The sequence below is a fragment of the Euprymna scolopes genome, chromosome 34 (genome assembly GCF_053919585.1).
Source record: "Euprymna scolopes isolate OS-2025 chromosome 34, ASM5391958v1, whole genome shotgun sequence".
Classification (NCBI taxonomy): domain Eukaryota; kingdom Metazoa; phylum Mollusca; class Cephalopoda; order Sepiida; family Sepiolidae; genus Euprymna; species Euprymna scolopes.
In genome coordinates, this window is record NC_136515.1 from 24,686,100 (window position 1) to 24,974,457 (window position 288,358).

Sequence of the window (288,358 nt, forward strand, 5' to 3'; positions counted from 1 at the left end):
GAAAATTCTAAGGCTCGTGATTACTTACCCAACTTTTTTCACTAAACACGTGATTGTATAAATGACTGAAAATAACTTTCATATTTTTATATTTTGTATAAAAATATTTTGTTTTAAAATTTCATTTTTCTCAAATTTTCATTTACAAAACTCTGTTTATTCTTTAGTTATGACTTGCTACTCGCGACCCTTCTATTCTTTTAATGTTTTATTTATTTATTTTCATTTTTGATATGCATGTATGGATGCATATATATATATATATATATATATATATATATATATATATATATATATATACCAGCACGGACGCATATATGCAAATGCATACAATATGCAAAATGACGTCACTGTAAGGAAAAAGATAAAACAGGGAGAGAGAGAGAGAGAGAGAGAGAGAGAGAGAGAGAGAGCACATGAGAGAATCCGATCATGTGAGAGACGTCACAGCTGTAACGAGAAGTCAGGCGCGGCGGGAAAATGAGGAAATTAATGATGCCGTTAAAAAAAAGTTGAATTATAACTTGTCCTATGTTTCTTGTGACATATTTTGTTACAACGTGGGAGTCACGTGTATAAACGTTTAAATTATATATATATATATATATATATATATATATATATATATATATATATATATATATATATATATATGCTTCATTTTCTTTCCTTTGATGAAACATGTCTTTTAAACTTAATTTATATTAAATGCTGGTGTAGTTCTTGGCACACTGCAGTCTTACTTTTCAATCGGAATAGAGTTAGTCACTTATTGTATCATTTTCCTCTCACACAACGTCATGGACTACATCCTGTCTTCCTCTAGTCTCTCCACGAGGGCCAGATATGACATAAGCTCGAGCGTCAATGTGGGAAAGGTCCTGAATATCATAATGACGCCTAATCGCCAGATGTTGTTAGTGCTTATCCACTAACCTCCTATTTGTCACCGTGCACAATAAATGACATCACAAAGAGAGCGGGATGACGTCATAAAAAATACCATTCATTGTATATGACGTCATCAATTTTCAAGTAACTATATATCAAGTAAGTATATGCAAACGAAGTTAATCCAAATCTATTCCATCGATCTTCAACACAGTATTGATTTGCGAATATATATATATATATACACACAATAATTGTAAGTAAAAAGTATTTTTTAAAAGGCATGTAGTGTGTGTACGTATATATATATATATATATATATATATATATATATAGAAAGAGAGAGAGAGAGAGAGAAATAAAAAGGAACAAACCGTATTATGTGTTCATCAACGTTTCGTCTTTATTTCGAGACTTACTCCGGATGAATGAGATTAAGAAACAAAAATTACCAGTACAAAATATTTGAAAATGTTTCACGTGCACAGTGTGATGCAGTTCTATTTCTAAATAAAGACGAAATTTCTTAATAAAGACGAAACGTTGATGAACACATAATACAGTTTGTTCCTTTTTATTTCTCTATTTTGTCGGAATACTATTTCCATTATTTTCATCATATATATATATATATATATATATATATATATATATATATATATATATATATATATATATACTAGCGGGACCTGTGGAAATTCCACAGGGGACTTATTCACATGTAATATATTGATGTTGGCATTCTGTAGATGTTCAGTGTGAATAGAGACACTCTGATATTATTGTAACTTTTTTATTAAAACTGTAAAAGTATTTATCTAAGCTAGCACGAACGCCCGGCAAAGCCCGGTCGTAAAGTATGCTTAAATATGATATTTTGATTCTTGTAGATTTCACATATATTATTATAGAGTTAATGTTCTATCGATTTTTATATATTATAAGGTTGCGATTTCAAAAATGAAAAAATATATCCATATGACTTCGGTGCATTAGCTTAAATCGAAACCGAAATAAAAACTTATGAAAACAATATATGTATATATGAATAACTTTATTTCCTTCAGGCATAATTGAAACCGAAACCAAAACTTATGAAGAATTCTTGGTAAAATTATTTATGACGCGAAATGGAAGTACCTAACAATTAAACGACCCGGATGTAAGCCTGACACAGAAAATAACACACGCTATCGAATATATATATATATATATATATATATATATATATATATATATATATATATATATTATGTATTATTTGAAAAGAAATACAAAGATTTAAAGTTTTTCCTTATTCTATGGAGTTTCAATGAAACATGGTCAGCAAAATATTATTTTTATATATATATATCAAATATTTATTTGTAGGAAGTCTATAAATATTGCTGGTTAACACATAAATTGAAAACTAAAGTTTGTATGAAAATTTATAAATATTGATACTAATGTCTATATGAATTTTATTATACAATCTGTAATCTGAAATTATTTAAAATGTTTCATTGAATATATATATATATATATATATATATATATATATATATATATATATATATATATATATATATATAATCCAATATGGCGACGTAAGACGTTTTCCCCGCGTGTTTTGAATACAATAATTTTCGGGGGAGGGTATACCAGTTAGACAAACTGTGACTCTTAGTTGTATACCAATCCGACAGATCATGACTCAAAGGAGTATTAGTTATCTAAATAAAACGCCATAAACGATCTAATCTCCATCTCTTTGTTGCTCTAGTTTAATGGATGACGTAATTATTCAGTGTGCATTTATTGGTGACGTCATCTAGTTTGCACAAAAATAAGTGAGTTAATAAGATAATAAGAAAGGAGTTGTATGTATGTATGTATGTTGTATGTATGTATGTATGTATTATGTATGTATGTATGTTTTTTTTTTTTTTGTTTTTTTTTTACACAGTGATCACCACTTATCAAGGCCCGGAAGCCACTCAGGGATAAGGGTTATTGCAAGTACATTACGTTAGTGTGGAGATTTGCTGAAGTGTTTACTTAAGGGGGCGGTTCATTAGGAATTTGTTAACATTGGACTTGAAGACATCCAAGTTGTAGTCCGGAGGGAAGCAGGCAGACGGAACAGAGTTCCACAGGCGTGCAGTTCTAAGAAAGAAGCTTTGTTCATGGAATTTATTCTGGAGATATTTCATGTTGAGGTTTTGGGATTTGTGGAATAGGTCGGCATACTTGGTTAGAGCAGTACAGAGAGGGAAAGTAAGAGAGAAAAAGACAGGAAAATTTTTTTGTAGCACACGAAAAGGTAAAGTCGTAACAATTACCCACTAGTATGGCATCGAGAGGCCCCACCAGAGACTATGCATGGTTCAGATCCACTCACCAAATGGCAATACAGCAGTCCCAGTACTTTGCGCCTGCTGATAGGACAGCCTCCTTAGTGGTTAATCCAAGGTTCGGGTCCCTGACTATCAGGCGGATAACGTCAGCCCAGACAAAACGTTTACCTCCAGCACCCTTACTAGTGACATGGCCACAAGGACAGACAGAGACAGAAAAATTTCCGACATCTCAGACTACTGGTCACCTAGTACTACCGACCTTTAAGCAGCTTTTTCTTCACCCTTTGTCAGAAAAATCACTCATTGAATGAGGACTAAATAACAAAATAGGAGAAGCGAGAGTTACTGGAGCTATGTATATGTGTGCATGTGTCTGCAGGCGTTCAGATTAGGCAGTCAGACAGCGTATTGAACAACAAAAAATTGGAATATATATATATATATATATATATATATATATATATATATATATATATACATATATATATATATATATATATCGGCGCGACCTCTATATTAATCAAGGTACGCATCTAACCACATGTATTCTTTTAACAATTAAAATACCGATAATAAAGAAAGTACTTCTCTAACAAATTTAATTACAAAATATATATCTAAGAACGTTCCTTTCTCCGTCAATTGGGCTGTACTGTAAAAATCAAAATTATATACCATAGGCTCCAAATTCTGTAACCTTTGCATCTCAGAAGCCGTTAAGATAATTATTTCCTATCAAAATAAAAATATAATTGATACGAAAAATGAACTTATTTCACAATGCAAACGTATGAAAAATTCAAATACAGTCATCGCGTAGTCAAACTTAATAATCTTCTAAAACAATTTTTAAATAAAAGCCTTATAATAAATTCTTCTTACAAATGTTCTAGACTGTAGATATTTTCTGAATAATTAATCCCTATTCTCTCTATCTTGGAATTTTCCAGTGTTTATCAATTAGTATATTGGTAGAAAACACTTGCCTAGAGTTTGTTTCTTTTCGCCACTTCTAGCTTAATTGCTCGCACCTTTGACGCTTATAATTGATCCTCTGTTTCCTATTTTCTAGACTTTATTTTTACATTTTTACAAACATCTTATTCACATAAATTGTTGCTTTGTTATGAACTCAGTAGTGGGATACCATATTTTTACTACTCTTTAATCATTCTTGCTGTCTTTTTGAGTCCCTGTAATAACTTCACAATATGCTAACAAGCGTATATTACTAGAATTTATATTTTAAACTACCCAGGTATTTAATTTCTAAATTAGACTCCAATCTACCGTAAATGTTTGTATACAATCTCATATTATCTTAAATCTTTATCTTAACTACAGCTAAAACTGATTAAAACTTTTCTATAAAGATGTGTTGATTATTTAGTGTATATATGGTTTGCACTTATTTTCCATGTTTGCTAATTTTTTAATTATTTAATGTTAATGAATTAATTAATTAATTAAATGCTCTGTTTTTATTAGCTTCCTAATTGACTTTAATATTGCGATAATTTTGAATCTATTTTGCTTTTATAACTATAATTATTTTTATAATTATAAATTTATTTAAGTAAAAACATTTTGTGTATTTTCAGTGGCATTTTACACCAATTTTATTTCATAACAAGTACTATTAAATGCAGTTTTGTTATAATTTTATTGTAGTTAATTTAATTTATTGCATTTAATTCAAATTACCGTAATATTAATTTTTATTTTATCGCCTGCGTCTAATTTTTATTCTTTACTTCTAATTAAATAGTTACGTCGAATAGTATCGATGATTTAGCTTGGTTGATGATTTGTGTACTTATATGTATATACTTATGTATATATGCTTGTGAGTATGCGTACATGTTTGTTTAGCTATTTTTGTATATATGTTTATGTCTGTCTGCGCCATGTGTGCTTGATTGCATTGCATGAGTATCTTTTCCCTGCCTCGCCCGCTTCAATTTGTCTTTACCAAACGAAAGGAAAAAAGAAGCAGCAACAGGTTTTAAAAAACCTGTTGCTGCTTCTTTTTTCCTTTCTTTCTTCTTCTTTCTTCGTATATAGATCACATTGACCTCCAAAGCAGAGACAAGAGTTAATTCATTCTATAAATAGAATTGTCTAGTTCTATACTTAAAATGTTAAATTTTAAATTAATTTGTTTTTATTTTTTGATGAGTTTACAGATTAATTTGTTTTTATTTTTTAATGAGTTTTGATGAGTTTACAGTTTACAGTAATATACACACAGGTGACAAAAAGAAAGTCCGCACTTGTAATTTTTTCAAAAAATTTAAGTTAAATTTAATGTAACTGTTTAAACAAACTATACCTCATTTGATTGGCCTTTTATTCTTCTATAATTTTACCTGTTCATGTTTGACTTTTAATTGAAATATTCTAGTGTTCACGTCAATTAAAAATAACTTCAAATTGAGGAGGCAAAAAGAAAGTCCGCTCAATGAAAATTGTTATTTAAATGTAACTTTAGGACATTAATGCAACACAAATACAACAGAAACACAATGAACTAGTTAATATTTAGTAGCATAGCATTTCTGCAATTTGACAGCCGTAAATCTTTTGGGAATTCCTTTAATTAGATTGCAGTAATACTCCGGGGAAAGGCCATCCCATTTTTCTTTAATTTTTGTCCAAAGTTCTTCCAAATTTAAAATTTTATAATTGCGTAGCTGTTGCTTGATGTAATGCCATACGTTTTCGATAGGATTGAGTCTGGAGATTGTGCAGGTCAATCCAAACACGGAATATCATGCTCTTCCAGGAACCTCTTGACATTTCCAGCTGTGTGAATGGGAGCATTATCCTGCATGAAGATGGGATTATCATCCAAATTCCGACCAAAATAGGGTAGAAAATGCTCAGTCAACATATTAATGTACTTGGTCGAATTAATTCGACCTTGCAAGCGAACTATAGTCCCTGGACCATTGGTATTAATAATCCCTCACACCAAAACTGAACCTCCACCACCTTGCAGCGTTGAAACTGAGCACCTAAGATTAAATTCTTCGTCTTTCCTCGGATGGACGCACTGCCTACCATCACTGCCTAACCTATTGAACTTGCTTTCGTCGCTAAAAAGCATTTTGACCAATATGAAGAGTCATGATCTTCATTGCATCTGACAAAGTTAAGACGCGCTTTCTGTTCTTTGCAGAAATCATTGGCTTGCGTCTTGCAACATAGTCTCGCAAATTAAATTCCTTTAATCTGTTCTTGACCGTAGAAAGAAAGCACTTTTTAACAAGATTGTACTGTTGTTGGATTCGAGGAGCCGTTTCAAATCTGTTTCTTAGGCTGCGGATCTTGATAGCATTATCTTCCGTTAGAAATAACGCTAGTACGACCAGATTTAGGGGCATCAGGAACACTGTCGGTGTTTTGGTGCTTTTGTACAGTCTTTTGTACCGTTTTCTCATCGCATTTCAATCTGCAGCCAATTTCTCGAAAAAGGTGGAGATTAATGAGCTCCTGACGATCACTAAGAGAAAGTAGTGGCATATGGACTAAATGTTACGTTGTATAACCTGGAACAACAATTACGATTAGAGATGCTTTGTCGCCTGTTGGTGGATATTTTAAACTGATTTGGGGGCGATAATTTATGCTAGTTTGTTACAACGGATTTTCTTTTTTCCTCCTCGATTTGAAGTTATTTTTTTAAATTGACGTGAACACTAGAATATTTCAATTAAAAGTCAAATATGAACACGTAAAAGTATAGAGGAATAAAAGGCGAATAAAATGAGGTAATATTTGTTTAAACATTTACATTAAATTTAGCTTAAATTTGCAGTTTTTGAAAAAATTACAAGTGCGGACTTTCTTTTTGCCGGCACTATATATATATATATATATATATATATATATATATATATATAAGAAATGTAGATACACATGATGTGTAAAAAAGTATGTCATGATCTACAATCGTTAAGTTATTCTTACAACGTTTGGCTGACGTAACCTCCGACTTTCTTTAGGTGTATCGTGTCAAATTTGAGAATGGTGTTGACCACCTTGGGAATCTGTACGGTATTTCGAACGAAGCCTTTTATTTACGCCACGTGGGTAGCATCGTGACCATCGTCATAGATAGCCTGTCAGCTGAAAAATGACGTCATCGCCATAGGTCCTAGCAAGCAAGATAAGTGGAACACAGACTGTCGATAATGAGCAGACATTTTTTACAGAAAGCGTTAGAAAACTTCAAAAGTGGATTAAAAAAGATAAACATGATATTTTGTACTGAAACTCATCCAATATTAATAATAAAAAATATTAATAATAAAAACGAATTGAAAGGGAGAAACGTTGCTAAAAAGTTTAAAAAGAAAAAGAATACGATTTGATTTGTATGAAACTGAAGTTTATTCAATAGAAATAAATAAAAATGAACAATAAATATTTTTTAAACAAAAAAAACAACAATATTTTAAAAATCAAAACTGAAAAACAAACGATAAATTACTTTAACTGAATTACGAACAATAGATTAGTTTAACTGAATAACGAACAATAAATTAGTTTAGTTTAACTGAATAACGAACAATAAATTAGTTTAACTGAATAACAAACAATAAGTTAAAAATTAAATTCAAACAAATCTTAGTATAAACAAAGTTACTAAGGCAGAAATATTTCAAACATTGAATATTAAAACTTTTCAAAAATCTGTTGTAGAATTTAATTAAAAGTTTGAATTTTTCTTTTTCTGATATTTTTTTTTTACTAGTATTGTCATTCTCTTTGCGACAAAAATTGTTTATAAGGGAATTCGATGAACTCCATATCAGCATTTTTTCAATTTGCTGAATAGCGTGACCCTCATCACAAGAATCAACATGAAATAATCGATTTTGATCAGCCAAAATATTTAAAGTTATGTACATGGCTAATTTTCTCTGATCAATCGAATGTAAAAAAGAATCGCATTTTGTTAGTTGTTTATAACTATATCATTATATTATTAGTTACATCATTTGGGTATAGCAGAGAACCTCTGTTAATACCCTGCAAGTAGCTGTTTAATTCGGCTATTTCTTCAACAGCCTCTCTCCCAGATATTAATAGTTTTGCAGCTATTGCATTTCATTTTTTTTAAAACTGCATAACAACAATAACCTGCTAAGTATAATATAATAGGAAGTACTTCCTTGCATTAATTAACATCATCTTCTGTTACAATTTATAAACATATAACTCTTGCTCCTTTGTCATTTCATCCCAGTTAGTTTCTTTTAAATTTTTCAATTCAATAGTTCGATTATTAATTAGTAAACTCAATTTTAAAACTGACAACATTCTGAGTTTTTTTTTTCACATTCATACACCTGACGTATCGATATATTATACTGATCTCCACTAAGTTGTCGATACTGGCCAAACCTTGCCTCAAGGTTATCTGTCTGAAAATTTCCTGGTAATATATACACCATGTTCAGTACATTTATACAATATTTAGTCAATTCTAAAATTGCGTAAGTAGTATGGTGCAAAGCAGTATATTTTTCCTTTGTTAACTTACCAGTTCTTCCATGAATGATATTCCAAGTTTCTAACTAGTCACAGAACACATTTAGGAAACTGTAATTATCACTATTTAATGTAAGTGGATTAGCATATTTATTACGAAGTCGACAACCTTTATATGGTGTTTTCACATTCAGTATTGTCCACCAAATATAAAATATTTGAATGCATTCTGCGATTTCTACATAATTTGGCAAGCATTCCTGTTTTCCTAAGGTTAGCAAACCTTGAATAGTATATTCGTTGAAAATTTGCAAAAACAAATTAACACTTTGCCTTTTAAAAGTAGTCGGAGAAAGAGCTTTTGAAGTCAACTTATAGCAATATTTCACAAGTGATTGAGATTCTATATATTATATTAGAAGTTTTCATTTCCTGTTCTTCGATGTCCATTTTTTTCATGTTTTCCATCAAAATATGCAGAGTATTTTCCTCTGTTACATATTTAGAAATCCTATATTCCCCTATAGCACTCATTTCCACATCACTACAGAATACTCTAACGGCCAATCACCATAGACATTTTTATTTTGGGGCATGGGCATCTCTTTATATGGCATATAATGATGGTATTGTCTTGCCTAATAGAAGTCCAATAATTTTTATCTATAAACGTTAATTTTTTTTTTCTAAATCATCAATATTATGGAAAGTTTTACGTTTCCGTAACTCTAACTCGTCAGCAACACTTTCACATAATGCACGCTTAAGAGCAGAATTTTCTAAACGCATTTTCTTTGCGTTAGGAGACTCTCTAAAAGTGGTTGATGACGATAAATAGGAGGGACAGTTTGGTAATATTCGAGGAATAGCACCATCCTTAAGATAGGGATTTTTTAAAATTTAACACTAATTGTCTTTCCAGTCCTTCCATCAAATGCTAATGCCTCTCGCTGTATATCTTCAGGTCGAAAATGAATTTCACATACCTAAAGAAATAATTTAAAAGAAAATCGTACCATGTTTGACTTAATACAAAAGAAAATGACATGGCAAAAAAACGATAAAATAAAAAATAAGGTAAATGTGCAGAATTAGTCCACCCTCGAAAAATCCTTTTAAATTACCATTTTTGTAGGTTTTCGGGGGTGCTGAACATGAAAATAACGTTTAAAATTACGGCAAACTAGTAGTTTCCAAGATATAAAGAGATGTTAGTTAAAAAAAGGGGGGATAATTTAACCTAAAACGACCACCCATTTTATGGCCATATTTTTTTTTTTACATAGGCAACGAGCAATTTTTTTTTAATTACATTTTCGCCTAAAAAAAGCGAAGTGCCTCTTTGATGTAGGAACGAACACAACTAAACGTAAAATGAGCACCTACAGTTGACCACCTCTCCCCGAAAAAAATTCTGTTTACACTTTTTCAAAGGGGGTGCTCATTTTACGTTAAACTGTGTTCATTGTACGTTTACTCCCAACCCCCAACATAAAGGTGGCCATACTCATTTTTCTTCGCTTTTATTTGTTAAAAAGAAAGCGCCCTAAAAAAAAAAACGATGGCCATAAAGTGGGTGCTCATTTTACGTTAAATTTTTATAAAAAAGTGATACCCTATTTTTTAAAACTAACATTTCTTCATATCTTGGAAACTACTTGTTTGCCGTAATTTTAAACGTTATTTTCGTTTGCAGCGCCACTAGCAGTATCAGAATTTGGGGGGAATTTTTGACAATCCTAACACAAACTGCGAATAACATATACAAACCTCGTAATTTCTCCGTTTAAAGTGGGTTGTTTATTTCTTTATGGAATATACTTCCAAAATAAACTATTAAAATTGTTTAAAAAATAATAGAAATATTATTTTTTTATTGCCTGCATTTTGTAAACACTTTTTTTTAAATAAAAAAAATAATATTTCTATTATTTTTTTTTAAACAATTTTAATAGTTTATTTTGGAAATATATTCTCCAAAATTCTGACACCTACAGGGCACGACATTTACCACAAATAATTATTAATAAGCTTTTGGGATAACAAAAACAGTCATAAATTTAAAAAAAAGTTTAATCTATTTCACGCTGATATAAATATTGCACAGTAAAATAGTTGAACTAAAAAGATAAATGATTTTTCTTATTTAGAATTATTTAAACAAGGAATTCCGTTTTTACGATATCGCTTTTATTAAATTGTTAGGTGAAAGTACATAATATTTTCACCATACTCCCCATTTTAAATAAATTTCTGAATAATAATTTATTATTTCAGCACATAAATTAAATTACATGTAAAATTCATTTTTTATATACATACTTTCATTTTTATTTTAAAATACGTTCTAAAAAAATAAATAAATAAAAATAAAAAAGGCGTGTTTTTTTTTTGTTTTTTTTTTTTAATATCTCAAACATTTTAAAACTTACTCTGCTATATTTAGATGGAGTAAAATCCTTTCTTTTTATTGCATTAATCCACTGGTAAATTATTTCCTTTTGGGGGGGGGAATGAAAACACGGTAACTTTTGGTCCATTTTCGTAGTTACCTCGGCATTTTGGAATTATACATCTCGACGGCATGTTTAAATTTATTTAACCCTCCAAAACTTTAAACCAACTTCCGGTTTAGTCATGAGACACGTGACCAAATTTCAACAGACCGATGTTCATGACGTCACCAGACTAAATTATAGTCGTCGCTAGGCCATCATATTACGGTAGCCACGGTAGCATACACTCCTCATGTCAGGCATAACCAGGCAGAAATCTTAAGTAATTCTTAATTATATTCTTTAGTTTCGCCCACACTCTTTAACCTCCAGAAAACTGTCATTAGAACTAATTATTTCATAATTTAAACTGTCGGCTAAAGAATTCACCCATCAAAAAGAGGATGCAATTCTGTGTGTGTGTGTGTGTGTGTGTGTGTGTGTGTGTGTGTGTGTGTGTGTGTGTGTGTGTGTGTGAGAGAGAGAGAGAGAGAGAGAGAGAGAGTTTATTCCTTATAGACTCCGAAACGGCTGAACAAATTTTTACAGAACTTTAGTGTATAAGTCTGGAAGTTGTCTCAGAATAGCCCGATAATTACCGATAATCAGTAATCGAAACCGTTATTTTAATTTATCTATCATCAGTAAAGCCATTTTTCCCCCATTTCCTCGCTTAGCAACAATGATAGAGCAAATGTCTGTGAAAATTCTACCGTTGGTAAGTTGAGAGCGTTTTTTTTTTTGTTGTTTTTTTTTGTATGTCGTGGTCTGTAGGTTCCAACCCCGTACATAAATTTCCTAATGTTTTTTTTTTTTCGTAAACTGGAAAGAAATTTATATAAAGTAATTTTATTTAAAAAAAAAAACAAAAAAAAACAGTAGGTTCTCTAGAATGCAATGTAGAATAACATATTTTTGACTAAGTTATTGCATGTAGGCATGTGAAGGTTTCTCCCGGGCGATTTCACGGATTTCGCTGACAATAAAAATATAGGAGTGTGAAATATTCGTTGATCATCATTCAATCCATGCAACGTCGGGTCTCCCTGCTAGTATATATATATATATATATATATATATATATATATATATATATATATATATATATATATATATATATATATATATATATAAATAAAAATATAACACGGAAATTACATAATTGTCGATGCAATAATTTATTTCAACCTTATGGTATTTTCAAGCATCTAAACTATCAAAAATGTAATTGTCTAGTTTAGATGCTTGAAAATACCATAAGGTTGAAATAAATTATTGCATCGACAATTATGTAATTTCCGTGTTATATTTTTATTTTATGTTATTGCTCTGTTTACCACATTGAGCTCTCATACCCGGATTTCCTCTGGAATTATTCCATTATAACACTATATATATATATATATATATATATATATATATATATATATATATATATATATATATATATATATTGAATAATGATCAACGAATGTTTCACACTCCCATATTTTCATTGTCATCAAAATTGGTAAAATTAACCATTTTTCAATCAAATCGATTGATTGCCTACTCTAATTCGGGAATCATCGCGGTGCACCGGGATGAAGCTTTACATGCTTCCCCACAATGACAGTGAACAATACATTGTAGTCTACATTGCACTGTATAGAACCTAATCTTGATTTTATAAAATTATTTTATATATAATAACTTAAATTAATGTTTCAAATGAAAAAGTCAAGTATTATGCTTCAATCGTACTCTAAACAGAAACATTCATTTCGAACGCGCCCCTGTCATATCAAATAATCTACTGTTGATTTTATATGTTTGACCTTACTGCTTGTCCGATGATAATAGCTTGAATTTAAGTTTAAAATTCAAAATTCAAGTACTATAGTTCTATTATGCTTTAAGCAGAAACATTCATTTCGAACGCGCCTCAGTCATATCAAAGAACCTACTGTTGATTTTATATGTCGAGCCTTTCGGCTTGTGTGGTAATAAAATTTCTCAAATGCACGTGATGTTAGGCTGTGTAAGGTGTTAACTTTGTTCAAAATCGCCTGTTCCTTCTTTCATCGGATTATTTCGATTATCAATACTTATTGAAGACATTCCAATACAAAACCTATCTAAGAACACTGCCAGACACATAATGTAGCTTAGTGTAAAATTTCATAAAAATCTGCCAAGCCGTTTTCATATCCATAGGGAATGAACTCACACACACACACACACACACACACACACACACAGACACCCATACAAAGTTCCTTTTACATAATATTAGAGATACTCTCAAAACAATATACGATAAACCCCCCTATTAGTGCAAAACGACAGCTTCTGAACTTCATTCTCTACTGACATCCACAAAAATATATCACACCTCCACACCTCAAGGAAACAAAACATGCAGCACAATTAGATGTAAAATATGGCTGCACATCAACACCAACGATATTCACCTCACCTCACCCCGCACCAACATCCAACTCAAACTCCTCCGACTCAACTACGATCATCCAAACATAATTTACCTTATATACTGAACCAAGTACACGAAAGACAACTACGTTGGGGAAACAGGTCTGGAGTTCCGCCTACGCCTTGAGAATGCTACCAAACTCCTCCGCCAATTTTGGGTCTAAACGCTTGAAATTTTAGATATAGGTTCCTTGGGCATGGATCTAACTTAATAACTTGATTTGAGCCCAACGATTTTAAGGGGTCATAATAGGGGTCAAAGTTTAAAAAATGACCTCTGCGGTCTCTTCCAAATTAGACAATTTCTGGTCTAAACATTTGAAATTTGACATGCAGGGTATTCAGAGATAGGGCAAGCTTTTTAATCGGTTTGGGTCGAAAATTTGAGCTACCAATATATAAATGTATGTATGTATATTTGCATGTCTGCCTAAACTTTCGACAGAGGCGACGGATTTTCACAAGATTAGTATCGTTTTGAAGCTCGACACTTCAGACGACAAATACCGAAAAATTGGCTAAAAACATTAATTTCGTCACCCTCAACTGGACACTTTTAAACAGGGAGGAGTTACTTTTTTCGCCGATATTTTCGAAAGTCATCCCTCTTTTCGATTGTCTAGCCTTAATTTAAACCTATGTCACTTCCGGTTTGGCGGTGGTCGTAACAGCAAAGACGTCACGTTTTCCTCCCGTTCTTTTCCTCCTTCGCGGTACGGGTTCGAGCCTGCCTTTTTACTACCATTTTTTTTTTTTTTTGCTCAACACACACTTCCAAACACCCGGGCAAGGCCGGGCACCCATGCTAGAGAGAATACCCCCAAACCAATTTTCAAAAAATCCTTATTCTGCGGAGTTTCAATTTCTTGCTATACTTCTCTTCAGAGGAAATAAAGAAATTAGCAAATTATTATTATAGCCAAACTAAAATTTCTGGTTATGGTATTAAATGAAACAGCAGTTTATGATGGTTAGTCATAAACTGCAAAAATAAGTGTTCATATCAGTTAAGAACGTGTGAGAATAGGAGAAAAAACAACCGGGTGTAAAAGTTCCAGCGTGCAGGAAGACTCACTCGATGGTAAATCCAAAAAGCAAAGGAAATTTTTTTAGTCAGAATTTCAAAGTCAGTGGAACGCGCAAGTGAGTTGTAGTTATTCTTCAATAATTCTGCGTTTATAAGACTACCAAGTTGTTTGTTCCGGTGGTCAATATTTACTTTATGTCTAGTGGTGCCATTTAAATTTAGGTAAATTTGGAGATTAACACACTTAACCACAAAAATGTTATTCTATTTATCTTATTATCTTATTAGGCAACGCTGATCAAGAAAATACCAACTGTGTGGATATTTTTTAAACCAGACATACAAATGTACACACATACACACAGACAACTGCCCTTATAGATTAACAGTGGTGTAAAATATATCTTCAGTAAGTAAATTGTTCGTCTAAAAAGTTTAATGTTTTCATCTTTGTAGAATGTTTGCAGTGTTGAAGAAGACACAAGTGTTAGAAATGCGTACGTCTATATGTTTGTTTTTGTCAGTGTGAATATATGTGTGTGCGTTCAGAAGACATTGAGCATATGCCGCTTCTGTCTGTGTGTGAATATGTGTAAACTTTGTGTGTGTGTAAGTTGAGTATTCATTTGCCTCAAAGGACAGGGGAAAGCGTGATGTTTAGTCGCGTTCTGTTTTGCTGCTGATCCTGTTGTACTTTTTGTTTCGTTTTTTTTTTTTTTAGTTTGCTTTTCTATTAGAAATTGCTATTTCACAGCGACTCGATACGTTTATCGTTTCAAACAGCGGGAATCATTTTAATTCGTTGAAATTTACAGAATCTATGTGAAATCATGTTTTTCATTCTTTTTTTTTTTTTCGCCATTTGGCCATGTCTATGAAAGATTAACAAGATGTTGATTTATGTTAAATTTAAACAGCTACATATGATTTTTAGGGTGCGGCGGACGTAGCATAAAGCTTAAAATAACTAATCTGCTTTCTAATAAACATCAATGAACCCTTACCACACTCTATCCACAAAAAGTCCATCCTCTTATGACTGTGGACAGGAAAATTACTGCACTTTGACAAAATGGATAGTCAGAATCAAATATTGATTCGTCAGAATAATTACTGTTCATAACAAACACCGAAAATGCGGCAAGATAACTTTATTAATAAGATAAGAAGTTAAACTCCGTCTGTGACAGATCTCAGACGGTCCAATAAAGAGAATGGGGAAGACACTGATAGCGCCATGAGTGCAAGTAACGGACACTGGTAAATTCTCTGAAGTACGAGAAAGAGAAAAGAGAATGAATACTAAATTCTCTCTCTCTCTCTCTCTCTCTCTCTCTCTCTCTCTCTCTCTCTCTCTCTCTCTCTCTCTTGTCCGCCATTTTCTGCTTAAATTAAGGTCAACGGGCAAGAGATATAATTTGAACGTTAATTCAAACAGTCATCATAATAATACCTGTTAGAAATCGTTTACCGATTAAATTTTTTTTAATTCACCCCCCCCAAATAAGGCTACTATCGGGGACATAAGTTGCAGGGATATTATGAAGGTAGATGAGCAGCAAGATGTCTGTTCACATTACACTTGAACTTCTGCATGTCAGTTCAGTTGGGAAAGCAGAATCACGGAAGTGAGTTCCAAAGTCTAGCAGTTCTGGGGAATAAACTATTGGAGTAGAAGGCTTTCTTACACCTAGGGATCTCTACTGTGAAGGGGTGGGATTTAGCTGCTTATCGGGTTTGTCGGGGGTATCTTGTTCAAATGCATGCTCTAAATGAGTTACTATCGGATACAACGTCGGTAAGAGAAGACAATGCAAAACAGAGAATAACCGAAACGAAATTACTCAAGTTAAAAAAATGTTTAATAGCACCGATTATTGATCTCCAGTGTCCCAGGTTAAGTTGGTCTGAGATTTAGTTACAATCGTTGTTCACCAGCGGCCCTTGAATTTCCAACGCGCGTGTTTTTTGTTGTCATTATTTGCCAGTTGTGCATTTTAGGTTCGGTGACAATTTTCTTGTTTTCATTTTTTAAAGATTTCCACTCTGGACAATAGGGAGACAATTCAAAAAGTTTCGCGTAACTTATTGGCAAAAGCAAAACAAACACACTGAATTAACATAATAGCACAAAATAAAACATTAATTGTTTGAACATTTATCAAATTTAAAAAAGAATAGCTTTTTTTAAATAATTACAACTTCGAAATAAATTACACCTAGCATTTTTTGTATTTTTTCATTTTAATGCTGATATATCGCTGGAGGAAGATAGTCAGTATGAATTGATAAAATGAAATGAGATTCAACTCTCAGATTAAGTTATAACAAGTTTATTGTACAAACGGTACAATGTAACAAATAAGATATTGACGCACAAACGTATCTTGAATGCCGTATTATCAAGATTAACTTACCGCCTGGTTACCGCTTTCTTGCATCTTTTATAGACTGAGTAATCCCTTGTCAGATGGTGTCAGGAACTTCCAGAAAATATCGCACAAAGTCTAAGTATTGACATCCATTTTCAGGGAAATTCTTTGAAAAAACTTAACAAACCCTTGAATTGTCTCCCCTTGTTCTAAGTGGACTACTTCAAAAATGAAAAAAAAAACAATATCTTTCAAACCTAAAATGCATAAGTATTCATTATTTATGTTATGTACTAATGAAAATCACGTGTTTTCGTCACTTAAATAACACGTTATCCGAAATACGGTTACAGAGAAAAAGTATACTTGGTGACGGCTTCCAGTTTCAAAATGAAATTGACAAGTGATGTTTATCAAACACCACTTACGCTATTGGAATTATCAATGAGTCACTAACTAGGTGCCCTGTGATTGGATGAAAAACAACCAATCATAGGCTTCCCTTTTAGATTTCCCACAAGAGCGGTTTTTACAAATTCTCTTCCATTTATGCTTGTCGGCTCCTTAAAGACAATATAAAGTCAGCTCTCTCCGTCATTACAGATAAGTTCAGCAAAATGCGATTGTTTTTGCAAATTGTTAGGAATTTCCCAACTGTATATGGTAACAAAATATTGTGACGTCGACAAGAAGAAAAGAACACAAACACAAATAAAAATGTAATAAAAACATAGGAAAGAGAAGGAAGAAGGAATGTTTCCTTGCAAAAACAGTCGCGTTTTGCGAAACTTATCTGTAAGATTCGTCCTGTTAAGAGTGAATTAAATAAAAAAAATTTAAAAAAAGAACACTTTGTTTGTACAAAAGATAGCTTAATTAGTTCCCAAAAGTGAGAGATTTTGGCTTCGTTCAACTGAAAGAAAACAAAATCCTTATCACATGTATTATACAGAAGCCCAAAATTTCAGATAGTCGAAAGACTGTCTGAAAATTACGTCAGGTAGTTAAAGGGAAGTAGGGGGTGGGGCTGTTTTTCTTCCCCCTCCCCCAGATGTGCATCCGTACATTTCTATCGTGAACGTTTGTCTAATTTTTACCATTTTTTAATTTAATTATTTTTCTATGTTCCTGCTTTTAAATTAAAAAAAAAGTTTTATTTTTCAAGATTATATAAAAAAATTGTGTTATGCCGAAAGTTTCACATTCATACAAGCAAGGAAAATATTAGAATCGTACATATAAAAATTATGCGAAACCTGTAATTCAAAACAAAAAAAAAAATGTAGAAATATTTTTTGCAATTATAATTTTTTTTGTGTGAAAATATTAAATAAACAATGCTTAATTCAATCGTATTATCTCGGTATGGGCAAAAATGGACGAATAGGGGAACCTAGTTTTGAAAGCCGATTTAGTATAATTTTTTTTTTTTTTTTTGTAGGTTTTCGACTACTTTTTGATTGTATTTGAAAGATTAAAGACTAAAGTTAATTTCCAAAAGGAAAAATATATTTGTACACGTGAGGGAAAAAAAAAAGTTATAAAAAATGTTTTCACGGACGACGCGCTAACCAATTCAGCTAAATTTTGAAGTTAATAAATTCATTGTAAAAATCCTTTAAAAGATAAATACTAGTTTTTTGGGTCTATTTCAAAGATAATTAGTAAAATAAAGTCCTAGCACATTGAATTAAAAAAAAACACCTTGTTTGTACAAAAAATAGCTTAATTGGCTCAAAAAGCGGGAGATTTTGCTTTTCGCAAAAGTGCAACAAATGTAAATTTTGTAAACACGGAATATACGGAAACCCAAAATTTCAGCCAGTCGAAAGGCTATCTGAAAATGACGCCATGTAATTGAAAGGGAGGAAGGGGTGCTAGTTTTTTTTCCCCAGACGTGCATCTGTATATTCCTATCCTAAACGTTTGTATCGTTTTTACTATTTTTTAATTCAATTATTTTTCTATGTTCCTGTTTTTAAATTATTTTTTTATTTTTTTTATTATTGTTCAAGATTATATAAAAATTATAGCAAGGGAAATATTAAAATTTTACATATAAAAATTATGGGAAACCTGTAATTTAAAAAAAAAAAAGTAGAAATATTTTTTGCTATTATAATTTTTTGTGCGAAAATATTCAATAAACAATGCTTAATTCAATGATAATATTGGTAGTTCGAGAAATTAATTTTTCTCCGAGTTATATCGAATTCATTAATACGGACTTTAGGGGTTTTTTTCGTAATGTTCCTGTAAAAATTAAATAATTTATTTTGTAATTGTTATAATTTACGATGCTTTGTTTTCATAAAAAATAAACAAAAATAAATACACTCATTTTTTTTTACTACTGAAAACCATAACTTTAGTAAAGGTATTTTTTGTTTAAACAAAATAATACATTTCCACGAAGATTTAAATAAAAATAATGAGTTCAATATATTCCGTGATCATTATTTAATAAATACTGAAAATTTCATTAAAATTGGTTAATTTCCTGATTTTTGGTGAATTTTTAAGTAAAGGGAGGGGTCAAAATGTTTATACCTTTTGAGCATCGGCATTCATTTTGCACGTACCTATTTTCGAACGGATTAAACGTTTTAAAGTGAGTAAAAACTTTTCCAGATAGGAAGAATAGTAACTTATATTGCCTTTGCTGACAACGCTATTGCCTCTGTGAATTGTAAAACAAACCCTAATTATTTTTCTACTCGATCATTTTTTTTTATTAGTTTTTACTGATTTCGACATAGCACGTAAGTACGTAATCATGTTTTTACCTAAATACATATTTATTTGAAATATCGTTATATAGAACACAAGCACAAAAAAAGAAGATTTTTAGCGACTATTGTTGTTGCTTTTCACTCAGATTATGTTCATATGTTCAGCCAATTTTCCAAATCGAAAAATATTAATAAATATTAACACCGCTGAGTACTCTGAGTACGCAGTGATAAGTGACTACTAACTGTCCGCGTAACGCTTCTGCTGTATATACAATCATTGTTAATGCCGGCCTATTAAGATTTTTAATGGTGAGATATAATACAATACACCATTAATGATAGGCAAACGTTTATAACGAAGAGACGCACATAGTTAGGGAATCAGATGTTATGAGCACGGATTGGAATGTTGGAGTCTCTTAAAAAGCGCCGATTGGGACTTCATTCAATAAATTTGTAGATTTTAACACTCTCAGCTAAATCCCTTCTCCCGCTCCTCCCCTATCCACAAATTGAGATTCTTGTTTGTTTAGGCGATTACGTGTGAGCACTCTGAGAAACTTGGCAGAAAGAGAAAGACGGTGCTTATTTAGAATTACACTTAAAAGAACAAAAACGCAACAAAAACATGGTGTTGATGGTGTACTTTAGGTACGTGCAAAATGAATGGCCAATCTCCAAAATGTATAAACATTTAGGCTCCTCCCTTCTTCACTTATAAATTCCCCCAAATTAAGGAAATTAATCATTATAGGTGTATCAGAATTTGGGGAGAAATTTTTGACACCCCAACGCGCAACTGCGAATAAAATATTTAAAAAAAAAAACTCGTAATTTCTCTTTTAAAAGTGGGTTGTTTAATTTCTTTATGGAATATACTTCCAAAATAAACTATTAAAGTTGTTTAAAAAATAATAGAAATATTTTTTATTTTTTAAAAAACAGTGTTTACATAGTGCCGGCGCGCCTTCATGCAGCCATTTTTTTTACGTAATGAAATCAATTGAATTTTACGAGTTATTATTTTTTTTTTTTTTTAATTTTTAAAGTTTAAATATCTATAAAAATTTTTCTATTCGTTAAATTTTTACGATATTTTCAGGGTCAATGTGAAATTTCATGCTCTTTCCAATAAACCGAATATAATATTTTAGACAAACGTTTTTTTTAATTCACCCTCCCCATTTTGAAATGTCTATTAAACTTTTAATAATTAATTTATGTACCAAAATTTTATACATCACAAATTGAAAAGATCAATAAATAATATATTGTAAATTAAAGCCAAAAAAGAAGTATTTTTTGGAAATTTACCTGTAAAGTCCAAAGTGTAAAACCTTTTTTTTTTTAAACCACGTTCATTTTTTTTTTTAATTGGAAGCCTATGTTCTGCTTCAATTGTCCACTACGTAATGGACGATGACGACATTTTTTTCTATTCCATTCAATGTTTTCTTCCTTTTTTTTTTTTTTTTAGATATTTAAAAGAAATTTCACTCGACAAAAAAGAATGAAAATATAATAAATCAAAAATTTATGTATTTCTTTGAGAAAAGAAAAAAAAAATCCTCCAGTGCCTTTTTTTTTAAAGCAAAATCTTATAAGTGAAATTTGACTATTTTTAAACTATGGGAACGCATATTTCTTCACGGACAAGGCTAGACGACTAACGCGAACGTGTGGTTTTTACTTCCTTCTGTCCATCCGTAGTTCAAAACAATTAAAAAAAAAACTACTTCCGGTTTTCGATAAAAACGTAAAACTCTTGCGTCATGACGCCTTTTTCAAATAGGCGTTTATAAATTCTTTTATTTAAAAAATAAATGGATTTTAAAATATAAATATGGATAAATTCTTAACAATGAAGAATGGAACTACACATTGATTAGTAATTTTTATAGGTAAGTGATTTTTGGAATTTATATCGATTTTTTATAATCGCCGTAAGTTACATTTCGTTTATTTTCTTCAAATCTTTTTAAAGAAAACCAATTTAAAAAAACAAATATTGCATAATTTGCTATTAAACTTGTTATTTTTTAAATTTTGGTCTTTGCTCCTTTAATTGAAAAAAAAATTAGGCTTTGAATTACATTTTTCAAGTAGTTATAAGCTTGGAAAGATAGGAGGTCGAATTATTCAATATTATTCACTCATTCGTAAGGTCGGTTTCCGACACACCTAATTAATCAATTTTAATAAAATTTTCAATATTTATTACTTAACAATTATAGAATATAATGAACTCATTATGTTTTCTTAATGAAAATATAAACAAAACACGCCTTTACTGAAGTTATAGTTTTAAGTATTAAAAAAATGCATGACATCTTTTTTTCTTTTCTTTTTTTTTGCTTTCTTTATAAAAAGAATTTGGTTGTTTGGTTGCTTTTGTTTTACGGCATATCAACCTTTTTCAGGTTATTTAATGCCGAATCCAGTGATTTTGAAGAACAAATATATATATAAAAATTTATATTTGGGTTTTTTTTTTTTAAGTTGGTTTCTATTTAACTCATAGTTGGAACCCTAACAGGTACTACCAGTCCAGGTCAGAGTGGACCTGGGAGCAATGGCAATTAAAGGGCGGTTCCACACTCCCCAAGGCCCACACGTTGGGGCCTTACTATCGGATATAGTTTAAGGTCATATCCAGGACCTATAAAAAGAAAGCATTGTAGATATTTACAATAATTTTTATTATTATTATTATTATTATTATTATTATTATTATTATTATTATTATTATTATTATTATTATTTCAGGATAATTACGAAAAAAGTTCCTGAAGTAGGGATGATTACGAAAATAGTTCCTGAAGTAGGGACTACCAATTATAGGTACTGACCGTGGATTCACTAACTTGTAAGGGTGTGAGCCGGTGTTCACTAATTCATAATCGGATCTATCAATCTTTAGGATCGAGGTTCCAGGTGTAGGAATCTCTTGGTCGAAAGTAGTAGGGTATCCACGGGACCGTTAAATTTAACCAAATCGCTGATTTATAGAAGGGTGTCACTAAATCATATCCTCACATACATAAAAATAAAAAATAGAAATAACTCCGAAGAATTATGACACTTGACAAAGAACTCGAACTCACTTTATTAATATGAAATAAACAGCATTTATTTATGCGTTAGGAATATTAGTTCAGATCGTTCCAACGTAGGTATTTTCTTGTAATGAGTGTTCTTTATGCAGGATTAGCTAAATGAGGATTTCGTAAGAATAGCATGGTGTTTAAAATTACTGATTTTTTGTGTGTCCAGAGTGTGACACGTGGCTTAGAATAAATATACTTATTTTCTGAGAGAAAAGGAAGCAGTCCATAATCATGAGAGCGAAAGTGTGCATGTGTTCATTACATAAAAGACAGTAGTTCGAAATAACATTGTTTAAAAAGGGAGAATTAAATTCTCATTCAGTATGGTAATTTTCCATGATGAGATTTAAGATCCTTGTGCAATGGCATGGAAATTCAAGACGGGGGATTTTACTGCCACCCTGTGGCGGAGTTATTCTGACATCCAGTCTAAGGGAAACAAGAGAAAAAACTGATTTGATTTTCGCGGCAAATCTTTGTATAGGGATGTTCTCGAAAGTTCCAGCCTGTTTGTTGTACCTCTACGAGTGGAAACGTAACATAGTTCATTAATTCCATGCGAGCAATAGGCTTGATAACGACGCTGTGTCTTTGCGCGTTCTTATACACGTGGGTGTAAAAAACGGTGATTGCCATGAAATATTCCTACCGAGGATTTGTTTTGGCTGTATGTAATGGTCGCTACATGACTCTCCTCCTAGACGAGAAGTCGATCTAAGAAGAAAAAGTAAAAATATTGCAAGTATTTCATTGGGTGCAAGTAACAAAACAGACTGGACGCTTCCCAAATTTGTTGGAAATTGTAGCATTAGGTAGCACTGTATTGTTAGGCGTGGCAGTAGTTAACGAATCTCCTGAGATTTACGTCTGTACCACTGTGCCATAGTGGCACTGTGGTACTACAGTCTGTGTCGTCGAAAAATGATTTCTTAAATCAATCAACGCTGATCGAGTCATGTTTGCCATTATCTATCACGAAATGTTTCGGATATTTTTTAAGAATCATGTAAGAACTGGAGTAGGGCGGCTGCAGGCACATGAGTAGACCATCGTTTCTTATGAAGGTATGTGTCCATGTATAAATGTATTGAGGAAGGTGAATCATAGTTTTTTTGAGATCTTGGTGCGACGTGCAATGGTCTCGCATGTACTTCTTCAAGCGAGACGTACAGCTAATCGGGTCTAGTGTGCTTCTAATGGCAGTCGGTGCAATCATTTCTCTTGTTAAGGTTAGAGGTGTTCCATACTCGATCTCGACAACTGTAAGTCCAATGTTTATTTATATGGTAGATCTGATACCGAGGAGTACGAGAGGAAGGAATTCCATTCAATTATTAGGATCGGAATGTTCTATAAGGCGTGGTCTGTATATGTGTGGCTCCAAGTAAACGTGAAAGTTCAGTGAAAAGATAGGAACTGAACTGTTTACCACTGTCGGTGGTAATAATTTCCAGCACACCAAATCTTGATATCCACTGTGAAATTACTGTTTTAGCGACAGTCTCGGCAGAGATGTTAGTGATGGGTAAGGCTTCAGGACATCTAGAGAATCTGTCGACGCAAAAGAGCAGGTATGTAAAGTTCTTCAAAAGTGACAATGGGGCCACTGTGTCGATGCGAACATGTTTTAAACGAGCCTCAGGAATAGGGAACTTCGTTTACAGAAAAATATGGCGACTAAAAACATGGTTCCATTAAAGAGCGTAAAAAAGGCCAAGTTTGGACTTAAAGGGGCCAATCTGTCAAACCGTAGAAAGACCAAATTTTAAAATTAATATGGCGACCTCGAATATTGTACATTTAGTCTAACAAAGATAACCAAAATGAAATTTTTCTGGTTTTATTTCAGCTTTAGGGTCTAACAATGTGTTTTATATAAAAATAAATCATTTTTATAATTTTCTATCTGTCAAATAATTTACGCCGCTAAATTACACATTTGCCGATCTAAAAATTTTAATTTTGACGAGCGGTTTACAAAAACATATTTTTATGTATGTTTTACGTTCTTTTTTGGGGCGGGGAGTATTCAATTCAATTAGAACTTGTGCAGGTTAACAGGTGCTTCCGCAGTTTAATTAACCGTTTTTCCGTAAGTAATACACGCACCGACATTTACGGACTAGAATACCGTTTAACATTTCACAGAAATTCTGTTTACTTTAGGGAGGGGCGGTGGAGGGGCGGGATTGTGTCGTTGCGGTCCAGGGGTTTATACCATACAAACGGTAAATTTGCGACGGGTTTGGTTATCAAATTCGTTGTCAGCGATCTCGAACACCCCTAAAAAAACAAATTAGAGTAGTCGATGTTCTGTTGGTAATATTCCCCCCCCCCTTTTTTTAATTAAAACACGATAACAGTTGTTCTACTCGATGAATTCTCGTAATTTTGGGGTGTAATAGTAATACACTGTATTATTACTATTTTCGACATGACAATTAAGTACGTAATATTGTTTTTGCTTAAAACGACGCATTTAAAAAAATCAATTTGGTGACTACATCTGAACAAGCATCCAATTATGTATAATGTTTTTAGTTGAAATTGACAAAAAAATTAAGTAGATAACATTTGTTTTTAATGGAAATTAAATTCTGTGGCTTTTGATTTTCGTTCTACTATCAAAAGAGCGCTCCTCCTCTCCTTTGGTTAAGCGGTCATACATGAACTTGATATGACAAGTGCACTTTAACTCGCTGGAAGTCTTTTTTGTTTTTCGGAAGAGTTATACTAGTGAAACGGAAGACAACCCAAAATTAGCACTTGTTTCTGAAATATTTTTTCTGGTAATTCGAAGCCAGTTCAATAAAGTAACACTGTAACAACTAAAAATTTATTGAATTTAATTGAAATTGTTAAAAATTTAGTAACAATATTTCAAAATAAATTATTTAAAATTTACAAATAAAATATAACATTCGATATTTAAAAATAATTATTTTCAAAATAAATATATAATGCACAAATAAAATCAGTTTAGAATATTATGAAATGGATAAAATATATTTTTTATATTATTTTTCTCACTTCCTCCTTTTTTTTCTTTATGATCTTTTTGAAAAAGATAAATTTCCTTAATTAAATAAAATAAAAGTCTTAAGAATTATAACAGTCATTTTGGATTGTCTTCCCTGTCCACTAGGATAACTCTTTCGAAAATAAAAACAAACAATCAAATATAAAAAAAAAAAAAATACTTCCGGCGAGTTAACGTGCACTTGTACGAACTTGACATTTGTTCGAAAAGCTTAATTCAAGTCAGAAATTGCTTTCTAATCACCGTTATATTAAGATTACCACGGGCCTTTATTTATTATTTTTTTATCTATATACCTCCTCTGGATAAATACTTCTGACAACAAAATCAGGTTCTTATTCAGATTAGTGCTTGTGACGGCACAGAAATGTCTGTATGATGTACGTAGGGGAACCTGGGGCAAAATGAGATAGCAGGGTAAAATGAGACACCACAGATAACTGAAACAAAGAGAGAGAGAGAGAGAGAGAGAGAGAGAGAGAGAGAGTTCTTTCGTGAGGAGTGATCAAGAGATCACGTGGTAACGCCTTGCCGCCAACGTCTACCATTGTTTTATTCAGCCCCGTATATCAAAAAGAGGTAAGTATTCAAAATGTATCTATTTTGATCTGTGTCGAACTGTAGTCTGAGAGTGCAGAAAGCTGGGTAGCCTGTCAAGGGGACTGTAGGAAATGGGCACACTACGGATGTGCAGGTCTAAACGAATGCAACAAGACCCCAATCTTCATTTGTGAGCTCTGTGAAGACTGACTTATTCAGACCAAGATCCGTCTCGTTTTGCCCCAAGCATGGAGAAAAACGGGACAATACAGTTAGCTGAATAAACTATTAACCGTTAAAAAAAATGACTTTCTATATTAAAAACAATTACTTGATCAATTTACGTAATTTGGGGATATGACATTTTTGTTCCGTGGCAGGTGCGTACATCATAAGATTTTTCTGTAGTTTTTCCTTAGGTTGAACTCTGGAGAAGAACCAAAATTAGTAACATCTATCGTTCCTTTGCCGTTTGATGAAAAAAAGAAAGAAGGTGCAGCTGAGAAAAGTAGGTCCAGCAGACGAGCCTCGTTCTGAAAATTCTGAACAGTTAGATCACGTGACATGTGTTCTACCTTTGAATAGTGGATATAGAAAGCATGAGCAAATTTTTGAATTTTTTTCTTTCATTTTTACTTTTAGCTTAATTTGCTTTTATATTTCGCCATTTCGTTTTTTAGTAATAAATGCTTCTCTATATTAAAAACCGACCTTGTGTTTAACTCTGTCCTCGTGGGGAGGCAAGTAAATTGGAAGTAATAAAGCGGCTGAAAAACGTTTTTCAACCCCAATAAAAGCATTGCAATACATTTAAACCCTGAAGAATTACCGTCATGCTCACTTGTTATTATAAGTTAACAACTAGCCACTACTTGTGTTTCAAACTTCAAAAAGAAAAAAAAAGAAGTGCTTTAAAATAGTAAAACACTAAAGCTTTTTTCGTTTTGGAAGGGGGTTTCAGGCGCTCCTATTATCCCAAAGAATCAGCTATGTAAACACTTTGCAATATTTTTCAATAATTATTTAAAATAAAAAAAAATCTTTACAATCAATTTTTATTTAAAATTAAGAAATTATTTTCTAAAATATTTTGTTCATATATGTTTACATTTTGTTTTTAAGTAAAATTAAGGAATTGATTTTAAAAATATTGTTTATATCCATCTTCATTCAAAAGCGTTACTTTTCAGTAGCTTCACCGGTTGTTAAGCTAAATTTTCCGAATGTCAGAACGAGACTCCTCTCTGGGACCTACTTATCTCAACTTCACCAGAAAGGACGCTAGAAACTTGTTTCAATGTTGATTTCTTTCTTCCTTTCTTCTTTTCTTTTTTAATGGTTTCATTGTTATCAAGAATTTGTCAACGTTACATTTTTGTTGTTCTTGGACAGGATCCATTAAAAACGAGGAGATAATCTATTTTAATAAGAGATTCGTTCATTTGTTTGATACGAGAATCTAGGACGCGCAAACCAACGAAACTTCGAGGATTCTAATCAAATAGATGCTAACCTTAAATCAAACAATGAAAACGTTGCAAAAGAAAAGGAAATTGTGACTACTTTTTGTTTTTTCCACTACGTTAAGGTAATGTTTTCACATTGCGTTGGTTTCAGCATCCATTTTTAAAATATTGTTTTGTTCTATCTTTTATTTATGAAAAGGAAAATGCGACTACTTTTTTCTTTGTCATTAAAAAGTCGGAAAAAAGTTGGTAACAATGAAACCATTAAAAAAAAAGTCAGGAAAAGTCGTCACGTTTCATTAAAAAAAAAAAGTCACAATTGAAGCAAAACGCAAAAACTATTAAAAATTTAAATTTCGTTTCAATATCAGTCATTCCCTGAGGTCGCATAAATACAAGCCACGTGACATTTTAGTGGCCAAGGTGTTTGTTTCGACATAGGGATGATATATGTCAACATCACCCCAAAATTTTGTTTTGCAAGTTTTCATAATTAAATAAAAATTTAAAAAAATTGACTTTAAATTACAATTTTATTTCCGGTTAAAAAATACCATTTATTTAAGAATTTTATTTTTTTAATCCTAGAAGCCATTAAGCGGTGCCGGGAGATAGGATGGGATTCGGCCCTTTTTACCTTTATTAAGTAGAATGCCTACACTTCTTGACCTAGTGTGACCTGGATTAATCATTTTCATCATTATCATTTCTTTCTAACAGTTACTACCTCTTGCCCTCTCAGGAGCGAGGGGGGGGGGATGAAGAAAAAGGGGCTTTTGTCCGTTTTCCTCAGTTTTCGAGTTTCGCCGGTCTCTGAAGGACGTGCTGACTGTAATTCCGTCAAGAAAAAGTTTTTGACGTAAAATATTATGTTCTGGATTTTTCTCCTTTATGAAAAAACTTTACAATTTAATTTCCAATTAGTTAAAAACGATAAGGCCTTATCAACTGGGAAATTATTAGTGTCAAAGGACTAACGGAAGAACAGTTTGGTTTTTGAGATATTTTATGTAAGAAACAGAAATTTAATTTGCCAGCCAGTGAGACAAGACAGGCAGTTTATCAGCACACGTGTTCTAAAAAGAAAGAGACTGTCTTGGAAGACATTTCTACCGAAATTCCTTCTCATCAGGGCATTTTTATTTTAAAAGAAAAAGAAAACAAAAATATTAGAACCAGAAAGTTCTAAAAGATTGTGAGAGTGCCACTCAAAAAAGCACTGAAAAAAAAAGAAAAACATTTCTAAAGGCCTGTTTTCACACCCTTCCTTCTTTCAGGTTTTACATAACAAGTAAGACTATTTTGCATGATTATTTTAAAAGGGGCACCGTATATTTTCCCGTTTTATTTGTAACTATCGACTATAAATATAAATAAATGACGATAAATTTTACTTTATCGTTCCATTCGCCAGAATTAATTCCAGAATTAGTTTCTCAGTTAGAGACCCCTTTTTTGTATGTTCTATTTTTTTATTTTTATAATTGGTACCTGAGGTTAATTGTTAACCCTGCTTTGGGAAATAAAAGCAATTCAGCATTTTTTTTTTACAATAAAACTTGACTAAATTGATATACTTTTCGGGTCTGGTTTTTCATTTGCTCCTTGTTTATATTTTACCTCCCTTTCGTTTATTGTCACTTAGTCTTTATTCACGATACTTTGCTTAAATTTTCGAGCACTTTGTTTTATTTTATTTCATTTTTTCTTTCCCTAGTTTTTGAAATATTTGTTACAAAAAAAAAAAAAATAGTTTGGTTATGACAACTACAAAATACGTTATTTAAGAACAATTGAATCTATCTTAAATGTGTGAGAAATTATGTCTATTTCCGATGTAAGTCCACATTCTAACCTGAATAAAGATAATAATAAAAAAAAATGCAGAAAAAATATTTATGATGTAAATACCTGTTACGGGACGAAGATATATTCCGAAAGTCACATAAATTGATCAAGTACTTGTATTTTTATCTACGTGTATGAAATTTTATGAGCAAGCAAAAAGAGACCGTGTCACATCGCCATCTTGAAAACAATAAAAAACTAGGGATAGATAAGTCCACAAAAATTCAAACTTACGGGATCAGCTTTGTAATGCTAACGATTTTACATTAATTGATTAAAATCGTTTAAAAATTATTTTTTATATAAAAAAAAACTACTTGATCCATTTTCGTACTTTTTTGTTTTGTTATTGCTTGTTTTTTAATGTGCCATCTTCATTTCGTGGCGAGTGCATATATCACACATATTTTTTTTAACTGTGGAATTGTACTCTATTTCGAGTTCTCAAATTTCCCTCAAAGTAAAAAAAAAAAAGAAAAAAAAAACTATACGACTATAATGCATCAGAAACCATGTACACAAGGCAGCCGTCTTGAAAATGGCCGCCGGACAGCTATAGTAAACATTTTCCTAATAATTATATTACAAGTATTTCTTGGTTAAAGAGCATTAAATGCAATGGTTTTATGTAATAATAAGGCATTTTATTTATTTTTAGTAGTACCGAGCGGCATTTATTATGATTCTCTACAGTTACTAAACCACATTTTTGCTTATTCCCGCTCGGAACTGAAAGTAAAACCTTTTCTACGTGTTAATATTTTATTACATAACCTGTTTCTTTAGGAAAAACCAAGTCTGTTGTATTGTTATGAACAAGTCCATTTGATACCGAAAAAAGTAAATGTTCTTATTGGCAACATCAATTGTTTTAAAGGCAATACGGTACTCCTGGAGCGTTGAGTTCCATGGCGGCAAGTCTATTTATTTAATATCCGATCCCTTAAAGGCATACCTGGAAGATTTAAATTGGTTCATTATTATTGTAAAAAAATTTTATGTTTCATTCAACACAGAGCTGCATATCCTGAGAACCTAGAACAGTTAGAAATGACTTATATACCATACATTACGACCATGTAATCCCTACAGCCACCTACCTTGAAAAAGCTGCTGTGGCGCCTGACATAGTTATATGGAATAAGTCAAAGTGAGTTGCAACGTTGTTTGAAGTGAGTGTCCCTAATGATGGAGGTCTGAACAGAGCTGTAAGGGAGAAACAGACCAAATATCACGGTCTCATGTATGATATGAAAAGAAACTGGAATCTTAGAGAGATGTCAATCATACCAGTTATTATAGGTGCCACAGGACTTATGAAGAAGAACCTGAAGTCCTACCTAACTAATATTACTGGTGAACCAAGTGCAAAAGAGATCCAGACAATTGCACTTAAGGGAACAACGAGGATACTAAAAAGAGCTCTCGGTTGGTTTCAATAAAAAACAGGGTAATGTTGGCAGCTGTTTTTGCCCTATACCAAGCGTTACAATCTTCAAAGGAAGAAATTTTTTTTTAAATGCTTACATTACACAGATATTTACACACACGATAAATGATTTATTATTCTATTCATTTAATTTTACTACTTTTAAAATAAAAATGTTGGCACTTCTGCAGATCAGGAACATGAGACGAATGTGTGTATTTTAGTTTCAAGAACGGCCGAGGGAGGTCGTTTGTCAGCCAAAAAACAGGGATCGATAACTCATACTTTTAGAAAAGTTCGTGCAAACTTTCCCCCGAAAAAACTTCGATTTCAATTTTTTATTAACAATATTAACATTAATATTAAGCTTCTTTTTTTTTTTCAATGATTTTTGGTAGTTCTACAGTTTATCGCTGGAAATGGAGACGCCTTTTTTTTCGGGCACCTGTCGTTAAAATCAGAGGGAAAAATCAGTGTTTAAAACTATGACCAAAGTAGGAAATAAATAACAAAAAATTACAAAAGTGTTTTATTAAAATTATATTTTCTTAAAAAGACTTCTCAATAAATGTCTTTACACTTATATTTTGATAAATTTTTATACAATAAATGTTAATTTTCAAATGGCGTCCGTCCAGTTTAAACAACTATGAATGTCATTTTCATTTTCTGATTTTAATAATAAAAAATATATACATTTAATGAAAAGCTTTCCGCTTTCATTAATTAAATCGAAACATTTCCAATTAAACAATTACGGGTGTATGTTCTCTTTCACTTTCTTCATTTACTTTTTTTGATAGTTCTTTCCGGAGGTAATTAATATCTAGTTTAATTTTTTTGTTATTTATTTCCTACTTCGATCATAGTTTAAAATACTGATTTCTCCCTTTGATTCTAATGACAGGTGCTCGAAAAAAAATGGCGTCTCTATTTTCGGCGATAAACTGTAGAAGTCCAGTTTTTTGGGGTTTTTTTTCAATTTGGTTACTTTTTAATAAAACATTTTTTGGATTACAGTTAATTCTACTTAGCGGAGTTTATGTGGCAGCAGAAATGTAAAAACAATCCCTTGGTAGTTTTTTTTTTTTAACAAATAACTCTATCCCTAGTTACTGTGCAAATGTAATAAATAATATTATATCCCAAAAAGGTTTCAATGAAAATCACTCATTGAAAAAAAAAATTGGTGCTTTTGTATTTTAAAGTAGTTTTTTCAGATTGAATTCAAGTTTCATGATATCTTTTTTTTTTAATTAAATTGTTAGATGGAAGCACAGAATACTCGTAGTTACAAAATACCGCGTTATAATAACGTTATTATTTCAAAAATACATAAGTACCACAATATTATTTAAAAATTGAAATTAAATTCCGATACATTTTTATACTTTAAAATTATATTTTGATAGATTTGTATACAATCTTATTGTACAAAGAAAATTATTCTTAAAACTCTATAAATGTTTCAATGTTTCACGTTTTTAAAATTATATTTTGATAGATTTGTATTGTACAAAAAAAATTATTCTTAAAACTCTATAAATGTTTCAATGTTTCACGTTTTTAAAATTATATTTTGATAGATTTGTATACAATCTTATTGTACAAAGAAAATTATTCTTAAAACTCTATAAATGTTTCAATGTTTCACGTTTTTAAAATTATATTTTGCTACATTGACAAACTAAAATTATATGTTGATACATTTTTATACAATCTTACTGTAAAATAAAATAAAATAAAATAATTCTAAAAACAATCTATTTTTTTTTTTTACAAAGGGGTCACCACTTGTCAAGGCCCGGCGCCCACTCGAGGATAAGGGTTATTGAGTGTACAGTAGTCAATGGGATAATTTCTTAGTAATCGTTAGTAGTAAAAATTTGGTAAATTGGATTATTTAATATGATGGTTCATCAAGAATTTGTTTGCATTTGACTTGAAGACAACCAAATTGTAGTCAACTGGGAAACACTAACGGAAGAGAGTTCCAGAGGCGTGCAGTTCAGAGAAGGAAACTTTGTTCATGGAATCTATAAATGTTTCATGTTTTTAACATATTTATTCTTTATTTCCAGTTATGCATCACGCATTGAAAAGAAATATTAAAACATTAAAATTATATTTTGATACATTCTATACAATAAATGTTTTGATTTTCATATATTTTGCGTTATCGAGGAAGCTTGTTTATATTTGAGGTTAACAGGACGGCTGATAGAGGTCGGTTCTCATTCAAAAAACAGAGGTCGATAGCTCGTCTCTGTTGCTGACATGTTGCTGATCTGCAGAAGTGCCAAAAAGTTAATAAAAATTTTTGTTGTTCAACCACGCATGTAAATTTAAATTGTTTGTAAATTAAAAATATGGTGCTTAAGCACTTTTGTTACCACGCTGAAATAATAGTGTTATTATTTAGAAAGGCATTCTTAACATGGGGAGGGGAGAGTGTTTGTAATTATTCTGTACTTTCACATAACAATTTAATAAATAAAAAAAAGATATCGTAAAATTTGAATTTAACTTGAAAAAACTATTTTAAAAAATTGCACAGTAACAAAAGTGCATCAGCACCAACTTTTATATTAAATTGTTAAGTGAAAGTAGAGAATAGTTAGAAAATATTCTCCACTCCCCATGTTAAGAATGGCTTTCTAAATAATAACGTTATTATTTCAGCACGGTAACAAAAGTGCATAAGTACCAAAAATGTTTGTAAAAGTGAGAAATTATCAAAGTAAATAAATACATTAAAAATGATATTCGCGCATGCGTGTTGTGTAGCAGGGGACATTTTTAAGATGACGCGGAGTTCATATTGGGACAATACATATAACGGATATAACGATAGTGATGATGAGGGAGAGAGAGAAGACATTTATGCGCATTACAGTTCTGGGATGCTTGGGACTTCATAAAGATACTGAATGGAGATGTATATAAGTTCTTAACACAGAGGAGGGGAGATACATAATCTTGTAAGGATTACACAATGTTCATTACAAGATGATCAACACATTACCTTTTGAGTGTTGAAAGATGACACATGACAACAGTTACAAAAACATAATGATGATTCTTTATTCATTGGACCAGTCGAATGATGATGACGTCAGGAATTCAAATTTGGATCTACGTGGTTAATCTTCTACCCTTCGCTTCCAAAGGGTCAGCTGACCACTGACTGTCAACTGACTGACTCTCAACTCTCTCTCTGACTGACTCCCAGACTGACTAACTGTAGTTCTTATATTGAGAATTCCCCTTCGCTATGACGTCAGAAGTGTGTTTTCCAAACGTGACCAATTCACGTGGCTACGCACACGCTTTTGACAACAAAAGAACTCTCAACATATGACTCTAACCTATTTTTTAACAATATATTTTTAATTTGTATTGTTCATTTTTTTTGGCTGACCTTTTTAACATTCCGATTTCAAACAGAATGAACAACCAATTCTTTTTACGATATAAACAATATCTAACTATTTCTAATAGAATTTATCAATAGACTAAATTCTAACATTCCAGTTCTTAACTTTACTTACAATGTTCGAGTCTCAGCTTATCCTAATCACATTTTCACCTATTTAATACTCTTTCTTATTTACATGGAAAGGGGACAGCCTTTCCTTGTAACATCCCTATCTTTCCCATTTTTCAAAAAATGTATGCATTTTGAAATTCTAGTACATTTTTTCTCTCTATCTATACAACCACTTGGCTAAAAAGATCAAACCCCATCAAAAAAAAAACTTCTTTAGTCAGACCTTTTCCAATTGACTGCATAATTATTTTATTTAGATCAGAATCTCTCTCTGATCTTCCTGGCATTTCATTTTTGGGTGTAAGGTATATTTCCTATGATTCATATCAGCTGCTTCATCTAGCCACCCTTATGCCGTAAACCGAGATCCCATTTTACCTCTTCACAAAATCGACGACTCTTTCGTCCAAATGTATTCTGATCCTTTCTTCCTCGTGGGTGTTCTACTAATTAGAGCTTTGTCTCATTTTCTAACTATCTTATTTCTTTTGGGACATACATCAAAGATCATTTGCTTAAATCTTTGTGGTTGGCTTCTAATTATTAAATGATGTTGCGGTGTATTTTAAATAAATGTAACTATTTTTGCTTGTTTGAAGTCAAAAGTATGATTTTGCTGTAATGAATGAGAGAATAATGCATTCACAGAATTGCTATTTTTATATCTCTTTTATGTTTATTGAGCCTTTTCTCACATCTGTGTTTCACCAACGTACATAAAATGACAATTTGGGCAAGGAACAGTGTATGTGCCTGCCAGTGTATGTGCCTGCATTGGAAACGGGTTTATTTTGGAGATGTTTTGTTGTTTTTAATGTTTGTTTTATAGTTTGTGATGTGGTTTATCTGATTGGAATTCCTAGTTTGTTTAGTGTGCTGCAAATTATTGTATTATTGGTGTGTATAGTTAAAAAAAAGATGTCTGTTTATGAAAGAACTGTCTGGTGTATATGATTTTTGCTTATTTATCCTGGAAAATATTTGTGTGGCCTTTTTCTTAGCATTTAATATAAAATATGTGGTATATTGAAAGGTTTTTGGCTACACAAATATTTTCCGTTCTGTTCAGCGAGCAAGGCTGCTCAGGATAGATGCGAGCTGTCACCTTGTTGACATACACTCAGTACCATCTGAGTCCACTACATTTGAAGAACACACATTCTGGCGTTCCTAAAACCTCCCTCACACAGACAGCTGGGGTCCTCCAATGGAGACACCTGGACGACCTCACTAGTTTGGCACTTTTCAGTATGGCATTGAGGGGCAACGCATTTTGGGCCAATTGCCAGGTCAAGGAAAACTCAGAGTTGTTGAGATGACTTGAACCTGGTGTCCAGCTCCACCAAGAGCAGATCTCCTCCCTCAACAACCCCAAACACTCGATGAGTGAGTTGTCAGTAGCTCCCTCTCACTAATTCCTTATATATTCCAGTGAGCTGTGAAAGGTTGCTGGACTTTGGGAGGTTCCTTAACGCTGCCCTACACTCTCCCAAGGACTGCGTGTTGCTCCATGGCTTTTGATGCACCTCAACCTTGTTGTTGAGGATGAGGTTAAGAAAGGCAGCCTTGACCGTGGGATTCCACACAGACTCTTCTGTTCAGATTCAACTTAGGAAGGCCATCCCTCGGTGTCTTGATGACACCTCAAGTTAGGTATTCCCAAACCTCCCTCACACACCTATCTGCGAACCCAATGTTTCCCCTTGTCCCAAAGGAGTGAGAACAGTTTGCTCTGTAGGGATTTTAGATCGTTCTCAGGTAGAGGAAGTACAGCCAGTCAGTAAAGGATGAGCGGAAAGACGTAGGTGGCGCATGCCTCTGCTCTGCCCTTCAAGGATAGTTTCTTTCAAACCCACGAGTCGACCACAGCTTCAACCTTTGACAACCAATTCTTTTTGAGCTGGAGACCTGGTCCAAACCGCATGCTGAGGATCTGAACTGGACTATCAGTCCAACTGAAGGGAGCAGGAAGGAAGTTGACGCCCCCCCCCCCAGGCCCCCAACCACAGACCGGTCGACATGCTGTAGTTGATTTTGGCCCCCATGGTCTTTTAATATTATGTGAGCGCCTCTGTCACTACCTCAATGTCTTGAAAGCTCGACACAAAGATGGTGTCATCAGCAAACACGGAAACTCTGGTTCTCCATCTGCCAGGCAGAGCAATCTTGCACAGAAACAGACTTGTCTCTTCCTGCCTCAGTTTGTGAAGTAGCGGCTCTAACGCAAGGACATAAAATAGGGGAGACAGCGGACAGCCCTAACGCACGGACCGGGAGATAGTGAAGGATTTTGAATGCTTTCCGTTTACCTATACCACTGCCATCAGCGCACGGTACAGTAGAGAGATTCATTTGCAAAAGCCTAGTTGGAATTTGGCATTCTTCAGAACAGATGTCAGGAAGCGATGGTTGACCCTATCAAAAGCTTTGGACTGATCCAAATTAATCAGTGAGGCTTCCATATCGACTTCTATCCCTCCCGCTAAGATTGCACAGATCAGGTGCAAGTTGTTTGAATTGATCTCCCCTTCACGGTATAGTTCTGCTCTGGTTTGATCAATTCATTGATAACAACATGCAGCCGATTTGATAGGACTTTGGCCAAAATTTAGCTCTGTGTTTAGCAGAGTTATGAGTCTGTAATCGTCTAATTCTTCCCTGCCATGCTTATCCGTTTTCCTCAGCAATGTGATCACTCCCTTGGTGACTTGATCCGACATGGAACCTTCGTCAAACCAGTGGTTGAACACATCCGTCAGAATCGGTATCAACATGGGCGACAGCCTCAAATACAATTTGTAAGGAATACCATCAAGTTCAGGCAATGTGTTGCAGCCAACCTGCTTCAATGCAGTCAAGACCTCCTGCTCTGTTACCCTGCACTTGCAACTAGCCGCCTCGAGGCGGAGAGAATCGATCAAATAGTTGCAAAGGTAGATTGGGCTGTTGTGTGAAATGCTCTTCGAAATACTCTCAAAATCCTTACAGATACCCCCAGTCAACCGCAGGATGCGTCTGTCCAGATGCTTGACGCTAGCTATATACTTGCCTGAGCCACACATGGAGACCTCTGTAGAAGTTACAGAGAACTATTTTCTCTCATGAATCAATGCCCCCCTCTGAGTTCTTCGGCCACAGGCTGACCTATCAGCTAACAGGGTGCACTGATTCATCTGCTCCCTAAAAAGTCTTGAGGGAACGTCAGTCAGTCAGGACCGGACCTTCAGCCAAGCAACACCTTTTCTCTCATCCCCAGTCCATTGAACATTCTGCTATAGCATCGGCAGCCTCCACTGGAGACAACTGCTATTAGATGGGGATGACACAGTACTGACTGACCGACAACAACCTCAAAAAGAACTTTTTTTCCTTCTTCCTTTTTCGCAGTCCGACTGGCTATAGTTCCTGCTACAAATATTTCAAATTGTTAAAAAGAACTTTCTTGTTCTTTTCTGCTGTGTTCTTCAAATATATTTTATTAGGAAGGTAAAACAATTACCTTTCCTAAACCTCTCTGTATGCATCTGAGTTCACAGCTTCATTGGCTACTTTCCTAAGACTAGCCCAAACTAATTGGCATTCGTAACGCTTACTAACCTGCATTGATGGTTCTGCCTAGCTAGTTCTTCACCTACAGTATTCTTTAAACCTGTTTTTTTTTTTTTTCGTGCATTGAGATTGATATTAAAAACTCCTTTTTCTATTTATTTAAAAAGAAATACAAGTTTGTTATATATGAGTCGTGGAATTGCATTCATCTGCAAAAGATCTAGTTAACTTGCATATTATTTTAAACAGTCATTTTTAATTAATTCCCTATTAGTTTTTGTCATTTTTTTATGGGATGATCATCTTTAGTTAACTATTACATGTAATTATATTAATGTAGATATTCTACATGATTTATACTTGTGTAATATTTGTGTAAAAAGATTAGAATAAACACAAATCTCTTTCTATATATATTTATGTATGTGTATATATATTTGTTTAAAAAAACTCCTCTGTCAATTTTTGGTGTACAGACATGAAACTTAATATATAGAGTATTCGAACCCATGCGAAACTATATTCTGGTTTTAGTCAGGGAAATTTAGTGCAAAAGTGTGAAAATTAAAGAAATGGAATTTGCTAGGTGAAGGTCGAACGACGGCATTACGAATATGCATGCATAATGTAATAGCTATTGGTTCGTGTTTTAATATTTAGCCTTGTAGCAAACATGTCTTCATAGCTCAGGTATTAACGTCAAAGGAAAAAGTAAATTGTAAGCTAAACATTTTGGTTTCAATTCTCGTTGGTGGCACATGAGTCATTTTTTTTAACTTTTTAAATCATTTCTATATATTGCGTCCAATATAATATAATAATAAATACGCAATATGCATTAATCAAAATATCATATTTAAGTGTATTTTACGACAGGGCAATGGCAGACGGGCTGCTAGTACAATTATAAAATTAGTCAAAACGATTCATTTTGGTTTACCTACTTATTTGTGACCTATTTGCGTAAAAAATTAATATGTAATAGAAGATCTAAATGTTTTAAATTAGTGTAAAAATTGGTTTTTAGCAAAGTAACTCATGAACAATCAACTAGGTATCTTACTTCCTGTGACTCATGAGATCTGGACCCTTATTACAAGCAGACGTTATTTTATGGTAACTGCATAGGTTTATATTGAAGTATTGGTGCTTATTTAGTGTGAAACATATTTTCAACACAAAAATACAAAAAATATCTTATAAAAACTTTATGATGTACGTACCTGTCATGGAACGAAGATCTTGTATTCTAAAAAAATATGCAAATTGATCAAGTAGTTTTATTTTCAACTTAGAAAATCAAATTTTATGAGTAGGCAGAAAGGGGTTGTCATGCGTCACCATCTTCAAAATAAACAAGGGCAATAATTCAAACTTGTGAGATCAGCCTTGTAATGCTAGCGATTTCGCATTAATCACAAAAAAAGAAAGTCATAAAAAAATATTTCTTTTTTAAATAAAAATAAAACTTTTGGGTCGTAATTTTGGGAATCTGACATATTACGGGTGTGTACACTGTACAGCATAAAGATTTTTTTGCAAGTTAGTTAGTTTTTTAATAAGTTTAATTCTAAATGAATAACGATTTTTTCTTTTTTTCTCTTTTTATTTTTTTGTGCGTGTGTATTCAAAAAGGTCGCAAATGTATAGGTAAACCCCCAAAATTGCTTTTGAATAATTTCTCTATAAATAAGTCATGTCGCTAATAGTAACGTTTACCACCGAACAATAACTAAGCCGAATCTTATATTCTATGTGAAATTCGCAACTTTAAATAAAAGTTGTCAAAACTTTACACCGATTTATTCCCTTGATTCAAAAGGGTCAGGTCACAGTTAAACGAAACTCAAATCTTTGATCTACTTTTTCCTGTTCCGGAAAAGGAACAAGGGATTGCTCCATACATTTTTAGGGAACAGATAGTTAATTTAGTATATACTTTGAACTATGTAGATGAAACACCTGATTCATGGGGGCTCACTTTTGACCCAAAGGTGTATCAAAAGGGTCATATCTATATGATACATACAAAATTTTTAAATGAAAACCGGGGGGGGGGGGGTAAATTTAAATATGCAAATTTATCCAAATGACCTTACGTCATGCATAAATTATGCAAATGAGACACCCGGAAGTGGCCATTGTCACGTGACCGTACAACCTTCAAAGTTGAAGACGCCATATTTTTAGAGTGAGTGGAGAGAGAGGGGACCATTTTTTTTCCACCAAACTGGTAGAGAAAAATAAAAACAGATCAGGGAAGAAAGGATAAAAAGAAACCAAAGGAGGTATATATATATATATGTATATGTCATAATTCGTTTATTTTTTTGGTTTGTTTTGATGAATGCATGTGTTGTGACTTTAGTGTAAATATGAGCGCCGGGGAATTTTGAAGGCGTTAAGAGAGAAAGAGAGAGAGAGAGAGACGAATAAAAGTGCGAGATGAATAATAATGGCCGGTTCAATCTGCCTTTTTACCTTGGCTTTTTTCTTCTCCGTTCGGAACGATCTCCTCCCACTAAATAATAATAATAATCTACAAAGCGCCATTCAAATCATACACAATCGAGGAAGAAAAAAAGGAATCTGTTTTTAAAAAAAAAATAAATAAAACGTCGCAAATTGTTTTTATATTTATATCTGCAAAAATGGAGTAAAAACAAAAGGAAAATGGTGTGAATGGAAAAAGGAATCACTTTTACAAAACCAATTCCAATCTTTACGCGAACACGAAAACTGGGGGATTCTTATTATTTATATATGGATTTGTGTACACGTTTATAAGGTAAGTTTTTAAGTTTAGGAATAAAAATTATATATATATATAAAAACAAAACAAAAAAATACGAATCTGGAAGAAATCCGAAAAATACTCCATTTTAATTTCTTTTTGACCGATTTTTTAAAACTTGATCGATCGTTTATTTTAACTTTTTTTTTTTTTTTAATAAAACAAACTTATTTAATCGCATTTTTATTATACTTATTCGACTACTAAATTAATTTATAAATAAAACTGATTTTACTGTATATTTTATAAATTATTGATAATCGCCAATTCTAATCACGGGCATCTTTCAATTTTTAGCTGTTTAAAAATCTTTTCCAACTTTTATTTATTGCTTAAATCAGGAAAATGACATTTTTTTTCTTACTTTAATATTTAAAATTTTTTTTTTTTGTTTTTTTTTTTTCATGTTTTTATTTTTCCAAACCCGCGCTCTGCGATCAAATTTTAAATCAAATGTCTTCCTTTGTCAGTTAAAAATATTTTTTACTACAAACGAATGACTTTGCCTTCCTTTTTTGTCCTTTAAGAAATTTTAACTTTGGCAAAATTAAAGTTTCTTTTATTCTTTAATATCTTAAATTTCGAGTTTTAAATAAAAAATATTTTCAGATTTAAAAAAAAAAATTATAAAAGCAAATTTAAGTTTGAGTATCAAATCTCGATTTATATAATTTCTCTAATGCTTTAATTCATTATTAATGAATAAATATAAAATTAAACCATTAAACTAATAATAAAATGCAACAAAAATTGTCTAATGCCCTCCTCCTTCTCCTCCCTGAGCAAACCACCTTTTCATGATGGAGGGAAAAATAAGTTTACATAAGTAACACAATTGGTAGCTCGTCGATGCAAAACTTTTTTCCTCGCTAACACTTTATTTCTTGAACAAATAGAATCGGTCTAACTGTAAACAAAAATACGTAAATATTATTAAACGATCATTAATTCTAATATATAAGTAATAATAATAAAATATATATATATATAAGTTAATACTTAGTAACCAATTACTACTGGGTTAGTAATACCCAGCATGAATAATAATCACGTCAGAGGTTGAATATTATATATTTTTTTCCAAGTTCTTTTGTCATCATGATTTCAATTTAATATTATTTTAAGACAAATTGAAAATATTTTTATGTTAATTAAAAATAACTTATAACATGGGGGCAAAATGACTTCCAAAAACACCCATTCAAATCTCGGTTCACGTTTAAAAAATAAAATTATTTCTTAAGATTAAAATAAAAATGTTGACACTTATGCAGAATGCACACCATGCTATTTTTATTTTATTTATTTTTTTTAGTTCAATTTTTGCGGCATCTTTTGTTTAAATTGTTAGGTGAAAGTATAGAATGGTTTTAAAAGCTCTCCTCCCTCCCCATGTGTTTCTAAACAATAACTCATTTCAGCACGATCCGTATTCTGCGTAAAGTACCAAAATATTTTTTCATGCTTTTTAAGCCTTTTTCTTTGTTAAAAGATGTTTTAATGTTTTGAATTTCGCAGATGTTCAGAATGTTTGCATTGTACACCGATTGTACACGTTTTCTGAGTCACAAATTTTATAAATTTAATCTTGTTTTATTACAGAAACCTTGAAAATGAATGAAATCTATTTTATTTATTTATTTATTTTACATTTTCTTTTACCATGCATTAGCTCGTAGCGTTACAAATTTGCAAAGATCGACTTGTATTTATTTCTTTAATTGCAATCTAATATATATATATATATATATATATATATATATATATATATATATATATACACACACACAAAGTAAAAGTATATTTAGTTTAACATCAGTTTCATTTTTTCCAAATTTTTAATTCGAGTTTTAAATTTTCATCTGACATTTTTTTTTACTCTTATCAAAATAATTTCTCTTCTAAATCGATATGAAACTTTTCTGGATATTTTAACAAATTTATTACATCTTAAGTTGAGCCGATATTTTAAAGCTACAAATCGAATAATCGTACAGAATGACGTCTTTTGAAAAAGGAAATTTGGGACGCTAAAGACGTACACAATCGGTCATACCTAATCAAGGAAACTTTAAAAAAAATATCCGAAATATCCAAGAATTTTAAGATTAGAATCCATTTATTGTTTCCGTTTAATTTATATAAATTAAACATTCATACAAACTAAACACATTTGGAACAATTACCATTTTATATATGTATATAATGATTATGGTGCTTATGCATTATTGATACCACGATATATATATATATATATATATATATATATATATATATATATATATATATATATAACCCAGTTTTGATCGGGAAGAATGGAAATTTCCATTTATCCAGAAATTCCAGAATTTTAAGATTTTTTTTGTCTCGCGTTTTTATAAAGAATATATTTCCTTGCAATTTTTCAGGTTTCTGTTTTTCGACATAATTAACAATATCACCGATTATTCCCTTTTTCTTGTAACATTTCTCTCCATCTGCAACATATTTCGTGTCCGTTTTTACCTGATCGTTTTAAATTGATTTCTACGACTACAATCGTTCTCTTTGTAGATGACATTCTCTCTCTGTCTCTCTCTCTAATTCATGGCGATCACTTACTCCCGATTTTAATTATTTAGTATCACCTAATTATTTTATGTAGAATTAAACACGAAAACCTTATTTCAGTTCATTTCCTAACATTTACAGTTTATTTTTTATTCTCTTTTCTTTCTGGTCGTACCCTCGAGGATACATTGATAGAAGTAAGATGGACATTTTAAACGCATTCGTTGTCCTTTTGTGAAAATGAGAAAAATCAGCAATTTTTTTTCTCCCTAATATTAAAACCTGATATGCACTTCAAAAGAAACTTCAAATTTGTTTACTTTTTATATATATATAAAATGTAAACTCCATTTTTTTTTCCACGTGATATATCCGATCTAAGATTTATTTATTTACATTCAACCAAATTACCCCTCCCTCTTGGAACTTTTTTTTATAGCTTCCGTTAGTTTATCGGTTCTTGTTTATTTTAATTTATTAATATTTTATATTTTTTTATCATAATCCTCCATAAATAATGATTTATTTAACGAAGAAGAAAAAAATTCTAACACCTTAATAACCCTACTCAATATTTTTCAAAATTGTAACCACTTTTAAACTATTTTATTTATTTGTACTTCTCTCCAAATTGCAATCGTGTTCCTTGTCTTTGTCGACGACATTATCCTTTCATCACTCCCCCATTTCCTTTTCTTCCGCTCTTTAGAACTACTTGACCCCAACAACCTTCTCCTTTCAAGACCCTATTCTTCTTCGCATCCCTTTCCTCATATTTTATTTCTATTCAATCCATTAAAAATCTATTTCCTTAATTTCTCAAATGCTTCGCTCAATCAATGATAATTTAATATTCAAAATTCTTTTACCTTTGGTTAAAACTGAAATAGTAGCAGTAACACCTACAGTGATTAAATGGCATTTCAATGAAAATATTACTTCGATCTTTGTTAGAGCTAAAATTACCTTTCAGATTTCTAGCATGGAGACTTGTTTGGTTTCAACTTTTCTGAGAAAATTCATTTTGACATTTAGATTATGAAAGTGCAGAATCGTAGCCTTGGTTTTATTCATTTAATGCATTTTGTCGGAATAGGGTCTCGATTTTTATAACTTCCATATAGAAAAAAAATTGTATTGTAATTAAAGCTTTGTATTAATAAACCTTGACAAGATCTCGCGTCCGTCTTCTCGCCTCTACGTAACTTTGATAAATACTCGTTTAATTAATCTTGAAATCTTTTTAAATATTATATTAAATTATATATATATATATATATATATGAATTATTTATATGAACTTTGAATTATTTTGTCCCCTCCACCTGTACAATGCCGGATAAATATATCTTTAATCAACCAGCTAAATCGTGATGTTTGGATGCATTCGTGAAGTAAATGCATTTTCTACGCGCGAAGAAATAAATTGGAAAGTTTACAGTTATCTCCCTTATAAAAAAAAAATTGGCACATTATTCTGGACAATTGCCAAAATGCATATTGTCGATTACCACGTTTATAACACGATTGTTAATAAATATCAATTTGGGGGGGGGGGGTATTCGCTATTCTACCTACTAAAATGGCTAATGAAGTTATGGCTTCCGTAATATAGGAACCAGATGTACCTTTCCAGGCGGAGGGTTTGCGGAAAAATGACGTTTGCATACTTTTTTCTTTTTAAGTTTAAGTGTCTTAGCTTTTTTCCTTATTTGATTTTGAATATTAAGTACTTGTTTAGACTTGCACTTATAATGAACACTTTAAGCGACGGGACGAAGATAGCATAATCTTAAAATCACGTAATTTGATCAAGTAGTTTCTTAAAAAAAACAAAAACAATCAAATTTTATAACTTGCTCGATGCGAGAGAGACCAATGGTTATATTTGAATGAATTGGAAATTCATCCCTGATTACTTCCTCCTTAACAACCTCTCCAGAAGCAAGGGCTCATCAATGGCTGTTAAAATACTTAATCGCTAAAAATTGTAAAATTTGATTTTTTTAATCAACAAAAATAACTACTTGATCAATTTTTGTGATTTTTAAAATATAACATTTTCATGCCGTGACAATTAGGTTTTTTTTTCCTTGAGCATAAAATATTCGATTGGTAAAAATAATTCAATGTTTATATAATCAAAGTTACGTATAGATCAGTGATAAAATATATTGTTTGACAGTTTTAATACTGAGATCAGATTTACATAATTTCCGTGTTCATGTTCATTTTATAGTGGAAGCCAATTGTGAACTTCTTTGACACATAATTTTTTTTTTTCATAAATGGGTTGTAAACATAATCGACATTTGATAATATTTAATCAAATTAACTTTCGTGGATTGCTCGCTCAGTGATTTTTTATTTTTATTTTTTTTTTTTTCATAGGCATCGTCACTTAAGGCCCAGAGGCCACTCGAGGATAAGGGTTAAAGAGTGACTATAGTCAATTGGATAATATAGTAATCGTTAGTAATGGAAATTCGATAAATTTATTAACTTAAGTGGAACGGGCAACGGCTCATCAAAAACTTGTTTACGTTGGGCTTTAAGATAACTATATTGTAATCAGCTGGAAAGCAGGCAAACGGAAGACAGTTCCACAGGCATGCAGTTCTAAGAAAGAAACTTTGTTCATGGAATCTACGTTTAGGTTTAGGCACAGATAAAGAGTGAGGGAATTATTGATAGTGTTTTCAGCTTGACGAGTGTTTCTTGTGAAAGTTTGGCAAGGGGGACCATAGATTGGAGCTCAGAGGAGAGCACCGCCCACCGGCCATGAAAATAATGATAAAGCAAACTCGCAACATCTCTTCTGTGAGAAAGAGGTTGAAGAGAAAAGGAGAACATACCCTATGAAGCTACAAAGTCGATTTTGAACTCTATCAAGGCAGGATAAGTCCTTTCTAGCAGCTCCTGCCCAGATGTGGCAACAGTACTCCATCCTTGGACGTACCTGGCTCTTATATAGATAGAAAATTGCATCAGCAGTGAGATATCTACTGGATCGATAGAAGGATCCCACCATTTTTCCAGCGGCCTTGGCAACAGATTTGATGTATGTGTTCCACTGTTGCATTTCAGGCCCAGAAGATTGCCAAAACATGAAACCTCCCCAAGACGAGAGCCATTCATTTCAATTAATGCCAGATGGGGATCAGATCATCAGGGCAATAGTGATAGTTCAATTAAACGACTAGAACTTCTAGTCTTTTTGTTTAATGATTTTGGGTTCTGAAAGCCTATTTCTTTCCTCACAAAGGAGAAAATCTCATTCATTGGTGGAAGCTAAGCCGGTCACACGAGTATACATAATGCGTGTGTGAAATAACTTGATGGGTTTTGGCTTGCTTATATAATCCATTGCTATGATAACGCAACATTTAACCAAATTAAGTAGTTGAAATAAAAATTCTTTAATTTAAAATAAATTGCTCAACGTATTATAAAAAAAAAAAAAAAAAAAAAAAAATCTAAAATCCAAATTTGTATATACTTACTAAAACTTATTTCGTTTGTTTTTATATCCGTTTTCCCAGTAACAAAAAAAATATTTACGGAGGTTATTTCATTAATTATCGAAATTTTTTAAACATTTAGTTTCCGTTTCTTGAGTATAAAATTTTCATTTATTCTTTTGGATCTATGTATTTAAATCTGTCCAATTTTTTTCACGGATTTTTTTTTTTTTTTTTTTTTTTTTTTTTTTGTGCTGACGAATTCTCCGTAGAAAGACGAACTTTACCGATGACACTGGCCGATATTAGTCGAGAAATGCCAGACTTAATCGATTGGCAGATGTATATAAAAATAAATTAATAAAAACGTTTCATTTTCTTTTGATCCTTATTTTCGAATTCGATTTTATTTTCTGAAATGAAACTTATTTGTAATTATTTCATTAAATTGTTTGCCATCATTGAGAGTTTACGCGGTGTAAATTTTTTATCAGTTAACAAAAAATCGTTCTGCTGTGAACTTTGAAACGTAAGCAGACTTTATGAACGGCCAAAAAGTGAAAGGGAAACAAAGTTGTTTTTAAAACTAATTAAAATTTATTCTTGGGTAACTTTTTTTTTCCAGAAAGAGAAAAGCTTGAATGTTATATGAAAAGCAGAATAATATAAAACTTTTTCTATTTTTTATAGGCTTTTAAATTTTCAAAAAACCATTCTCCTCGCGATTTTTTGTCTCAAAAGATAAATATTTTTGGGTTTGTATGGATTCAAAAAAGTTGTCAAAAAACATATATAACAAATAAATGTTATGAAAAGCAAGATAAGTTACTTTTCTACCAAACTGGATATATTTTTCGTGTTTTTATTCAATATAACATGTTTATTCAGCGCGAAAAACATACATTGTTTACCGATGTATTGGAAAATTAAAAATGACGCCCGACTCTCTTTAATATGGTAAGTTCGGGAAAAGGTGTTATAAATAATAAACTAGACAAAATACTATTAAAAAAACCACCGAATGTATGTCACCCTATGTCACGGAAATATATATTGAGCGAGTTTCTAACAGTATTTTGTCTAATTTTATATTTATAGCACCTTTTCCTAAACTTACCGTGTTAAAGAGAGAGTCGGGCGCCATTTTGAATTTTCAAATACATCGATAAACACAGTATGTTTTTCGAGCTGAATAAACATGTTACATTAAATAAAAAAACTGAAAACATATCCAGTTAGGTAGAAAAGTAACTTATCTTGCCTTTGATAACATTTATTTATATATTTGTTTTTTTGGCAACTTTTTCGAATCTGTGTACAGTAATACAAACCCCTATAAGAATATGCAATAATATTATAAGTCCCTGAATTTCAAATAATTTCATCTTTTATCTCAATATGTAGAAATCCCAATTCAAAAATCTAAAATTTAACGTTCGTTTTTTTTTTTTTTGTTTTTTTTTTTTGTTAAAGAAACTACGGAAGGCTTTACGAGAAATAATTCGTAATTTTGGAAAAGGGGGAGGTAGGTAACTGTAACTACAGACAATTATTTTAGCGTGTACAGTCAACCATAGGTGAATTTGAATAACAAGAAGTTCATGAAAAAAATTATCGCATTTTTAGCAAAATGCGCAGTTATTTATAGATATTTCTTTCTTTTGATATCGATTCTTCAAAGCATTTCCTATTTAATGTTATTCTACCAATATTGGGCTCACTAAAAGAAAATTAATTTATTTTTCAAAGATTTAAAAGTAGTGTTTTTCGTAAAAATAATGAAAATATTATTTTTTTTTTTTTTTTTTTTTTTTTGCTAATCAGAAAGATAATAATTAACATTCAACGAATTTCACACTTCGAAACAAAAGATGAAAAATTAAACACATTCTAAATTCAGATTTTCAACTTTAAAATTTGATACGTGCGCAGTTTTTTGTTTGTTTTATTTACAATCCTCCCCCTCCCCACAATACAATATACTTTGCACTGTTTCGGCTGATCATTTTAAGCATATTTGTACCCACAAATAAAGAAATGAGGGTATCGGCAATATATATATATATATATATATATATATATATATATATATATATATATATATATATATATATATATATATATATATAAAGCTGTGTGTGTGTCTGGTCACGAATAGGCTCCTATATGGTTGACTATAATGATAGAAGATGTATCGAGACACAGGAATGGGTATGTTTGATCTGGCAGAACGGTGGTTCATTAAAATTGTGGGGTTTGCGTTCGCGCCTGGTCCACAAAGTATGGAAATAAAAAATTTTAAAATAAAAAAAAAATAAAAAAAAAAAAACCGTTTACAAGTGTTTTTGCTATAGACGTACATACGAATACTTTGATAAGTATGTTTTAACTTTAATAGGCATGGTATAATAAAACTGTGGGGTCTTGCACTCGCGCCTGGCCTCCATAGAATGGAAATAGGCACAAACTTTAATAAAGACTTTTCATATCTATCTGCATAAGTATGCTTTGATAATTATGTTTCAGTTTGAAGAAATATGGTATAATAAAATTATGGAGTGTTCGTTCGCACCTGACCTCCATAGAATGGAAATATGTCACAAAGTTTAACAAGGTTTTTTAATATATATCCACAGAATATTGTAATAAGTGTTTCAGTGTGAACAGGTATGGTATAATAAATTATGGGGTTCATGTATTTTATTTTTACTTTCATTATCTTTTGCTTTGGTTTTGATACCCCCAAAATCCAACCTAAATTTACAACCCTTCTTTTCATAATCTATCATACTTTCATAAATCAGAGTCCATTTTCTGTAGGCTATTGTTGAACCCAGTCAACGACAGGTACTTTTGCTAGTGTATATATATATATATATATATATATATATATATATATATATATATATATATATATATATCTCGATTATGAAAAAAAATACACCATTATAAAGTTCGTTCTTCACTTAATAATCGGTGAAAGATTCGTATTTATTGGATAATTACTTGATTTTTGGTAGATTTTTAAAGAGAATCCATCAAAAAATACGCTCTCCTTCCGTTATGGCCGTGCCTAATATACTTTATCAGTGAGATTTTATGATAAATGAATAGCAATTAAATTGATTAGTAAAAGAAAAAAAAAGTATTTATACAGATTCGACTGCCTCCTTCGATTGACTACCCGTATTGGCTCAGTAACGTGTTATACAACAGCCGGAGGGTGACCATACTAAATTAAATAGTTCCTGGAAACCGATAAAGTACTTGTAAATTTATTATTTGCACTGTAATCTGATGTATATATATTTATTGTTTTTACACCAGACAGGTAGTTTTTATTTTATTTTAAGAAATTGTCAGCGTAAAATTTAATAATTAAACAAAAGTTAACTATCATCTAAACTAGATTTTTTAGCTCGTTAAATCTGAGCGCTTTGTTAAATTTCTAGAGTAAATGTGGTGATTAATCCTTAACTGCATTAAACGAATACTATAATACTTAGTTCGCTGCATTTTATAACAATGGTCCATACAAAACTTCAGCCAGAGATCGGTCGAGTAGTTTCCGAGAAAAGTGGAACGGACGATCAGACAGACAAAGAAAAATATGTAGATTGTGTCTGTTTTGACATAATCAATTCGGCGAACATTTCTCATTTTGTAAAATTTTGAGTCGGTTTGTTGTTTTTGTCATGTTGGCCTCTTTTAATTTATATCCGTCAAATGTGAATGTAAATATATCGGTAAAAATGCAATGTAAATAAGTCTTTTTCTTGTTTTAAATTTTCTTTCTTCCCCTTTCGCGTTTCATTTTGTTTGATCGCTATATTCGACTGTTCTCGCTATCGGATTTTAGCGAGTCAGTATTGTCCGTTGTCGATGCCAATTCATAAAATTTGTTATGCAAGAATGGTTATAACTTTCATAAATGACTTATTTCCATTTGACACCGATGAAACGATGTCATACATGTTCGCAATGTGGTATGTAAATACGGGGTTTTTTTTTTTTTTTTTTTTTTTTTTTTTTTTTTTTTTTTTTTGTCATTCGAAAATACATTCCACAGCATCTAATATATAAAGTTTTTAACATAGTTTTCTTTCTACGAAGTCAATATTTGATATTTGATGTTAAAGATGAAATGTGATTTAGATTTAAATCATTTATGTCCTTTCAATGGAAGCTTTTTCCGGGTCGAAATTATTTTCTTATAGCCACCATCTTAATATGGGACACAACTCTGTAATTGTTCAGAGTTACTTCCCTTTAAAGAAAACTGTTCTTTTTAAACAGTGGGTGTATATGTACCATTAGTTGTCATTCCAGAACAAGATTTATTTAATTCACTTTTTTCTCTTTTAGTCCCTCGACAAAAGGAGGGTGGACCTGTAAATTCACCCTCGTCCGTTCGTCTGTCCGCACTTTTCTCAATGCCTTGGAATTTTTTGAAAGTTTGCATAAACATTAAACATGATATGAGTAAAGTAACAGAACGGATTTTCGGGGAAAACTTTCCTCCCCCCCCCCCCAACCCAGGGGTGCCTTTCGGGTTAAAATGGCTAAAATTGACACTTTTGTGCTTATTAAAAAAACTTGATGCCTTGGATTTTTAGAAAACTTTCTGATTTCTATATAATTTTGTTTGTCTATACTTCGCGATAACTCTTGGGTAGGTGTATCAGAATTTGGGGTGAATTTTTGACACCCCTAACAGAAAACTGCGAATAAAATATAAAAAAACTCGTAATTTCTCTTTCTAAAGTGGGTTATTTATTTTCTTTATAGAATATACTTCCAAAATAAACTATTTAAGTTGTTTAAAAAATAATAGAAATATTATTTTTCATTTTTTAAAAAACAGTGTTTACAAAGTGCGTGCGTGCGTTCAGGCAGCCATTTTTTTTACGTAATGAAATCAATTGATTTTTTTTTCAATTTTTAAACTTTAAAAATCTATCAATTTTTCTATTGGTTCAATTTTTACGGTTTTTTCAGGGTGAATGTGAAATTTTATGCTCTTTCCAATAAACTGAATATAATATTTTAGACAAACGTTGTTTTATAAATTCACCCCCCCCCCATTTTGAAATGTCTGAGAATTTTAATAATTTTTGTGCACAAGTTTTATATATCACAAATTGAAGATAAAACATCAATAAATAAAATAATTAACTTTAAAAAAAAAAAAGAATAGTTATGTGCAAATTTACCTGTAAAGTCCAAAGTGTAAATCCTTTTTTTTTTTTTTTTTTTTTTTTTTTTTTTTAAGTGGAATCTTATTTTTTGTTTAGAATTTTCCAGTCCATATTTTTCGGTCAGTGTATATTTTTATATTTAATTCCTGGTTTCCTTTTTTTTTTTCTATATAAATTAAAAAAAGACGATACCGAATAATACAAATTTATAGTATAATAAATAAAAAATTCAGGTATTTCTTTGAGATATTAAAAAAAAAAATATTGCATTTACTATGCTCGTTAATTTGTAATTCGTGTAAATCCCAAAATAAAAGATACCAGTTTTCACATATGATAGCATAAAAACGCCAACAGTAAAAAAAAAAAAAAAAAAAAAAAGGACGATAAGTTATCTCCCTTTAAAAGTGGAAAATTTGAAGGAATATAATCTCATATCGAGATTACTAACGTTTCTGAATGAGTGTTTTTTTTTACACTTATAGGCTTCCGTAGATAACAAAGTGAGAATCTTAACATCCGCTTTCTTTAATGGACGATAAACTAGTATTATCGATACAACGATTTACCGTGACATGTGGTTGAAAAATGCTTCCATTTAAAAAATACATGGATTATAATACATAAATATGAATAAATTCTCATACAGGAAGATTAAAAGAAAGCATATCTTAGTCATGTGGAACAGGTAAGTGATGTTTTGCCAGTTAAATAAATATCATAAGATTCAACTCGTGTTATTTGCTCGACATTCCGTGAAATGTTAAGTGAAGAAATCCAAGGAAAAAAATAAATAAAATTGTTTATTTCTCTATTAAAGCTTTTATGATATTCAAATTTGGTCTTTGCTCGTTTTATTGAAATAAAATTTACGGGTTTAAATTACATTTTCATATTGTTATAATCTGATAGACATATAGGTGTCTATTCAAACAAATGTTTGTTATGGCGACTTGGCCAAAAATTCTGATATACCTAACTCTTGAGTGTGCCCAGGGGTTCTTTTAGGGCTAATAAAAACACCCCATTTTTGGGAGTATTTTACCATATTTGTCAAATTTTCTGTGCATGTCTATTTAGCAGTTTTGCATGATGCTGAACTCAAATATGTTAAGGCCTTGGGGACTTTTGGGGCTAAATGAGGAGGGGGCAATGATGGACTTAGTCATTTCTTTGTTTACATGGTGCAGAACTCAAATTTACATGTATAAAGGCAAAAACTGCTCCGTTTGTTCATTTTCACCAGGATTTGACGTCTTCTGGGGACTTTTGGGGCTAAATGGGAGAGGGCTGCAAATGCTGAACTTAGTCATTTTTTGTTATGCCTCGTTCACTATGCACTCACGAGGAACCATGCATGCTTCACTTGTTTTTTAATGATGTATGTCCCTCAAAAGTTGTTGGAAAGTTTGTTTTTTTTATACATTGAATGAAAAACAATGTAGATAAAAAAATTTTTATACATTGAATGAAAAACAATGTAGATAAAAAAATTTTTATACATGGAATGAAAAACAATGTAGATAAAAAAATTTTTATACATTGAATGAAAAACAATGTAGATAAAAAAATTTTTATACATGGAATGAAAAACAATGTAGATAAAAAATTTTTATACATTGAATGAAAAACAATGTAGATAAAAAAATTTTATACATTGAATGAAAAACAATGTAGATAAAAAAAATTTTATACATTGAATGAAAAACAATGTAGATAAAAAAATTTTTATACATTGAATGAAAAACAATGTAGATAAAAAAAATTTTATACATTGAATGAAAAACAATGTAGATAAAAAAAATTTTATACATTGAATGAAAAACAATGTAGATAAAAAAAATTTTATACATTGAATGAAAAACAATGTAGATAAAAAAATTTTTATACATGGAATGAAAAACAATGTAGATAAAAAATTTTTTATACATGGAATGAAAAACAATGTAGATAAAAAATTTTTATACATTGAATGAAAAACAATGTAGATAAATTTTTTTTTTTTTATACAGATAAAAAAATTTTTATACATGGAATGAAAAACAATGTAGATGAAGATATTGAAAATCTGCAAAAACATTTTTAGAAAAAGAAAAAAAACGTTTATTGTAGGGTTGGAATTGTAAGGTGAAATTGCCGTATGGCGGGACCCTAAGCAAAATTTTATGCATATTAAAAATTAGTAACACAATACAATATATAGTATATAAAACGCATGTATATCATTAAATATAAATAATACCGTAACCAGGGAACAGAAAAACATCATATTCCACATCATAAGCTGAAAAAAATGTATCCCTGAGCCACATTTAAAACTTCAATGTTAATCTTTTTGTTGGACTTGGTATTAAAATGATTTTAATGGGGAAATTAATTTATTCTAGTCAAGTTCAACAGGTTTATTTTGAAGGGTTTTTTTTTTTTTATTTACAAATTTTTACCCACTTTTAAGTTATACAATTCCTGAAAAATTCAGTGAGCAATTTAGGAAATTCTCTATTTTGCAGGATATCTAAATTGTCTGAATTTTAATTTCCTAAGCTCAACTGCCATAATTGTTACTTAAAGCCATATAAAACTATATGATTAAAGCATACAAGCAGGTGCTTAGGCAGAAATAGGGATGAAAATTTGTATATAAGTATATTTAAAAATTTGTATATAAGTATATTTAAAAATCACTCAAAATTCTTCTTGAAGGGTACTCTGGTGTTCTAATTAATGTGAGACTGCAAAAAATATTTTAATTCTATAAACTGTTTAAGAACAACTTCTTAGTCACCCATAAAGCATAAATAGGATTTACAAATAAAAACTTCAGTAGAAGTTGCAAAAATGTTTTTTCATTTTCTGAGTGTTAAGTAAATGATAATATGCTGAAATTGATATTGTTTCTAACTGAAACAAATTTGTCGAATAATATCTATTTACAATGTCTAAAACTCTACCTTACGCAATTATTAGGAGAAAAAAAATATAAAGATACTCAATTTGTTGAGGTAGAGGAATCTCTTGGTTTCTATTTGAATTCATCGGCTATGGATCAAACATATGTAAAGGAGGATTTACTCAAATTAGAGTATTCAAACATAAAACAATCAATCTTTCCAAACCTAAGTGTGGTGCGTGCCATATTATGTGAGCATTTACCGCTAAGATATAAAACTGATGCTATAAAAGGTAATAGTGTGTGATGTTTAAAGTGACAAAAGTTCAGATTTATCTGTATCAAATGACTTTTTATGCCAACATTTACTTTTACAGATTCAGTTATGAAATACAAGCAATAAGTTAGCACTAGTGTTGAGATGAACTATTAGAATTGGAAAAAGTGTTTATTTTGCTAAAAATAATTCTTTTTATTGTTTTTATTGGTTTAAAACTTTTTTATTATTCATATTCAATAAATGGATAAGCTACCAATAAAACTATCTCATCATTCTTACAAGCATAATTTTTTCACTTGCACAAATATATTCACATATTACATGTTTTTTTGTGTTTGTTTTTAATTTTTATGATAATTTTACCTCCTCAAAAAAAACCTATATTTATAAATTTAACAAGAATCAGAATTTGGAATTGTATTGGAATTCGAAAAATATTGAAATCGTCTCATAACAAGTTAGCACAGTCCAGAGTAGGTTTGCTGAAAGCAAAGATTGTTTTTTTTTTGTTTTTTTTGTTTGTTTTTTGTAGATAACATTGGTCAACAACAAATTTGTTGTTTGCATTTTTTTCAGATGATTTAGAATAACTCTGATGCACTGAATCCAAAAATCACATTGGTTTTGCTCAATCAGGTAAAATTTGATTAACTATGGCGACATGTCATTTGCATTTTCATTCACATGTATACATGTGTGGAGCATTTTAGAAGTTATTGGGGGTAAAATACCATGTGTTGATTTGAAATTATTTTAATGACAAGGAATATTTGACTACGGTAGTTCTGGGTAATTGTTGAAAAGGGATTAAAACCTCAAAATCTTCCAAAAATTGATGCTCCGGATAAATAAGGACTGGCTTGTGCATGAGGAATTGGTGCCTTGCGCCCTCTAGTGGACAGACAGAATACTCTTCTCACGGCTGCACATTAAGCTCGTCTTCATCTAGTAGTTCACCGAAGCTCTGGACAAGGATGGTGACTGCTTCACTTGTGCCAAGCTTTTCCAGGATTGATCATGGAGAAGTTGAAAGTTGGCATCTTTGAGAGTCCTCAGATCTGGCAGCTTATCAGAGATCTAGAGTTTGAAAACTTTATGAAGTGGAATTCAAAGTGTAGAAGGTATTTGTTCTGGTAATGAAGAACTTTTTTGGCAACAATAAGGCTAGAAACTATACAGAATTTGTCAACAATATACTGTTTTTAGAAACCTTAGCTGTAACGTGAGCATCAAGATGCACTAACTATTTTCACTTATAGACTGGTTTCCTGAGAACCTGAGTTCAATGAGCGATGGGCAGGAGGAGGGTATCAGGACCTGAAAGAGATGGAGACCAGGTATCAGGATCGCAATCATGATGGCTGACTACTCTTGAAATCTGATGAGACCTCCTTGCTGCTGAGCATTCCAAGAGTTTAAAGAAGCAGAAGTTCAAGCCCTGAAGTTTGAACAATGGTGAAGCAACATGCAGTTTATGTGTACCTATCTTTTATCAATGCCCACCATTCAGTTTACAGTAATGAATGTTTCTATCAGATAATCAATATATGTTGTTAGCAAAACATTTTTCTCTTAAAAATATATTAGGATATGTGTTGACAAAAATCAGCTGATAGTGGCACAAAAATGTAATCGATTTTTGCACAAGATCTAATATTTTTTTTTGTTTTCAAATTAACTTAGCACAAAAACCTGACCTGATAGAGAAGAACGAATGCCATTTCCTGATTCAGCAATACACAATATCCTAAATCAGTTGTAAAAGTCTAGACAACATTCAAAAAGTAAAAAATTGTTGCCCAGCATGAGTTTCATTATCTTAAAAACTTTATATTTCAAAGAAAGATAAGAAATTTTAGTGCTGAACTTTTCGGATGTACAAGATGCTGCACAAGGGTTTCATTGGAATAATCCTTGGAAGCTGCTGTTCTCTCAATTATATTATAATCCTGCAGCTACATTGCCATGTTTATAAAGAGAAATGTCTGATTAGATTCTAAATATTATTATGTTCGCTTCCAAGGAGATTTTTTTTTTCCAATACAAAATCAATCAACATAAACTAATGCATTAGAAAACCAGTTTTAAAGGAAATCATCAATTTATCTCAACATTTTATATTTCCAAGAGTTGACCAGTTTTGTTGCGTATTAGAGGACTTCATGTAAATAACTGTGTTACCTTTAAAACTACTACATGAAATAAAGAGATAAATGAAAATGACTTCACCTGTTAAATTCTTTTAGTTTATTATATCATTGTTTATATATCAAATTTTGTTTTGAAAACTTGAATTTTGTCTGGAGGTCTTGAAAAGCTTTGAAAAGTTCTTGAAGTGGACATTGAAAATCTGTACGAACCCTGTGAGAATATCAGTAGTTGACTTTGCAGAACGAAATCTATATTGTTTGTCATTAAGTAGATTTCTTCTGCTGAAGTGGTTAACAATTTCTTGATTTCTCAAACCCGACTTACTTGTGATGACTGAACGGTTTGTACTGAGTTGCAAAAAGACCGATCACCAATATTTTTAAATACTGAGCAGATGAATTGCTTTTCAAGGAAATGGAAAACATTTGTTTAAGCAACAATTTAATAATTGGTACTTCTTCAGAATAAGAATGAAAGTCGCAAAATTGAATTTCCATTAAAAACAATGTTATCTACTTAATTATCATGTTGCAATTAGTAATATACTAGCAAGCCATCCAGCATTGCCTGGTGGTAAAATACACTTAAATATTATATTTTAATTCCTGCAGATTTCATATTATTATTATAGAGCCAATTCTCTATTGGTTATTATATTGTACCCAATATATAGTAGATATTTCAAGAGTAAAAAACATTGCAGTTTTAGGCTTTAACATCTGTAAATTTGAATTCTGTGCTATGCAAAAAAAAAGAAATGACTAAGTCCATCATTTGCCTCCCCCTCTCCATTTCGCCCCAAAAGTCCCCAAGGCCTTAACATATTTAAATTTGAGTTCAGCACCATGCAAAACTGCTAAATATAGACACAAAAAATTTGAACAAATCTGGTAAAATTCCATGCAAGCGATTCTATAAGTCACTCCGTCAGTCGGTCGGTCTGTCCGTAACACTTTTGTGCTTTGCCTTTTTGGTTAAGATCAAAGGTCTGTTGTTAATAGATGATATTCTTAGCTTTTTAAGCTTTTCTTGGCCAAGATCAAAGTGTAGTATCTGTTCCGGCAGATACTGCAAGCAAAGACCATATGTGGGGGAAACACCGCAGATAAAACCTTGGTCAATGTAGGGGCAACCCTTCATACCAATTGTCACTATCCAGCTCCCCTACTCCCCAGGGAGTTTGTCCCCATTTCCCCTTTACTCCTCACATAAAAAATCAGCCTTGTGCCTAATTTGCTCGATGGGGGAGCAAATAAATACCCTTTTCTTGGCCAAGATCAAAGTGTAGTATCTGTTCTTACTACATGCAGTACTTATTGTGATATAAAGTGGGGGATCACTTTTCTGTATTAATTTAATGTAAAATAATCACCCACTTTACAATCAGTCAGTCTCAAAGCCATTCAAGTCATTCTCCAGATCATTCAAGTTGTTTTTGAAGGGTTCCAGTTATTTTTTAAGCATTCAAGTCATTCTTAAGGTCATTCAATTCATCCTTAAGTTCATTAAAGTCATTCTAAGTCATTTACTTTTTATTTAAGTCATTTCAGCCCATTTTTCGGTCATTTTAGTTTATCTTTAAGAATTTCATGTCAATCCTACATTCACGCATTCATTCATTACACGAGAGCATGCGACTAATGGCTATCGGCCTTGTTAGCCCTAAAAGAGCCCCTGGAGCACACCTAAGAGTTATCACGAAGTATAGACAAACAAAATTATATAGAAATCAGTTAGTTACAACTTTTCAGAAAGTTTTCTAAAAATTCAAGGCATCAATTTTTTGTAATAAGCACAAAAGTGTCAATTTTAGCCATTTTAACTCAAAAAGCACCCCTAAGGGCACAACCGGAGTTTCCCGAAAAATCCGTTCTGTTACTTTTTTATATCATATCATGTTTAATGTTTGTGCAAAATTTTAAAAAATTCCAAGGCGTAGTTATTGAGAAAAGTGCGGGCTGATGAACGGACAAGGGTGAATTCATAGGTTGGGTCAACAAAAACCGTCCTCTCATGACGAGATTGGTTCTACGCATACGTCAGATGACGTCATGACCTGATTCAGTTTAAATAGTTGAAGAACTGACTAAATTTCGTGTACATCGTGTTAGCTCAGTTGGTTAGAGCGTTGGGTCATTATCTAAATGTTTTGGGTTCGAATTGTGGTGTGAGATGCCTTTTTTTTTTTTTTTTTTTTTTTTTTTTTTTTAATTTAAATATTGAAGCAGGGTTATTTAAGCCATTTTTCACATAACGTTCGTTTTTTTGGGGGTTTTTTTTTTACTTTGCGTATTCTTAGGTTTTCATTAACACCCCCACCCCCGACCGACCACACACACCCAAAAACCGATTTTTTTTTTTTTAATTTTTAATATCGAAACAGGCTTACTTAAGCCATTTTCACGTTTTTTTTTTTGTTTTTTTTTCAGAAGTTTTTAACGTTCCTTTTTCTGTTTTCTTTTTTGTTTTTCAGATTTTTACATTTAACATCGTTCGTTTGCCTTACGTTAGTTTTTTTTGTGTTTTTTGTTTTGATTACCCCCGTCTATATATATATATAAAAGGCAAAATGTGTGTGATCATTTTATGTATGTGTCGCAAAGGCTTTTTTTCGCCAACGCTCCCGGGGGAGGGGGGTTACTATCGCTTAGAACTGTTTATATACCCCCTAGATAATAATATCTAGGATTTGGGAATGCAGGTCCCCTCTAGATTTATTTACGTCGATTTTTACTATTACTATTATTGCTATTTCAGCCCTTCTTGTGTTCATTCAACTTTTTTGTATAAAACCAAAGCTAAGGCAGCATTCCCGGTAATCGCACCGGGAAACGTCCAGAAGCAATCAGCTTTGATCAATGTGGGGCCAAACTCCTTATATCAGACAATTGCTATTCAATCTGAACAATGGAAAGCTGGTTTCCTCCTCCCCAACATCTTGGGGGAAAAAACCAGTCAAAGTTGGGTAAACAAACCCAAAAACTGCCCCGCAGCAAAAGTTAACTCCGCGATTTCTATTTGATCTCATTAATGAGGTCAAATAGAAGCAGCAGGGTTAACTTTTATTGCGGCCACGTGTCAATTCTGTTTTTAATACTTAAATAAATAAATTCAAACGTGTTTCTGTTAGTATTTCGTGGTGGCTCAATGGTTAACGTCACATGTTTTTTCACACTTTAATTTCCAACTTTGCCTCAAGGGTTCGGGTTCGATTCTCATACTTACCAAAACTTTTTTTTTATTTTAAACCCCCCACCCCCACCCCACCTCCGGAGTCTTGATTTACCCAAAACCACACACACCTCCAAATACCCAGGCAACGCCGGGTACCCCCGCTAGTATGATATATATATATAAAACAACGGTCCACAAAAATGCAATCATTTGACCTGCCTCACACCACTCTGCGACTTTGTCTTGGAAAAGATGCACTTTGAAAAAATGGGGAAAATGCAGACTCACAAAATAATTGAGTTTTATGAATTAGATTACTATATTTTTACATAAAACATGTTCTTTCATGACTCTACAATTCATTGAGACGCAATTGAAATGTAGCAAGACTGACTGCAGTTACCTCCCCTGCTAATATATAAACTCGCTTGTTTATTATTTAAGTATAACTTATAATTTTTGGAAAAATTATTTTCAGTTATAATTAATTTCATAATTTTTGGATATTTTACTAATTCCAACATGACACCATTGATTTTAATTGAAATGCATTATTTCGATTTTCATTCTTATTCCAAACAAGTGAGAAATAATTTTATAAGGATGGAAGAAAGATCTAGCAGCAAATTCTTTAGCAATATGACTGGGATGTTGTCAGACATGATTGTGGATCCTGATAATTTTGGGTGGAGATATATTGTTTACAGTATTTTCGGTCATAACCAGAACTTTCTGGAAGTTAATAGCCCTGACTGCAACAGGCGAACTTTGTAGCAGCATTCTTTGCTTGGCTTTGTCAGATACTGAGCAAATCATCCCCAGTTCATCAATGATAATTGGAATAGAAGTTTTACATTAGTTTCATACTCTGTTATTCTCCAAAGCTCTCTGAACTAAGCTTCTGGCTTTAACGGGATAGAGTTCTTTCACATTTTCTCTAACCCATATAATTCATATCTTTGATTTAATATGAACATGGTTGAATGTTTAGTCTACTCTCCCAGGGTGTTCCAAGTTCGAATCCTGTTTGTTTCATTGAAATTCTTTCATTAGACCCACACCTGACCTTATGTCTAACCACCTTGATCAGGGGTAAATAAATTGCAATCGGAAATATAAAATCAGTAGAGGAATTGAAAGCGAAATACAGAGAGTGAGTAAACTGACTATATTTGTAAAACATTGATGAAATAAAAATGATAGTAGTTCCCACTTTTATTGCATAAAGACATCCCACCGGAAACTACTGCATCAACCAAATGGCAATACAATATCCATGGTATTGTATACCTGCTGTTCGGATGTCCTCCTTAGAAGTTAGTCCAAGGATTCTAATTTGAAATATCAGGAAGATAACATCATCCCTGGTAAAGTTTACTTTTAATGCCTTTATTAGGAATGTATCATGCAAAAAAATTTTTTTTTAATACTTAAATCTCTGCTCATCCCAAACAATTGACTCAGGAAATTGCAATTTCTTTCCTCTTTGTCAGAAATTTTATTCATGAAATGTGAAGACAAGAATTCTAAGTACATAAAAATAAATAAATAAAACAATATTCAATTAAAAATGTGAAAAAAAATGTTTTAATTTATTTTCACAGAGAAATGCATTTTAAAGGCAAAACTCATTGGACTTACTTAGGATTATATTTATTCAAAGCAGTCTTTTCATCAACCATCAAACTTTATCATTACACAACTGAGACCATTTTGATTTTTTTAAAGTCGAATTGCAAACATTTTGTATAAAAAAAAATAAATAAATAAAATAAATGTAAAAATAATTTTGAATTTTTAATAAATTAAATTTTTACTTTGATTAGTTCTGTATTAACTTATTACTTGGAGTTAAAAGGTAACATTGGTTCAGTTTATGATGATTAAATTTATAGTGATGCAGCATGAAGATATAAAAATGTAAACAGATTTGGCACAAACAGCTTTGGATGTTTGTACAGCTTCAGCTTTTTCTACAACAATCTAAAATGATGGAAATGCAGCATTGGGTAGTCTTTTTTTTTTTTTTTTTTTTCAAGCACAGGTTTGAATTCTGTAAAAATCTCATTTTTCACTTTGTTGTAGTCTTTCTTTATCCGCAAACCTCTGGACTTAATAAATTCTTTTGCTGATATTACGCATGAAAACCTTAGCATCACAACAAAAAGGTAGCATAGTGTGTGTGTGTGTGAGTGAGAGAGTATATATATATATATATATATATTGCTTTGTCTAGGCAATCGTTAATGTAAACAAGTACATAAGCTCCTTTTGTGGTGAGTGTGATAATGTAAAGGCAGTATCTTCCAATTAAGCAGTTGGTTTTGAATTTCAGCTTGAAACATTTAAAGTGTTTAGCCACACCAAAGAATCATGACATAACAGACTGTGGATGACTCTCTCTCGTGCATGTAATTATTTAACAGTCATTATTATAATGGGATTAATTTGTTTTGTAAGAATATATTCTGTGAATAAATATTGTGCCAATTTTGGTTAATCCATAGCTGAATACTACAATTCCAAATCAAACTTGGGAGTAATAGCAATTAAGTGTTGGCCACCATATTCTCAAATTAGTTTCATCACTGCATGTAGTTATATTTTGAACCCATATGAATTAATGTGTCTAATTGTTTCCTCTATAATTATTATGGTTGGTAACCTATGAATCTATGCTGTTTAGAATTTTTTTTTTTTTTTACTTAACATTTGATGACCTCTCAGGAGCATGAGTAAAGGATTGCCAATTCAGACTTAGTGTCAGTATTGGAATTAATGAAGGATATGTTTTTGTTCTCGTCATAAAGTAAATTCCAATTTTTAACTAGTTCTAAAAAAAAGGTTTTGCATTATGCAGTTAGAATTTGCAGGATTATCTCCCTTAGTCTTTCTTGGTTTTTTTTAGGTCTGCTCAACTGTCCTTGCACCAACTTCTAATTGAAAATGTATGTAAAAATATATACTTTTGTAGAAGGGTGAGTTATGATCAATCGTATATTTCCATTTCACTAGCAATTTGACTGGGATGTGCTATGCACAGAAACAAGTTATGCTGTAACATAATCTAAATGAAAATGAGTTTCTTATATTTATAAAGTATTTAAGAGATTTATCATTAAATAAGAATTTAAATATTGATTTAGTTTACAAACAGAAAATTATTGGTTAATGGAGTACATTTCCAACAAAAATCTTTTCAAAAAATTATTTTGCTGTAAATATACATTTTTTTTTATTTAAGGAATTATTACATTTTAAATTGACAAGATTTTTTTTTTTTTTTAATTCTCAAGTGTATAACTTGGCTTTCAAACTCAGTTTACGTTCAGTCAACCTGTTTGGAAGAGAATTGCTTAATTTATGGCCTAAGGTGCCTCACCAGGGAATGCAGATGATATCTAATTTTGCATCTATCCAAGATTTCCCCTTTTTGTGGGATTTGAATTCCCACTATAAACTGACCTTGCTGCTGTGGAAGGCAGATAAACAAATTATTTAGCATAACAATATTTTGTACAATATAGAAAAATCTTTAAAATGTTCGATTTTTAAACAAAGTAAATACATTTTTGTCCTTTTTGGATTTTATTTTTACATTTAAGTTTCATTGATGGATCTGATGAGAGTATAAATATTTTACAAAAAAAAAAAAATTAAGATTATACTGACCTTAATGGACTAATTGAGAAAATTGTTAAAAACTTGATTAGTTATTTACATTTTAAAATTGTTTTTAGTTTCAAGAATTACAAAAAGTATTTAAATATAAAAATTTAAATAAAAATCAATTTTCTTCATAAAAATAGATTTTAAAAAATAATTTTTACAATTTTCAAGAACTGTATTTTTTTTTTATTTTTTATTTTTTTTATCTTTGATGCTTTGAATTAAAATTGTAGATGAGTCTAAGTAACCAGGTAGCTGTGAACACATTTGTTTCCATATTTATTTTGCATATCTAGAAATTTAGATTTTGGTTAAATTAACAGTGCTTCTCTCTCTCTCTCTCTCTCTCTCTCTCTCTCTCTCTCTCTCTCTCTCTCTCTCTCTCTCTCTCTCTTTAGCCTTGTGACATGGCTAAGAAACGTTTAAAACTTCCCATTTTGCACATCCTCTGTAGGTTACTTTTTCTAATACACACCATTTCCACCCAAATCTCGGAGTTCATACATTAGGTCCGTTGCTCTTTCGGTTTCTCTATCACTCTAAACACTTTCTCTATCTCTACAAATCTATCCAAAGGGAGTATTATCTTATTTGGGCTGGTGAATCTCTTCCATTTGAGGGTTCTTTAAAGATGCGTAAACATATCTGTGATTTGATTGGCCACATCTTTTTTCTTCTCTGCTCCCTCACAAACGTGGTGCTTTTATAACAATATTATGGTATGTGTTCTTCAGAATTGTCTGCTCTATTCCCTGCTTTTTATTTTTTTCCCAGATAGTTTGACTAGTGGTCTTCATTAGTTCACTGTTTTCATACCTCATAATACAGCTTCCTATTTCAATGGCTTCTTTTTAAGGATTGCAAACTTGTGGAATTATCTTCCTGCTGACTATCCCCCCCCCCTAAGATTAAGACTTATAGGCAACTCTTGCCTTTGCAACGTCATCTTTCATTCTTGTTAGGTCTTTACATCAAGTGTCTTAAAGCCTTGTATGGAGTGATTTCCATTAAAATAAAAAATAAAATACATTGAATTATGAGAAAGATGAATATTCCTATTTTGCTTTACCGTAATTTTTTTAAAATGCTTTAAAAAATGTCCTCTTTATATTTTAACATTATTAGTAGGTAATTTCTCTATTTCATAATTTTTGAGATGAGTAGTTTGAATTATTCAAATTACTATTCTTGAATGCTATTCTCACAATGTATGAGTCGATATAATCTCCGGCCTTCAGGTACATCTTTAACTCTGGAATCTATACAGAATTTTGAACTGATCCCTTTATTTAATCAATGGACTATTCTTGTTTCATCAGCCATGACTGGATAGAATTTTTAATTATTTTACTTATTGTTGTAATGAAGATTGAACCTTCAACCTCCAAAAGACTTCCACTTAGAACAGATTGTTACTTAATAGCTTTTTCTGAACAAGATGCACTTCAAAAGGCTTGGAAATTGCATCAGCTATGAGAAAAACATCCAAGACAAGAATAATAGTTTGAATAATGCAAATAAACATGGGTTTTAATTTGTAACTTGCTTCACTCAAACTTTATCATAACAAATTTTTTTTTTACCCAAATCTGACTGTATGTAACTATATCTTGAGTAGCCTAAAAAATTGTCACAGACACACCTACAGATGAAAAGTACAGGCGTCTATCCATCCACTAATCCAAGAACTTTCATATAGTCTTTCAACATGACCATACCATCAAAGTCTTCTGTTCTCCATGCATCTTCCTCATTCAATTCAACTAGAGAAAACCATTTCTGGGTGGGATTTTCTCTGACCTCAATAAAATGTACTACCAATTGTAACAAATATTTAATGCAGAATGACGTGTGTGTGAGATAGTGTGATAGTGATATATTTATACGTACACACACGCAGAAAAATATCACACCATCACCTGATCAATAATAGGACTAATACTTAATTGTTCTGGTATGACATAATATGATGTCAATAATATTGACACAATTGCTTTGGTTACTATGGCAATTGGGTTAATTCTATTGCCACTTAATTGGCAACATTTTGATGTTTATACTACATCGAATTACTACTTTATAGTAAATTTATTTTACTCCTAAAATATTAGAACAGACCTAATCTCGTGTGTCTGTTTCTTGTAAGTTTGATAAATACATGGAGAATTTTTTTAATTGAATATTAATTGAAATCTGAAAATATAAATTAAAACCATTTTAAAATTTATTTACATTAAATAAATGTAACTCTTTAAAAACAATTTGTTATAAACGTGACTGTAGTTTGAATTTTATATATATATATATATATATATATATATATATATATATATACACACACACACATACACAGACCAATCAACATGATTAAAAAATGAAAATAAAGGTTAGCTAACCAGGTTTTGTTCCTCGCTCAACAGAGCTAAATTGAGGAAAATATGATTAAAAAAAAATAGTTATGAATATGGCAGGGGGGTATTAAAAAAGAAAAAAAAAAATCTTAACGGGGGAGGGGGTACATAGAAACCAAATTAAGTCCTAAAAGACCTTCTTTATACTTGCAAAGAAAAGGTCTCAAAGACAATAAAAATAGTTTCTAGAATTTTTAGATGAAAGGGTGAGTGCGACTTTTTTTTTAGTCCCCCGCCATATTCATGACGTTTTAATGTTATTTTTCTCGATTTAGCTCCGTTGAGCAAGGAACGAAACCTGGTTAGCTCACCTTTTTCATTTATTTTTTTAATCATGTTAGTTGGTCTATAATTAAATGTTGTACCCCCATTCCATGTCAAAGAAACAAATGGGTGGAGGGGGCATGCCCAACACAAAACAAATTTTTTTCAAATTTGCTACACTTATAGCTCTCCATGAAAGGAATTGAGTGACACCTGTTGCACATCTCAAGGTCAAGGGGTTCCTAAGATATGACCTGGACCTTTTTACAAAAATGAATTTTTATAACGAAGTGACCAAATTTAAAAGATATCTGTTATGGGCCTTCAAATTTCATTTATATATCATGGATAGATCTACAATTTTAACTGGGTATTTTTTTTTTTTTTTTTTTTTTTTTTTTCAAAGTCAAGTAAAAAAAAAAAAAGTTGACCTTGACCTTTTACCTGAATTAGCGCAAAAAATGTTCTTTTAATTTTTTTTTTTAATTTTGACAAGATTTGTCTCTTATGACCAGGGTTGCGGAGTCGGGTGGTAAAAGTCCAACTCGGACTCCTTTGGTAGCTCAGGCTCTGACTTCCGACTCCTTGATCCTATGTGGAAATCTATTCTGCGATCCATATACCAGCCTGTCACACCTATTCAAGCATTTTATAATTACTTTCCATGTCTATTATTTTTTATGCTTATGATAAATATATTCACATATACACTCAACCAGCTTTATCGAATAAGTTAAGATTACAAAGGGATAAAAAAATTACAATTTAATTTTATGCTATCAGTTCAAAAGGGAATACAATATTTAGATATAGGGAAACCTCTTTAGGTCATGGCATATCGAAGCCAAGCACTTCTCATCAGAAGACACATTATACAGAAGAAATTAAAAAAAAAAAAAGTAGCCTTTATGGAAAGAGGATCAAAGGAAAAACAGGAAACAGTACTGAGACTAAAGCTGCTTCCAGGACTGTCAGCAATCACTGTAAAAGAGTAATATAGAATGCGAGATTGTATGCTCACAACCGTCATCCATGGACCTGCATCAGACAAAACCAAACTCTTTGCCAAGAACTTTGCAACTAATTCTACCCTATGCGACCAAGGCTGTACCCCCCTCTCCGTATTTTCTCCTGTATCAGAAAACGCGCTATGCAACATACAAATATCTGTGCATAATGTTGCCAAGCTAATCAAAAACCTTGCTTCCAGAAAAGCAACTGGCCCTGACGACATTCCTATTATAGTGCTCAAAAAGCTTCAATCAGAACTAGCTCCCATACTTACAAAGCTGTTTAAGTGTCAAGGAGAATTCCCTCTCAGTATAGACCAATAAGTCTCCTATGTATCATGAGTAAGTTGCTGGAATCTGTTAAATAGAGAAGTAGTAAACCACCTCGGCAAAAATAACCTTCTTAACATGCAATATGGTTTCTGTTCTGCTAGATCTACAGCAGATGTGCTAACGGTTATATCATAGGATTAGCGACTCTCTCAATGGAGATTTCCTTTCTAGAGCAATTGCTCTTAACATATCAAAGGCCTTTGATAGGGTATGGCATGAAGGTTTACTTTGCAAGATCTCTAGCTATGATTTAGCTGGAAATGTTTTCTCAATTATTAAATCATTTCTCTCTCATAGGTTCAGAAAAGTAGTGGTTGATGGGCAGAAATCAGAAGCTCACAGTATTAATGCAGGAGTCCCTCAGGGATCCATCCTGACCCCAACTCTCTTCCTGATCTACATCAATGATCTTCCAAATCACATCCTAAGATCATTCATAGACATTTATGCTGATGACATTATCATCTATGGCAACACATCAAAGGCCGTAAATGACCAAGTTCTCTGATTTTGAGCACGAGCTACAATGGGGAAAGAGATAGCTAGTTAATTTTAATGCATCTAAAACCAAGCTTCTATCTTTGCATCAAGGCTCTGATCCCCATCTGACATCAATTGAAATGAATGGCTCTTGTCTTGGGAATGGCTCTTGTCTTGGGAAGGCTCTGTTTTACTCCTGATCTGAAATGGAACACATACATCAAATCGAATGTCACTGGGAAAATTGTGTGATCCTTCTACCGCTTCAGTAGATATCTCACTGCTGATACAATTCTCTACTTATATAAGAGCCAGGTACATGCAAGGATGAAGTACTGTTGCCACATCTGGGCAGGAGTCGCTAGAAAGATCTTATACTGCCTCAACAAAGTTCAAAATAGACTTTGTAGCCTAGTAGGGGATGGCCTTTTCTTTTCCCTGCAACTTATTTCCCACAGAGACGTTTGTGAGCCTATCTGCTTTTTCATTATTTTCATGGGAGGTGCTTGTCTGAGCTCCAATCTATGGTCCCCTCACCAAACTTTCATGAAAAACGCTATCAATAATTTCCCCCACTCTTTATCTGTGCCTAAACCTAAACGTAAATTCCATGAACAAAACTTCTTTTTTAGAACTGCACGCCTGTGGAACTCTGTTTTCCTGCTTTCCAGCTGATTACAATTTGGTCACATTCAAGTCCGGCGTAAACAAATTCTTGATGAGTCGTCCCCTTAAAGTAATCCAATTTACCAAATTTCCACTACTAACGATTACTATGATATTGTCCCATTGACTTCTGTACACTCATTAACCCTTATCCTCGAGTGGCTTCTGGGCCTTGATAAGTGGTGACTCCTGTGAAAAAAAAAATAGCGTGGGTTGCTCCTTATTGATTTAGGCTGTTTTTTCTCGGATAAGATTGTAATTCTGGATCAATCCCAGACTAATCCAATTGCCCATACAGAATTTGCAGTGATCCGATGGACCAAAATATCTGAAGTAGAAGCATTGTAGTACAGTACAAAATGATATCTCCAAAAATAAAAGCAAAACCATACAAAAACTGCTAAATTGCGCAACTGGTAAAACCAAACAGGAGAACTATGAATAAAAATAAATAAATTTATTCGACTTAAGGAGTCGGATAAAAATTCTGACTCCGACTTCTCTCAGCTAAAACGCCCAACTCCGCAGCTCTGCTTATGGCAGTATGTATTCTAAATTTCATGATGGGCATTCCACTAGAACTGTTTATAGAAGTAGGCAAAATTCAAAATGGCAGAACATAGTACCTCTGACTTCATATAAAAACATTTGATATTTAACAATATAGTAAAGTTTGATATCTTTGTAAAGCTATTTTAATGGTGATTAATATTTACATAAAGACCATAGTCACAAAATCAATAAAAAAAGATTTCTGTTGATGAAACTGAATTTTCTTTCTTTTTTTATTAATGCAACACAAATTTTGTTGTGGAAAAAGTGATATAATAAAAATGAATTTTGAAAAGTGTTAAGGGTTAATTAAGATAAAATGTCATGTCAATGGTTAACAAATTGTTCTTGGTGATTGATATTCTAAATCTACAAAAATGGCAACTTCTTTTTATGGTTACTTTTTTTATGAAAAACTTTTTAAAAAAATTCTTTACATGTTGAGTTTTATGCAAATTCTGTTTGTGAAATCAAATAGTATTTTTCCTGAAATCAAACTGTTTTAGAATGACTTTCATACATTTTCTTATACAACACAAATTTTGATACAGGTGATGTAGTAAAGAATTCTAAAAAGTTTTGAGATTTAATTTAGGTTATAGTATCAAAAAAATAAACATTTCATGTTGATGGCAAACAGTTTATTTGACATGATAGTGATACACTATATCCACAAGAAATCAATTTGTGTTCATTGGGATACATTTCCAAATGAAAAATCTTTTACTGAAACATTTTTTATAACAAACTCTTAAAGTATTTTAGATTTTTCTTTCTAAAAGATTTGATGCATTTTTCATTTCATTTTTTTGAAAGGTTATAAGATCTTCCTGTTTTAGTTATTGGATCAACTGAGCTAAGAATATCAGAATATTTCAAAATTGATATATTTGGATGTGATGGATAAAATAGAAAGATGGAGAGGGTTCAAAAAATGTCAATTTCACCTCTCCATTATCTGGATATTTTTCAGTTACACATCCTAACCACCAATTCCTCTTGCAAAATGCTGTCACAAATTTGTTAATGTCTTCAAACTCCATATATTGTTTAGTTTTGTGATTCTAACTATCCTTCCTTTATTTTGTCTTGACACTGTTTTTACTTCCATTTCTCTGAGACACAGGAATGAACGTATGTAATTTCTGTGTTCTTATAATCATGGAGGAATTGTTAAATCTGTATTCTAAGATGCTTGCTTCCTTTGTCCATTCTGCAGTTAAGGAATATAAGAAATGTATTCCATAAAGGATTTTCTTGCATAAAAATCAGATTTATGGTTGCACAAATTTATGAAGTTTTTACATTTTTATAATGTGAAACAGCCCCAGCAGAGAAATATATAATTTTATATACATCAAAATCAAGAATTTCTTTTAATTTTTCTATAAATTTTTAGTAAAACAAATGGACATCTACTGCGTCATACTTGAGACAATCAGATATTATTACAAAATTAATATACTCAATCTTAATTCTGTTTCTATAGTAGCAGATGAAAGGATGCAGTGCAGCTTGATCATTATTCCAGTGGAAATCTTGAGCCACATCTTAGAAAATAAATGAATAATTCTCAGATGATCTGCTATTGCTTAGACTTCACCAAGCTTCAAAGAACCTTTTCTATCAGAACAAAATTTTGATTGTGTTTTGGCAATGAAAATATGCTTTTTCAATGTTTGAAAGCCTTCATGGATTCCTCTGTAGATTGTGATAGTTTGTAGAATGTTTCTAATTGTTGATAGCCTCTGTTTGTATACAAAATCAACTGAATTTTTGTGAAAAATTCCTTCCATATACAAAACAAAATCATCCATCAGTTTGTTGCAAGTTGAGCAGTCACCCAAGTAGCAATTTGTTGATGCTTCATTGCATGTAACAGCGAGTATGCATTGGTAGTAATCTGTCAAATGATAACTTTCTCCTTCATTCAGTTTAGCAAGATGAGATACTGCAATCATCAACTTCATATTCTGATGGATTGTGCAAATACAGACAGTATGGGTCCCAGCACCACCTGCTAGCACACATTCTTTTGGTCTAAGCTCAGCCAATTTAGAGAAGCTTTTTTTTCTCCTGGTTCTTTGATTTGAATAATTCAAATGTCTCTTTCAGGTTACAGAGAACAAGATATTTTTGTTTCTGAACCTGTTTCCCATCCCTTAAAACCGTCTTGTAATCATTTTTTCCAGGCATCACTCTACTGACTCGTTCACTTCTATAAGTGTTTCACTTTATTAATCGTCTTTTGTGGGAATGCCGTTTTTTTGTGTATTTGGCAATGCTAAAATTCCTTCCTCATTCACAAGTTTTTTTTGCTTATCTTGCCATGTACGTTGTAGTGCCAAATGCCAAATTCTGTGTGTATTTTGCTTAGAATCCAGCTTTTTAGAAGTACAGTCAGAATTTGAATTTTTTATGATCTCTTTTCACTTGCAGTAAGCTTCTCTTTCAACTGGGTAATAATTTCTCTTTCAAAGTTTGGTTGTTCTGCATTAGTTGATTCCTCATGAGAAATGTTTGAAATTATATCAGATATGGCTTCTGTAACGTTTTCTATTTTTTTTTTTCTTATAAATAATAATTGACAGTGACTCTTTAAATAGCTGTAACTTAGTTTCAGTAACCACAAAAAATGTTTGAAGATTCGTCTTCATCTGATTGTGGTTGATCTTCATCTGTTGTTGAAAGTGTCAAAAGACTCAGTTGATATAATTTATTTATTTTTTTCAACATTGTGTCCAAATCTTATTACCAATTAGAACCCTCTATTATGAGCACATTCCTGTGATATTTTCCTTAAACCTTTACTTTCTTTTTATAAATTTTAAAGGAGTTGCAGCATACATTTTCAAGACTATTCTTATTAATGGAATCCATTTTGATTAAACAATTGAAAAAGTATCATGTTTCTGAGAAGATAATTATTAAATCATAGTCAAAGAAGTTCAAAAATGTAAGTCTGAAAAAAAGATTTTTCAATCTGACGAAAACAATTTCAAAATACTCTAACATGACAGGACAGTTAACATTCTCTGAAACAGACATGTCACTCCTGCAATTGTATGTTTTATAAGCTTGCAAGAAAATATTTGAAATATCTCATTTGAACTTCTGACAGCATAAGCAGCTGAAAAGAGCAACTTCATGAAACAAAAATTAGAAATCTTAAAATACTGACTAAAACATATAGATACAAATAAACTAAAATATAGAGATACAAACAGACCAAAATAGATAAATTAAAATACAAATAATTAAGTGAATAGCAAATCAAGATAAATACGAGGTCACATTTCTTTCATTTTACCTTAATTACTATGTTTTTGACCTTAAGCATTGAACATTTAATTAAACATTAGTTTGAGAAAAGGGTTTTGAAGTTGAATGGTACAAGTAGTAGAAATAATGAACATTCTGTATAGTATAAAAGTAAAACAAGAATATATACTTAAATTATGGAAATTGCTTTCTTTTTAAGAGTTAAAATACAATAAAAAACAATACAAAAATGTGTTCACCATTGAGCTCATATATTTTTTATGCTATAATTTAATTAAGCGATAACACTTTCCAGATTTCTTTATTATATCATTTTTTTTTCTTTTCTTAACAAAATTTGTTTTGCATTAAAAGAAAATTCAGTTTCATCACCAGAAAAAAACATTTTTAGTGATTTCATGACCATGGTCTTTGTGAATATTAATCACCATTAAAATATCTTTACCTTATTTTTATATATACTAGTGATGGGACGATTCCAATGCAATTACTGATTCCATACAAAATTCCAGATTCAGATACAATTACAGATTACAATTCTGTATAAATCTCCAAATATTTAACTATATAGTTGTGTTTTTATGGTATTCGTGAAAAAATATGTTAGATGTGCATATATTTATGTGATAGAAGCACACTTGTAAGGAGGATCTGTAAATTTTAGTTTTAGTGGTAGTTTAAAATCAATAAATATTTATTTTTATCATCAGTGGAAGATTCTGCTTGAAAAAAAATCCAATAAAAAAGACGAAAAAAATCGTTTTTGGTATCAGAAAATTGCACAAATTTTTCTGATACAGATTTAGATACTCAAAAAAATTCCAATTCCGATTAATCGTCCAGACACTAATACTAGACCACCTGTGACTGGAGTTGCTATTTGTTATGTTATCGATATATTTTTTTAAATCAATTTCTTCTGTCTAGCTTTTAATTATTTACGTCATTAGCATATTCTTATTCTCTTCACCTGTTGTAACATTGTTGAATGTGCATAACAAGATTTAGTAATATTCACTCGTTTTATTTTGAAAAAAGATTTTATTTTTATAATCATTTTATATGTCCAAATGAAAGTGTCAAATATTGTTAACTACATTGTATTTTGAATTTAAAAAAAAAAAAAAAAAAACATGCTCTGATTTTATTTAATTACTAGCAGTTCAGAAACCGGTAAAAGATAAATAGATTCAGAAAGATGTATGATTAAAAAATATATATACATTGGTAAAAAATTTTAGATAAAGATAATATTGAGAAATAAATCATGTATGAAAGAACTGTTAAAATTGAGAAAACAAAATTAGTGGGAAAGTAAAAATGTAAGACATTCAAACTTATGTGTATCTAGTTATAGAATAAAGTGGCATGAATGAAATATGCTGGTCTTGAGAGTTGTAGAGGGGAGAGAGGGCCTAGCAAATGTTAAAATGGCGATGGATTTAAGTGAAAATAAATTTAAGCGAGGATATAGAGGGATGGGTGGTAATCAACAAAATGTGGTTCTGGGGAAGAGAATTAAAGTAAGGGTTAAGATATTAAACAGGTCTGGGAGTAGAAGAAAAAAACAAATAAGGAAAAAAAAAAATTTTTAGAATAGTGGTAGAAAATAAAGCGGTATAAGAGAATCATGTATAGCCAAAGAAGATAGTATCAAGGCATGAAGTTGGAGGTTTTTTAAGACTGAATGCAGAGAAAGGTAAAAAAAAAAAAATGCAAAGGGATGCATTAGAAGTATATAAAGGGAATTGAAGCTAAATGATTATTGTCTAATTAAAATGACATGAGGTCAAAAAACTGATTAACGGAGCAGTAAGCATGAGGAGATAAAAGTATTTAAAGAATGGTAGGTAAAAAATTACAGGTCAAGGTGATATAAGAATTATCAACTAATGACTTTATGGTGAAGTGAATGGAGGGAGGGTGGAAATAGTTATGTAATTTCGAATTGGTTATACTTGTATTTTTTTCTATTTTTGCCGCTTGAAATCAATTCATTTTTAGAATTAATGACTTTGATACAGAGCTGGCAAGATTTAGTGTAGGATTTAGATTTTTTTGAGTATTGACTATATAATGGAGAAGCTTATGTTTTTAGCTCTAAGATTTTTAATTAATGGAGAAAGTGTTGTACCTTCATTGTTATCCATGTTATCTTCATTTAATGAATGGACATGGTTTGAAATGTGGAGTTTAATTAGTGTGGAGGTTGAGCCAATGTTCATATGGGTTTTAGGGGTGTTCGTTGAATTAATTGTATGATTATTACTATTAAAATTAGGTAAAGAAAGACTGCTAGAATTTGATTATGGATATTTCAGGCTTGAGTAGTGGTTGTAGAAGTTAGCAATTAGGAGAGAACTTGGTAAGGAGTTAAAAATGAGTTTTGAAAGTTTACTTGAAGAATTTGATTATGTTTAAGGTTATTAGAAACATATATACATACACACACAAGATCTAACCGTTTGGAAATCATGGAACATCGAGAATAATGAATTAATGGAATGAAATCACTGGAAAAGTCAGGTGATAATTGGAAAGGGACTTATCATTATTTTCATCAAAAATGGTGTGTGGTGAAAAGAGGAAAATAGTAATGAATAAAATAATCCTGGTCATTTGATGGCAAGGTATTACTATGAAATAATGGCCCAAGTGTATGATGGGAATGTATTAGGAGAAAGTCTTGAGGGAGTAAGTATTGTGCTACCCCTCTAGATGTGTATTTTGGGGGAGAGTGAATTTTGCTGGAATTTATGTTGGAAAGTACAAACTGGTTAAAAGGAAGGCATAATATCCAGAAAATTTGCGTCAGATATTAGGGAGTTTGTGTGAGCATATTGAATTTTTGTGTCTGCATTTTCAAAGCTGTCTTTTTTGTAGAGGGAAAAAATCGTTATCATTTTATTGTATTAGATGTATATTTCTCATTAGAGCATGAATGCAGACTCAATATTCATATATGCATCCAATTATATATCTTAAGATTCAGGATTCCATGCTGCTAATTTTATTGTTACTTTCTCTTTGTCCATGAGGCAGGCGTTTCTTTTTTATCATAGATTAATATCTTATATTTTACTAGCAAAGTACCCGTTGTTGACTGGGTTCAAAAACAGCCTACAGAAAATGGACTCTGATTTATGAAAATATGATATGTTATGAAAAGGAAGGGTTGTAAAGAGATAGTTTCGAATTTGAGGGTATCAAAACCAAAGCAAAATTTGATGAAAGTAAAAATAAAATAAACCCCATAATTTATTATACCATACCTGTTCACACTGAAACACTTATCACAATATTCTGTGGATCTATATTAAAAAAACCTTGTTAAACTTTGTGACATATTTCCATTCTATGGAGGTCAGGCGCGAACGAACACTCCATAATTTTATTATACCATATTTCTTCAAACTGAAACATAATTATCAAAGTATACTTACGCAGATAGATATGAAAAGTCTCTTTTAAAGTTTGTGCCTATTTCCATTCTATGGAGGCCAGGCGCAAATGCAGACCCCACAATTTTATTATACCATCCCTATTTAAGTTAAAACATACTTATCAAAGTATTCGTATTTACATCTATATCAAAAACACTTGTAAACGTTTTTTTTTTTTTAATTTTTTATTTCCATACTTTGTGGATCGGGCATGAACGCAGACCTCACAATTTTAATGAACCACCGTTCTGCCAGATCAAACATACCCATTCTTGTGTCTCGATACATCTTCTATCATTATATGTAATCAGTTTTTTTAAAATAGTCAACCATATAGGAGCCTATTCATGACCACACACACACACACACATTCAACTTTATATTATAGATTTATAGACAGGATAAAGACCTAGTCAGAACTAGGTAAAAGTCAAAATGCCATCCAACACGTGTAAAATGAACATTAAACTGGATGCTATGCAAGTTTTTCAAGTGTAACTAGGGTAAACACAAGTCGAAGTTAACGATTCAACTAAGTTATAACTTAAAAAAGTAATTCCAATGTGCTTTTAATAAAGAGGCCTTCTTTTGGTCTCAAAATACAAGCTGTACATGCCTGTATAGGGAATCAGTCATGTAGCAAGAGTTGTGCAATCTCTAACTGCATCTCTCCTGAATCAACATCGTACAAGTCGAAAATAATTGGAAACTATCTGCGATATGCAAAGGAAGACTAGTATTATTTCATATTTTTTACTTTCAGACAGGTTGCACAGCCCAAGGCTTTAGCTTACTACTTAAGCCATACCTGTAGGGAGGATGTGTGGGTTTATACCTTTTCGCCAAGATTATTAGTCAAAATAATGCAATAGTCCAACTTTATTGCTGCACATCAAGCTCCACAATACATGTCTGTAACCAATATACCACACACTTTGTTTATTTTATTTTATTTTTTTTTTAAATAAATAATCCTAATAATGTTCTTATTCTGCTATAGTCTTAAAAGAAAATGCTCTAAGTCCTGTCATATCCAAACTATAACATGCCTTGCCAAATCTTACTTCCCTGATAGCCGGAAAATTGCTTCTGTGGTACCAGTGTTAAAAAAAAATTCTAGTTACTGCAAAATTATCATCCTACCAATCTCTTCCCACTCTTTAAAATCATTAATAGTCTTAACTTATTTCTTATCAACAATATGAATTTACTGGATATGAATCCTAATGGTTATCTTGGATAAATTTAGCCTATACTAGACAAAGCTAAGGCAATAGCTTGTGACAAGGTCCAGCATAAAGGTCTTCTCATTAAAATTAATTTGTACAGCATTACTGGACGAATATTTAATACTAACAGGACCCATTAATCAGCGTTACCCAGGGGAAGCATGCCCCCGCCCTCGTGAAAAATTGAACTACGTTTGTTGTTGTTGTTGGCCAATCCCCAACATCCTAATGTTAAAAACGGCTTTCAGAATAGACACCCCCAACCTCCTCATGTTAAAAACGTTGTATGGAATATACACCTCAACCTCTCCATGGTAAGAATGGCTTTCAGAATACACCCCATTGGGGGGGGGGCAAAGTATTTATCCCAAAGTTAACCTTGATATTCATTGGTCAGCATACCCTCCTGCAAAGACTATAAACAAAAAAACTTGGGGGGTGATAGTGTCAGGTGGAGAGAAGTAGATGTGTTTATCGCACGTTTACAATACTGAATTATAATGCATGTCATATCTCGAAAACTACTTGTCTCCGACAAAGTTAAGAGATTGTCTTATTCAGCATAGTCTAAAACCTATAAAAGTCGTCCTTTTAAAGGAAATTGTGTAGGTGGAGCTAAGGTACCCCCCCTCCCCCCAAAAAATTTAATGTCTGAGCAATGCAGATAATGAGTCTTGAAAAGAGAAGTAAACAAAAAACAAATATATAACAAATAAGTCTATCCGTGGGCAATATAATAAAGGGTAAATTTGTAGTTCAGCAGCATAAATTTGACAAACAAAAAATGATAAAAACTGGCGTAAACTTGACCAAAAGAAAGATCCTGGTTGTCCTCGATGGGCATACATCCAAATAACATGACATTAATGCAGGTGTGCCTTAGGGTTTGAGCCTTGAACCATTATTATTATTCCTGATTTTTATAAGCAATCTCCTTGATGCAATTGTGTCTAAGATGGATATTTTTTGTCGACATGTGAAGAAAAAAAAACACATATCCCGCCACTTCACTGTAGAGGTCTCTAGATGCTGAAGAGCTTCCCTCAAACTGCTAGCCTTTGAAATTTTCTCCTTGTTTCCCTGACTGTACCAACATGCAGAAGTTTAACTGTAATGTGAACAAACATCTTACTTCACTTCCTCGCTTAGGATGACCTTGTAAAAATTACCTTTAATTTAATGGCCCCTTATGTCTCGGTGGCAGTGTTCCTTGTTTTGGAGTGACTGAAAGTAAAAATATTAAAGTTCATTTGAATTGGTACTGCTATATATGATCTGTTATTCCCTCTGCCTTACAATGCCAGCTAGTCTTGTATTTCATAAACATTGGTAACAATCTTCAAAGTGGAAACAAGTATTGCTGGTAAGCTAAATCAGTCCATTACATTTCTAATTCTGTTCAGTTTTAATGCTAAAATCTATAAAACAATGAGTTTTAAATTGGTTTTCGTTTTGTGATCACATGTATTTGTTATTAGAATAACTATTCAGTACCTTTTTATATTCAATTGAAATAATTTTAAACATTAATTCTTGAGTGCATATAACAGTTTGTGATTAATATATTTAAATAATTTGATTTGCATACTTTTTTTTTGTCTTATTTTTGAGTTTTTAAATAGTTTTTGTTTTCAGAGTTAAATTTAATTATGGCATCATGTAATCGTTAATTGAACCGAATTGTTAACTAATCTTATGGTTATGTTTTTAATGTTCATTTATAAAATTATTGAATGAATAGCTTTCAAAACATTCAATCTTTTAAGAAAGAAATTAATAATTCTAACACTATAAATTACTTCCTGATTAATAGCTTAAATGTTTTCAAAATTTAAAGGTTATGAAATTTAATTTTAAATTTTATTAATATAGATAAAAATTCTACTAAAAGAATTTCACTGAAGTTTCTATTTTCGTTTGTGGTATTTTTGTTTCAATTTTATATTAAAACTTAAAAACTTGTTCATTTGAAACGATGAACATAGTTTTGAGTTTTCATTTTCAATTGATTTTGTAACTAAATTTTATTGCTTGTGGTTAACTGAAAGACTTCTCAATTGGCTTCCTAACTTTAAAAAAATTATGAATCTCATGATAGACTTATTGGTCTGTTTTTTAAATGGGGTTGGAATGTAGTCGTAGAAGAGTGAACAATAGAATGAGCTGCAACCATGATTGCAACTATTATTGCTGCTGCTACTACTACTACCACCACTTCTTACTTCATCACTATTATTACTACTATTGCTACTACCACCAGAAATATTATTGCTACTACTACTACCAGTACTATTACTACTACTACTACTACTATTACTACTACTACTACCAGTACTATTATTACCAGTACTATTATTACTACTACTACTACCAGTACTATTATTACTACTACTACTACTACCACCAGTACTATTGTTATTGCTACTACCACCAGTACTATTGTTATTACTACTACCACCAGTACTACTACTACTACTATCCTCTCTATTGCCAATTTAGTTACTTGCTATTATTACTTTTCTTGCATCCAACCAGAAAGACAAGGCTAAGCTGCACAGACACAACAAAAACTAATTTTCTTTTTAAATGCTACTTGTCATTCATTGATGTCGAACAAAGCCAACCTCCTCTTCCTCCTTCTTATAAGGGAGTATAAATAAAGACTCTTACATCTGATCATTATGTGCAGTTAAGTTTTATTCTTCCATTCTTAAATAATCTTTTTAAGCTATCGTTCTGACTATTGTTTGTTACATTTCTCATTAGTTTTTATTTACTTCAAAAGCCAACATGTTTTTACTAACCTTGCAAATGTTCTCATGTAAACATTCTTCAAACTAATAAACTCGAGTTAAAAAAACATTTCCAAAGTCTTATAGCGATGCTCATAAGCGTTTACGATTGTCATTTTAAGTTTCTGCCTTCAAGCTCAATAGTAAAAATAAAAATGACTAAATTATATAGCAATAATAAAATGTTAATATACAAAAGAATATTACTTTAATTTGATAGTTGGTGCTAGCCTGCACTTACCCATATGGACTTTTATTTGAACCCGTCCAGTGTGTATAACAACAATTTATGCAAGAGAGCTAGTATCAAATTGTCTGTTATAAATATATTTTAATTGTTCCTGCAAGAATATGTCGGTCTTCCCTGAAAATGCTCAATGGAACATTTTCACTCCTCCATAATTACATTTAAGAACATATTTTCAATCATTTTATTGGCTACTAGAAAATCAATGCCACTCGTTGGGTCATCCATTGAACTAGGATTGTTTGGATCAGACAAAAAGAGTTTGCAAAGCCAGTTATTTTATTCTTTTTTAATCCTAAGTCTCCCTCTTTTCCTTGTGGATGTGAATAATGACTATTGTCAAGTTTTTTGGTTTATTTTACCCATTTGTCATAATGGTTAGTGTTCGATAATCCTCAGTTGAGTTATAAGACTCAAAAAATAGTACTTGATGTCACCTTGCTAAACATTCAGCATCATCACCTTCCTTTAGATTTAGGTGTAGTAGCTAATGAAAAGGAGAGCCCTAAAGTTGCCCTCAATTATGGTCACTCACTTTATTACCTTTTCACTGTTACTAAACGGTAACAACAGGTGGGGGTTAAACAACATACTTTAGAAGAAAATTAACATTAAAAATAGTGTCAATTTTTTTCATCTGGTGTTAATCGTAAGACATTTTTGTCACTTTGTTAGTCTTCTGGTTGATTACTTGATGTTTTACAAAATGTGTAAAATTATGATTACAACGGTAGAAAACTCCCTCTGCCAAATTTTTCAACTTTCAAGAGGTTAAAATGTATAAAAGTGTTTAGTTTTTTTTTAAACCCCTTTATTATTAATAAAATCGTGTTTCTTGTCTCTTTGTAACTTAATGCATTATTTTCTTTATTTTCGATTAACCTCTTATTTATTGAAATTGCAAAAAAGAAACAGAATGAACTAAAAATATATATGTATTTATATTTTTTATAATTACAAAATTAAATTCATCAGAATGCCTTTCAGATTCTTTAATAATCGGTCATTTAATCTTTTAATAATGTGGCGGGAGTATTAATACACACAGGTTAAAAAAAAGTCTGAAAATGCTTACATATTTTTTAATTAAACATATATATATATATATATTAGGACAACAAGAGTATGCAATGAAAACACAAAACTATATATTGGTAGATATAGAATGGATCATTTATTGAATAATGGAATACAGGCAAAATTTGGGGGATAGAAGGGACTCTTTATGGCAGGGCATTTCGAAGCCTAATCAGAAGGGGTATATGTATTAGGGTTAAATTGGGGGTGTATTGTTGCTGCATGGTAATTTTAACGGTTTGTGGGGTGTCTATTTTCTATGGAGTGGTAATTTTGATTGGTGCCACCTAAATGGCAAATGGCGGCTATAAAATCGCTAATAATGGGGGAGGGGGGTATGCAAGGTTGTAAAACTGAAAGGTAATATGCGGCAATATATTTATAAGTTTCTTCTGTTATGATATAGGGAGTATGATTATAAGGGGGCGTTCGGAGATTAGGGTGGCAATGACTATGAGTGCGTTTAACTTGATGCAAAAGGTTAAGGATACATATAGATGGTAAGGTGGAGGAGTAAGGAAACCATTACTACTTACGAGAGTGGTAAAAATATACCAATAATAGTAGGGTAATTATAATAGTGAGAAAGATAATAATAATGAAAATAATAATAGTAGTAATAATAAAGATGAAAATAAAATAGAAGTAAAATTGAAGATAAAAATAAAGACAAAGATAAACATTAAAAGTAAACATTAAAGATAATACTACCAATAGTTGTGATAAAAATAAATTCAAAATTAATGTTAATAACAGTGAAAATGAAGATAATGGTAGCGGTTATGGTAGCAATAACGGGGATAATAATAACAGCAACTATAATGATGATTATAATAATAATAGTAATAGCGGTAAAATAAGACAGTAATGATAATAATAAAAATAGTAGTAACAATACTATCACTACCTCCACCACCACTAATAATAATAATAATGAAAATACTGTTAATAATAATTAGGGGTGTGTAAAAGAAAGGGATACAGACAAGTGGAGGGGGGGGTCAGAGTAGCAGGAAATTGGGTTGAGGGATAAGTGGTCCCGTAAAAAATAAAGTAAAATAAAAGAATATATATATATATATATATATATATATAAACACAGAAAAGAAAAAAAAATAGATGTAGAATAAGCCGGTAAAGCATAAGAGTTTGGTGTATAAGCTCCAATAATAATTGTTGAGCTTGGCATTATTTGGATAAGTCTTCTTTTGTGGAATTGAACTTTCTCTTTTCCTCTTACACATTAAGCTATATATATATATATATATATATATAAATATATATATATGCTAGCATGGGTGCCCAGCATTGCCCGAGTATTTGGAAGTGTGTTGAGCAAAAAAAAAAAAGTGGTAGTAGGAAGGCAGGCTTGAACCCGTACCGCGAAGGAGGAAAAGAGCGGGGGGGGTGACGACTTTGCTGTTACGACCACCGCCAAACCAGAAGTGACGTAGGTTTTAATTAAGGCTAGGCTAGACAATCGAAAAGAGGGGATGACTTTTGAAAATATCGGTGAAAAAAGCGACCTCTCTCTGTAGAAAAGTGCCCGGTTGAGAGTGAAGAAATTAATGTTTTTAGCCAATTTTTCGTTATTTGTCATCTGAAGGGTCGAGCTTCAAAACTATACTGATCTTGTGAAAATCTGAAAGTTTTATGCAAACCTGCAAATATACATACATACATTTATATATTGGTAGCTCAAATTTTCGACCCAAACTGATTAAAAAGCTTGCCCTATCTCTGAATACCCGTTATGTAAAATTTCAAATGTTTAGACCAGAAATTGTCTGAGTAATTTTGTATACCGCAGAGGTCAAATTTTTTTAAACTTTGACCCCTATTATGACCCCTTAACATTTATAGTTTTGAGCTCAAATCAAGTTAAGTTAGATCCATGTCCAAGGAACCTATATCTAAAATTTCAATTGTTTATACCCAAAATTGGCAGAGGAGTTTGGTAGGGTTCTCAAAGGTCAAATCATTAAACTTTGACCCCTTAACAGCCAAATTTCTGGCCAAAAACGGATTACAAAGATTTTCCCAAATCTCCACACCCTGTATATCAAATTTCGAGTCTGTAGACAGACTGAAAATTGAGTTATTGTGTCGGGAAATGCACACACACACACATACACACTTTCACTTTTATATATATATATATATATATATATATATATATATATATATATTATTATTATGGTTACTTGGCTAAGTATATTTCATTTTGATCAAAGGAAAAACAACTTTAATTTTATAGAAATGGTAATATAGGGTTCAGTTGTCCTTTAGTCCTCACATTCTATGAGAGATATTTCTGACAAAAGGAAAGAGGTGTTTGGTAGGTTCAAACCTAGCCATCTAACATTTATCATTGGCTAGTTTTTTTTTTTACTTTGAAGTAGTATTTTTTTCTCCTTATATCAAGTGGCTTAATGCCATGTCTGGAGTGATTTTTATTTGATTAATGTCCTCGTTAATTCCTTTTTTGCAACAAAAAATACTATATGACATCTATATTTGAACAAATACTTTACCTTAACTACTAGTGATTTGCGATAAATCTTAAACATCATCCTGTTAATATTATATACTAGTGGGGGGTACCCGGCGTTGCCCGGGTGTTTGGAGGTGTATGTGGTTTTGGGTAAATCAAAACTGGGGGGGGGGGAGTAAAAAAAGTTTTGGTAGGTAAGTATGAGGATCGAACCCGAACCCTTGGGGCAAAGTAACCACTGGGCCACCGCGACATACTAACGGAAACAAGTTTGAATTTATTTAATTACTTAGAATTGGCAGGTGCACGTTTTAATGACTTAATGAGGTCAACTTTGACTGTGGGGTAGTATTTTATTTAATGCGGGAATTCTTTTTTATTTTTATTTTTCCAAGATGTTGGGGGGGGGGACCAGCTCCCCTTGTCCAAATTGAATAGCAATTGTCTGATATAAGGAAAATATTTCCACATTGATCAAAGCTTTCAGACATTTCCAGCGATCGCAACCGGAAAAATGCCGCCAAAATTAGTGTCGCTTTTATTATACGAAAAAGCCTAATCCACATGCGGCGAGCGAAAAATGTTGAATATTTATCTTCCCGAAGTCGAGCAAATTAAATAGACAGGCGACCTCCGTTGTTAACTCAGAGATATTATGATTTATATATGATATAAAGTTTTAAGAAGTTGTGAGCCGACCGACCGCTTCTCGGAAAAAGCCTTTCTTGGACATACATACACACATTTTCGCTTTTATATATATAGACTAGCGAGGGGTACCCGGCGTTGCCCGGGTGTTTGGAGGTGTGTGTGCTGTTAAATAAAAAAGAAACCGGGAGTGGGGGTAAAAGTTGGTAGGATCGAATCTGAAGCCCTGAGGCGAAGTTGGAAAATAAAATGTGAAAAAAACATGAACCGTTCGGCCAGCCAGAATGAGTTACTGAAAGATGTTTGAATTTATTTAAGTAAGAACAAAATTGACAGGTGCCCGCACGGAAGTCATAGAGCGTTACGACGACGACGTAAGCAATAGCAAATGAGGTCAATGACCAGGTTTGTTTGTTATAAGCGAAGTAAAAATAGAAAACATAAAAACGAACGTTAAAACTTAAGGGGGGGGTAATCAAAACATCGAAAAAAAAACTAACTTAAGGCAAACGAGCGATGTTAAATGTAAAAATCGAAAAAAAACAAAAGAAAACAGAAAAACGAACGTTAAAACAAAAAAAAATGCGTGAAAAATGGCTTAAATAAGCCTGTTTTGATATTAAAATTTAAAAAATCCGTGGGTACCCGGGTATTTTGGGTGTGTGGTCGGGGGTGGATAAGCGAAGTAAAAAAAAAAAAAACAAAAAAAAAAAACAAGAAAAACGAACGTTACATGAAAAATGGCTTAAATAACATTTAAATTGTAAAAATCAAAAAAAAAAAAGACATCTCACACCACGATTCGAACCCAAAACGTTTAGATAACGAACCAACGCGCTAACCAACTGAGCTAACGACGTACATGAAATTTAGTCAGTTCTTCAACTATTTAAAGTAAATCAGGTCATGATGTCATCTGACGCATGCGTAGAATCGGTCGTCGTCACGAGGGGACGGTTTTTGTTGATTCCCCCCACCCCTGTAAAAATTAACGTTTTTGGCCAATTTTTCGATATTTTTCGGGCGAAGGATGGAGCTTCAATATGATACCAAATTTGTTAATTTTTGTTCTGTCTGTCGAAAGTTTTTAGCGGACACACAAACACATGCATACATACAAACACACATTTTCGCTTTTATATATATAGACTAGCAGGGGGTACCCGGCGTTGCCCGGGTGTTTAGAGGTGTGTGTGTGCTCCGGGGGGGGGGGTAATCAAAACATAAGAATAAGCGAAGTAAATATTTTTAAATATTAAAATGTTAAAACTTAAAAAAATAAAAAAAAAACACCCCAAAAAACTAATGTATGGCAGACGAACGATGTTAAATGTAAAAATCGGAAAAAGAAAACAGAAAAACACGGGGTACCCGGCATTGCCTGGGTGTTTTTGGGTGTGTGTGGTCAATGGGGGTGGGGTGTTAATGAAAACCTAAGAATAATCGAAGTAAAAAAAAAAAAAAAGTTAAAAAATCTGAAAACACGTGAAAAATGGCTTAAATAACCCTGCTTCAATATTAAAATTTAAAAAATCGAGGAAAAAAGACATTTCACACCACGATTCGAACCCAAAACGTTTAGATAATCAAGCTGCGTTCTAAGCAACTGAGCTAAGATGACGTTGCCAAAATTTTGTCGCTTTTTTAAATCTTTAAACTAAATCAGGTTACGACGTCATTTGCGCATGCGTAGAACCGAACTCGTCATGAGAGGAGGGTTTTTGCTGCCCCCCCCCTCCCCTGTAGAAAAGTGATGATTTCAGGGTGAAAAAAAATTAACGTTTTTGGCCAATTTTTCGATATTTGTCGCGCGAAGGTTGGAAGTTTAAAATGATACCGGTCTGGCGAAAATCAGTGACCCGTGTGGAAAGTTTTTGAGACATACAAACACACATACATACATACATACATACAAACACATTTTCGCTTTTATATATATAGATGACACACCAGTTCCCGTAACTTTACTGAAGTTAAGCAATGTTAAGCCACGTCAGTACTTAAACAGGTGGCCATTTGGAAATACTATGTACTGTATGTAAAACTTAAACCTAGTGGTCTTGCAAGTTAAGGGCAGGTTATCAATCTACAGCTAAAACGGACAGACCTGGGCTGTTATGATCTTTGCTGACCAGACATGGGTTGGCATTGGCAGATCGATTTTAGATATCTATATTAATGAATAAGGAAACAAAAAAGGAAACTTATTTTATGGAAAAAGTTTCGGATAAAAATAATTTTATGATGAAATGAAAAGGGTTGCATAGCGAACTAGATACTAAATTTCCTGATTACTATCAAGAGTTCTATTCTCTGATACTCCCTCAATGCCATGCACACATGATTAAACAAGTGATAATGAGTAATCCAGATACAGAGTAATAAAAAATAGTCTATATATAACTTACTTTTAAGAATACCATAATCAATCATTACTAGGGCTGTGACAACAGCATATTCTTTTCATTGTTTTGACTCGTTAGTATATATCCTTTAATATCTTATGATTTTATCTAGACAGATGTGGTTCTCAGTTAAGTGTGTCTGTGCCGGATATACACAAGAGTCAAAAGAATGAAAAGAATATTCTGTCACAGCCCTAATCATCACAAATCTAGATTTATCTTTTGAAAATCATAAACTGTTAAGTTAACAAGTTTTGTGTGTTTTTTTTTTTTTTTTTTTTTTTTTTTTTTTTTTTTTTTTTTTTTATAGAAATGTTCTTAGTGTCTTCACTTTTGAAATACATTAGTGTTCAATTAAATTATTTACTTCATCTGGAGATTTCTTCTGGGAAGATATTCTCTTGGAAGGGTAAAGTTAAAAACAGCTGCAACTCCTCTTTCCTTTTTGTTTTAATTTATTTTACCCTTTTTTCTTTTTCTTTTTTGTGTGTGTGTCGGTGTAAGAATGTTTTTCATTGTAATTGTATTTGAATCCTCCACTATAATACTGAAATTTAGATTGTTCTTTTAGTATTAAGACTTTCTTCCTTTGGTCAAAAATTAGTTTTTGTTTTCTACTTTTTGCATGACAAGATGGGTTTATATTTAGTTATAATTAAATTATATACAAATAAATAGCAACCCAGACTGCAAGAGAGCAAAGAAATACATAGAAAAAGATAGACGAGAAAACAAGGATGGAAAAATAAGAACAAGAAAACTCCTGAGTATATATATATATATATATATAGGGAGGCTTCACTCTAACGGCTCAGAAATGGCAGATTTCACTGACCAACATGTCCAACACAACTGTATGTAAATATTTGTATTGAAAGGTCTGTGGAGAGACTCCGCTTCATAGAATGTTGAATATCTGGAGACAAACATTCATTAATAACAGTAAATAGAAAAGTGACATATAGGGAACCAACCGGAGTAGACTGTGCTCGTTATTAATGTCATCATTTCAAATTAATGTGGTCTTAATAGAACCGAAAAGGAAAAGATAATAAAATATCAGAACCAAGAATGATTTAAAAAGGACATGATCTCTGAAAGATATAAACATTATACTAATTGTTTTAGGAGAAACTAACTTAATTTTGAAAAGCTTTAGGTACTTGAGCACAATGCCTGGAAGACCAAGCTATACCAAAATACAGATAGCAGTTATAAAGGGAACAATGCCTCCTCTTAAAAATAGCCTCAGATATAATAAATTAAAATCATAATGAAATCAAGAGTTAGCTCCAGGAGCGAGCCCTTTGATTTTTTAAAAACTAACAGAAAACTTTAAAGTCTTTATTATAGAGTGAAGGATTATTTTTCAAGTGCATTCTTGTATGCAAATGAATGTTAAACTTGTAATCTTGTAATTAGTGAAATTAAAAATTAGTTAAAGCCACATGAACTGCTAATATTACTATTTTGTTACTAACTTTTCAACTAAACCTAAAAACTAATTTTATTTTAAGATGTCTATTTTCATCTCTTAATGAAATTTGTTTTTCTCTCTGCAGGTGTTATCCTTCTCCATGGTCGGACTCGGGATAACGAAAGAGACTCTTACATTAACAACTTCAAGTACTCTTAACTAGTGCTTAAAGATGTCTTCTGCTGTAAGTATCTTTAGAGAATTTGCATCATTCTACTTCATCCTTTAGTTAGCGTTTTTAATAAGCAGTTGGAATTTTACCATCGACATCTTGCTTGATCCAATCTTTTTTTTTTTTTAAGTTTTTAGAGTTTTCTTCTTCAATCATTAATTGAACCAACTTGTTAAAAATTATCACTAGTCTTATTATTGAAATGTAATTTCTATAAGCAAACAGCTATTCTTTTATTTGGACTCTGCATTAAAGAAGCATTGACACAATAAACGAGAACTTTGATAATGTAATGCCATTCACTGTAAGCAAGGTGCCTCCTCCCTTGTTAATTCCTAAATTGATAAAAATAATCGAGAAACATCAGCCAAATTGAATTTCTAGAACTCTCAAACAAATACAATGATCATGCAGTATTTTATAGAGTTGGAGTAAACCCATAAACAAACTAGACAGTCAAATAAGGCTTCCATATACACAGCTGAATTATAAATTATAAAAATGATCAAGAACTTGACAAAAGAAAAATACATTATTTCCTGTGCTTTGTTTGACAGCTTTTTTTTTTGTCTCCATACTAAGGTTAGACGTTTTGTGAAGGACTTCCAACTTCTGTCTGTTGCTGCTTCATTTGTGCTGCTTGTTGGGAATGGGTAGTCATGAACTGATCTCCTCCATATTTTAGATGGCCTTTAGATATCTATGTGGGGCACATTTTGCTTGACTGATACCAGGTGATGTAGCTGTACCAGTTGAGATGATGGCGTGTTGCATCTTTTCTCCATCTGATGCACTGTAGCCAGGATGATGTTTTGATGTTTTATCATCAGCCATATCTCAAAGCTGTACAGGTCATGTTGCCTCTTGCATATGATGGGATGTATATTTTGTAAAATTGCTGAAAGTTTTATTTTTACTTGAGAGGAAATTCAAATCCTCCTTACATATATGAAATATTGGAATGGTGTCATTGTTTGATGGTAGTTCTAGCTAGACTTCCTAATACTGTGGATACTACAGGGTTGACATGCTCGCAAAAAAAAAAAAATGACAATAACAACTCTTAAACTTTCATGTTCAGATAAAAAATTAAAGACTATATAATGTACTGTTTTTGGAGAGGGTTGTATGCTTTGCTTTAGTATAGAGATGAAAAGAAAATTACAAACAATATAGAATATTTTTCTAAACAACAAATTACATGAACATCAACTAACAGTTGGAACAGAACTATCCCATAGATTACTGTACACGCAATAACCCTTATCCCCAAGTGGCTTCCTGGCCTTGATAAGTGATTTCTCCCTCCTCCCCCCCCCCCCCCCCGTAAAAAAAAAAACAGGAAATGTTCAAAGATGAGATGTAATAATAAGCAGTCGAAATCAGACGTGCACTTCAATGCATCTTTTGTGATTGACAGCAAAAAAATACACAAATGTGCACAATAAGTACTATCGTGCACCAAACCTCATAATGTTGTTTGAAATTGTCTACGTCACAAGAGATTATCTGAAAAATTAAACCTCTTCTAGCTCATAGAAATCGGATCCAATTAAATAACAGAAATAAATACCTTGTATGAGACAAAATGGGTTGATCTGCTAGGAAACTAACAAACTCAATCCAAAAGTTTCAATATGTGAAGATTTGCTAAGAATATTAAAACTACAAATGATTTTCTATTCAACATTTTAAATACTTCAAGTTCCATTCAAATTCTGACATATCACAAAATAATTTGGATTATTCATACTAGTGTTCTCATCTTGAATATTATTCTCAGAATGTTTCGGCCGATGTAACCTACGATCTTCTCCAGGTGCATCTTGTCAATTCTGGAATTTGCTGTATGGAATAACTTCTACGATGAGATCAGTAATTCAAACTATCAATCCTCATTTTAAAAATTCTGAAACCTAATGTCAACAAATAATTCTTTTTTTTTTTCTTTTTTTTTTTTTTCAACTGTTAAGATTAAAATGGCTGACTTGTTGTTTTTTTTTTTTTTTTTTTTTTTGTTTTTTTTTTGTTTTTTTGTTTTTTAACTAATCATTTTAATAGGCTATTAAAATTTATTTATTATTCATTCAGTACCAAATTGAAAAGTAAATTTAAGATGTGAAAACTTACACAATCAAAAGAAATAGTGTCAAATCCACAGTCTACCTTTTTTCATTTACATTATTAGAATTAATTTTTAAAACCATTTTCTTTTTCAATTTTCATGAGAATTTAAAACAATTTTTACTTAACTCCTGGATATTAGACTTCAATTAAAGGTGATTATATTATTGCAATAATAATTTACTTACTACAAAACACAGATTTTAAATAAATATAAAATTAGTTGAAATTTTAATCAATTTAATCATCTAAAATCCATAGTCAATCTTTTCTTTCATTAAGGTTTTTAGTTCTCTCTCATAGCAAGAACTTAGAAACCAGTGGGATTGAGAAGTGGGTGCCCCCAAGAACTGTGTATATGAAATCCCATGTAAATGTGGAAAACTATACAGAGGTGAAACATGTCGTCCATTGAAAGTACGGTTAGAAGAACATCGAAAAGTCATAGTACGTGGAGAGACTGAATAGTCAGGTATAGCTGACCATATCTGTAAAGAAAAAGGAAACCGTCTACCATTATGGGACGAAGTAAAAATTATAGACAGAGAGGAACAGTGGAGAGTAAGACGACTGAAAGAAGCAGCACATATGCTGGGGAATAACCAACTGCTAAGTAGACCTAGTATAGAATTTAATACAATATGGGAACCAGTAATTATAAACAATAGATAATATATACAAGTAATAAGTAAAAACATTAATATATATGTCATAAGTATAGAGATAGATATACATTAATATATAGTAATAATTAGTAATATTTACAACTAGAAATAAATGTTTAAGGCTCCTAAAATTCGTACTAGAACCTGTGGCGCAGTGGTTAGAGTACTGGGAAAAATCAATTGTAAAAGTGACCTTCTCTTGAAGGTTCAATCCTCAGTGTGGGCAACCGAAATATACATTTGCGAATTACTTAGGACCTCTATCTAGTCATGACTGACGGAACAAGAGCACACTACCCCCGTAAAGTAAATAAAGGGTTCCTGGAATTTATTTACCTGTGGACATTTATCACTTCAGGAAAAAAAATCAATCATCTTGTTTTAAGACTAAAGAGCCCCATATCAATATCCAACTTTGTTTTCATACCTATTTGATAGTTTTTTATGGGACCTCTATTTAGTTGTTTTTTTAAGTGCTAACACCTTGGCTATATCCAGTAAGAGTTGACCTGCCATTATAAATAGATTCTGTAGGCTATGGATGGCCCTAGTTCAAAATATGAATGAAAATCTCTCAATGAATTTGAAAATTTTGGATAGAATACATTAAGGGAAAACATTTGGAAATTTGTCAAATTAAAAAAGAAATTATATCTACATTTAAAAGTAACTGTCCCTCCTAAAAAATGGGATTATAATTGTATGAACACACTGAAAAAAAATTTTTTAGAATTTATAGTTTACGCATATAAATTTTATGTAAAAGACTTCTCATATTGGGCCATTTTAGCTTTTTAGGGAAATTAACTAAATATTTTACCATTAATCCCAAGTTTGAACAGTAAATGCATAATTACTTACTGTATTTTTCATATTACCACTCGGACTTATGGTTAGTAGTAGGAAAGAGACTTTTAATAGTGACATATTTTCTACTAAAGCTCAATCAGGAACATTAATATGGCCAAAATTTAAAATAAACAAGATGGGTTACATGTCCTTAAAGCATCTAGTCTAAAAGAGTGATCATTTTATGTTAAATTTTTATAAAAAGCTGATTTTTGTTTTATTTTTACCAATAAGCTTTTCAGGCTGTTTACATGTAATCGCTTAAAAATATAGAATCACATTTTTTTTCTTTTGGGGTAAATTACCATAGTATGCAGAGCTATGATAATACCTTATTTTCTTTCAGAACAAAAAGTTAAAATTATGAATTGATGAAAACAAAAGAAAACAAGTACCAATATTTTCATAAGAATACCATATTTATAAAGTATTGGAAAAGTGGTTAAAATAAAAGCATTTTTGTAAAAGAAAAAAAAAATCCTAATAAACATTTATTGAGAATTAGAAAATATAAAAAGATTGATTAAAGAATTTAGAATGCTGGATCAATTTCACATAAATTTAACAGATGAACTATTCCCAAGAAATTCTAGTGTTATAGAGCAATTAACAAAAAGAAAAAAAAATTTTTCACTGGGAATTGTGTTTATTTTTGGTTTTTGAAGATTACTTTTTTAAGTGATTATGCATGGTTTTACAACCTAGCAAAAAATAGTGATTTTATGTTAAATTTATACAAGAAACAACTCTGTCTTAATTTGAAAAAAAAAAATTTATTTTATTTTTTTTTTAGTCAAAATGTTCAATGTGCTTAAACGTAGTTACCTAAAAAGGTAGAATATTATTTTTGGGAGATTACTTAGTTGAGGGTATTAATCTATAAGTTTATCTTGTTTTTCATTTTACAGTAAAAAAAAGTCAATCTAATAACTGACCAAATCTTTATAATTAAGATAAAACATTAACATTCTTTGTGAGAGGAAAGGCACAGAATAGTCAACAAAGCCACTTTCCATGTTAAAAAAAGGTTTTCTAAATAGTAACATTATTTAAAAACATTTTTAACAGGGTTGGGGGAGGGGACCTTTGTTAGGAATTCTATTTCTACACTGTCTTATTTTACGTACCAGTCGTCAACTATTTTTAATTATTTATGAAACTATTCAAATAGCATTTTATACACTAATGATGCAATGATATATTTCGGCTATGTTTTAAACTCAAAATAAATCACAATTTTCAATCAATTACAATTAAAACATTTGAAAAATTGTATTTAGTAAGGTATACTCATGAAATATCCTCCTTCCCTGCTAAGTGTAATTTTATGTTTACAAAAATATATGCAGATATTACCGTTTTGCAGTAGTTTAAAACTGCAATTTTAAAAAGAATTTACAAACTTTAAAAGAATCGGGATGAAGGGAAGATGGGGTCCGATCACTATAATATATATATTTATTTTATTTACTATAATAATTATGCCTATAAAATAGTTATTTTTCTCGCTCTGACATTGATATTAAAAGCCTACTTTTTCTATTTAAAAATCATTAAAACAAACTAAGATACTCGGTGATGGATATGTGTGTAACTACATAATAGTTAACTAATTTGTATATTCCTTTGAAAAACGAGCTCCAATTAATTACATTCATTTTTTTTATGTTATTAGATGATTATTATGCTGAATTCTAGTTATGCATAGTTTTTATATTCTGCATAATTTTGTAGAATTTAAGATAAAAAAACATTTTAGCACACGGAAATATATATATATATAAGTAACCTTGTTGGTGTGTGCAAAACGTTTCTACCAAACTCCTTGTTAAGGGTTGCAAAGAAAAAGAATGCCAAAATAAAGTAGCAACCTGTATTGCAAAGCATACAATAGGTGGGTTGTTCATTGTAACCGAGGAACGACCTAGGTTGGTCCACCGAATATCGACTGACACCTTATGACTTAGTTTTTCGGTATTTATTGAGATTGGAATAGTCTATTAATAGGCAACATATGTTAGTTCTGCTACAACACTCCTCTCTTGTCTACAGAGTTGAAATTTGATATATAGGTTATTAGGACCTGTAGCATATTTTGGATTCAGTTTGTAAGTCGATAAATTAGCTGCAAAGAGGTCAAAATTGAAAAAAAAAATTGCTGATTAAAAGTTATAGGTTAATGTTATTTTGGAGTTTTTGTAGATGTGTGGCTTTAGATCAACACTAACAGATACGGCTGGAGAGCTATGTCTTGTGTCTTGGTGGCACACTGGTCATTTTGTACTTTTACAATTACTATATATTAAGTACAAGAAAATAACCAATAGAGAATTGGCTCTAAAATAATAAATAAATACAAAATCTGCATGAATTAAAATATAATATTTAAGCGTATTTTATGACCTGCTCATGTAATTGAGACCAGGGTGAAGGGGGGTAACTTTCACTTTTTCATCAGAAAATGAACGTAGTCTCTCTCTCTTTCTCTCTCTCTCCCCCCCCCCCCCCCCCCGGTTGAAAATCAGTTTTCTTTGATTTTGGCACTATTTATGATTCAGTTTTTTCCTACTGTTTACATATTCCAGCATTGCCAAAAGTTTTTGTCTAGTTCAAAAGCAATACCAGTACCAATATTTTTGCTAATTAATTTATTTATTGTGGACTATTATCCTCATCTTAGGTGTTGTTTCACAACGTTTCGGCCAACTATTCCTCTGGCCTTCGTCAGGTGGTAAATGCGACGGGATAGAACCTCCTAATCTCCTAACTGCATTCTCAGCAATTACTGCCATCCATAATTGTCGTCTCACCATGTTTTGACCAAGTAAGCCTCTGGCCGGCTTTGGGTAGGATTGAAACCGCTATTTTCAGACAATTCTCACCTGAAACTAGAGATTCGACATTGAATCCCTACAGATGAGGATAATAGTCCCCAATAATTAAATTAATAAATAATACTGATCTTAATGTATTCCAATTAATATATACAATATTTTTGCATAAAGATGCAACATTTTCAATATTTTTTTTGTCTACCATTTGTTAAATCCTGAATCTTTTATTGCATCACACACTAAAAATGCTGAAACCTTGTTTATCATATATCGATTTTATTTTTCTTTTCTATTTGGAATCGGTTTTTGATAATTACTTTAAAAAAAAATTTTTTACTTTAGGGTACAAGTACTGATCGAACAGGATCATCACGAAGGTAACTATATTCCCTTCATTTACTTGGTTCATAATGTGACATTTTGCTATGCAATTTCACTGGATTCCTTGATTAGATATCAGTGATTTTAATTGGAGCGTAATTCTTAATTTGGTTGGATACCATTTACCAAATATATTTAACAAAATTCTAGGTTAAATATCTTCGTGCTTTTAAAGTACTGGGTGGTCCGAAAATCTTTTTACTTTCAAAAAGGTAAAAGAAATAGGAACAAGTAATTCAATAAAAGAGAACATTTAATTGGTTCAGTTTATTCACTTTCATTGGTGTTGTCACACATCGAGATGATCTGTATCAGTATAATAGTTTTTCTGAAACAAAATGATGCTGCTTCATGACCTTTGTGATAGATTATGGAATTGTGTGCTTCCATTGTTCCAAAAATGTGTAAAAAGACTTTCTGACCATTCTGTATGTCCATTTGCATTGCTTTTATTAAATCTAATTAAAAAAAATTTTTTTTTTTTTGCAATTATTTTTTGATTATGTATTCATATAATCGTATTGTTGCACAATTTAAGCTGTTACCAATCCTTTATTTTATCCTTTTTGTTTAGTATTCCTTAAATATGATTTATTAAAAAAAAAAAATCTCTGTAGACATGAAATAAAATTAAAGAATTGTTTTATTTGAAAAATTTTCCATATTAAAATTTTAAACTAAGAATTTAATTGAATAAAAGTGTTTTATCTTTTACTTCGACTTTATCGATATAAATATAATCTTTGTTAATATTTCATTTTATTTTAAAGGTTTTACAAATGATTAATACCTATTGTATTCTTTTACTGTTTTTATTGATATATTGTCTCAACTTTGTAGTCTTGCAATTTTTTCTTGTGATATCTATTTTGTTCCATTTTTTTCTTTTGCATTTTTTCCTTTTTTTTTCCTTTTTTTTTTTTTAAATCTATTGTAAACATTTTGATATTCTAGAAAATATTAATTCTTAAATTTAAAAATAAAATCCAGTTTTAGAATTCACATTAAAAGATTTTTTAAATACACTTCTACATAATTAAATAATAAATACAATCTTATAAGCTAATTAATGAGAAATTCTCTTACATTTAAGATTTGAATTAAGTTTTAACTGTTCAACTTTTTTTTTTTTTTTTTTTTTTTTCAAATTTTGTTCACATTTATGTAATGAAATATTTTAACCATTGTACTTCCAGTAGCAATACACATGAAACATTTATATGGATTAAAACATCTCGATAATGGCAAACATAGAAAGAGCTTGATGAGCTAACAAAGAATCTTTAAATTTTTTAAATCTGATTAAAAATAAGGAAGTTATGACTATTTTTGTGCCTCACACATTTGGATATTTTTCTCTCTTTAAGACCAAATGCGTTTTGTCATATTTTTTACAACCTTTTCAGTAAAAATGTTATAACTTTGTTAAAACAAGATTAAGCAACAAAATTTGTCATAGAAGTGTATTTTTGTGCAAGAAATCAGAATATGCCACTGAAAATCTCCAGAAATTAATGGTTTCCAAATAATCTGCAGTAAATGTGCATAAATATGCTGCAATTTCTTAAAAATGCCATGTATCCATTAACAGAAAAGAAGTTAGAGAACTCCAAGCTGAATTGTAATACATTTTATGTACAAAAAACTTAAATCTAAATCTAGGACTTTTTTGGAATGAATATATTGCAATATTTATTTGGTATTAGTGTAGATTATTACATTTCATTATCAATACCCCCCACCCCATCTTACTACCTCTCCAAAATGTGTGATTCTACCTTTGTAGATAATTACACCTTGAAAAACTTAAATGAAAGATAAACAAAAATTATTTTAGAATTTAATGTAAAATGATTCCCTATTTTGAACCATTTCAGCGTTTTAGGACAGTTAACCCATTTTCTTTCTATGGGAGATAAATCCTGTTTGTTTTTTTTTTTTTTTTTTTTCTACGTTTGATTTTAAGAGGATCTTTGTGCAATTTTGAGAAGTGACGAGGTTGCCACTTTGACTTTGGGTTAATGATAGGGCTAAGGGAAATTATGTGTGAACATCCTGAAGACTTGATAGAAACAAAATAAAAACAATTTTAGAATTTAGAGCGAGGATTGATTTCACATAAATTTAATTTAATGTAAAATAATTCACCATTTCAAGACCATTCTAGCATTTTAGGACACTTGACTAATCTATTTTTTATGGGAGATAAATTATGTGCACTTTTACTTTAGAATTTTTTTGACACATGTGGCTTGCAGAGGAATTTTATTTGGTGGGGAGCCTTCCACTCGACTTAGCATTAATGTTAGGGCTAAAGAAGGTTTTCAGAAGGTTTGCCACTCATACCTAGGGTTAGAGGTAGTATTAAGGGAGTTTTTTTTTAAGAGGACGTTTGACATCCATTGTGAAACTTTACAAGAACTACGACAAACAGACAAAAATAAATGTTATTAAACAAGTGACGTCGTTAACAGAAAACGGGATGTATGGAAAACTATCAAGTATTTTTTTACCCACTTATTTAAAAAAAAAAAAAAAAAAACTTTTTGCTAAAGGTGACAAATTGTTCACAGATTTTGAATAAATCTTATTTTTTATTTTTAATTATATTTCATGTATTTTTCTACTGTTTCCATTTCTTAACTTCACTGACGTTTGGAAAAGTATCTTTCTTTTTTTTTTTCCTATTTAAATATGCATTTTTTAATTTTTTTTTATATAATCAGATAGATTAGTTTCTGTTTGATAATAATTTGTTGAAAACATTGTAAAAAAGACAAATTAAAAAATATATAGTGGTGGGTGTATCGCTCGTATACATAAACGAAAAAAAAAATCGTATTTCACAACCGTCCAAAGCAGAACACAGTATTTTAAAAATTTAGTCAGTGGTCAAATTTTCAAAAATATTTGTTTGATAACAAAATACCTCTAACTAAATATGTAAGGAAATTTTTTTTATCAGATTTTCAATTTAAAAAAAAATTTGATCTGGAATAAAAATCAACAACAAAAAATGTTTACAGTTATGCTATCGCTGCTGCTACTAATACTACACTGAAACACTAACCGATTTTTTTTCTGGGTATCATGATTTTAAATTGCTAGCTACCACAAGTGAAAACAACATACAATTATACTTTTAATGGATAAAAACGGTAAAAAAATTGTTTTATTTAACAGTGGGTGTCTGAAGAAAATTTTTTCAAAATTTTAAATACTCATGTTCAAATCTTTTTTTAAACACAACAAAATAACGAGTGGTCAAAAGTATTTCAGACACCTTAAACTATTAAGTGACATCTCTTCTGGTTAGTTTCCAAATTTCATCACAAAATTCTTAATACAAATGTGGTACGAACATTTCCAAATCGGGAGGGGGGATCTTTACAAAATTTTACTGAAAACACTGTTTCATGATATTCGGGTTTTTATCACTTTATTTGCTTTAAACTCTAAAATTATGTAATGTACGTTATTTATTAATTCATTTGAAAGTATATTCATTTCTGAACAAAAGTGGTATTTTGAGGATTTAAAGTGCTTTGGTTTGTAAAATATTACTTTTAGCAAAAGCCCCCTTGAAATCTGTAATTATCCAAAGTATTTTATCGGCTATGTGTATTGCTACTTTAAGCTTTTTTTTTTTTTTTTTTTTTTTTTTTTTTTTCTTTTTTTTTAATAGATATATTTTTTGAAGAATTTATCATCTGGTCAATAATGGTATTTTTCAAAAAATTTTACTTAAAAACAACAAATGTAAGAGATTGTGAAGCAACTATATATTTTTTTGCTATCATTTATAAAGGAAACATGTTATATAGCGGGAGTAAACTGTATGAGGGCCTATCTGAAAATCCAGGAGTGCAGTAGTATTTTGGATGCGTCTTGGGATAAGAAACCTGAATCAAAAATAATTTTTGAAAAATAGCAGTTTTTTTGGCAGTTAGCACGCAAAAAAACTGCTGACATAAATAGCCATTTCAGCTAAAATCGTTCAAAAAGGCAAAAGTTCATAAAGGCAAAAGTTCATAAATCCTCTCTCCTTTGCATACAACTTAAAATTATTTTTAAATAAGGTGTGTAGCAAGAAGCAATTTCACATTAAAAATATTAAAAAAAAAAAAAAAAAAATGCAGATGAAAGTCAAAATTTCATGATATTTGCAGTAAATTTGTACACATTAACGTAACTGCCCACTTGTTGATTTTATTGTGGCTCTTCTGATTGAGTTTCATCAAGGAAGATACTGAAAAATCATTTTGAGCAGTATTCAGTTCTATTCATAAAGCTGTATAGGGGTATAACATATGAAATGCCTAAAAAAAACCCCAAAAAAAAACATTTGAACTAGGTGATAGGTTACTAGTATATTATGATGCAGCTATCGTGATATTTTTGGTGTGCTGCAAAGTAAACAGTGCCGAAATGACAAACACAGAATATTCCAATGCACTGATCAACATGTCTTTGTAATGAGTAGAAATGCTGTGATTGATCGCATCAACGAACGGGCTCATCACTATTTCAATCATGTCATTGCTAATCTAAATAGGAAGACATCCAAAAAGAGACAACCACTCATAGTAAAGTTGAAACAGGTACTCAGCAACGAATGGAGGGAAACCATCTTCACTATTCATGTGAAAGATTTCCCTAGAAGTAGTCTTCTCAGCATTGGTCAATTCTTCCATATGTTTATCAATCAAGAAAAAGTTTGTTTTTTTATATGATCAAAGAAACGAGAGAATATGTTGTTTGAGTGTAGAAATAGCGAATAGGTCTAGGAGCAATTACAAGTTGATAGCTGATGGCTTAGCAAGAAAGGGATTTGAAGAATGCTGCCAATACCATTAAATGACAACTGTGATGTTGATAATGGTGAACTTATCAATTAATTGTTCAAGTCTTGTCAGTCTCGGTGGATGATATGACCACCCAAACAGATACCTTGGATATGATGTTCCCACTAGATATCGGAAAGTTGCGTGATTGCCAGCCTTCTGTGAAAACTGCAATAGTTGCTGTTAGTGTATGCCAACTAAAATGGCTATTCTAGCCTTCAAACTTGTATGCGAATATTTCTACAAACACACTACCTTTCTCATTACTAATGAGCCTGATTTTCACCACTTGTTACGAGCAGAAGTTCAAGGACCTCAGCAAGAAAGACCCCGATTCAGCAACATATGGTAAAAGAATGGAAACTCCTAAATAAAACATGTATAAAAAAGTTCTTCCTTCTGAAAGAACAATCAGCAACTACAAGCAGTTGCTTGCTGTGCAGGTAGAGTCAAATGCTGCTAACGCTTTGTACAATATTTTAAATCAAGTTAAGACTGGCCAGGAAAGATTTGCAAGCTGCTTTTTTTTCTAGAAATTTAACCAGACTTGGATTAATTTTCATGGTTTTCTTTGTTAGCATTTTGTCATTTCCAATGATTACTTCTTTCTTGCCTCATGTTTTCAACTTTACTATGGTTGAAAGCAAACCTAAATGTTGAGGGTGATTGGAGTGGTCGAAAGGGATTAATTGTAGGGATTCTCTGTATGCTGCAGACCAATTTAGGTCAAAATACTCCGAAAAATCCCCCCCATGCTCCCAATATTCCATTTTCAACCAAATATCCCATAAATAATATCCATGAACACGATGTTAATGAGAAAAGAGAATAGATCAATTCCAACCACATAATATATAATTTATATACAGAAATCGGCAATATTTCTTTATTTTACCATGAAATCCTAATTTTTGCCAGTTTTGGGGAGTTCAAACCGCCAGAAATTGACTTTTCAAAAATTCCCTTTGAATCTTACTCTGGACACTAATTGACACCAAAACTGAGACTGCACTCATGAATTTGAAGATAGACCCTATTTTCAACCTCATACATAGAATGATCTAAATTGGTAAAGAAATTCATACTATCCATTTTACAATGAAATTGAAAAAGAGAGAAAAAGTCAACTGAATCCATCTCAAAAAATAAAACTTCTCTTTTGATAAGTGTGATTAAAATAAAATTAACATTTTGTACTTATAATTCATATTAAGAAATATCAATAAGAGGGGGGGTGCTTTAATAACTTTATGGAACTTAATTACATAAGCTATTATAATTACAAAAAAAATGTTTTTCTTTTAATATGAAAGCATAATATCATGGACAATGAAATTAAGATTTTATTTACTTTTTTTAAACTTTTTCCAATTGCCTAAATGAAATAAAATAACTTGAATATTTAATGTGTGCTTATATATAAGTTGAAAAGAAAAATGAAATTATAAGAAAATTAAGAGATGCATTACTCAAGTATTCTCAGTGTTCACATTGGCTGTGATTTGATATTAGAATTACACCTTGAAAATTACATATTCCTTATTACAATATTTTTATTAGGTGTCATAGCAAAAATATATATATATATATATGATCCGTATTTTAATAATTTATTAAAAAATAAAGATGCAGTGAAAATAAACTAGGGTTTACAACAGATTGCTTCTTGCTACTTAAAGTTGTTTTCAAAATGCAGAAAAAAAACTTGTAAAATGATTGTTATTTAACAGTTATTGTAAATTGTGCTTTTTTTCTTTTTTTTGCTGGCTTTTTAGTCATGAAAATGATATATTTTAACCTTACATGTTTTAATATCTAATCTTTCATTTGGAGTAAACATTGATTCAACTGTTTTTTTTTTTTTTTTTTTTTTTTTTTTTCTTCCTTAAAGCATAGACATTTGTAAAATGAACTTTAAAAAAAAAAAAATGAACAAAACCCATCTTGAATTTTCTTAACACAATGCATTGACCGTTGCTATCAAGCAATTTATCTCTTAACATTCATCTAATTTTCATGTCCAACACAAGCCCTGCTTAATTGTTGTTTGATTATTAGTTATGTGTTTTTTTTTTTTTTTTTTTTTTTTGTTTTTTTTTTTTTTTTTCTCGCTTTGTGGATGTCATTTGAGTGATATTTTTTGTGTGCGGCCTGTTACTTTTCATAGGTCATTTCTATAAACCCTGCTCGCTTTGATGTAAAATGTGTTCCAGCTTATAATTTTATTGGGATATTGAATTTATTAATTTGAGATAGGAAGGATATTAAAAGAAATCAGATTATATTTTTTAGTATTAACATTTTGAAAGATATTCTCTTATGCGCAAAATTTATCAGAAGAAAAGGTTTTAAATTATACCATGTTGCCAAGTTATAGTTTATTGATTTATTTTTTAAGGATATTAATGGAGACTTTTAATGAATGATTAAAAAACTACCTAATCATGGAAATAAGTTTTGAAAGCTGATTATATACAATATATAAAGTCAATAAAGTGGACAATTTTGTTTTGGAGATATAATGTATATGTGATATATTTTGCATTTTAATTTGCGTGAATAAGTTTGCTTTTTATTTTATTGGGCTTTTTTTAGTTTTGCTACTCTCCTCCTCTGCTTGAGTTCTTTTTTCTCTACTAATAAAACTAATAAGTCCTCGATTATAATGAAAATGCTGAATAAACAAAATATTTGCTATTTTTCAGTCAAAATTAGTTTTTGCACTCTGTCTGTGTAGGGTGATAACTAGATTGTCAATAGTCAAGAATTGATGCAAGCTTACTAACAAAATAAGTCTTCGCTTTTCACTATATTTATTTCATGTTGATAGCATCGATGACACCTACCTCAACCCACCTTAATTTTAAAAAAAAACAACAAATTTTTGTAGACCTTTTGGTGATTATTTCGATTTAATACACAAGTGAAATATGGCAGTTCAAAATAAAATTGGAAACTATTTGATATGCTTACATATAAGGCAAAATTATTTGTATGCGCTAAAAAATTATGGAAAATACAAGTAGGATTTTAGTAATAAATGAAATTCATTATTCATTTCCATTATGCATTTTTAAGCTTGAGCGTCATAGATTATCTCTTCTAATATGGAGACCTCATGTGTTCTTCAAAGTTTGTTGACTACAAATAGTAAAATATATTCCATTAAAATTCTACTCAATAATTTTCCATAATTTTTAGTGCACACAAAATGTTTTGTCTGATGCATAATATCTCAAATAGTTTCCTATTTTATTTTGAACTGCCATATTTTACTTGTGTATTATTGGAACAGCCTTTTTTTTTTTTTTTTCTTTTTTTTTCTAGCTCGTGCTTGATTGCATAAATACCATGTGAAATGTTTTAGCTATGAAAATTATTTTAATACTGTATCCAAAAACTTTAAGTGTTAATTTTTTTGCCAAAATATAGTAGGAAATAATTTTCAAGATTAACTATTTATTATTAAATATCAGATTGATTTTATCAGTTAGAAATACATTTTGTTTTAAATTTGATTTTAGAAAAGTCAAATTTAAACCAGATGTTTGTCAAAACAATTAAATACTTAGGTTGTGTGAAATAAGTTATGCGTGAAAATCACACAAACTGGCTATGCTTTATATTTGATTGTTGTATTTCAAGAGATATGTAAGGTTTGTGTGTGTAATGTATATGGCTCATTCTGTGTCAAATCAACAAGGGGTTAAACCATGTCTGACACAGATTTTTTTTCAAATTTGCTACACTTATAGATCTCCATGAAAGGAATTGAATTGCATCTATTACACATCTGAAGGTCAAGAGGTTCCTGAGATATGACCTTGACCTTTTTACAAAAATGTGAATTTTTTATGAAGTGACCAACCTTAAAAGGCGATATCTCTGTTGTTTATGGATCCACAAAGTTCATTCATTTGGATAGATCTACAATTTTATATGGGGAGATGTTTTTTTTTGGGGGGGGGGGTCCAGCAAGGTCAAATAGGAGTTGACTTTGACCTCTTACTTGAATTATCTCTAAAAACGTTATTTTAATTTTAAATTTTGAAAAAAAGATTTGTCTATTTTATAACAGTATATATTCCAAATTTCATGATGGGCATTCCAAGAGAACTGTACAAGCGTTTTAAAGAAGTGGGCAAAATTCAAAATGGCAAAATGTAGTACCTGAGATTTCATATAAAAACATTTTGATATTTAACAATATGGTCAAGTTTGATATCTTTGTAAAGCTATTTTAATGCTTATTAATATTTACATAAAGACCGTGGTCACAAAATTAAAAAAACTGAATTTTCTTTACTTGTTTTTTGGGTTTTTTTGTTTTTTGTTTTTTAAATGCAACACAGATTTTATGGAAAAAAGTGATATCATTAATGGTGGGATGATTAATCAGAATCTGAAAAATCGGAACTTTTTGAGGTATCAAAATCAGAAAATTTTTAGGTTAATTTCTGATTCCGAAAACAATGTTAAACTTTTCCAATACTTGTTCTAAAAGCTAAAATGGGGGATATTTATTTTTAATCTTCCAGTAAAAGTAAAACCTAATAACATAAAAATGACGTGGATTTATTTTAGCTGGAGGGAGGTGGGGGCATTTTGGTTTCTGTCCAGTCCTTCAGCATTGACAAATCTGACTACTTTGGTTTTTCAATAAATTAGAAGACTGAGTGAGAATTTTCTCACCTCTACACGAGATATGCTTTGAATTTTCTCTGATTTTTGAAGCCGTTTCTGTTTACTGTTGAGGCTGCTGCCTGTTTACTAGTTGTAAAAACAAGTTCTATATATATACAGAGAGGTGGGTGAGGCAATAAAAGATAATAAAAATTAATATTGAAACAGTTTTGCCAGTTGAGTTTGTCTTGGAATTGACAGGACACACAAATACAGACTACAAGACTGAGATTTTGCCAGCCACCATAAAAATGTAAGTCATATTTTCATATAAATGTAGAATACAAACCATAGTTATCAACTGATAGAACTACTCTACAAACTATAACAATCTACAGAAGAATTCATTGAAACTTTCCATACAGACTTTTAAACGTTGAAGAAACAATTTCATTGCCAAAACACATTCAAAATTATGTTCTGATAGAAAAGGTTGACGTCTTCTAGCAGATTTTTCTGAGAATTATTCATTTATTTTGCAAGATGTGGCTCAAGGATTCCACTGGAATAATGATCAAGCTACATTGCATCTTTTCATCTGCTACTATAGAATTAACCTTGAGCATATTAATTTTGTAATAATATCTGATTGTTTCAAGCATGACACAGTAGTTGCCTATTTGTTTCACAGAAAGTTTATAGAAAAATATCAAATTCTTGATTTTGATGTCTAAAAAATATTTCTCTGGTGGGGCTGTTTCGCATAAAAATTTTATAAATTTGTGCAACCATAAATCTGATTTTGGTATTGATGCAGAGTGGCACTTTTTGCTACTTTTCATGAGAAAGAACCATGTGATGGGTTAGGTGGCACTGTTAAAAGGTTAGTAGCAAAAGCTAGTCTGCAGCGACCTTATAATGAAAACAAATGACGCAAAGACAGCTGTAGTTTTGGGCAAGAAAAAATATTTCTGGAATACATTTTATATTCTTCAACTGCACAATGGACAAAGGAAGTAGACATCTTAGAAGACAGATTTAGCAATCCCTCCATGATTATAGGAACGCAGAAATTACATGCTTTCATTCCTGTCTCTCAGAAGTTGAAGTAAAATAAAAGAATAGTTTGAATCCCAAAACTAAACAATATGGAGTTTGAAAACAAGAGAGCACTTTTATTAAGATGTGTACTTGAAAAATATCCAGATAATGGAGAGGTGAAATTGACATTCTTACAACCATTTTTCTTTTCTTCATCATCTCCAAATATATCAATTTTGAAATATTCTGATATTCTTAGCTCAGTTTATCTAACTGAGATTTTGAAAGAAAAATCTAAATATTTCAAAGTTGGTTATTATAAAAAAATGTTTCAGTAAAACAGATTTTCCATTTTGAGATGTATCCCAATGAATGCATTGATTTCTTGTGGCTATAGTGTATCACTATTATGTCAAAGAAACTGTTTACCATCGACATGAAATGTTGTTTATTCTTTTGATACTATAACCTAATTAAATCTCAACACACTTTTTAGAAATTTTTATTACATCACTTTTTCTGTATCAAAGTCTGTGTTGTATAAGAAAAAGTATGAGTCGTTCTAAAACAATTTGATCTCAGGAAAAATATCATTGACTTCACAACCAGAATTTGCATAAAACTCAGCATGTCAACATTCATTTTTAAAGTTTTTTTGTTTTTTTTTTTTTGTCAAAAAAAAAGTAACCATAACAGAAATTGCTTTTTTTTTTATAGATTTAGAATATCAATCACCAAGAAAAATTTATTCGCTATTGAGATCATGTTTTATGTTATAATTTAATTAACTCTTAACACCTTTCAAAATTTTTTTTTATCACTTTTTCTATAATAAAATCTGTTACATTTAAAAAAAAAAAAAAAAAAAAAAATTCAGTTTCGTCAACAGAAATTTTTTTGATTTTGTGACCATGGTCTTTATGTAAATATTAATCACCATTAAAATAGCTTTACAAAGATATCAAACTTGACTATGTTGTTAAATATCAAAATGTTTTTATATGAAATCTCAGGTACTACGTTCTGCACTTTTGGAATTTTACCCACTTCTATAAAACGCTTGTAGCAACAATTCTATTGGAATGCCCATTATGAAATTTGGCCCATAAACAAGTGATGTCTTTTAAAGTTGGTCACTTCATAGAAATTCACATTTTGTGATTTTGTAAAAAGGTCAAGGTCATATCTCAGGAACCCCTTTACCTTGAGATGTGTAACAGACAAGGAATGGATCCTTTCATGAGGATTTATAAGTGTAGCAAATTTGAAAAAAAAAAAAAAATCCGTGCAGGGCATGGTATTTCTTCCTACCCACCCCTATTTTGGACATGGAATGAGCTGTGTGTGTGTGTGTGTGTGTTAGACAAATTTCTTTTTTCAGATAGTAATAAAAAGTTGCATACATAAATCATTTTCAGAAATAAAGTTACCTGTTATGCAAATTTTTATGATTTGGATCTTTAAGCATATTTATTTTTCAATTCATAAATAGAATGGTGTACAATTTACAGCCTGTAGAAGGTATTTGATTGCTAGGTTATTGTTTGGAGGGGTGTAGGGGGTGTATTTAGACATATTCGATAAATGTTTACAAATTAAGTTGAGAGGCTCAATGTCGAGTGCAGTGTTGTCAAAGAAGTTCTCTAACAGCTGTTTGGATTTTCTGTTTGGTGTAACATAAGCGTTGTTGCCACAAGCTCATTTAGATGCAACTGTTGTCTTCAGTGCAAACTTAGGTTAACACCACCAAAGACTATAATTGTTGTGGAATAAAATTATCTACATGTCTTGAGCAAAATGATGAGCCATCTATTGTCGCTAGTTTATCCTCTGGTTTTGATCTGACAGCTGTTTTAAATTGTCAATCATGGCGTGTTTTAGTTGCTTTTCCTGCATTATTCTTTCTCTCCTCTTCTATGCAAGGTTATATGTGCATCATCAACTTGATGACCTCTACATCTATACTTTTCTTACATTGGTACGCATCAACTTGCTGATTATCTCCTGAACTTCCTGTAACAAACTGCTTTTTGGGAAGTAAAAGAGCTCTTTAAATGGAATTTTATTCTAGAAGCAAAATACTTGAGACATTTATTAACTGTCCAAGGATTTAATGTTCATAAAGGGACAGCAAATTGGCTAGTTTCAAATAGATGCTGGCTAGCCATTATCTCCTGTGGTCTTTCTGTGATGGTTACATATATTCCAGCAGATGAGCAGAGAGGGTTAGATCTAGTCGAAGTTGACCCTCATAAATAGATGATCTATTTGTGTTTGGTTGGACTTGTATTTTAATTTAGTCAGGTTAAAAATTCTCCTTGGCAAATCTGTTATTCAGTGGAGAAAAGCTAGCATCATTGTAATATGAGAAAGAATAAACCTTTGTTAATTCTTTTAAATGGGAGTTGCGATTTTATTTGACAGAGAAATAATTGTCTTGCAGCATAGCATGAAATCAAATTCGCACTGCAACTAGTGCCAGAAACAATGTTGGACTAGCATAGCAAGCGGGTGATCAGTTTGTGAAGTAAAACGCACAGAACTCAAGATAAATTTTAATTCAATCCAAATTGTCAGTTTTGTATCAGTTACTTAAAAATATAATTTTACAATTTCTTGCCAGTAGTGTTGGAATGATTAATCAGATCGACAAAATCAGAAAAAAAATTTTTTTTTTAAATTTCCCATGGTTTGTCTGTAGAACACCTTGCAAGAATTACATTTAAAAAAATACATGCACATATATGGGTTTATAAGATAATCCGCCCCCCCCTCCTCATAAAAACAACTCTATAGAAATTGAAAAAGAGTTGGTGTCTGTAATTTAGAAGAAAATCTGTAATTGTATCGGAATGGGGATGGGGGGTGAAATACTCCCATCATTTTTCACTTTGTCAAGAAATTTTATTTTTGTATTATAAATTTCATATCACTCGGTAAACATGTATGCAACTTCCATGAAAATGTAAATATAATTGTATTCTTGTATTCCAATTTCCTAAACAAATAATTATAGTTTGGTTAGATATAAGTATTAATAGGTATTGAAGTACCCAATAAAGATGTTGAAAATGATGAATCTCGGTTAGCAATTCACCTTTTTTTTTTTTTTTTTTTTTTATCAGTTGTAAATATTGTCTAAGTTAATCTACCAAGATTAGCCGCTCTTTGTTATACTGTATTACTTCTCTTTTTGTAGGGAGGCGCTGGATAACAGTGTGGGGTGAGGACCTTTTTTTTTTTTTTTTTTTTTTTTCGTGTGTGTGCATTTCACAACTCCACAAAAATCAGGAATAATTAAATTTCTATTTATCAAAAACTTACTATGTAATTTCAACTTTGTTTTCAAGCGAAGAGAATATTAATGAAGCTCAAAGTAGAAGACATTTTTTTTATTATTATTATTATTACAGTAAATATTCATTAATACTAAATATAAAAAAGAATGATGCAGTGTAATTATGGAAGTTATGTTGGCCCAAAACAAGCATGAAGTTGTCTCATACGGATGGCCAATAAGTCACTGGTGGGTTTTGAACTTTAATAGATTTATTATTTTTCATATCTTTTGGTAATTTTAACACAATCTGACTAAAACATTGCAATTTTTTTTTTTTTAAGAAAGCAAAATTCAAAATCTTTATTTTTGAAAAATGTCTTTTGAATGTTGCTCATTTTTAGCTTTTCATATTTGTGCTCTTACCAAAACATTCATGACAGATTGCAGAATCTCTGGATTACGATTTAACTCTTATTTTGTTCCGCAAACTGGCAACCAAACATTTCCGAGCCATTCCGCCTTGGAGTCGATAAGAAGCATCATGGGCTCAACATGGATATTATAGCTACACATACGTAGGCTTACTATAATACACACGTGCACGCGCGCACTCACACATTCGTTTTGTCTTTATTTATATTTGTAGACTTATTCCATTACTATCACTCTTCTCTTTTCCATCCATCTTTTATTAACCCGTTAACAAAGATTGCAGAATCTCTAGGTTTCAGGTAAGCTTTGTCTGAAGATAGTTATTTAACTCCCTTATTTCGTTCTGCAAGCTGGCAGACCTCGAAATGTCAAACCCCAAACCCTGCAATAATTGAAGGAAAACATGAACGAAATAAAGGAGTTAAATCGCAATCTAGAGATTCTGCAATCTGCCATGAATAATGTTTTGGAAAGAGCACAAATATACGTAGCTGAAAATGGGCAACATTTAAAAGACATTATTTTTCATAAATAAAGATTGTTTGAATTTTACATTTTTTTTTAATATTTAGAAATGTCTTAGTCAGATTATGTTAAAATTACAGAAAGATATAAAAAATAATCTATTTAAGTTCCAAATTCTTCAGTGACATTTTGAACACCCTATATTTTATACTGTTTAGTCTCAAAATATCTACCCTCCCAAGCATTACCTTCTCTTTTATAGAATATATGGTGTAGGTTCTCGTTTTGTGGTGCAACAGATAAAGTTGTTAAGTCTAATCAATTCTAAATGACAGTCTTCAGAAGATTGACGGTTCAATCCTCATTAAACTAACAAAGCGAGCTGACTCATTTGAATTGAAGGACAACATCAGGAATGAAATAAGGGAGTTAAATCGCAATTCAGAGATTCTGCAATCTGTCATGAATAATGTTTTGGAAAAAGCACAAATATACGAAACTGAAAATAGACAATATTTAAAAAACATTATTTTTCATAGAGATTGTTTGAATTTTGCATTTTATTTAAAAACAAAAATTACCTGATGTCTTAGATTCAAATTACAGAAAGATAGCATCAAAAATAAAGAATCTATTTAAGTCCAAAACTCTCCAGTGACGTTTTGGACACCCTGTATAATTTTATTGATACATTTACATCTTTGGCCATCTCTTGTCAGTCTTATGTCAACTTGAAAAACTATGTAATAACTTTGCAGTACGTGTATCAAATTAAAAATCCTTCATTTGCCCATTCCTTCCTTCCAAATTTTGTTTTTACCATTTATTTTGGAATTAATCATTTATTTAGAGCCATTTAAAAATAGACAATTTGTTCCAAAGATATATTACTCTATTAAAAATCGGAGGAATTAATTAGTTGTATAAATATTGTTAAAAAAGGTTAAGATGAAAATATGTTTTTAGAATATATTTTCATCTTAATCTTTTTTAACAAGACTTTTAAATCATCCTCTCCCCTCTTTATATATATTAGAGAAGGGTAACAAAACTTTCATAGTTCAATTATTGAAATACAGGATTGTAGGCTGAAAGAGGTTTCCATTGCCAATGTTTGTATTCATAAAGAACTGATTGTGTGGGGGCTGTACAAATGTTCTGGACTATTAATATACATTTTTTTTTTTTTTTTTTTTTATCTCTTAAATAATCACTCAAGAAATGCTCTTTTAGGATAAATTTACCACTTTTAAAATAAACATTAGCATATGTTGCCCCCCCCCCCCATAATAATTTTTTAGATGTGGGATTGGTAATCTGTATTATTCAGATTACTATAAATACTAAATATTAAACATTACCATCTTGAAGTATATCTTTTCAGACTTTGAGATTTTATGATGAATTTTGCAAAGGACCAAGTTTGAAATTCCATACAGGTTTTCAAGTTTGACAAGACGTACTTGAAGATTGTGATTGCATCAGTTGAAATGTTTCTAATACAACAATTAAAATGAGAATAGTAATCTGGATAATACCTGTAGGTTTTTATTCATATCTTTTCATGAATAAAAATTGATTGAAAATCAAATTTTATTGGTAACATTTATTCCAGTAGCAATTTTTTCCCATTGTATTTGTCTTAAAATATACTAATAAATAATATACCTTTTTTTTACATTGGGACTTAGCTTAATTTTATTTCATTTTTAAATTATCCAAGTGGTTATTCTCAAATGTTAAAATCAATCAAGTAATTGTGTGACATATTTATATAACATTAGGGTATATATGTGTATGTAATATAAAAATTGTTAGATATCGGTTACATAACCTGTTTAGAAATTACTTTTTTTTTCAATCTTTATATTAATAAAATAATGAGCCCATTTTGTGTGTTTCTGGCATCAATGTACCTTTGATAATTACACATTATTTTTTTATTTTACAAATAATCGAATATTTATTGAAAGCAAAAGGTTTAAATAAAATAAAATTTTAAAATGTTATTTAAAAAAATATTACAAAATTCAACAAAATTTATTTCTATTCATTCATAAAGAAGCTGGCCATCTTAATCTTAAAAAATGAATTTGACATTTTTTGAAATTTGAAAAATTCAGAAATGTTGAATAGAAAGTATTTCCGGCTTTCAAATTCTTAACAAATCAAGCGTTAAGATTAAGTGTCTAAAGTTTTTCTTAGACAAAAAAATTTTATAGTATTACCATAAAAGTTAGTTTTAGAAGAATTTTGTTCAATTAATTTACTAACCAAATGATATTGCAAAAAGTAAATTTAGCTTTGAAAAAAGTTTCTTTTTGGGGCAATAAAACTAAGTACTCTTAGTGACATGTGGTAATCACAGCTAGTTGAAAATAAAATGTCCATCATGTGTATTAGGATTCTATTATGGTTTTAGTGATTAAAATTTCAGATAACTTTTACTATGAAAGAGAGGCATTTATTAAAGAAACCTAACTTTTATTCTATATTGTATAGATTTAATGAAAAAATTAAATTTAATCTTTCAAAGGATTTATGAACATATTGGATTAATTGAGAATTTTTTAAACTAATAAGAATATCTAATGATTTTATTAGTGATTTAATTAGAATAATTTGCCATTAATTCAATTCTGATGGGTTAGGTTCTTTTCTTTTTTTTTATTCTCTCTTTTTTATTAAATCACACCTCTCCTTAAATACTTATTAAATTTGTAAATGATAAAGCTAAAGAGCTACAGATACCAAATGGGCAAGCAGGCTAATTGTGACAACTGCAGGGAGGAGGAAACTGTTTTTATGTATTGATTGTAGTGTGGAAAGGACAGAAGAAAGTGAATAATAATTAATCATTTGATCTCTGCTCTGTAACAACCTTTTTACCTCATCCCTTTTTCATTATTTTTGTTCATTTTAGTATATAACACTATTGAATCTTTGATTCAATACTCTATTAAAAGTAAACACTAATTTTGAAAAATTAGTCACCAGAAATAAATTGCAAGATTGCAATCGAATGCAAGTAAAGGATTAATTTTTAAAACCAGTTGAAATATGGCTTTCATATAGACTTTATCCATAATTATTGAAACATGGCTTTTGTATAGACTTTATCCGTAATTATTGTAAACACTTGGGAAGAAGGGACGGGGAGGAAGGGGATGCTGGAGAGACTACAGGATAATATTTTATAGTTGCAAATGGTTTTAAGTGTCGATAGAAATTGACCTGCATGAAAAAGAACTTTGGTTCAATAGAATTGCTGCTTTTGTTCAAGTACCAAAGCTGTTTATTGTTGTTTGTTTATAAATTTGAGTAAATGTATTTTTATTTGTTTCTTTTTTGTACCTTTGTTGTCTGCTTTAAAACGTGCCTTTGTTGTTGTTGACATTATTTTTTTTTTTTATTGTTGTTGTTGTTTAGAAATTGTTCTTCTTCTGCTAGAAAGCCGCTGGTTACGCGGAAGGTCCAGGCATCCTCTTCTGCAGAGGAGTCTAGTGCCGACTCTAGTGCCGAATTGGATGCTGCTGGAAGTACTAAGGATTCTGAAACTTCCAGAGAGCCAGAACTGAATGCTGCCGACAGTGATGACGGCCCACCTGATTTGCCTGAAGGTGACTAATACTGTTCCCCTTCTATTATTTTTTCTTTTCTTTGCTGATCCATTCATCCATCCGTCATTCTCATTACTATCTTGCAAATCTTCAAGACTAGCATTAGTTATTTCTATTGTGATCATTTCGTAGTACTTTTTATTTGAATTTTCTATTTTATCTATTCAAAGAAGTAAATTTTTATTTGACAAGTTCTTTCAGTCAGGCAAAGAAATGCTATAATTGGAGATAATTTTTAAAAGCTAATCTTTCCACTCTTGCTTCTGTTTGTTTCCTTTAGAAATTACAAGATGCGGTTTCTTTTATATGTGGAATAACATTATCTATATAATAATAATATTCTAAGATATTTCATGTTTGTATGTATGTTATCACCTTTCACAAACATTTATTTTAATTAGATTGTCCAATTAGTGATGATGGGTGATTAATGATGTTGCTCACAGAAGAAAATAAATCCGATTTTACCCATTTTAACATGAATTGTTCCAAAATTGAGTCTTTCTCAGTGAATAAAACTATACACTTTTAAATAAATACTTTTCAAAAAGTGACATTCATTTTATTCATTTGAAGAAGATTTAATAAGACAGAATATCTGTTTTTAAAGGGAATTGGTACAATTTTAAATAAAGACATTCATTTTATTTATTTAAAGGATATTTATCTGACAGTGATAATTCTTTATATGGGAGAAAAGTCAATTTTTGTCTTATTAGTATTAATTATGACGGCTATCTATCATTCCAGATAATGTTAAGAGAAAATTATATGAATTTATATAGGAAGCACCATGGAATTTCCATTGAGTATTATTGCTAGTTTACATAATATGCTTATATAGCAGTTGTATTGCATAATCACATTTTCATACCAGTTCCTGTTAGATGACCAAAGCTATGTTGAACCTGGTTAGTATTAAATGTGCTGAACTTCTCCTTGCCACTGGATTCAAGCAGTGTTGATTGAGGAAAGGTGTGGTTAGGGATTGCATAATTCATGTTTCACAATTAAACGCACAATTACCCTTAGAGAGGGTGTCCATTGTCTTTTAAGACTGAATAAAGTCATAACACTTGTGTCCGTAACATTATTATGAACTTTCATTCACTCCTTGAATGTAACGCAATGACAAATCCATGATCAGATGGATTCGCAATATGAAACTAAACCCAACACATTAAGTCAGATTTCTGAAAGCATTACACTTGCTTGGCCTCAAGACAAATTGCTTATGCTGATTCGATCATGTGGAACGTTCATCCTTCTGTAGAAATCATTGCCAAAGCATGGATATTTTAGATTGTATACTGGTTGAACAACCACAAAAAAGTTGGAAGCAAGTGATTAGGCAAGATTGATCCACTGAACTTTTAAGACTAGAGTGGATTTGCATAGCATCAAAAAAACCTCTAACCCCCTTCCCCCCCCCAGACAAGTGAAAAGTGATGTAGAAATAAATAAAAGTACCTTCATTTGTATCTATGCCATTACCTTCCATACTCAAATGAGACCATCCAAGAACAAAAATGTATCCCTGATTATCTGATATCGATGTCTGCTAATATTTTATATTTTGCTCATTTTATAAAATGTATTGTTCCACAACCTAATATGACGTCATGAAAAGAATTGACATTTTATTTAAATAATATTTTGCTGACAGTTATTTTTTTTACGTTAAAATGAGAAAACTGTAGTAATAATAATAATAATAGTATTTATACTGAGACTATGAAATCGTTTTACATATTTTATATCATGCATAGCTTTGCTTTTTGTGAATATAAGTTTGTGGTAACTTTCTCTCTGATGTGCTTCATGTCTCAAACAATATATTGTGCACTGCATCATTGACAAGGTTACATACCACTCACAACTCCATTATCAAAGACTAATCATTTTCTAATCAAAAGTGCAGTGCAACGTCCTTTCAATTGTCTACAGTTAGACAGAAGTATAGAGAGTAGTAGATCATGGACAAGCTCTCTCTACAGATGAACTGTGTGCCCATTCCACTGAGGAGTAGTTGATAGAATGTTTTCAAAGAACTAGTAATCAGTAAACACTCCCTTTAGTCACCACTGATATCTGCCTGGATCATCACAGGAACCACTGAAAGCAGATCCTTTGGCACTTATATGACCATCAACTTATACAGAACATTAGCTAGTTGATAGAACTGTACGTTATCCAGGTTAAACAAAATATTCCACATCTTCCAAACTAACTCCATCTAATGTGACTACCAGTCATTTGTATCATTCAGCAAGGAAAGCTTTTTGGTTTTTAGTTCATTCACATATCTACAGTCTCTACTTCTACTCAGACAAGCACAACTTGTATCTTTTCATTTGACGACTCCATCAGGATGATGCTGTCTACATACGCCACATCAAACTATTTTACATCTCTGCTGATTGTCTTTTGGAATCATGCAGGGATTACATTCTGGAAGATTCAGTAGTTTAAAAGGATAAGGACACGTCTCTGATAAACTTCAGTCCTCAATTTCATTGGTATGCATTCATCTGGATGATATATCTAAAGGAAATCTCTGACAACTCAACCAAGCCTGGGATTGTTGGCCATTTGTGAAACCAATGTTGATCAATTAGATATCTAATCAATATATCTTCTACCCTGACAGAAACCAGACCCATGAAATCTCTTTAGAAGGCTTTTGCTACTACAACAATGAGGTTAATACCTATACAGTCTGAACAGAGCATCCTGTTGTAAAAGTAAAGACAAAATGATTGACTTACTCACTTTGCTAACATATCTAACGCAGATTAAAATATGACACATGATTTTGTTGCATCAAACGTGACGCGTGATTTTGTTGCATCAAACGTGACGCGTGATTTTGTTGCATCAAACGTGACGCGTGATTTTGTTGCATCAAACGTGACGCGTGATTTTGTTGCATCAAACGTGACGCGTGATTTTGTTGCATCAAACGTGACGCGTGATTTTGTTGCATCAAACGTGACGCGTGATTTTGTTGCATCAAACGTGACGCGTGATTTTGTTGCATCAAACGTGACGCGTGATTTTGTTGCATCAAACGTGACGCGTGATTTTGTTGCATCAAACGTGACGCGTGATTTTGTTGCATCAAACGTGACGCGTGATTTTGTTGCATCAAACGTGACGCATGATTTTGTTGCATCAAACGTGACGCATGATTTTGTTGCATCAAACGTGACGCCTGAAGGAAATAAAATGAATCTTTATACTGCAAGTCATTCAAATTGTAAACACAAATATTTTACTTTCTAAATGCTGACTCCAGCAATGCTTTTTACAGTGAATATTTGAAATAGGCACTGCTTTGTTTTTGTAGAGAAGTTAAGAAAATAGTTTAGTCTAAATAGTTTTCTGCAAGTCTCTTTAGTAACAAAAGAATCAATAATAAAAGGTTTAAAAAAATAATAATTGATGCATTTCTTGAACATAAAATTTGAAATAAAATCCACAAAAATAATGAATATAAAGTCTTAAAATATTCAACAATTATTTAAACTGGATGAATAACTAACAGGCCAAATTCTATGGGCGTTACATTTATTATTTTCCTGCTTTGACATCCAAACAAAAGATTTCATTTTGAGATGTTCATAAATTAGTTTTTTGTGATTTTTCTCATGATTGAAGAATATTTAGTACATATGGTAAAAGAGAAACAGTCTACTTGGTCACAGCTTCTGGTTTTGAAAAATCAAAAATTGACAAGCAGTGTTTATCAAAGTCTCATTATTTTTGACCACTTAGATTTTGGCATAATTTTTAAATATTCCAATTAGAAAAAAAATAGTAAATAAACTACTTTAAAATATTTTCAAAAATAATCTATTTAAAAAATACATGGAAATTTAAAAAAAAAAAAAAAAAAAGATTGAAACAAATGACTACCCCCCCCCTAAAAAAAAACCCCAGAACATCCTACTTAAGCATAATGTGTAACAGTTATTTTTAGCTTGTTTATGTCTAATTTAAAAACTGAAAGTCATCATAGTGTAGACTTTCTTTTTTACTGTATATTGACTTGCCTCCCACTGCACCAGTTCACCCTCAAAAACAGTGCAAAATTTGCTATGATCGGTCCTGTCAGCATTCCTCGATAAGGTTACCTCAGGCAAGATACTGTCTGGGAGGATGACCTAGGGCCCTACTCCATTTTGATATATTCCCAAGGGCTTTAATAATTATTGTTTATTGTATTTAGATACCAATTTACTACCCTCAAGGTTCTTATCTTGCTGGTTGAGATATTTATTTTTTCATGAATAAGAAAGAAAAAAAAGGGAACAATCGCTAACAGGTTTGAGATTTTTAAAATTTATTCTGTGTTTTTTTTTTTGTTTTTTTTTTTCTTTAAGCCTTATTAGGCCAATAAAATTTTGTCCAAGCTTAATATTTATTTTAGTATCTCATTATGTGTGAAAGCTTTATACCAAACCTATTTCTGTTGTTTAAGTGTCTACATTTTGCATGTAATGAAGTGTTTTTAAAGGGTTTTTTTTTTTTAATTTTTTTTTATTCATCCTTGCTCTTTTCTTATTAGGTACAGTTGTTGTGAAACCAGAACCTGTTAATGAATCTAAACTTGTCTTTAGTGGCCCTGAATTTCCGAGTAAACGTCGAAGCATTCAAAAATCATTTGGTAAGTTTGTTTTATTCTCAAAGTTTACTTTTTATTAATATTATCTGAGTTTATGTTGTGTATTATCTGGACAACTATTCTCGTCTTGATTTTTATATTCACATTTCAACCGATTTTCTTCAGGTGCATCTTTTCAAAATTTAGAATCTGCATGTAATTTGGAATAACAACTAAAATAACATAGATTAATACTTTTACTCTGTTGTGGCTGACAGAATGAGAACAATCTACCTCCATGACTTAAATAAAGGGGTTCGGTTTGAAATTCCATACAGGTTCCAAAATTCGGCATAAAGATTCCTAAATGTGTCTGATGGTCAAAGGTTACATCAGTCCAAATATTCTGAATATAACAGAAAAATGAGAATAGTTTGATTAATGCAAATTATCAATCCTCACAAATTTCTAAACAGTATATATTATGAAAAAAGTGATATTAAATTTATGTAGGTAACAGAATTGTATATCTATGCATTGATAATCAACATATATGTAAGTACATTATTAAACCAACACCAGAATCTACCAGAAGGGGATGGGGGTATAACTGAAGCTGATTTTTTTTTTTTTTTTTTTTTTTTTCAAGTGACAAATGTGTTTCAATCCAAATCTGTGGACAGTGTTTTACTGACCATCTTTTCAAGTGCTTTCAGCTTTCACTGGAGGCTTCTTTTCTATAGTCTTAATAGCAGTTCAGTTAATGGAAACCTATTTTTAAAAAGTAGCAAATATAACTTGCCTATAAAAAAATGTTAAGAATCCTTGGTGAATATATCATTTGGCTCCATCTCCAAAATTGAAAAGATAATATGGAGTTATATGCTAGTCATAAAAGGCATAGTATTTATCATTCTATCCTGGAAAATATTAAATATGTAATTTTCCTCAATAATTTTGTTAATATTAAAACATTTGTCTACGAGATCCTGAGAACAGATATAATATTTGAGCTTTGTGAAAAGAAACCATAAAAAATCTTTTTATGATTAGGCTGGTACTATAGTACCCGTTTTTTATTTTATTTTTTGTTTTTTTGTTGTAAGACTATCCTCCCAGTAACTATTTAATGAGATGGGGGGGGTTATTCTCCCAGACTCGCAAAAATGTTCACTGGAAGAGCATGTATATTAGTTGGATATTCCATTTATACTTCTAGAGATTTCTTCTGAACATGATTAGTGGTGGTTAATATCAACAAAGTTCAGATAATTTCTGGCATTACTAATCGGCAAAGCATTAGCACTATCGATCAAGAGAAGAGTCTATCAGACATGTGTATGCAGTGTGATGTGTAGAAGTGAAACCTGGTCAGTGAGAGTTAAGGACATGTTGCATGGAGAGAAACTATATGAAAATAAGGTGGATGTGTAATTTAAGTCTAAAAGGTGGACTTAAATCTAATTGTTCCAGAAAAATTAGATTTGTACTGTTTATAGAAATCTTTGCAGAACAATAGACTTCAATGGTATGGCCACTTAAATGTAGAACAATTGAGAAAGTATGGTCAGTTGACCAAGGTAAATGCAGGAGAAAATAAGGAATGTGAGAGAAAGATCTCGACTTGATTAGAGTTAGTTTTTAAGTAAAAGCTTCCAATACATGCATATAAAACAGATGTTAAATTAATTGCTATAAGAGAGATAAAGTTTGAGGTAGTAGTTTTTTTTTTGGGGGGGGGGGTTACATGGAAATTTCAAGTGGTAAATAGGAATTGCTCATCATAACAAACAAAGTTTGCAAGTTCAAAATATGTTTAATTTATCATAAAAAAATTCTTGCTTCAAAGATTATTCATATTATTTGAATTCTTCAAACAACTATTCTAATCTTAGGTATTATTTTCACAATGTTTTGGTCGATCTAATCGCTAACTTTCTTGTCGAACTCAGGAATCTGCACAGAATTTCAAATGGGACACTTTATTTAATCCACGGGAGTAGCATGCTCGTTCCATCAGCCACGACAGGGTAGAAGTCCAATTTATTCATGACATAGTGGATAGAGTACCGGTAAAATTCAGATGTAAGTTACATTCTTCTGGAGGTTGAAGGTTCAATCTTTAGTGCAGGCAACTCTCAATATACAATTGTGAATTACTTAGTCCTTCTGAAAGGACAAAGATTCCTGAGTCCGATAAGATACACCTGAAAACTGTCTGAAGTTACATTGACCAAACTGTTGTGCAAATAACACTCAAGATGAGAATAATAAAAATAATCCTTATCTAAAAAAAATTCAGAAACATAATTTCAAAGATTATCTTTTTTAATTGTAGGAAATTCATTAAGTAAAGTTGCATGCACTGCATGTGGCAAACAATTAAATCCCAGCAAAAAAGGCGCCATTAAAAGACATCCCAAGTTGAAAGTGATTGTTTGCAAGGTAAGTCCTTCAACCTGTTTCTTCTTTCAAACACTGGATTGAATTATTTATTTATTATTATAAAGGATTTTAATATAAGATTCCTTTTTACTTATTCCTCAAAATTTGAATATTTTGTTAACAGGAATTAAGTTTGTTTTTGTTTTTTTTGTTTTTTTGCATCCAATCGTAATTATATAAGAGGCTTGTCTGTCTCTGTCTGAGCCACCAAAATTTGATATGGCATTTTTAGATATCTTTGCATGTGTTGGTCCATCACACTTAAATACAAAACTTCATTTCCATCGTTAAACATATCTTTTTTTTGCAATTATTGAGTAGATTAAAGTTATTTTATCTTTTAGTCTTTACATTCAATGAGTGATGTTTCTGACAAAGGGGGAAGAATTACCAGTTTCTCGGTTAGCATTTATCCCTCTAACACTTATTGCTAGCTAGTTGCTTGAAGTTCTTTTTTCTGTTAATTAAGTCCTTACATAAAGTGGCTTTATTCCTGGTCTGGAGTGATTTCTATAAAATAAAAAAAAGATAACGACTAGCAGCATCTATTTTGGGGAGAAAAAAAAAAAGCTGTAGAGAAAATAAACTTTTCACCTACTAGATTGCAAAGTCTATTTTTTAGTTTAAGTTATGGAAGACTGCTTTGAGCAACACCTCTCCTAATGTGGAAACTATATTCAGTGGTGAGGTCCAAGCTTGCGGGCTTTGGGGAGTGTGGAGCCACCCTTTAATTGCCATTGCTCCCAGGTCCACTCTGACCCAGAGTGGTAGTACCTGTTAGGGTCCCAACTATGGGTTAAATAGAAACCGACTTGACAACAACAAATATTCTATTAAAAAATTTTCTTCAAAATCTTTGGATTCAACATTAAATAACCTGAAATGGGTTGATATGCCGTAAAACAAAAACAACCAATGTGGTAGCAGTATTCTATCTTAAAATGCACCTAACTTTTATATAGTTACAGTATTTTCTAGAGCAGTAGAATGATCCAACCGTTGTTTTATTTGTTTGTTTTTAGCAATTTTATCAAAATATTGAATATGTCTTCCACTTTAGATCTGAAGTGAAAATCAACACTAGGAGCTTATCAACACAGCTTTCATTTATTTCGACAGGGGCAAAATAAAGATCTGAACATTGGTGATGAAAGGAAAGCAGCATTAAGTTTTGGGGGTATTGGAAGTGACAGGCTATTTTTCTCCTTATTGTGCCACGTGTTTTAGAACGGATGAGAGCGAATCAACATCTTGGTTGAAGTGCTGCCATAAACAGTTGTTGTCTGCATAAATGTCAACAAATGATCTCAATATGATTTAGAAAATCATCATAAATGAAGATCAGGTGGTGGGTTTGGTAAGGCATACTAGTGTTGTTTCTATGTGCTTCAGATTTCATAGACTTATCAGAAAGAACTTGATTGTTGAGAATAAATTTTCAGATATTTTAGCAATGTGAAGCATTCTTTTGTGCCAAATTCTATCAAAGGTTTTTGATATGTTACAAGCAATTACCCTAGAAACAAAACCATTATTGAGCGATTCACTTATTCTAAACAATATAACAGTCACACAGAAATTGTTCTTTCTTGACAAAATCCATATTGCATGTCGCTAAGTAGATTCTTGATTTTTCACATACTAGCATTTCAGTCTGGCATTGCCCGGATATTTGGCGGTGTATGTTGAGCAAAAAATAAAAGCGGTCAATTTTTTAAACTTTGACCTCTATTATGACCCCTTAAAATTTGTTGTTTTGGGCTCAAATCAAGTTATTAAGTTTGATCCATGTCCAAGGAACCTATATCTAAAATTTCAAGTGTTTAGACCAAAAATTATTGGAGTTTGGTAGAGTTCTCAAAAGTCAAATTGTTGAACTTTGACCCCTTAATCGCTAAATTTCTGGCCAAAATCCGGTCACATCGATTTTCCCAAATCTCAATACCCTGTATATCAAATTTAAAGTCTGTAGACTTAAAATTGACAGTTATTGCGTATGGAAATGTACACACACACACACACACTTTCACTTTTATAGATATATAGATTTAAACAATTTACTCATCACACACAAGCAATTTAGTCTGCATTGAGATGTAGAAGATTACTTGTATTTTTAAATACTGGGCAGATCAATTAAATTTTCCAAGGAAATTAAAAACATTTGTTCTTTAAGCAATGCTTGAATAGCTTTGTAAGGATAGCAAGTTTGAGCAAAAAATTCTTAAAACATCAAGGTTTTTGATAAATTTGATAAGATATGAATGAAACATCAAGGTTTTTGATAAGTTTGATAAGATATAAATGTCACTTAAAGTATATTCAGTCATAAGAGGAAATTCCATAACAAAATGGACTTGTTTGCAAATGGTGAAATTTGAAGACAATAAAATCAAAGACTAATAATAAAATGATTCTTGGTTGTTAATATTATTGAAACAATTTAGCAACTCAGATGTTACATTTTTTTTTCTACGAAAGACAGTGAAAATTTGCCAAACATGCTTAGATATTGTAATTTTTTTGTAAAATATGTAAACATTTTCCTTAATCTAACTAAAAAGATTGTATTTCTTTTCAATCAAATATTTTACAATTTAAGCATTATAATCTTGTTTCTCCTCCCTTTCAAAATAGTTAGGTAAATTCATTTACAAAGAAATTTTTTCTTTAAAATAAATATTCTTTCAGTTATTAAGCTTCTTTTTTTTTTTTTTTTTACCAGAAAAAAATGTTGGTAAGATACATAAAAAATGATCATATCCATTTTTTTTATAGATTTTGTTCCAACACAATGAGAAAAAACATTGAAATTGTTCCATTACTATTGTTTGTTATTCTTCACTATTCAAAGATAGGAATGAAGATCAATGTGACAGACAATTATTAGCAGCTGAATTTTCCCCAAACGATTCACCACCAATTTTCCTTGACTGAGAAATCCTTGAAGAGGTTCAAAGTTTCAATATTTGGGCTCTATTATCACCGCAACAGGCCAACCTTCCGCCACCTTCACACCAAACTCTGGTTCAGAAATGACATCAGACTCTGTACAAAAATTCAAATATACCAAGCTTTTGTCTGTACCATTCTTCTATATAGATGTGAAACCTGGCCAATATGAGTTTGTGACCTGCATAGATCAGAAGTTTTTGATCACCAGTGTCTACACTGCATCTTGTTTGCTGGTACCACGTTGTCCCAAACGCCACCATTCGTTTGCGCTACTGGATACCATCCCTCAAACAGACCCACCTTTCAAGATATCTCCAATGGCTTGGTCACGCTCTACCGGCAAGTAGATGACTTCATCCATGCCACCATCAACACAGGGTTGGAAGAAACAACACGGTGGTCAGCTGAAAACCTGGCTCAACATGATGAAGCAGGATGCCGATTTGATCCTGTGTTCTCACCTCTACAGAGTGTGCTGCTGGAACTGTGAATAGCTGGACCTGATATCAACCGCAGCTTCAAACACTTGCCTGGGCAACATCTATATAAGAATTCAGTTGGATGAGCCAGCTTAATCAGCCCATGGTGAACGCTGACACAACAACAACAACAAACAAATTCAAGAACATACCTTTTTAATAACTTGAGACTTAACTGATTGGTCATAAATTAATGAATATTGAACATACTTTTCATAAATGTGTAACATTTTTACTATACATCTCTGGCATTTATGGGTAGAGGTTACCTTAAATCTTTTTTTTTGTAACCTTCATCAACAAATTAATTGTAGATGCACCAACCTAAATGTAGATATGGCAACAATAATCCAATGCGGAGGGAAAATTGTGTCTTTGTAAAGATATAGAATACTCTTTGATTATCTTTTTTTTTTTTTTTGTACTCTTTAAAATTGTTTGAAAACCTTTTAGCTTTCATTAATTTATGATTAACTTTTCTTTTTTTTTTTTTTTCTTTTTTTTTTTTTTTTTGTTACTGTTTTGGCCAAGATCAAAGTGTAGTATCTGGTCTTCAGATGCGGCACTTCCATTTCTTGTTCTCTTTCAGTGGAGGAGAAATCCTTCACGACTGAGACAATTCTTATTTTTTATACCTTTTCTCCACATTAAAAAACGACCCTGGTGTCTAACTCTGTCCCTTGGGGAGGCATTGTAAATAGGTACATACTGTTTTCATTGTTTTAGTTTTGAAAGTTAAGCTTTTTTGTTGTTTATTTCAAATGCAGCAATTTCTCTTCATGATTGTTTGAGTTTGGAGCCTGATATTATCTCGCTTGTCTATATCATAAAACAAGGTAAACTTTGTTAATGCCGACACCATAATACATTAGCAAAATTGCACTTTGTAAGGAGTACACTGTTTACTTCTTTGTCTAACACTGTTAAACTCCATTTATCTCGCCAAAGATTATTGATGTATAAAAAAATCATAAATTGTTTTCTGTTCTAAACAATATTTTAACATTTTGAACTTTCACATGTTTATTTTTATTTATTTTTTAGATTCCTACTTTTTATTTACTTTCTCTATGTAATTAGTATTTTATTTTGCTTGTTCTAGGTAGGACATAAACAGTGCTTGTGCAGAAAAGTGGATTTTGAAACAAATGCATTTTAGGTGAAAACATTATGTACTTACGTCTCATGTTGAAATTAGTATAAATTCCAAAAATTATAAAAAATGACCCAGATGTGCTAGATCTATTTTTAAAAAAAATTATCAAAATGCACTGTTCTGCACAAGTACCCATTAAACTGTGTTGACATTCATGGGCCTTTTGCCTACTTCATCTTTCCTAGACCTCTTTTTTTCTTTTTTCTGCTTTTCCTATTTCCTAGCCCTATCAAACTCTCACTTTACCCCTGCTTAACCACTAACTTTATTCTGTGATCAGATCCCAATTTATATAGAGTAATTCCTTAGTTGCCACTAATCCCAGGTCCACTTTCACTTGGAGTGGTAGTATCTGTCGGGGTTCAATCTGTGGGTTAACTAAAATCTATCACTTACAAACTCTTAATTTACGCTAAATACGCCTACAAAACATTATTATACAAACTATTTTGTATGTCAAACATATTTACAGAATAATATGAAAATTTTTAAGAATTTGAAGCATAAAATCTCTTAGCAACATTAATGAATTCACCATTAAAAAGTTAATATGGCATAAAACAAGGTAAACTTTTTTATTTCAAGAAAAATTTAAAAAAAAAAAAAATCATTTAAATGTTTTATTTTATTGCATAATCACTTTAGCTTGTCTTGGGAAACGAAAACCCCGATTTCAAACCTCCGCTGCTCTGCGGATTACCTCAACATAGGAAAGGCTAAAGGAGTAAACCCCAACTGAAAAATCCGAAGTAGAGCCCCGAAGGTGGCCGAGCCTTGCATTGCAAAGACCTTCCGGCAACTCCTGCAGCCAATCTGGCGGTAACTATTTTGGCTCACCTCTCCATTGGATCCCATAAGCAAGGTTAGAGAGGGAGGTCCTTACGAATTGGGCATCCCAGGTCTTCTATAGCTTTTCGCCCAGGCCTGCATCCTGGAGAGGTCACTCGTGCCGTATTGCAGCAGCACAACACGGGGAGTGACAGTTACCGGTTAAAAGTTCGGAGCTTATTGGTGTCAGCTTGGGTGCCTGGGATCGAGTCCTGTCAGTGGGAGGAATCTAAGATCCCATCTGGCTAGCTACCGCCCGCCTTAAATCTGGGCAGCCATCAGCCAATAAGGTGCTGGCCCGTCACATTCCACCTACTCCAGAGGGTGCCCGGAGTATAGGCCAAACTCGAAAAGCAGTCTGTAACCCAGTACCATTCAAAAACAAAATAACGAAAGCCGCCAATGCTGAAACTGGTAACTTGGAACATCAGAACAATGTGTCCTGGCTTGTCTAACGACCTACAAAAGATTGACAACACCAAGAAAACCTCCATCATTGACCGCGAATTAAAGAGACTAAACATTTACATAGCAGAGCTACAGGAGTCACGACTCCCCAGCAACGGAAGTCTCAGGGAAAGAGACTACACCTTCTTCTGGCAGGTGCAGGAAACACATACGCACCGAATCTACAGTGTTGATTTTGCCATCCACAACTCTCTCCTACAAGCCATTAAAGTACACTCCTTCAGCACACCAAGAGTCCTCCATTTAATTCTCCACTTCCTTCAAACCAGCCTCAATTCTTAGCACCTATGCCCACACCCTCTGCTCTTTAGCTATGGCTAAGGACTTGCTTTATGAGGAACTGGAGGCAAAGATACAGCAGACCCCTGTAGAGGAGAATCTATTCCTACTCAGCGATTTCAATGCCCGGATGGGAGCAGACTACGCCTCCTGGCCTCAACGCATGGGCCATTTTGATGTTGGCAAGCTAAATGAAACAGCCAGCGTCTCCTTGAGCTTTGCTCATTCTACGACCTCTACCTCACCAACACCTTCTTCCCCACTAAGCCTCACCACAGAGTGTCCTAGAGATATCCCAGATCCCACCATTGGCTTCAACTGGATCTTGTCCTCACTCGCAGATCTTTCCTAAACCAAGTGTTGATGACTCGTGCTTTCCACAGCACCAATTGTGATACAGATCATTCTCTGGTTGCCAGCAAATTGCGCTTCTTCCCCAGACATGTCCACTACTCCAAGTAGAAGCCCCGACCACACATCAATACAGTCAAAACCGCCATGCCTGAGCTGAGAAAACACTTTGCCAGAGCCATCAACGAAGCCCTTGTGGATTACCTAACAGACGGTGCCACATTGAGATGGAACCATTGAGAGGCAATATTTCAGACTGCCTTTGACACTTTTGGTAGAAAAGAAGAAACAAGACTGATTTGAGGCAAGAGCCACTAAACTAGAACCCGCCGTTGCCGCAAAGCATGATGCCCTCCTAGACTACAAAAGAGATCCTTTCACAAAGACGCTTGCAGCACTCCGCACTGCTCGCCATGATGCACAGAGGATTGCTAGGCGCTATGCCAATGGCTATCTGGCTCAACCTCTGCCAGAACATCCAGCTTTCTGCAGACCTGAAAAATGTGCAGGGAATGTATGAGGGAAGTGCCATCAAGATCGCCCCATTCAAATCAGCTGAAAGCCAAATCATCAATGACCGCAGCAAGCAAGAAATGCGAGCTGAGTACCAGGAATTCTAATTGAGGGAAACCACGGTCACCGAGCCAACACTTGAGAGTACTCGAGTACTCCCCAAAATGGATGACCCACTATTGACGAGCTCAGAAAAGTCATAGACTCCCTATCCAGCGGAAAAGCTTAAGGCAGCAACAACATAGCCCCTGAAGTTGTAAAGATGGCAAAAGAGAGCTTTCTCCTAGAGCATCTCCACAAACTTCTGCTGTACTACTGGGAGGAAGGAACTGTACCTCATGACATGCGTGGCGCAAAGATCATCACGCTATACAACGAGGGAGAAAGATGTGACTGCAGCAACTACTGTGGCATTTTGCTCTTAAGCATTGTCCATGAAGCCTTCGCTCACGTTCTTCTCAACAGACTCCAGGCCCTTGCAGCTTCAGGAATGCCAGATCAACCATCAACATGTTCTCCGTAAGGCAACTACTCTAAGTTGATGATGCTGCCCTTGCTGCACATTCAGAGAAAGCGCTGCAGTGACTTATTGACCATTTTGCAGCAGCATGCAAGGAGTTTGGCCTAACCATCCGCTTAAAGAAAACTGAGGTCATGTGTCAAAAAGCATGCAATGCGCCAAGCATCTCAATTGATGAGCATACCCTTGCAATGGTGGTGGACAGGTTCAAGTACCTTGGTTCAACTATCTCTAGTAACCTCTCCCTCGACTCCGAGCTGGATACAAGGATCGGCAAAGCAGCAACAGCAATGGCCCACCTCACCAAGCACATGTGAGACAGCAATATACTGACTGTTAACATCAATATGAGTCTATCAGGTAGTTGTGCTGAGCACTCTCCTATACGGTAGTGAAGCATGGGCCTTCTACTCCTACCAGGAATGTAGGCTAAATGCTTTCCACCTTCGCTGCATCCGCAGACTGCTTGGCCTGACAGGACCATGTCACCAACATCAACGTCCTTGATGACCAGACATCTGCACTGACTGGGCCATGTAAGCCGGATAGATGATAGACAAATCCCTAAAGACCTTTTGTTTGGGGAGCTTGCCTCTGGCACAAGGTTGACCAGCCCTCCACTACAAGGATGTCTGCAACCCCCTCAAAGCTTGAGATGGCTGCCTCAGACCATGAGGGCTGGTAGACTACCATCTGGCGTGCGGTTTAGACATCCAAGAGGAGGAGAACCACACATTAGCGGGGAAAAGCATGCCCATAGAAAGGAGAGGACAGATCCAGCTTCAACCTCAGCCCAGGCAGAGAGACGGAAGCTACATCTTCAGCAACTGTGGTAGATCCTGTGGCTACCGCATCAGCCTGCACAGCCTCATCACAAGCTGCAACCCCCCGACTGAATCAGGGTGCAGAATTCCATGGTCTCTCGCAAACAACAATCATATTGCTTGGAGCAAACAACAATCATATTGAATCTCCAGTTCTTGTTAGATCATCAAAGTTAAGCAATGTGGAGCTTGGCCAGTATTAAATGGGTGAGATTTTGGGGATGCTGGACTGTACTTTATCTTTTCATGATCGAGATATACATGCAGCTGGCAACCACTTATGAATTTGATATTCCCTGTTAACTTCCTCCTTTGGAAGAAACCTGCATAACTCACCAAGAGATAATACCATGCTAGTTATTACCCGGTTTTTTTGTTTGTTTGTTTTTTTTTTAACTTAGGCATTTTATAGTTTTGAATAGATCTTTGTATATATAATTTTTCCACCAATTGTTCTCAAGAATACTTTTTCCTGCAAAGTTTTCATAATTTCATACCAGTAAGTTTGTTTCATTCTTCCAATTGTTTTGTAGAAGTGTTGCAAATATTATTCAAGTGGTGACATCTCTCAAGATGCTGATGGTCTTGATGAACAATGCCGATGGTGTGGTGAAGGTGGTCGTCTTCTAGGCTGTGACTTTTGTCATAATGCCTTCTGTAAAGGTTGCATTCTAAGGAATCTAGGACGGTCTGAATTAAGGATTATAACTGATGCAGGTAGGTTTTTGAGACATTTTTTATGGAAGTGCTAACACTCTTTAAGGTTAGACAAAACTTTAATTTCAATAAGAAAATAACTAATTTTGCTATTTCTTGTCAAAGGAATAGAAATAAATCTTTGAGGATGTTTTTTTTTTATTCAAAGATTAATGAATTGCAATATATTTTGAGAATTAGTTTCACATTTTATGTGGATGTATGAATTCTATGTTGGAGGAACTAAATTTAGAAATGTGTATCATTTTAAAAACGTTCTTTGAAAGCAAATAAAATATGAACAAAAATTCTTAATTTTCTGTAAATAAACATTAGTAATAAACTAAATTAAGATAAATAAATTATAACAATTGGGAACCCAAATTTTGCCAAAAAAAATTACCTTGTCCAGAATTCCGCTTTGATTAAAAACAAAAATCAAGAAAAGCCTGTATGATGTACACTCATGAGCAAAAAAAAAAAAAAAATGGGCCAAGAGTGAAAAAAAAAAAAAAAAAAAAAGGAAGAAATCGATTTTTCAATATTTTTCCATGAATTTTTGTTAATTTTAACTGAAAATTTCTATTTTGCAGATCAATAATAAGTGGAAAAATTAATCCTAAAAATGGTAAGACTGTATCTTGGCGAGAATATAAAAAATCGAATTGTAGGATTAAAGCAGTCCAAAATGACTTACAAGCAGATTTTTGATATTTTTAAGAAAATGTGAAAACCTCTTTCTGTGGTGACGCGAATTGGTCAAAGGTTTTGAAAAGGGAAATCTGGATCTGATTGCTCTAGAGCATCGACTTTGAATTAAGGCTTAAATTAACTGTTTTGAAGGATCGAAAGAAAACTTATGTTGACCATAGCAAAGAATTCAAAAAAGGGGCTGGAAATTCTATTTCTAGATATACTATATCTAGACAAATGGAAGAAATGGGATTTTCTTCTAAAAGGTGTGCAAAGAAGCCAATTTTTATCTAAGAAGAACATCAATGATAGATTTTTCTCGTGTTATGGCAAGAAAGATACAGACTTGTTCAGGAATGTTTTCTGGTTAGATAAATCAAGATTTTGTCTTGTTAGTTATGCTCCCGAACGGTGCAATTGAAGAACTGGAGAAAGATTTTCACCAAGTTGCATAAAAACGACATTTAAACACTGGAATGGCGGGATAATGGTATGGGGAACTTTTACTGCAGTAGGAGTTGTGGAACTTATTAGATGTGAGCAGTCAATCAATGCAAAGGAATGCATTCGAATATTAAAAACAGAACTGTTACTAAGTATCGAGAAGCTGGGAATATCCTAGAACATTATTTTTCATCGTGATAATGCCCCTGCACACTCTGCTAAAGTCACACAAATAGTTTTGTGATAATTCAATTGATGTGATATTTTGGCCAGGTCAAAGCCTCGATTTAAATCCAATCGAGAATATTTGGTCCATAATATCTTTGGCATTAGCCGGAAGAACTTTTTTGAACAATGACAAACTGTGGGAAGCTTTGCAAAGCGAATGGAATAGCATCTCCTCTTCAGTGTTTCACTTTGGTTGAGAGCATGTCTAAAAGGATCCATCCTAAGCATTTATAAAAGTAAATGTCTTGTTCTGTGTTATTAGTCTCGTTTAAGTTTCCTTTTAGTGCAATACAATGTATAAAATTTGTTTGGCCCATTTTTTTTGCTCACGAGTGTACATACCTGTAACAGAAAGAAAATATTGTATACCAAAAATTATAAATTGATCAAAGTACTCTTTTTATAAATTGATTTTGAGTTTATACTTCTGTTAAAAATGTTTTTTTAAAATCTTACAAATTTAAATTCTTTGTAGTTGTATCTTATGTTCCTTTACTGTTTTCAAGATCACATTGTGAAATCATTGCTCGTAGTTTAGCCATAAAATTTGATTTTCTTATTTAAGAATAAAACTATTTGATCAATTTAGATAATTTTTGGTGTACGATATTTTCTTTCTGTCATTATAAAGATCATTCTTTTCGTTTTGCTTTTTTAATTTAGAGGGAGTTCTGAACAATACCAAACGTCCAAAAAATAAAATTAGTCATAAAATATACTTAAATATTTATGCAAATTTCATGTTTATTATTATAGTCAATTTTTTATAGATTATTATATCCAATATATACTAGTGATTTCAAAAGTTTTAAAATTACTTGGGTGCCATCAGTTAAAACCAAAACGTGTAGCTCTCCAGCCTTATCCATTACAGTCTGACCTAACATGCACAACTGCAAAAAAATGGTGTTTAACCAAGCACATACAATTTTTTTTAAGTCGGATCCCTTTAGCAGCTATTTTTACTGGCTAAAGACCAAATCAAATTTGTTCTAAAGGTTCAAATCCCCTATATATCAAATTTCAAGAATAAAAATGGAAAGTTTGTTAAAGACTGTTCGTCAGACACAAAGTCACTTTTATATATTTAAACTATTTAAACACGTTTGTGTTTACTGTTTGTTATAAAAGCACAAGAAATAAACAGAAAGAAAAAAAAACTATTCTTAGATATAAAAAAATGAATAATATATGTTCAAGTGGCGATGTACAGATGATATCCACAATGCTTGATTTGTGCCATGTATTCTGTTGTATCTATTGTATCTCATATGATAATGAGACAGTGTGTCCATTTCTATCACTACCTACATCATAATTTAACTGGATTTTTAAATTGTTAAACATCAAGAAATGATATATCATAATGTTTGTGCTGTTCGCCTCTCCTTTACTTTAATACTAAGAATAAAAATGGCTTTATACTTCTATCTGGTCATGGCTGATAGAATGAGAACAATCTACCCATGTTGATTAAATAATGGTTTCAGTTCAGAGTTCCTTTTAGATGCACCTGAAGAAGGTTGGAGGTTGCATCTGCTGAAACATGAGAATAATGTCAGAGATGAGTATGGTTAATCCCAATAATACAAATTCTTTTTTACAGTATAGTAATTGTACTTGTTTTTGTTTTTTTTTAATATTTTTATGCTATTTGTTTGATTCTCCCTCCTTCAATCGATTGTTTTTTTCTTTAAATATGATTTTTACAATTAAAGTTAATTATGTTTGGATGACTAAATTATTGAACCAAATTTTTATAAAACATAATATTGTCTTAATTTTTATAAAATTATTGAAGGTAAATTGCTTCTAAAACTGTCAATCTCTTAATTTATGAGGATTTTCTTAAAATAAATAAAATTTAAGCTAGAAACGAATTTCTATTCAATAGTTTAAATGTTTCTAAGTTTTTCTTTGATATGATTCAGTTTTTTGTTTAATATTAAGATTAAATTTCACATTGTTTTATTCATAAACAAATCGTCTCTTATTTGTTGCATTTTTATTTCAATTTCATTTAGTATTGATAGTAAATAAAAAAATATTTTAATACAATTTGTAGTGATCCAAATAAGTTATCAAATAAGTGCATTTTTTTTTTTTATTGTACTAACATAGAAATTTTTTAATGGTTTGATTCTGATCAGAATGTCACATTCTTTTTATTCTTTCATTCTTAGCAACTGATAGAAATTTGTCCATTCAAAATAAAAACTTGCATTTTTAAAGTGTAATTACTTTTTTTCTAATCAGTGATTTTAAAAAAGAAAAAGAAAAAACTAGCATTCTCTCTTTTTCTCAGAGCTTCTATTTTAGCAAATACACAATGAACAACTGTTTCCTGGGCAGAAGTTCACTTCTCAATTATATAATTGAGAACTAAACTTCTGCCCAGGAAACAGTTGTTCATTGTGTATTTGCTAAAATATGTTAAGGGATCAAAAACTTAAATTCATTGATCAACAAGGTTTGCTTTCGTGTGACTGTATTTCTTATTCTAAATGTAAGAACTAAGTTTTATGGACTCCTATAAATTACTTTGCAACTGTTTTATTCAGGTGTGTTAAAAACTTTTACATAAAACCTAGATGAAACATTTAAATTTTGCTGTTGCAAACATTTCCAGCTTTTACCTTTTTCGGTGGCGGCCGATTTCTTGTATCCAAAAATTTCAGTTTCCTCTTCCCTCAGTGTTTGGATCACAGACGGCTTTTCAGACCAATCTGAGCATGGAATTTGTGTGGGCAGAGAAGGCAAGCAATGTTTGGCAGGGACCGTTGTTGTTCAGCACAATTTTTTTCTTGCCTGTCTCTTGATCTCCGCCAGTCTTGTTCTTTCTGCTTCGTATCCTTTGGTACTGTGTATGATGGATTGGTGCCTGTGGCACCAATCCTGAGCTGTTGTTTCCCGGATGTGAAGATCAAATCCGGTGTTTTTTAGGGTGGATCCTTGTATCGCTGTAGAGTGTGGCCAATAGATCTTTTTTCTGTGGCTAGCTGAGTCATTTGTTAGATTTTGCTGTTGCAAACATTTCCAGTTTTCACCTTTTTTATATATATTTATATTATTCACTGACCCTCGTTTTGCCATCTATAGTTGAATCTAGCAAGATTCGAAACTGACATCTCAGTAACTGAAGGCAAATGCCCTTTGGCCACATAAACACCAGAAAAGATTTTTCCATAAATGTCGTCTTTTTTACATTTATTTCATGTTTCAGTGCTCAAAAGCATTTTATTGGGACTAACTTATAATTTATTCATCTCAAAGTACGCTTGAGTACTGAAACATGAATTTGTGTAGAGTATTTTAAATGTTTATATAAAGTTATATTATTTCATGTATCCACTAAAATTTTAAAGGGGATAAGATATTTTATGTATCGATTTTCAGTATTTACTTACTAGCTAGGAAGTTCTGAAAATATATATGGCAATTAAGCTACAGAATTCTCCACGTTTTATCCTGATGAAGATGAAACATGGAAAATTCTGTGTAGCTTAATTGTCATATATATTTTCACAACTTATATCATTTCTACCTTGTATGGAGCATTTTTGGAAAAAAAAATATTGGTTTTAGGTCCATCTTATTGATATACTCGTTTAATATATATTAAACCTGTATTTATCTTTATATGCAATGATAAAAGAATTTTAAAAAATGTACCTTTTTCTTTTTTCTAGGTTCTGATAAGTGGAAGTGCTATGTTTGTGATCCTCCAAAAATAAAATCCTTAGTTAAACATTGCAATGAAGTGTTCAGTCACTTGGAAGCCGAACGAAAGAGAGAAGACTTGATCCAGATCAAACCGACAAATTCGCAAAAGAAGTCCTTAGCTCCAGGTAAACCGTTTGATGCTGTGTCCGTTATTCCAATCTGTGACAAAAGTATGAATGTCACTCCTAAAACCCTTGGGATTGTTGTTGAAAAGCTACTGGCTGCAACCACTTCGATGAACTTTCTGCTCAATACCCTGCAGAATGATATAAAGGAGGGTGCCTATGGATCCGATATAGCGGCTGCCGTCACTCAAGGACACTCACCCGCAGAGTTTGCTTTAATTAAACTGAAAAGTGGCCTTGTAAAATATTTTTTTGCACTGAAAGAAACCTTATTCAAACCCGAGATCAAGGAGGAAAAATCTCAAGATGATAACTCGAATAAAAAGTCTTCGAATGCCAAAGGCCGTGGTCGTCCCACAAAAACAAATATGAAAACAGTACGTTGTAGTAAAGGAAAGGGGAAAAATAATTCTGATCAAAAATACTCTAAATCCGCACTTGACTCCAGTGATAGCGATGAATCAGATGTTAGATCACACCAAAAATCTGCGCAAAATGTAGAAAAGCATAAGCCGAAAGATGCTTTGGCTTCTTTGAAGGCTGAACCGATCTGCAATAACAAACCGAATGAGATCATCTTGACGTCGGATGATGACGACGACGACGATGATGATGATGATATAAAGTTTCTTAGTGAGAGAAAAGCAGCAGACATGTTTCTTGACAAAAACAACATTTCTATTAACACTAACTGTCCATCACCACAGAGCGATTCATCCAGAGATTGTCAAACAATATCGCCTACAAAAAAATCTACCCAAAGCAATCGGGTTTCAAGTAAAGAAAACCAATCTCAGCAGAAAGATAGTGAAAAGGTAAAGCGAATCAGTAATGAAGATGGAATATCCAAGAAAGTCAAAGATGTAGAGAAAACCCCTCAAAAGAGAGATGAGAAAACACCCAAGAAAAGACCTTTAACCGAGAAATTAGAAAGGACACCCAAAAAAAGGGATGATAAAACAACACCAGTGAAACATGCCGATAAAGGCAGTGCGAAACATTCAAGTAAATCTCGTCCTGATAGCAGTAATGATGACAGTGATCTTTCTGTTGATGACATTCCGCTAACTAAGCGGTCTCATAAAACTGACAAAAAACCAAATGAGGACCGTAAGAAGACGGTCAAAGAAGAGGAGGAGGAGGAAGAAGAGGAGGAGGAGGATGCTGAGAGATCCAACAGTGAAGAAACTTCAAAGAAAGACGTTGCTAAAGTTGAAACTTCTTCTGAGAAGTCTAATTCTATAACGAATCACACTAACAGCTTTTTAAGTAACAAACCCCTGCATGATCCGGAGAATGCAGCAGCTCAGCTTTCCTTGTTGATGGAAATGGCAAATGAAATTTCCAAAAACCAAGGCAATGATTCTGATAGTGCCGACGATGGTGGTGGCGGTTATGATGATGATGATGATGATGATGATTTCAGTCAGTTCACCAATCATGTCACAGATAACTTTTGCGATAATACAGACGTCTTTAGCCTAAATGGGAAAGATGAACCAGAAACTCCAAAATTGACCAATTCTAATGAAGCTTTAAAGGCAGAAAATCTTGACGCTTCAGATGATTCGGGTGAGGAGTCTGCCAAAGTTTCAAAATCTGACAACGATGAATCGCCTACTAAAGTGACGCAAAATAAAAGAGGATTCCGTAAGAGTAAATCTAGGCAAAAACCTGAGAGTGGTAGTAATGCAAGCAATTCTGAAGATGAGCCTTGTGATGCTGGTGCTGCTGACAAGAGGAAAAAAACAAATAAATCTTTATCCTCTGACGGCCGAAAAAAGAACAATGATGCCAGCGATTCTAACACTAACCAGTCTGACGGTGGTAACCACTCTGACCGTGGTAACCAATCAAATGGTAACCGATCAAATGGCGGTAAAAAAGATGATAATACAGATTCCGAGAAGGATAAAGACAAATCCGATGAAAGTGAAAGCGATAAAAAAACAAAATCTAAGAAGAAAGAAACCAAAAAACAGGAAGACGCTAAAAAATCTAAAGATGCCAAAAAGGCTGCTGATAAGGGTGAAGATGGTAAAAAGGCCGCTGGCAAAGGCGAAGATTGCAAAAAAGCTGCTGCCAAGAGTGAAGACAACAAAAAGACTCCTGTCAAGGGTAAGGATAGCAAAAAGCCTGTTGCCAAGGGTAAGCATGGCAAAGAGACTGCCACAGATAGTGAAGATGATAAAAAAGACTGTGCAGATAGTGAGGATGATAAAAAAGACTGTGCAGATAGTGAGGATGATAAAAAAGACAGTGCAGAGAGCGAGGATGATAAAAAAGATGGTACAGATAGTGTGAATGACAAAAAAGCTGCTGTAAAGAGCGAGGGTGACAACCCCTCCAACTCTGACGAAGAGAATGAGGTGAAGAAAGAAGAAAGTGGAAATGTGAAGAAAGAAAGCAAGTCCAAGAAATTGGAATCAAAGGTGAAGAAGGAGGAAGGCGACAGCAAAACAAAATCTGATGGCAGTGATAATAATGCTGACAACTCTGATTCGGATTCAGATTCTTCTGATTCAAGCGATGATAGCGATCTGTATACGAGAAAGAAACGACGCACACGAATGGGCAAGAATAAAAAAGGTTTGTATAGATATATGTATATCTATATATAAGTGTGTGTGTATATATATCGATCCATATCGTGTGTGTTATTGACTTGTATATTTTTAAGCATCTTTGAATCGTATCAAATGCTTTTGTTGTGGAGTCAGAAAATAATTGCATTGTTCTTGCCGTAGCTTTTGTTTATTTGTATCAATGTTTGTACTAAAACGACTCTTCCCTCTCTACTCCGCTTGTTCATTCCACATTCTTCTTTCAAACGATTTGTTTAACATTTGTATTTTAATTATACTTTTTTTTTTTTTTTTTTACACTGTAACCTTTAGACCTGGAACAATAAGTGAAAACTTAAATGACTCGAGGGGAGAGTGTGTAAAATGCTTGATGTTACACGTCAGTTGTTCATTTTATTCTCCAATCGTACATCATGTTTTATATACGATTGGTTTGTAGATTAATTTATTTTTTGTAGGCATATATTTTCTAAACAAATAGTCTATAAACAATAGTTTCTATTTAACGCACCAATTGTTAGGTACTACCACTCTTCAGGATCTAATAGTAGTCATAACTAATGGGTGACTTTACAGTTCCCAAATTGGGATCGCACCACTGGATGCCATTTTGTGTCATCTCATACCTAGAATGGTTAGGAGGAGGTTTGAGTAGATGATAAGGTTGAAAAGTAGTGTAGGAATGAAAAGGGTGGAAAATGAATTTTGAAATAGGGGTTTGTTTTGTAGGTGTATATTTTTAAAAAGTCTATAAACGATAGTTTTTATTTCACCCATACATGGGTGACCTAACAAATACTATCACTCCAGGATAGAACCGACTGTGGAGTAGTGCTAATTAAAGGTGAATTACCAATTAATTAGAGGCCTCACTATTTGTAAAAGTTTACCTGTTTGAACCATTCATATAAGTAAGATATATGTTTATATTAAAATTATTTATAAAACTCTGGATTTTATTACTGTGCACATTAAATGATTTCATGAAAGCTAGATAGCGTAAATAAAGAGCAAATGAAAAGAGAAGTAGTCGGAGGAGGCAATGGGATAAATAATTTTCAGAGAGACAGAAGGGAAAAATATGAAGAACATCATAAAAGCTTCTATTCAATCTTTACCATCATCCATTTCTATGTAATAATATAATTTTCTTGTAAATATATATGTAATAATGAATTTTGACGAATTCATTATTATATTGAATCACAGATTCACAAACTAAGTATGGAAGCTAATTTGGATTTTTCATTGATGTTCAATAGCATATCGATTCATATATGCACAGAAAATTTGGTGCTTGTCCAAAATACCTCCTATATTAAAAAAACAAAAATGAAGCAAACTTTGTATGATGTGACAGAAAATATCATATTCCAAAAATCACTTGAATTGATCAAGTAGTTTTATTTTTATAAAGAAAATCATCTTTAAGTGAATTTGAGTTTTCCCAATGCTATGTTAAGAATGGCTTTCTAAATTCTTGCAAATTGGAATTATTTCCCTTGTTTTCAAGATGGCATCATAATATCGTTGCTATACATTTTTTGCATATATAAATATTTGGAAATATCAGATTTTCATAAATATATAATATACATAACAAATACTAACCCAGGTGGTCTAGTAAATAATAAAAATGTAAGCAAGAACTTAATTTTTGGTATTTGATGTTACAAGATGTCAATGCATTGTTTATTAAAATGATTTCTGCTGGTTCGGAAGTTCTTGCATCATTTCTTTTCCTTGTCATAAAAACTTGTTACAACAAGCAGTTCAAGAAAAATGTTATGTAATGGTTTGTCCTTTAATCTTCCAAGAATTCATACACCTCGTCTCTGTTGATGTGGTCGCCATTGCCATTTGTTTGTGATTTCCAGTAGTGATGTGGATGCAGTGATGAGGTGGCTTGAATGAACAGGAATCTGAAACCAAACAAATATTTTTGTTTGAAAGGAAAACACAAACATCAAGATTTTGGTGTTAAATGTCTTGTTTATTGTTGTCTCAAAATCAGTTGCCCCACAAAGAACAAAAGAATTCTATTTGTGTCTGCAAGCCTATGTTAGCTGCATCACTCTCTATCCGGATATCTCCCTTAACTTTTGTTCCAATGTTCAAGGTCCCTACCCTTTAGCGTTGCCAGTACAGCCAAACTAAAAATATCTGCTAATGTAAACTAGTTGAGTTACTTGCTTTTTAAATCTATTACAAATGTCTAGTGCTGTTTTCTATAAATTGTTTTGTGTTGTAAATAGACACTCCAGTTAAAATTAATTTTCCCTATTGTATATTGTATTGTAATATGTTTGTTTTATCATTTCTTTACGATATTGTGCTGTAGGTAGAAACTAAAATTTATTCTGTTTTCTTATAATATGAGAGATTTTCAACAAAATGGGAGGAAGGCTGGGTATATAGACACATCACAACTTTTTTATCGACTTAAATTCTTATTTGAAACAGCAAGATTATAAATACCTTTAGATAGCACTGAACAGACTGATATTGATAATAGTTGTTTATGAATTAAGTCCTTAATCTCAATGACAGGATTCACTCAAATGTTTAGGGTTAGTCCAACATTTCTGTGCTTAAAAAGAGATGCAACTTTTGCATAGTTAAAGTTCTAAGGCTACAATATTTGAGGTGTGTCCAAAGACGGTTTCAAAGCAGCAAGATGATCTAGTGAGCCAAAAGTAAGTGGACAGTAAAAAAAAAAAAAAAAAAAAAATTTAGATATCACATACTCCCCATAAGGAAAAATTCATCAAGGTCAAGTCTGATGAACATGTCTACTTACTTTTGGCTCACCCTGAATATACAAAAGGAGTAAATTTTTGCAAATTATAATTTACAACATTTATTGGAATGCAAAATGTTATTTCCTTATTCCTGATACGTTTATGCATATTTCTACATTTATTCATACAAACATGTACAGGCTTTGCTACATTAGCATGACAATGTTTCAATCTCTAGTTTATTTATAACTAAGATCTCATAAGTCAAAAAAAGTTTATCTTTTCCTTTAGATGTTCATATTGATAAGAACTTTTTGAAACATTGCCGTGCCAGTATAGCAGAGGCTTTATAAATATTAATATAAATAGCTCTAATTGTTATTGAGTACTATTATATTCAGTGGCTATTCTTTGGGTTTTATCCAAGAATACATTCTTAACCTGGACTTCTCTCTCTCTCTCTCTCTCTGTGTATGTATATATATATATATATATATATATATATATATATATATATATATATATACACTCACACTAAATTTGAGATGTAATACTTGTGCATCCATATACAGTAGAACCCCGAGATATGTTTTTTTTTTTTTTTTTTTCAGGTTACGATGTGGAATACAATGTTTTTCTGGCCCCTAGTTACAGTATTTACCTCCACCTCACAGTGTTATTTATAATGTTATTTGATTATATACATATATATTATAAACTGTACTGTATTTTCTTACTAATTTTTAATATGTATTGTATAAATTTTGCTTATGCCCCGCCAGAACGGATTAATGCTGTATCCCAGGTTTCTACTGTATATAAACCTAAAAAATGGTGGCTTGTACATCAATTTTGAAAATGGACTAAAGTCGACAACAGGATTTAATATCTTTTCAGATAGAGATTTAGAATAATGATCTGAAGTCTTGCCTCAAGAAGAACCAGATATGCTGGTCTATTGGGTGACTAAGGAAGATATCGTTAGGATGTTCTTTTTTTATTAATGCTAAGATTGCAATGTAGTTTGGTGAGGAGTCTACACAGAACCTATATAAAGTAATTAGCAGGGAATATGTAATGCACCTATGAAAAACTCGCCTTATGCGATGGAGGATAAGGTCGAAGAAGGTCCAAGACTGACACAACTGGATGATAAATATCAGAAAAACATCAGTCTGACTATCACATTAAGTTATTAGATCTAGTAATCTGAAATTTATTAGGAATGATCATATCTACACACATTATCTTAGGAGGGAAGGGCATTTTTAGCTTTTTTTTAGAGGTAGCTGAGGGAGCATGGTATTTGTTCACAAAGTAATAGAAAAATATAATGTATGTGTATGTGATGTTGGTCCCAAAGTATATAGAATGTTATGATTTACCTTTTAAATATATTTTAAAAATCTGTTATATTTGGTAGATTTATGAATTTTTTTGTTTTATTTGCTAAATTAAAATAAAATGAAAATATCTATTAGACAGTTAAATTCAAATAATACAAGTTCAAAGATAATGTTTTCATTGCCGATTTTCATACTCCTCTTCTATTTTTGTCATTGCATGTCACTATTCAATGGTTTTGCACTGTATTAACATTTCAATTATTTGGCAAGAGAAATATTTTTTTTTTTTATTCTTACTTTTATACTTATTGCTTATTTAATCATAGTCTTTGAAATTGAAGGATCTAAGTTTTTAAATTTCTGTTTATTCATAGAACTATGAACAAATGTTGATAACATATCATGCACGGCCTAGTTTTTTTATGCTAAATATTCATATAATAAATGGCATTATGAATTTGATTATGACAGACTAATGAAAATGCTATTTCTAATATAGACATGATAGACTAAAGAAAATCACGTTATTGTTTAAAGCAGTTAATCGAGGCCAAGTCTAGATTGACAATTTCTCTCAAGAATACATGCTATATATCTATTTTAATTTCTCTAAATCTGTCTGTCTGTTTGTTTAGCTTTTTCTTAGAAACTACTGGGAGGATCTGACTGAAATGTTGTATGGACCTTTATGGTAAAGTGCAACATAGTATTATGGTATCCATTCAGTGCACAATTAAGGATTAATATAGATTAGTCGCCACAATACCACATTTATTTTAGAAGTTTTGCATAAAGTACTTGTTCTGGATATGTTCTTGCTTTTCACCATTTTTAATGGGCTAAATGTTGTGCATGCATATATATATATATATATATATAATACTGCTATTTTGCTGAGACTTGTTTGCATCAGTAATACCATTAAATAGACAGTTAATTCAGTTCATAGATTTTAGAATAAAGCTCATTTTGGCCATTTAAATTTATAACATTCATCACTCAATACTCGTAACTTGTGTATGCTAATGTTTTACATAGTTTTGCAATAGCCTTTTTTAAGTATTTGGGGGCCTTAACTCCTTGCACTTTTTAATTGAACATTGTTTCAGCAATATTATCCCTATCCTTCGTCCCTTGAAATTTTATTTCATTAAAATCAAAGTAACAGATACAAAATAGTTTTAAAAAATGATTTATCAATTTGAAAAAATAATAGAAATTATAATCCTAGAAAATTGAAACTTTTTCTCCACCCATAACTTCAGTTAACTATTTGCAAAACTTTTTACTAAGATTCGTACAAAATATTTGGAAGTATCATCTGTTGGACTTGTTTAAGTTTCCAAGTGTTTCTCACTTTTATGAACCCATCTCGGGAGGGACAGGTATTCTTGCTAGTATCTTTGTAAATTTACTTATCAAGCGGCAGAGAGTTCCACAGCCGTGCAGTTCTAAGAAAGAAGCTTTGTTCATGGAATCTACGTTTTGATTTAGGCACGGATAAATAGCTGGGAAAATTATTGACAGTGGTTTCAGCTAGTCTACTAGCTATATCTACTTTGTAATGTATAATTGTGTGATGTATATAAATGTATATTCTGTCTTGTTTTTATATATATATTTTTTCTTTTCTATACTTGTATAACCAATACCAAATAACCTTTTTTGTTTTATAGGTGAGGGGAAAAAAACTGGTAAAAAAATGGCCCCCGAAAAGAAGGAAAAAACTCCAAAGAAAACCCCTCGTGGTCGAAAGAAAAAGGAAAAACCTGAATCTAGTGATGAAGATGAAGAGGATGCTGCAAGTGAAAAGAAAGTAACAGACAAGAAAAATGATAACTCTGAATCGTCAAACTATGATTCTGACCTCGAGAAGGAAATTGACAAGTTATCGCAGAAAGTAGTGATTAAGAAAGCTGGCCAGCGGACCAAGAAGGATAAAGCACAGACAGAGAAAAAAGGAAAGGAACAGGAGAAAAAGAAAGGAAAAGGTGAATTTAAAATTTTTTTTTTTTTTTTATACTATTATTTACTGCAATCTAAGTAATTAGTCTTTTTCATTATTCAAGTTTTTTTTCGGGGGGGGGGTAAAATTTCTATATTAATACTTTTGCTGATATTCATTTGATTCTGCAGATTGCTCCAAAAATATTATTATTATTATTATTATTATTATTATTATTATTGGCATTGCTCGAGAGTTTTTCTTACTTTTCCTTTTGTTTCACTTCCTTCAGAGTTCATACAGACTTGAAAAGTCCTTGAATTTTTACTTTTGCTTTGAAAAGGCCTTATTAGAATTATCCTGAAAAATTCTTGAAAATATGGAAACGGTCTTGAAAATTGTATTTATGTCCAGTAAAAATTTGTGCCGAAATAGTAAAAATAAAATCAAAATAAATATTAAATCATTTAAGTTTTCATAAAAATACCATTAAAATATTTTTCAAATATTGAAAATAAAATCAAAATACATTGTTCTGAAGTTGCATAGTATTATTGTGGATACAAGAGTTATGTTCCTTTATCATAAAACTACCCGAGGTAGTTTTGTGATAAAGATTCAAATCTTTGTTTATTTTTGTTCTCATTTATATATTGGGGAGGATTGGCCACCATAAATACTTTCCTTGTGCGGATGGCACTCTCCAATGGCAAATCTCCTCTTCTCCACTCCCCAAATAATTGTGATAATTTAAAATTAGGCTGATTGGACCGAAAATGAAATTGGAAATTAAAAGCTGTCAAGAAAGTTAATATTTGTTAGAAAATATTTACATTTAAAAAATGTTATGATTTTTATCAAGGTTTACAAATCAGCCTTTCAAGAAGTATAGATTAAAAATAACACTAGATATTGATATAAAGATAATCAACTTTGAACCCACATGTAAATGAAACCATACTCTGTATTATGTACATAAACTCAAACCATCCGTATCAATTACATCCATTGTACCTAATAGAATCTCTAAGAAAAATTCCCATTATCCATAAATACTTTAATAGGTTTTTGGATGTTAAAAATGATTATGGTTTCATTTGGTTATTAATTGAATCAAATTGTTATTGAGCTAGAGCTAAAATCAATAAAATAGGTTTTCTTGTTTAAAAAGATTTGGGGAGGGGGTTAGAGAAATTGCTTGATTTGAATGGACACGAGTTTGTCTCAACAGATCATTTAGTTTTAATTTGTTTGTCTTATCCAAAAAGACTTTCGTTTAGAAACTACAGCCAAAATGATTTCAGAAAGATTAAAAATCCAAACAATGTTTAGCCTAGCGGGTGTGCTCATAGAAAGACCTCCTGTCAGTTTCGTGTGCAAGCAAAAAAGAATATTCTTTTTAAATAATTGGATTCAATTTTGTATTTTTATATATTTGATTAATAATAAATAAAAAAAATTTAATGAGTAAAATTATTAAAGCTGCATTGATCTTAGAAAATCACATGAAGCCTTTGTAATTTTATTGTAGACTAGTTGAACTTAGCTGGCCTTACTTGGAAGTCTTGACTTACATTTTTCTTTTTCTTTGCTGTTATTTTATATTTTTCAATAGAAATATGAAAGTTAAATGTAATTACAGTATCATTTAGTCATTAATTTATTGATCCAAATTGTTGTAAAATTATAATTTTGTTTTAATCTCTAAAATTATTGGATGCAAATAGTTACCAAAATTTTCAATATTTTAATACGTGAGGATTTGCTGAAAAAAAATTTTTTTGAAGTAATTTAACTTTGACAGTTTAAATGCTTCCAAATTCTTTGTGTGTGTGTGTTGAAAATAAATTAAATGGGTGACCATCTTACAAAATAACCAAAATGCTTTTTAGTAGATTTAATTTCATAATTAAATTAGTTTTTTTAAATAGAATAGTTTTTATTTTAGTAATTTACCCTATGACATTTTCGAGTTATATATATATATATATATATATACTAGCAGGCTGCCTGGCATTGACCGGTTGTAAAATATGCTTAAATATGATGTTTTGATTAGCGCAGATTTTGTATTATTATACTAGCAGTTCAGCTCAGCTTTGTTTGGGCCCTATGTACTGTTCATAACTCGCCCTGTGTCAATACACTTTATGTAAGATCTAAAATGTTTAGACCAAAATTTGTCTGAGTAATTTCGTAGACACCGCAGAAGTAAATTTTTTTTTAACTTTGACCCCTTCACATTTATTATTTTGGTCCCAAATCAAAATAAAAAGTTTTACCCATGTCCAAGTTACCTACATCTAAAATTTCAAGTCTTTAGACCAAAAATTGGCGGAGGAATTTGGTAGAATCTGCAAAGGTCAACTCTTTCAACTTTGACCTTTGGGCAGCCAAATTTTTGCCCCAAAACATTAAAATGCTTGCTGCATGTCTGAATACCCGTTATGTATAAATTTCAAATGTTTAGACCCAAAATTGGCTGAGTACTTTGCTAGATACCGCAAAGGTGAAAGTTTTTGAACTTTGACCTCTTAGCTCAAATTTTCAACTGAAACCGATAAAAAAAAAAAAAAAAAAAAAGCTTCCTTTATCTCTGAATACCCTTTATGTAAAATTTCAGATGTTTAGACCAGAAACTGTCTAAGTAATTTGGTAGACCGCAGAGGTCAAATTTTTTTTTTTTTTTAACTTTGACCTCTTAACATTTATTATTTTGGGCTCAAATCAAATTAAAAAGTTTGATCCATATCCAAGTAACCTACATTTAAAATTTCAAGTGGTTATACCCAAAATTGGCGGAGGAGTTTGGTAGAGTTCTCAAAGGTCAAATTGTTGAACTTTGACCCCTTGATAGCCAAATTTCTGGCCGAAAACTGATTAAAAAGATTTTCCCAAATCTCAATACTCCTTATGTCAAATCTTGAGTCTCTTGACTGAAAATCGACAGTTATTTGGTATACACACACACATTTTCACTTTTATAGATATCTATATATTATATTGGACCAAATATATAGTAATGATTTAAAAAGTTTAAAAAAAAAAATTTGTGCACCACCACCGAGAATCGAAACCAAAACGTTTAGTTTATTTTTTCTTTTGACGTTAATGACTGACCTATGAAGAAATATTTGCTGCAAGGCTAAAAATTAAAATAAAGACCTATTATAAACGTTACGCATGCATATTCATAATGCCGTTGTTCAACCATAACCTGGTAAATTCCATTTCTTTAATTTTTACACTTTTGTACTGATTTTTTCTGGCTAAAACCCAAATGTAAAGTTTTGCATGGGTTCAAATATCCTATATATGAAGTTTCATGTCTGTAGACCAAAAACTGACAGAAGAGTTTGATAGGCAAATATTTTAAACAAATATATATGCATACATAAATATATATATATATATATATATATATATATATAAGAAGTTTGTGGTTACGATAACTTTTTCACGCAAATATTACGCAAGTATAAATCATGTAGAATATCTGCATGAATATAATTACATGTAATAGTTAACTAAAGATGATCATCCCATAAGAAAATCGAAAAAATTAATAGGAATTAATTAAAATGAATGTTTAAAAGAATGTGCAAATTAGCTAGGTCTTGCTATTGAATGTAATTCTATGACCCATATATAACTAAGTTGTATTTTCTTTTTAAATAAATAAAAAGAAAAGGTTTTTAGTAAGAATATCAAAAAAAAAAAAAAAAATTATAGGGGTATAGATAAAAGTAAGAATGTGTGAGGACACTTCTAAACAAACTTTTGATCTACAGACTTGAAATTTGGTATATAGGGTATTCAGGCGCATGGAAAACTTTTTAATCCATTTAAATCCAGAAAAGGGGCTGCTAAGAGGTCAAAATTGAAAAATTAGTCTGTGTGGGTAATCAGATTTTTATCTGTTTGCTGTTTCATGAATGCGCATGCATGAATCCTTTACTTGACAGATTATTTACGTTAAGAATAAGTAGGTTTGAAAATACTTTTTAAAGATCGTATTAAGCTGGCCTAATGGTTATCATACTTTACCTACTATATTCAGGTTTTGGTTTTGATCTCAGTTTTTTTTGTTTTTTTTTTACTTACAGGAAGTGAACTGTTTAGAAAAAATAATACTTGCATGCACATGTCTCCATTTCTTTCGTGTTTTTAAGGAATTTAACCTTTAATACCTATGGTATTTCTGCTTATAATAAATAAGAATTCTGCATTAATTAAAATATAATATTTATGCGTATTTTATAACCGAGCAATACCGGGCAGCCTGCTAGTAGTAAAAAGAATCTGCCAAAGTGCATTTGTTTTATTAAACAGGTCAACCATTTCAATCTTTCTTTAAAACAAAGTAAAGTTACTTAATAGTATTTATATGATTTTTTTTCTTCATTAAAATGCAATAATGCATTGCGATGCAGTGTGTATAATCAGATACACACTGCAGCTACTGTTTCTAGTTTTCATTGTAGTCTCATCAATTCACACAAAGTTTCGTTTTAATGAAAGATTTATTAGCTTTAGACGCTGACAAATTGGAAATCGGAGGAAGATATAGATTAAAAGATGGGTCTCTGTTAAGGAGAGAAAGATAATGTGGAAACGGCTTGATTCTGCATATTGTAATTTTCAGTTGGTTATTCTGCCAGATATTGTTTTCCATTCCTTATTTATAATGCTACACTGTGGAAAGAATTTGAATTGTTTCCCGTAACACCATAGTTACTAAATTATTAATTGAAACAAATTGTTACCAAACTGTTATGGTTATGTTTTAATCTATTTATAAAGTTATTTCATGTGAATGCATTCTAAAACTTAATCTTTTAATGTACCAGGATTTGCTAAAAAAAAAAAAAAAAAAAAAAAAAAACTTAAGCCAGAAATGACTTTATTTGATAGTTTAATTTTTAAGGTTAACAAATAGGGTTATGGAGTAAAAATGTATAAAGTCTGTCAGACTCCTGGGGTTCTAAAAACTCTGACTCCTTATTTTAAACTTTTTTCAATATTCAGACTCTGTTGATTCTTTAATGATTAAAAATCTAATTTCTGGCATTTTTAAGAGTCCAACTTCTTCCCAAACCTGGTCAAAAAAAAAATTTTTTTTTTTTCTTAAACTTAATAGTTAAAAAAAAAAAAAAAAAAATGAAAATGTATGAACAAATCCATATGCATCATGATAGATTTAGTTAATATTTTTAATTTTTGATTTGTTATATGCCTAGTACAATGTACTAAAAGCATTAAAAACAACAAAATGTATTAAGTACATACGTTTCTGTTATACTATTTATTACTTCTTACTTAAGGTAGAATTGTTTTTTTAGTGGTTAAAAAAACCCAAATATATTACAAATAAAAGGTACTTGTGCACTTATGCTACCATACTGAAATAATGTTATTATTTAGAAACCCATTCTTAACATGGGAAGGAAGGGTGTTTTGTTAACTATTCTGTACTTTCATCTAACAATTAAATTAAAAGATATTGTGACACTTGAATTTATTAACTCCTTGTCAAGACCATTTTTTCGAATCTGTAAAACTAACCGTTTTTTTTTTTTTGTTTTTTTTTTTTACACTGAGGATATCTAAATAATAATAATTAGGCGGTTTGATAAAGAATTTCATTGTAATGCATTTTGTAACTTTTTACCTCGTTTCCACCATAACATTTAAAATGACTATCTTTTTTAAGGTTTTCTGGTATGCTGAAAACGAATATTGCATTTAAATTTTCCACAAATAATTAGCTTTCTGGATATTACGCAATGTCATTTCTTACGTTATTGCTGGTGACCATACGCGCATTTATGCATAGTTTCTCGGTTTTGCGTTTACGCGCACCAAGATGGCCACCAGCAATAACATGAGAAATGACATTGCTTAATATCTGGAAAACTACTTATTTGCAGAAAATTTAAATACAATATTCGTTTTTAGCATATCCTAAAACCTATAAAGTAATCATTTTAAATGTTAAGGTTGAAACAAGGTAAAAATTTACCGTTTTATTTCTTTATTTACATAGTTGAATTTTCAGTAAAACAACAGAATAGAAATGACAAAAATTACCATCAACTGATGAATATATAGTTGTTGCTTATCAGGATTCCTGGTATCTTGGTACTGTGAAAGTTACATCGAGGATGTAGAGTACGATTTATGGTTGCATCTCAGAAAATAGGGGTATATCTTGAGTCGGATAAAGAGGTTTTACAAAATTAAAAATTGGACTGGTCCCAAAATGCATAAGTTCTGGTCAACTATGGGGATTTCCATCTTTTACAGAAATCCAAAATCTGTGAAAAATTTTCTTTGATTTATTTCGTAATTCATATCTACTCAATTTCTTTTTTTTTCTTTGAGGGGAGTAGTAAATACACCAACCATGAATGCTCTTTAGGCATTCAATGGCTACACCCCAGGTTAAGCTCTCCTTTGATGGGGAGGCAGGAAAATGCCTATTCTCAATAAATACCACTATAATACTTAGTTTTGTTCATGAATAGACACCCACTGTATGATACCATGTGCCAATTTAAAAAAAATTAAAATTTGTACATCTGAATTTATAATTCATGGCTTATGGTAAAGAGATACATCAGATTTGACTGCATAATTAGAAAGAGCACACAATGTTACATAAGACTGCCAAGTTTCATGAGAATAGCTTGAAAAATAAATAAATGGTAGCAAAATTACTGAATTTTTTGAAATGTTGAGGTCCGTAATTTAGCCCACTTTTTCAAAACAAAAATGTCCACAGAAAAGCCTAAATTTTGGCACTTGAAACTTTCATAATTTTTTAACTATTGATGGTATTTTCATAATTCAAACGGTTTTAAGCATCTTTTACATAGCTCTTTCCATGTAAGTTGATAGAATAATAATTATCTAAAAAGAAAAAAAATCAACTTGTAATGCTAATGCAAGAAATATGCATGAAGTTGTCTCATAATTCTATTAATATGGATACTAAATTTACATAACGTTAGTATAGTCAAGACAAATCTGGATAAAATAATCACTACATTTATCCGAATGATATCATTCACTTGTGCATCATTTTAATGGTTCATTTTCTTTTCAGGTAAAGGTAGTAAAAGTAATGAAGAAATGTCTTTCTCTGACTCTTCACATGAATCTGCTGCTGAAAGTTCTGATGATGATGACGAAGAAACAAAAGAGGTAAATAGCTTGATTTATAAATGAGCTTTCTGCATTTTGTGAAGACTCTCAGACTCCATGATGGTCTTGAGTATGACCTTTAAAAAAAAAAACATCCAGTGGTGAGCTCCCATTTGGGGAATATGGAGTTGCCCCTTAGTTACTACTAGCCTGGGTGCACAGCGTTGCCCGGGTGTGGAGAGGGGAGGGGGTAAAATAACAGTAGGAAATACTAGGCAGCTAGAGTGGAGAGAAGTGTTAAAAAAATGTGATGGCAGGCAGGCTTGAACGCATGACACAAAGGCGGAAAAGAAAGTGAAAGAAAATCTGACATCTTGCCGATGCTCCATGACGCAACCGGAAGTCAAAAGCATTCAAATTAAGCATAGTCAATCAAAAAGAAAAGATGACCTGCAGAAATGGCATTGGAAAATCTGACCCCTCCCTGCAGGAAACTGCCCAGTTGAAGGTAAAGGAATTAATGTTTTTGGTCAATTTTTCGATATTTGTTGTCCGAATGCTTGAGCTTCAAAATGATACTGATCTCGTCATGATCAGTCGCCTCTGTCGAAAGTTTTTGCGCAACACACAAACACGCATACACACCTTTTGCCTTTTTTTTATATATAGACTAGCGGGGGTGCCTGGCATTGCCCAGGTGTTTGGAAGTGTGTTTTGAGGCTCGAAGAAGTATTGACATGAAGGCAGAAAGTGAAAGAAAATCTGACATTTTACAGCTATCCAGGATGGGAATTGAAAACCATTCTAATTTAGCAATCAAAAAGTTGACACGCGGAAAGTGAAAGTTAAGTGAATAAGTCACACACTTAAGTTTGGCTGTAAGCCTGTTAAGCTTTCAGCTGTATTTGTTTCCCACACCAGCTCCTCCTTAGAGTGGTGGTGGTAGGGGGGGGGGGGTCCTGGCAGTGTCTTAATGAATAGCAATTGTCTGATATGAAGGGTATTCCCCACATTGATCAAAGCGCAAATTTTATAAAAGTCGATCAAAATAAATCTAGAAACGACGTCCCTTCGCAAATCGTAGATATTATGATCTAGGGGGCATATAAAAAGTTCTAAAGCATAGTAAACCCCCCCCATCCCCCCCGACTCCAGGATTAACATCATCTCATGCCTGCTATCCATGCAAAGGGTCAGCATCAGCCAGGTCGCATACAGTCATATCGCTTCTTACACTCTCAAAACCAAGATGCACTCAATTTACTAAGCTTTCTAATGCCCCCAAAACTCAGACACGTTATTTGTGTTGTTGCAAGAGATGGATTTCCAATAAAGAACGCATAATTGGGCTCTTTCTTCTGCTTTGCAACCATATCTAGTCATGGTATAATCATTATGCCAAAGACGTTGCAGGTCAGAAATTTTTAGGATGCAGGTCTCACCACAATGCAAAATAGCAGAGCAAACACAATTTGAAAATAGTTAAATACATCATCCAGTTTTGGTATTAGCTAATCTACTGCAAGTATCTCAGATGGACAACATTAGTCAATGTCTCACACCTGCTCTGCATACAATCCAATTCAAAGAGTTGACATCAGCCAATCATAAAACTTCTTACAGACGCAAAACAATGTTTTCTCCAATCTACCATAGTCCTTAATGCTCAGAAAATTCAGACATTACTGACTTGATGCTAGAGATTGGTTGCAGCACGGCTGATGAAATCCTTTTGCAACCACATATTCACCTGATCACGACAGTTATGTCAAAGCTGTTGCAGATTGGAAGTTTTTGGACCCATGTTTCACTACAATACAAGGTAGCAGAGCACACATGCTGAAGATAATTTTTTTAAACGTGAAGGCAATGTGCTTAGATATAAGTATTGGCAGCAGCTTCCTAAACCTTTCACATGCAACATTGCAAAGTGCATTTGTGCACTCTCTTTGCCAGATAACCGATGAACAATAGATGGTGACAAGGAGATAATTTTCTTTTCTGAAAACGAACAAGAACTGATCTTTTACTTTGTGGACTGCCTGTTTGCATTTAATGTCAACGTCCTGTTCAATATTATTAATGCAAAATATTTGATTCTTGTGCAGATTATATTAAAAAATGAAAAAAATCTGTTGTACGTACTCATAATAAAACAAAAATATATTTAAACTTCACTTAAAGTGATCAAGTAGTTTAATTTTTAAATTTAAAAAAAAAAAAAAAAATTATGAGCATCTCAAGAGTGACTATCTCTTGTGCCATTTTGAAAAAAATTGCAAAAAAGAATAAGGGCAAACTACTTGATTAATTTATGATTTTTTGAAATGGGTACGTACATCTTACAGATTTTCTTTATTTTTGTTTTTTAATATAAGGGGAATTCTACACTGCATCTAAAATCATAACAGTCCACACACTGTGGTCCTGAACAAGATCATATGAGTTTAGTTGGTTCCACTGCAAGCTTGTTGGCCAAAAAATGTTACCCAACAGGATTGATGTATATGCAATTAAAGTTTCTTTAAGGATTTTTTTATCTTGAGTATCTATTTAACTTGTGTAGATGGGTCTCTGACAGGTTTCACCCTCCCAGATCAGAGTGAATGGAATTATAATTTGATTATTTTACTTTTACTATTTATAAATTATGAACTATTTCACATACAATGAAGGGTATCGGTTGTTCTTGTAACTATTTGTCACTTTTGAAGCTTTTGATGTTTTTTTATTTTTTTTTATTTTAAGTTTTTTTTATCTAAATATTTTTGGATATTTATAGGATGAAGCCAAAATTAAACAAGAGAAAGAAAATGCTGAAAACTTGGCTTCCATGATTGAAGAGGCTGATAAAGAGGCAGATGAGGCAGATGAAGAAGAAAGTTCTGATAGTGATAGCAGTGGATCAGGTAATTTGAACATGTTTTTTTTTTTTGTTTTTTTTTTTTGTCTCATATAAATATATATAGCCAAAGAGACTACATCATAGAACAAGAACATAAGTTGTGGAATTGTAAACCTCTGTAATGTAAGAATGTGACAAAGTCTTATTGAGGCCATAACATTTCCGTATTGTATGAATTATTGTCGAAGTTATGCTGTTAAAATGTTGATAACTTCAAAACAATTCATCTAGTCAGGTTGAGATTGTGGTTACTGTTATCAAAGAGCAGTGGATTTATTCAACGGATTTTAAAAAATTGGAAGTTGAAATTTCATCAAATCCATAACTGAACCTGTAAAGATATTGGTTACAATATTGGCCAAGTAGCAAGTCTCTGAACAGAATCAAATATATTGCCAAAAGTATAACTTTCAGTTTTAAATTTACTTCATCAGTTAATTTATCAGTTTTAAATTAGACTAATGTTTTAACTCAGTTTGGTGATGATTTGGTCAAGTGATGTGGATATTTGGACACCAACGTAGTGATAAACTAACAAACTCTATTAAAAACATTAGTGTGTTTCGTATTCAATTGAATTAGGAACATTTTTTTTTCTTGAAATTTTTTTTAAACTAAAAGGTCAAATTGATAAAGCTTATTAATCAATGAATGTGTTCCTATCTCTAGATTGGGAAATTGGTGGGGATTGTAGTCCCCCAAGTTGAGAAATTAATCGCAATTTCAGATTATTCTATTATTGACCACTTCCACGATTATCATTTTTTTTTTTTTTTTTTTTTTTTTCAGATATTATTCCAAACAAAAAACGCAAAAGAGGAGCGGATAAAAACGGTGCCAAAAAAAATGCTGATGATTCTAATTCGGATACACAACCTAAGAAAAAGAAAAGCAGTCGTTTATTACAAGCAAAGTTGTCAGATGACTCAGATAGCGATGTGAAAGGGTAATTTTAACTTCATGTTTCTTTTAAATTCTCTCTTTTGATCACCCCCCCCCCCCAATCAACACCCACACCTACAAACATCCAGGCCATGCTGGGTACCCCCTGCTAGTAATTAATAAAACCTTTCAAATAATTTGGCAGGTTTGTACTCAAGAAAAATTAGTTCTAGAATGGAGCTATCTCCAATGAGCAGTGATGCCACATAGTCCTACCCAATCCAAATTGGTTTATCTTTCTTATCATATAAGATGTATTGTTTTGGCCTTGTGTTATTTCTCTGGGGTATGCATGTTCTATTTGTCAATAAATTAGATGCTGTGTTCAACAATACTTGGTGTTTGATCACCGGTTGCCTAAAACTGGACAGCTTTCATCTTGCTGACATTGCCTCTGTCGATGTAACGTGGAATTGCCATCCAATTAAAGATCAAAAAGGTGACCAATGATTAAGAGTCTCCTTTATGGGCATGAATGAAAGGATCAACTATTGAAGTTGGAAGCTTCCACATACGATCTTTCTACTCAATAAAATTTCCTCTTCTGAAGCCTAGTGGATCCAGTAAAGGATGTTCAGTTGCATGCAAACAGGAATTGGATGATCAAAAGCTGCTATGGTCAAATGGGCTATAAAACTTATTCAGCCATCTTCAACAAATGTGGAGAGGAGGACCATACAATGTAGCAATGCCTTCTACTGTAGCTTGAAAAATCTCGCAGAGTTCCATTATTATGCAAAGAACTGCGTAAAGAGGAAGATGGGGGCTGTTGTATAACGTGCTTCAAATACATGCATAGAAGTTCATACTATATTGGTATGCAAATTTATAGACATCGCCAACATTTTATGCACTATTAACAATGTCATTATTTTATGTCTAACCTGTATATAATTTTTATGAATACTGAAAGACGCTCTATTGAATAAGAGAAGCAACGGTTTTTTTTTGTTTTTTTTCTATTCTTTGTTTTAATTTTATTAATTAGAGGCCTCCATACTTTTTTATGGTACTTGTGTATTTAACGAAGCAGATGTAACTCAGCATTTGCTCGGCTTTGTCCGGCGCATGACGTCAACAGCCGGATAAAACCGAGCGTTGGCGATAAAATAACAACGCTACAACAAAATAACTGTACAATGAAATTGTAAAATGTAGAAACATAAAAAAAATTAAATAAGTAAAACAAAAACCTACCATTCATTTGTTTTTTTATTATTATTGTTTGAAATTGTTTAAAACAAGTTTTTTTGTTAAATAATAGGGAACTTTTTTTGTTGTGTGAACTGTTTTTTCAATTTTTAACGTAAAAAAACATTGTCTATGTCTTAAACATGTAAAAATTATTTTTTTTATTTTTATTTTATTTTTTTTGCAACTCTTTGTCAAATAAATGGAAAAAGCCTAAAAAGGGCAATAAAAAGCGTTGGGGGGGGGGGCAGGTACAAGGATTATTTGTACATTTTTTTTTGCCAGAAACAAGGATTTATTTTTATTTATTAGTGGAAGGAGGGTTTCGGCATTCCTATTTGGTACAGTGACCAAGAAACCCTGCTTTTCGACGGGGTCGTATCCACCGAAGACCCAGACCGTCTGCCGACGTTGTTTTCTGCGGTTAAAAACGGACTCGGCGATTTCTACCGTATGGCCTGGGCCTCCAATCTGCCGGGGATTCCTAAGAAAATAGTCCTTGCATATATCACGCAGGAAAATTTTCCAATCCACAATTGTATGGCGAGAACGTAACCCACATTCGCAATGGAGATTTTTTGTAGATGTCATCTCGAACGCCCATAAGTATATTATTTTTATTATACATGCGATGGTTAGTCGCAATTTTTAGAAGAAGGTCCCAATCCTAATGGAGGTCCATCAACGACATGTTACACTTCTACACCTCCAACCGTAACCGTCGGAAAGGCTTGTTCTCTTTGCAAGTACACAATCCTGGCCAAAATGTAAACACCTTTTCTCTTCTGCCAACGATTTCCGTTGCTGGCAAAAGTTTAGTGCAGTCTCTGGGGTCTGGAGCTGGTCTGCAAGGTTTGTAATATTCATTATTATATCGTCAGTTATCTTTTTAAGACAAAATTTTTTTAACTCTCTTCAAATAAGCGTTTCTTGAGTTGTGACACTCTTCCAATTGATAGCGAAATTCTCGTCTGCTTAATCGGCAACGCTCGGTTATATCCGGCTGTTAACGTCATGTGCCGGACAAAGCCGAGCAAATGCTGAGTTACGTCTGCTTCGTTAAATGCACAAGTACCTTTTTTATAAATGGGTAGTAAAATCAAGTCCCCTCCTTCTCTTAAAATTTATGAAATTTATTTTTAGTTTTCGTAACATAAATTTTTTTTGGGGGGGGGGGGGTAGAACACCTAGAAAAAATATTTCCCCTCACCTATTTAATAAATAATGCTTTTAAAATACAAGTTAATTTAAAAATGAATGCACATCAAAAATTTAATGAAAATCTGACCATTAGTTGATTTTTGCTGGATTTTTTAAACATGGGTATGTTTACACCTTCAAAATGATCAGTACATAGGAACATTGTTTTAAAGCATCGATAATGTAAACACGATTTTGGTCTCACCTTTTCATTATTTTCATACGCTGTAAATATTTTTTAAATATTATCAATTTATTTTAAGTTTTTTTTTTTTTTTTTAAGGGTACAAAACATGATGATAATATTAAATTAGATTAGTTACATGGGGAGTCGGGGCTTAAATCTGTGTTACACGTTGGAGGTCCTTACAAATCTTAAGTTTTTATTTACAAACTAGTGAGACCTGCAGACTCTTTCATATGTAATATATTGATGTTGGGATTTTGTGAATGTTCAGGGTAAATAGAGATGCCCTCTTATTATTACGCCATATTATTGTACCTATTTACAATGCCTCCCCATGGGACAGTTAAACACCAGGGTCGTTTTTTAACGTGGAGAAAAGGTACAAGAATAAAAATTGTCTCGGTCGCGAAGGATTTCTCCTCCACTGAAAGAGAACGAGAAATAGAAGTGCCACATATGAAGAACAGATACTACACTTTGATCTTATTGTAGCTCTTTTGTTAAAACTGCAGAAGTGCTTATCTAAGTTATCAGGGATGGCCAGCGCAGTCCAGTCGTAAAATACACTTAAATATGATAATTTATGCAGGTTTCGTATATATTATTATAGTCAATTTTCTATTGATTCTTGTATATTATAAAGTTGTGATTTCAAAAATAAAAAATATATTCATATGACGTGGGTGCATCGGCTTGAACCAAAACTTATGAAGAAAAATATATAACTTGAGTTCCTTCAGCTATAATCGAAACCAAAACTTAAGAAGAATTCTCGATAAAATTATTTATTACAAGTCATAGAAGGTTAACAATTAAACGACAGTCACTCTGAAGAGAAAAGATGTAAGCATGACACACAAAATAATAAACATGCTATTGTATTAATATATAGACTAGCGGGACCTGTGGAAATTCCACAGCGAACTCTTTCATATGTAATATATTGATTTTGGCATTCTGTAGATGTTCAGCATAAATGGATAAAACTTGATATTATAGTATCTCTTTTGTTAAAACTGCAGAAGTGCTTATCTAAGCTATCAGAGACGCTCGGTGTAGCCCGGTCATAAAGTAAGCTGAAATATGATATTTTAATTCTTGCAGATTTCATATATATTATAGAGTTAATGTTCTATCGATTTTTATGTATTATAAAGTTGCGATTTCAAAAATTAAAAAATATATCCATATGACCTGGGTGCATCAGCTTAAACCAAAACTTATGAAAAAAAAAAAATATATATATATATATATATATATATATATACACACTTGAGTTTCTTCAGCTATAACCAAAACTTACGAAGAATTCTTGATAAAATTATTTATAAAAAAAAATAGATGACTTAAGTTTAATCAGCTATAATCGAAACCAAAACTTATGAAGAATTCTTGGTAAAATTATTTATTACAAGAAATGAAGTCCATAACAATTAAACGACTGTGACTCGGATGTAAGCGTGACACACAAAATAAGTAACACACACGCTATACTATTAATATATAAATTTCCTTTTGAAACTGTAAATTTGTCCAAAATTATTTTTGTGATAAAATTCTTTTACTTGAAGAAAGCAAATTAATGTTTGGAGAAACATTTATCTTGCTTTGATGTATTTTTGTTTATAATCAGATGTGATTGTTTTATTTTTTCAGCAATACAAAAAAAAAGAAGAAAGCTAAAGAGAGTGATGATGAGTATGGATCAGGGTCTAACAGTTCATCATCGTCATCGTCATCACCTTCAGATTCCGAGTCTAATTCGGATTCTGGAAAGAAGAAAAAGGGAAAGGGAAAGAAGAAAAAGGGGAAAGGAAAAAAGGGGAAGAAAGCCAAGGATTCTGATGATTCTGATGATTCCATTGATTCAGATGAAAGTGTTAAAAAGAAAGGGAAGAAAGGTAAACGTCGGAAGCGCATCAAAGCACCCAAAAATTCTTCCGATTCTGGGGTAAGTCTATTTTTGATTTTCATTTCTATTATTTTAACGTTATTAAAATCTATTCAATTGTAAGATAACTTCACTAGCTACTTTGTAGAGAAATCTGTTTTATTATAAGGGTCACTAATGAACTAGATGAGCTTCTTACATTCTTTTATTATAGATGAGCTTCTTACAGCACAACTTGAACAAAATGAGAGTGCATATTTAGAATTACTTATTTAAAAAAAAAAAAAATACCGAATCATTATGGTGTACATACTCATCCTGGAACAAAGATGTTATATTCCAAAAATCATGTAAATTGATCAAGTAAGTTTTTTTTTTTTTTTCTTTAATCAAATATTACGAGTTTTAGCAATTAAGTGTTTTTGTCAGCTATTGATGATCTCTTACTTATGGAGTCGAATCGAGTTGCCCACCCTTGTATTTTAATGCAACCTGAACAAATGACGCCTATCGCCTGTCCCAAATTTCGATTTTCTAAAAAAAAATAAACAAAAGTTACTTGATCAATTTACATAGTGACAGCTATGTACATCATAAAGATCTTTCCATTTTTAAATTACTATAATTCTGTATAAGAACCAAAATGATAAATTCATGAAATATGGAAATATATTCTGTATTAAAAGTGATTAAAGGTGAGGGGAAAATTTATTTCAAAAGCCCCTCACTTTAGTTTCTGTTTGGTAGTTCAAGAAATTCAAAGAAATGTTTTCTTATACTATTTTTCCAAAAAAAAAATTAATAAAAAACAATGTAGTTAAAATAAAATACAAGACAAAAAAACTTCTAGACAATGCGGGTTAGATATGACCAGTAAAATATATAAATTACTATAAACTGTATATGACCAGTAAAATATATAAATTACTATAAACTCTATATGACCAGTAAAATATATAATTACTATAAACTGTAGCAACATGGTGCTTATGTAGAATAGATATCCAAAGAATTTCAGTACTTATGGATGTACGATTGGTTACTTGAATAAATGCTTGGTGAACAATGAGGAAAATGGAGACAGATACAAATCAGAAATCTGCAAAAGTAAACTCGAGAAATTTTCCAGTTTATTCATTTTATTGTTAGTATTTTTAGACTTCAAAAGCAAATATAATTGTTTGTAAAATTTTTAGACTTCCAAAGCAAATATAATTGTTTGTAAAATTTTTAGACTTCCAAAGCAAATATAATTGTTTGTAAAATTTTTAGACTTCCAAAGCAAATATAATTGTTTGTAAAATAGTATGTTTGGTTATTTTATAGTTTTTATTTGTCTGTTTTTTTGTTTTTTTCTAGAGTGGCAGCGGCAGTGACAAAAATTCTCCTGGTGGTCCAAGCAAGAGAAAGAAAATCCGGAAACTAATTTCTGACAGAAAATTAACTGACACAACCAAAGCTGCTGCGAAGGCTGAAGAAGAGCGACGTAAGAGAGTTGCGGAACGACAGAAAAAAGTAGGTTTCTTAAATATGAAGTTCAAAAGTGATTAGTGAGAATGTTATGAATATTCTGAATAAGCGCTAAGAAGTTTGTAAAATATTGACAGAAAAGAGCATAACAAAATTATGGTTTATCAAATATTATGTAATGCCTTTCAGGAAATTTAAATTATTTTATCCTAATTTTTTGCTCAAGTTGAAACTTTGCATATGTTGCCAAGTATTTGTATTGATAAAAAAAAAAAATGTGTCCACCTATGTAAATAACGTAGATAATAAGTATCAAGGAACATTTGGCTGAGCTCTCCGGTCGTCAGGTGGTTGGATGTCTATAATGGAATTGTAATTGGCTAACCATTTCCTACAACTCGGGGGCTGTTGTGTATAGGCTGCTACCATAATTTTGGATGTAGTCCAGGCCAAAAAAGAAGCCAATTTGATTAGAGTAGATGCTTCTGATAAAACACATCGTGGTCAAGACTTTTAGCAAATTCAAAAAGATATTAGCAAGTTAACAATTTGAGAACTCTTCAACAAAACTAACTTTCTCAATAAGTGTTTATATAATTATGCCCATATTTTTCTCTCTCTCTCATATATATATATATATATATATATATATATATACTAGTAAAAGTACCCGTCGTTGACTGGGTTCAAAAACAGCCTACAGAAAATCGACTCTGATGAAAGTATGATAGGTTATGAAAAGGAAGGGTTGTAAAGAGATAGCTTCGAATTGGGGGGTATCAAAACCAAAGCAAAATATGATGAAAGTAAAAATAAAATAGATAAACCCCATAATTTATTATACCATACGTGTTCACACTGAAACACTTATCACAATATTCTGTGGATCTATATTAAAAAACCTTGTTAAACTTTGTGACATATTTCCATTCTATGGAGGTCAGGCGCGAACGAGCACCCCATAATTTTATTATACCCTATTTCTTCAAACTGAAACAATTATCAAAGTATACTTACGCAGATAGATATGAAGTCTTGTGCCTATTTCCATTCTATGGAGGCCAGGAGCGAACGCAGACCCCACATTCAGCTTTATATTATATATCTTGATGCTGAAAAACAAAAATTGAATTGAATCTATCAAAAATTTGGATGGATTAATAAATATCGTAATGTATTCATTTTTCTTGTTTCTTTAATTGTTCTATCTAGTACATTGAGCTTCTTATGATTTTGATAGGATCTAATTTTAAGATAAATATTATCTTTATCTTGTAATTATAGATAAGTTATAATTCTAGTCTGTTTGCTTGATTTTTCTCCTCCCTCCCCCACAAACTTTTAGAAATGGATCTATTCTAAAACTACATTACCTGTTGTACTTGGATAAGTATGTTTCAGTTTAATAAAAAGGTTATTGTGGGATCTTTTATTAAAGTTCCATTAAAAGCTCCATTTTATTTATAACTTGAAAATTATTAAAAAAAGATTTTTAAGTATATAAAAATAGAGCTAATACGAGGTTTTGATCTTGAAGTAGAATTTCAAAGAGGTCCTCATTAATTCTTAGAAATACTGAGTCTTCCTTGAAAGAGTTGGACGATAAATTTACAAAAATTTAGTTCAATTACCCAGTTAATGCTGAGTACATCCTTATCTCTTTTACCTCAAAAATTGAATACTATAAAATATTTTTTAAAAAGGTGAGGATAATATTGCCTGTTAGGGCAACTCTTGATTTTTCTGTTGTGTATGTAGTTGGATATACACTACAGTAATACCCATCCCAAGATGAGTAAAACCCTCACCCTCAAATAGAGCATTTTTGCACAACTTTTATATCCTCTTAAGATTAAAATCAAGATAAAAACCTTATGTCTAGAATCCTTATTCTAATTTTTATAAAGATTTATTACATGATTTTAAACTGAAGGGGTCTTAAGAAATTAAAATTCAGGGTATTTTGCTTATTTGGTATCTACTGACTTGGGTCATGACAACAGCATATTCTTTTCATTGTTACGACTCTCAAGTATATGTCCGACACAGTTAATCAACAGAGAACCACATCACTCTATATAAAAGAATATAAGATATCAATGGATACACATTCGAGGGTCAAAACAACGAAAAGAATATGCTGTTGTCTATTTTTTTTATAAATAATTTTATCAAGAATTCTTCGTAAGTTTTGGTTATAGCTGAAGAAACTCAAGTATATATATATATATATATATATATATATATATATATATATATTTTCATAAGTTTTGGTTTAAGCTGATGCACTCAGGTGTTGTCCTAGCCCTACCAATGATTAGAGATAAAATTCAATGTAAATTTGAAATATTTGAATTTTTGAATATTTCAAATATTTCATATTTGCATTGAATTTTTGGGTAGGAAGTAATGCTTATGTTATGCCTCATAAATCCTTTAAAACACTGCAGATATCGAAATTTGGGGAATATTTATTAATGTCGAATAACTATTGTTAAAATTTTTAAAAAGAATGAAGATATTTGAATTTTCACAAAAGGTTGTATAAAACAAAATTCGATATAACCTGCATTTGGACCCTAGCAACTGTTTTCCAAAATTCATAATAATCGGTCAATTAGTTTAAAAGTTTATTTTCTATATCATGGCTGTTTACTTGGTTTTGAATGTGATCACCCTTCAGATATTTGTATTTTGCTCTTGTATATCAAGGACAGGATACACAGAAGAAAAAAAAACAAATTCTGAAAGGTACCCGTGCGTGATTTTCTTAACAGTGGAATTGAGTTTGTACAGCATGCTATCCATTTTTTTTTTTAAATCAGGCACGGAAAGTCCATTGGCACATTGAATAAGACAATTGGTCCATACCGAACTCGGGGTTGTTTTTGTCCAAGTTTACTTTCTTTTAGATAGGACTTCTGGGCTGTGTGAAGACAACCTATCTGCCCTAAGGATTTTTATCTTCAGCCCCAAAACTTAAGAGATTAGAGCATTCCTATAATGATCTGGTTCTTGTTGATTGCAGCGTGAAATGCTGGTTATGTACAGTTCTAGGAGGTCCACCCTCCCAGGTTTTGCCTTCTCTCTTTAAGAAGGGTTAATTTATTGCTAATCGCCTGAAGCGCTTTGCCAGGAATGCCGACGGGACTGCAGTTTGCAGAGTTAGAGGACTCATTCTTTTGAGCACTGACTTTTTCAATTCCACTTTCCAACTCTGGTGTCACAGTTCTTGCAGTGGGAGAGAAGTACAGGGTACGTCTGGTATTTGAAAACATCACTTATTTCATCTCTTTTATCTATTATTTAATCTTTTACTTTGTTTCTTTCAGAAAATTAATTATGGCAGATATTAATATAACTCAGGAAATGAAAAGACAGGCTGTAATAGTTGCAATAATGGCAAAACACAGTGATTTGCAAATTGCACAATTTCTAAAAGTTTGTTTGTCTTTAAAGTTCGCAAAGAATTAGGACAAAAATGGCCCAATTTCTCCAGTTGCTAAACACAAAAAGCATCAACAACGCTCTGACAGCATAAGAACACCTGAATTTGTTCAAAGAGTTCAGAACATCATTGATGAGAGCCCTCAAACGTTAATAAGGTCAATTGCAAAACATCTTAATGTCTCAGAAGCCACAATTCATAGGACTTGTCATGAAAATCTTCGATACAAGTCGTATGTGATGGAGAAGCCAGTTTATCTCCGAGACCACCAAAGAAAATCGGTTGGTAAGATCCAAGAGGCTTTTAAGCAAACGGAAACATCCTGCTGAGCAACACATTGTTTGGGTTTTTTTTTTTTTTTTTTTTTTTTTTTTTAGACAAAAAAAATTTTTACCAAGACCAAAAGGTAAACCTAAGAAATGACAGATGGTTATGTGCTGACCTTCTGAAGTTCCAAGAGTCATGCACGCAAAATTTCCAGCAACTGTTATGGTTTTGGGAGTGGTTAGCAATGAGGGATATGTGATGCCACCTCATTTCTTTCCACAAGGACTAAAAATCAATTCTGCTGCTTACATTGAAGTCCTGAGTACTGTTGTGAAGCCGTGGATTGATAGAGTAAGAAATGGAAGGCCCTACATCTTTTAACAAGACTCTGCGCCGGCACATAAGGCTCAGAAGACACAAGAATAGTTAGCAGAGTATTTCCATGATCACATTACCCCCAATTTGTGACCTCCAAGCTCTCAAGACCTAAATCCGTTGGATTATCATGTGTGGGGCGTTGTTGAGAGAGATGTTAATAAACATCCTCATAACACTAAAGATTCTTTGAAAGCATCCATAGTCAGAGTAATGCAGGATATCGACGAGGACCATCTTAAGCGTGCCTGCCAACGATTTAGGTCTCGAATAGCTGTAATTGATGCTAAGGGTGATTTTTTTTTTTTTTTTTTTTTTTTTTTTTTTTTTTAAATAAAGTTAAAAAAATATTTTAGTAGTTTATGTACAATAAAGTGACTTTTTGTAATGCCAATGTTTTTGTTTGTCTTTTGGATTATTTTTAAAAAGGAAATATATGTTCTCAAATACCAGACGCACCCTGTATATACCTCTATTTGCCCTGTTTGTTCGGAACTGATGATAGTCTCCATAACGGACTGTTACTATCATCAGAAAGTGCTCTCGCACGCTTTTCTTTTTTTTTCTTCTTAGATGAACTACCTTTTCTTTTTCTTTTTTTAATTTTTAAGCTGAATATTTTCAATCAGTCAGTTTTGGCAGCAAATAACTATTGTTGACATTCTATAAAACAAATCTAACCACATCCTAAATAAAAAGTCTTATTTACTTACAGTTTAATCGTGTGATTACTGAGGAAGCAGGTGCCCCTACAGAATGCCCGGTGACTAAAAAATTGGTTCTCGCCTTTGATAAAGAGGAAAAGCCACTATTGGAAGTTGACAAAAATCTTGTCACTAAATTAAAACCTCATCAAGTTGAAGGTAAACATCTTTAATATTGGATGCAAATGAGTGAAGCTCAAATTCAAGATTTTTTGCAAGATTTCATTTTAATGATCACTCTATTGTATACTGTACAATTGATACACAAACACAAGATTTTAAATGTTACTACATTAATTATAATTGAATTTTATTTTAATTTTATAAATCACATTTATCCATTGTAAACGCAATATTTCGTCAGATAATTTTATAGAACTTATCGTATATAATTATTATATTTAATGCTAAAAATATGTTTAGGTGCTTCTGCAATATAATGAGATTCCAAACAAATGCATTTCCACTAAAAACACTATGACGTACTTGTCATGTTGAAATTAGTATATATTATAAAAAATGATCAGGTAGAAAACTAATTACCAGTAAAAATAAAATTTATTGAATCATTTTATTGTTATGTGTTCTTGTCATCCAATTCTGTATGACAAACTGACTTATCTCCCTTACTCTCAATTAAAATCCAGCATTTCAAAATGTTGACCTGGTCGTAGTTATTTATTTTTTATTTATTTATTTATTTTTTAACAATAAATCTAATCACATCTACTGGATCATTTTTTATAATTTTTGGAATTTATACTAATTTCTACATGATACGCAAGTACATAATAGTGTTTTTATCTGAAATGCATTTTTTTTTTTATTCCAATTATACTACAGAAGCTCCCTTAACACGATTGGGGAAATTCTACATGCATTGTTAACAAAATTTATATTTTTGTGATAAAATTTATATATAATTGGAATTTTTATTTTTTGCAGCCGTTCAATTTATGTTTGATTGTTGTATAGAAACGATATCTCAACTAAAACGAGAAGAAGGTGGAGGTTGCATCCTTGCCCATTGTATGGGTCTTGGGAAAACTTTATCGGTCAGTATTCTCACACATGATTTTTATTTTTGTGATGATGAAATTATATTTTGTTAGCTATTTTTTTTATATATAATAATATATATTTGTTCTCCACAAAAATCTGGGATATAAAATCTCATAAAACTCACTGTCTCTATATTTTCAAATTCTATCTCTTCCAAAATGAAAAGTTGCAGAGTGACGCTAGGAGCCTCAAATGCCTGGATTTTTTATGGACCATTCATTTATGGGTCTTTAGCTGATTAAAATAGCTTTTATGGGGTCAAAATTGAAAAAAAAAAACATACATTTTGTACATTCATCTTTATTTTTAATCAGTTCATATGCATGTCACGTTGGTACAGTGGTAACATCACCAGCTTTGAATGCCACAGTTTTGTTTTAGGTTTCAATTCTAGCTGATAGAATCCAAATACTTTTTTTTTTTACTTTTGAAATCCTGATTCTATAATATATACAAAATCTGGACAAATTAAGAGCATGTTTTACGACTGGGTAAAACTGCATTTATTAAATAGATGAAAGAAACCTATGAAGCCTGATTGAGTGCAGAAATTTCACCCGCACATATAACGTAAAATGCACAAAAAGATCATTTGAAGCCATAAAATCTAAGAGTAGAATCAATTTTCTTAGAAGAATTCTGCCTCTAATCAAGGATGTAGATTCATAGATCTACAAAAATCTTTCTACATACACTTTTCATGTTCCCTAGAAAGTGATTTCAGTAACTAACTGAACTTTTAGAGCAATATACAAATATACATGTAAATAGAAGTGATATGCAACTCAAACCATACCTGACAAATTGTTGGTTTGATCAAAATTCAGTGACGAACAAATCTTTCAAGATTTTCAATTTTTGTTCCTGTTCCAATCCATGGTACCCTTTTTGGGGGGTTGGATTTTTCTTATACATTTCTCCTATATTAAAAAACAAAAATTAAATATTTATATGATGTACATACCGGTGACAAAATGAAAATTACATATTCCAAAAATTATGTAAATTGATCAAGTATGATTTATTTTTAAAAAGAAAATAATTTTTAAGTGATTAATGGGAATTTGTGTGCATTACAACAAAACTTGTTTGAATTATAGTTGAGATCTCTCTTTATTTTATGAGATTGTTTTTAAATGGTAGAAGACAAGGCAGTCGCTCCTCGATTATTCATAAAATGATTTCCTTTTTTAAAAAATAAAAACTACTAGATAAATTTATGTAATGTTTTAAATAAGTTTTGGTTTTGTAACGGGTACTTTTTTTCTTTTTTTTTAATATAGGGGATTCTGAACAAAAAACATAACTTTGGCATAAAATAACCAGATATGCAGCCATTGTCTTTTTAAATTTTATTTTCTTAGCAGCCATGACTTTAAAAAATATAAATATTACATTTTCAATTTGAATTATGTCTATCCCTATGGAAACTTGGAACAAAAACTATTTTTAAAAATATAATTTTTAATTTGCACAAATTACATTAGAATATTTTTTTATTTCTTAATCAGACTTCAACATATTTTGTATTTTTTCCTTTAAAAAAAACAAAAAACTTTAAAACTTTTTCTTTTTTGCTTTCAGTTAATTACTTTTGTTCACACTCTTTTGGTAAATTATAAGAGAACTAAATTAAGAACCTGTTTGGTTGTCTGCCCTCTTAATACCGTCTTGAACTGGAAAGATGAATGGGAAAAATGGGATCGAAATGAAGATATATCGGTAAGTCATTTCATTAAATGAAAACAAATATTTAAAAAGAATTTATGGCATTAATGTTATTTTACTTACAAACCAAAGAAAGCGAATTAACAGTTGGAAAGATTTTATGATTATTTTGATAAATCTATTTTATTAAATTGGAGTAATTTTATTTTAAAAAATAAAAATAAAAATTGATTCATTTAAAGTTTTAACTTTATTATATGAAATGTGGAGCAGGAATAAAATTCAAAAGGCAAGCAATTCATGAAAAGATACTATTAAAATAGAAAGCCTTCCGATATCTGAAACTTCTATCATGAAAGGTTGTTGTGATTTTGCTGTTTGTTGAAGGTTTTTACATTAAGAGAGCATAAGTGTAACGTAGGTATGGGCAAAATGAACGCAGATGCTTATACAGCTTAACATTACATGCATTTGAGAAGTTTTATTATCGTGCAAGCAGAAAGGCCTGGCGTATAAAATCAACAGTATGCTCTTTGATAAGACAGAAGTGCTTTCGAAATGAATGTTACTGTTTAGAGCAAAATTGAACCATTATACTTGATTTTAGCATTTTAAACTTCAATTTAGGCCATTATAGAAAATAATTTTATAAAATCAACAATAGATTCTCTACAATGCAATGTAAACTACAATGTATTATGGGCTAAGTCACTGCAAGGAGACCTGTAAGACTTGTTAGTATATCATGGTGGGTCCCTCGATTAGAGCAGACAATCGATTTGATTAAAAAAATGGGTGATTTCACTGATTTTTATAATAATAAAAGTATTGGAATTGTGGAACATTTGTTGATCCTCATTTGATCCCGGGTGATGTCAGGTCTCTCTGCTAGTTTATACTAAACATATCTTACAAAATTTGAATAAGTTTAGAAAATGTTTTTAAAAAACTTGTTTACTATATTTAATTTTTTACAACTTGTATAAATTGATCTGAAAATCATTGTAAACTGATGTTCTTTCCTTATTACTTCAAATTCTTTAATAATTTCTGGAATTTAAAAGTTGCATTTTTTTTTTTTTTTTTTTTTTTTTTTTTTTTTAACTTCATTTTATCAATCTTATGTTAGTCAATTTAGATTTCTTATCAATAAACATTTTTCTTATATATTTTTTTTTAACTTTTATACAAATAAATAAATGAATATTCTGACAAACGTTATGTTTTGATCATATTTGTTTGTGTACAACTTAGCATTCACATCGCTTGATCAATCGTCACTAAACTTGGACAAAATATCAGTGATAGTCTGATATAATTTGTGGAATTTCTTGGTCAAAGGTCAGGGTTGCAAAACATGGAAGTCACACTTTTGGTGATAACTTCATTTCTGTTTATCATAGAGATTCTACTTATATTGTAGTCGGTAAAGTCTCACATCTTATATGATCTTGACTTTGAAAAAGTCAAAATTTCAACTTGATTTTTTTTTTTTTTTTTTTTTTTTTTTCCAAGTTTGATAATTGATTTATGAATCTGATGCTCTTTGAGTAACAGCTAACAAAATTTTAGTCTGATCAGAGAAATAGTTTTTGAGTCAACATTTCCATGGCATAACTTCAAGACTACTTCATAGAATATAAACAGTAAGAACAGTAAGAACAAGTTTTGCTCATCCTTATGTTGTCAAATAGAGGCGTGCAATCTCATGACTACATTAAGTAAAATTGACATGCCTGATTTTGAAAATGTTTAAACGAAGAGATAATCTTGATGTGCTGTTAATGTTTTTAATTTTTGGTTGAATGAATTCATTTATTTTCTTACAGGTTTATGAAATGACTAATATAAAAAATAACTGGCAGCGAACGGAAGCTCTCAAGAATTGGTTGGATGAGGGCGGAATCATGATTATTGGTTATGAGATGTATCGAAATCTCAGCCAAGGACATCATGTCAAAAACAAAAAACAGAAGAAAATATTTGAAGAGTGTCTTGTAGATCCTGGTAAGTAGTTTTTGTTGGGATTTTAAAACTTTTTTACTTTCTCAACATTTAAATGTTTTTACATGTTATCACTCATTTTATAATGAAGAAATTCTTTTCTAATCAACTAGCTGTACTTGTTGAACCAAATCATATTTTTTAATAAGATTTTGAAAGTAATTAAATCAAATTGATAGGAAATTATAATTTTATTATGGTAATGTTGCTTTAATCTCTAAAATTAAATGTTAATAGCTTTGAAAACTTTGAATTTTTTAATACATTAGGATTTTCTAAGAATTTTAAAGCTAGAAATTACTTTAATTTACTTTTAAAATGACTTCAAACTTTCAAAAGTTCACAAAGTAAGTTTGTTTTTACTATTAATAAAAGATCAAAATGGCTAAGTTAAATCAAAATGCATTTTTGTAAATTTAATTCCATGTATATTTTATTGTACTTTGCCATTGATTTTAAATTTTATTTGTAAATAAAAAAAAAATCTAAGTCATGTAGAGGCAAGAAACAAGAAGTTGTTACAAATTTATTAATGGAAATTTAAAGAATTTAATGGCATTGTTTTAATAACTTGATTTCAATTTTAAAAAAATTTTCCTTGTAATCTTTGAATATAAAATATTCAAAGTAGAAATTTTGCAAATGCAAATTGTTTTTCAGTTAAAGATGTTAAACGTTTATTTCATTGATTTTTCTTTCTTTGTAGGCCCTGATTTAGTGGTGTGTGATGAAGGCCACATACTTAAAAACGATGCTTCTGGAGTCTCTAAAGCTATGAATAAAATTCATACCAAGCGACGAATTGTTTTAACTGGTACACCACTACAGAATAATTTAATTGAATGTAAGTTGCTTGAATTAATATTACAACAGTTAGCCTAGTAAATGATTTTGGAAAATAAATTTGTTTCATGTTTACTAGATATATATATATTATATATATAGATTATATGATGTTTTGATCCCAAAACCGTGCCTGAAACCAGGCAAACCATTTCTGTTAGTATATTGCTTCAGATGAACAATTTAAATTGCTTAACAACATTGTCACACACATCTAAGCATTAAATTAATGTCTGTTACTTAGTCTTTCCAGTGTCAAAACGTTAATCTTTATTATTTCAGATCATTGTATGGTTAGTTTTGTAAAACCCAGTTTACTTGGAACGCGGAAAGAATTTTGCAACAGATTTGTAAATCCTATTACCAACGGACAGTGTTCCGATTCCACATCGATAGACGTGAAAATAATGAAGAGACGTGCCCATATTCTCCATGATCTCCTTGATGGCTGTGTACAGGTACAGATATTTTTGTTGGCTTTTCGTCATAATCTTGAAGATAAATTACATTAAAAAAAAAAAAAAAAAACCTATCATAAAACAGAATTATTCTCTATAGTGGTAAGATATGTTCCTTTAAGGGATATTTCAGTTTTTGTCCAAAATTTCACCCATATTAAAGAAAAATCTGTATGATGTATTTACCCATGTCAAAACAAAAATATCATATTCCAAGAATTATGCAAAATGATAAGTAGTTTTATTTTTAAATAAGAAAATCATTTTTAAGAGATTAATGGGAATTCGTAGACAGTACAATATAAATCTATTAAGTATGAATTATCTCCCCTTTATTATTTTGAAAAGAAAATGGCAATTAAAAAAGTAATTTTTCAGATACTCATAAAATTTGATTTTCTTATAGAAAAATACTTGATCAATTTATGATTTTTGGAATATGGTATTTTTTTTGTTTTGTCCTGATGTACATCATACAGATTTTTTTTATTTTGTTTTTTAATATAGGGGGAATTCTGAACATAAACAATTTTACATAAAAATATTCGATGTACCACAAAACGGACAAACCCAAGTAGATGACTCTATCAACTGTATCAATAATGTTAATCTTGTTTGAATCGTTTGTTTTTTTTTATATCTAAATGAATAAATGCAAAACTTCTTTATTTCATTTAACCAAACTATTTTTTTTTGTATATCAAAACACCTTAGGTTTATTTAATTCAGTTATGCATTAAAATATTTTCAAATTTTATATATGCACTAATCGGAACACTAAGAAAATATATTTCTCAAGATATTTCATTTGCATAATAATTTTGTAAGTTTCCTAATGAATTAATATTCTGCATGACTCATTTTTAATTTTTATCTTAATTTTAGTTATAAATATGCAATAAAAACTTCATGTTAACATTGTTTAATAATATTAATATGAAGAAAACAATAGTAATATCAATTGAATGAAACACTATTAAAAATAGTTTTTCTTGTAATAATTATATAAATTATTTTTTTCAAATAAAATTGTTATTCATGATGACAAATTTAAATAAATCCAAGTTTTTTTTTTTTTTTTTTTTTTTTTGTCATTTATGCAACTAAAAGCTACGTGGACGCAGGCAACCCAAAGGTTCCCTTTTTATTAGATGATACATCTAGGTATAGGGGAAAGCATCAGTCAATTCTCAGTATTACACCACTTGTCCTTGATCCTTTCCTTATAATGCAAGGAGGCATTAAGTACCTTTTTTTTTCTTTTTTTTTAGTGTTTATGACCTTATCAAGGATTTACCCCAGTCTCCCGTCTCATTAGCAAGCACTTATGCCAAACAGTTGGTCATCCAACTACATTAACATCAAAATGAGTCCTGCTTATTTCATTCTATGATAAGAAATAATAGTATTTTTAAATACTGTATGTATAGTAATCTGCAAATGCTCACTGTTAGCTTTGAGTATTTTCATATTTTATTTTAATTTTTTTAATGACTTATATGCTATCAGATAGAATCAAAACCAAAAAACATTAGCGCTCCAACCATGTTCCCTGATTTAATGCTCAAAGTGCATTCTCAACTGTTGGAGCTAACCTGACAGATAAGAAAGATTCAACTTCTAGTGATGACTATGATGGAATTTGCACAAAACTACTAAATATGTTCATTGAAATGAACATTTTGCATTTCAACTCACTGACATATTTTTGTAAATATTATTCATCCATCCAAAGAAAGATTTTACTTGTTATAAATCATCCTTGGTGTGTGATTACTATTTCCTGTTGAACTGTTTACACTGAGTTTATCAGTTGCGCACACATCTACTGGTTGATTTATATAGCTCAGTTTCTAATAAATTGGTACTTGTATTTATTTTTCATTTGCATTTTCATATTTTCTTCTACACAAGTTTTGTCAATAGTAAAACATCTGTCACTGTAATGCTGAAAACAGATACTACACTTTAATCTGAGTTAAAAGGCTGAAAAGCCATAAAAATATTTTTTTGACATTTTTAAAATGAATTAAAAGATTTAATCTCATATTGTATTATCTTTTGATGGAGGTGGGTAATGTAATATTGATTTTGTTATAATCATCCTCCTAGGAATTACCTCCTCCAATTTTTGTTGTCATGGGATTATATTCAGTCATTACCTTTTATGAGAGAGATCCTCTCTACTATTGTTTTTTTTTGGGGGGGGGGGGGTATACTACCTCTTTTTTTATATTATCCTCTCGATCATTACCACTTCTTGGGGGGGAGGGTCAGTGTAGTATATGGTCATTCACAATATTATGCGCCCAAATTAGTAAAACTATACATTTGGTCGCATATTTTTGTTAATTTTCTATAAAAAAAGACTGTTCATGTTGATTGCTAATCATTTTTCTTTTCCTTTTAGCGAAAGGACTACAGTGTTTTAACCGACTTTTTGCCACCTAAATTGGAATATGTGATCTTAGTACGCCTTTCTGATGTCCAAATTGAACTCTATCAGAGATATTTAGATCAATTTTCACACATTGCTGTTAGCAATACTGAAAAACGCCAATCGGTTGGTTTATTTGCTGATTATCAGCATCTCATGAAAATTTGGAGTCATCCTTGGGTGCTAAAACTCGATGAAATCAGGCAAGAACAAAAGGTAAGCAGTTTTTATATTTTTTTCCTCTTTGTCTCCAAATCATTTTTCGGATAATATTTGTCTTTTTTTATTAACCTATTAAAAACAATCAATCTATAATAAACCTTAATGTTTCATATTTATGTTGACATATTGCATATTTAAATTTGGAATATACAGTTCAAATTCTCTTAAATATTTCATTAGATAGACTCCAAAAATTTTGCTGTGGCTTAATTATATTTTTACTTATATTTCTAAATTATTCTAGAGCATTATAAAAATGGTTTACATTTAGATTTGTTATATTAACATAATTAAGCAATTTACTTAAAAATATATTACCCTATTAGGAAAAATATCTAATTCTATGGTAAATTTAGTTTTGAAATTTTTGTCAATAAATTCCCAGTGAAAGGGAATAGATTTAGAAAGTGTTTGATATTTAGAAATGCCATTATTTTTAAGGTCTCAAGGATTCTAATCATTCTGTTATTAATTTACTTTTATACCCAACATTCTATGAAGTTTTAATTTTCTATCAATAACATTGATAGAAAATAGAAAATTCTATCAAAGTATCTGTACTTTGACAACCCAATGAAAATTACATTATCAATATAACTTACACTGCCATGATTTCATTAGGAAGCTTTATTCACTGGGGAATTGACGTTATGCTAGTGATAGAAGCAAGCAATATCTGAAGAGTCACTGTTGGTAATGAATGAGCTTTAAAAAAGAGTTGATTCCCTATTAGATTACTTATATATATATATATATATGATGATTGCAACGTCTTGTCAGACGAGTGCCATTCCCTCAGACACCATGAACCAAAATGCCTGAGGAAGTATCTATACAAAGATGTTAGTTTTAGCTTTGTACGACAGCTAAGTCTCTCTCTCAGTTCAAAATGTTTAGATCCAGTAACAAGCAAGAGCAAGATAGCCAGCAACAAGTTAAACTGCAGACCAGCTTAATGCTGGTGCTGGTCTCCCGCTTTATGGTTTTTTAAATCAGAGATTTGCTTCTAGAAAGGTTACCTTCACCACGGCTTACGGGAGCTCTCTCTACCCCAACACACACACACACACACACATATATATATATACACACACACACATATACACGGTGCTAGTTGGCCGTTGACCCCGAAAAAGGATTCATTCGCCCTTTTGGAAGGTCTTGTTTTTAATCCTTCAGGGAGACTAGTCGCCCTCCTCACCAAGCAAGTCTGGTGGGGGAATCAGTTTAGTCGCCAGTGACCCAATCTTGAGGCAGGTAGTACTGGGTTACATGGTACCAGTAGCATATGGCATGACCTGACGCTATATATATATACACACACAACACATGCACCTATAAATTTGTTTTGTTTTTCTTTTGTTTATTGACCATATTAAAAACTTTATTTTCTATTTATTTAAAAAGAAAATACAACTTTGTTATATATGGGTCGTGAAATTGCATTTATCTGCAAAAGGTCTAGTTAATTTGCATATTCTTTTAAAAATTCATTTTAATTCCTTATTAGTTTTTTCGGTTTTCTTAGTTAACTATTATGTGTAATTATATTCATGCAGATATTCTACATGATTTATACTTCTGTAATATTTGCGTTTTTTACGTAAACACAAACCTCTTTCTATATATATTTATGTATATATTTAGAAAATTTTGCCTACCAAACTCCTGTCAGTTTTTGGTCTACAGACATGAAACTTCATATATAGGGTATTCAAACTCATGGGAAACTTTATATTTGGGTTTTAGCCAGGAAAAATTGGTACAAAAGTGTAAAAATTAAAAAAAAAATGGAATTTGCAAGGTAAAGGGCGAACGGCATTACGAATATGCATGCGTAACATAACTATTGGTTCATGTTTTAATTTTTAGCCTTTCAGCAAACATATCCTAATAGCTTAGGCACATCAAAGGAAAAAATAAATTATAAGCTAAACGTTTTGAGTTCGATTCTCGGTGGTGCATACGTCTTTTTTGTAACTTTTTAAATCATTACTATATATTAGGTTCAATATAATACAAAATATAATATGGAATCTGCATTAATCAAAATATCATATTTAAGTATATTTTACGATCGGGCAATGCCAGGTGGCCTACTAGTGTGTGTATATATATGTGTGTGTGTGTATGAATTAAAGATCAATATGAAAAATATATGTTTATATCTTTTCTGTATTTATTTCCTGTGTGTTGACATGTTGAAATACAAAAAGTCTTTTGAAAAAAAACAAGAATGTTTCCTTCAAAAACACAATTTTCAACCGATCCTTTGATCTTCCTCGGTGTGAATGATAGAAAACATGAGTGAGCAGGCAGAGTTAGCAGCAGGAGGAAGGGCACGGGTAAAGCCATTAAGGTAAAGATCTGTTTGAATATGACCCTTCTAGCATTTTCAACTTGGAATGGTCAGCAACTTGTGTGGTCTCTATTCAAAGCTAAGTCTTTCATAAAACTTTGAATTGGACACCCACGCATCCTACAACATGCTCGTAAACGTGAACATACATGTATATACACTTGCGCACTACCACATATGCTTCTTCACGTACTCATACATACACAGGATACGCACGCATACATTTATATGACTGGAGATTGATGAGCAGATGTAGGTGATAAGCTAAGTGGGTGCAAAGTAGAATGTCTTTTCCAAGAGCTTCGACTTATAGATTTATTGTGGGTCTAGGTTGTCTGGATTGCCTGCACGTATGCATCCACCTACACACACACACACGTTTTTTTTTTGTTTTTTTTTTGTTTTTTTTTAAACGCTACTGGAGATTTCGTTAATTGATATATACAAACATAATGTTGGAAAATATATATATATATAATACTGATTTCAAAGGTTTAAACAAAAAAAAAGGCCATCCCCCTAGAATCAAAATATTTAGCACTCCAGATGTGCTCCCTTCCATTTGATCTATTGATAAATAGATGAGAAAAATTTTATATTAAACAACTTCAAGCTATGGATGAATTTGCGCATGTGCAAAAGTAATAGAAATATGTCAGCAATTTGAAATGAATATTTTGCATTTCAACTTGCCAACATATTTCTGTATGCATTATTCATCCATCTAAACAAAGATTTTACTTCCTGTTAATCTGTGTTATGTGACCAGTAGTTTAAGAGTTTATCAGTTAAATATTTTCACATATACATACATTTACTGTTTTATTTATACAGATTAATTAAAAAGAAAAACAAGAATTAATTCAAAAGATAACTTGTACATTATTTCTGTGTTAGTAAATATACATTGCATTGTTTCATGGATTTTAAAAACTGAATTTGTTTATTTTAATTGAACAATTTGAAAACCATTTTCTTTACGTGTTTATTCAAATAAAAACTTAAAATTGAACAATGCTGATTTTATATACACACACACATATATATATATATATATAAAATTTTAGGAAGAGGGGGACTCATAATTGTGTAACAAATCTCTTGCGTATCATATTACCGTTATGTCTTAATTTGCTTCCATTAGTTTGCATTGTATTGCCTCTTACAAATTACCGTAATATACACTAGCCAATGCTTCAAACAAATTACTTAACCTCTTATGTTTTTGTTTCCCCCCTCGGCAGAGACGTTATGACTCTGAGGATTCTTTTATTGATGATGAATCTGAAGCATCGTTTAGTGAGTCTTCTTCCAATAGTAGCGGAGGATTGGTTGACCCATCTGATGAGGATGATGACGATGACGATGATGCTGCTCCATCTAGCACAACCAATAAGACGACTGCCAGAAGTACTCGTGCTTCTCGTGCAGCTAGACGTAGAGGGTATGTGCCTTTCTTTTGATAAATTTTTACTTTCAATTTTTTTTTTTTTTTTTTATTAAACCTACCGAATTGACAAGATAATTAATGGAGGGGTATATTGAATCAAATTTATTGAATTTTCTTAATTTTTTTTTTCCTTTTTGATTCAGTTTTAATTTTATATATACAAAAAAATATATCTTGTTATAGATCTGAGGAGGACAAGAGTGAGGTTGTTAAAGAATGGAAGACCAGATCACGAGGAGGTGACGATGATGATGAGGGTGAGTTTTTCTTTGTTTCCTACTTCTTCTAAAATGGATCATTTTTTTAATCTATAAAAGATACAATTTCTACCCAATCTACATCTAATATACAAAGAGATGTAAGAAAGGATATTCTGATCATTCAATTTATAATGATATTTCAGACTGCCAGAAATGCAAGGGCAAAGTGTCAGCTCTTTCCATTATTAATTTGTACATTTTGTGGATAGAACTGAATTAAAAAAAAAAAAAAAGTCTGAATTCAATAATAAAAGAAGCAGTCTACTTGATGATGGCTTCTGGTTTTGAATTCAGAAATTGACAAACTATGTTTATCAGAAAGCCGTTCCTTACTATTTTTGTCCCCCATGGTTTGGTGTCATTTTTTTTTCTTATTTCACTGAATCTGTTGTGGCACTGCAAGCCAATAATAAAGACATGGTGCTATAATTCAAATTTATTAACAAAAGTATGTTACAGAACTGCCACATTTAAATAAGTCTATTTATTCCTGAAATAGATAAATTAGCTCATAGCAATCCATCATGCAGAAAATTTTCACCAAAGTAATTTCAGCATTAAAGGTTTGTTTTCTACTTTTTTTTATAATTTAGCCCTAAAAATTGTGCAATCAACAAAATTCAGAAATATTTGATGTTATTATGATTAATGTTTAAAACTTGGTACATTATTTATATTTAGTAAAAAGCTAGACTATTTTCAATATAAATTATTTGAAAAACATTTTCAGACAAAAAAAAGTTGATCTATTTGAAATAAAAAAAATTCCAATTATAAAAAGTAATTTGATTTTCTTGTTAATAATAAAAAAAAAAGATTGAAAATAAAAATTATAGATCTTTTGCATGCTATGAAATCCCCACCTGTGCTGATAATAATCAAATGTTCTCTTTTCAGAACATCTTGTAGAACTTGAAAAAGAAAAAGAAAAGGACCAGCCTGTGAGTACGGAGTGGTGGTCAGAATATCTTAAAGATACAGATGCTCACAACCTGGAAATAAGTGGGAAACTAAAATTAACCTTCGAAATTCTCAGAATGTGTGAAGATATTGGGGATAAAGTGTATGTAATTTTTTCGTTACTTTTAATGATCAAATTAATATCTTCATATATTTTAAGATTCTGTGTAGCTTAATTAATATCTTTAATATATATAAGATTCTAAGATGTAGCTTAATTAATATCTTGATATATATATAAGATTCTGTGTAGCTTAATTGCCATATACTTCATAACTTATACACGTGTGTGTATGTATATATATTGCTATGTTTTTTACATTTTGTTTTTTAAAAAAAACACTTCAATTTTAATAGCATTTTATTTATATTTCTATCTTTTTAAAATTTAAAAACTTTACATTAATTATTTTGATATTTGTTATAGTGTTTTATAAAATAAATTCTTTCAAATCTTATTTTAATTTCAGGTTGATCTTCAGCCAAAGTTTGCTTTCATTGGATTTATTAGAAGACTTTTTGGAATATATTGATTCTGGTGCTGCAGAGGAAGATAAAAAGAAAGAAAAGGTTTCCTTTTTTTTTTTTTTTTTTTTTTCCAATTTTTTTTTTTTTTTTTTTCCAATTTTTTTCTCATTTTTACAAGAATATTAAAAAAAAAAAAAATAAATTCAATTTTATTTTCACAAAAGACATTACAGATATGACCTCTGCTTTTGGATTGCATTCTCTGTGCTTGATGTTAAACAAAAGTATTTCAGGTGCAAACATATTTACGCGTCATGTCGAAGTTAGTATAAATCCCAAAATTACGAAAAATGATCCAGTAGAAGATATGCTAGATCTAGTTTTTATAAAAAAAAAAAAAAAACATCCACAAAGACAATCTGACATTTTGTATTTTGAAATGTCACATTGATTAATTGCAGTTAATTCTGGATTTAGAGAACTCTTTTACATTAAAACATTGTATTTTTACTATATATAGTTATCCACAGACATCTGTTTTGTAATGTATCTTCAGTGTGGCTAGATACAACAAATATATTAATGTCAAGATTTGAAACCAGATAATTTCCATTTCGTAATTGTAGTAAACGTTTTTAATGTGTATTTTATCTCCTTGTTGATCAGGTGTGATTTGAAGAAGCCAATGTACTCTGGCCTACAAAACATAATTCTTCATGGCATCGTTTTATCTGTGGACACAATGGATCCATTACTTCTATATTGTCGTTTATTTCCAATGGTCCAGAAATTTACATGAATAAATATTTTTGAAGATATTAAGGACTCACAAGTTAAAACTTAAAAACGACCGTTCAACATTGAATAATTAAAAATTTAGTAAAGATATTGTAAAACAACAAATCCCTGTTAATAATTGTATCTTCTCGGTTATCAAAAGCTTTTTCTGTGCAACGAAATAGTCGAACATCTACCTCTTCAAATAATGAATGCACTATCTGAAATGGTGCCTACGTGGCCAAGTTTATAGTGAAGCAAGGGTTGCAAAATCATCAACTGCCTTTCTGGTTTCACAATACTGAAATTAGAAGAGAGAATAAAAACATTGTTTCTATTCTAGTCTCCCTACCTACTATTTTTCTATTCGAAAATATTAAGAACTTCAAATTGAACATTTACCAAAAGTGACTGCAGCATTAAATAACCTGACAAAAGGTTGGCACGCTGTTAAGCAATCCGGTCCATTTTTAAATATTTTCAAGTAAATATTATTTGAATATATATATATATATATACTAGCGGGGAGATCTGACGTTCCGGATTGAATGAGGATCAGCAAGTGTTCCGTCGTCCCATACTTTTTATTGCCATCAAAATCTGTGAAATCACCTATTTTTTTTTAATCAAATCTATTGATTGCCTCCTCTAGTTAGGGACCATCCTTCCCACAGAGTACCGGAAGGAAGCTTCACATGCCTCCTCACAACGACTTAGGCCACACTACATTGTAATTACTGTTGATTTTATAAAATAATCTGTAAATAATGGCTAATAAGTTAATGTAAATAAGTTTGAAATGCAAAAGCCAAGTATCCTGCTTCAATTTATTTTTACATAATCACTTGAATTAAAGATAAATGTACAAAAGTCAAGTATCATGGTTCAATTGTGCTCTAAAAAAAAAAAAATCATTTCAAATGCACCCATCTTATAAAAGGATCTAACGTTGATTTTATAGGCTGAGGCTTTCTGCTTGTGCGGTGATAAAACTTCTCATTTGTGATGTTAGGTTGTATAAAAGTTTTAACTTTGGTCAAAATCAGACTTCCTTCTTTAATCAGAATTTTTTTGATATTTATCACTTGTTTCAATACAAAACCTGCAAACACTTTCAAACTCGTCCAATACCTTAAAGTGAAATGACAAAAAAATCTGTCCAGCAATTTCCAAGTGCATAGGGAATGATATCTCTCTCTCTCTCTCTCTCTCTCTCTCTCTCTCTCTCTCACAGAATTCTTTTTATATAATAGTAGAGAAGAAATGTATGCAATGGTTTCCCATTTGGAAATTTAAATATTTTCGTTTTGCTTGAAAATTAATCTGGAGCTATTAGACATCAATTAGGCCAAGTTATGACTTTTAAGTTCTTAAGTCTCACTAAGTTTTTAAGTCTAAATTTTAGCTTTTTTTTTTTTTTTTTTTTTTTTTTTTTTTTTTTTTTCTAGAATCATTTAATGGATTCTAAACATAAGGTTAATATCATTGTATTTTGATTTGAATCTTTATAAGAGACATGAAAGTGACGCAAAATGGTTTTGTTAGTTGAAATATTCGCCTTGGGACAAGTTTCGTATTTCTTTTTTGGTTGAAAATTTTTATATTTTGTTAAATCAGGAGAAAGAAAAGGGCAAAGAGGAAAATAAAGAAAACGACAAAGGTAAAGACAGTGAAAATGAGGATGAAGACGAGAATGAGAAAAGTAAAAAGAAAAAGGAGAAAGAAAAGGAAAAAGAGAAAACCAAAGAAAAGGAAGGAATTGACTTTGGAAATTCTTGGACAAAAGGTGCTGATTATTTTAGACTTGACGGATCCACACCTGCTCACTACAGAAAGAAATGGGCAGAATCTTTTAACGATCCTGAAAATTACAGGTAAGGTTCAAAGTTTTTAAATACAATTTTCTGGTGCCATTGACCTAACAAATGCTTTGTTAGCAATTTGCGCTTGAAACCTGCTTGTCTTATATTTTACATGCTGACATGCGTGGAAGGGCTTCTAAAAATTGACTTCCAAATTAATCTATCTCTAGCAGGCTCTATCATTATTTTTATAGCAGGTGCTCGACCCCCCCCCCCTCCATAAAACATTCATAACAAACACTTTAACTACAACTAATCTTTATTAGTTTAATTCACATTTTATTAAACTTTTACCTCCTCTATCCATCTCTTTCTTTGTCATATTTTACCCCTACGTTTTACTAACTGATCTTTCTCCTTCACCCAGCTCGTTCCTCTCTACCGAGGTGCACACACACAATTTCCCTTTATATAATATATTCCTTTTGGAATGAGTTCATATTTTCTTTTCAAATTTATACATAACACTTAAAAATCCTCCCAAATTGACCCACAGAAAATGAATTTGTTTTTCTAAATTTTGGATGCTATTCATCAAAATATACCAACTTTGTAGGTTTTTTGTAGTTTTTATTTTTACTTTTAGCTGAACATACAAACATACACACAGGCAATAGTTGTAATCTGCATATATCGTTGCCCGGCCATAAGAAAAAATAAAATTGTGAGACTTGCAAACAAAAATATTGGGTGCCGTCAGCCAGAAGCAAAACTGAAAGCAAAATTTTGTAAGAAAAAAAAATGAAAAAATGATGCGTGACGAACACATACTTGTATAATTGAAGTTAGTAACTGAACCTTTACCGATGTGGCCACAATTGCGTAGATGCTTTAACATCTCAAATTATAGTTCTTTCAAATGAAAGAAGGTAACCCTCAAAACTAATTCTGATTGTGAAATCCTGTTAGAAATTTTTTTATTTAAACAAATTTGAAGAACAATGGCTGACGCATGCGCAATTGTTGATATCCTTTAAAGACGGTTTTAACTGACCCCCCCCCCCCCTTCATATAAAACGCAATTTCTATATGAAATAATTCACCACTTTTTCCTATTTTTACTTATGTGTCCAAGAGATTGCTTTTTGTAACGCTACCAGGTTTGTGACTGTTTGATGAGGCTGACAAAAGTAGAGGTTCTCTTTATATAATAGACTAGCAGGGATACCCACCGCTGCCCAGGTCGACATGAAGTTCGGTTTGGACACACCTGCTATACTAAGGATAGTGAGCACCTTTTCATTATTATGTGTCAACGCCATTGTGGGCGACGTCGATACCCCTACAACAACTTTAAAAATAAAAGAACGGATAAAAACACAAAAATGTAATCCTCCCAAAAAAAGAAGTATGCGACAACCTGCCACCACCACCAGATATTTCAGCAGAAAGGATACAAGGAGAAGCTATTCCCGGATATTAAGCACGTTTTGTTGCATGTTCGCTGGAAACCACCCTCCACTCCCCATCCCAACTTCCATGAACCACTTATTTTCCAGATTAGCCATGAATGTCCTCAAGATAATTTAGTATATTACATAACTGATTTTTATTTTCTTCTTACTCCTCATTCAGAGCACGCCTTTTCCTGATCTCTACAAAAGCAGGATCTCTAGGTATCAATCTTGTGTCGGCCAATAGAGTAATTATATTTGACGCATCATGGAATCCCTCACATGACATCCAGTCCATTTTCCGAGTCTACAGATTTGGACAGACTAAGCCCGTTTATGTGTACCGACTTGTTGCACAGGTAAGTCTCATGTTATTGGCATTGTTGTTATCACTTCATCTCGTTTGTATTCAGTTCTGTTTTTGTAAAACAATTTTATTTTTTGTATTCAGTTTTGTTTTTGTAATCTCTACAAGAACAATTTTATCTAAACATGAAAAATACAAAATATTTTTGTTTTCATATATATATAGTTCTGTATCTCTGCCCATCCTCATCTTGTTTTTAATGCATTATGAATAAAATAAAAGAAATTTATCTGAGCATTCAGTTTTAAAATGATATCTATGTATTTGCTTTAATGTATTCTCAAGCAACACCAGTTTCTTTCCTATCCCTCTCTCTCACAAACTGAAGAGAAATTATGTTAATAAAGATAATAGTCTAAAGAGAAACAATAATTCTTCAGTTTCTTTTTAATGCTTGAGAAACCTTAATGACTTGACCATCCCTTTTCAAATTACTAGATAATAAAATTTAAGGTTATTCAAAATGTCATCCTCCCTACACACACAAATGATATTTTTTGGTTTTTGTCCAGAATATTTTCTATATTAAAAAGAAAACTAAAAAAATAAAAATCTGTATGATGTACATACCTATGACAGAATGAAAATGTCATATTCCAAAACCCATGTAAATTGATCAAGTACTTTTTTATTTTTCTAAGAAAATCGAAGCAAGAACAGTGTATCTCTTGAATAAAATGAAATAACTTGATTCAAACTTGCGAGAGTTTTTATTTTCAGCCTTGACTAAGATTTACCGTTAATTACTTCAAATCGTTTATAAATCCTATTTTTACATAAAACAAAATTACTTGATCAATTTACATGATTTTTGGAATGATATTTTCATTCAGTCATGAGTACATATGTAAGGATTTTATTCTGTATTCAATATAGTTAAATTCTAGACAATGACATTTTTTTTTCTTGTATTTTAAAGTGACACTGAAAAGATTTTGTGGACGTGTCTTGTGTAGTTTCTTTTAGATATATATATATATATATATATATATACCTAGAAATGCTTTGATCTAGCATAAGCTTTTGTGATAACAATGTTTTCAAACTTATCCTACACGCTGAATAAATTATGCCTTTATTACGTCTTCTGTTTTCTATTCCTACTCTCCAGGGCACAATGGAAGAAAAAATTTATGACAGACAAGTTACCAAACAATCTTTATCTCAACGAGTTGTTGACGAGCACCAAATTGAGCGGCATTTCACCCAAGCTGATTTACAAGAACTTTATGTTTTCAAGCCGGAAAAATTTGAAGATCCAAATGCACCTGAGCGACCCACACCAATCTTACCCAAGGTAAAACAAGATAATTGATTCCCGTTTCTTTTTTCCGAGATTGAAACAATTTTTATTTACAAGTGTTATTTCCTAAAGATCTAAGCTTCCCTTCCGTCATAAGATGAGATCATTTCTACATTATTTAATGTTACTTTTCTCTTGTTCAGGGATGAAACGTTTTTTTGATAGGTTGCTTAGTTTGTAACCAGTTCTCACAGGTGAACTTTCTCCAAATTCCACTCTGTACAGTTTTTTGATAGTTTGCTGTAGTTTCAATAGTTGCCATTGTTCTGCTTGCGTCATCAACCTCCTTTAATTGAAGTTATGATTATTTACTTCTTGTCATTGAGAATGTAGTCTCCAACCAGGCAGCAATAATTCAAACTTTAACACAACTTTATTAAATTCTAACTCTGGATCAATTTTCAGTGACTAAATTATTTCTAAAGAGAATCTAATCGTCCCTATTTACACGATCTTGCATCTTATGACTTATCTTCAAGTTGCATGTAATATGATTAAATTCAAATTATTTTCAAATTGCGTGTAATATTAAATTCATCCGCTATCTACGGTCAAAAGCTTATCTATCAAGAATTCTACAACCTTTTATTGTTAATTGAAATATAACACAAAAATGTGGTCATAAAAAAAAACAGCAGTGATGCAAATTGGCCATTTTTACAGCATGAATGTCCTATTGATATGATTCATCTTGTATAAATTTATAAAATGTAACTTTCTATTTTCTGCTGGAAGTTGATTTATGTTTTAAGGATGTGAAATATTAATTACAGAGTTAATCTGTTTACAGTTTTTCTTAAAATATCAGTATTTAATTTTTAAAAATTGTCAAAAACAAAATTTAATGTTTATATTAAATGTTCAAATATATAATCAACAAATTACAGTTATGCATCATTTATATGGATGAACATTTCAAGTAAAAAAAAATATATTTTTTACCCAAATTTATTTAACTGGTTCTATCAGATCAGCCTGTCTGAATATCGGCTTCCTAACACAAATGCATTATACATTAAAACATTTTTTTTGTTCTCTAAACCTTTGCAGAAGTTAACAGTGTTCTGCAAAAAAAAAAAAACCCTCCCCATCCCACCTCTTTTTCTCCCACTTCCCTACTGGCTTCTTGACTTAAAACACATCAAGCATAAACATTATAACTCTTACCACTTTGCAAAACTCAATCATGTACTGCAAGAATGAAAATAACAGAATCCACTACAAGACAACCAAGCCAAGCACTATGAACTAATGAAAGATATCGGAAATTTGAAATATAGGAACTTTCTGTGAAGTTGCTGAATTCAGCATGATTAACCGGAAAAGGGTTGATGTGAAACAAAAAAAAAACAAACATCGTGGTTGAGGATATGAAGAACTTGAAAACAACTTTAATAAAATAAATGGATTCTACATAAAATATTCCAAAAGGGTTGATGTGCTGTGGAGGAGAACAACTAAGACAGGCACCAGGAAAGAATATCTGGAGATATAAAGAACTTAAAACACAAAAATATTTCCTAAAATGGCGGGTCACAACATGAATAATTTAAAAATAGTTGATATGCCATCAAATAAAAGAATTAAATCAAACAATATATATATATACACACACACACACACATACACGCACACACACACACACACATACACACACACACACACACACACAAAAATCTCAAAAACAAAACCTTTTACAGATTATTTTTGGCCCAGTCAATAGGACATCAGAATATACCGACTGCTCTCCTGCAAAGGGTAAAAGTCCCTGAATGAGGCCACCTGTTGATTATGGGTGGTGACCTGTAATGTACTAAGGACAGGATCAGAACATGTCTAGGACATAATCATTATATGGCATTGCAATGCACAACTTTGACCGTTACCAGCTAGACAAGAGGTTGGACAGGCTTGATCCAATCAATCTATTGGATATGTCAAGCATTAATTCAGACAAATCAAACCTAAAAAAATCATCTACGCTTGCCACACATAAAAATCAAACTGATTTAATAAGCGGTAGTTAAAGGGTCAATCAAGCGGAGACCAAGGCAACTGACAAGAGCAATAAAATATAGAAAAACCCATACTTGGGTAGGCATAACTACATATTATGAATGCTTGGAATCCTCCCGACGTTTGAATATACCAGCCATGTAGCCCTGGAAAATCGAGGTGGGTGGTTAGCATGGCTGATGAACCTTTTAATTTTATTATGAACAAAAAGACAACCAAGAGACTGCATATAGAACTTGAGACAGACGGAGATAATGATAATGAAGATAGTCTTTCCACATTTCATCGTGCTGGAGGCTACCTCTGACGTACCACTGACTAGAATATCGCCCTTCCTTATCTTAAAAAAAACATATTAAGCAAAATAACACCCAAAAATGTCAAAAAATTAAGAAAAAGAACAATATTGGTAAAAGTACAAAATAAAAAAAAACTGCTATAACTTTATTACAACTACAAAAACTACACGAAACATGCATCAGATCGTATCCACATCAAACATTTAATCGAAAGGAGTTATAAGAAATGAAGAAATCTCTGTATGCACAACAGAAGAAATCAAAATAGAACTGAAAAGCCAAGGAGTTACAAATGTTAAAAGAATTATAATCAGGAAAGCTGAAGAGCTAATATACATAAACACCAACATATTAACGTTTAACTCTCCTCAAATACTAGAGACAATCAATATAAGTTATGAAAGAACCAAAGTAGAACAGTAACATTCCAAACCCACTACAATGCTATAAATACCAAAAGTTTGGGAATAATAAAAACCAGTGTCAAAGAAATCAAACATGTGGAAATTGCAGTCAAAAAGACCCAATCACAAAGAAAATTGTCCTAATGAGACCAAATGTACAAATTGTCTTCAAAATCGCCTCTCGTTCAAAAATTGCGAAATATACAAATGATAGAAAGAAATCCTGACAATCAAATAAATACCAAAAAAACATAAGCTTCCAAGAAGCCCATAAAGAAGCAACAAATTACAAAAAAAAAAACACATATACAGCAATAACGCAACAAACAAAATACACAGCTACAATGGTCTAAACCACCCTCCAGAAACCCCAAACATAAGAACTAAAAACATACTTGAAGAATTGAAATTATTTTTATCTGAACTAAAACTAAAAATAAATCTTAACAGCCAAATAAAAATCAGAAATGAACAACCCAGCACAAATGGAGAGAAAACAAAGGAAATTGAAAACTCTCTCAACAAAATCGGAGAATCAACCATTAAAAAAACTATACACCCCTAACTCCAAAAACGTGATAGATCCAATTCACTAACAAGGATGAAAGTAAATGTTGAAAGTAAACATACGACACCAGGAAAAATGGAAATAGAATAAGGAAAGAAAACCTGCTTCCAAAACCCATAATAATAAAATAAAAAAAATTATTATGAAATGAAAATAGATTTGAACTAACTGAAACTGTTAGCCAAGAAAGACGGACAAGACAGAATAAATCCAAAAGCCCCAAACCAAAATAAAGATTTTCACTAGAGACACTAACAAGAGATGGAGATTGATATAAATGAAAGAATTTTCATGGATAAAAATAAATATTAAAAAAATCTTAAAAATGAAAAGACATACTAAAATATGAGAACCTCAAGAACAACCCTGAACTAAAACAAATTGATGACAGCAAGCTATAAAAATATATAAAAGAAACAATAATTATAGAACAACGATCAGAAACCTAAACAAAAATTGGAAAATAAAATACTTCAGAGGAATACAAACGGGTTAAAAGCCAACTTGAAGATAGATCACCGGAAACCTTATACAAATGAATAAAAACATTATACAGTGGAATTGCAGAGGCGCAAAACCAAAATATGAAGAAATGAAACCTGTAATAACGAAATACAACCGCAACTATAATTGGCTTACAGGAAACCCTGCTAAAAGAAATGAACAATAACCTCTGAAAGGATACCACATCTACAATCAAACAAATAGATCAGAAAGAGATAATCGACCAATAGATGGCACTTCAATTATGATAAAAAAAAAAAGATACCACATATGAAATTACAACTTTAAACAAACTTTCAAGCAATAGCAATTAAAACTTCACTCCACTGACCAACAACTATTTGTTCAATCTACATTCCACCTGAATACAAACTAAATAAAATTGAAATTGAAGATCTGATAGCATAACTCCCCGCCCCTTTCATTTTAATGGGGAACCTCAATGCCCACAACAAAATGTGATACAAAAATATCAACCAAACTGGGAAAATTATTGAATCACCTGAAATGTGTATACTCAATGACAAAACACACACATGCCCTCACCCAGGCAGAGGAGCAACATTAGGAAAAAAAATGCTAAACTTCTTCGAACAACATCCTACAAAAATTAACCTCCAAAAATCATGAGCAATAGCGTGCTGCATTATTCAAAAAGAAAAAGCAACAAAAGAAGCCTGGCAAAATTATATTTCCAAACTAAACAGCAATACATCAGCCAAAAAAACATGGGAAATAAGAAAAGTAACTGGAGGGAAAAACTTGCAACACCAATAAACCATATTAAAATCAATGATATAACCAAAACCACTATCCACCACCCTATTTCTAATTAAAATCAATGATATAACTAAAACCACTATCCACCACCCTATTTCTAATTAAAATCAATGATATAACTAAAACCACTATCCACCACCCTATTTCTAATTAAAATCAATGATATAACTAAAACCACTATCCACCACCCTATTTCTAATTAAAATCAATGATATAACCAAAACCACTATCCACCACCCTATTTCTAATTAAAATCAATGATATAACTAAAACCACTATCCACCACCCTATTTCTAATTAAAATCAATGATATAACTAAAACCACTATCCACCACCCTATTTCTAATTAAAATCAATGATATAACCAAAACCACTATCCACCACCCTATTTCTAATTAAAATCAATGATATAACTAAAACCACTATCCACCACCCTATTTCTAATTAAAATCAATGATATAACTAAAACCACTATCCACCACCCTATTTCTAATTAAAATCAATGATATAACTAAAACCACTATCCACCACCCTATTTCTAATTAAAATCAATGATATAACTAAAACCACTATCCACCACCCTATTTCTAATTAAAATCAATGATATAACTAAAACCACTATCCACCACCCTATTTCTAATTAAAATCAATGATATAACTAAAACCACTATCCACCACCCTATTTCTAATTAAAATCAATGATATAACTAAAACCACTATCCACCACCCTATTTCTAATTAAAATCAATGATATAACCAAAACCACTATCCACCACCCTATTTCTAATTAAAATCAATGATATAACTAAAACCACTATCCACCACCCTATTTCTAATTAAAATCAATGATATAACTAAAACCACTATCCACCACCCTATTTCTAATTAAAATCAATGATATAACTAAAACCACTATCCACCACCCTATTTCTAATTAAAATCAATGATATAACTAAAACCACTATCAACCACCCTATTTCTAATTAAAATCAATGATATAACCAAAACCACTATCCACCACCCTATTTCTAATTAAAATCAATGATATAACTAAAACCACTATCCACCACCCTATTTCTAATTAAAATCAATGATATAACTAAAACCACTATCCACCACCCTATTTCTAATTAAAATCAATGATATAACTAAAACCACTATCCACCACTCTATTTCTAATTAAAATCAATGATATAGCTAAAACCACTATCCACCACCCTATTTCTAATTAAAATCAATGATATAACTAAAACCACTATCCACCACCCTATTTCTAATTAAAATCAATGATATAACTAAAACCACTATCCACCACCCTATTTCTAATTAAAATCAATGATATAACTAAAACCACTATCCACCACCCTATTTCTAATTAAAATCAATGATATAACTAAAACCACTATCCACCACCCTATTTCTAATTAAAATCAATGATATAACTAAAACCACTATCCACCACTCTATTTCTAATTAAAATCAATGATATAACTAAAACCACTATCCACCACCCTATTTCTAATTAAAATCAATGATATAACTAAAACCGTTAACATAGGATTAGAAAAAACAGTATTCGTTGATAACTTCGTTATAACTTGCTCATCACCAAACATGCCAACAATTGAAAGACAAATACAACATTGTATTTGGCCATTGGATTAATCAAAATGGATTTAAAATATCCAAAAGCAAAACCACCTGTGTCCACTTTTGTAGAAAACAAAAATACCACCCATAACTCAAACTAGATAGACAACTAATACCAGTCGTACAACCATACCAAATTTGTAGGAATCATATTTGGCAATAATCTGAACTTGAAGGAGCACTTTAACAACTAAAAACAAACATTTTAAAATAATATCCAAACTAGACTGGGGAGCAGATCAGGCTACAATGTTCAAAATGTACCATACTAAATATACAGACTCTCTTTCCTGTATCATGGCCCTTGAAGAGGGAAAAACTAAACACCCTTTCATCATAGAAATTATACAGGAATATAATGAAATAATTGAAAATGGTAAAATAATTGTAATAGCCTGGATACCAAACCATGTTGGCATCCCAGGAAATGAAAAAGCAGACAAATTGGTTAACTCATTCCTACCTAATCAAAGCAGAGGAAGCACCAAACTGTACACTCTGCAACAAACAAATAACAATCAAACATTTACTAACAATGTAGAAGACACAAACAAAGAAATATTTTGGAACAGCAAGCATTGAAAAAGTATTCCAAGAAGTGAAGCCTCATCAAATTGTAAAGTACTTAAGAGACAAATTTATTCAAACTCCTGTAAACTAAATAACTTTTTACTTCAGAAAAGCAAACTTTTGGGGAAATTCAAAGCATTTTTCCAAGAAATTGAAAATGTTCTATTTCAATCTTTAGAGTTATTTATAACCCTAGAGATTGAAATCCCATTAAACAAACACGCTCACCCAAATTTATTCATTTATTCCAAACCATTAAAAATAATTTTGTATTGAAAACATTCTGTTTTTTTTTTTTTTTTTTTTTGTTTTTTTTTGTTGTTTTTTTTTTTTGGAAAATTTATTTGTCTCTGTTGGACAAATATTCATTTTGCTTTTATTTAAAAAATTTACGATTTGAATTATTTCTGCCACTGCAAAAACAAAAACAAAATCTTTTCTTCAGGATCGAATGTTGGCTGAAATGCTTCAAGAACAGAAACGATGGATTGTGGCCTACCATGAACACGATTCTCTGCTGGAGGATCAACAAGAAGAAAAATTGAGTGAAGAGGAACGAAAAGCTGCTTGGGAAGAATTTGAAAATGAAAAGAAAGGAATCATTCGAAGAGGTACGTCTTCTATCAGAATAGCTAAATGAATGCAAATATTTGCCTAATTTCTTGCAACATAATTTACTAGAAATATCTGCTTTTACATATTGTGTAATCTTAATAGTAATTCTGATTTGCATATGGCTGTGCAAAAAGATACTTTACTAGTTAACTATACTCGTTTTTGATTGATGGAATTAAAAAATGCCAATGATGGCCAATTTTTCTTCATGGTTATGATGACAGTGTCCTTTTTTTTTTTTTTTTTTTTTTTTAAGAAACTGATTTATTGATTTCATTTCTTTACGGTCATATTTTAAAAAGTAAATTTGTATCAAAATATTAATGTTTATGAATAAATGCAAACGTGTTTCATGTATGCAGCAGTTGAACGTTTATTGTTTTGAAGTTTTGCTTAAAGTAGAAAATTTTTTTAAATAACGAGTTTGTGCAGCCATCAAGCTTCAAAATTATATCCTCGTGTTCATTTTAAGAAATTTAATCTATTCTTTGTGACTTGTTGAAATGAATAGTTTGCAGTATTTTTTTTTTTTTATACGATATTCATTGTTTACATTGAAATTAAAATCTCAAACTTTTAAGTTTGAGATTTTAATTTCAATGTAAACAATGAATATCATAATAAATAATAAATTGGTTGTGTAATAATAATTGCCAGTGTTGTAAAATGGCCGTCCCGCCAAATATGGTGATGGTGTTGCTATACATTACTTGTATTTGTGATGACATTTGTCCGACATGGGTTGAGCTTGCTCCACATTACAATTCAAGGCAGTCCATCCAGGTACGCTGTTGGCTCCTCAACATATTTCAGCTGTTCACAATTCCATCATCGTACACCATAGCTTCCAAATCAGCTTTGATCATTGAGCCACATTTTCAGCCACCATTCTTCTTGCGCCATCATAGTAGCGGCGCTGTTGGTGCTATTGCCTTGTGAAACGTCTCAGTTGGTAGACAATGGAGGCATGCTCAAACAATTGGAATTTACAACATAATGACAATGTGGTACGCGTGCTACGGCATCCATGGTTTTATGCACCTCATCATCTTTCAGTGGGATAAGTGATGAGTAAGTCTGTTGGTCTTTTCTTTCACAAGAATATTGACAATGTTGCATGTTGGAATCTGAGAACTGTACTTTCTTTTGAAATCAAAGCTTTCACAATCCATACATTATCCCTTTGTCTTTATTCTGAAAATGCTTCCAAGTGAAATATTTGAGCTTGGATTCATCACAAGCAGACATCATAGCAATATTACCCATCTTTATTTTCGATATAATCATGACAGTCTATTCGTATATTTTCAATATTGTGTTATTCAGGTCCAATGCCCATGCCGTACCCTGGTATGAACTACGCAATGAATCGGCCGTACATGAACCCGCAAATGAATATGAATATGATGCAGAATATGTACCTCATGCAACAACAGATGCAGAATAATCCTGTAATAAGTCTTCGTAGTCCAGATGTTCATAATATCGTTCAAAGAGTGAGGGCTTTAGTAAGTATTTTTTTTTTTTTTTTACTTTAACTGACAAAAAAATTTGCTAAAAAAAAATTAAACATTTTTACATATGCAGATGATTCATTTCTTGCTGGCAAAGTTCTTACTTCTTAATCAGTTTTCTTTTTATATGTAACACCCTCTCTTATGAAGTTACGTAAGGGCCCCTGATCTTCGAAAACTTGGCTTGTATCGTCTCGTACTTCTGGAAGCCGTCACATTGAATCTGGTATGCTGAAAATGAATAACAAAACTCACGCAGGCAAGGACAACAGACGCTTGAATTCTATTCTACTTCACAAAATATATTACAGATTTTTTTTTTACAAATATATGGTTCGATTCTTAGTAAGTTTTTATAATTCTTAGTAAGTTTTTATAAGTCTCAATCTTCTCTTCGGAGACTTGGGAATCTGCTTAATCTCTGAGCGGTTTAGCATTATATGGGGGGGGGGCCTTAGCCAATCAAATTACACCACGCGGTGCAGATTGCGTGTGTGCAGCTCGACTTAGTCGAGTTTTTGAAATCTGGGGCCAAAATCAACATTCAATTTCCATGACCTCAAAAGGTTACGTGCCATCATTCAAACAGCCATAGTCTGAAAGATCTTGTAGGTCGACAAGTACAGTCGATTATTCTAACAGTCCCTGTCGTCAATTTTGAATAACAAAATATGACTTCCAAACAATAAGCAAATATATCTATTTAGACAATGAAATAAAATATATATTTATATCTATTTTAAGTCTTTGGGATATCTTCCGTTGCCCGGGATCTATTAAAGCTATCTTAGTATACCCGGCTCCCCAATGAAAGGCAATTCACTCCCTCAGGTCGATCACGTTACATATAAAGATCATTTTTAATTGATAATGGCATTACAACGTAAGTTTCGCAAGTTTAATATATTGTTGATTTATCTCCTTTTTTACGATTGTTTTCAAATTGGCATACAAAATGCAAAATTTTTATTTTCTTATTTAAAAATAAAACTGTGATCAATTTTAGTGATTTTTGGAATATACTTTTTTGTACATCGTATAGATTTTTCTTTTTTAATAAACGGAGAATTCTGGACAAGAGCCAAAAATTTATTTTTCACTTTACAAAATAAATTGTTTGTTACATTTATTTATTATATAATTCAAGTGTTTTTATTATTGATGTTTTTTTTTGGGGGGGGGGGTTGTATTCTACATCAGTTGTCACCGTATAAAAGTTGTTTATTAATTGTTAACATCTTGTTGAATTTTTCCTTTCGATTCAGAAATCACTTATTTTTCAGTCGGTTTTGTTTTTAATTTCTTAGTTTTTAACATTTCTTGAATCATAAGTTTTCTTCTCTTGCACAGTACCCCAATCTGCCTCCTGATCAATTCCAAATGAAGGTTCATGAAGTGATGCGAGCTCAAATCAATCAACAAATCGACATGCAACAGAGACAGGTAAGCAATCATTTCTATTAAACTCTCAACCAATTAATCAGCCTTATTGGCCACTTTGCCAATCAATTGCTTTTTTCTTTCCTATTAAATTTAAACCAATGCAAAGTGACTCTTCGGCATCTGTTAAGAGTATGGCTGTTATTATGCCTTTGTTTTCCACATGCTACCTCTATTTGCCAATCATAAAAAGCTATGTCAGCAGTACGCTATGCCCATAGAAAATTGGAAATACGGTGTAAACGGTGCATGTCCCTCCGGCAAACACAAAAGGAAGTTAACTTGTCTTCGTTTACAATATAATTAATATTAATACTATTTATCACAACAAAATTTGTTGATAAATTGGTATTAGAAAACTTATTGGCCAATTTGCTTATCGGTGCAAACAAAACAGTTTTATAAGCTGTAAAATACATTATCTTCAACATCAAAAGAATAACGTGTTTCGCAAAAAGCAAGAAGATGCTTTTGTAGTAAATCTCCAAACCATACCCAACATTGACACAGCAAACAGTACCGATGAAAATATTTCAAATTCTTCAACTGATACATTGGATGAACAGAACTACACACACACACACACATATGCTAGCAGGTTGCTCAGTGTTGCCCAATCATAAAATACACTTAAATATAATAGTTTGATTCATCCAGATTTCATATTTATTATAGAGGCAATACTTTATTGATTATTATATTGCACCCAATTCACTAGTAGTGAATTCAAATGTAAAACAAAATGACTTGAATTTATACCAAAACATTTAGCGTTCCAACTCTAATTGTTACTGTGCAGCTATTTTTACCAGATAAAAAAAAAACAAATGAAATTGGTTCTACAGGTCTAAATCTTCACCATTAGAGTAAATACTGAAAACTGATACATAAAACATTTCCTAACATTTTATGTGGATATATGAAATAATTTTATGTGGATATATGAAATGATTTTATGTGGATATATGAAATAATTTTATGTGGATATATGAAATAATTTTATGTGGATATATGAAATAATTTTATGTGGATATATGAAATAATTTTATGTGGATATATGAAATGATTTTATGTGGATATATGAAATAATTTTATGTGGATATATGAAATAATTTTATGTGGATATATGAAATAATTTTATGTGGATATATGAAATAATTTTATGTGGATATATGAAATAATTTTTAAATTGTTTTTGTTTGAGCTGGGGATTGGGCATCCTACTGGACCCACTATTTCAGATTCTCCAACCAAGAGATTTTAAAATTCTAACTGTCCCTTTAAGTGCAATTGTTGGTATCTCTCTTGCACTTGGTTCATCAGATATATTTGCCAAATAGGTTAGGAATTTCTTTTTTTTTTTTTTTTTTTTTTTTCTTCTCCTCCCAAGAGTCCGGTTGTTTTTATAATTAATGGAGATAAATGTCATAAGAGTTTAGAATTTTGTTACCTTTTCCCAACATCATTGGAGACACTAATTTCTAAGGTTGCTACGTTCTCATTCTTGTCCCATAATTTAGCAGTGTAATACTTGTGCACACAGGATGCATGTGGTGCTATTAATTCTCTTCAGAACATGACCATTCTTACTGGAAAAGTAAAGAAAACAAAGCATTTTTGACATAAAAAAAAAAAAGAAAACATAACTAGTTGGCAGCCAAACATGCAACTTGTCTTATGAAGAAATCTTACCAACTGCCCGCTTCTCTTGTGGAGAGGAAAAAACACTAATCAAAAAAAGAACAAGAGTCGTCTGTTCTCAAATTCGCAGTTGTTTTGACCCTTGACCTTTCTGATGTACATGTCATTCATGCTGTCGTTTCAAAGTAAATAAAAAGTTGATTAATGCAAATAAATTTCTCTTAGATAGTTACCTCGTACTGAGGGCAAAGTTAGCTACAAAGTCAACTTCAAATGTAGAGGAATCCAGATCTGTAGAAAAGAATACCTTGTGCAAGTGCAGGAGAGATTGACAAAATTTCAAATTGAAAGCATGATTCATTTTTTTTGCTTTTTACTTAGACTCAACTTAATTTTACTGAAAAATCTTTGGTCAAAACTTGTGTAAATTGATCAAGTGTTTTTTAAGCAAAATCTCTGTAGTCAAATTGAGGTGTGGCCAGTTCACTTGTCATAAAATTTGATTTTCTTAGGTTAAAAAATCTATTTAATTCATGTGATTTTTGGAATATGACATCTTTGTTCTGTGATGAGTACATACATCAAAGATTTTTTTTTTTTTTTCTAAAGATCCGGCCCCTTTTTTATTTTTATTTTCCTAAGCTAACTTTTCTTTTTCTACCAGGTTCAAGAACAGTTAAAGAGAGAGATGGCCAGAAATCATCAGATGAAAGCCCAACTTGCTCGTCAGTTTGACCATCTACAAACACAGCAACAAAGGATGATGGGACCCTCAATGGCTCACGGTCCGGCTAATATGATGGGTGCAGCAGGAGGCTCAATCGGAGGTTCTGGTGTACCCATGCCCAATTCAGCTGCTTCCAGCCAATTAATGGGCCTTCTCCAACACGGCGGGATGCCAGGAACACAGTAGGAAACATAGTCAATCAGTGGATTGAAGAATTACCAGTCACAGCGACAAAATCTTCTCCAAAATCATACTGAGAAAATAATGGAACCCATTTTTTTTTTAATCAAATTTTCAAATCCGTTTCATATGAACATCACCATTATTACCCCCCCCCCTATTAATCTTTTCTCAGTTTTTAGAGGACAGTCGAGAGTCCCTGCCTCTTGTCCTTCATTTCTTTATCTTTTCTCCACCCCATATTGTCTGTCGTCAAAATTTTTTTTTTTTTTTTTTTTTTTTTGGAGAGGTTCTAGTATCTAAGCGACTTATCATCAACCCTAACCTATCATAACCCACAACACAGATGAGAGGCACAACATGTCTGCCATTATTAATTATTTGCCTGTGTTATCAATAATCAACCACTTGTATTGCAAGCAAAAGGGAAAGCCTACTGTGTCTTTTGTTAGCCGTTGTGTAGATCCGTCATCCTATGTTGACAATCGGTAGCATTACATTAGCATCATCAACACATTGAAAATGCAAAACTGGACAACATAAAGCACTTTATTTTATCAATAAATTTTGAGTAAAATCTCATTGAACTTCCTTTTAAAATTTAAGGAAATGTTTGGGGGTTTTTTTGTTTTTTTTTTTAACCATCCCTATCCCACCCCACCCCTCATTTTTTTTTTTCTTTTCTACCAATTTTGGTGCTTCTTTCTATATCTTTTAAAAGCATTAAAATTTGAAATTTGTTAATATTTTTATCAAACATTTTGGATTTTGAACACTCCACTACAAGAAATTTCTCTTCAGTTTTTCAAAGTAAATGTGTTTTGAATTGTGTTAATCTTTTGCTACCGCTATCGTCAAACAAAATCGCTGGCCTTTTCACAACTTTCTCTATAATCTGTACAGCTCTTGATCTCTTGTCGAAAAAAAAAAATGGCAAGGTAAAAAAAAAAAAAAAAAAAATTAGCTGCTCTGCTAACCATCAGCATCCCGTTTTCGGGACATAAAAACTGTTTTTACTCAATTCTTCTGGACAAATCAGATTCGCTCATTTTCTTCATTTTTTTTTTTTTTTTTTTTTTTTTTTTTTAATTCTGATACTAAAATAAATCATGATCTAATAAAGTTGTGGTGGCCGCTCATTTCCATAATGTCTCGCCTACTCAAGCCCCTGTGCCATCCATGTTCCCTTCCCATCCTCAGTTTCCTCCACACACACACACACACACACACACACACACACACACTCTCTCACCCAGTGATTCTCATGAAGAACCATTACATCACAAAAATTGTCATCGCGATGTACACCACCCCTTCTGTGGGTCGTAGCCGTTTCTTTCAACAACTGATGAGTGACAAGCGAATCAAGAGAACACCATTTTGAAATGTTGAGCAGAATTTCTAGATGTCGAGAGAAAAAGGAAATAAAAGTTTAACAACACAAAAATCAATTTTTTTGCATTTTCAGTTTCAAACATTTTTTTCTTTTTCTTCAAATTTTATGATTCATATTTTCAGATTAAAATATATATATACACACACATATATATATATTCAAATTAAAATAAATATATATATATATATATATATATATATATATATATATATATATATATATATCCACACACACACACGTGCACACTCATACAATTTTTGCATGGATTTTTGTTCATAATTTGGGAGTTTATGCCATGAAAATACTTTCCAGGCAATAATATGTGCGTTAAAAATTCACTTAAAAATATTAGAAACTTCAAGTTAATATAAAGCAAACATCTTTTTATGGTCAAAAAGAATATTCCCACAACTTTGCGTTGATGAGAATTCTACAACCTTCTCTCAATCGTATAAAATAACTTGATTATAAATGTATCTATTATAGCTACAAACACACACAAAAGTAGGTAATTACAACCGCGCTCTGGGAGTTATGTTCATAAAAAGAATGCCCCCTCTCATTTTGTTTTCATTGTATCGCTGTCTTGGTGCGTAGATCAGTTAGTCTGGGGTTCAGACGTTGCAACCAGTGGTACAGTTCATTCACTTAAAAATATTATCTTCATCTCTTATAAAAACTTTTGTATTAACTGATAAGCATGTCTATAGGTTGCTATATTGTGCTTCTTGTAATATTTATGAACTATTATGCTTAGTGATTAAGTTTAAATCCAGGCTATTTCATTTGAGGTTAAAGAAAATTTCATATTTTTAATATCGAGATTTTTTTTTTCTTTTTACTTTAAAACTTATTCAGGTTTCATTTCAATACAAATATAAAAACATTCTGTTAAAAAATCTTTAATCTTGGAGATCTTCCTCCCTCAAACATGCATCGTCATCTCCATCTAATTTTTATCTTTATAATAGTGGGGGGGGGGGTAATTTTCATAAATGTTCATACAGCGAGGCACTTTTACTTGAAGCACAAAAAATATTTTTCTACAGCTTATTAGTTGCTGTCTTTCGTATATAAATGAAATTCTTTTGCAAGAAATGATTCTACTTTTCTTTTATGTTAATGAAATAAAACCATTCTCCGATCTTGTATTCTTCATATATATATATATAATGTATGTATGTCTTAACTCTTCTCCCCCTACAATCCACCAAAAATCTGTTTTGAAATTCAAAGAAAAGATCCTCCTTCGTTTGAATTTAAACTGACAAATATCATTTTATTTGTATCCAGCTTTGTTTTTAAATTGGTTGCTAGCCATTTTATGAACCAAAAGCCACAATTTTTTTTTTTTTTTCTGTTAACAATAAAATATTATTGAATATTTAAAACTTACTAAAGTGGAATTTTTTTTAAGATTCTAACAAAATAACTTTTCTCTCTTCAGATGAAGTTAAAATTGTTTAAGAAAGACAAAGTTTCAAGTCGATTAAAACAAAAAATTAAAAGCAATCAAACAATTAAAACGTTTATAACAAGTGATTGTGATTGAAGAAGAAACAAAACTTCAAGTGGATTTTTTAGTCTTACTAATCAAATTCAGCTTCAGTGACAATTTACACACAAAAAAAATCTTGTATTTTAGTTTGCTTTTCGGGTAAAATCAGTTTAGTGGCCTCAATATAATGCAATGAAAAATTGTTTTTTGTTTTGTTAAATATTAGCAAACTAGCTAGACTTATGTCCCGGCAGGGCCCAGGAAAAATATAAAATACCTTAAGTGTAAAAAAAAAAAAAAAAAAAAAGCCAATAGTATTAAAAAGAAAAACTGTAAAAAAAAAATGTACTGCTCAAGAAAAATAAGCTAATTTGAGAACCAGACGGACTGAATTCTCCTTGCGTAAACAAGAACAGAAGTTTAGTAACATTATTGATTTGTCTAACTTGAGCAAAAAGAAATAGATTCGGATTTTGTTAACCTCACTACATACAGATTGATCCGAAAAAAAAATATATAAATAAATAATACTTTACTACTAATAAATAACACTTTACTAATAAAGATTTTTTTTTTTTTTTTTTTTTTTTTTTTTTTTACTCCAACCCTAAATTTTTAGCTTTGCAAAAGAGGGTTTGGTTTAGTCTGTGCATCTGCACAAAAGTTATATTTAAATATGTTTTACATTGTTGATATTTCTTTTTCTTTATTTTAGCAATAATAAATCCTTTTTTTTTATTTTTTAATAACAAATTTTAAAACAGATTTGTTAACTATTTAAAAGTTGATCAAATAATTCAAATGAAAGTGACTTGAGTTTTCTTTTGACATCTGATAACTTCATGGCAGAATGGAGAAATCTGCACAAGGTTAGCAAATTGATTCTCCTCATGTAATGATAATTTTCTTGATGTTTAATATAAATTACCAATTTTGTTGAAGTGCATTAGAGCCATTGAAAAAAAAAAATAGTTCTTCCTTCAAGTGATATTTTAAGTTCCCTAACCCTAACCTACTTCCTACCGAGACTGTGTCTATATTGTTTGCCTTGTCTTCTATATAATATTTTGACTACAGAAATTTCCCTCTGGACCAAAGTATAGTAGGTTTGCAATAACAGATGCCACATACCAATTAATTACGTCTAGGCTATTAGCCACTATCTTTTTGAATACAATTTTAGATACATTAAGTTGTTAGAATAAAATGCTACATTGCATCCTAGGAGCAACACCATCAATAGAGGAGGAAGTCTCTATTTTTCTCTATAAATATTTTGTCCTCCCACTGCTACCGATTAACACCAGGACCTATTCTACATTTTGCTACAATACTTACATTGCACTCATCATAACTGGTTATTAGCTACATACACAAAACACATACTTAAATTATTCATTGACATCTATGCTGATGACCTGACCATCTATGGTAACACATCAAAGGCCGTAAATGACAAAGTTTTCTCTCCTCTGATCTTGAGTGCGTGGTATAGGTGGGGAAGAGGTGGCTGGTTACTTTTAATGCATCTAAAACCAAGCTCCTATCTTTACATCATCAACGCTCTGATCGCCATCTGGCATCAATTGAAATGGATGGCTCTCGTCTAGGGGAAGCTCAATGTTTTGATAAGCTTGGGCTTGACCTTTACTCCTGACCTGAAATGGAACACGTACATCAAGTCAGTTGCCAACATCGCTGGAAAAATGGTAGGATCCTTCTACCGCTCCTGGAAATATCTCACTGCTGATGCAATTCTCTATCTATATAAAAGCCAAGTCGTCCAAGGATGGAGTACTGCTGCCACATCTGGACAGGAGCTGCTAAAAACAGCCTATCCTGCCTTGACAGTGTACAAAATAGGCTTAGTGGGGGATGCTCTTTTCTCTTCCCTGCAACCTCTCTCCCACAGGAGAGACGTTGCAAGCCTGTCTTTGTTTTATCGTTAATTCCATGGCAAGTGCTCGTCTAAGCTCCAATCTCTCGTCCCTCCTCGCCAATCTTTCACAATAAACACTACTTGAAACCACTGTTAAAAATTTTCCCAACTCTTTATCTGTGCCAAAACCAAAACGTAGATTCGATGAACAAAGCTTCTTTCTTAGAAGTGCACGCCTGTGGAACTCTGCTCCATTTGCCTGTTTCTCACCTGACTACAACCTAGATGTCTTCAAGTCCAACATAAACAAATTCCTGACGAACCGCCCCCTTAAATAAGACACTTTATCAAATCTCCAATACTAACGTACTGTATACGCAATAACCCTTATTTCCGAGTGGCTTCTGGGCCTTGATAAGTGGTGACTACCGTGTAAAAAAAAAAAAATGAATAAATAAATAAAAAATAAAAAAAAAATACCCCATTTAAAGAGTAATAAATTCTCCTTTCTCAAAAACGCCACATCTGATTGGCTGAGATTGGACAATTCTATTATTCCAGAATCCACTTCTTCACACATTAATGTATGCACAGGTACCATTATTTATTTTTCGATTTTGGAACGTCTTTACAACCCTTACACGATGCTATTTGTTTTTTTTTTATATTTTTCTTGTTTTTTAACATTTATTATTACTGTGGACACTTGTACTTATGTATTTTCCTGTGCTTCAATCATATTACTTACCGTGTCAACTGCTTACAACCTTTGAACGATGTCTTTTTATTTTCATTTGTTGACAGATAAACAAATTATAAAAACTTTTTTATTTTTATACTAGCGGGGGTACCCGGCGTTGCCCGAGTGTTTGTTTCCGGGACGGGCGGGGGGAGTTTTAAAAAATGTTATGGTAGGTAAGTAGGAAGGATCAAACCCGGAGTTATGAGTAAAAGTAGAAAAATAAAGTGTGAAAAAAAAAAAAAAAAAAACATCTGCAACGTTAACAGTTCGGCCACCAAGAAAAGTCCATTCCAGTTGTTTAGGAAAAAAAAAAAAAAAAATGACTACGGTAGGTCGGCACGAACGTAAAAATATAATGTGAATTGTCCAGCACGCTAACCACTACGCCACAGAGCACTGCAGCTTAGTTTAGTGATTTTAAATAACTTCACATGAAAGAACTACGAAGCCAAACCGGTGTTCTCTTCTCAACTGTTCCTTGTGAACGATCCCCAAACGGTGTTAAGTGGTGGCAGGGGGAGGAGGAATTTATTAGAGAGAAAATATTTTACCACTTCCATTGATCTTAACCGATTTTGGCCGTGACTTCTCAGCAGAAAAAGTATAGAAATCTAAGATTATCGAGGAATTTGAGAAATAATAAGCCTATAACACACCTCAGATATTGTTCTGCCGTTTGTGCATATTATATTTGCATGAAATATCTTGATTTTTAATCCTATTAAGGTCAAAATCCGACGGGAAAAAATGAGTTCATTTTATTTATATAGAGATAAAACACATTATACCCAAAGGCTGCAAATAAACCCCAAAAATTTCATTTTTATTTTTTTTTTAATGAACTAAATTTACAACATTCAAGGCTGCCATATTGCTTTTAAAATTTGACAAAGTGGCCTTTTATGGCAAAATTTGGTCTTTTTTACACTCTTAATTAAAACTTGATTCCATGAAAAAGCGTAAAAAAGGGCAAATTTGGCCTTACAAAGGCCAATCTGTCAAACCTTAGAAAGGACATTTTTTTAAGCAATACAGCAGCCTCGAATGTTGCAGTGCACTCATAAATATGATGAAAAAATAATTAAATTTTTTCTGGTTTTATTTAGGTTTAATAATGTGCTTTATATAAAACGTTTTTCTAATTTTTGTCTGTCAAATAATTTATGCTGCTAAACAATATATTTACCCTAAATTACATTGCCTATGCAAACACTTTTTTTGTTTTTTTTTTCAAACTCCTTATCAACACTGTTCAGACATTAAATTTTTACTTTATCTCCACCTCCACAATTTCCTTTAAAATGACAATTTTTGTAGGTTTTTGATTATGCTGAATAAGACAATCTCTTAACTTTGGCAGAGACAAGTAGTTTGAGATATAAAGACCTGCATTATGCATTGTAATTTTTATTTATTTTTACTTTTTTTACATGGAGGTCACCACTTATCCCTGAGTGACCTTCGGGCCTTGATAAGGGTTATTGCGTGTACAGTAATCAATGAGATAGTATTGTAGTAATCATTAGTATTGGGGGTTTTGATAGTGTCTTATTTAAGGGGGCGGTTTGTCAGGAGTTTGTTGGACTTGAAGACGTCCAAGTTGTAGTCAGGTGGGAAACGTGGCGTACAGTTCTAAGAAGCTTTGCTCATGGAATCTACGTTTGGATTTAGGCACAGATAAAGAGTGGGGAAAATTGTTGACAGTAGTTTCAGCCAGATGGGTGTTTCTCATTAAAGATTGGCGAGGGGGGACAAGGGATTGGAGCTCAGACGAGCACTTGCCATGGAAATAGCGATAAAACAAAGACAGGCTCGCAACATCTCTTCTGTGGGAGAGAGGTTGCAGGGAAGAGAAAAGAGCATCCCCCACTAAGCCTATTTTGTACTCTGTCAAGGCAGGATAAGCTGTTTTTATCAGCTCCTGCCCAGATGTGGCAGCAGTACTCCATCCTTGGACGTACTTGGCTTTTATACAGATAGAATTGCATCAGTAGTGAGATATCTTCTGGAGCGGTAGAAGGATCCCACCATTTTCCAAGCGTCCCTGACAACAGATTTGATGTACGTGTTCCATTTCAGATCAGGAGTAAAGGTCAAACCCAGAAGCTTATAAAAACATGGAGCCTTTCCAAGACGAGAGCCATCCATTTCAATTGATGCCAGATGGGGATCAGAGCGTTGATGATATACAGATAGAAGCTTGGTTTTAGATGCATTAAAAGTGATCAGCCACCTCTTCCCCCATTGTACCACGTGCTCAAGATCAGAGGAGAGAGAACTGTCATTTACGGCCTTTGATGTGTTGCCATATATGCTCATGTCATCAGCATAGATGTCAACGAATGATTTAAGTATGTTTTTTGGGAGATCATTGATGTAGATCAGGAAGAGAGTTGGGCCCAGGATGGACCCCTGGGGGACTCCAGCATTAATACTGTGGGCCTCTGATTTCTGCCCATCAACCACTACTCTTATGAGCCTATCAGAGAAAAATGATTTAATAATTGAGAAAACATTTCCAGTTATACCGTAGCTGGAAATTTTGTGAAGTAGGCCTTTATGCCATACCTATCGAAGGCCTTTGATATGTTAAGAGCAATTGACCTAGAAAGGAAGCCTTTATCGAGAGATTCACTAATCCTATGAGATATAACCGTTAACACATCTGCTGTAGATCTAGCAGAACGGAAACCATATTGAATGTCACTAAGAAGGTTATTTTTGCTGAAGTGGTTGACTACTTCTCTATTTAATATGGATTCCAGCAGTTTACTCATGACACACAAGAGACTTATTGGTCTGTATTGAGAGGGAGATAACCTATCACCTTAATTCTTAAATACAGGACATACTGATGAGGATTTCCAGGGTGTTGGGAAGCACTCCTTAAGGCAATGCTTAAACAGTTTTGTAAGTATGGGGGCAAGTTCTGGTTGGAGCTTTTTCAGCACTATAACTGGAATGCCGTCAGGGCCAGTTGCTTTACTGGAATCAAGGTTCTTGATTAGCTTGGCGACCTCGCGCACAGATATTTGTATGTTGCATACACTGGCCGCCAGATTTCTACTGTTCTCTGCTCTACACTGCCAGCAATTGGGGATGGGGGGGGGGGGGTATTGTCTTTGCAGGTGGGTAGCTGACAACGAATATTCCGAAAATTGCTCTTAACGTTAGGCGTTGGTCACCAACAACTAGTTTAATTTTGTGTGTGGGAGAGGGGTATTTCCACTGGGCAATGCCAGTTAACATCCTGCTAGTTGAATAATTGTAATGGACGAAGGTGAACTTATACAATTTTTGTATTTGAATTGATTCTATTGAATTATGAAGAAAGTATCTTAAGTGTACATGTTGAAACAAAATTGCTCAAATTTCAATACAGACAAAATGCAAGTAAATTCAAGGTTTGTTTTTTTTTTTTAATCGACCTGAAAATATAACGTTTTTATGAAATGTAAAAAAAGATTTTAGGAAGTATTTACTTAGTAAGCAAGTCAGTGGAATGAAATTGCTCTGGTTTCAATGAGGATTATAGAAATAAAACATAAGCCTGTAAATTCAGAAAAAAAAAAAGCTTTGTCTCTAATGAAATAACCTGAAAATTATAGATTACTTTTAATGAAAAAGTTTGATACAGGAAATGTATGAATTTTTTAAAGACCTTCATTTCTGAATCGCTTGGTAGTCAGGTTAAGAAGCCATTTTGAATTTGATGGGAGGTGTTTGGTTTGTAATAAAATATTTTGGAGAATGATGTAAAACGAAGACTGCTTATTAAAATCATCCTGATATTTCCACAAATGCAATCAAGGTGTCAATTAAGGAAATGTTTCTTGTGATAGCAATTGTATAAAATAAAAGCAACTTATAAACAATGTCTCTTAATGAATTAACTCGTGTCAATGAGTTGCGTGTGAGTAGAAAACAGTGAAGCTTTTTGCTACCTTCTCTGTGGCAATTCATGAGAAGCAATTTATCTCTTCTCTTCTCTATATAAATAAAATGAACTAATTTTTTCCCGTCGGATTTTGACCGTAATAGGATTAAAAATCAAGATATTTCATGCAAATATAATATGCACAAACAGCAGAACAATATCTGAGGTGTGTTATAGGCTTATTATTTCTATAGTGGTTAGCGTGCTGGACAATTCACATTATATTTTCACGTTCGCGCCGACCTACCGTAGTCGTTTTTTTTTTTGTTTGTTTTTTTTTCCTAAACAACTGGAATGGACTTTTCTTGGTGGCCGAACTGTTAACGTTGCAGATGTTTGTTTTTTTTTTTTGTTTTTTTCACACTTTATTTTCCTACTTTTACTCATGACTCCGGGTTTGATCCTTCCTACTTACCTACAATAACATTTTTTTAAACTCCCCCCCCCCCCCCGTCCCGGAAACAAACACTCGGGCAACGCCGGGTACCCCCGCTAGTTTGGAATAGATGTAAACTTGTAAGCATGGATGAAATGTTCTAATATTCTGTGGAGCATTCTTCCGCTGTAGGTGGTTAGTGTAAAATAATTGATTATTTTCCTTGATCTAGATGCAAAAGAAAAAGCAACTTTATTCATGTAAACAACCATTTCAAGTTAAGATTACAAGTGTAATACTAAATCTATTTTAATATTCTTAAAATGTGTAGAAATGGTGAATGCAAGAATAAAAAAAAAAAATCATGGGATCTTCATACAAAAGGAAAGTGGCAATTATTTAAAGTGTGCTGTTAAGATCACTGAATAGTTGAATGGTTCTTCATTATGAAAAAAAAGATTAAACAATATTCATCACTTGTACATAATTTTTCCTTACATTATATTCAGGCCATTAAATTGTGATTTTAGTTTACTGCTAAAATTCTTGAATTTGATAAAAGATATCTATCAATTGCATTTCACATTTGTTGTTCACATTCAACTTGCAATTTTTTGTCTCAATGTGACAAACCTAAACACCAAATTAAAAAATTGCTTTTTACGCAAAGGAGTCACCACTTATCATAGACATATGCAGCTTATACTAGCATCTTTGGCAATTACCAAAATCTTTTGAATTCTCTCTTTTGACCTTGAACACCTGGTGCAATTGGTGGCTGATTGAATTTCCATGCATCCAAACCCAAGCTATATTTTCGTCACCAACATTCTAATCCCAATTTGGTTCCAATTGTAATGAATGACTCCTCTATTATATAAATGGCAAATGTATGTATGCATGTCTCGCTAAAAATTGAAATCTAAAATGGATAAGAATGATTCTGATACTATCTTAAGGGCGAGGGGACTTGAATGTATATTATGTGAAATTTAGAACAAAATACTTTTCTACCTTAATGACTTAATTTATCGGCAGTTGATTAAGATCAGATTTTAATTTAAATGCATGAATATTACTTACGTAAATTTTTTTTCTTTTTAAATCGTAACTGTTGAAAACTTTTTCCTCACACACATTGCCCCTATTCCAAGTTCATAACAGTGGGCCGACATCATTTGATTTTTTTTTTTTTTAAATAAATTTATTGCAAACTCCTAAATTATTGCACGTAAAAATAAATAAAACAAAAATCATTTAACAAGTGTAGTCAAACACAACTTGATTTTCTTTTATATATGCCAACGTAAGGCTGCGTATCCCTGTTAGTCTTGAAGAAACACCAAGCTCAGTTTGTGCAGATTTTCAATGTCTTCTCTAGACGAAATTGGAGAGTCCCGTTCATGCAAGGAAAGTTTGTTTGTTTTTTTTGTTTTTTTATAGCGGGGAAGGAGGGTCACTTATTTATGGCAGCCACAACTGAGTACAAAACAGACTTAGGGCTTTCTCCTTTCTGCTAACTCTTACAAGTGAGTATATCTCAATCCATGCATAAAACTAAATTTTTCTCAGAACTGCTGGTTGATGGACCACAATACTGTGGAATTGCTTCCTAACTGATAACATTTTCAAGTCCAACTTAAACAAGTTCTTGATGGACCATACTCTAAAATGAATTAACTATCTAATTTCCACCATCACTGTTGTCTTGTATGACACTCATTAACACTTATCCTCAAGTGGCCTATAAGTCTTGATAAGCATTTGAGGATTGAATACTTGTCAAAAGATTCCTATCTAGTGATCTCACATTAGCCTTAAAGATGAAATGATTTTCAGTTAAATTATTATTAGTCAGTTTAGCATGCTGGTATGTGTTGGGACAGCTAGTAATTAATTTCCAAGCTAACTCTGGCCAGGTTTTTATAAGCGCATCAGCACTTTCATGTCTTCCTCTGTGTGCGCACTTTGTTAAAACTATTTGATCCATTTTGCACATAAACGATGATTAATAAAATGAACTAAATTTGATTACTTATAGGCACATTTTATGACACTGAATTTGAATTTCAGCCATGTTGTAATCTGCAGGAGAGCAGTCCGGTGGTAATGTATCCCATAGACAAAACTATTGCAAAGCTGTTTGTGGAAATTACATTAGGCACACGGGAGAGAAAAGGAAAGGAGTTCTTCATTGAGGAACTCTATAGCTCAGTCGAGCACCTTCCATGGAAATAATAAGGGTAGGTTTGTAAGTAACCCCTACTAGATTTCAAAGTTGATTCTAGATTCTGTCAAGACTGGGGCAGTACCTCCCAAGATGTGGCAGCAATACTCTCTTTTGACGTATCCAACTTTGATATAGAATGAGGATTGCATTAGATATCAATGATGCTCAGAGTAAGAGATTTGATGTAAGCTTCCCATTTATGTTTGGAGTGAAAATACTCTTATAGGAATTTTGACTTTGATAAAACAAGGATCCAGGCTTTGATGATGGAAAGAGAGAATTTTTTTAAGAAATACTTAAGATACTAAGTTACTACCCTCCCCCCCTCATTGCACAAGACCAAGAGAGAGGGAATCAACAAGCACTTCATCAGCAGTATTTCTTCATAGACAATTGTCATCTGCAAAGATGTGGATAATCTTAGATCGTTAATGTAGATTAAAAAAGGTTTGGACCAGGAAAGCCATGCTGTCATTGATACTTTTTTACTTCTACTCAACAACAGCTATTTTTATGGACTTTTATCAAAAAGGATTCAATCATACCAGCAACCAGATATTCTATAGCAAATTTGTGAAGCCACCTTTAGAGATTTTTGTTATATAGAGTTATTACTTTAATAAATCTCGGGAAGGGCTATTTTTAATCTTATGCAATATTTAATTTAATAGTGAAAGTTTTTATCATTGTAAGAGTGAAAATGCCATAGTCAAGAGAAAACCTGAATAACTGGAAAACGCAGTCACAGAAGATAAAAATTCAATTTCTGTAAAATTTATAATGTAGTAAAGTAAGGGCAATCAATCCAACAGGAAATTGCTGAACGGCAACCAAGAAGGCTGAACTGCTTGCTCAGAAGATTTGCCTTCAACTCCAACTAAAAAGACCACACAATCTCAAATTTCCCTGTGTAGACAGAACGACAATAGGTTCCCCTCTCACCGTGAGAAGCTTCCATCTTAGGATCGTCTTAACTGATGCACTGGATGAGGAAGGGAAAACTAGGGCAGTAGGTTTCGACATACGACATGAAGGGTTTCCAATGAAAATTATATTATACAGCATTGCTGGATGAATGCTAAATATGATTAAACAAGAGGAAAATCCAGGTTGTTCATGATGGATGTACATCCAAACAGCACGATATTAATGCCAGGGTCAATACAACTTTTCAATGTCCGTTTTCAAGCCCTTCTCTAGACAAAATTTGATGTATAAAAAAAAAAAAAAAAATACAAGAAACTTCACTTAAATTTTTTGTAGTATTTCTTTTGATTTTCACTTCGGCTACATCCATAAAGTATATGGATAACATCAGGCTGTTCCTTGGCCCTTTGGCTAGGAGCAAAGTGTAGTATCTGTTCCAATACAATTCACGTCATCTGACTTCAATCAATGGAGGAGTTTTTTTTACAAGGTAATCACCACTTATACCTGGACGCACTTGGCTTATATAGGTAGAGAATTGCATTGGCAGGTATATATATCTACCGAATGGATAGAAAAATCCCACCATTTTTCCAGTGCCTTTGGCAACAGCTTTGATGTACATGTTCCATTTTAGAACAAGAGTAAAGCTTGTCAAAACATCGAGTCTCCCCAAGATGAAAGCCATTCATTTCAATTGATGCCAGAGGGAGACAGTTTTTATTTTTGTTCCTATCCAGAATATTTTGGGGAGCTGGATTTTTTCCCGCATTAAAAACTGAAAGTTTACTGATTGGAATGTTGTCAATCCAGTTGCTTTGCTGGCATCAAGTTTGACATCTCAAACCGATATATGTATCGGAATCGTCTCATCACTAATTGATATAAAAATAAAAAATGTGATTTGAATTATTGTTTTTACCTAGAATGTTATTTTCACATTTCAGTCGATATAATCTCCGACCTTCTGCAGGTATATCAAACTTCGAAATCTCCATAAAATTTTCAATCTCTCTCTCTTTGACGGAATGGTTATTACTGACCAGCCGTGGCACTCCTCACGAATCGTCGCCATTTGATCCTGGTTCTCCACCATTCTCATCAATGTTCTTCACGTTATCTGACATTCTTGTTTTCGGTCTTTCACCAGCAGTTGTACCAAAGAGATCTTTTGTTGGGCTGTCTGTTCTGGCCACATGTCCCAAAAGATCAACTTCCTGACATTGATGTTGTTTAGCAGTCTTTAGCATAGAACCCTTTAATTCACAAAGATACTCTCATCCTGTCAATCATGACTGCATAGAAAACCTAAGTAATTAGCAATTCTACCATCACAGATTCAAATAAAGGGTTTCGTTTGAATTTTTATGCAGATTATGAGAGTTCAACAAGAGACACCTGAAGGTTGGAATCGCCCGAAACGTTGTAGAAAACAACACCCAAGATGAGAACAGTAGTCAGACTCAATTAAAAAATCAGTTTCAGTTTTAATTTTTTTAGAAAGTATAAAACTCAATGCGGAAGACAATACAGGAAATATTTTTTTTATGCATAGGGATTTCTCGAATGAAAAATATAAAATTATCAAAATTGGCCCGAATATCAATATTGATGAAATGTTGCATCCACAAATATTTTAATGGTGAATGCCCTGACGAACTACAAGAACTTGTACCCCCTTGGCATAAATACCCCTGACAAGCAGCTAAATACCACTCCTACACAGATCCCTAGATGTAAGAAATCCTACTTCAATAGTTTTTCCCCAGAACTGCTAGACTTTAGAACTACTTTCCGGAATTCTGCTTTCCCAACTGTACTGACATGCAGAAGTTCAAGTGTAATGTGAACAGACATCTTGCTGCTCATCTCCCTTCCTAATATCTCTGCAACTTATGTCTCTGATAATAGCCCCCTACTTCAAAACTTTAAAGTGGAATGGTGCCTTGTTAGGAGTGAAAATTAATTTTTAAAAAACTAAGAGACATCAGAGGTCTCTGAACTTAGATCTAGACAGAGACAAGCAAGATTGGAACAGATGTGTACCATTTAGGACTGGATGTCAGGAAAAGATTTAAAAAAAAAAAAAAAAAAAAGTATCAAGTATGCATTAGCATCTCATTGTCAACTCGTAAGCAGAGAGTCAAAAACCAAAAAAATTTTCAGTTTTATTCAGCATTTTCTTAGGAGGAATCTGTACAGACCTCCATCACTTACATCATTACAACAGGTGCAGTCGGCCAAGAGGAAAATTAATCCTTATTTTAAATTAAGTCTGTTAAAGATTCTGGTATTGCTTGTGAAAAATCTGAAGAATGAATTTTTGCAACTATGATTATCTGTGCTGGTCGAGGGTGTTAATTTAATGTGGCGTATATACAAATTGCATTCGTCAAATTTAGACCTTCCATCTTAAATTGCTGTTCAATTGTTAATCGGAAGTCAAATTTACATGCAAGTGAATGATGGGATTTCGACTTTTTCGGTGAGTGCAGAGGAACAATAAGACAGGTCATAAAATAAAATTTTAGTCTTATGATTTAATTTCATTAATAAAACACCACTTTTCCAATAAAACTATTAACTCCACTGATTTGGATAATAAAAATTTTTTTTAAAAAGTCATGCAGCAAGAAATGGATTCAACTACAGAAAGTTGCAAACATGACTTTAACAAAATTTTACTAAAAAACAATTGTTTCAAATATGCTATTTGGAAGAATTTATTTTTTATGGCTTTTCTACACAAGCCGAAAAATAGCAACTTTTGATTTTGTAGACATGATAAAACTGAACTACAACAATTCAGTTTGCAATGAAAACAAATGCAGATTTTTTTTTTTTAAAATGTTTATTTTGTTTTGTTTTTTGTACACAGAAATCACATCTGAAAGAAAAAAAAAAAATTTTTAAATAAGATTTAAAAACAATTTCCATTAAAATTAACTAAAAGGATGCTAAAACAAAAACCTCATCTAAAAATCTAGGTAAAAGGAAAAAAAAAAAATCTAGGTAAAAGGAAAAAAAAAAAATCTAGGTAAAAGGAAAAAAAAAAATCTAGGTAAAAGGAAAAAAAAAAAATCTAGGTAAAAGGAAAAAAAAAAAATCTAGGTAAAAGGAAAAAAAAAAAATCTAGGTAAAAGGAAAAAAAAAAATCTAGGTAAAAGGAAAAAAAAAAAAATCTAGGTAAAAGGAAAAAAAAAAAAATCTAGGTAAAAGGAAAAAAAAAAAAATCTAGGTAAAAGGAAAAAAAAAAAAATCTAGGTAAAAGGAAAAAAAAAAAAATCTAGGTAAAAGGAAAAAAAAAAAAATCTAGGTAAAAGGAAAAAAAAAAAATCTAGGTAAAAGGAAAAAAAAAAAATCTAGGTAAAAGGAAAAAAAAAATCTAGGTAAAAGAAAAAAAAAAATCTAGGTAAAAGAAAAAAAAAATCTAGGCAAAAGAAAAAAAAAAATCTAGGCAAAAGAAAAAAAAAAATCTAGGTAAAAGAAAAAAAAAAATCTAGGTAAAAGAAAAAAAAAAATCTAGGTAAAAGAAAAAAAAAAATCTAGGTAAAAGAAAAAAAAAAAATCTAGGTAAAAGAAAAAAAAAATCTAGGTAAAAGAAAAAAAAAATCTAGGTAAAAGAAAAAAAAATCTAGGTAAAAGAAAAAAAAAATCTAGGTAAAAGAAAAAAAAAAATCTAGGTAAAAGAAAGAAAAATCTAGGTAAAAGAAAGAAAAATCTAGGTAAAAGAAAAAAAAAAAAAAAATCTAAGAAAAACAAAAAATTTAGGTAAAAGAAAAATTTGGAAACTTGATTTCTTGTCCAGAATTCCTCATACGTTAAAAGTCTGCATTATGTACAAGCCAGTGACAAAACAAATCATGTGAATTATTCAAAGTTTTTATTCTATGAAGAAAAAGGAAAACAATTAATGGGAATTCATAGACACTACAAAAATCTCACAAATTTGAATTATTAAAAAGTTATCTTTTTGGTTGAGATTATTTTCAAGATCGTAAGGCAAAACAGGTATTTTTCTCTAAGATTTTATTTTCTCATAAAACTTGAATCATGATCTTTTTGTTCCATCGTGGGCATGTACAAAAGTTTATACTCGTATTTTTAATATAGAAGGAAATCTGAATAAAAACAAAAACTTTCATATTTACAAAATTTTTAAATAATTGGAAAAAAAATATTTAAAAAATGAAATTACTAACAATAAAATAAAAAAATAAAAGAAAAAAAAAAAAGAAAAAAAAGAAAAAATAAATAAATAAATAAATAAAAGAAAAAAAAAAAACTTAAGGTAAAAAAGTGAATCGCACTCACCCTCTATTGCGGCACAGGCGCAGCTTCGGCTGCAGGCTTGGCGCCTTTGTGCTCACTGTAAGGAGTCTGGACAATGACCTCCTCTTTTGGCTCCACAATGCTGACATGATCAGGCAATGGACGTTTGGGTCCAATTTTACCATTGGGATCAAATGGCAACATAATCTTTACTTTGATTCCCAAGACACCTAGGGGAAAAAAAAAAAATCTTTAAAGATGAACAAAAAAGTCCTTTTTCAGGTTTCCTTATTTAGATATGAAAATTAAAAATTCAGTGAAATGTTCGAAATGACCACTTAAAATTTTTGTCGGCATATATGGTACTACATATTGAAAAAAAAAATTTTAAAAATACAAGCTGATGTCAGAATCCTACTCAAGTTTACAGAATCATTTTACTGAAATTTACTTAAAAATTAATATATATATATATTTTTAAATAAGTCCTTTTCTGCTTTGATGAGATACAATATAGCAAACTCATTTGTTCCTCTTTACCTCGAATAATCTAGTTTCACAATATGGTTATCTCATAAAATTAGAAATCTAACAGAAAAAATCCACTTTTAAACAAGATTAGTTTTTCAGTGAAATTTTATGAAAAGTCAGTAAGTTTGACAAAACATTTTCTTTCAGAAAAAAAAAAATCTTCAGGATGCATGTGCATATGACGACAATATAAAAAAAAATTGATCAAGTAGTTTTATTTTTATGAAGAAAATTATTCTTAAGCAATTAATAGAATTCATAGATATAAAAAAAAAACTTGCACGTTTGAATTATAGTTAAGTTATCTCTTGCTTGAGATTATTTTCAAGATGTCATCACAGAGACAGTCATTCCTTCCTCATAAAATTTAATTTTCTTAATTAAAAAGAAAACTATTTAACCTATGTGATTTTTGGAATAAATTTTAATTTCAGTATATACAAATTCTTGAGATTATTTTCAAGATGATGAGGCAAAACAGGCTTTCTTCTCTCAAAATTTTATTTTCTCATACAAAAAATACACATGCACAGATTTTTTTTCTTTGATTTTATAAATATGGGGGAAACTGCACAAGAACCAAAAGGTTTTGAATAAACCCACAAGCTTGAAATTTGGTCAAAGGAATCTGCTAGATATACCAAAATGTACATTTTGGGTGTCAGAAAATTCAAGAAACTTTTTAAAACTTTCATTGTGACTATTTGAAATAAAAAAAAAAAATATTATTTTTAAGTTTAAAAAGCCATGCAGATCTTTCTTGTAGAAACTGGGGTCTTACCTTGACGGAGCAACACGTGACGTACAGCTGTATCGATATAATCATTGACTGGATCACCACTGTGAATCATCAAACCATCCACAAATTTCATGGATTTGGCTCTTTGACCTCTCAGCTTACCAGAGACAACAATTTCACAGCCTTTGGCACCAGACTCCATAATAAAACGTAAAACACCATAACAAGCCCTGGAAAGAGAAGAAAAAATAAAAGAGGGTCAGTTTAGAACAAACCTTAGGAAAGTACAGAATCAAGATTTTTGATTAGCTTGACAACATCATGCACAAATGTTTGTATGTCGCATAGCGTGTTTTTTTTTTTTTTTAAGGCACAGAAGGAAATATGGGAGATTGGCTGCTCTAATCGCATAGGGTAGAATTAGCTGCAAAGACTTTGGCTTTGTCTGTGATGACGAGATTATGTCAGGTCCATTGATGATGGTTGAGATAGAGCACACTTCTATTCAGGACCCTGCTTGTATTTGCCAAAACTGGTGGGAACCAAGCTGCTGCTCAGCTATTTTGGACTTAAGAGACTAAGCATACAACTCTTTTGCGTTTTTTATTACTCTTTTACCGTGATTACTAGAAGCCCTGAAGGCAGCTTTAGTCTCAGTACATCTATTATATTGGGAGCAATGGTGATTTCTGTGCACAATGGCAGCAGCACATTCTGGAGAGAAACACGGCTGGCTATTAAGTTTTTTGCTGGAACTTTTTGGAGGGCAAATTTCTACATCATACTGTTATGCACGAGGAAAAATGGATTCTTTTAAAAACAATCGCAAACATTTAGCAAGATAGTTGAAAAATAAAATTCTAAAACGGGCACCAAAACCGAGCCTTGGTCAAAAGTTAATGATTGGTTGTCCTCAGCTGGTGTCATTCATCACACCAGCATGAGATCTGGTAAGGCAATATCAGCAGATGAATACAATCAATGGATGAAATGAGGAAACGCACACATAAAGTGAGGTATTGATTGGGGATCACCCAATCCTCTTGTTGCACAAGAACGCACTCAAAATATAGTAATAAAACTTTAGCTTCTCATCCATCTTATTCATCAGATATAGCACCAACTGATTACCATTTTTGGTAATGACTATTACGTATTTCCTAACTTCCAGCATCTGGAAGTTGTGACGAGGCAAATCAGTTCCTTTGCTTTTATTGTTCTTCAGTATTTATTTTGTGAAACAATTTATTAAATAAAAATAGAACATTATTGAAAATATACAATAAAAAAAAATATTTCCAGATAAAAATAACAATCAGTCTATATTTGCACTTTTAACAAAAAAAAAGTTTATTTTGACATTTTATAAGAAATATGTTAATGAAATTAGAAAAAAATTTTATTTGAATTCACAATAAACAAGCTGTACTTGGTCACACGTTGCTGTGGGCGAGTGTTTAAATAATTAAAATAAAAATAAATTTACAGAGTATATTTTTTTTTTTTTTTGCAATAGTTTTACAAAAGTTTGTTTTTTGGAACATGCATGCACGGACTATATAAATATTTTGCGTATTGTTAATGTTTATAGAAAATACCTAGTGAATTGTGAAGGGCAACACACACACAACTAATGACCTAAGTGTGAAACAAACTTGACACTGTGCGAATTAATACGTCTCTTAGTGACGCCATATTGTATTGTTAGTAACCGTTCGTTTATGAAGCATAGAATTGGATTTTAGAATATGAGAATTATCAGAGTTCAGCCAATTAGAATGGACAGAGTTTGGCAAAGGAGCTGTTATTAATTATGAATTGGAAACTGAAGATTATCTTAGGTCAATGTATTTAATAGCCAGTAACAGGCGGTGAAAGCACAGAATCTGTGGAAAGTGTAGAATTCGTTTCAGTGACAACTACAATTATTAGTTGGAGGATTAAATAGTTAAAGAGAAAAATATGGACTTTTTCCTCTAAAGATGTTGCGATTTTAATGTGTTGCTCATAGGATGCAACGTAGCATTTTAATATCACGGATGAATGTGCATAAGATGGTGGTTGAAAGCTACAGAAGATAGTGGCTATTAGCCTAGTCATATTAAATTTGTATGTGGCATCTGTTGTTGCAAACCTACGATACTTTGATCCAGAGGAAAATTTCTGCAGTATTATGTATTGTATAGGAGATATGTTTACGAAAGTAAAAATTAAATGAAATTATTGAAATCAAAATAAAATTTCAAACATAAAAAAACCTAATCCAATAAGATTCCAAAAATAGTTGGTTTTGATTCTCTGCCACTACAGGAATTCTTTCAGATAAAAATAACGCAGTCTTTTTCGATAGTTATCTTTTTATAATTTTTATTGTGCACATTTTAATAATGTCCTTTCTATTTCAATAAATTGCTTCACAATAGAAATACTGAAGAACAACAAAAGTGAAGGAACTGATTTACCTTGTCACGGCTTCCAGCTGCTGATTTTGAGGAGAATGTTTGCTATCAAACAAATAAAAATGCATGTGGCCACCCAGCAGTTATGGCTGGCAGAGTTCAAACCAACCATAAAATAAGAACCAAAAATGCTCACCTTCTCACTGGCAATTGACCAATTAATTTGTAGCGAAGAGACTCACACTGAGCAATGGCGCATAAACCACGTGTTGCAACCTTTTCAGCATAAAGCTGGCAGAAAGAAAAAAAAAGATATTAAAATATGAAGATGTGTTTTTACAAAAGAAATTTTTAATGAAACGCAGTTGGGAAATTAACGAAAAAGATTTTTGGTTTACTTACTTTACTATCTATAAAAAGTATTTAATATTAGGATTTGTGGAAATTCCACGGAATGAGAAATATATTTAAACAAATAAAGCTGATATTTTTCTGGATAGAACAAAGAACTAGGTTTGTTTTGTTTTGCTTTTTACAGAAAAACTAATACGCAGCAAATATGGGTTTAACATTTCTATGAAAATATTGTCAGTTGTATTTTAAATACAGAACTGACCCAAATAAGATAAATTAATAAGTGATAATAAATACTCAAAGTAATATTGTGCTACATAGTTCAATATAAATAATAAAATCACATTGTAAGAAACGATCTTTAATTTACTCATTCAGTTCAGCACCAACTTTTTTTTTTACATAAGGTTTTGCTTTCTTTAATGAAGAACTGCGAGTCGAAATAGTTTCTTTCTCACACTATTACAAAAATGTTCATACATTAAAATATTTGAAAATGAGGCTACATCAAAGAGATATCTCATTCTTATCCGTTCTTGAACTTCAAAAATGGTATTTGACTTTTTTCTTTTACGCATAGATTAGCTAAAGAGCAAGCAAAATATTATATAGACAATAAGTTAAGGGCTTTTAAAGTTATCATAAATATAGATTCTGAACAAATTAGACATCTTTAGTCAAAGGAAGCAAAATTCGTAACAGAAAAATAAAAAAATTTTTATGCAAATGACTATCAAAATCTAAATATAAGTGACAAGTAACTATCAAAATCAAAATATAAACTTTTCATAAATTCACATAAAATATTAAACATAAAATCTTTCATATCAGAAAATGTTAGTGATTTATTTACAATCCCAAGAATCCTAAAAACAGACCAATCCCAAAGGTAAATTTATAATCCAGACATTTCAGCTTGACGTTTTCATTTTTTTTTTAAGCTTAAATCAGATAGCAATAAAAGTTCTGAATTTTTCTTTTGACATTTCAATCTCTATGGGTTATTTAAGGTCAGTTATGTTTTTAATTGGGATTCTTTACTTTTCCCCGATTCAGATTTTGATATTTTTAGCTCTTAAGAATTTAAAAGACGTTTTCTATATTATTGTATTCAAATAGATTTTTTATATTATTTTGAAAAACTGGAGGTTCTTTAGTGTTTCACATTCCATAAGGATGCGTTTGACCGATAGGTGTTTGGTATGTTCTTTATTTTAGTTGTAATTCTTTGTTCAATAGTATAAGATTTGTGTGCTCTATGCAGGGTCTGGATAGGATAACTTGTTCTTTCCTGGATTTTGTGGGGGTAGGAATATATCTTGGGTCTTATTTGAAATAATTTGTTTGGGGTAATTTTGTTTGTTTTGTTGCCATTTTGGAGAATACAAGAGCAGATTTGGCTGCACTGTCAGCCTTATTGTTTACTTCACATACCAGTTCTACGATGAGAAGAGGGGGGGGGCTTTTTTTTTTTTTTTTTTTGAGTGATGTTATTATGGATTGTAAATCTGGTAATTGCCGTTTGAGATAATGTCATGCGTTAATTTTGTTGTGTACGCTTCTGCTGTAAAGATTGAGCTTTCTGTTAGAGCCTTTTAAAGTTTTTTTTTTTTTTTTTTTTTTTTTTTTTTAAAATTAGATACTGCTGTGCAGGCTGTCTTTTCATTGTCCTTGGATCCATCTGCATATAAAGTGGTATTTTGGATATTGTATGAGGATGTTATGAATTTCCTCTTGATGGGTGGTTGGTATAGATTTCTGCTTTTGACAAATTTTTAAACTAAGGTTATAGAAATATTTTTTGGGATGGGATGGTGGGATACTCAAGATTATATGGTTGTGTATGTTTGAAATAGGGATTTCAATTTTTTAAGTGTAGATTCCATTCTTAGTCCAAATGTTTTTTTTGTTTGTTTGTTTTACTTTCAAATAACTATGTTTTGTGTTGAAAATGTTTTCATAAGTTAGGTTGGATGAAGTGGATTTGATTTTTAAATAGTACTAGGAGTTCAGCCCAGGCCCTATGTACTGTTATATATATATATATATATATATATATATATATTAAAAAGTTTGACTCATGTCCAGGTATCCTACATCTAAAATATTAAGTTTAGACCCAAAATCGGCAGAGGAGATTGGCAGTTTGTACCGATTAACTTAATCAACTTAACATCTCTTGACAGCCAAATTTTCCCCCAAAAACCGATTAAAAAGCTTGCTGCATGTCTGAATACACTTTATGTAAAATTTCAAATGTTTAGACAGCAAAAGGTAAAATATTTTGAACTTTGACCCCTTGGCAGCCAAATTTTTATTTCCAAAAACCCATTAAAAAGCTTGTCCTATGTTTGAATACACTTTATGTAAAATTACAAATGTTTAGAACAAAAATTGATTAAGTCATTTGGTAGAGACTGCAGAGGTCAATTTTTTTTATTTATTTATTTTTAATTTTGACCCCATAACATTTGTTTTGAGCTCAAATCAAATTAAAAAATTTGATCCATGTCCAAGTCATCTACATCTTAAACTTCAAGTGTTTAGACCCAAAATTGGCAGATGAGTTTGGTAGAGTTTTTAAATTGAATTTTGACAGCCAAACTCCTGGCTGAAAATTTATTAAAACGTTTTTGTTTTTTTTACATATCAAGGCCCAGAAGCCACTCGGGGATAAGGGTTATTACGTGTACAGTAATCAATGGGGTAGTATCGTAGATTTGATAAAGCGTCTTAAGGTGGCGGTTCATCAGGAATTTGTTTATGTTGGACTTGAAGACATCCAAGTTGTAGTCAAGTGGGAAACAGGCAAGCGGTAGAGAGTTCCACAGGCGTGCACTTCTAAGAAAGAAGCTTTGTTCATGGAATGTAGGTTTTGATTTAAGCACAGATATAGAGTGGGGAAAATTATTGACAGTGGTTTCAGCTAGACGGGTGTTTATCGTGAAAGATTGGTGAGGGGGGGGGAAGAGATTGGAGCTCAGATGAGCACTTGCCATGGAAATAACGATAAAACAAAGACAGGCTTGCAATATGTCTTTCGTGGGAGAGAGGTTGCAGGGTAGAGAAAAGGGCATCCCCCACTAAGCCACAAAGTCTATTTTGTACTCTGTCAAGGCAGGATAAGCTGTTTTTAGCAGCTCCTGCCCAGATGTGGCAGCAGTACTCCATCCTTGGACATACTTGGCTTTTATATAGATAGAGAATTGCATCAGCAGTGAGATATCTACTGGAGCGGTAGAAGGATCCCGCTATTTTTCCAGCGACCTTGGCAACAGATTTGATGTACATGTTCCATTTCAGATCAGGAGTAAAAGTCAAACACAGAAGCTTGTGAAAACATGGAGCCTCCAAGACAAAAGCCATCCATTTCAATTGATGATGTAAAGATAGAAGCTTGGTTTTAGATGCATTAAAAGTAACCAGCCATCTCTTCCCCATTGTACCACGCTTAAGATCAGAGGAGAGAGAGAATCAGAGAGAACTTTGTCATTTACGGCCTTTGATGTGTTGCCATGTGTCAACAAATGATTTAAGTATTTGCTTTGGGAGATCATTGATGTAGACAGGAAGAGAGTTGGGCCCAGGATGGACCCCTGAAGGACTCCAGCATTAATACTCTGGGCCTCAGATTTCTGCCCATCAACCACTACTCTTATGAGCCTATCAGAGAAAAATGATTTAATAATTGAGAAAACATTTCCAGTTATACCGTAGCTGGAAATTTTGTGAAGTAGGCCTTTATGCCATACCTATCGAAGGCCTTTGATATGTTAAGAGCAATTGACCTAGAAAGGAAGCCTTTATCGAGAAATTCACTAATCCTATGAGATATAACCGTTAGCACATCTGCTGTAGATCTAGCAGAATGGAAACCATATTGAATGTCACTAAGAAGGTTGTTTCTGCTGAGGTGCTTGACTATTTCTATGGATCCCAGCAGTTTACTCATGACACACAAGAGACTTATTGGTCTGTATTGAGAGGGAGATGACTTATCACCTGAATTCTAAAATACAGGACATACTGATGAGGATTTCCAGGGTGTTGGGAAGCACTCCTTAAGGCAATGCTTAAACAGTTTTGTAAGTATGGGGGCAAGTTCTGGTTGAAGATTTTTTTTGGCCTTGTCTGATGCTGACGAGATGACCATTGATGATGGCTGGGACAGAACGCACGCTTCTGTTCAGGATCCTGTTTGCTATTTCCCGAAACTGATGGGAACCAAGCCGCTGCTTAGCTACTTTCGATTTAACGGATTGAGCATATAGCTCTCTTGCATTTTTTTTTTATTACTCTTTTACAGTGGTTGCTGGCAGTCGTGAAAGCAGCTTTAGTCTCAGTAGATCTATTACCATTCTGGGTAGAACCATGTCTGACTGTTAGGTTTTTGTTGGAATTTTTTGGATGGTATGAATTGGTTTTAAGCGTTCATGGCCAAATCAGGTCTAATATTTTTTAGATATGACTTTCTCAGTGATCTATAGATGAAATTGGCTTAGTCTAATTGAGATCGGATAAGGTATTTATATATTTTATGAAAAGTTTGTAGATCTTCATTTTGTGCGAGTAACTACTTAAAGGGGTTTGAGGGTGTTGTTGCTTTTTTTCTTTTTAAATAATTTGTGAGCAATTTCTCATCAAATATGATTTTGAGAAATTTGTATTGGTTATTATAGCCCTCTAGTTTGAGAACTAGGTCATTATGCATTTTTCATTAAAAAAAAAAAAAAAAAAAAAATTGAACACAGTTTTGTTTTGAGAAACTGAAGCCCAATTATTTATTCTATTTAGATTTAATTGTAAAGTTTTTTCTATTGTTTGGATATGGGATGATTTGAAGCTAATGACAAAGTCAATCGTAGGTGTTGGTGTTTATCATTTTCATATGAAAAATGTTGGTGTTTATCATTTTCATATGAAAAATGTTGGTGTTTATCATTTTCATATGAAAAATGTTGGTGTTTATCATTTTCATATGAAAAATGTTGGTGTTTATCATTTTCATATGAAAAATGTTGGTGTTTATCATTTTCATATGAAAAATGTTGGTGTTTATCATTTTCATATGAAAAACGAACAAATCTTAATAGAGTTGTCTCCCTCTGCACAGTGAACAATTGTAAAAACTGCCCCCCCCCTTTTTTTTTTTAAATATACAAGTTATCTTGGAGAAGAACCAAATTTTGCACTAAGTGGTGAATGAAAATAATCTGGTATGAAATTGCTATTAAGATTTTTAAATTATTTTTGGACTCACCTCGACAGATCCTTCTGGAAAGTGGAATCGTTTCTGTACAACTGATGTCAGTTCTCGGATGCGACGTCCTTTCTCTCCGAGGACATTTTGGGTGCGGGTGGCCAAAATGATGATCTCTGTTCGAGTGGGGGTGACACGCACTTCAACACCACTGTAACCATCTTCAGACAATTCCTTCATGAGAAAATTGTTGAGTTCAGCACGGAAAACTCCATCAGCAACAAACTGAAATGATTGATAGCAAAATTTTTAAAAATAAATATTCAGTCTTTATTTTATATATACAATAGTAATGTGCCCATGCAAGAAAATTGTGCCCAACAACAAAAATAAAACTGAACTCAAAGAATTTCTTTTTGGGGACTTTAAAACGTTTATTTGGTTTGAAAAACAGTGTCGAGCGTTGGGTGAGAACAAGAAAATAAACGTGAATTATTTAAAGTCTTGAAAATGAGTTCAGTATCCACCCAATAAATGTCAATATATATTATGTGGGTTTCTAGCAGTATTTTGTATAATTTTAAATCATTATCAAAACTTGAAATATTTATATAGTATCATTTTTGCGGCCACTGTGTTCTTACCTTTGAATCAAACGTTTCAGAGTAAAACCATTAAAAACTCTTCCAGATAGAATAACATTCGTTAGACATTTTATCACACCTGTGAATTGTAAACCTTTTTTTACTTCATCACTTTCTCACACCTGTGAATTGTAAACCTAATAAGTGTCAGCAGTGAAACTTATCGAGTGGATTTCTGTCAGTATTTTGTTAATTTTTAGAGTTTGGATCCATGAACATTTTGAAGACGGTATGTTCTTGTCAGTTTTACTTACCAACTTGACATTGTTTTTCGAACCAAATAAAAGCGTTAAAATACATTAAAAACACAGAAAACTTCTCCAGGTAGGTAGAAGAATAACTTTCCTTTGGTAACATTTGTTAAATATTTAATTTTTTTTTTTTTTTTTACCCTTTTCTCTCCATTCGTGGACTTCTGTGAATGGTGTGGACTGGAGTCCCTAAATTCAATTTCACCTCACAAATCATATGGTGGCAATAGAGATTGCTTTGACTGGTTCGTTAACACAAAAGGGGAGGGAGACAGTCGAAGCCTTAAATATAGCTACCAAGTATTTAGGGGTATTTGTATTTTTTTTTTTTTTTTTTTGCATTCGGTCCACCTTTACAATTTTCTTTAAAATGACCACTTTCCTAGGTTTTCTATGCTGAATAAGAAAATCTCATTTAAATTTTGCAGAAAAAAGCATTTTGGAGATATAAAGACCTGTATTATGCACTGTAATTCACTGGCGGCCATGTTTGTATGCGTGTGATAAAATTTATCACACGCATACAAACAAAAATTTACCTATCACTGATAAATCTAGGTAAATTTTTACATCAGGTTCACCTTCACCACCACAATTTTCTTTCAAAATGTTAACAGCTTTTGAAATAAACACCCCAAGGGAGGCCCCCCATGTTAAAAATTGTGGCAGTGGACTAGGTGTCAGAAAACAAAAAAAAAAATGCATGATAAAATTGAATAATAATTCGACCTATCTTTCCAAGCTTATAACTACTTGAAAAATGTAATTCAAACCCTAAATATTTTTCAATTAAAAGGAGCAAAGACCAAAGTTTAAATAACAGGTTTACTGGCAAATTATGCAATATTCGTTTTTTTTTTTTTAAATCGGTTTTCTTTAAAAAAAGATTAAAATCAAATTTTAACTTGCTTTGATAAATATATATAAATTCCAAAAAATCACTTACTTAAAAAATGGTACTTCCATTCTTCATTAAGAATTTATCCATATTTATATTTTAAATTCCATGTATTTTTAAACAAAAGAATTTTTTTTAAAACAACTATTTGAAAAAGCCGCCATTGTTACGTGTTAGCGAAACGCAAGTAGTGTTCTTGTTTTGAAATACAGATGGACGTAAAAAAACACGTTCGCATTAGCCGTCTAGCCTTGTGCTAGAAGAAACATGTGTCCCCATAGTTGAAGATTAGTCACATTTTACTTACAAGTTTTTGCCTTGACAGTTGAATTTTTTTTTCCTCAAAGAAATACATGAATTTGATTTAATATTTTAATTCTACTATATCGAGTGAAATTTTTTTAAATATATCTAAAAAGAAAATATTGAATGAAATAGAAAAAAAATTGTCAGCGTTGAATATTTAATTGACAATGTAAGCAGAACATAAGCTTCCACTTAAAAAAAAAAAAAACTTTAAAAATCTATTAAAATTTTTCCACTGGTTAAATTTTTCCAATATTTTCAGGGTCAATATGAAATTTTATGCTCCTTCCAATAAACCGAATATTTTAGACAAGCGTTTCTTTTTTTAATTCACCCCCCCCCCATTTTGAAATGTCTATTAAAACTAATTTATGTACCAAAGTTTATCACAAATTGAAGATAAAAGATCAATATATTTAAATTTAAAACAAAAAGTGTTTTTGTTTTTAGAAATTTACAAGTTCGAAGTTTAAAAACCTTTAAAAAATTTAAAAAAAATAAAAACACGTTTTTTTTTTTTTTTAACCTTATCTTACATAGAAAGTTTAGCTTTATTTTTTTTTTTATTACGAAAATTATTTCTATTTCATTCAATGTTTTTTTTTCTAGATATTAAAAAACATTCACTCCATAAAGTGGAAATTAAATCTTAAATCTAAAACTCGTATTTTTTGAGAAAAGAAAAATATATATTTCTTGAACTGGGTTTTTTTTTTTTTTAAAGGCAAAAAATTATAAAATGTGACTAGTTTTCAGGTATGGAGGCACAAATTTCTTTACGCGCAAAGGTAGACAGCTAACGCGAACGTGTGGTTTTTGGGTTTGTATTACTGTACACAGATTCGAAAAAGTTGTCAAAAAACAAATATATAACAAATAAATGTTATCAAAGGCAAGATAAGTTACTTTTCTACCAAACTGGATATAATTTTCGTGTTTTTATTCAATTTAACATGTTAACGGATACGTACAATATAACCTTTTTCCGATATTTTCATCTTTTAGTGTCTTGATTAAACTGTACAAGTACCAAACAATTTGTTATGATACCAAGCAAACGATTCGATCTTTAGGAAAAAAGCTAGTATTAAAGATGGGGAGGGAGTGTCGGCGCTTACTCTCAGTAGCCACGGTTATCTTCCCGTGGCGTTTCTAAAAAACAGATGTCCACCTTTAACGTGTCGTCATAAAAACGTGTTTTTCTGCTGTAAAAAAATAAATAAAACTACTTAAGTGATTTTTTTTTTTTTTCGGAGATCTTCAGTTCAAAACGGAAAATTACGACCTTTTCGATATTTTGATTTTTTTTAATGTCTTGATTAAACTGTACAAGTACAATATAACAAATTTTATCAAAGGCAAGATAAATTGCTCTTCTACCTATTCGAAAAAGTTTAGTGGTTTTACTCATTTTAAAACGTAATCGGTTCGGAAAATCGTTTATCGATGTATTTTAAAAAGAATGGCGGCATGCTCGCTGTTGAACACTAAGTTTGGGAAAATGAGTTCAAACAAACAAATTATAAAAAATACTGTTAGAAACCCACCGAATATATGTCCGCCTATGTCACGATAACATATCGAGTGAGTTCCTAACAGTATTTTATATATATATATGTGTGTGTGTGTGTGTGTGTTTAAATTCGTTTTCCCAATCTTACCGTGTTCAACAACGAGCATGCCGCCATTTGCATTTTCAAATACATCGGTAAACACTGTTTTTCGAGCCGAATAAACATGTCACATTAAATAAAAACACCAAAAAATTATCTTAGATAAGTAACTTATCTTGCCTTTGATAACATTTGTTATATATTTGTTTGACAACTTTTTCGAATCTATGTGTATAGTAAAACAAAACAAACTTTTTCATTTTTTTTCCTGCTAATATGAAAGTTAAGTCTGTTATCGACAATAATTTTACGGTTGGAAGGAAAAGCTCGTTCACGTCCGCCAACATTTCTATAGAAAACTAGAAAGGAAGCCGGTGTAAAAGCGACCCTATTATAATATTGAACCTAACTTCAGGAAATAACGAGAGAAAAACTTACTAAAGCAAAAATATTCAAATAATCAAGCATTACAATTACGCATAGATATGAAAATATTTATCAATATTTTCAATTCAGACACGAAAGGTATAAAAAAAAAATAAATAATTTCTGAGAAGGAATTAAGAATTTTTTTTTTTCCTTTACAGTAGCCGCCATGTTAGGATTCGGTTTCGAAACGATCGGATCGGACGTTAAAGATTTTTTTTTAGTATAAAAAAAAAAAACTTTAAAAACAAAAAAAAAAAAATAAGCGTAAACCTTAATCACATAACGAAACTAAAACCACATACACGATTAATAAATATTACGAGGCATTGAACGAGGGAGCCATGTGTTTGGCGAAGGATCGACTTATCATTATCTGTAAACATCCTTAGAATATAATCACCATTAATCGCCAAACACATATAAAACAAATCTACAAATATCTATTTTTCATATATTCACATTTTTTCCAAAAGTTGAAGCATATAAAATAACGAAAATTTACAAACCTTGCGCTTCTTTGAAATTGTAGTGGCCGCCATGTTCCTGGATTAGAACTAAAAAGAACGATAACTGCGACTTCCGGCCGGACCTAAATTAATTTAAACACGTGACCTGAATATAATAAAATATATATAATTTGAAACCAATAAATAATTTTTTTTAAGATGCAATTAAAAATTATAATATTTATAAAATAAAATAAAAATATAAATATGATAATAAATTTAATGATATTTACTGCGATTAAATGAACACTTCCGGTAAAAATAAAAGCGTTGCAGATTGGTCTTTTTAAGGCCAAGTTTTGCCAACTTGGCTTTTTTTTAAAACCAGTTTAGCCTTAAAAATATTAGTTTTGTTCTTTTTATAATTTTGGTTTTTTAATTTTACCTTTTGTTTTACATCGCGTGGAACTTTTTTTTTTTTAATAAATTTGTGCTTTTTCTAAACTATTTTTTAAATATATCTATTTAATAGTAATTATTAACGAAAACGTTATAATTTCTTTTTTCTTTTTTTTTATTACTTGGGAGTCACCACTCAACAAGGCCCAAAGGCTACTCAAGGATAGGGGTTAATGAATGTAAGCTGGTAGTGCAGTAATTGGGGTAGAATTTAATTATTTATGGGAACGGCTCAACAAGAATTTGTTTACATTGGATTTGAAGGCTACTGCGCGAGCCTTTTCTAGTCTCACACAAAAACACGCGTTCACATTTCAAGCTACATTACTTGTCATATACATACGCGTCATATACATATATTCACGTTTGCATACATACACTCACATTCACGTGTATATACACACACATGATAACATGCACACATGTACTCACACATGCGCACACATACGCACGCAGATGGACGACATCACTTCCTTTCAAAGGAAATACACACATGCGCAAAAGACCACCAGAAACAAGTATAAAAGAAAGAGCAATAAGCGGCTTCTTCCTTTTAGGACCAACTTTCGAGCTGGTCGGTCTGTAGACCGGTCGCGTACCTCACACCACTTGCTACTATGTGGGACAAAAAGTCAACAGACAGTACGTATCACTTTATACGTTTTCTCTCTCCATGGCCTGGATTGACTTTTTCTCATTCTCACTCTTTCTCTCTCTATCTACTACTTGTGCCAGAGAACACCACCACGTAACTGACGGCTAACATGGCGCACAGTTTAACTGATGTTAACCCTCTATCCTTTGTCTTTGTCTACACGCTGGACTATCATTCTCATTTCTACTACTCACTTCTCTTCCCACGCGCGAACAAACGATAGTGAGATGAACACACATTTCCTTTTCTTTCTACACCACCAGTCCTGCAACAAACGATGGTTACACCCGTGCGGACATGAACACATGTTATATCTAAAACATTCATTCTTTCAACAGTAAATAAACGACACGTTTATCTTATCCATCAATTGAGTTTTTGTTTCCCTCAATTCCATTCGTTTCATTATTTTTCTTTTGTAATGGGATTAGGATTTATATATCCTAGTCCACTACCATGTTGTATTCAACTTGAAAACAGGACAACGGAAGTGTGTAGTGAACTACTACTATGATGCTGCTAAGTATGCTTCCCTTATTTCTCTCTTTCTCCCTATTCTTCTACTTTTCCCTTCCTTTCTTCTCTCAACGTCACCAGAGGTTTCAGCCAATCAGAATAGAAGACTGTCCTGGAGGGAGATACAAAGAAAAAATCTGTCTCAGACATGCAGAAATGATAGAAGCATCAACACGTGATGGACCAGTTTCCCTGGGTAAAGACTTTTATCAAAGAAATGTACCATCCTCTTTGTGCCCTATATCTTGGAAACCTTTATAAAACATCATCAATCCTAAAGTCTCATCGCACTTAATTATAACCCAATGTTTTCTTTTCACCAACCGTTCTTTTTCAGCACTCTTGTTCTCTCTCTAATTTCGGAGGTTCCCCAAAAAGGGGACCGACCAAAATGGTGGCCCTTTTTCAAATGTCATTAAAATTTATGGTAACTGCCTCTTTGTACCCTATATCTTGAAAATTGTATATAGTGGTTGTAGCTAATCAAGTATTTTTTGTGAAAGTTTCGCAAGGAGGAACCATAGAGTGGAGTTCAGACAAGCACCTGCCATGAAAATAACAATAGAGCAGAGACAGGCTCGCAACGTCTATTGTGTAGGAAAGAGGTTGCAGAGAAAAAAAAAGGGTATAAAAAAAGCTGGTTTTGAACTCTACCAAGGCTGGATAAGAAAAGCTGAGCAGTTCCTGTCTGTGCCTGCCTATAATTGGAAAGCTGCTTTCAGGATTGCCAGCAACCACTGTAAAAGAGTAATAAAAAATGCAAGAGAGTTATATGCTCAGTCCGTTAAATCCAAAGTAGCTGAGCAGAGGCTTGGTATCGGAAATTTATCTTCTTTCAGATAAATTTGACGCAAAACTACCAGCCTGCGGAAAAAATAAAAGGATGAAATAAAAAAGGGGGGATAAAGAATAAAATAGAATGCAATTCTCTATCTATATAAAAACCAAGTACATCCAAGGATGGAGTACTGCTGCCACATCTGGGCAGGAGCTGCTAAAAACAGCTTATCCTGCCTTGACAGAGTACAAAATAGACTTCGTAGCTTAGTGGGGGATGCCCTTTTCTATTCTCTGCAACCTCTCTTCCACAGAAGAGACGTTGCAAGCCTGTCTTTGTTTTATAGTTATTTCCATGGCAAGTGCTCGTCTGAGCTCCAATCTCTGGTCTGCCTCCCTCGCTAACCTTTCACGAAAAACACCCGTCTAGCTGAAACCACTGTCAGAATTTTCCCCACGCTTTATCTGTGCCTAAATCAAAACGTAGATTCTATGAACAAAGCTTCTTTCTTAGAAGTGCATGCCTGTGGAACTCTCTTCTGTTTGCCTGTTTCCCACCTGACTACAACTTGGATGTCTTCAAGTCCAACATAAACAAATTTCTAATAAACCGCCCCCTTAAGTAAGACACTTTATCAAATCTCCAATACTAACAATTACTACAATATTATTCCATTGATTACTGTACACACAATAACTTTTATCCTCGAGTGGCCTCTGGGCCTTGATAAGTGATGACTCCCACATAAAAAAATAAAAGATGCGGCAACAATACTCTATTTTAGGGTGTATCTGGCTTTTATACAGATAGAGAATTGCATCGGCAGTGAAATATCTGCAGAAACGGTAGAGTGATCCAACCATTTTTCCAGCGATATTGGCAACAGATTTGTTGTATGTGTTCCCTTTCAAATCAGGAGTGAAGGTCAGTTCCAGAAGCTTGTCAAGACATGGAGCTTCCCCAAGACGAGAGCTATTCATTTCAATTATGAGTGTGATGAGGGTTAGAGTGATTATGATGAAAGGAGAGAAGCTTGGTTTTCAATGCATTAAAATTAATTAAACTTCCCAATTGCACCACATTTTCAAGATCAGAAAAGAGAGAATCAGAAAGATCTTGGTCATTGCTAGCCTTTGAAGTGTTGCCATAGATTGTGGTGTCATTTGCATAAATGTCTACAAATGATCTAAGAATGTGATTTCTGAGATCATTGATGAAGATCAGGAAGAAAGTTGGATCCAAGATAGAACCCTGAAGGATGCTGGCGCTAATATTATAAGTTTCTGATTTCTGTCCATCAACTACTACTTTTATAAGCCTATCAGAGAGAAAGGATTTAATAATTGAGAAGACATTTCCAGTTATTCCATAGCTGGCGATCTTGTGAAGTAGGCTTTTATCCAATATTCTTTCAAAACGCTTTGATATGTCAAGAGTTATTGCTCTAGAAATGAAGCCCCTGTCGAGAGATTCACTTATTCCGTGTGGTATTACAGTTAGTACATCAGCTGTAGATCTCGCAAAATGGAAACCAGATTGTATGCCACTGAGTAGGTGATTTTTGCTGAGGTGGTTGACCACTTCTCTGTTTCTTACAGATTCCAGCAACTTACTCATAATGCATAGGAGATTGATTGGTCTGTACTGAGAAGGAGATGACCGATCTCTGGAGTTTTTAAATATGGGACAGACTGAAGAAGTTTTTAAAGGTGTTGGAAAGCATTCTCCTTAAGGCAACGTTTGAACAGCTTTGTAAGTATGGGAGCTAATTCCAGTTGAAACTTTTTGAGCACTATGATTGGAATGCCATCGGAGCCAGTTTTTTTTTAATAACCTTGGCAACATCATGTACAGATATTTGTATGTTGCACAGTGTGTTTTCAGTCAAAGGAGGAAATATGAGGAGTAGATGGCCCTGATCGCAAAGGGTAGAATTTGCTGCAACGTTCAGAAAGTGAATGCTTTAAATTTTAAATTTCATTTCAGATTCCACCACTTGTTTTCTTCTTTTTAAACTGAGTATAAGAATATCCTTAGTTTTTATAATAGAGATGAAATCCTAAGTTCATCAAAATTATCAGAAATCGACCACTGTTGCAAAACTATAAAAATATAGAGGGCATATATCTTGGTGCTAGAACCATGGCTCATTCGCTCATCAACCCATTTAAATACTGCAAATGAAAAGGCGTTTAGATACAATTGCTTAAAATTCCTGATTAAATTTTCATGCCAAATTAAAAACGGTTTTCATTCGATGAAAGTAGCATGACAGCTAAATTTACAGTGCTTGATCCTAAAATCACAAGTGACCCTCACTAATCCCCATCAACAATTAGTAATTGAGCAATTCATTTTCTGTTCCTTGTATCAGATAGCCAACTAAATAATTTAAATGGCCAATGACCAATAAAGATGCTGAGAATGCAGTTAGGAGATTCGAAGTTCTTATCCATCGCAGTTACCACCTGACGAAGGCCAGAGGAATAGTTGGCCGAAACGTTGTGAAAAAACCCAATAAAGATGAAAACAACACCAATAAAGATGAAAACAACAACTAATAAAGATGAGAATAATAGTCTAAAATAAAAATAAAATTAATATATATAATGCTCATCTCAAAAATGAATTCCAATTAAGGAATAATATATATACCAATCGGTACGGACACGACTATGGAAGATCAGATAATAAATAAACGTGGATTTATAAGATCAAAGTATCCAACCTTGATTCAGGGCCGTGGCGCAGTTGATAGAGACGTTGAATCTCTACGGTTCCAGATGGACATTGTCTGAAGATAGCGGTTTCAATCCTACCCAAAGCCAGCCAGAGGTTTACTTGACCAAAACGTGGTGAGATGACAACAACTACGGATGGCAGTAATTACTGAGATTAGGAGATTCAAAGTTCCTATCCGTCGCAGTTACCACCTGACGAAGGCCAGAGGAATAGTTGGCCGAAACGTCATGAAAACAACAACCAATAAAGATGAAAACAACAACTAATAAAGATGAGAATAATAGTCCAAAATAAAAATAAAATTAATATATATAATGCTCATCTCAAAAATAAATTCCAATTAAGGAATAATATATGTAAAGTACTACTGTTAAAATTTGTTATCGGAATTTGTTGTCCATTTGCGGTTTGTGATATGCTCACTATTTTCCTAAAAAAAAAACGCATTCTTCAATTTTGAACATATTCTTTTGCAAAAAAAAACCCCCCAAAACTCAACGATATTCTTAAGTAGACTTTTCAAATAGGCATACTAAAATAGCGCAGCCTTACGTCAAATATGTTAGCAAAAGGAGTAGGCAATTTCAATTTAAATCAAGTTAGGAATGACTCTAGGAAAACAGCAGAGTCGCTGCAAGAATTACATACATAAACTTTACTGAGTTTTTTCTTTATTTCAGTTAGTGAGAGGGGAACCTATCACTAAACTTTCCCCTAAATATGTCAATTGAACTTATATTAAGTACAATACTTATTAATGTTATCATTATTTTTTTTTAACGGAAAGTAGATAATACATTGTGGATGTATCCTGTAACTCTCACTTCTCCTAATTTGTCCCTCAGTCGTGCATGATTTTTCTGATAAAGGGAGAAGAAAAAACTGTATTCTAGGTCAGCAGTATTTTTGCATGAGCAGTCGACCGAGATGTCAGAAATTTTATGTTTCTATTTTTATTCTTGTAGCCATGTCACTAATCAGGGTGCTGGAGGTAAATGTTTTAACTGGGCTGACGTTATCCCCCTCATAATCAGGGATCTGAACCTCGGATTAACCACTGAGGAGGCCGTCTTATTAACAGATGCAAAGTACTGGGCTGCTGTATTGCCATTTGGTGAATGGATTCTGGATCATGCAGTATTTTCTGGTGGGGGCCTCTTGATGCCATATTAGTGGGTAATTGTTACGGCTTTACCTTATCGGCTACAAAAAAAAAAATATTTAATTTCTTTTTCTCCCTTACTTTCCTTCTCTTCCCTACTCTAACCAAGTCTGTCGGCCTGTTCTACAAATCCCAAAACTCCATCATGAAAAGTCTTCAGAAAAAATACACAATTAAACCCAGAACTCCAACTTCCAACGTAGACTCCCATTACCATGTCCCCTTCTCTAACATCATGAAAAGTCTACGTTCCAACCTTTCAGAGGTTAAAATTACAGGAGACCAAACCAGACTAATTATTCCTAAGTGAAACTGGCATTGGACCGACTATTTTCCTAGATGAGTTTGTAATTAAAGGATACTCTAACTTAACATCCGAACCCTCAAGATCGCCATGGGCATGGAATATGTGCCTAAACTAGAGACGGCTTTCCATGTGGTAGGGACATCTCCAGAGACATTCCTAACTTACCTTATATGTGCTTTCGGATTGCACTTGCTCACACCACTGCATTTATATTTGCTCTCTATTGCCCCTACTACAGCGGAGTTATTATCTTTAAGAGCATATCTGAGAAAATTGACCACATCCTGTCTGCTCATCCTTCGGCTAACATTCACGTCTTAGATGTTCACAATGTAGAATGGTTACTCAAACAAGACAGATGATGAGGGGAGGTTGTGTCATGATTTCTCCATTGCTTATGACCTCACTCAGATTGTGTCAGTATGCAAGTCTCCTAGACCTTTTTCTCACATCTTGCCCTGAGCTATGTTCATCCTCTGTTCTGTCTACATTAGGATCTTCCAACCACTCTGTTGTATAAGATAAAAATGAAATGTAATAAGTCCTCAGACATATCTCTCCATCGTATAGTATATCAATACTCTATGGCTGACTGAGATAGCTTCCGCAAATTTACATCAGATCTACCTCTATGTTCCATTTTTTTTAAAAATGTGTCTGCTATAGTATCAGACCTGATAGAATGGTTAATTGTTGGTATAGACCTCTTCATACCCTTAAAAAAATTTCAGCAAAAACCTAACAGCTAGACATGGTTCTCTCTAGAATGTGTTGCTGCCATTGCGCACAGAAATCACTTTTTCCATTGCTTCCAACATAATAAATGTACTGAGAGTAAAGTTGCTTTCATGACTGCCAGCAGTCACTGTAAAAGAGAATTAAAGAACGCAAGAGAGTTGTATGCCAGTCCATTAAGCTCAAAGTAGCTGAGCAGCAGCTTGGTTCCCACCAGTTTTGGAAAATACCAAACAGGGTCCTGAACAGAAGCATGTGCTCTATTTCAACCATCATCAATGGACGTGAGGTAATCATGTCAACATCGGACCAAGAATTTTGTGGCTAATTCTACCCTATGCAATCAAGGCCCCCCCCCCCCCAATTTCCTTCTGTATCTGAAAACACGCTATGCAACATCTGTGCGTGACGTTGCCAAGCTAATCACAAACCTTGATTCCAGTAAAGCAACTGGCTTTGACAGCATTCCAATAATAGTGCTGAAAAAGCTTCAACCAGAACTAGCTCCCATACTTACAAAAATGTTTAAGCATTATCTTAAAGAGAATTGCTTCTCAACACCCTGAAAAATCTCATTAGACTTTGTAGCCTAGTGAGACAAGTGTTCATCTCAGCGCCAATCCATAGTCCTTCTTCACCAAACTTTCATGAAAAAAAAAACCCATTTAGCTGTCAATAATTTTCCCCCCTCTTTATTTGTGCCTAAACCTAAACGTAGATTTGATAAAAAATGCTTCTTTCTTAGAACTGCATGCCTATAGAACTCTCTTCCGTTTTCCTGCTTTCCAGCTGACTACAATATGGTTGTCTTCAAGTCCAATGTAAATAAATTCTTGATGAGTCGTCCCCTTAAGTAGTCCTATTCTTGATGAGTCGTCCCCTTAAGTAGTCCAATTTACCAAATGATTATTAAATATGAAGACATTTTTTACTTCTTTGTTTTTTCTTTTTTAAAAATAAGAAACTGAAAAAGAAAAGACACACTCATTTTTAGCACGGGTTTGTTTTATTTGCAAGTTTTTTCACTGTGTCTGATGCTTTTGTTTTTCGTATTTTGCGACGTGGATTCAGATAAATATGGAACACTGAAATATTAAAATGTTAAGTAGTTTTAATTTTGAAAAACAAGCAATACTTCATGACAGTCAGGCGAAACATGATGGAAATTATTCTTTGAAGATGAAACTCTTTATGATGATAAGGCACAGCAACTTGCGTTGCCACTGTATTAGTAAGGTAAGTGCCCACTAAACATTTGGAGTGCTCACTAAACATTTGGGGTGCTCAAGATGGAGAATGTTAATAGCGACAAATTTTTTCTGTAGAAAGTTAGAAAGTGGTCGACAGAACTTGGAAAACAAATCAAATTTCCTGGACATGCATGCAACCTAGTCATTGGAAGTTAGTGACTGGACTTTGGTGGGTCAGTTTATGAACAAAAGAAGCTTAGAGGATAGCAGAAATTAAAGCATAGTGACTGAATAAACAGTGCTCGAATTAGATAGCAAAACTGCCAATGATAGGTTAAACTGCATTGTGATATGAAAAGGAGAAAATGCAATAATTGTTGTATAATGTTGATATACGATTAAGTCGGGGGCACAGATAATGCATCTGGTCTGTTGGGGCAGGTGTCAACCGTAATTGTCTCAAATAATCTTGTCAAAAGTGACTGAGAACTTAAGAGATAAAAATAAGCCGAAATTATCTTGAATAATCTTGCCAAACAGGGGCTGAGCCCTTAAGAGACGAAAAGGAGCTGAGGACTAAAGAAAACATTAGACTAACTTAAATAATCTCGTTAAAAGTAACGGAGTAATAAAGAGACAAATGAGTCATAGTCAATGTTATAAACGAGTTTAGTCAAGGGTTTCAAAGAGGAAGTTTTTACCAAAAGAAAACTATTTGGGTAGTTGGTGTCAATGAGAAAGGATATAAATGTTACGAAAGACAGGATAATGAGAGGAAATCAAGGGTTGATGTAAGAGAATAAGAAAAAAAGTTATGCAAAAAAAATAAACTTGCACAAAAAAATATGTATGTATGTATAAATGTGTCTTGAACCACAATATCATAACGTATGTGTTACAAAGATTGTCAAGAAGCAAACTGACATCATTACTAAAATAAAAATATCCTGTTTCAGTTTGGTGAATTTTCAGATTCAAGACCAACAAACATCAAAGACTACGCAAACTCTGATTTGGTCTTGCAATGATTTGACTTTGTAAAATATTTTTAACATTTGAAAATGTATTCTTGCACAACCAAGCTAAACACTTCAACACTGCTTCCGTAAAATTTCTGAAAATAAAAAAAAGCATACATTCTTACTATTTAAAGAGTTCACCGAGTTTTTTCCTCTTCCAATGTATTAAAACGTTGCCTTTAAATATTTAGAATATGTTGGAATTCCTTTATTTTTACAAATAAAAAAGAAAGAATAAGGAAAGGAATTTCTGAAGTAAAAAGTATAAAATGGAAGCATCGAACAGATTATATACAAAGTCATTTTTATTTGGATTTAATTATTCAGGTTTTATTGTGTGAACTTTTCAATTTTCTTTTCTTGTTTTCTTTTATTGCTTTATACAGGTTCCATTAAATTCTTGTAAATAATTTTTTTTTTTGGAAGGGAAGGTGTGTAACATAGTGTACATGAGTGCGTTGGAAAATATCGGCAGCAGCGAAGGATGACTGGCTTGCAAGTAGATTAGGAGCAGTAGCCGAAAAACATGCATATGCAAATTAGAAAGTGTGTGCAAGAAGGAAATATAGAGAAAAATACAGCATTTGCTCAGGGCAAAAACAAAGTAGCCGTCAAAGTAAATGGATATGCAAATGTGAAGGTGAGAATTGACTGACTACGGCTGGTGTGAGGTCAGAGAAGAAAAGTGTACACCGGGCGAGATGGACGATGGTCAGAGACTTGAGTGGTGTTGAAACAATTAATAAAAAAACTTTTGTTAAAAAAGAGAAAATACTGACACACATTTTTATTTACAAGAACCCCAAGTTTGCCCAACTGGGCAAACTTGAGTCCTCGTACAGGAAAAATATCCAGTAAATAAAACGGTGTTTAGTAAATTGTTATTTTTTTTTGCATTTCCATACACCAAACATGGATATAAATATCACTAAAAAATCCGCTGGCTCATAAGTTTCATTTTGGTACCTTACTTGCCTGGATGGGTTGCCTGTAGGCTGAGATAAACGGCGTTATTACACACACACACACACACACACAGGCAGACAGTAAATCAAACTTACTAAGGAAGATAATAATTTCCGGTAAATACCGGAAAAATATCCAGTAAATAAAACGGTGTTTAGTAAATTTTTATTTTTTTGCATTTCCATACACCAAACATGGATATAAATATCACTAAAATATCCGCTAGGTCATAAGCTTCATTTCGGTACCTTAATTGCCTGTAGGCTGAGATAAACTGCGCCAAACACACACATACATTAGGAAAATTTATAATAAGATTTCTTCCATTTGTTTGTAGTATACCGGTAACGTTACAATATGACCTTTGACCTTTACTGGTCAGGTTTCGTTTCCATGCATCAGACTGCATCCACATGCTTGATAGACTTTCCCCATAATCAACATGGGTAAAACTTTACTGGTTAGTAATGGCAGAAGCTCCCTCCACTCCTAACTTCCTGCAACTTTGCTAAAACCTTCTCTTCTGTGTTTCAATGATATTACCGAGATAAGAAAAAAATCTAAGCAACCTCAATAAATTATCCAAATATATTTTTTCCACACGTGAGCGGTCATCCTTTTTAATTGTCTTACACTTTGTGCAATTCCACTGCACTTCTGTACTCAATAATTATAATTAAAAAAATATCTGTTACTGTGCAGCATGTTTCCCTAGTGCATGTAGGTGGCAGATGTGCAGTTGTTAGATGTTTGGCTAGGGAAAGAGGGTGGGGTGTAAAGAGCTGAAAATATCTTTGGCCAAAGTCAAACCACCCCAAAAATATCCTCTTTGTTTAAAATACCTCATTTGATGGAAGAGTACCACTGGGATGGGCTTTAAGATATGCTTAAATATGAGATTGTAATTCATTCAGATTACATATTTATTATTATAGAGACATTTCTCTATCAATTATTTTATTGACCCTAATGTATGTATACCTAATATATATAGTGAGATCAAAACTAGAAAAATATATATATTACTTGGATGCCATCAACAAGAATCAAAGCCAAAACACACAACTCTTCATCCTCATTCCTTTGTCTCTGAGTCACACCCATATATATATATAAATATAAAATTCATGTCTATAAAAGGGCCCCAAAAAATTTTTTTTATAAGAAACATTTGAAAAAATCTTTATAATGCACATACTTATCACTGCATGAAGATGTTATATTCCAAAAATCACGTAAATCGATCAAGTAGTTTTTTTTTTATTTAAGAAAATCAAATATTATCGCACGGTTTATCGGAGATATGCTCCACGCGATGTTGTCTTAGAGGTAACGACACTGACGACACCTAGTGGAAATCTGGTGCAAATATGTGATCGTCAAGGGCAGACCATCGACTTTTTAAAAAAAAATTTTCCGAAATGTCGAAAACACTTTTTTTTATAATACAAATAAAAAATAATAAAATAACTTATTTAATAAATAAATAGACTTCTTTAAAGAAGGAGAATGTCGAAAACCCTGGGTTTTTTTTCGTTTGAAAAGCGAACATAAAAAACTTAGATGAAAATATAAAAGATAAAAACATACTTGATTAAGAAAATCAAATGTTACGACTTTTAGGGGAAAAAAATAAAAAAAGTCGATGGTCTGTCCTTGACGATCACATATTTGCACCAGATTTCCACCAGGTGTCGTTACCTCTAAGACAACATGGCGTGGAGCATATCTCCGATAAACCGTGGGATAATATTTGATTTTCTTAAATAAAAAAAAAAACTACTTGATCGATTTACATGCTTTTTGGAATATAACATCTTCATGCAGTGACAAGTACGTACATTATAAAGATTTTTTTCAAATGTTTCTTATAAAAAAAATTTTTTTTTTTTATATATAAATTCAACTGTCATCTTATAAATATTCTTACTGTCTGTGTGTGCGTGACGTGGTTTATCTCAGCCTACAGGCACCCCACCCAGGCAAGTTAGGTACCGAAATGAAGCTTATGACCCAGTGGATGTTTTAGTGATATTTATATCCATGTTTGGTGTATGGGAATGCAAAAAATAACGATTTACTAAACAATGTTTTATTTACTGGATATTTTCCCGGTACAAGGACCCAGGTTTGCCGATAACCCTTCATTTTATTATCTAGCAGATGCAGTCCAGGATAAGATATAATTTTGTGATTTCAAATGGACATACTAGAACTGATGTGCTGCTTATGAATAGAAATTCCATCATGAGACATATGTGTCACAGCCGGCTAGAAACATTGGTGTCGAACGAGCGAACTGTGCATTGATGGTTTTAGAAGATTTGGTCGGGTTGTTTGTCTTGAAAATCAACCATGTGGTAGGCCTGCAACTAAGATTGATAATGAGCTGAAAGCAGTAGCAGAGGTATTTAATGTCACAATTTGAAATGTATTGGAGCATCTAAAACAAATAAGAAAGGTAAAGAAGGCGCCACATAAATTGAAAAAGCATCAAATGGCACTTTGTCTTGAAACTTGTTTCCTGCTGTCATGACAGAACACAAACATCTCTGCATTGTATTGTTATGTATGACAAAAAATAGAATCTTTTGGATAAGAATGAAAAACAAAGAAACTCCTAGAATCCCTGTAGTTCCATCAAAATAATGGTCTTAGTTTCATGGTCCTCAGCTAGTGTCATTCATTACAGTTTGATGAGACCTGGTACAGCAATATAAGCAGACATATTCATCAACCGAGATTAGTGAATAGGGAGCAGCCAATCCTTTTGCAAGACAATACTTACTCTCAGAAAAAGAATGTTACCCAAAATACAATGGAACTTAAAATACTTTCTCATCCTCCTTATTCACCAAACTTAGCACCAACTGATTACTGTTTGTTTCAAGCAGTAGGCAACATTTTACAATGAAAAAAACCTTTGCATCCGAAGAACAGGCACTAACATCCTTCAATTTTATTGTTTCTTGCTCTCCACAATTCTTTGTTGCTGGCATAAATCAGCTACTAATAAGATGGCAGAAATGTATAGATGCCTTGAGGATGAATATTTTGATGAAAACTTTTGCTTATGATATTGTGAAATAAATAAAGTGTTGGTGTTAAATTGAACATTTCATTCTTACTGACCTAATATAAATCCTCTATTCTATAAAGTAAATATTGAAAGTAACTTTAGTATTAAATAATTTTGTACAATAGAATCCCCGGGATATGGCATTAAAAAGTAGTAATAAAATACAGTTCAGTATATAATCAAATAACATAAATAACACTGTACAGCGAGGCAAATACTGTAACCAGGGGCCGGAAAAACATACTTTACTGGTGAATGCTCTGACAAACTGCAAGCACTTGTACCCCCTCAACGTAAATACCCCTGACAAACCTGACAAGCAGTTAAATCCCACCCCATACACAGTAGAGATCCCTAGGTATAAGAAAGCCTTCTACTTCAATAGTTTCTTCCCCAGAACTGCTAGACTTTGGAACTTGCTTCCAGGATTCTGCTTTCCCAACTGTACTGACATGCAGAAGTTCAAGTGTAATGTGAACAGACATTTTGCTACTCATCTCCCTTCATAATATCCCTGCAACTTATATTTCTAATAGTAGCCCCTACTTCAAAGTGGCGCTGTGCCTTGTTTGGAGTGAAAATTGAAAAAAAAAAAAAAAAAAAAAAACCAACCCATTGTAATTGTAATCTAAAAAAATGTATCCTAGGACCACCATATCCCGGAGGTTTACTGTATTTACAAAAGATTTTTCGTAATATATTCTATTCACTTTTCCCTTGTTCAGGAATCAAACGTTTTCTTACATTACACAAACTCACTCTCCTGTTCAGAGAGTCAACTATCTCCAATGCAATTTTCTCTAATTACTTGCATCCATGTTTTCTGTGGCTGGTCAATCTTCCTGCGATTTCAGGCATCCATGTTTTTACAATGGTTTATCCAAGATAATGAATACTCCATATGACAATACCAGCATAACAGATTCATCCTAAGGATAACCTCTATGCTGGCAAATCCTCTGACCTGTGGTCGAATGTCACATTGCAGGTACATCTTATCATGGATCAGGTTTATGCTATAATAGAGTGTAATAAGTACAGAGAAAAAAGAAATCGGGCAACTATTAGAAAACGAATAGAGTCATTTAAAAATATATTAGAAAACGAATAGAGTCATTTAAAAATATATTAGAAAACGTGGTTCTTGTCCAGAATTCCCCCATATAATAAAAAACAAAAATAAAAAGAATTCGTATGATATACATACCTGTGACAAAATAAATAAAAGTGAATTGATCAAATAATTTTATTTTTTAATTTTACAAATAAGCAAAAAGGAAATCTAATGTTGCCATCTTGAAGAAACTTGCGAGATCAACCTTGTAATACCTACAATTTCCCATTAATCGCTTAAAATCGTTCAAAAATGATTTCATTACTTATATATAAAAGGTACTTTGTGTATATGCGTGTGTGTGTGAGAGAGAGAGAGAGAGAGAGAGAGAGTTCTCCATAGACTTTGAAATGCCTGAGCCAATATTTTAAAATTTCACAAAAGTATTTTGTGTCTCCGAGTGTTTTTAGATAGGTTTTGTATCGAAATGCCTCTGATAAGTATTGAAAATCAATAATTGAAAATATCTGATTAAAGAAGGAGTAGTTTGATTTTGACCAATGTTAACACTCTTACACAACCTAACATCACAAGTGCATCTGAGAAGTTTTATCACTGCACAAGTAGGAAGGCCTGACGTATAAAATCAACAGTAAGGTCTTTAATAAGACAAGGACACCAAATGAATGTTGCTATTTAGAGCATAATTGAACCATGATACTTGATATTTGCATTTAAAACTTTAATTCAGACCATTATATAAAAATAATTTTATAAAATCAACAGTAGATTCTCTACAGTGCAACATAAACTACAATGTAGCAATACACACGGACGATAAAACGCTTTGAATAAATACGGATTTCAAGAGGGTTCTGCTAAAATCCTCATATTTTAAAAACCAAAGCACATGTCCCCAAAATACCACCATTTTGTTCGAAAATGAATATACTTTCAAATAAATTAATAAATAATAATGTACATTATATATTTTAAGAGTTAAGCAAATAAAGTGGTAAAAATGTTATCATAAGACAGCGTTTTTGGTAAGATTTTGTAATGACCCTTCCCCTGATTTGTAAACGGTTGTGCCATGTTTCTCTTTAGAATTTCATCATGAAATTTGGAAATTAGCTAGAAGAGATACTTTTAATAGATTCGGTTGTCCATAATTCTTTTGACAGCTCATTTTTTTGTTGTGTTAAAAAAAGACTTCAATATGACGAGTTTGGAAAATTTTGAAAAAAATTTCTTCGGACACCCATTGTTAAATAAATCAATCTTTTTATTACATTTATCCGTTAAAAATAAAAATTGTGGTACCGAGCAATTTAAAATCAAGATACCTGGAAAAAATCTTTCTATTTTTAAAAAGTATCTAAAAACGATCTGTGGAAGCAGCAGCAGCTTTAATATCGCTGATATTACTTTACTGTAAACAAACTTTTTTTTTTTTTTTTTTCCCAGAACGAATTAAAAATAAATAATAAAAAATGAAAATATGAATATAAAAAAAATGTTCTTACATATTTAGTTGGAGCTCATATTATTAGAACATAACTAAACTTAACTAGAGCTAGTCGGTTATAAGAATATATAATTTTAAAGCAACCTGGCTTTATTTTTGGTCAAATTTTAAAATTATAGTTAAAAAACAAATATGTAGCGTGCGCACTTTTATCCATTACATTAGTTTTTAATGGTGAATTAAACAGTGTTTTGTAAAAAAAAAAAAAAAAAAAAAAAAAAAACGAAAATGTGAAATATGATTTTTTTGCTTCACGTGTGCGAACAGTACCCCCCTCCCAATATATATTTTTTGTCCTTTTTGTACAATTTTTTTCAGCGGATTATAATCGAAGGGACACTAATCTACCCAATTATATATTAAAAAAAAAAATACAAAATCAATATTTAAATATTTGTAGGAGGTGCTCAGTTTCTAGTTAAGTTCCTATTTACTTGCCTCTCCACAAGGCCAGTTAGACACAAGGTCAGGTTTTAATGTGAGGAAAATCCAGCTTCCCAAAAAGGGTCAATCTGGATAGAAACAAACATAAAAATTGTCTCAGTCATGAAGGATTTCTCCTTCACTGACAGAGGACAGAAAAGGCGAAGTGTACCATCAGAATACTACATTGTGATCTTGGCCCAAAGTGCAGTCAGAGAAACAAAAAAAAAAAAAAAAGTCTTAAACTGAAAAGTTTAACAAAATAATGTGTCACTTGGACAAGAAATGTAATTGAAAATAAAAAGCAAATTTATTCAAAATTTGTGAACAATTTGTTAGCTTTAGCAAAAAATGTTTTTTGACATTTAAATAAGTGGGCAAAAATACTTAATAAGTTTTCCAAACGTCACGTTTTCTGCTAGTGACGTCACTTGTTTTAAATGAAATTTATTTTTCTCTATTTGTCGTAATTCTTGTCAAGTTTTATGACCAAATGACAAACAAACAAAAATAAATTTCATATTTAAAAGTAATTTCATGTCCAAAATCTAAGGCATAATATTTTCAAAGGCCAATAATTATGACCCACTAACCATAAATATGAGGGTCAAACGCCTTAAAAAAAAAAAAAAAAAAAACTCCCTTAATTCTACCACCAACCCTAGGTACGAGTGGCAAGCCTCCTCCTCTTAAAACCTTCTTTAGCCCTAACAATAACGCTAAGTCTAAGTGGCAAGCTCTTCACCAAACAAAGTTCCTTGGTAAACTACATATAAGTGTCTAAGAAAAAAAAAAGAATCTTTCCTTAAAGAAAAGTGCACTATTTATCATCCATAAAAAATAAATTAGTCAACTGCCCTAAAACGCTACAATGGTCTCAAAATGGTGAATTATTTTACATTAAATTTATGTGAAACTAACCCCACTCTAAATTTTAAAATTGTTTTTGTTAACCCAATATCAAAGTGCAACTTTCCCCAACCTCTCATAATTGCACAAAGACCCTCTTAAAACCACACATAATCGTTTTTAGAAAAAAAAAAGCATACAGGATTTATCTCTGATAGAAAAAAATGGTTAACTGCCCTAAAATGCTAGAATGGCTCAAAATGAGGAATTATTTTACATTCAATTCTAAAATAATACTTGTTTATCTTTCATTAAAGTTTTTTAAGGTATTCACACGTAATTGCCAACAAAGGTAAAATCGCATATTTTGGAGAGGTGGTCAGATGGGGTGGGGGTTAACAAAAGGTATCCATCTACAATAATATCAAAGAAATATTGCAATATATTCATTTTTAAACAGTCCTAGATTTCGATTTCAGTTATTTGTACATATAATGCATTACAATTCAGCTTTGAGTTCTTTAACTTCTTTTCTTTTAATGAATACATGGAATTTTTAAGGAATTACAGCATATTTATGTGCATTTACTGCAGATTATTTGGAAACCATTCATTTCTGGAGATTTTCAATAGCATATTCTAATTTCTAGCACAAAAATACACTTATATGGTAAATTTCATTGCTTAATCTTGTGTTTTAACAAATATATAACATTTTGACTGAAAAAGTAGTGTAAAAAATGTGACAAAACGCATATGGTCTTAAGGAGGGGAAAATATCCAAACGTGTAAGGCACAAAAATAGTTATAACTTCCCTAATTTTAATTAGATTTTTAAAATTTAAAAAGATTCTTTCTAAGCCCATCAAGCTCTTTCTATAGATATCAATATTGAAATATTTTAAGCTATTTCAATTTTTTCATGTGTATTGCTACTACAATGTATGGACTAAGTCAGTGCATGGATAGATCTGAAGCTTCCTTCTGGTTCACTGCAATTTGATTAAAAAAATGGGTGATTTTATCAATTTCGATAATAAAAATATGGGTGGGTGGAACCTTTGTTTATCTTCATTCAATCCCAGGCAATATCAGGTCTCTCTGTTAGTTCTTTATAAAAATAAAAGTACTTGATCAATTTACATAATTTTTGGAATATGATCTTTACATTTTATTATGAGTATGTACATCATAAAAAATTTTCTGTATTTTTTTTAAAAGGGAATTCTGAACAATCACCAAAAATTTTGATATAAAGGGTGTACGTAGGTCTGAAAAGAAAAAGACAAAAAGTGTTTGGATTAGGGTGGAGAAAGTTTTTTTATTTTTATGAATTTCTATTCGCATTGGGTTTTTAACTAAAATGACTGGAAACATTAAGATGGCAAAAGAGTTGGGTTTTTTTTTTTACTTAATTTTAAACAAAAATATTGGTTATTATTATTATTATTATTATGTAGAGAGGGGAAGGGGAGGAGGAGTTATGCAATAAGGAAAAGTGAACGAGATTTTTTTTTGTCTTTTTGTCTTGTTTTTTTTCTTGTCCTTTTTTTTTTTAAGAAATATGAAAATGAAAGAGCAACTTCTGTAAACACATAAAAAAAAGATTTAAGTGTCACTGTGTTTCTCAAATCTTTGTTTCCTTTTAATAGTCTGAATGATTGGATAAAAAAATATGTAAAGCTGTGTAATGATTGGTTGGAAAGAGTGTGTGTTTGTGTGTGCTTGGTTATATATGCGAGAGTGATCATCTCAGCAGATGCTTTTCTTTACTTACAGAATGAAGTTAGAAGATGGAAGTTTTTTCTTTTTTTATTTCCATTATTTATTTTTATCCAGTCACACATGGAACAATTGAGTAGGGATGAAATTAAAAAAAAAAAAAAAAAAAAAAAAAACGTTTTAAGATTATTCTGATTTTCTTCTCTTCATTTAAGTGACAATCAACATTTTTTTTTTTTTTTTTTTTTTTAATTTGTTTTTGTAAATGGCCGGTGACTTTTTTTTTTTTTTTTTTGAAAGCTTTTCTTTCAAAAAGCTTTTCCCATTTGTTAACTGCAGTTGCAATTTATCAAATGAACAATTCTTAGAAACTGATTCTTGGAAAAACTCAAGTCCTGTTTGGAATTTCTTGAACCAAATTTTCGTCCAGACATAAAAAAAAAAAAAAAAAAGTTCTTTTTGAATCAGTGATCTTTGAGTAATTTTCTTTGTGTTTTTTTTTCCAAACAAAATGAAATGAAATTTTTCGCACACAAAATTTGTCGGATTCTAATTAAATTTTCAAATATTATACAAAAGAATTTTCACATTCGATCATAGATACAGCTCAAAATTATGACAAAACTTTATTTTTTGCATATCAGTGCTTGTATATTATCTAGCCCTCTTTTTTATTTAATGGGTATGAAACAGTTTTTATTTATGGAAAGATTTGTTTTTGAAAGAGATGAAGAGAGAGAAATGGAGAGAGAGAGAAAGAGATGGAGATTGGGAACGAAATAACCTTTCTAGTTGGTCTGTAATTTGCATTATGGAAATTGCAACAAGTTTCTTTTGTGCTCTGGTGGATTTTGAAGAGGCACAGGTTGAATACCAGTGTTCTTAATGAGATAACTGAAATCTTGAATGCGACGAAGGTTTCGTGAACTCTCTGAATTAGCATCATGTCCAACAGATATATCTGATCATTTCTTTCTGTGGCGTGTTTTGCGACGGACCTATGTTCAAGAAGAAAGAAAAAAAAGTTAAAATAAAAGTATAAAAAAATATATTTATACATATAAAAGTATAAAAAAAAATATACTCATACATATAAAAGTAAGGAATTCCATTTAAAGGCTATGACAAAGCAGTCTTGTAGGAAAACATTGTTGGATATGAGATAATGTAAAAAGAATGAGGACAATGTTGAAAGAATTCAATGATTTTCAATTATAATTTATTTATCAACATAATGTGTTGAACCTGGATGGTTATGTGGTGTTAAGTTCTTTAAATTTTCAAGGTACACCTCATCTCCAGAAAGAAGAAAAAATATTTTTAAATATGTACAGCCACTAAGTGGAAGCCTGAAGCTGGAAATAGTAAGACAGCAATAGAGTAGACTCCCAGAGTCCCTTTAATTATTATAAATTTGTTGGTTGGCATTTGTTTGTTATTATTAAATTATTATTATTATAATATTATTACCAGTATTAATTATTTCACTTAGATGTAATTATAATTATGCATTTAATTATTTAGGTGTTTCTTAAGAATAGCAAAAACAAAAAAATTTAATTTTAATTCAAGCAATGTTATCTACTTAATTGCCATGCCAAAATCAGTGACATATTACTACATTATTACATAAAACATTTACTTTCATGATCCAGTGAGCCATCATCATTATGGATAGAGACATTGAATCTCTACAATTCCAGGTGAGCACTGTCTTAAGATTTCAATCCTACCCAAAGCCAGCCAAAGGATTAGTTGGCCAAAACATGGTGAAACAACAACACCTATGGAAGGCAGTAATTGCTGAAGATACAGTTGAAGATTCAGCATTCCTATCCTGTCGCAGTTAACAACCTGACAAAGGCCAGAGGATTAGTTGGCCGAAACATTAAAAAACAAAAACTATAAAAGATAAATAAAATATACAAATTACTCATCTCAAAAGAATTTCAATGATAAAATAATATAATATTGTTTTTAGTTGAAATACAATTTTTCAATTTTATTCTGAACAAGCACCATTATTTATTATGCCACTCTGCATCTTTGGTTTTGTAAGTAAGATCTAAGGGAAGTAACTAAAAATATCTTCTGTACTAAACAGAAAATCTCAATTCTGATTTATCATACTAAAAATGATACAATTTTACCAAGTGAAAGCAATAATCACTCACAGATATCAAGAGATATATAAAACAAATTCAAGCAAAACAATATGATTCAAACTGGCCATAAGAACTGGAACAAGAACTGTTTGTGTGTATGTGAGATGCATCAATGTCAGAGATTTAGGCATGGATAGAGTTTGGTTTGGTTTGGTTTGGTTTGGTTTGGTGTACTTCATATCAACACTCGTATATTTCTGAATTTTTTAGATGATTGATATTACATATTGGATTATTCAGACTACAATTTTCATTTTGAATGTTATTTTCACAACGTTTCCATCAATGTAACCTCGGACATTCTTCCCTGTCCCAAAATTCAAACTAGAATTGTCTAAGGATCTGTGGCATATTGGATGAAGTATTAGATAAAATCCAGTTATAAGTGATACTCTTCTGGAGGTCGAAGGTACAATCCTTGATACAAGTAATACTTAAAATACAATTGCGAGTTACTTAGGATTTCTATCTGATCATAGCCGATCGAACAAGAGTATGCTGCCCCTGTGAATTAAACAATGGGTTCTGTCTGAAATTCAATGCAAATTTCTGAGTTCGACAGAAAGATTCAAGAGTTTGATAAGATATCCCCTTAAGAAGGTTATATTGATTAGAACGTTGTGAAAATAACACTCAAGATGAGAACAGCTGTTTAAATAATCCAAATAATAATGAATTATCGATCATTTGTCAAAAATTGAGAAAAAAAACATTTTTTTAATCAAAATATTGTCCACGTGGATTTTAACTGATAATGATGATGATTCATGGTAAGTTAATTAGATTTATTGAAAATAGATTTTTTAAGAAAAATATCACATATATTGTCTTTAATTGTTTTTGTTCATCTTCTCTTTCACTGTTCCATCCAACCCCCAATCATGCATTTCATACATTCTTACTAAATCCGACATACTTATTTACCAGCAATGCTCTAAACAAATTACCATACAAAAAAGATTCTAACAATATCTTTATTTTCCAGTTGAGATTCATTTTAACTGTTTCTTCATTTGTCTAACCAAAGTTTTCAACCAAATCTGAAATTGTCTAAAACAATGGTACAGTAGAAAAAAAAAAAAAAAAATTAAAAACTTACTTTAGAAAATATTTTTGATTGATCCCTTACCCCAATAAATTTTCTCTAAATAGACACAATATTTATATTTTTAACAAATTAAGCTTTTAGTCATTGATACACACAAAAAAAGCATAAATAATTTCATGGTTATAAAGATGTTTTGAAGCATAAAAACGATGTTGTTGTTTATAATTAATATTTTATTTTTATATTTCAAGCAGTCCTTTGCTCTTGATCACAAAAAAAAAAAAAAGTGGAGGACGGCTTGAAATATAAAAATAAAATGTTAAATATAAAAAACAACGTTTTTATGCTTCATAAACTTCTCATAACGTTGAAATTACTATTCTAGAAGCATTATATATAATATACATATATGAGTAAAAATAAAATAAAAATACAAGCGATGGTTAACATTATGTTATTTGAGAAGGAAAACCGAGAATTAATAAAATAGTAATCAACGTTTCATCCCTGTTTCAGGGGACATCATCAGGATTTCGTAGGAAAAATGTAGAAGAAAAACGATTACAGACCACATGCGAGTGAAAAAGGAAAAAATCCTAAAGTCCTTCTCATTCTGGGCAGAGTCTATAAATGTGCGCATATTTATAGAATATGTATTTGTATTTTTGCATGCAAAATCCGATCCTGCATTTTGCTAATTCCTACCTTCTGATGAGAAGGAAAGTATTTCTTCGAAACTCCGCGGATTAAGGACTATCCACTTATTGTTTCCTTTTCAGATTAATTATGGTTTTAACGCTTTTTCAAAGTGTTTTTAACATGTTTTACTAACTATTTGCTCTTTATATTTCAACATTAATAAAACAATGCAAACCAAAAATCCCAATTTGCATAAGCTATCCACAAGAAACAGCCTCCACTGCTAACAATACAGAATAACAATACAGAGCATTACCTTGTTCCATAGCCGTTGTAACAAGGTTAATATCCTAACACTAATATATGGCGTCAAAAGGATTTAAATTCTTGCGATATTAACTGAATGTATATATTGCAAACTTAGAACTTATATAAGTTGACTTTCATTGCTAGAAAATATCAAAAGGTACTCATCTATATGAACCATGAAACACAAGCAAAGGAGACCAATAACCGTTCATAATGTAACTGATTTGAAGATTTCAAAAGAGAACAGTTTTTAAATTTATGCCTCCTACATTTCTGTCTGCCTGATACTTGCACATTCACACATTTTTTATCCCTCCCCCACATCTATGTGTATAAATACATTTTTTTTTTTTTTGACATGCTCCTCTCTTGGCACTACCAAAATCACAGCAATGTCAAGAGAGGAGTGTATTAGTTATTAACAATTTTACACAGGAATTCTGGTCAAGAATCATTTTCTTCTATTTGAAAAAAATAATATAATTTATATGTTTTTTCTAAAAAATAAAAAAATAAATAAAATAAATATAATCTTTTTTTGTTAATTTTTACTATTGAACAAGAGGAGGAACTGGAAATAAATTAAAAAATTGATAAGAATCAGATTTTTTTCTAATAGAGTAATATCTTTTTGGAAGAAATTACCCAATCAGAGTAAAACAACATCAAATATAAATCATTTTAAGAATATAAAAAATATTTAATACATGTACAAATAAATGTATTGTATTTAAAAACTATACATTACATATTACAGAGATGTACCAGTTTCACTTAAAATGGTTAGACCATTACCATTTAGAAAATGCCCCTACAACCCCTTCAAATTCTCAGTGACCCATAAAGTGAAAACTTTTATTATAAAAAATATTTTAATATTTACATGTATCTATGTTTCATGCTAACCAACATTCATCAGTGAGGCTATACATAACTGTTCTGCTAATTGCACAATTCAAGCCCTTCCTAGATTGAAGTCATCGTTTACTCTCATCCAACAATTATCATCATGGCCATCATAACAGATACTTGAAATATTCTTTTTAGCGTGCATATATAAGTCAAGATGGAAACTTTTTAATTTTCATTTTAACAGTGCTCACCCACGAAGGCAGTTTCAGACGTGTTTCATCATCTTTATGATTTATCAGAATGGATAGACATAGCTAGATTATATACAGTAGCACCTTGAGATACAGCATTAAAAATTAGTAACAAAATACAGTACAGTATATAATACACATGTATATAATCAAATGATATTATACACTGTAAGGCGAGACAAATACTGTAACCAGGGGCTGGAAAAACATTGTATTCCACATCGCAATCTGAAAAAACATTATCCTAGGACCAATGCATCCCGGTGTTCTACTGTCTAACAATGACCATATTTATTTTTTATATGTAGATTTGCATTTTATTTCACCACTTCAGAAAGTACCTCACCTCTGATACAATCCTCTACCTGTATGAGAGCTAGATACATCCTAAGACCGAGTACTACTATCATATCTGGGGAGGTGCCTTTTTCCTATCTTGACAGTTTACAAAATAGACTCCACAATCTAATAAGGAAGATAATCTTCTCATTCCTACAGCCTCTTTCACACAGAAAAGATGTTATTAGTGTCTGTCTATTGTTATTTTCATTGTATAGATTAGACTGACACTATAAAATATTTACAGCAAGAACATGTTCAGTTATAACCACAGCAAATAATTTTCCTTTCTCTCTCTCTCTCTTTTTATAAAAAGAAAAACAAATAAGATTTCAATGAACATCCCATCTGTAGCAAAAGCTAACCAACCAACTACAGCAGGATTAGCTTCAATTCTATTGTAAATAAATACTTGATAAGTCACCCTCTTGAATATTCAATTTCTCTCAAGCAAGCATGCTTATCTCCACCCATTGATTCTGTTCGTCTTGTGATAGTGATATATATCTGTTGTGAGACCAAAACTTACCTGCATTATAAACTTTTTCAGTATTATACACCGATGTGAGATAAGACTCTCAGGGTACATTATTGTAACATCATAGAATCAGCAGGAGTACTAGTAGTGTGCAGCATGTATGACTACCCATGTTGGACACCATTGGATAGTAAGCGCCGCTTTCCCTTTATCTTATTCTTGTAACTTTTCGGTTAATACATCTTTCTACACCTAATCCGTATTACGTTTTCCTTCCATAATCCTAACCTTGAGTCCACATTAGTGGCGACAAAAGTAATCGAGAAACACACTTCTGCCGAAACCCCAATGCCTGACCGGTTCCACATCAATAGTGACAAAAAAATTAAAGAATTTCAATGAAAGTTTCATCCTCACCACATCAGTAAGGACAGAGGACCCATTTAATCACACAACAATGTTGAACAAGAAATTAAGCTGGCATTACTACATCAATGATTACATACAAAAAAATATGCCGGTTACCAAAATGACGAACTAGTGATTTGACACCTACAGAATATTTAAGATTATTTAAAGTCTGTCCAAACAATATAACAGTCAATGAAAGTTTCTCTACGATAGCTTACACACACACACACACACACACAAAAAAAAGTTTGTTCACAAAACAAGCTGACACCTCAAGAGCTGAAGTCTAACTTTAAAAAACTTGTACATAAAATAATTCTTTCCTCAAATTTACTGAGGCAAGTTCTCTCCTTAAAAAAAAAAAAAAAATAAAAAAAAATAAATTTCAAGCATTAAAAAAAAAAAAAAAAAAATGCTTGGCATTTGTTTTTTGCTTCTGTCCCAAGAATAATTTTTCTTTTCTCTCCTCCCCACACTTCTAAAGAAAAACCTGGCTTACTTGTAAACACCTAGAGAAAAGGAAAAAAAGTTGCCTACAATTATAAAATTATAAAAATCCTTCGGCAAAGAACAGAAAAAAAGTTGCCTACAATTATAACATTATAAAAATCCCTCGGCAAAGAACAGAAAAAAAGTTGCCTACAATTATAAAAAATCTCTCAGCAAAGAACAGAAAAAAAAAACCCTGCTTACTTTAAAACACTATTGCAAAAACGAAAAACCAAAAAGACTGTTGGGCGGCCACCAAAAAATGATATTTTTTTTGTTAACAAAAAAAAATATATAATAAATGTGAAAATTTAAATGAATATATGAAAGTTAACGGAACCACGATATCTTGAAAAAGCTAAACCAGTAAGTAGTTCAGTTTAATTGTCTGTCCATTTCTTTTTTGTTTGCAAAAACAATTGTTTAAATTTTCTTGTGTGCCTTTACTTTGGTTCATGACTCTTCAATGCAGCATTAATTGCTGTCACTATTTTTGTTGTCTGTGCCTTGTTCATTCCCTTATTCTACATATAAAACCACAGTCATATATTTTCCTATCTAAATATGAAAGACTTTCAAAAATAATCATCCAAATACTAAAGGTCCATATGGATTAGCAACAAAAATCAGATGGAAGACAGGAAAATTGAAAGACACCAACAAAAATCAGATGGAAGACAGGAAAATTGAAAGACACCAACAAAAATCAGATGGAAGACAGGAAAATTGAAAGACACCAACAAAAATCAGATGAAAAACAGGAAAAATTGAAAGACAGCAACAAAAATCAGATGAAAAACAGGAAAAATTGAAAGACACCAACAAAAATCAGATGGAAGACAGGAAAATTGAAAGACACCAACAAAAATCAGATGAAAAACAGGAAAAATTGAAAAACAGCAACAAAAATCAGATGAAAAACAGGAAAAATTGAAAGACACCAATAAAAATCAGATGAAAAACAGGAAAAATTGAAAGACACCAACAAAAATCAGATGAAAAACAGGAAAAATTGAAAGACAGCAACTCTCAACAAAAATCAGAGAAAAGACAACAACAATTGTTTATGGAGTTACATTAACAACAAATAGAATTCCAACAACTTCCACTTCAGAAAAACTACAGCAAAAGCAACTTGAAGAATTACTTGTAAGTTCATTAAATCGCTCTAAAAACTCTGAAAAAGGCAATTTTTTCCTCAGAGTATAATCTATTATTCGATTGAAACGTTTAAATACATACCAGGGAACGATAAAACATTTGAGGCCTTTTACAGGCGTTATGAAGATATTTTCTATGTAGACTGAACAATGGCCCAGTGAAAAAAGAAGGTACATCTACTATTAAGAAAATTGAGAATTACCGAACATAATGGACTTCATTTTACCTAAGAAAACCACAGCCTTGCATTTTTCAAAAACTACTAAGCTCCTATTGAAACTTTTCAGGCCAAACACAACTTTGTTCCATCAACGTTGAAAATGCCTCAACCTAGCTAGTCAAGGACAACGAGAAAGATTTTCTAACATTTGCAGCATTGGTGAACAAGCTCTGTAATGATTTCAAACTAACCAAGCTGAATGCCGATGATTTCAAGTGCTTAATATTTGTACAAGGTCTGGAATCAACAGGAAGCATTGAAGCATTGAAGTCAGATGACAGGCACTGACCAAGCTTGAAAACGAACTTGGATCGACTCCCCAAAATTTGGCAGAGGACTGTCAAAGAGTAATTTCTGTTAAGTGTGATTCGAAAACAATCGAGTATTCGGGTGTTACTCAGATCAGAAAAATCAGAAGCAATTCAACCGTCTATTCCCCTCAAAAAATCAAAAGGGGAATTTCATGTTCTAAATTCCGCAATAAACAAAACACAAATTAGCAATACACATGGCCGTTAAAACGCTTTGAATAATCACAGATTTCAAGGGGTTTCTGCTAAAATAGTCATATTTTAAAAACCAAAGCACTTTAAGTCTTCAAAATACCACCGTTTTGTTCAGAAATGAATATACTTTCAAATGAATTAGTAAATAATAACATACATTATATATTTTTAGAGTTTTAAGCAAATAAAGTGATAAAAATGTGAACATCATAAAACGGCATTTTCGGTAAGATTTTGAGCTCCACACTAAACAAACTTCCTCTGTGAGCTCATATAACCGTAAAAAAAAAAAAAAAAAAAAGCATAAAAAACGTTTAAAGAAAGTGAACGTGATTAATCTCCTATAAAAAAATAAATTGGTCAACTGTCCTAAAATGTTAGGATCGTCTTGAAATGGTGAATTATTTTACATTTATGTGAAACCAACCCTCACTATAAATTCTAAAATTATTTTTGTTTTGTTTCTATCAAGTCTTCAGGATGTTCACACATAATTTTCCTTAGCCCTATCATTAACCCAAAGTCAGAGTGGCAACCTTCTTACCTTCTCATAATTGCACAAAGACCCTCTTAAAACCACGCATAATCACCTTTTAGAAAACAAACAAACAAAAAAACACCCTGGATTTATCTGTCATAGGAAAAGGGGGAAGGGGTAATTGCCCTAAAACGCTCGAATGATTCAAAATGGGAAATCATTTTACATTAAATTCTAAAATAATTTTTGTTTATCTTTTAAAGTTTTTCAAGTTGTTCACATGCAATTGTCTATAAGGGTAGAATCACATGTTTTGGAGAGGTGGTCAGATGGGGGAGGGGTAGCAGAAGGTATTAATCTACAATAATACCAAAGAAATATTGCAATATATTCATTTTTAACCAATCCTAGATTTCGATTTCAGTTTTTGGCACATAAAATTCATTACAACTAAACTTTGAGTTCTTTAAATTCTTTTCTTTTAATGAATACTTGGCATTTTTAAGCAATCGCAGCATATTTATGTGCATTTACTGCAGATTATTTGGAAATCATTCATTTTTGGAGATTTTCAATAACATATTCAGATTCCTTGCACAAAAATACACTTATATGGCAAATTTCATTGCTTAGTCTTGTGTTTTAACAAAGATATAGCATTTTTACTGAAAAAGTAGTGCAAAAAATGTGACAAAATGCATATGGTCTTAAAGAGGGGAAAATATCCAAACAAGCAAGGCATAAAAATAGTCATAACTTTCTTGATTTTAATTGGATTTAAAAAATTTAAAAAGATTCTTTCTTAGCTTATCAAGCTCTTTATATATATATATATATATATATATATATATATATATATATATATATATATACCAATATTGAAATATTTTAAGCCATTTAAAATTTTTAATGTGTATTGCTACACAAATAGGTTAAAAGAAACCGCCTGGACCATGTTATCATTGTGGTAAATGACATTGGACAAAATTCTCTCCAGTCAAGAAGAAAACATTGCAAAAATTGCAATAAAAGTGGTCATAACTTAACTCAGTGCTGGTATGCCAACAAAATGAGGAAACCCCAAAATAAACTTAGACAAGCTCAATCAGACAACATAGTCGGTAGGAATTTAAGAAAATATGTGACTGTTGATATTTTCAATAATTTGATAAAATTCCAGCTTGACTTGGGTTCTGATCTTTCAACCATCAACTGGCGTAGTTGGCAACAATTAAACAAGCCAACCGTTTTAAAGAGAGATAAAACAAAAATCTGTAACTGGCAAAAATATTAACATCTTAGGTGGAGTAATGTTTACAGTAACATTAAATGGAGTTAACAAAAAATTTGTAAGTCTACGGACTAAAAACTTTGGATAACTTGTTCACAACAGATTGGATAGAAAGATTCAAACTATGAGATTGCCCAATGAGTACCTTTGTCGCAAAATAGGAAGTACAGTGTCCAATTCGGTAAACCTCAAAAAGGAACTTAAACAACAATTTCTCCAGATTTTTTCTGGCAGCCTTGGACTTAGCTCCAGGTGAAGGACGGTACACAACTTGAATTCAAGAAGAAATGGAATGTCCCTTTTGCTTCTCTAGAGCAGATCAACAAAGAATTAGATGGATTGTAACAAATGGGCAGCACCTACGGTCCAGGTAAAAGAGAAGTCCAACCAAATATGAATATGTGCAGATTTTTCAACAGGATTAAACAATGCCTTGCAGGCTCATCATTATCCTATCCCAAGCCCTGAAAAAGTTTTCAACAAACTAAATGGTGGAAAAATCTTCTCCAAAATTGACCTCTCAGACACATACCTTCAGATGGAGGTGGATGAAGAAAATTTCAAATTGCTCTGCCTAAGCACTCATGTACAAATACAACAAACTAGCTTTTGGGGTCAAGGTTGTTCCTGCAATTTTCTAGCCGGTTATAGATACCATGCTGGGTGACCTTGACTATGCAACAGCCTATTTGGATGATATAGTGGTGACCAGTAAAACTACAGCAGATTACAGGAAATCAAATACTTAAATCACATAATAAAGAGAGACGGCCGTTGGTTGGATCCAGAGTGACCGTCTTGTCTGCCATTTTTAAAACAATTTAAATAAAAAATAAAGGAAGATAACTTAATAATTCAAACTTGTGAGATTTATGTTGTAATACTTACAATTCCAATCTCTTAAAATGATTTCCTAACATACAGATAATACAGATTTATACCCATGATGAAACAAACATACCATATTCCAAAACGTACCATATTCCAAAACATACCATATTCCAAAACGTACATAAGTCGACCAAGTAGTTCTATTTTTATGCTAGAAAATCATTTTAAGTGATTGGAATTTAAGGTATTACAACATAAATCTTGCAAGTTTGAATTATTAAATTATCTTCTTTTTTGTTATTTTGTTTTTAATGTTAGGAGAATTCTAGACAAGAACCAAGGATTGTCTCATGATTATACTGGTGTGTGTGTTCTATTTTTGTTTTACAACTAAAGTGAAATGCCCCCCAAAATATCATCAATGATCTTTAAATACACACGTTTTTAAATTGTAAATAGGCAAACTAATATAGTTATATGTTAGGACCCTAGGCTGGTAGGTAGAGATTATATCAACTAGTATGAATTTTGAGAGTGTTGCATTAAGTGCACATTGGGACAGCCTGGTGTTGAAGAAATTTTTGGTCTCTCCCTGTGTGAACAAACTCCTCTTTCTAATAAAACCTTTTAAAACTGCTAAGAAGTCTCATTGTGTTTCCATGCATGAATTTTATTTGCCTCAGGCGAAACATCCCATCACAACCACTAGCCGACGTAAGAAATGGGCACATGGAACAATCAATAATCAAAGGATGAAGACCAGAAACATGTATGTACACAAAGGCCTTTTTAATTGATTTTTTGACCACTAACTGGTGATAACCAACAAATACGTGTGTTGAAAATGCACAAGTACACGCATGTCAAACGACCATGTGCTCCCATGTGTTATCTTTTGTGACACTTCATGTAAAACTTATTTTTTTGATAATTGTTATTTTTTAATAATTGTTATGAAAATGCAAAAAAAAAAAAAAATTTAAAAAAAAAATCAATAATCAATAAATACATGTGTTTAAATCATAAAAAGACAAACTAACATGGTGTACTAATAAAAGCTGACAAGTACGACAAATAAAACAGAACATAAACACTTTATTAACCAACAAGAAGCAAATATACATTTATATATATAAAAGGCAAAATGTGTGTGACCATTTTGTGTATGTCTTGCCAAGGCTTCTTTCGCACGCGCTCCCGGGTTCGTTACGATCGCTTAGAACTGTTTATATAGGTCCTAGATAATAATATCTAGGATTTAGGAAGGCGCGACTTTTACAAAATTATTGCTATTTTGGCTTCTCGCGTGTTGATTGGGCTTTTTTGTGTAAAAAGCGAAACTAATTCAAAGTTAACAATGAACAACGTTCTCGGTATCGCGCCGGAAACGTCCAGAAGCAATCAGCTTTGATCAATGTGGGGACAAAATCCTCTTATATCAGACAATTGCTAATCAGTCTGGAAAATGGGGAGCTGGTTTCCCCCTCCCCAACATCTGTTGGGGAAAAAACCAGTCAAAGTTGGGTAAACAAACCCAAGTTAACTGTTCTATTTGACCTCAATAATTAGGTCAAATAGAAGCAGCAGAGTTAACTTTTATTGCTGCCACCTGTCAATAGTTAAATAAATAAATTCAAACGTGTTCCTTTGTATGTCGCGGTGGCCCAGTGGTTAGCGTCGCACGTTTTTTGTTTTTTTTAAACACTTTAATTTCCAACTTTGCCTCAAGGGTTCAATCCTCATACTCACCTACCAAAACCTTTTTTGTTTATTTTAACCCCCCCCCCTTCCCCGGGAGCTTGGATTTACCCAAAACCATACACATCTCAAAACACCCGGGCATCGCCGGGTACCCCCCACTAGTTGACAATTAAAAGGGAGAAGAACTGAAGGGGGGGGGGATAAATGGTTAACAGCTAGAAATCAGAGTTGAACATGGTTTTAAAATCCTTTATTAATAAAAAATTTGTTCTAGCTATTTCCATTTCAAAAATTTAATAGAAATCATGGTTCTTGTTCAGAATTCCCCCTATATTAAAAACAAAAATAAAGAATAATCTGTATGATGTATGTACCTGTTACTAAACAAACATATCATATTTCAAAAATCATGTAAATTTATAAAGTAGTTTTATTTTTATTAAGAAAATCATTTTTAAGTGATTAATGGGAATTTGTAGACATCATACAAAGAATCTCGCAAGTTTGAATTATCAAGTTATCTTCCTTGTTTCCTGAAATTATTTATAAGATGCTGAGGTAAGATAGTCGCTCTTCTCTTACTCATAATATTTAATTTTCTTAGTTAAAAATAAGATTACTTGATCAATTTGTGATTTTTGGAATATGATATTTTTGTTACATCACGAGTACAAACATCATTGATTTTTCTGTATTTTTGTTTTTTTAATATAGATAGAATTTTTTTAATATAGGTAGAATTATGAACAAAAACCAAAATCATTCTATTGGTCAATTTTTCCCTACAACAATGAATAAGCAGATCAAGGAAATCTTACACAAATTCATGTTTAAAAAATGCTGGGCGACTAAAAGGCCTTCCCAGCAACAAACATGCTCGACATTCATGGTGGAGTGAAATAATTAAATTTAGATTTTAACTATGGACACTTCAAAGAACTTTTCTGCAATTGATCATCCACCATTCAAGATGAGACCAGTCGTCCAAATAATACAAATTATCAGTCTTCGTCTCAAAAATTGAGAAATATGATTGAATATTAATTGAAATCAAAAATACCCAAATTTAAGAATTTTATTCCAAAATTCAATTTACAAGAATTCATTTTGTTTTCTTTATAAACAAATCAACCATTCTAATATTTTTAATAGTAAAAAAAAAAAATGAATGAATTAGGACAGGTAGGATTTTAGATGCCATACACAACTTGCAACTCCTGTGATTTGGCCATGTACAGCTTGCCACCTTCTGTATCCACTTAATAACGCACATGGAAACCCCAAGCTTGAGTGTGCATATAAGACCAAGTAAGACCTGCCTTGAGTGCATACAACATGAATGGTATCATCCTTTGGATTGGGGTGCATGAAAAGCAAAAGTGTTATCCACCTCGGAACACTTGAATCGGTAATACCTAATATGGTATTAGTCCTGGGTGAGCTATGCCAACTTCCTCTGAAGGAGGAAGTTTGCAGGGAATATGAAATTCACAAGCGGTGCCCAACTGCATGTATATCATGGTCATGGGAAGATGACATCCAGCACCTAGCTATCGCAAATGGTCACCCACCTGGTGCTGACCACGCTCCACATCGCTCAACTTTGATGATCTAACAAGAACTGGGGTTTCAAAGCAATCATGCAACAGCACTTTAAATCAAAACGATGATGAAAAACGTTGTTTGAAGCAAGTAGAAAAAATAAACTTCTCGTACAGAATCAAAACCATATACAACAAGAAACCAAAGTTCCGGTGTTGTATATTCAGTGTTTGGGCAGTATAATTCAATTTTAAATGAATGCATTTTAGATAAAAACATTATTACGTACTTATGTGTGATGTTGAAATTAGTAAAATTCCAAAATTCGATTCGAAAAATAATTACAAGTAAAAATATAATTAATCAAATTATACAGTTTTAGCGTAATTGTTGTTAATGAAGACTTCTTAAAATCCAGGGAGGTAACTAATAGTTTTTGATTTTAACAAAATATTAAAATCCAGGGAGGTAACTAATAGTTTTTGATTTTAACAAAATATTAAAATCCAGGGAGGTAACTAATAGTTTTTGATTTTAACAAAATATTAAAATCCAGGGAGGTAACTAATAGTTTTTGATTTTAACAAAATATTAAAATCCAGGGAGGTAACTAATAGTTTTTGATTTTAACAAAATATTAAAATCCAGGGAGGTAACTAATAGTTTTTGATTTTAACAAAATATTAAAATCCAGGGAGGTAACTAATAGTTTTTGATTTTAACAAAATATTAAAATCCAGGGAGGTAACTAATAGTTTTTGATTTTAACAAAATATTAAAATCCGCTAAATCATGATTTTTTTTTGTTATAGCAGATCTAAACAATCATTTTCCATAATTTTTGGAATTTCTAATTTCGACATGACACATAAATATGTAATATGCATTTTAGGTAAAACAATAATAATAAAAAAAAAACAATTACGTACTTACATATGTCGAAATTCCAAAAATTGTAAAAATGATTGACTAAAAGATTTGCTAAAACTATTTCATAAAATTTTTTTTTAGATATTAGTGATCCGTCATTTCCTATTTTGAAATGGCCTGTTTTTAATAGTTTGTCAAAAACAGACTACAGTTACCTCCTCTGGATTTTAAGAGCACTATATTAACAATTACGATAAAACTACAATTACGTTAAATTTTATTTTTACCTGTAATCATTTTTCTACTTTATCATTTTTATCAATTTTTGGAATTTTATACTTATTTTGAGATGACACATAAAAGTATGTAATAATGTTTTTACTTAAAATGCAATTTTTTAAAATTGAAATTATACTGCACAAGCACCATATATTTATAATCTACACACAAAAAAGCAGCAGCAGGAAAAAAAGCAGCAGACGACTATTACTACTCTATAAAAAGGCAAACTGATCATTTATGTTTACATGTACAAAAAAACATATCAATTCTCAAAGAATGAGAGTTCATATAGAAACGTTTTAATTTGAATAAAATACGCATCAAGTGCGCTTGAGAGCCAAATACAACGTAATATTAGGAAAATAAACATTTTACTTGTTTACAAATCATTTTATTTAAAAATAAAGAGTTTTACGAGGCAAAGAACACAACTGAATAGAATAGTAGAGGATGACAAGAAAGCGACAAAAAGACTAATTCAATTTAGCAACAGAGATGGGGGTGCTTGTCTAGAATTCCTCCTATAGTAAATAAAAACCAAAAATAAAGGAAAATCTGTATGAAGTACATGGCCACAACAAAACGAAAATATATTCCAAAAATCACATAAATTGATCAAATAGTTTTATTTTTAGAAAGAAAATAATTTTTAAGTGATTAATGGGAATTCATAGGCATTACAACATAAATCTAGTATGAGTTATTGTTGAGTTATCTCCCTTCATTTTCTGATATGTTTTTGAAAATGGTGAGTGAGAGTCACTCTTCAGATACTCATAAAATTTGATTTTCTTTGATAAAAATAAAACTATTTGATTAATTTTGATGATCTTTTAGAATATGATATTTTCCTTTCATCAGAAGTACATATGCCATAGAGATTTTATTTTTGTATTTTAATATAGGGGAATTCTGGACAAGAATCAGAAAAGATAAATAGAATAAAATTTACAAGTTGATATTCAATACAATGAAATAAAAGATTATTTTGTTTAGTGTAATATTAGCCTTTGGGAAACCAATTGTGAGGTTAACTGCAAATTAGAGGGAGGGAATAGCATAAGGGATAGCGAAATAAAATCAACCAGCTGGACAAGCAAGCAACTAAACAGTGCAACCTTTGACTAAAGTAAATGAACAAAAAATAAAGGCATTGAAAGTGACAGGAAAATTTTTCTTTTTTTCTTATGAAGCAATTAATGGAATATGATCTACATAATTATATTTTTCTAGGAGATTCTTTATTTTAAATAAATATATTTCTATGAAGCTATTTTGTCAGATTTTCAAAATCAGACCCAAATGATCTTTAAGTTTAAAAGCAAATTTTCTGAATAGTTAATTTATATTTGAGTTCCCTTTTATATATAAAAAAAGAAAAATCTGTATGATGCATGTACCCATGATGTAACAAAAATATGTAAACTGATCAAGTAGTTTAATTTTTAAATAAAAAATTCAAATTTTATGAGTAATCAAAGAGTGACTGTCTTGTCTGCCATTTTGATAACAATCTAGAAAAAAAAAACTCAATTATTCAAACTTGCTAGATTAGTGGTTTAATGCCTACAAATTACCATTAATTGCTTAAACATGATTTTCATTATAAAAATAAAACTACTTGATCAATTTATGTAATTTTTAGAATATCGTTTTGTCACGGTTTGTACATCATAGACTTTTCATTATGGATGGAATTCTGGACAAGAACCAATATTTATTATTATTGTTGTGATACTGCCAACAATATAAATAATATATATAGGTTATTCACTCTATAATCTCTATTTTCAACATCGTTAACAGCATGACATTCACCAGAATAACAAGTATGCACTAACACACTGAGGTACAGTTTAATTTTAAAATTACTTAGTAAAGTCCAAATAATTATGCTTGTGCAGTATAACAGAATTTCAACAAATGCATGTCTATTACGTGTCATGTTTAAATTAGTATAAATTCCAAAAAAAGCTAGAATAAAAATAATTACAAGTAAAAATGGAATTTATGAAATTATCTATATATTAATACTGTAGTACCTTTAACGTATGCACGTGCATCACAGTTTTCAGATTATAAATTATTCAATTGGGAGATTCTATTAAAAAGCAAGATAGGTGATAACATACTATGAACATTAAATTATCAATATATAGATATGCTAATTTAATGTTCATAGCATGTTATCACCTTCTAACATCCTTTTTAATAAATAGGATCTCCCGATCACAGAGGACCCAATGCAAAAAAAAAAAGATGATATATTGATGTCGTTGGGTTTCCGTCTGTGCCGGGTGTCCATACAATGGAAATATGTCACAAACCTCTTTAAGGATATAAAGATAAACCGTAATACTGACACTACATTAACCAGATTACTTAGATAAATACCTTTACAGTTTTAACAAAATGGCTACAATAATATCGCAGAGTCTCCATTCACACTGAATGTCCACAGAATACCCAGCAGCAATATATTACAGATGAAAGACGCCGCTGTGAAATTTCCATAGGTCCCGCTAGTCAAATTGTATTGTATGCTTTAATGTGGAAGAGTTGTATGACTAATTATGCTTGACAAACTGACTTATCTTCCTTGCTTTCCTTGACATCTGCCATTGAAAATACAGAAAATGTCCAACCGTTAATGTCTGATTTTTTGTGAAAAATAGATATCGCACATCTACAGAATCATTTTTCATAAGTTTTGGAATTTATACTAATTTCAACATGACAAGTGCGTACACAATGGTGATTTTATTTGAAATATATTTGTTCGAAATTCCATTCTATTACACAAGTACCAAAGCAATTTATATTATGCAATATTTTTACCAAGATAATTATATTAATAATCATCAAGAGAAATAACTTTTCAAATAAAACTTAAAAATATTAACGATAGAATTCATGCCATTTATTTTCTGTTCAGCCCATTTGACAACACCACCAGATTTTCTAAATCAAAACTTTGTCTGAACATGCATTAATAACCAATGAAAAGCTTGATCCTATCAACATGTAATAAAATCTCCATCAGATCAAATAAACATAAACCCTTTTCTGGTCAAGTTGCGCCTTTTTTTGTCGGCCATTTTTGTTATACAAAAAGCTCAACCTTTCAAGATTTGAAAGACAACACAAAGAAATATTAAAAATAGATTTTTACCAATTGTCGCTCCAATGGAATATCCATGAAAGAGTGATTCGCCACACTCTAAGGCTAGAAACAAAGGATTATCTTTTATAATAGTTCAGAACTGATAAGTAAAAGTAGATACACGACAGGGAGAGATAGAGTTTGTATCAACTGGGAGGGTAGAAAGGCTAGGATGAAGGACATTTAAGAGATTTGTTTTTTTTTTAATTTATTTTTTTATTTTTTTGCATTATTTGGATTGTTTGGGCTACTGTTCTCATTTTGACTGTTATTTTCACAACGTTTTGGTCGACATAACTTCAGACCTTCCTGTGGTGTATCTTGTTGAATTTGAAAATCTTTCTGTCAACCTCAAGGAATCTGCACGGAATTTTCAAACTTGAGAAATTGACAAAATACACAAAGAATGTCGGAGGTTACATTGACTGAAACGTTGTGAAAATAACTCTCAAGATGAGAACAGTAGAATCCAAATAATACGAATAACCAATCTTCATTTAAAAATTCAGAAATGAGATTTATTTTTATCCTTTACACAAAAAAAAAAAAAAAAAAAATTTTTTTTTTTTAAAATAATGAATGACAAATAGATCAATCAATTTATTTTACTGAAAAAACAAAAATAAAAAACAAAAAAAAAACACAAAAATTTTAACAAAAAAAAGCACTTGAAAATGCAAAACAACAACTACAAAACAAACTTGTTCTATTTTTTAATTCTTTTCAAATTGACATATAATCTATCCTGTTTTGAGATCAATTAGTGATTATGTGACAACTTGAAAAGTTTATTAAAAAATCCTTACCAAGAGATCTGTTCATAATTTATAATATAAAAGGGTAGTGTTTGTGTATCAAACTAAAATTTCAAAAATACACAAACAAGCCTTACAAAGTTGGTATTTTTAAATCAGTGTAACACTGGAAAAATAATAGGTCAAATAGCCATTTGTATCATTGAATGTTATCAAGACTTTAACGCCATTAACACTAAATTAGCATTTCCTATTTAGTTTTTTTTTTTATCCTGGGTAATATTGGGTAGCCTTACTAGTCTATAATATAAAGGGCAGTTGTCTATGTATGTTTCTATGTCTGGCTAAAGTAAAAATGACAAAAATGCTCACAAAGGTGATATTTCCTTGATTAGCATTTATCGATTTTGTTGAATATAGAGGATGGGGTGATTTTCCAGTGAGACCACATACAAACTAAAGACAAATACCTGATATTTTTTTAATCAACGAGTTAGTTCCCTCATTCCTCAAGGAATCTATAAAACCGAGTCGTGTGTGCGTGTGTGTTCATAAAAAGGAATGGGTTGGGCAGAGGAAAAAGGGGAAACTGGGGGAAGATAGAGACAGATAAACAGGTAAAATATGTTACACTTTTGCCCCAGGTAATGTCAGGTAGCCCTGCTACTACTACTTAAAGTAAAGATTGACACCTATGTGTGTGTGTGTGTGTATATATATATATATATATATATATATATATATATATATATATATATATATATATAAACCAGTCTATTTGGCATAATGGCAACAATGTTTGTGAATGTATCAAGAGAGTCTAGTCACTTAAAAAAAAAAAGGTACTTTATGTTCCCTTGCTAAACACACAGCATTAAGCATTATAAAGTAAGGATCAAGGGCAAGTGGAGTAATCTTGAGAATGGAGTAATGCCTTCTTCTATATTTCGGTGCAGCACTTAATAAAAAAAAGCCTTCAGGTGGTCGTTGACTACAGTCGGCTACTTAACTATATATATATATATATATATATATATATATATATATATATATATATAAATAAATATAAAAGCGAAAATGTGTGTATGTATGATCGCTTTTTGTGTATGCCCAAGAAAGACTTTTTTCAGAGAAGCGGTCGGTCGGTTCGCAACTTCTTAAAACTTTTTATATCACATATAAATCGTAATATCTCCGAGTTAACAACAGAGCTCGCCTGTCTATTTAATTTGCTCGACTTTGGGAAGATAAATATTCAACATTTGTCGCTCGCCGCATGCGGATTAGGCTTTTTTCCTATAATAAAAGCAACACTAATTCTGACGGTATTTTTCCGGTGGTGATCGCTGGAAATGTCCGAAAGCAATCAGCTTTGATCAATGTGGATATATTTTCCTTATATCAAACAATTGCTATTCAATTTGGATAAAGGGAGCTGCCCCCCCTCCACCAACCAACATCTTGGGAAAATAAAAATAAAAAGCATTCCCCACAGTAAATGAAATACTACCCCGCAGTCAAAGTTGACCCCATTAAGTCATTAAAACGTGCACCTGCCAAATCTAAGTAATTAAATAAATTCAAACGTGTTTCCGTTAGTATCTCGCGGTGGATCAATGGTTAGAGTCGCACACATTTTGTTTTATCACACTTTAATTTCCAACTTCGCCTCAAAGGTTCGGGTTCGATCCTCATACTCACTCACCAAAACTTTTTTTAAAATTTTATCCCCCCACCCCGTTTTGATTTACCCAAAACCACACACACCTCCAAACACTTGGGCAACGCACGTAACCCCCCCCCCCCAGTATATAAATAAAATGGTATAGTATCTTTTTTAATTTTATATTTTTAAATTTTCTTCCTTTGAAAATTGTATCGCTGGGTGTGGGGCAGTCAAACCAGCTGCCAACATTGCCCTGTTTTTTATTGAAACCAACCGAGAGCTCTTTTTAGTATCCTCGTTGTTCCCTTAAGTGCAATTGTCTGGATCTCTTTTGCACTTGGTTCACCAGTAATATTAGTTAGGTAGGACTTCAGGTTCTTCTTCATAAGCCCCCTGGCACCTATAATAACTGGTATGATTTATATTTCTCTAAGATTCCAGTTTTTTTTCATATCATACATGAAACCTTGATATTTGGTCTGTTTCTCTCTTTCAGCTCTGTTCAGACCCCTATCATTAGGAACACTCACTTCAACCAAAGGTTGCAACTCCCTCTGACTTATTCCATTTAATTATGCCAGGTTTCACAGCAGCATTTTCAAGGTAGGTGGCTGTACGGATTACATGGTCATAATGTATGGTATGTGTGTATGTGAGTGTGTGTGCATGCGCAGATGAATACCTATATTGTGTATTTTGAGTAATTTGTAAATGTAATTGCAGAACAAAAAACGTTATCGATATCTACATCTATAATATAAAGCTGAACATCTGTGTGTGTCTGGTCACGAATAGGCTCCTATATGGTTGACTATTATAGAAAACTGATCACATATAATGATAGATGTATCGAGACACAGGAATGGGTATGTTTGATCTGGCATAATGATGATTCATTAAAATTGTGGGGCCTGTGTACGCGCCTGGTCCACAAAGTATGGAAATAAAAAATTTTAAAATTAAAAAAAAAAAAAACGTTTACAAGTGTTTTTGATATAGATGTACATAAGAATACTTTGATAAGTATGTTTTAACTTAAATAGGGATGGTATAATAAAATTGTGGGGTTAGCGTTTGTGCCTGGCCTCCATAGAATGGAAATAGGCACAAACTTTAATAAAGACTTTTCATATCTATCTGCATAAGTATACTTTGATAATTATGTTTCAGTTTGAAGAAATATGGTATAATAAAATTATGGGGGGTTCGTTCGCGCCTGACCTCCATAGAATAGAAATATGTCACAAAGTTTAACAAGCTTTTTTAATATAGATCCAGCGAATATTGTGATAAGTGTTTCAGTGTGAACAGGTATGGTATAATAAATTATGGGGTTTATCTATTTTATTTTTACTTTCATCATATTTTGCTTTGGTTTTGATACCCCCAAATTTGAAGCTATCTCTTTACAACCTTCCTTTTCATAACCTATCATACTTTCATAAATCAGAGTCCATTTTCTGTAGGCTGTTTTTGAACCCAGTCAACGACGGGTACTTTTGCTAGTAGTTATATATTTTTTTAATACACATACTTTTTTCAATCTGCATTTATTTCCTTTGCATAAAAGAATTCTAGAATTATCCTTAAAAATAACAGATTATTTCTTTCCTACTTTCCATGTTTGTATAGAATTAAACCCATTTTAAAAAAAATAAATTGCAAAAATATCCTTATGCTGTATGCTACTGTTACAGAATGAAGATGCCATATTCCAAAAATCATGTTAATTGATCAAGGTTTCTTTGTATTATTTGGATTCTTTGAACTACTATTCGCATCTTGATGAGAACAGTAGTCTCAAGAATCGAAATAATCCAGATAATCAATCCTCATCTAAAAAATTCGAAAACATTTGTTTTTGTTTTTTTTAAATAAATATTTTTTTGACAAAGTTTTGTTTTGATCGGCCATGTTTCATAAATAAGGAGAAGACAACTCAATTCAAACTATCAAGATCAAAATCAGTTCTGTAATGGTTTACATTTTCCTATTAAAAATCACTAGAAACCATAAAAAAAAAAAACTTGATCAATTTACGTGGCTTTTGGAATATGACATCTTTGTTATGTGATTGATATTCATAAAGATTTTTTGCAATTTAGTTTTTTAAAATAGGTTCAATTCTAAATAAGCACTATTTCATCTCATGTTATGATTATGCATCGTGATGTGAAATTGATTTAATGATCCCCCCCCCCATATTTGCCAATGAATTTATTTTTTGTGATTTTTTGCTTTGATTTTAGTGGAAACTGAATCTTTTTAAACATTATTAAATTTTTGTTGATGATCTATGAAAATTCAGTTATTGTCCAGAATTCTCTTATATTAAAAGACAAAAAATAAAAAATCTGTATGTTGTACATACCTGTGTCAAAACAAAAATGTCTACGAATTCCTATTAATTACTTAAAAATGATTTTTTTTATAAAAATGAAACTATTATATCAATTTATGTGATTTTTGGAATATATTTTCATTGTGCCAGGAGTATGTACATCATACAATTTTTTTTTTTTTTAATATAGGGTGAATTCTGGACAAGAACTGAAAAATCTGTTCTGATGATGATTCAATGTTTGAAAATTTTTCATCTTTCATTGCATGTTTTTAAATAACTATGATACGTTTATGTACGCTTTTTATTTAGAACGAGAGTTGAAAATTGTTTATGTTAAAAAATACACACATATGCGGTGCATTCAATAAGTTTCCAGATTTTTTTGTAGACATTTAAAATTGCCGTAGAACCTTAAAAATTCAGTATGTTATTGCTATACATCTTAGGACATGACTGGTTAATTTTTATGTGTTCAGGTTCAAATGAACAGCTACAGCAGGAATTGGAATACCCCCTACTAAAGCCTGGATGTAACAGCTAGTGAATTTCAAAAATGCGATCTGGACGTGAGGACATTTTAGAAAAATTATATGCAATAAAATTCTGTTTTAAACTTGGCAAAAAAATGCCACAGTAACGTATGGAATGCTTTAGACTGCTTTTGGATCATCTTGTATGAATCAAGCATCAGTTATTAGTTGGCACAGATTCAAGGAATGCAGGGAATCTATAAGGGATGATGAGAGGTGTGGGAGGAGTAATGGAGGCAGAACACCAGAGTTGATTGACTAAATAAAGAAGTTCATGGATAAGAACCGTTGTGTGTCTATAGAAACAATAAGTGCACAGTTTGATGTCAGTGTGGGAACTGTACACACAATTATTCATGAGGAACTGAAGATGCAGAAGATTTGTGCAAAGTTTGTCCCAAGAGAGCAGTCCACAACTTGATCCTTGTCACAGACTATTTGACCAAGATGGGCATCAAGATAGTTCCTCGCATTCCTTATAGTTCAAACCTTGCTCCCTGTGACTTTTGCTTATTCCTTAAGCGCAAGGAAAACCTTAGAGATTAAAGTTATGAGACAATTGAAGAGATGAAAGGGGCTGTGACGAGGGTTATTGACACACGAAAAGACTTCCATGGGGCCTTTCAGAAGTTGTTGGAACGGTACAACAAGTGCATTGCAGCCGGAGGAGATTACTTCGAAGTGGACTAGAGTTTCATGTGTGTACTATCAATAAAAGTGCTCATACGAAAAAAGTCTGGAAACTTATTGAAGGCACCTCGTATATATATGAGAAATAAAGAAAACTCAGATGTGTGAAAGCAATATTTCACAATCAAAACGAATAGTCATGCGATACCTATTGCAATTCTTGCATTATGTTTTCTTTACTCAAATTGCTAATGGATGTTGTGATGGGACAGAGTTATGCAGAAAAGCTGCATACTCCCTGTCAACAGAGTAATGATTTAACTGAACATAGCATAATTTGTTTCTTGTACAGAATTTCCCCTATATTCAAAAACAAAAATAAAGATAAATCAGTATGATATCTGTGACAAAACAAATACATATATTCCAAAAATCATGTAAATCAACCAAGTAGTTTTATTTTTATGTTAAAAAATCAAATTTTATGAGTATCCGAGAAGTGACTGTCTTGCTTGCAATAAAAAAAAAAAAAAAAAATATTAAGAAACTAAGGGAGATAACTTTAAAATCATTTTCTACTTTATTTATATGATTTTTGGAATATGATATTTTCATTCCATCATGGGTATGTACATCATACAGATTTTTCCTTATTTTTGTTTTTAATATAGGGGAATTCTAGACAAGAATTAAAAATGTAATATTCTGTTATGGACTGACATTCAAGTAGTTTTATTTTTATAAAGAAAATCATGAAGTAATTAATGGGAATTCATAGACATTACAACATAAATCTAGTAAAATTTTTTGTTTGTTGACATTTTTTTCAAAATGGCGAGGGAGATGGTCGCTTTTTGGATACTCATAAAATTTGATTTCTTTATTAAAAAATAAAATTAATTGACCAATTTTTGGAGAATCTATTTTTCTTTCATCATTGGTACACACACCATACAGATTTTGCAATGTAAAAGGCTACAATTTGGGATCGTGTCTAATAGGGGAAACTGTGGGGGAGTTAAGCAGCGAAATGTCTGTTCACATTACATTTAAACTTGTGCAAGTTAGTACAGTTAGGGAAGCAGGAAACAGGGAGGGAATTCCAATGTCTAGCAGTTTAAGGTGAGAAACTATTAAGAGTAGAAAAGCTTTCTAGTATCTATGGACCTCAATAGCGAAAGGTTGGAGCTTAATCGATAGTATGGGATCTATTAGATTTGAGACTATTTTTTGACCCCCGTCTAAAAGATAGACTAGTGGTAGATGCACCAGGTTCGATGTGGCAATGATACTCCAGGCATGTGTGGTTTTGTAAAGATATAGGATACTATCTGGTGCGAGTAATTTTCTGGCACGGTAGAGGGAGCCCATCTTTGCAGCAGCCTTGGTTTTGTACTTTTGGAAGGGGATATTTTGTTTTCATATATCTTATATTAATGTCTACTTTATGTGCTGGCATGTGTTGGACAACTTTTAGAAATTGATTTCCAAACTAACCTATCTCTGGTCAGTTCTTTATTTAACCCATTTTATTGCAAATTCATTCTTATCATTTACTCATGTTTTCTTTGTCCTTCCCTGACCCTGCTACCTTAACTGTTCTACATCTATTAATCCAAAAATTTATTCATTCTTTCAGTATAAACAAGCCAACAGTCTCCCGATACTGTTCGGATTTAATTTTCCTCTGAGGTCATCAGATCTAAGCCTGTCTAACACTCGCATTACATATCAATCATTCTTCTATCACTTCTCACTATGCAACACATATCTTCAACCCTTACTGATGAAAATTTACTTCCATACATTATCACACCGTGTACACATGCCTAATAAACTCTTATGATCAATGGCGCTAATGATGAATGTCAGTATGGGAAATGTTAGTATGTTTACTTTTATTTAAGTTCTAACTATACTCCTCTGATAAATGAAAGATCTTCTAAACAGACAGTTTACTTAACAATGGTCCCCATTTTCATTTGCTATTTTTAAAATATAGAAATGAAAACGATAAAAAGAAAAATTGTATCAAAAAAAAACAAAAAACAAAAAAAAACTACTTTGATTATAACATTTCTCTCTCTCTAAATATATATATATATATATATATATATATATATATATATATATACACACACTTAATGATTATAGATAAAATAGTTCTCCAGTCATACAACTGACTATATCCAGGTTCAATTGCGCAACCACAAAGCCTGTGATTGGGTGCATTACCAATATGCTACGAAGTCCTGAAACTATGTGCTAGTTTATCGTTTTAAAGTTATATTGAGTTTTGTTATTATTTTAGCGATATAATCGGTAAGAGTTACTTCCTCTGGGAGTTTAAGACAATCTATCTTCCTTACAACTGGATAGTCACCACAGATTGCACCCGACCACAAGCTGTGTTTGTGAGAGAAAACCTGGGTACATGCAGTTGTGCTGAAACACGTGTCCATGGAGGACTATTTTATTTATAATAATTAAGCATATATATATATATATATATATATATATATATATATATATATAGTGTGTGTGTGTGTGCTGGTATGTGTATATGTAGAGGATTCACTACTAAACTAATGAATCAATGTAATATGTTTTCTAGCACAGTCTTATTTTTTTTTGTAAACTTTACCATTTACCCACTTCCCAAAATACATAAGATAACAAAAATTAATAGAGAAAAGAACTGTTCTATCAAAATATGTGATAAAATTTTACCATTTATGGATTATGCCCTCCTCCCTTCCCCCCTTAAAAACTAACACTATGCATATTGCTTATACCTGTCCTGGGATAGGTATTCTGCTAGTTGTGTTATAAAAAGGGAGAAAAACCCCACTTACATTGATTGCAGCCTCTTCTGACTCTCCTTCCTTTGCTGCAGACTGGATGGATGATGTAGACTCAGCAGCACTCTCTTCCTTCTCATCACCATTGGTCGTCACACTAGCAGCTCTTCTTCTAAAAAAATTAAAACATTATAGTTATCTCCATTTCTATTGTTTTAAAAGATCATTTTACTTGTCATCAAATTTTTCTGACTTCAATTCATTTGACACATTCTGACAAAATGCTGGCATTTTAGCAGGTTTACAATTACAATACAGTGCAACCAACCACAGACTTCCCCAAACAATCGCCGATCCCATTGCTGTTTCCATGTTTTTAATTTTGTCTTCTCTGGACGTGTTGTAATCTCTCACATTGGTGGCTGTTGAGGGGTACGCAGTGGTTCACAAGTATAAAAAAAAATTAAACTCAAAAGAAAAACTCAGGAGAAACAAAAGATTGCAACACATTCTGTATATATCGATTTAACGCTCTGTCAAGACTGTGTTTGTCAGTTGATGTTAGTTCATCCTGATCTGCCTTCTATTGTGTACAAACTTGGAACTGCCCATAACTGTTGCGTACTCAAGACTGTTCGTAAACTATGTAAACTTCATTGACACTCGCAAAACTGTCTGTAACTTAACTAAATATATCGATCTATAGTGTCCAATATTTTGAAAAATGCCATGACTTTCTCTTAGTGATCATCAGGAGCCTATTAATCTCCACTTTTCTGGTTTATCTAATCGAGAAATTGGCCGCAGATTGAAATGTGATGAGGAAACGGTACGAAAGACTGTGCAAAAGCACCTAAAGTTACATTTAAATAACAATTTTCCATTGTGCGGACTTTCTTTTTGCTTCCTCAATTTGAAGTTATTTTTTTAAATTGATGTAAACACTAGAATATTTCAATTAAAAGTCAAATATGAACAGGTAAAATTATAGAAGAATAAAAGGTGAATACAATGAGGTATAGTTTGTTTAAACATTTACATTAAATTTAGCTTAAATTTGCAGTTTTGAAAAAATTACAAGTACAGACTTTCTTTTTGCCGCCTGTGTATGTGATTATGACAAAACAAAATTATCATATTTCAGAAGTCATAAATTGATCTAATAGTTTTATCTTTATAAAAATAAATCATTTTTTAAGTGATTAATGGGAATTCATAGGCATTACAAAATAAATTTAGTAAGTATAAAGTATTGTTGTGCCATTTCTCGTTTTATTTTTAAAAAAATTGGGGGGGGGGGATTTTTTTTTTTTTTTTTTTTTTAAATGGCAGGTGGGAGTCACTCCTAAGATACTCATATTTGATATTCTTATTTAAATGTAAAGTTTACATTTTTGGAATATGATATTTTTGTTTCATCACAGGTCCAGAAATAAAGATCTGTAAGATTACAGATCTTTATTTATTTATTTTTTTTCGTTTTTTAATATAGGGGAATTCTGAACACAAAGCACTTTTTTTTTTTTTTTTTTTTTTTTTTTTAAATATTTTATTAATTTGATTATTTGGCGGAAAAAGTTTTTTTTTTCTTTAATAATGCAGAACTTTTTCATGTAAAACACATTATTAAAAAAACAAAATAATCGTCACTAAAATTTTCCAAAAATATTTTTAAATAAGAAAGAAAACATTCAAAGCTAAAAACAAGAAAAACAGAAAGCAAAAATAATAAAACCTATAAACAGAAAACACAAAAATAAAATGCCTCATTATTGAACATAGATTTGTATTCTCCCTTGTTTGTTGGGCAAACTTATGTGATGAGCTGGATATATATTTACAAATTAAATACACAATTATCTCTCCAGAGGATAAATTATTAACCGTGAAAGTCTCAAATATAATTGGTCAAGCTCCAACCTCTGTCTCATCACTGCAATGTTGCATCCCTATGCCCGTTTTACAAACATGGAATATGCTCTGATGGGCTCCTAGCACTTCTACTCCCCTCGACGTACAAACTCCTGACTAACCCAACAAGCAACAAAATCCCACACTTTCACTGTTGAGTTCTCTAAATGCCAGAAAGCCTTCTTCCCTCAGAGTGCTAGATTTTGAAATTCCCTTCTTGTTTTCTGCTTTCTTAACTATACCAATCTACAGAAGTTTAAATATAATGTGAATATACATCTCATTGCTCAACTCCCCACAGTCTCCTATTAGACATGATCCCAAACAATATATCCTTATATTCCATGTGGCAATATGTCTTGTTTGTGGGTGAGAAAAAAAAAAAGTCAGAGTTCAAATCAGATCTCTCCAAATTTCAGGAGTTAGAGTCCATTGCTTCGCAGCATAGAAACTAATATAAAATAACTGACAAAGAGTAAGCACTTACGTATTTGGATTCGTTAATTCTTGTGTCTTTGTACTTGTAGATGTGGATGTGGTGGAAGAGGTATCTGAAAGTGTGGAATCTAGCTTAGCACGTCGAGTTCCTCTTCGTTTTGGCTGTGGGGATGATGATGATGACGATGATGGCTCACTCGTTCTTGGACTAACTGACCTGTTAAATGCAAAAAGCACACATCAGTTCCTTCCAATGTACTTTTTAACAGTTGTTTTTACAAGAGGAAAATGGGAAGTGGGATCTTGTCAAGAATTCCCCCATATAAAAAAAAAAAAAAAAAAAAAAAAAAAAAATACATAAAAGCCTGTACGGTGGAAATATCAATCTAAAAATATGTAAATTTGACCAAGAAGTTTTATTTTTTATAAAGAAAATCAGTTTTAAATGATTAATGGAAATTCATAGACATTATAAAAAATATCTTCAAGTTTGAATTATTGTTGAGTTATCACTCATTATTTGAAATTATTTTCAAGATGGCGATGCCAGGCAATCACTCCTTTCGTACTCATAAAATTTGATTCTCTCAGTTAAAAATAAAACTATTTGATCAATTTATATGATTTTTGGAATATGACATTTTCGTTCCATCATGGGTGGGTACATCATAAAGATTTTTCTGTATTTTTTTTTTTTTTTCAATATAAAGGAAATTCTAGACAACCACGGAAAAAACAAGTGGCATTCATTAGGTACATAAAAACATGGCTGTGGAATCGCAAAATAGAATCCAAGACAGAATACTTTTGCCCAGCTACACCGATTGCACATTAGCCCTGATCCAATTTGATTTAATGTTAATTTTTCATCAAATCCTATGCAGGATTTGATGGAAAATTGGAAGTAGGTGTTATTTTGGAGTTTTCCTTTCTCTTCATGAATATAGAGTTGCAGTAAGTATTCCAGTTATCTCTATATAAATAAAATGAACTCATTTTTTCCTATCTGATTTTGACATTAATAGGATTAAAAATCAAGATATTTCATGCAAATATAATATGCACAAACGGCAGAACAATATCTGAGGTGTGTTATAGACTTATTATTTCTCAAATTCCTCGATAATCTTAGATTTCTATACTTTTTCTGCTGAGAAGTCACGGTCAAAATCGGTTAAGATCAATGGAAGTGGTAAAATATTTTCTCTCTAATAAATTCCTCCTCCCCCTGCCACCACTTAACACCGTTTGGGGATCGTTCACAAGGAACAGTTGAGAAGAGAACACCGGTTTGGCTTCGTAGTTCTTTCATGTGAAGTTATTTAAAATCACTAAACTAAGCTGCAGTGCTCTGTGGCGTAGTGGTTAGCGTGCTGGACAATTCACATTATATTTTCACGTTCGCGCCGACCTACCGTAGTCGGTTTTTTTTTTTTTTTTTTTCCCTAAACAACTGGAATGGACTTTTCTTGGTGGCCGAACTGTTAACGTTGCAGATGTTTTTTTTTTTTTTTTTTTTTTCACACTTTATTTTCCTACTTTTACTCATGACTCCGGGTTTGATCCTTCCTACTTACCTACCATAACATTTTTTTAACCCCCCCCCCCCCCCGTCCCGGAAACAAACACTCGGGCAACGCCGGGTACCCCCGCTAGTGTTAAATAAACTTATTTCATTTTGATTTCTGCTTTCTGTTTTGTGGAAATCTTGTCCGTATATACTATATAACAGTCTCCTTTGATTAATATTTACATAATTCCAATTGAATTCTAAAACTCTACAGACAAAAACTAATCTTTACTTTAAAATACTTCTTTTTTGAAATTGTTTTATTTTTAAGAGATATGTTATAATCAAAATATATTTTTTTAGTGTTTACTTTTTTTCTCAGAATGATTTGATATAATAAAAATTAGACATTACAAGTTTACAAAAAAAAAAAAAAAAAAGCCTTTACTTTTAAACATTTTGTTTTTTTATCTTGTAATATTTAAAAATATAGGGGGAATACTGGACAAAAAGCAAAAAGCATCTGCTTTATATTGAATTATGCAATAAAGAGAACAGGGATGTGAGTGACCCACGAAATAATAAAAAAAGCTGAGATTGATGGCCCCCTCCACACACACACACACACAAATTTAACAACATGGGCCAGTTTCCCACATGGTGTGTGTGCATGGAACTGAGAAGAGAACATGTATATATGTGTGTGTTATTAATTTACAACTGCACCCATTTTCTGCAATTTACTTTCAGCTGAATCAGGTATTTTCAGGATTTTCCTGAACTGCAATTAGTTTCAACTAAGAAAATCAAAATTAAGCAAAATACTCCAACTGCACATAAATAAAGGGTGGGGTTTGAAGAGACAAGGGATCATTCTTTGATGAAACAAAAATCTTCTACCTTCTGTATTTTCATGCTTCATGACTCTTTCAAAGTATGACAACAAATTTTTCAGTTTGTAGAAACTACTAATTGCCATAATAGAGAAAGGAGAGACAAGGCAAAACAAAGTGAGAGAGAGAAAGAGAGAATGTGAAATAAAATCTAACAAACAGATAAGGACATAAGGCTCTAGCAATTTGGCAAAAATCAAGCTATCAAACGTTTGAGCACTTTACGAGTGGCAGACGGATGTTTATTTAAATAGACATTCGGACAGATTAGTTGCGGGCACCGCTTCCGTGGTCAAGGGGTAGAACTGCCGACTGTCATCACGACGGTTCTAGGTTCGATCCTCGGCTTGGGATAGGTGCTAGTCTAGCGGCACTGATGAGTTGTGATACAACAAAACAGGACTGTATGTCGATGACTAAAATATATTTTATATATATATATATATATATATATATAAAAAAAATAAATAAATAAAGTGAATTTTGATAAAAAAAGTAGATAATCTCTGGCAGCTGAATTGCAAAATGATTCTGATGAACACTAAAAAGCAAATGGTTTTAATTGCTACCCTTTTTCTTTTCCCGCTTTGATGAAATTCATTTTCTTTGTGACTTCCTAAAGCTAGTAAATTTTGACTCGAACAGGTGAAATATTTTCAACCAATGAAAATCATTTGAAACTCCAAAAGTAACATGTCTATTCGAATGTAATAAGCCAACGCTAACTTAGAAAATCCTATAACGCATGGGGAGCAACATCAATTTTCTCCAGACTTACCCAGCTGCACATGCATGGAAGAAGCCAAGAAAGCCCACCCCCCCACACACCCATACCAACATACTGGCTTGGAGAAAACGAATTCCAACAAAGATGAGTAAGAAACTTTTAAGCATTCATCAGAATCACTTTGCAATTCAGCCCCCATAAACTCACATTTAAGAATTCAAGCAGAATTACATTTTTTCTGAATAATAATAATAATAATAATAATAATAATAATAAAAGAAGCAGAATTCCATTAATAAGAGAGAATTCACATCCTTTGCAAATGTAATAGCAAAAGTATCACCATTTTTGATGCCACAGATGCAACAGTAACTAAGCTTGACATTGTTTTTTTTAAAGACATGTACAAGAGAAGCAACCAAAATAATTATCAGAAATGTAACTTACTTGGAATCTTTTTCATTTGTTGTTGCCCTTTTCTTTGCTGGAATATTTTCATTTGGAGAACCCGCTGTTCGTTTCCGTGTATTGTCAGATTTACAGGTTGACGTACTGGATGTCCGACTTGGTGCTTTACGACGATTTGTGCCCTTCGTAGAGCCATTTAGAATTTGTTTTGTTGGGGATAATACCTTCAAAGGAGAGTTTTTGGGCGTTTGTCTTTTAGGGGAGCGAAAGTCTGTAATTTTAGCTTGTTTCCCCACCATACGTTTTGGCGACTTGGCGGCAGCTGTTTTTGTTAGTTTTATCGGAGTTTTATTCTTCTTGCCCGCTTGTAAGGTGGCTTTTTTTACCAATGCACCTTTTTTTTTAACTGCGGCAGAAGTTTGTCGCATACCTCGCCCAGTTCGCTGTTTAGGCTCACCTGGCGACTCTTCCTCTGCAGATTTTTTCTTCTTCTTTTTTTCTGGTGTTGAAGTACTGCTACAAAATGAGATTTTAGAAACAATAAGTTGAGCATGAAACAAGGCAGTAATTTTAAAAAGAATATTGCAACATATACATATCTTAAAAAGTGAAAAAATAAATATTATTTATTTATACATTATTTTTAGTTCCTCTCCAGAATTCATCCTATATTGAAAAACAAAAATAAAGAAAAATCTGTATACCCATGATGACACTAAAATATCACATTTCAAAAATCAGATAAATTGATCAAGTAGTTTTAATTGTATAAATAAAATCATTTTTAGGCAATAAATGGGAATCCATAGGTATTACAACATAAATCTAATAAGCGTGTATTACTGCTGTAATTTGTTTTTTTTGGAGATTTTTTTTTTTCTAAATGGTGGGCGAGACAATCACTCCTCAGACACTCAAACAATTTGATCTTATTTAAAACTAAAACTACTTGATCAATTTACATTATTTTTGGAATATGATATTTCTGTATCGTCACAGGTATGTACAGCATACAGATTTTTATTTTTGTTTTTACATATAGGAATTCTGGACAAGAATCTTATTTTTATAAAGTTTCATTTTGTCTCATGCTAAAGATGAGAGATTTCACGAATCTCCAATTTTTCCTGTCTGTTGTCACTTTGCTCATGTGCCACCCACCCGGATCTAGCCGTTAACCGATCCCCTCAATAGTTGAAGTGGCATATCATATGGTCCTCGGCCATCATCAATGTGGCACATACTTTGGAACAGTTCAGATGACTGACAGTAGGCGACGTGATTAAATTAGTTGAGACATTGTTGTGTAACATACTTTAGCAAAGAAACCTATAAAGTCAAACCAGCAATTTTCTCCATCAAGAAGATTGTCAAAGAAAGTTTGTGTGTGTTTTGGGAAGGTGTGTCAGGTCTACTTTGCTACGTTCACTTGAGTATGACACACATACACAACTTTTTTTTTTTCAATAAATATAAATACTTTTTTATATACCTACAGATGCTAGTGTTTTATGCTTATACAAGGGATAAGTACCGCTGGTTGAGAGATTCGAATCCAGTCAACAAAGCCACTTCTTGATTTTGCAGTTGCAGACTAACATTCTTCCACTAGGCCGTCAGGAATTGATATTTACATGGAAGTGAATTAAGATTGTCATAATTCAAATAGTGATAAGAGTATTTGAACAAACACGAAGTTTGGAATGATGAATGCAGCTAATTCATTGCTTTATTTTCAATTCACAAATAGGATTGAACCATGGGCAGATTAATTGAAAATTGGAAAAATCGGGACATTTTAAGATATCAGAAAAAATTGTGGCTATTTTCCAATGTCAAAATGATTCTTTTGATTTCTTTGTTTAAAACTTAATTTTCCACTGCTAGTACTAATAATAAAATAATAAATATTTGTTCATTTTAAACAATCATAATCTATTGATCAACCTTCTCACAAATGTGTCTTTTTTTAAATTTGCAAATATATCCACATAGTACATGTACGTCTTTTATGGTTATCTGAAAATTTAAAAAATAACAAAAAAACTCTATAATTAAATATTTAAAAATTTTAAAAGAATTATGATCAGCTTTATTCAGTTTTATTCAAAGTTGAGTTGCTGGGCCCCCTCCTCGCTCTTCATGCATGAAAATTCAGATACCTTTAAGTTTTGTGAAATTTTAACAAAAAGTATCAGAGATTAATAAATACTCCTCAAATTTTAGTTTCCTTAGAGTATTTTAAAGGGAATTAAAATTTAAGGAAATGATGGTGAATAGATGCATTGTTTGAGGAAAGTTTCATAGACAATTCTTCATTTTTTTTAAAAGAAATTACTTGTTGCAAAAAAACTTAATTGCAATCAATTTTATAAAGGGAATTTAAAAGAATGTTGTCAGTTAACTAGACCACCATCATCCTAAATATAAGTGACTTTTGTGGAACGAATTGGATTCTAACTTGGGACACTCAGGTTGTCAGTCCCTATTATTAACAACTAGACCACCATCATCTTTATTAAGACAATATATAAATATTTTACATGTTTTGTGTTCTTACTTGTGTCCGTATAGTTAGATAGAGCATCTATATCATAATATTTTGAGAAATCTCCCTTCATCAGCCATCAAACAATCATAACTATATCATAATATTTCGAGAAATCTCCCTTCATCAGCCATCAAACAATCAATTTTGTTTACCTTTCCTTGACTTCATTTTCTTTCTCTTTTTTCTTTTTGGGCTCTCTTGGCTCTCTCGGACAAGTAGGGTTGGGATTCACAACTGGCTTTGGAGATGTTACAATAATTTCTGTTGTCGTAAATGGCACAGATGGTTTGGCAGGAACTGGTCGATCAGATACATTCGTCAGAGTTGTGGAGGTTACCTTTTTCTAAAAGACAACACACATTCAATTAAAATTATGCAGGTGCAGCTCATTTCAGTAGTTGATGGCATTCTCTTTAAAAATTTGATCATTTTATGTACTATTTGAAATCATTTGCAGAAAAAAATATAACTATAATGATAAGGTACATTTCTTTTTCTAAGTAAAACATTTTATATATATATATCATATTTTGGCATATAAGACAATCCTTAAAGTTAAAAAAATCATTTTTAAAAACCAATATTTCATAAGATACCAGGTGTTGCAATCTCTAGCCCAGGCTAAACAAACATGGTTTTGTAATTTAGCAGTCGTCTTATACAACCGATTTATGATAAATTTATGAAAATTTATCATGGTCCCAATAAGATGGTACAACAATATCAAATAAAATTGACTCTCTGCTTTAATGCAATTTATGTTCAACTTTCAAAATTTCACAAGATAACTTAGATACCGTATATTTTGGCATATAAAGTGACCGTCAGATAAGACAAAGTACAAAATTGGAGCAATTTTTCAAAGTTATTTTGTGAAATTTTAAAAGTTAGACCTAAATGGCATTTAAAGAGGCAGACATATTAAACTTTGATTTTGAATAGCCAATTTTCATTTGTTATTGTTGTACCATATTATTAGCATTATAATACAGCATAATTATTGACTGGTTCTCATTAGACCACCAAAGTCAAGCACTGTTGAGCCTGGCTAGTACTAGAATGGGTGACCATTTGAAAATTTCTGGTACTGTATGTGCTATCTGCTTATCTCATCATTGTTACCGGCTGTTCTGGACTTCTTGCCACTGGAATCAAGCAGTACCAACTCAGAAGGAGTAGGATTACGGATTGCACAAACGTTGCTTCACAATTCAGTGTCATCCATCATCTTTCCAAAAGTTTTGTTCTTTTTTTCTTAGGTGGGTCACCAATTATCAAGGCCCACAGGCCACTCAGGGATAAGGGTTAAGTGTTAGGTAGATGGTAAGACAAGATCAGATACAGCGACACTTGGATAGGGATAGATTATCTAAATGGACAACTCAGTAAAATATATTCACATCAGACTTGAAAACGACTATGTCATAGTCAGTCAGGAAGCAGACAAATGGTACTGAGTTCCACAGACGAACAGCTCTAGGAAAGAAACTGCTCATGGAATTTTTGTTTAGTTTTGGGCACAGATAGGAAGTGAGGAAAGTTGTTGGTGGTTGTTTCAGCTAGTTGAGTACTTGCCGTGAACAGTTTATGGGGAGGGACCATAGATTGGAGCTTAGTCAAACACCTACCATGAAAGTATCTATAGTGCAGACAGACTCACAATGTTTCCTCTATGAGAAAGAAAGAGTATGAAGGACAAAAGGTCATTGCCCACTAAATTTCTAAGACGGTTTTGTACCCTGTACAAAGCGTGCTTTTTGGAGCTTCACTCCAGATGTGACAACACCAACAGTACTCCATCTTTGACTCTTGTATAGGTTATTACGTCAAGAATGAGATATTTTCTGGAATGGTAGAACAATCCAACCATCTTTTCAGTGATTTCAGCAATGGATCTGATATCGGTTTTCCATTTCAGATCAGTCTCAGAAGTTTGTCGAAGCTGAGTGCTTCATCAAGAAGAGAGCTATTATATTTTTACAGGGTAAAGCGGACATCGGAGCATTGGTGAAAAGACAGAATTTTAATTTTGGAGGTATTAAATATAACTATCATTTTTTTTTTTTTTACTGATGCATTGGATTTTTAGAAAACTTTATGAAAAGTTGTAACTAATTGATTTCTATATAATTTTGTTTGTCTATGCTTTGCGATAACTGTTGGGTGTGTCCCAGGGGCTCTTTTAGGACTGATAAAAACACTCCATTTTTGGGATTGTTTTACCATATTTGTTCAAAATTTTCTGTGTATGTTTATTTAGCAGTTTCGCATGGTGCTGAATTCAAATTTAAATATAATAAGGCCTTGGGAACTTTTGGGGCTAAATATGGAGGGGGGGGCGCTGAACAGTCATTTTTTAATGCTTCGTTCACTGTGCACTCACGGGGGACCATGCATGCTTCACTTGTTAAATCATATATTCTCGTCCAGAAAACCGATAAAATGATTTCAATTATGACTTAGAAAATCAAAATTAGCAAGGGGAGTAATTCATATTTTCTAATTCAACAATATAAAGAATTGTCTCCCTTACGACTAAAATTTTATTTCTTTTTCTGGTACTTGTACAGTTTAGTCAAGACATAAAAAATTGAAAATATTGAAAAAAAGGTTATATTGTACATATCACGTTTTTATGAGAGCGTGTTGAAGGCAGACATCTTGGATTTTGTTTAAATTTTTGTTTGAATTTTATAAACGCCACAGGAGATAACTCCAGTTAAAACGCCGGCACTCACTCCCCATCTTTAATTCTAGCTTGTTTTCCTAA

The 288,358-nt window shown here is 31.8% G+C and overlaps 3 protein-coding genes across 19 annotated transcripts in view; 1 reads left to right on the forward strand and 2 right to left on the reverse strand.

Annotated features, from left to right (window-relative positions):
• The first annotated feature begins 40,498 nt into the window (after nucleotides 1–40,498).
• LOC145259136 (uncharacterized) lies at nucleotides 40,499–199,473 on the forward strand. Of its 14 annotated transcripts, none has more exons than XM_080116822.1 (33): nucleotides 40,499–40,650; nucleotides 89,425–89,523; nucleotides 96,326–96,360; nucleotides 110,072–110,095; nucleotides 114,500–114,669; nucleotides 119,240–119,338; nucleotides 121,614–121,720; nucleotides 130,627–130,810; nucleotides 135,844–138,591; nucleotides 144,351–144,665; nucleotides 151,728–151,825; nucleotides 154,548–154,674; nucleotides 155,460–155,616; nucleotides 159,847–160,141; nucleotides 161,441–161,596; nucleotides 166,357–166,504; nucleotides 167,291–167,400; nucleotides 168,992–169,129; nucleotides 170,905–171,082; nucleotides 171,786–171,923; nucleotides 172,205–172,380; nucleotides 174,791–175,033; nucleotides 178,643–178,842; nucleotides 179,032–179,105; nucleotides 180,006–180,171; nucleotides 180,539–180,638; nucleotides 182,931–183,187; nucleotides 184,751–184,928; nucleotides 186,048–186,233; nucleotides 193,476–193,641; nucleotides 194,972–195,153; nucleotides 196,510–196,602; nucleotides 198,905–199,473. In XM_080116822.1, the coding sequence occupies exons 2-33, from the start codon at nucleotides 89,512–89,514 to the stop codon at nucleotides 199,151–199,153; spliced, it is 7,509 nt and encodes a 2,502-aa protein (XP_079972948.1). In that variant the 5' UTR covers nucleotides 40,499–40,650; nucleotides 89,425–89,511; the 3' UTR covers nucleotides 199,154–199,473. The 14 variants fall into 14 exon arrangements, with proteins under 14 accessions (XP_079972948.1, XP_079972955.1, XP_079972946.1 ...); XM_080116820.1 differs by having other exon boundaries at nucleotides 40,506–40,650; nucleotides 114,479–114,669; XM_080116821.1 differs by having other exon boundaries at nucleotides 40,528–41,150; nucleotides 114,479–114,669.
• A 15,491-nt stretch (nucleotides 199,474–214,964) lies between these two features.
• Nucleotides 214,965–230,402, reverse strand: LOC145259139 (small ribosomal subunit protein uS3). Its single transcript, XM_080116834.1, has 6 exons — nucleotides 230,275–230,402; nucleotides 225,688–225,912; nucleotides 220,270–220,364; nucleotides 217,717–217,904; nucleotides 216,447–216,634; nucleotides 214,965–215,019 (listed from the first exon to the last, which is right to left on the reverse strand). The coding sequence occupies exons 1-5, from the start codon at nucleotides 230,305–230,307 to the stop codon at nucleotides 216,450–216,452; spliced, it is 726 nt and encodes a 241-aa protein (XP_079972960.1). The 5' UTR covers nucleotides 230,308–230,402; the 3' UTR covers nucleotides 214,965–215,019; nucleotides 216,447–216,449.
• An 18,864-nt stretch (nucleotides 230,403–249,266) lies between these two features.
• The window catches only part of LOC145259140 (sister chromatid cohesion protein PDS5 homolog B-like), a 246,488-nt gene continuing 207,396 nt past the window's right edge, over nucleotides 249,267–288,358 (reverse strand). For 3 of the 4 annotated variants that reach the window (XM_080116835.1, XM_080116836.1, XM_080116837.1), the window contains exons 30-34: nucleotides 285,741–285,931; nucleotides 283,077–283,553; nucleotides 279,549–279,716; nucleotides 277,205–277,322; nucleotides 250,133–250,396 (exon numbers count right to left, since the gene is read on the reverse strand). In XM_080116835.1, the coding sequence (XP_079972961.1) occupies nucleotides 250,364–250,396; nucleotides 277,205–277,322; nucleotides 279,549–279,716; nucleotides 283,077–283,553; nucleotides 285,741–285,931 (987 nt within the window). In that variant the 3' untranslated portion in view covers nucleotides 250,133–250,363. Of the gene's footprint in view, nucleotides 250,397–268,433; nucleotides 268,488–277,204; nucleotides 277,323–279,548; nucleotides 279,717–283,076; nucleotides 283,554–285,740; nucleotides 285,932–288,358 lie in introns of all 4 variants that reach the window. The other variant, XM_080116838.1, reaches the window with a different exon arrangement.

Excerpts from the sequence above, each read along its gene's own strand:
- LOC145259136 (XM_080116820.1), top strand. Across the intron at positions 160,142-161,440 it reads AAAATTCTTCCGATTCTGGG|AGTGGCAGCGGCAGTGACAA; the intron begins GTAAGTCTATTT and ends GTTTTTTTCTAG. Across the intron at positions 196,603-198,904 it reads TCGACATGCAACAGAGACAG|GTTCAAGAACAGTTAAAGAG; the intron begins GTAAGCAATCAT and ends TTTTTCTACCAG.
- LOC145259139 (XM_080116834.1), bottom strand. The coding sequence starts at position 230,307 with ATGGCGGCCACTACAATTTCAAAGAAGCGCAAG. Across the intron at positions 225,913-230,274 it reads CAATTTCAAAGAAGCGCAAG|TTTGTTGCTGATGGAGTTTT; the intron begins GTTTGTAAATTT and ends CAATCATTTCAG. Across the intron at positions 217,905-220,269 it reads GGTCAATTGCCAGTGAGAAG|GGCTTGTTATGGTGTTTTAC; the intron begins GTGAGCATTTTT and ends TTCTCTTTCCAG.